Raw genomic sequence first — 288,358 nt, forward strand, 5'->3', positions numbered from 1 at the left:
AATGATTGTAAACGAATTTCACTGTGAAAATAAATGTAATTACATACATCAACACACTTATTTGAAATTTCAAAAAGTAAGACAATGTTAACTAAAATCAAGTTTGCCTTTTTCCTTTAATGTTATCCACATCTTCAGTTTTATTGTGTTTTGTTTTGGCTTTAAGGTGATCATTCGTTTTTGGTTTTCTGTTTGTTGCTGCTGTTGTTTTTAGGATGCTGACAGTAATGTATAATGAAGGACCATATTATGTCAACAGATTTATACTGAGGTTAATTGTTCTTACCAGAAAATCAATTTGTTTGAAAGTACATCTGTTTTCTGTTTTAAGTCTACTCCAAGAATGCCAAAGTTCATACTCATCTGCCTTTACCTCAGAAATAAAAGCAAGTCTCCAGCAACAAAAACAGAAGGGTAAATTCAGAGTTATTAAGAGTCCTCGGCTGGGCATGGTGGCTCACGCCTGTAATCCCAGCACTTTGGGAGGCCGAGGCAGGCAGATCACAAGGTCAGGAGATCGAGACCATCCTGGCTAACACAGTGAAACCCTGTCTCTGATAAAAATACAAAAAATTAGCCAGGCATGGTGGTGGGTGCCTGTAGTCCCAGCTACTCGGGAGGCTGAGGCAGGAGAATGGCGTGAACCTGGGAGGCGGAACTTGCAGTGAGCCGAGATTGCACCACTGCACTCCAGCCTGGGTGACAGAGCGAGACTCCATCTCAAAAAAAAAAAAAAAAGAAAAGAAAAGAAAAAGAGTCCTCAGCCAGGTGCGGTGGCTCACTCCTAGCACTTTGGGAGGCCAAGGTGGGAGAATCATTTGAGGCCAGGAGTTCAAGACCAGCCTGGGCAACACAGCAAGACCTCATCTCTACTAAACATTTAAAAACTAGCTGGGTATGGTGGCACATGCCTGTAGTCCTAGCTACTTGTGAGGCTAAGGCAGGAGGATCACTTAAGCCTGTGAGGTGGAGGTTGCAGTGAGCTATGATCACACCACTGCACTTCAGCCTCCCAGCCTGGGCAATAAGAGTGAGACTCCATCTCAAAAAAAAAAAAAAAAAAAAAAAATCTTCACATACAATTTTGTGACTTCATTTTACTTCTACTTATCCTGAAGTTCAAAATTGTAAATTATCTTTCTGATAAAAACCAAGGAAATACTTATGGAAAATGGAATATTTTGGGAGAAAAGAGTCACTACAGGTTTTATTTGGTCCGTACAAAGACTTTAGTACACTATTTTTCTCTGTGTATCCTCTCCCTGTCTTCCTTGTCAGCTAATATTTGTAATAACATCATCAGAGTAACTTCCTTATTCAATACTTTGCTTCTAGTTTAATAAAGTATTTTTTAAAGCTTTGAAATAAAATTAGTATTTCCAGATTTGCAGTTGACTTTTATCATCAAAAATCTATGTCTATAAACCCTTAAAATAATTAACTCTTCCCTTCTGTCAGCTGCTCTGCGGCGGTTTCATCCCCACATTCTGAGAATGAAGGGCCTGGCATGATGCCAAGGGGAAACATGAAGCCACAGAATAAAAATGGCTCATCTTTTCATCTCTGCACATATATGTGACTAAAAATATTTTGAGAAATTTGATAGTAAAATAAACATGACTCTACTGTAAAAGAGAATGTAAAATTTGCATACATTTATAATATAAAATAAGAGACACTAAAGAAATGTTGACCTTATTGAGGCTCTCTTTGGAAAACTCCACCCTCATTGGGGTAGTCTGATGAAAACTGTTGACGACCATCTCATCTCAGAGTAAGCGCTATTTGCAGCATTAGTAATGAAAAACACCTTGGTTTTAGATCAGTGGAATTTGTTTTCATTCCCAGAGAGATTTAGGACTGGAAGTTACTATCTAAATTGACACTGTCAAGTTATTCCAAGAAGCATTTTTATGTCTTTTTTTATTACCAGACATAATACAAGACAACGTGTCATTTGATCAATGATGCTGTCATAAACCAACACCCATTTGTCAACCTGAAAAGAACAAATGACAAGAGGGTCAGGGATTGAAAAGAGAAGTCTTGTGTTAGAAGGCCACTGTCACATTGGAAGATGTTCCTGTATCATGTTGCTTTAAAATCACCTAGACTGTCCTCTCTCCTTCCCTTCCTCCTCCCATCCTCCCATTCTTCCCTCCCCATGCCTCACCTCCTTTCTTTCTTTTGGAGCCCAGCTTGTCAGTTTGTGATTTTTTTCAGATTCTTGCCAGAATTTCTATGTGGGTAAACCTCAGTATTTGTGGTCGCAGTCCAATTTGTAAACTTTAAGCAGAAAAGAGGTAAAAGCCCTTCAAGTATTAGAAGTTATTTAAATCCTGTAAGTTAGAACAGTGCAAATTCACTAACTTTGGCAATAAGCAAGAGGTTTCCACAAAACAATGTCACCCTGACACAGTAAATCAGGGCTGCCTTGGCTTAGTAAGGGGTGGGTGAAGGTTGAGGACTAAGCTGCCCAAATTTGTGCTCTAACATCAGGCAGCAGATAACTGCTACTACTGTCAATGGAGTTCACTTCTATTTGGCTGCTTGATGCCCTAAAGACATTTTTGTCTGAATAATATGGGTCTCATTTCCATGTTAACTATATTCTTTGATCCCATATTGGTAGAATGATTTTAAGTCCTGGATGCCTGGGATAGTCCTGGCAGTAATTACTAATAGAGTCTCCTTTCACTCTCAAAATTGTTCTGGTTTACAAGGTAAGCTAAATCATTTCTTTAGAAACCTCACTCTAAAAACTAGCATTAAAACTGAGCTATTTCCCATTATTTCAGAGCCACAGAAATAAAAATATAGAATTAATGCAGGTAATTTAGCCACAATGAGGTGGAAATGATTCAGCAGGACCATCTGGCAGAAACAAAAGAGGGACCATAGTCTTCCTGGGCCACCAAGGCAACCGAGGGAGGGACTCTTCTCCCCAGGAAGGGTGGCTGTGCAGTCCTGCAGAAGTCAGTGTCAGTCTGACAGTCAATCAGCCTCAGCCTGCTGCTTCTCAGTCCCTCGGTCCAACTGCCTGCTGCTCTGGCTTTCTAGGACAGAGCTGCCCCCAAGGAGTGGGTGCTGGCTTGAAAACCATCACACTTGTGTTTGAAGCCTGGGCTTATCACTTACCAGCTGTGTGACCTAGGGCACATTCACTTAACCTCTCTAAGCCTCACCCTTTCCATCCACAAAATGAGAATAATCAGAGCTGCCTTGTAGGGCTGGTATGAGGATCAGAGATTATGTAAGGTATGTAGCCTGATGTCTAGCACAAAATTAGCACAAAATAAGTAGAAGCTATTTCGTAGCCTAAATCTGAATTCTGAAGAATTTAGGTATGTGACTCTCCATATCTTATAAATGGGCTCCTCTTTTTATACGCATTGATCTCATCTCTCCTGTGTCAGTAAACTCCTTGAGGACAAAGTCTCCATTTTATACCTCAGTTTTGCCTGCAACCCTTCAATAAATTTCTGATCAATTAATCGGTTGCCTCCCAAGCTCAGGGAACACTCCCAGCCAGAGCCTGCCAGCTCTCTTTCCCCTTTCCCAGCAGGAGCCAAGATTTCACACCACCAGGGTTGCCTGAGGTACCCACAGGGAAGGGGAGATTATGAGGAAAGGCTAAAGGCCCCGTGTGGAACCAAAATAAATTATTCTTTGAAAGCAGTGAAATTTCACCGCTTCGCTCTTTTTTTTAACCATGTTCATAAATAATGGAAACACAGTATTATTTTTCTTCATTCCAAAGTATAAAAATAGAAAATAGGCCTTGGATTTTCAGCTTGCAGTGCTGTGTTGCTGAAAACTGACACTCCCGCTTTCACAAACAATGACCCTACCCTGAGATGCTGTTATGTGTTGAATATGTGTATATGCTGCATATATATACATATTTAAAATATTTTGTTTAACTAGGAGTTTGATTGAGAGGTTTAAGTGAGTGCAAGAACCAGATCAACTAGAAAATTGCCAAATCTATTTATCTTCACTGCCAGCTCAGCTTAAAATCAGTGTTTTCTCAAGCACTACAGCATACATAGTTAGCTACTAAGTATGGTGCTACACTTTAATTTGATTATATGCCTGTGAAATAAAGAATGTTGTGGTATTCAGTCACGTTATCATGGCTAAATGTTTGAGTTTTCCAAGGGAAGGGGCATTATCCTGGACTGACACACATCAACTCCTAGGGCCAGTCTTCTTTTGCAGCTATTGGGTATAGATCTGTATTAATACTGGTCTTACTATAAGTATTCCTGAGAACATTTATCTGCCCTGAGATTTTTAGAACACTTTCCCTGGTCAAATCAGGAACTACTGCTCCCCATCTTCCCACTGGCTCCTTACGTCAAAACATAAGACATATGACTTCCATATTAGTGTACCCCAATTCCCAAACATGCCCCCCTTCAATTTCTGCTTACTCTGAAATCTAGACATGTGGGAATAAAAACAGTGACCTATAGATCATTTGCTACAAACAAAATGTGATGCAGATTTACTACATTTTATTTTTAAAAGAGACCAAGACTTCTCTCTACAAGAAATTAAACTAATCTGAGAATTTCAGAATCCACTTTGTTCATCTAAAAGCAGCACCAAATTCCCCAACAAGCTTACCATTACATTTTTCCCCCACCTGTGATTACTTTTCACAGTAACATTTTTGTTGTGTAAATTGGCCCATACACTTCACTTGTTATCCAAAGTGGTCAAGGGCAAGTCAAAGAAGGTGAATCTTCACTCTGCCTGCAATAGCTCAGCTCTGACCTCCTCAAGTCCTGAGTGGGAGAATGGGTTTCTAAAGGGAAGTGCATATCCTTTGCCCAGTTTTTGATGGGGTTGTTTGTTTTTTTCTTGTAAATTTGTTTGAGTTCTTTGTAGGTGCTGGATATTAGCCCTTTGTCAGATGAGTAGATTGCAAAAATTTTCTCCCATTCTGTAGGTTGCCTGTTCACTATGAACAGACACTTCTCAAAAGAAGACATTTATGCAGCCAACAGACACATGAAAAAATGCTCATTATCACTGGCCATCAGAGAAATGCAAATCAAAACCACAATGAGATACCATCTCACACCAGTTAGAATGGCGATCATTAAAAAGTCAGGAAACGACAGGTGCTGGAGAGAATGTGGAGAAATAGGAACACTTTTACACTCTTGGTGGGACTGTAAACTCTGTAAACTAGTTCAACCATTGTGGAAGACAGCGTGGCGATTCCTCAAGGATCTAGAACCAGAAATACCATTTGACCCAGCCATCCCATTACTGGGTATATACCCAAAGGATTATAAATCATGCTGCTATAAAGACACATGCACACGTATGTTTATTGTGGCACTATTCACAATAGCAAAGACTTGGAACCAACCCAAATGTCCATCAATGATAGACTGGATTAAGAAAATGTGGCACATGTACACCATGGAATACTATGCAGCCATAAAAAAGGATGAGTTTGTGTCCTTTGCAGGGACATGGAGGCAGCTGGAAACCATCATTCTCAGCAAACTATGGCGAGAACAGAAAACCAAACACCGCATGTTCTCACTCATAGGTGGGAACTGAACAATGAGATCACTTGGACACAGGAAGGGGAACATCACACACCGGGGCCTTTCGTGGGGTGGGGGGAGGGATAGCATTACGAGATATACCTAATGTAAATGACGAGTTAATGGGTGCAGCACACCAACATGGCACATGTATACATACGTAACAAACCGCACGTTGTGCCCATGTACCCTAGAACATAAAGTAAATAAAAAAAAAAAATCAGTTTTTCTTTTCCTCTATTATTTGTTTCTCTGGGACTTCACTCTTTACTCAATTAAAATGGTAATAAAATAAAGACAGAATAAAATAAAGCAGAAGGGAAGTGCAGGTGAGTGAAGATATGTGTTGCCAATGGCAGAATTGTGGCAGCCAGTTCAGGCAGGGTCAGTGGTGTGGAGGTCCAAATATCCATATGGTCAGGGTTGTCTGCACACCCCTTCACCACGTAAGCAAACTGAAAAATTGCCATTGATTTTGTTTTTGTTTGTTTGTTTTTTGAGACGGAGTCTCGCTCTGTCGCCCAGGCTGGAGTGCAGTGGCGCGATCTCGGCTCACTGCAAGCTCCGCCTCCTGGGTTTACGCCATTCTCCTGCCTCAGCCTCCTGAGTAGCTGGGACTACAGGCGCCCGCCACCGCGCCCGGCTAATTTTTTTGTATTTTTAGTAGAGACGGGGTTTCACCGTGGTCTCGATCTCCTGACCTTGTGATCCGCCCGCCTCGGCCTCCCAAAGTGCTGGGATTACAGGCGTGAGCCACCGCGCCCGGCCGAAAAATTGCCATTGAAAAGGCCCACTTTTGCACTGATGAGCAGTCTACTTCTCCCTTTCATGACAACAGCTGTGAGGAGAATAATATCATATATTCACACCAGTCTCTCTTACAGTATTTCCACATGCTTCTCTCATTTTGTCTTCGTGACAACCCTGTAAGTGTTCACACCCCCATTTTGGAGAAGAAGAAATGCACTTCCAGATAATTGCAATGTCCTGAGATTCTACAATAATGACAAAGCTATGACTGGAGCCCAGGTCTCCAACTCCAGCATACTGCTCCTTCCTTTGCTGGTTGTTGACCTCCTCCCAACACTGTGAGTTCTCTGTCAAGTGCCTCTCCTCAGCCTCCACTGCCAGTATCCAATGAGCTTACCCTCCACAGGTCCAGTACTCATCACCAGCACTCATCCTAAGACCCTAAGTGCATGACAGCCAGGTGCAATTGTGCAAGTCGTGCACTGCTCAGTCCAAGAGGGTTCATTAACATTATGGCTTACATGACTGTCCTCTCAGTAAACTAAAGGTGTGTCATGCCCCAACAGGCCAGGTGTGGCTGGTTGTAGAGCTGGTATGCTAGCCTCCTATATAATATCCTGGTACATTTACATAATCCCATCTAATTCTATCTATATGTTCTATCCTTAATTTTTATTATATGGCATAATATAATAATTTATATTATGTGGTATAATTTATTTGGTATAATATATAAATTACATGATAAAGCAATAAAATATGAAAGCTTAATGTGTAAAAGACAAGTGTACTAAGAACAATGTTCTAATATTAATAATAATGTGATTTTAAGGATGCTAACTGGAAATATTTAGTGTTCAAAGATGATCATGTTGTACTAAACATTCACAAGCTATATCTTTACGGTCTCACCATATTACAAAGAATTTTAATTTCTGCCATAAATCTCACAGTATACATTTTAAAGCCTATAATATTATAGTAATCCTACATTAGATTCACAGAAACAATTGAAAATACAGGATAATAATGTATTAAATAGAAAAGGAACTTGTTTTTAAAAATAAATATAAACCTACCAAATAAGAATTTCTGAATGGCAAATAAATGTCTTTGGTCCCTTCATAATGTTATAATTTTAAAAAGACCAACCTACATTATTTTCCCTCTTGGGACATCAACATGCTTAGTTAGTAATTGAACAAATTTCTAAAAGCTGAAAATGAGTCTTCAACATTACTGTTGTCAGTCTCTCTATTGGTTGGCCTAACTTGTACTTTGAAAAACAATAATAAAGAAAGCAAAGATTACCTAGCATGGACAAGGATGCCCTCTAAGAGCTTGGGTACCTGTGGTAAATTGTTGGCAGAAGTGGCTGTCGTTATTTCTACCTTTGTTTGCACACCACTTTGCAATGTGACATTGTGTTTCTCTCCTCAAGAGGTGGCGTCAACAGAATCTGGTTGACTCCTTGAATCTGGTCTGGGTTTTGTGACTTGGTATGACCAATAGATCACAGCAAAAGTTATGCATGGTATGGCAGTTCTGAGCCTCTGGAAATGCCATCAGATGAATACCACCAAGGCAGTCTGCGGGGGAATGTGAAGCATAGCTAAGTTATCCCGGGCAAAGTCATCTGGCACCAGCCAGATCCCAACTGACTCAATAGCTGACCCCAGCCAAGTCTAAAAATGTTCAACTGAACCCAGACCAAACTGCTGGCCCCCAGAATCACAAATGAAATGAATATTGGTTGTTTTCAGACATGATGATTTGGTGGTGTTTGTTAAGTATCAAACTCTAACTGTTTCAATACATAAGAAAATGTTCTTTAGATTAAGTTTCCTTTTGACAGAAAAGTCTTTAGTACAAATGTTTCTACCTCAATTCGTTCTACACTCCTACTTGTAGGACTTTATTTTTTATATAGCAACTTTCACCACTGTTAGAATGGCTTTCTTTCCAGCCAAATAGATACACAGGTGTTTTCCCATTGACCCCAGAGACCTTATCTTCATATGACTACCCTTAAAAGAAAAAAAATGACCCGGAAATTAATTTCACAGATTTGTTTCTAAACCAGTTCAATTGTCTAACTGGTGACAGATCTTCTCTGATGAAGAATTATATACAGTTCTATGAAACCATGAAAGTCCAAGAAATAAAATCTGCCTGAAAGATCTATTTAGTCCTCCAGCCCTGTGGTGCAAAAACGAGCTACTGCCTCATTGTTGAGATTCGAGATCTTTGAGATTTAGGAAACTTTAAGTTATAAAATCATGTAGCTAAAATGGACCTCGACTTTCCAATACAATTCCTAACAGATAGATTCCTAAGATGTCAATCATAATCATAACCATCATAATCATCACCACCTAATGTTTGCATAGTTCTTAATCCCTATGGAAGTCTGAGCAACCTGAAGGCAGTGCCAAATGCAAGGTGTCCTCTGAGATAAGGAATCACTAGAAAATAACCTCAAAAGGAAGTTCTTCATAAAGTAGAAAAATTGTGAGGACACACAAGGAGTGCTAGTGATAAGTTTAAAAGAATAAAGGTAGTCAGGTGGGAGATTTACAGAGGTAGAAAAAAGATCTATATTCCACATAATTTTTAAGGTTGAACACTTAGTAATAAGGCATTTCATTCCAGTTTATCACCACCAATCTCCTGCTAAGATGTTAAAGCCTTGTTTTCTATACATGATTCCCTTTTATATCAGAGAGGAGGTTTTTTTTTTCTTTCCCCCCCTTCTACATCTAATACTGTAGCCAAATACAACTTCAGATAGCTGCTTCAGAGGGCAGGCCATATACATTCACACCCTAAAACACTTTCTGTCTGGCCAGACTCTCATAAAGCTCATACAACTTAAGATGGAGTTAAACAACCCAGAACAACATTGTAAGTTTTAGCCATGTTAAAGCAACTGAGGTTGGACGTTATTCTAGAATGAAAATCTAGACTAAGTGCAGCACATTTAAAACTACGTCAGATAAGGCATGGCTGAAGGAATTGGAGATTGCCTCAACAAGTAAAAAAGATGATTCAAAAAGTACAAAATAGCTGGTGATGTGCTGGAGCCAGCTCCTACCAGCTCACAAGAACAGATTGCTAAATGGGAATTTTGCAAGCTGGTTGGCATCACCTGGGTAACTTGATATAAGCTGCAGAGGGAGAGGTTACACCACGGAAATTAACAAATGCTACAAATCAGTTTTTTCTGGAGAGCTGGTTGTTGAACATTTACTAGCATATCTGTGAGGTTAGTTGTCTTTAATTATTGGGGGCTTTTTTTGAAATGAGATTATATTTGGTTATACACAATGCTTCTCAAGGCTTTGCAGTACAGTATCTGCAAAGGCAAATGAAAATAAACTCCTAGGAGTTCCAGTGACATGGTTCAAAGTGTCAAGGAATCTAAACCAATATTGAATCTATAAAATAATGAGGGTTTATAATAACGGTAAAACTAAGATCCTAGACAACAATAAATGCATGTTACCTAATCAGCAAATAGCCTTAAAAACATAAAGTTTATGCATTTATTAGAAGGGGAGTTAGAATACTGATAAAATTAAACTGTATTAAGTAAAAGGGATAAGTATACGGTAAAAGCATAAAGTCAAAGATAAAAATTTGAGAGTAACCATAAACATTTATAAAGAAATTATAAAACTTGCAAAACAGTAAATGGAACAAAATAAAACAAGAAAACAAAAAGCAACTTAAAAAAACAGCACACAAAATCTCAGGAAATAAAACAAACAGCATAAAACGAAAACAAAGCATGTAAAACTAGAACAAATAGAAAGCATGTTGCATAGTAGAAAAACAAACATTTATATAGATCAGTATTATATAGAGCAATAAAATGTAAATGACTAAGCTCACCTGTTAAAAGAATGAGATTGTAGAAATGGATTAAAACACAAAATTCAGTTAAAATGCCTAGAACATAAAGACACAGAAAGGTTGAAAGTACAAAGGTAGAAAAAGCTGATATATCTATATTAATATCACATAAAATAGACTTCAAGATAAAAGGCAGTATTATGAGTAAAGTAAGATGTGACAAAAGATAGAAGGTTTAATTCACCAGGTATACCATTCTAAATGTTCATGGCCCAAAGAAAACAGCCTTGAAATACATAAAGAAAAACTAACAGAATTATAGAGACTTGTATCATCCTGATCATGTGAAATTTCAACAGAAATACTTCAATTAGTTTAAGTAAAACTTAAAATGTTAGTAAATATATAGATTTTAGGAAAATAAGCTGAATGTATAGGGCAAAAATAGAACCTGGAAACAAGTAAACAGAGAATGTTGATTCTTCTCAAACTCACATTAAGTATTTGTAAAAATTAACTTGTGTCCTAAACCATAAAACACATCTCAATATGTATGGAGGAAAAATAGAATCAACACAGACCACATTCTCCTACCATTATGCAATTAAGGCGGAGGTAAATAATAAAAAACATAAATTTAAATATTTCTGAAGTTTGTAAATTTCAAAAACACTTCTCTCAATTATCTATGTGCCAAAGAAGAAATTGTAATGGGAAATTGAGAAATATTTAAAAATAAATTGTAATGAAAGATCTACCTATCAATACTTGTAGAATAGGGCCAAGGCAGAAATTATAGAAAAATTTACGGCTTTAGTATATTATTAGAAAGGAAAAAAGGCTGAAAACTAATAATCTGACATATAAATAAAAGGTTTTAGAAAGCGACAACAAAAAAGGAAAAAATAGTCCTGGCGCGGTGGCTCACGCCTGTAATCCCAGCAATTTGGGAGGCCGAGGCGGGCGGATCGCGAGGTCAAAAGATCGAGACCACCCTGGCAACACTGTGAAACCCCATCTCTACTAAAAATACAAAAAAATTAGCGGGGCGTGGTGGTGGGCGCCTGTAGTCCCAGCTTCTAGGGAGGCTGAGGCAGGAGAATGGTGTGAACCTGGGAAGCGGCGGAGTTTGCAGTGAGCGGAGATCGTGCCACTGCACTCCAGCCTGGGCGACAGAGCGAGACTCTGTCTCAAAAAAAAAAAAAAAAAAAGGAAAAAGTAAGAGCAAAAATCGTGGAAACAAAACATAAAGATAGAATTGGATCAGCAAAGGCTAAAGGCAAAAGTTGGTTCTTTGAAAGAACAAGTAAAATAAAGAGAATTTTGGAAAGGTTGATTAATGAAAAGAAACTAAACAGAAATAAACAAGACTAGAAATTGTTTAGAATAGATTTAAAAAGAGAATACTAAAAACCTTTGTGAGACTAAATTCTAAAACTTAAGTAAAATGAAAAATTCCTAGAAAAACTATAATAAATCTAAGAAGAAATAGAAAGCCTGAATCATCTAATGACAATAAAGAAGTTGAATCAGGCCGGGCGCGGTGGCTCAAGCCTGTAATCCCAGCACTTTGGGAGGCTGAGACGGGCGGATCACGAGGTCAGGAGATCGAGACCATCCTGGCTAACACGGTGAAACCCCGTCTCTACTAAAAAAAAAAGTACAAAAAACTAGCCGGGCAAGGTGGCGGGCGCCTGTAGTCCCAGCTACTCGGGAGGCTGAGCCAGGAGAATGGCGTGAACCCGGGAAGCGGAGCTTGCAGTGAGCAGAGATCGCGCCACTGCACTCCAGCCTGGGTGACAGAGCCAGACTCCGTCTCAAAAAAAAAAAAAAAAAAAAAAAAAGAAGTTGAATCAGTATGTTTAAAGTTTCATACATACACTAACACACACAAACATGCACACAGACACACGCATATACACACAAATATAAACCAAGGCTCAAATGTTTTTTTAGGCAAATACAAGCAGACTTTAAAGGAATATATTACTTTAATCTGAAACAGTTTTTTCTCTAAGAATAAAATGAGGGGGATTATACCCCAATTCAGACTGTAAGGCAAATGTAACCATGACACCAAACTATACAAGGACAACATGAGAAAGAAAACTCAGAAATTAATAATTATGCACTAAAAATTACTCATAACTAAGTTACAAATAACTTATGAACATAGATGCAAATTTTCTAAATAAAATATTAGGAAATGAGTAGTTTAATAGTATAAAATTATTATTGTAGCTCACGGGCAGTGGCTCACACCTGTAATCCCAGAACTTTGGGAGGCCAAGGCAGGTGGATCACCTGAGGTCAGGAGCTCGAGACCAGCCTGGCCAACTTGGTAAAACCCATCTCTATTAAAAATACAAACATTAGCTGAGCATGGTGTTGAGTGCCTGTAATCCCAGCTACTCAGGACGCTTAGGAAGGAGAATCGCTTGAACCCAGGGGGCAGAGGTTGCAGTGAGCCGAGATCACATCACTGCACTCTGGCCTGGGTGACAAGAATGAAACTCCATGTCAAAAAAATAATAATAATAAAGGAAGAGTAGAAGGAGAAAGAGAAGAAAGGGAAGTTGGAGTCGGGGAAGAAAAGGAGGAAGGGAAGAATGAATTGAAAGGAAAGAAACTCTGTACACATACACACATACACATACATAGAATTATTTGGATATGGATAGAATTGTCTGCATAGAAAATGTAATAAGGTAATTTAGATATAAGGTAAATATTCCAAAATTAATTGCATTTTTGTAGTACGACCACAAACATAAAATGTCACTTTAAATATTGGTTTCATTTATAACAGCATAAAACAGGATGTTATCAGGAAACACATTTAAGGTATTAGGACATATATGGAAGAAAGTATAAAGTTTTATTTGAAGACATCAAAGAAAGGCTTAAACAACATGGTGCTATACCATATTCATGGATAAGAAGACTCGTTATCTTAAAGGTGATAATTTCTGCCTAAATTAATCTATGTAATCAGTATAATTCCAAACAAATTATACCAGGGTGTTTTCAAGGAGTTTAATAATCTGATTCTAAAATTCAGTCATAGGTCCAAAATAGGCAAGATACTGCTATAAGAAATAAGATAGAAGTATTTTCTTGCTGTATATCAAGACTTACTTTAAAGTTGTAGTAATTAAGACAGTATAACATTGATGTAATGTAGAAAAAACAACAGTGGAATATAAAAAAGCTTAGACACAAACCCACGCAAAATAGTTACTTGAGATATGAGAATGGTAGTTTTACAAGTGAGAGAAGAAAAGAGGGACCATTCAATAAATGGTTTTGGGACAAATGTTTATCCATGTGGATAAAACCATTATGCCATCAGATAAAAAACAAATTGAGTCCTTTACTTACACCATAAATATCCATGCCAAATAGATCAAAGGCTAAAATGTACAGAGCGAAACTAAAAAATTTTAGAGAAAATATAAAATAATATTTTCACCACCTCAGGATTTTAAAACTTACAGGAGAATGAAAACATAAATTATGGTATATTTATGCAATGGAACATCGTACAGTAGTATAATATTAATAAACTACAAGTACACATAACAGACACAAAATCAATAAACTACAGATACACATAACAACATGGTTATTTCTTTAAAATGTCTAGTTAGTGTAAAATAGTAAGTAGCAAAATACTACTTAAAGAGTGATAGACTTTGTGTAAAATCTAAAAACAAGCAAGAAATTAAATAATATATTCTTTGGAGATACATGCATTTTGTGATGATTAATTTTACAAGACAAATGAAATAATAACCACAAAATTCAGATTAATGGTCACCTTGGGCATAGCAACACAAGAAGGTAATAAAGGAACATCAACTAAGTAGATGCAACAGCACAGGCTATGTCCTTTATTCTCTAGCCCGCAATTGTTTGTTGCATTATTATGCTTAATAAATTACATTTATGTTACCTGTAAGTTGTGAATATGACATAGCATTTAAAATAAAAATCTCAATCTTAAAAAGATTTGTGCTTATTATACAAAGACTAATTACAGAACTCTCCAAAAGCTAGGAGGGGGATTATGGGGCAGAGGAATTGGGTAAAAGGTTTAATTGGTAGTGGGTTTCTTGTCACTGGAGTTATTCAAGTACAGATGAGAAAATCCTTTTAAATTAATATTATTACTTAAACTTAAGCATTAGTTGGTTGATTGAATTAACTTCCTTCCACATCTGAAAGACTATATTTCCTTGGATCAGTTGATGAACAAACTAATTTAACTGTTCATGTTAGCCAATTTGTTAAAAATATGAAGTCCATATGAATACGGCCTTTGTCTGCCAATTCCAGAATTAGAATAAACCAGTTGCTCCCAGAAAAATCTGGGGATCAACTTTACTCCCCAAATCACTTGCTTCTGTTTTTTTCTTAATAATTTAATCACTCATTACATGGTTTTCCTTGGTAAAGCAGGCGAGAGGGAAGGAGAGGTGGGATAGGTATGTATTTTTAATATTTTCATGAAGCTCAATTTTACGCAACTAATTATCTAAAGATAGTATTGAAACTAATTTTAGCAGGTAATAAGTTGTGGGCAGGATCTTACAGAATACTCTGCCTTTTAATCTTCATAGATTCTAGAATTGAAAGTACAAAGCCACTTTTCTAAAATTGTTGCCAAACGTTCCTCAGATCCCTCACCATCAAGGAGAGGAATGCCAACAAAAGTGCTGGGCTGTCACCTCAGGGAACATTTAAAACTAAGTTAAAAGCATAGATTAAATAAATTCATTTATGCCAACTGCCAAAAGGCAAGGGCAATCTTCAGAGCCTGGAAATGCCAGAAGGCAGGCAGGATATGCATGAGGGGGTGGACGTGCTGGCATTTACTAAATCTCCACTAGAAATAGCCCATTTCTTAGGTCACTCAGTTCAGTCAATTATTCTTACAGATAACCCTATCAGAAGTACCTCCCACCTACGGAAATCTGCCTAGGGTTTGCTAACGCATCTGCCTGTTTCTGAATAGTGCCATTTTTGGCATAATTACAGCAAAAAAGAGGATCATTGAATGCAACCCAAAAGGGCTGGTTTTCTCTCAGGTAGGCTGGTGGAAGAAATAGATGCTGAAGACTGAAGGTCCTGGCCCTTCACTTATTAGTACCCCTCTTAGTGATGTGTCATATTGTGTGTTGTGTCTTTTTTGGAGAAAGTCAATCATGTTACTCTGTTGAGAAGAGAATGGTGAACAGCAAGGAGACTTTTGCAATGAAATAATGCAAACTATTCCAGACATGCCTAACGGTTCTATTTGCTGTGTTCCTTAGGTCAGGGTGTAAGAAACCCAATCTTGAAGGAAAACAGAGTAGCTTATCTTGCCTGGAAGTAACCAAAAAAAAGCATCCCTTGGTGCGTCACGTGACCCTACCAGTTCTCAAGTCAGATCTCTTCTCATAAGGGCACTGTGTGGAGCTTCTGAGATCTGTGGAGGTTTTTCTCTGCAAATGCAGGAAGAAAGCAGGTGGATGGATGTGTAATTATGGCCCTGCTCCTGGTCTCTTTGCTGGCATTCCTGAGCTTGGGCTCAGGATGTCATCATCGGATCTGTCACTGCTCTAACAGGGTTTTTCTCTGCCAAGAGAGCAAGGTGACAGAGATTCCTTCTGACCTCCCGAGGAATGCGGTTGAACTGTGAGTATCAGAGGGAGCGGGAACAACTGCATGGCTGGCATTTGTGCATTGAGTACTATTATTATTTTTACATTAGGCTGATATCTGTTAGGCTGAAATATTTCTGCCCCTTGACCGAAGTCCTGAATAAAACAACAAACTCCCCAGCCCAACCCTCCTGCCTGTGGCTTTCCAAGAATCTTAGATGAGAGTCTGTATCAGCATTTGTCAGAGAACGGCAGTGTGAGAACCCAAATCCAAAGGCAAAGGGAAAAGTTTTTAGTCTTTTCAATGCATTTGCTCTTGGGTTTCATACTCTCTTTAGTGGAACCAGAAAAGGAAAATGAAGGCAAAGTAGAAACTTAGGAGACCCAGAATTGGAGGCAGAAAGGCGGCTTTGATCTAAACAGAATACACAAGGTATGTCTCCCGAGGACACTGAATCTAAAAGGCCAGAGTCTTTGTGGCTTTGAAGGCACCAGGAAATAATTCCTGAACTGAGATTCTGCTTTTAGGGGTAAAAAGGAGGTGGTAGAGAAGAGAAAGGGCGTGAAGAAAGAAAGAAAGATAGGAAAGACACAGAGAGAGGGAGAAATACAGGATAATATTTTACACAACTGGAAAAAAATGTGATTAATAATTTAGAAATTTACTTAACTATTTTAACAGGAAGTAGACTCCTAGAGTTGGCCAAGAATTTAGACACCATCTCACTCTATCTCTTTCTTTTGCAAATTAGGAATCTGGTGTCTGAAGAGTAAAGAGGATTTTTCAGACTCTCGTGATGAGTTGAGATTTAGCCAAAAGTAGAAATCAGGCCTTTTGACTCACAGTCTACTGTTTTGTTTTGTTTTGTTTTGTTTCCCAACCCCCTGTGTCTGACTCCATTAGAGCAACAGTGAGGCAAGCCTGTTTAATTGTGCAGTTACTGCTTTCTCTGAGAACTAGCAAGTTGGGACTCGGATTTTAGATACTCTCTGTGTTTTTGTTGCAAGGATTTTAAACAGAAGCCTGTTTCAACCTTTGTCACTTAAAGCTATGGATAATTTGCATTTAATTGAAGAAGGTGGTCATCTCTTTAGTTCACCAATTGCCATATTGACACTGAAACATGTTGGTGTTGCATTTCAGATTTTCACTCAGGGACAATGAGTTGCAGACTTGCAGACCTGGTTGATTCTGCTTGCCACATTTCCCCTTAACATCTCAAGTCTTCAGTCCTTATCGAGAGGCAGCTGCAGAGGCAGGGAAAATAACTGGCCAGCTCTGTGTTTTGGCTACACTGTCTCAGATTAGACAGCTACTCCTGATTATGCTAAAGAATGTGCCATGCACAAAGACCATCTCGTTTATTAGGTAAATATAAGCACAGGAGAAGGCCAATGTACCTGAGCTCCTATAAGTCATTTGCTCCTAAGTGACTTTCAATGATTACTTAACCCCTTCTGAGCCTCAAGTTCCTCACTTTTGAAGCCATTTTAATACAGCCTTCTTGGTTGAATTGTCGTGAACACTAGAAGATATAGATGCCCCCTACATCCTAATTTCCACCTCTCCTGGACCTACTCCACTTCTTCCAATGTTTCTATGTGGGTCAAGCCGTGCCATCCAGTTGGTAAAACAAACAGCCCCAAAGAAGTTTTAATTTTAGGGTGATTCCACATTAGCCTGTCTGCTTTCTGAAATATTATTACCAGAAGAGAGATTTTCTTTTTTCATTCTGCAAAGAAAACATAGGCCAAAAAAGAGAAAGAGATGGAGAAAGAAGGGGGAAAAGTAAGAAAAAGAAAAGAAAGAAAATCCACCCCCACACCCTAAAGCTTCAGGGAGTATATTTGTATGAATTACTATGAGAGGAGCAAGATAACGAATTTTTGAAAAAAAGTAATGCTAACGTATAAATAACTAAAGCACATCTCTGGCCAAGAGCATTTTGCAACTAAGGAAAGAGAGTATGAGGTGTTGAGACAGTGTGGAAAGAGATTATGGGAGAGAGTGCGATGAATAGAGCACCAGAAACAAATTTCACTTTCTTGACAAAGGCTAGCTCTAGGTCAATTGTTTACTTCAGTGTATGTAACAGAGGACAAAGTTGCATAAAACTAAGAAAGAGAAAGAAAGTTCTTGCCAGCTGTTGGCATTTTCCTCCACCTAAGGAAGGAGTATAGTTAAGACCTTTAGAAGCTCTCCCAAATACCCAATCTTAAGAAGATTCTGTCGTCTGCACACTCATTGGTAGAGCTTGAGGTGGACCATCCTAGGGTTTGGCTTTGCAATCTTCCTGGAAAGGTATACTGAGATAAGGAGAGAAATGCTGCTTTGTCCATTAGATTTTTAAAAAGGAAAATTATTTGAGGTCAGTGTGTTAATCACTGAAGAGCAGATACAATGTCAAGTGAATTAGAACTCGGACATACTGTTAGAATGAAAGAGCAATTATCTTTATTTTTGCTTCCTTAAAAAGACTGAATCAAGGTTATCTAAGTAAATGGCAGAAGAGGAATGAAATGGCCTGTTCAACTAAGTATCCCTAATTTACCTTACAGTCTTCCAAATTTGGGTATCAACTTTAATGATGATTACATGAGGTGTAGGTGGATGGATTATTGGACTTCATTGACTGCAATTGCTTAATCCATCAACATATCAAAGCCTCATTGTTACTCAGGCTCACCAGGTGGAAAACAATTCCTACATTTTACTATGTACATTTTTATCCTATCATGCCATTGACCTTGCAGCAGTTTCATTTCATTTGATACATCTGCCAGCTATCACGAAAGATTGCTAATTTCCTATGATCTGCCCATGCTGATATTAATGCTAAAAGAACAGAAGCACCATCAACAGGCAAGTAGATTTCATTTACTAAGGGGCTCCTACTATTTGCTTTATGCACTATGTTTTGTACACACTACTTCATTAAAACTTCACCAAAATCTGCAAGTTTAGAATTATTGCTCTGTTTTCCAAATAAGACAAACCAAAGCACAAAAAAGTTGAGTAGCTTGGGCAATTATCCCTGCAGCTCCTGGACAGCAGAGCTGGGATCCAAATTTGAGTCTTTTATATCTCCTCTGCATGCTGTGTGAAATGAACATCATCTGACTCTATACCTTTCTTATTCTGGAAAAAAAAAAGAAAATAGTCCTTTACATTTTTTTTTTTTTTTTTTTTTTTTAGACACGGAGTCTCGCTCTGCCGCCCAGGCTGGAGTGCAGTGGCTGGATCTCAGCTCACTGCAAGCTCCGCCTCCCGGGTTTACGCCATTCTCCTGCCTCAGCCACCCCAGTAGCTGGGACTACAGGCGCCCGCCACCTCGCCCGGTTATTTTTTTTTTTTTGTATTTTTTAGTAGAGACGGGGTTTCACCATGTTAGCCAGGATGGTCTCGATCTCCCGACCTCGTGATCCGCCCGTCTCGGCCTCCCAAAGTGCTGGGATTACAGGCTTGAGCCACCGCGCCCGGCCAGTCCTTTACATTTTAAACCAGAAGTCAGCTTTATGGGCTATACAATCTCTTGCAACTACTCACCTCTATCACAGTAGCAGAAAAGCAGCCATAAACAACATGTAAATGAACACAGACATGTTCCAAGAAAACTTTATTTATGAACACAGAAATCTGAATTTCATGTAATTGTCATGTCACAAAAAAAGCATTATTTTGATTTTTTTCAACCCCGGTGAGGTTTTCTATGAGAAAGATTTTTAGCTCATCGGCCATAGAAAAACATGGGGCAAGCCAAATTTGGCCCATAGACTGTGTATTGCCCACTTCTGATTTAGACTATAGCTGAGAGAGTGGATTAAATATTACTAGTTTGAGTGGGGTTTAGGCAGCCTGAGGCAGCATGGCACTGTGGAGAAAGTACTAATGTATGGAGCAGGGTCACTCACGGGCAGCCTTTAGCTGGTTCTGATGAGTTAGAGATGGCAGAGTGTTTAGAATTTGAGAGACCTGAGTTTAAACCTAGGATGTTGCATTAAATTTAGCTCTGTTATCTGGACCTTTGGCTGTATAGTGGAAATCACCATGTATGCCTAACTGGCAGAGCTGCTATGAGGATTACATGAGACAATGTGGGTAAAACACTTTGCACAATGTCTCTCATGCTGTTATTATTGATGATAATGTTGCTCTCAACTGTAAAATATTAGGCAAAAATTATCTACCACAGAGGGCTTTCGTGAGGACCAAGTCAGTCAAGAGATATGAGACTGATTTGGAAAATTGATATAAAGATCTCTATAACTCTGAGGTAGTTTACAACCTCCTGTTTGTTTAATAATAATCTCCTCCCAGTGTACATAGCACTTAATCTCCATGGACTTACTTTCTGGGTAAGAAAATGTGTTCCTTAATGCTGTCCATATTTGCCAAGAACTCACAGAGCAGGTTCATTCTGACCATAGTCAAAGGAATTTTGGTTTCTGACTTATCCTAGAAACTCAGCTTCACCTAGAGGCAGTCAGTGGATCTAGAAAAGTGCCTTTGATCTTACTTTACTCTTCCTGGAGTTAGAATTCCTAAGGAGAATGCAAACACCCATTCTACATCTGAAATTTGAAGTCTAAGCAACAGTATGGACGCAATGATGTTTTTCTTCAGCAGGGTCAGATGATTATAATACTAAAGAAGAAAAGGTCATTCTTGTCTTAAGGAAACCTGTCCTGGGATTATATTATAGGCTGCCTGTGTTAAACCTTACCCTCATAGCAAGTTCCCATATCTCATTGCAATCTCATTTCACTAGCATTTACTTTGAATTATCGAATTATCTTTTCCTCTTTTCATTTTCTTTCCTTGCCTTACATTCCTTATTTTCTTGTCCTGGTTTAGATCTCCATATTCCATAACCACATATTATTATTATTAGGAATTTTAAAGTGCATCTAGGTTAGTCTTTAATAGGTCCTTAGTTCTTAGGGATATATCAATTTTGTACAAAAAGGGTAGCCTTTGCTATGCCAAGGCGTTCTGTGATGTCTAAGAGTGAAACAGAGTTTTTGATGTTTGCAAACTGAGTCACTTTTCTAAGAGCATTCTGAGGATTAACATTTCACAGAGCACACTTTGGGAAAGGCTGGTCTATCCAACCCCAACCATCAGGATAAATTCCTTCTAAAGTCTAAACCACAACCCAGGCCTCCTGACTCTCAAATTCAGTGCTCAATATCACAGCTAGAAAAGGACCCTTGGATGGGTTTTTATTGCTTTGTGCCTGAGAAGTAGGTATTTAAAAGTGCACTGTGTTCTCATGAAGGAGATGGTTCTGAAGTATAGACTGTAGGTAACCATGAGGTAACTAGGTATTACCTGTTCTGAGGTAAAGAAAGAGAAGATCAAACAATGGATTACAAAACTACGAAAACCATTCCTAACTTCCTCATTTGTTGAATGTTGACAGTTTACTTCTCCTCAACATATAGGTTTCAAACTTTTCTGGTCACCCATCTAATCAGTTTACAAGCTCCTTTCATATTTCTGCTACTAATAATAATATTCTTTTTTAAAAAAATTGTCATCTTTGCTTGGGTCCTGACAATCTAAATCCTGGATTATATAATTACTTCCTAATTTATCTCTTTCTTATCAATCCCTCTTTTCTCCAAACTAGCCTGCACACTGTCATTCTATTTCCTCCATAAAACATCACTGCCACAATGTTGTGATTTCCCACTTCAAAATCATTCAATAGCTCATCTTTCTGACTTTACCTCTCTGTATTCTTCAGCAGGAGCCTACTCCACAAGGCTGATATGGCGTTGCTCTCAAGCATACTTTGTGCATTTCTACCTCTCTGTGTCTTTACGTTATGCCTCTTGTTTGTACTATTCTCAGTTTATTCTTTGTCTCTTGAAATTCAACCTACTTATTATAATCTCGCTCAAAGGTTGCCACTTTCATGAAGTCTTCCCTTACCACTCTGTCTTTATTTAAGCTTGCTTTCATTCAAACACTGGTGCAGTTCATTTCACACTTAATCTTGCCTTGCATTTAATTTTTCATGTGTGTCTTATTTCCTCAACTGTAGTGAGAATGTTCTTTGAACACCTTAGTGTGTCTGGTTCAATACGATGTGTATTCTGGACCCTCAATTACAGGTAGAACAAATGATTCGATAAATCAGGAGGAATTACATCTGTTTACTTGCTCTGCTCCTCAGTATTGAATAAAAGATTCTTATAAAAGATGATTATTGCTTTCTCCTGCAATGAACTACTATAGGATTTGATAGCTTTCTTATTTTCCTTGCCTTTTTATGTGTTTGTTTTAAGAAAATTCCTGTGTGTCATTCCAGAATCCATTAATTTATACAGAAAGAAAGAAACGTTGACTAGAAACAAGGTCTACTAAGTTAAAAGTTGAATATTCTATACTCTAGGCACATCATTCAATTCTCTTGACTTATGTAATAATACTTGCCTCTCTATACCTAACAAAAATATTGAAAAGAGGAAAGTGATTTTGCCCAAACAAAATCACTTTAAACCAGACAGAAACGTTCAAAAGATACAATTTTTGCCAATTAAGGTCATATTCTAGATCCTGAATTTTTAAGTTTTCTGTATTCCTCTGTTGTATTTTGATTGTTATAGTTCTTATTATCAAAACCGAACACCCCACTGTGCAAATTGCCCTGAGTGCCCATGTTTGGAGTCTCCTATAGCCTTGTTTAGATACTTCTTTGACAGAAACAAACAGCACAACGTTCACACTAATATATACATAATTCTTTCTCTTGACATAAAATCCTGCACCTACTTTTGTGAGAAATGATATGTCTATGTCCAACATTTGCAATTTAATTGGGCTGGGGGAAAGGGTGGTTTATATTCCCTGCAGAAGAGTAAAAAAAAAAACGACTAAAGGAACAGCTATAGAATGCAGCACCTGGAAAGAGAAAAAGTGGAAATTGCATTGCAGGGAAAGAATCCTTTAAAGTAGAAGATGAACTCCATCCTGAGAATTGGCTAACAGCTATAATTTACAGAGTCATTATTAGCAATTGAAGAGTAGGGGTTTGATAGCAGAGAACTGCACTTGCTTGGTAATGATAAAACCCCCTTGTTTACCTAAAGGTGCAAGCTATCCTTCCTCACCCAAGCCCTCTATTATAAGAAGCCTATGCTTCAAAAGTAGGACATTGTGGCAGCAAATGGGAAATTCATTTAACTTTTGATTATCTTTCTCCAAAGCCACTAATTGGGTTATCTAGTCACTGTGGTTGATTGGACTATACTTTTTCTTTAGGCTCTTAGATTTAGAGTCTCCAATTTAGCTTTGTTTAGACTAGATTTTAGCTTATATAGCCCACAAGGTCAGCTAGGAAAGAGAGTAATTATTTTTAATTGCCTAGGATCTGACTATAATGAGATATGGATGTTTGTTCTTAATCTGACCTCTCCATGGAGTATCTCAGAGCATGTTTTGTATCTCTGACCTGAACATGCCATTACCTTGTTCTTTCGTATGAAATAGGCTGGCTGATCTGAAAATCTTCAAAGGATACGCAAAATAATATTTGAATAAAGCAGCCAAACCCGTGCTACGCCCTTGAATTCAATTATACTTTTAGTCTTCAGAGTGACATGAGTCCTTTTTTTCATCTCGTCTCTCAGACCTTTTTCAGCAAGAGCCAACATAGAGTTATCACAGAGTCCTGTGTCAGAAACCATGAAGAATGCCAGCTGAGCCCATTTTTGTATCTTTCTAATGGCAAGCTTGATGAAAACCTCTAAGAAATAGGGACCTCAAAAGTTTAACTGTTTCGATGAAATGGAAAAATCAACAAATTGAGGATATTGAGAGAAAATTCATCAATAGTTTCATCAAACTTGATGAAAATTTGATGTAAAATGATGCTGAGATTTTTTCAAATCTCAAAGGCTTTGATTTTACAAGTATCTTCAGGCACCAAACTTCCCCAAACCAATAGGCTTTCTCTAGGCATCAGATTCTGGCAGCTGTGTAATCCTTATGCTCCTCTGATCTCGCTTGTGGGATTTAGGGAGTGAGCATGTTTCCCTTGGGCTGAATATGTTCTGTTATTTTGAGATGCAGCATGGAAAACCCCCACACAAACATCTCTCTCTCTCTCTCGATATTTTTAATTTGTTGAGGGGTTTAAAACAAAGAATTTATGAGGGATCCTATCTCCAGCAATGATTTCATAACTAAACAGCAGCTGACAGGTCTCTGAGCACTGAATCCCTCCTGAATTCTCTTGGAATAAGGACACAAGAAAGAAAGGCCCCTTATATGAGCACTAGACTTTCTGAAGTGGCTTCAGTTTCAAATATTCTGTCCCCTTTAAGAAAGTCTACAACATTTTGGTTTGTAAGGTAGGATTACATCCCTAGAAGATGGCATTGCCTCTTGTGGTTCCTCATCGTCTCACAATAGTAGCCTCTGAATTGGTCTCTGAGCTTTCCATCTTCTTCCCTCCCAGATTCCTGCTCTGAGATCTTGTACTGGTTTAATTCCTCTGTGGGCACCAATGCCCAAATTCAGAACAAAAATCCAAAATCACAAGTTTGGCATTAAGATCCTCTGTATGTTGGCCTCAAATTAACTCTTCTGTCTCATCTCTTCTCTTCCATCCTCTCAACCCTATGCTCTATGTGCTATGTTCTACTCGTCAGCTTCCAAATATGTTTTATATTCCCCTACTCAAGTACTATTTTCTCCAGCCTGAATACATTCTCCTACTCCAATATTACTCACCTTTGAGACCAAAGAAAAGATGCTATTTTTCATGAAGTTTTCTTTGAACAGCAAATATTTATTAATTATATATGTGCAAGGGTCGATATTAGGTACTGGAGAGAAAACAATCAATAGGAAAGGCAAGATCCCTGTCCTCATGAAGTTGCTAAAAAAGAATTCAAACAAGCAATGACAATGTTTTTCCTTGCTCTTACCCGCAACTATCAGTATCTCTCTCAGAACTCAGAATAGTCATTGTCAAAATCACTAATTTGACAACTAATTGCATGTTGCTTTGTGCAATCTGAAATCATAGATTGTGAGAGCTAGAAAAAATGGATACCTGCCTGCGTGATGCCAGAAGAGCGGTGATGAGAAGACAGCCACTGGCCCGTCCTATCTAGATTTGCCTTCTTGACCACCCTGGGATGATTTCAGGGGCTATACAGAGCCACTTTCAAAATATTCCATTGCTTTAAAGATAGCAAACCTTTGCTTTATTTTACAGGAAGGGCACAGACCTGAACTAAAATATAATGAACAATCAGCAAATTAATGATAGGGTTCAATGGAAAGATGTCCAAATATTTAAGTTTGACTAGAAGTTTACAAATTGTCAAAATACAAGAGACTGAATCTTTTCAGTTTGGATAAAAGAAGTTAACACAGAAGATAGAAAAGAGCACCAAAGGAAAACGTAGGCTGCATTGTTTTGCCAACTTCACTGTTTTTCCAAAACTGCTCGTATTCATAAATACTATTTTACGTTGTTGGGTAAAAGTTTACCTGTCAATGGGCTGTGTATGCCAACTTCCCCCAAAGCAGCTGGGATAATCTTGAATCTAGTAAAAGACCAGAGCTAATCTTAACAAAGCCCATAGCCCTCCAAAAATGACACCCCTTAAGAAATTCTGCTTTGGCATAAGGGAGACAGTAATAAGGAATTACAGAATGCTCTTGAACTTACAAGTAATTTCCTTGTCCTTTAAATTTCAAACTATTTGGCATGGTTATATTAGCTTCAGGATAGAAAACCAAATTAAATGCAAAAGAATGATCACTGTCCACCATCAGATCACAGCCTGAGCAGTTATCCACAGTCAGCACCAAACCCTTGCCACTACCATGTACCCATCAAGGCTAATTTCTCATCAGGGCAGGAAAGGAAGAAACCTTCATGTAATTTCTGTTTGTTTTGTGGGCAAGCAATGTAGCATTTCTGTCAGTAAATACATTGGAGAGTACAGTAGAAAATGCAACAAGAAACATTGTTTTAAGTTAGAAAACAAACTGGAAAAGCAATGAAAGAAAATATTGCAATTATGATGAACACCAAAGAGCTCATCTGGAATCCAGTAGCAAAATTGCTTATCAGGCCCCTGATTGTGAAAATCTGCTGAACTCCTTTAATAAGAACACAGTCTTGGAATGGCATCTCATTCCCCCAAACAAATACTAGAAATAAGGGAAAAGAAGCGCAAACAGTTATGCTAGTCAGATAGGAAAATTACAAAGTGGCTCTGGAAGCAAATGTTTGGGGTGAGATTCCAGAGGAAGAAGAGCAACAAGAGCAGCAGCAGAAGATGTAAGAAACTCAGTCAAAAAAACAGCTAGGCTGTTTGTCGGGGAATTGCTGCATCAAAATCTTTATGTCTTGACTGGGGCTGGTTGAATTTCCTGGAGAAAATTCTTCCAAACTCCTACTGGAGGATGAAGTCCTGACTACCAGCATTGTGGTGGCTGTGAAAAGGGCTAGGGTCTCAACATCCAGCAGTCGTAAGTGGTATCTGGCATCCTCAAGTCCAGAAACTCCCTGTTTTATGCTCCCTAAAAAATAAATCTTTGGGGTGTTGCTCAGGTGGGTAGGGGCACTCCCCTGACTGTTCTGAGAGGAAAGTCTGGCTGCCCCTTAAATATACTTTCCACCAATCCTCTTTATTTTATCCATTTTACCCGATTTCCACCCCTGCCCCACTCCTAGAGATACCAGTGCCTCCAAACCCTAAGTGTTTTAGGGATGGTGCAGTATAAATCACTTTGGCTTCCATTTTCTAGAGTCTACCAAGTATCACTTCTTAAACTTTAATGTGCTTGCAAAGCAGAGGAATATATTGTGAAATGCAGATTTTAATTCAGCTTTCTGGGATGCTGTCAGTACTAGTTCCAGAACCACATTTCTCTCTCTTTGCAAACCGAAAATTTTCTTGCTCTTGTTCTTCTGTCCTTGTTGCTTTATTCATTTAAAAACCAAATTCCCTTATTGTCTTCTCAATGGAGTTTCAGGAGGAAACAAATAGTTGTTTGTTTAATACGCCATTTCTACCCAGGAATTCCCGTTCATTATTCACCCACTCAGTCTGGCTCTGTCTCCATGGTTCCACTGAGCTGAAAATTCTTCTTGTCACAGGTATCAATAAATTTCTCTTTATCTTCCATATGTTTTATACAGTGATTATATCACATTTTACAATTTGGAATATAAGAGGAAAGTGCTCAATTCATGAGACAGATTCTGTGGTCACTTCTCTATTCACAAGTTATACACCTCTCAGGAACACTCCACGCAGTGACCATTCGAGTACTTGACACGCATTTCTCTTTTGACTTTCAGTTTCTGTGATTCCACACTAGTTTTTTTTTCCTATAGCTGAGGCGAAACTTTGATCTCCTCTGCTAAGTCCTCTATTGCTTCTCAGCCTCTAAATGTTGGAGTTCCCAGGCTTCATCCTGGACCTTCTTCTGTCGTGTATCTGTTCTCTCTGTATGGTGAGCTCATCCAGACAGTTTTAAATATCACCTACATCCAGAATATGTGTGCCATTTCTGACTGCCTTATGGAGCCCAAGACATGTAATATTCAACTGAAACCTTGACTGCTCTACTTGACACTTTTACAAGCATCTCAAAACCAACAAATAGAAAATAGTACACTTAATTGCCTCCCCTCAAGCCCCACAGAATCTCTTCTCCCAGCCTTCATCATCTGTATAAATGCACATGTCACCAAACTCTCACTCCCAAATCCAGTCCATCAACAGGTGCTGGGGATTTGACACATAAAATGTAGCTCCAAAGTCTCCACTTATCTGTATCTCCCCTAGCACCACTCTAGCTTAATTCACCATCATCCCTCACCTGGGCTACTGCAATGTCCCCTACCTTTTCCATTCCCTTGTTTCTCTTGAATTAACAGTCTATCCCCTATGCAGCAGCTAGAGAGACATTTCAAAGGCATATGACATCCAATTACATAGAACTTCATTTAGAATAAAATTTATTACACTCATGTTTTGTGACTGCCTACTATGACAAGCACTGTTTGAAGTGCTAGAGAGTCAGCAGCGAACAAAACAGACAAAATATCTTTCCTTTTGGAGTTAATGTGCTTTGCCATGACTACAAGGCACCCCATGATTTGACCTCTTCCTGTCACCCTAGACCCCTTTCTACTCTTCTGAAACACTGGCTCTTTCCTACCTTAGATCTATTTTTCTCTCTCCTCTTCACATCTTTCAGCATGATGGGATGGCACGAAATGACTTTTCATCTTTTCAGTCTCTACCCAAATGCCACCTCCTTAGAAGGGTCTTTTTGACCACTCCACTGTAATAGCACATCCCATTGCTCCAGTGTATGACACTTTCATTTCTTTCATAAACTTACTACAACTGGAATGTTTTCATTTCTTTACTTTCCTCCCCACCACTAGAAACTAGAACTAAAGTTGAATGATGGCAAAGATTTCAACATGTTGAATAGTCCCTGGCACAGAATAAACACTCAATACATACATGAGTTGAAAGAATAAATGAAAGGGCTTCTCAAGCAAATAATAACTAGAAGGAAAGACTGAATGTAACAAACGTCTACTAAGCCTTACTGTGCCACTATGCTGCATGCCACCTATAGCACCTTGCCCAACAATTTTGCACTGTAGCTATTACTGTCCCTAGTTTGGAAATAAGGAAAATAAAATTTAAGAACTAGCCCAAAGTCACTCAGCTTCTCAGCATCAGAATTGAAATTGACATCTCTTATATACCTGATTTTAACATGCCCGTTCTTTGTATGAACCAGGAAAAAAAGAGACAGTGGACCTCTTTTTACTCTGAACTCCTAAAGTAAAAGTCTAAACTCTTCATCTGAGCACCTACATCTGCTGGACTTAAAATGCTGGACTCATCTTTACTAATGTATTATTTTGTCTCCCATATACAGTAAGCTGAAGATTAGCACTGCACTCTTCTCCTACACCCAGCCAGGGTTGGCAACATAATTCGGATGTGTGTCCTCTCTAAATCTCACATCGAAATGTAATCCCCATTGTTGGAGGTGGGGCCTGGTGGGAGGTATTTGGGTCATGGGAGTGGATCTTTCATGGCTTGGTGCTGTTCTCTTGATAGTGAGTGACTTCTCGTGAAGTTGGGTTGTTGTAAAGTGTGGTATCTTCCTGCTACCTTGCTCCTGCTCTGCCATGTGAGATTCCTGTTCCTCCTTCAACTTTCATTATGAGTAAAAGCTCCCTGAGGCCTCTGCAGAAGCCAAGCAGATGCCAGCACCACACACTTCCTGTATAGCCTGCAGAACCATGAACCAATTAAACCTCTTTTCCGTATAAATTACAGTCTCAGGTATTTTTTTAATGGCAATGCAAGAACAGCCTAACACAGATGGGTATGAGTAACTACTCCATGAAGAGGAGAGAGAAAGAATCAGTGGGGTTGTGAATAAATAGGACTAAAAAGTAAATGCAATGACAATTTCCAGAAATAAATTACAAAGTAATCAAAAGCTGGCTAATGTCAAGGAGCTGTTTGAACAACATGCATGCCTATCTATAGAGTGGGCAGTAGATAGGGCTGGCTCCAACTTTATTTTGCCTTGTACACATTTCTTATGAAGATGGTGCCCAGTAGTTGACTCTCTGCAGGTTGAGTAGCTGATCTTCTGCAGATGTAGAGGCTTAGCAGAAGTGAATGCCATGTGAAAACGGAGTACTTAATGGAGGCTCAGGAATCACTGTAAATCCTCCCTAAATGCTCCTCATTGAATTAGATGAAACTTGATGATGGTATTTTAAAAATCTCGTAGAGTTCAGGAAAAAAAAATTATTGATCTATTGATCTATCATGACCTCATAGCCTTTTCTAAGATTTATTTCTAGATATGGGGAACTGTACCTTTGTTTTCTCATTTTAGATCTTGTATTAGACCATTCTTATTTTTTTCTTTTTTTTCTTTTTTTTTTGAGGTGGAGTCTCGCTCTGTTGCCCAGGCTGGACGTAGTGCAATGGTGTGATCTCGGCTCACTGCAACCTCCGCCTCCTGGGTTCAAGCGATTCTCCTGCCTCAGTCTCTTGGGTGGCTGGGATTACAGGCATGCACCACCATGCCTGGCTAATTTTTCTAGTATTAGGTCATTCTTGCAGTATAAATACCTGAGGCTGGGTAATTTATGATGAAAAGAGGTCGAATTGGCTCATAGTTCAGCAGGCTGTGCAGGAAGCATACAGCTGACATCACTCAGTTTCTGGGAAGACTTCAGGGAGCTTTTATTAATGACAGAAAACCAAGTGGGAGCTTATACATCACATGGCAAAAGCAGGAGCAAGAGAGAGAATGGGTTGGGGATGGGGGTGCAGGGGCAATGCCACACACTTTCAAACGACCAGATTTGTGTGAACTCAAGCCAATAGCTCACTTATCACCAAGGGGATGACCCAAGCCATTCGTGAAGGATCCACCTCCATAACCCAAACACCTCCCACCAGGCCCTACCTCCAAAATTGAGGATTGCACTTTAACATGAGAATTGGATGGGGACGAATATTCAAACTACATCAGATGTGATGTACTATTTAGTTCAAAGCTGCCCTAACAAATCCATAGTTCTCTATGTAGTACAACCTGAGAGGCACTAAGCTGGCTCAGTTGCCCCCAAATATATCCTCTGCTACTTGTCACAATACCACCATTAGTAAATCAATACTTGGAGCCTTAAAGATTGCCCTAATTTCAAATACTCTGCATTTAAAACATAAAATTTCTTGGGGCCGGGTGCAGTGGCTCACGCCTGTAATCCCAGCACTTTGGGAGGCCGAGGTGGGCGGATCACGAGGTCAGGAGATCGAGACCATCCTGGCTAACACGGTGAAACCCTGTCTCTACTAAAAAATACAAAAAATTAGGTGGGTGTGGTGGGAGGCACCTGTAGTCCCAGCTACTCGGGAGGCTGAGGCAGGAGAATGGCGTGAACCTGGGAGACAGAGCTTGCAGTGAGCCAAGATCGCGCCACTGTACTCCAGACTGGGCGAGAGAGTGAGACACCGTCTCAAAAAAAAAAAAAAAAAAAAAAAAAAAATTCTTGTAAGTTAAAAATGTTTTACCTTATAAAGACTGACACTTTAGCATTTCTCCAAGTATATACCTCACAACCCTAATTTCATGACACTCCATAAAAAGTAAATTTTTAAAAGGTCTTCCACGGTCAGCTTGGTTTGGAAAATGCTTCATGCTATACCCTCATTCTAGAGATTCACACGCACATACCTATTAAAGGCTCTCAGAGGCAGTCCAACTGTGTATAACTCATAAGTATTCTACCTTCCACACTTCAGGAAACTCTGATTTAGTAAAATGTAGCTAACTGAAAATAGGCTTCGGCAAATCAGTCTCCATATATACCCAAAGGAACTGAAGGGTTGAGAAAGGTACTATGTACAATCCAAAATAGATGGTAGACACCAAAATGCCTTTTTAAAGTTCTATGTGGGCCAAGCCTCCTGTGAAAATCTGCATTGTTCTTCAAATTAGAAAACTTTGCCAGATGAGCTTGAGACAGTATATACTACCCCCTTCCCCTTGTTTTAGGAATGAAAAATGAAGCCCAGTGAAAGGAAATGATTTGTCTAAGATTTTGTAGGTAGTTAAATGTATTGTTTGTCCTTTCTTGCCAAAGCCAACAATTTTAAGCTTGCTATTGCACAGACGACCTCCCACTACCACCCTTATCTCATACCCCACACACCCAAGGGAGCACCTTCCAGATACTATGTGCATTAGAATTCCACTGGTATTTTGTTTTACTTTTGCATTGTTTAAAAAAAAATAGCTTTGAGATATAATTCACATATAATACAATCTTCTCATTTAAAGTGTGCATTTCAATGGCTTTTCGTATATTCACAGATATGTGTGACCATCACCATTGTCAACTTTAAAACATTTTTATCAGAAATAGAAAATGTAAAGAGAAACCCATACATGTTAGCTATCATCCTTCTTCCTTCCCATCCTCCATTCCTCCCTGAGCAAGCACTAATCTACTTTCTGTCTCTATTTATTTCTCTATTCTGGACTTTCATATGAGTGGGATCATACAATATGAAGTCTTTTGTTACCTTCTTCTTTCACTTAGCATAATATTTTCAAGGTTCATTCAAATTATAATGTATCAGTTCTCTACTATTTTAAGGGTCGAAAAATATTTAATTGTATGGATATGCCACATTTCGTTTATCTGTTCATCTGTTGATGGACTTTTGGGTTGTTTTCACTTTTGGGCTATTATGAATGATGCTGTTTTAAACATTTGTGTACAAGTTTTAGTGTTGACATACGTTTTCAGTTTTGTTGGTATATACCTAGGAGTGCAATAGCTGAGTCATGTTTAATCCTAATTTAGGGTATCACCAGGCTATTTTTCCAAAGTGGCTGAGCCATTTTACATTCCCACGAACAGTGTATGAGCTTTACTATTTTTTCACATCATTATAATTGCTTAATATCTGACTTCTTGATTCCAGCAATCCTCTTGAGTATAAAGTGCTATCTCACTGTGGTTTTTATTTGCCTTTCCCTGATGACTAATGATGCCAAGCATCTTTTCATGTGCTTATTGGACATTTATATCTCTTCCCTAAATGTCTATTAGATATAAATCCCTTATCACATGTATAATTTACAAATATTTTTGTCCCATTATGTGAGGCTTTTCACTTTTTTGAAGGTATCCTTTGAAGCATAAAGGTTTTAAGTTTTGATAACATTCAATGTGTTTTTTTCATTCTATTGTTTGTGCTATTGGTGTCATATCCAATAATCCTTTGCCAAATCCAAGATTAAGAAGATTTATATCTTTATGGATTCTTCTGGGAGTTGTATAATTTTAGCTCTTACATGTGGGTCTTTTCTCCATTTTTAGTTAATTTTTGTATATGATGCTTGGTAAGTATCCAACTTCAATCTTGCATGTGAATATTTAATTGTCCCTTACTAAACAATTGGGAACCGTATTGAAAATCAGTTGAAGATAGATATATGAGTTTATTTCTAGACTCTGATTATTTCTATTCCATTTACTTACATACCTATCCTTGTGTCAGTATCACACTGTCTTCATTACTATTTCTTTCTAATAAGATTTGAAGTCAGAAAGTACAATCCTCCAACTTTGTTCCCCTTCAGGATGGTAGCTATTTAGAATCTCTTGAAATTCCATATATATTTTAGAATCAGCCTGTCAATTTCTACAAAGAAATCAACTGGGATACTAACAGGGATTGCACTGAACCTATAGACTAGTTTAGGGAGTATTGCCATCTTAACAATATTAAGTCTTCTGACCTATGAATATGTAATATTTTCCCATCTATTTTAATTTTCTTTCAAGGATTATTTGATAGCTTTCAAGATATAAGTTTTGCACTTCTTTTGTTAAACCTATTCCTAAGCTCATTTTTCATAATACTCTCGTGAATGAAATTTTTCTCTTATTTTTCATTTGTTCCTCACAAGTAAAGAGAACTACAATTGATTTTGGTATATTGATTTTGTATCCTGGAGACTTGCTGAACTCATTTATTAGTTCTAATAATTTTTAATGGATTCCATAGGACTTTCCCTGTACAGGAATATATCCTCTGTGAATAGAATTAGTTTAACTTCTTTCTAGTCTGTATACCTTTTATTACTTTTTCTTGTCGAATTACTTTAGCCAGAACCTTCAGTACAGTGTTGAATGGAAGTAGCGGGAGTGCACATCATTGTCTTGGCCCTGATCTTAAGGAAAATCATCCAATCTCTCATCATTACGTGTGATGTTAGCGGTGGTTTTTTCATAGATGCCTTTTAATCAGATTGAGGAAGTTTCCTTCTATTTTTGTTAAGTATTCTTACGAAGAAAAGGTGTTAGATTTTGTCAAAAGCTTTACATGTGTCAGTTGAGACAATTATGTTATATTTGTTTTATTTTATACTGATTTAATACATTACATTAATTGATTTTTGGATATTAAACCAACTTTGCCACCCCTGGAATAAAACTCAATTAATTAAACATGATATATAATTATTTTTATATGCTGCTGGATTCAGTTTTTGAATATTTTATTGAGGATTTTTTAATTTACATTCATAAGAGATACTAGTCTGTAGTTTTATTTGCTTGTGATGTTTTGTCTGGTTTTGATATCAGAGTAACACTGGCCTCATAGAATGAGTGCAAAAGTATTTTCTCACTTTTTACTTTTGGGAAGAGTTTGTGAATAATTGGTATTTATTCTTCATTAAATATTTGGTAGAATTCAACAGTGAAGCCATTTGGATCTGGCATTTTCTTTGGAAGTAGTTTTTTGACTGCTAATTCTAATTTCTTCAGTTGATACAATCTATTTATATTATTTATTTCTTCTTGAGTCAGTTTCAGTAGTTTGTGTCTTTCCAGTGATTTTCCCAGTTTATCTAAGTTATAAATTATCTAACTTGTTGGTGTGCATTTGTAAAAATATTCCTTTAAATTATTTTTCTTTAAGGTGAGTAGTAATATCATATCTTGCATTTCTGATTCTACTAATTTGAGTCTACTATCTTTTCTTCTTGGTCATTCTATCTAAAGTTTGTCATCTTTTTTTAATCTTTTCAAAGAACTAGCTTTTGGGGTCTATTTTTTTATTCTTCATTTTATTAATTTCTGTTGACACTTGACCATAGAATAACATGGATGAACTACGTGGGGCCACTTATATGTAGATTTTCTTCCACCTCTGCCAGCCCCCCAAGACAACAAGACCAACCCCTTGTCTTCCTCCTCCCCTCGGCCTACTCAATGTGAAGATGATAAGGATAAATATCTTTACAATGATCCATTTCACTTAATAAATAGCAAACATATCCCATCTTTCTTAAAAGTTTCTCAATATTTTCTTTTCTCTAGCTTACTTTATTGTAAGAATACAGTATATAATATATATACAAAATGTGTTAATTGTTATTAGTAAGGCTTTTGGTCAACAGTAGGCTATTAGTAGTTAAGTTTTAGAGGATTCAAAGTTACATGTGAATTTTTTTATTGCATGGGTGTTGGTAAACCTAACCTCCACATTGTTCAAGGGTCAACTACAATCTTTATTTCCTTCCTTTAGCTTGCTTTAATTTGCTCTTCTTTTCCCAGGATCTTTTGATGAAGGTTGGGTTATTAATTTGAGATCTTTTTTTCAAATATAGGTATTAATAGCTATAAACTTTTCTATAAGCATTACCTTAGCTGGATTCTATAAGTTTAGTATGTTATGTCTTAATTTTCATGCATCTCAAAGTGTTTTCTCTTTTCCTTTTTTAAAAATTTATTATCCTTTGTTACAGAGTACTGTGCTGGTGAATTTTGACATATTTGTGAGTTCCCAAATTTTTTTCCTAATATTTATTATTTATTCCATTTCATTGCAGTTGGAACACATACTTTGTATTATTTCTATTCAATCAAAAATAGTGAAGTTTTTTAAAATGGCTTAGCATATGGTCTATCCTGGAGAATGTTCCATGTGAACTTAAGAAGAATATGTATCTCCTATTGTTGAATTAACTAATCTATATGCCTGTCTGTTAGGTCTAATTGATTTATAACATTGCTCAAGTATTTTATATCCTTGATATTCTGTCTAGTTGTTGTATCCATTATTGAAAATAAGTACTGACATCTTCAAGTATTATTTTGACATCTATTTCTCCCTTAATTCCTGCTGATTTTTGCCCCAGTTATTTTGGTGCTCTGTTATTAGGTACATATGAATACATATATGTTTATTGTTGCTATATCTTCTTGATGGATTGACCTTTTTAATATTATAAATTATTCCTCTTTGTCTCCAGTAACATTTTTCGCTTTAACATCTCTTCCGTTGGATGCTATTTAAGCATCTGTGGTTGCTATTTGCATGACATACCTCTTTATTTGTGTTATAGAATCTAGTATGTGTGTCCCATAGTTGGATTGTATTTACTTAGTTTAAAAAATCTCTGTCTTACAATTGGATTGTTTAATCTATTCACGTTATTACTGATATAGTTGGATTTACATTCACCATTTTGTTTTTATGTATCACCATTTTTTCTCTACTTTCTTCACTATTTTCTTTTTCATTAAGTGAATATTTTCTAATGTTGCTCTTTAATTTCTTTAATATTTTACTAAGTTTTCTAATTTTGTTATTTAGATGGTTGCTCTAAGATTTACCATATGCATATTATCTCACAAGGATAAGCTTCAGATTTTTGATAGATTAATTCCATTGTGTGTGTGTTTGTGTGTATGTGTGTGTGAGAGAGATTGCTATGCCTATATAACTCTGTTTCCTATCAGATAAGAGAGGAAAGGAGAAAAATATGTATTTATAGAGTCTTTTTAGATTACTTAACTACCATTTCTGGTGTAGATCCAAATTACCATTGGAGTCATTAGCTTTAGTCTGAAGAATTTCCTTTAGTATTTATTATAAAGCACGTCTTCTACCAACAAATTTTCCGAATTTATATTTATCTTGTAAAACTTTTTGCCTTAATTTTTGAAAGATAGTTTATATTAATATAGTATTCTTGGTTGACATTTTTTTCCTTTGAACACTTTAAATATGTGATCCCACGGCCTGTGTCCTCCAAAAATTTCAAGAGAAGTGAGCTGATAATCCTACTGGATTTCCTTACAAGTAATGTCATTTTTCTCTTACTCTTCTCAAGATTCTCTTTTTGTCTTTGATTTTTCAGAATTTTTACTATGACGTGTCTGTCTATGGGTCTCTTGAAGTTATCTCCTACAGCAGTTTATCAAGCTTCCTAGATGTATAAGGCATTTTTTTTTTAACATTTTTGAGTTTTCAGCCATTATTTCTTCATTTTTTTATTTCTTTCTCTCCTCTCCTTCTACAATTCCCATTATGCTTATATTGGTGTACTTAATTTTGCCCCACATTTCTCTAAGGCTTCTTCATTTTTCTTCATTCTTTTTTCTCTCTGTTCTTTGGCTTGAATAATATCTATTGATCTATCTTCAAGTTGGCTAAATATGTCCTCTCCAAGTTCAAATCTACTATGGAACTCCTCTAGTGATTAGTTATTTTACTGTTTAACTCCAGAATTTTATTTGATTTTTAAAATATTTTTAATTTCTTCATTGACAGTCATTATTTGTTGCAATATTATTATGCCTTTATTTCCTTAATCATGTTTTCCTTTACTCATACATTTATTATGGATACCTTGAAATCTTTTTTTTTTTTTTTGCTAAATATGGCATCTGATCACTCTCATTGGCAGTTTCTGTCGCCTGCTTTCTTTCCAGTGCATAGGTTATACTTTGTTTCTTTCATGCCTTGTAACTTGTTTGCTGAAAACTTCACATTTTATATAATATATTATAGCATTCTGCATATTGGTTCCCCCTTACATGGCTTGTTATTTTTGTTTATTTAGTGACCTTGTGGGTTAATTTAGTGAAAGCCTCTAATGTTACTCTTTAAGGAGGTATAGCTTTGGATTGCTCAGTCCCCTGGGATAATGATAGTAAAGATAGGGCTCTCTTCCACAGTTTCCCTGACCACACCTAGTTGTTTGTCTTCACTAATTGCAATCAGACAGTGCTATTGTTCTCAACAATTCCCTGGGGCATAAATTCCTCTGCAAATTAATTTAATCATATTATGGCTTCTTCAAAGAAATCATTCTGAGGCTAGTGCTTGATATTTGTTCTGACTCCCAGATGGCTCCTTCGAGCTGTATGGTTTACTCAGTTCTATCTAGCTGGCCTAAATTAGAGCTTCATTAACTCAATGAATTTCCCAATTACCTTTCACCATAACCTCTATCGTTCTCAAGCATGATCTTAGGCTTAAACTTCTCCACATTCTATTGCAAACAAAGTCAGTTACGTCGGGGGGGAAAATGACCCGTAACCTGTTTTATAGCCTGCTTCTCCTCCAAATCAAAATCTCTTAGCTGGGCTCAGAAATGTCAGGCTTCTCTCAGACACCATCACTCTAGGAGCTAAGCAGTCAATGGAAGGGTTAGCTTGAGATATTTTATATAGATATAGATATAGATATATAGATACATAGATATACTTTAAATTCTAGGGTACATGTGCACAACATGCAGGTTTGTTACATATGTGTACATGTGCCATGTTGGTGTGCTGTACCCATTAACTTGACGTTTACATTAGGTATATCTTCTAATGCTATCCCTACCCGCTCCTCCCACCCTACAACAGGCCCTGGTGTGTGATGTTCCCCTTCCTGTGTCCAAGTGTTCTCATTGTTCAATTCCCACCTATGAGTGAGAGCACGCAGTGTTTGGTTTTCTGTCCTTCCAATAGTTTGTTCAGAATGATGGTTTCCAGCTTCATCCATGTCCCTACAAAGGACATGAACTCATCCTTTTTTATGGCTGCATACTATTCCATGGTTCTTAATCCAGTCTGTCATTGGTGGACATTTGGGTTGGTTCCAAGTCTTTGCTAATTTGAATAGTGCCACAATAAACATACATGTGCATGTGTCTTTACAGCAGCATGATTTATAATCCTTTCGCTATATATCCAGTAATGGGATGGCTGGGTCAAATGGTATTTCTGGTTCTAGATCCTTGAGGAATCGCCACGCCGTATTCCACAATGGTTGAACTAGTTTACAGTCCCACCAACAGTGTAAAAGTGTTCCTATTTCTCCACATCCTCTCCAGCACCTGTTGTTTCCTGACTTTTAATGATCGCCATTCTAACTGGTGTGAGATGGTATGTCATTATGGTTTTGATTTGTATTTCTCTGATGGCCAGTGATGATGAGCATTTTTTCATGTGTCTGTTGGCTGCATAAATGTCTTCTTTTGAGAAGTGTCTGTTCATATCCTTTGCCCACTTTTTGATGGGATTGTTTGATTTTTTTCTTGTAAATGTGTTCAAGTTCTTTGTAGATTCTGGATATTAGCCCTTTGTCAGATGGGTAGATTGTAAACATTTTCTTCCATTCTGTAGGTTGCCTGTTCATTGTGGTGGTAGTTTTTTTGCTGTGCAGAAGCTCTTTAGTTTAATTAGATCCCATTTGTCAATTGTTGTTTTTGTTGCCATTGCTTTTGGTGTTTTAGTCATGAAGTCCTTGTCCATGCCTATGTCCTGAATGGTATTGCCTAGGTTTTCTTCTAGGGTTTTTATGGTTTTAGGTCTAATATTTGAGTCTTTAATCCATCTTGAATTAATTTTTGTATAAGGTGTAAGGAAGGGATCCAGTTTCAGCTTTTACATATGGCTAGCCAGTTTTCCCAGCACCATTTATTAAATAGGGAATCTTGGAATCCTTTCCCTATTTCTTGTTTTTGTCAGGTTTGTCAAAGATCAGATGGTTGTAGATGTGTGGTATTATTTCTGAGGGCTCTGCTCTGTTCCATCGGTCTGTATCTCTGTTTTGATACCAGTACTGTGCTGTTTTGATTACTGTAGCGTCCTAGTATAGTTTGAAGTCAGGTAGCATGATGCCTCCAGCTTTGTTCTTTTTGCTTAGGATTGTCTTGGCAATGCGGGTTCTGTTTCGGTTCCATATGAACTTTAAAGTAGTTTTTTCCAATTCTGTGAAGAAAGTCATTGGTAGCTTAACAGGGATGGCACTGAATCTATAAATTCCGTTGGGCAGTATGGCCATTTTGCCGATATTGATTCTTCCTATCTATGAGCATGGAGTGTTCTTCCATTCATTTGTGTCCTCTTTTATTTCGTTGAGCAGTGTTTTGCAGTTGAGTGGTTTGTAGCGTGAGATCTTATAACTTGACTCTCCTGACTTGGATTCAGTGCCTCATGAACTGGGACAAGAGCTATCAGAGATCCATATTCTCAGCAGGTCATGGTCAAGGTAGCCTTGCTTGAACAAGTGTGGCTTGGTCAGAAGAAGGGAACCCCAACCTGTTAACTGCTGTTGCATAGGACTTAGCCTCAGCAACGGGCAGCTGGGATAAGGATGAGAAACGCTGAAGTCCTCCTTATCTTGGGAAGAAAGTCCTATAGTTAGGAGCTAGGGAAGAGGGAACTCTGCGTTCTTTACTGCAGCAGTCTGGAGTGGGGTATCCACCCGCTCTGAGGTGAGAGGAGAGAGGCAACAAGTGGTCTTGGTTCAAATACCACAAACTTGCCTTTTTTTCTTTTTTTTTACTGAGTTTTAATAAGTGTTCTTGAATAAATGTGTTCTCCTTTGTCTTTTGCCCTTAGGACCATTTCAAGAAACTCTGAATAGTTTTTGTTTGGTTTTTGTAATTTTTATCAGTTTCACTATGGAACAGGACAGCAGAGCTCCTTAAACTGTCATTCTGGAAGTCAATCCCACAACTACATTCTTCACCAAGCAAAGCAGAGAGTAAGGGGGTTGTGGTTGAAAAAAGCAAAGTGGTTAGGTACCCAGGATTATCATCTTTGAAGTTCTTGGTGTGCCCTTGAACAAAAGAGAACATTTGGGCAAGCCAGGAGGAAATAAATGTTATTGCAATGAAGTTACTTATCCCATTTTTTATCTTAATGTGTCCCATGTGCATTATTAGAGTAAAATAATTCAGTATGCATGCCCTAAATATCGGTCTGGTGAATGGTAATGGCTCTATCACCTGCAAAATAAGGCCAATAATTGTTCTTTTTGGCAGACATAACAGTTTCTTAAACAGTGTGATATGGTGAGCAATACATTGAAATAGAATTATAACTGAAAGGATGATTTCCAGTGCTGCTTTGATTTATTAGATTAAAGGGAAAGAACACATTTATTTTCTTCTAAGCAGGATAGAAACAAAAATGACCTTTTCCCTGAGTATTTACAGTCCTGACCATTGACTGAAGTAATTTCAACAACAGAGTGCATGCACTTGTACCAAATGGAAAACAAGCCAAAAGTTATATCAAAGCCCTGAGTTCACCATCTTCACAGCAAATCACTGAGACTCTATACAAAGCAGTACATCACCCAGGATGTATAACTACAGGCAACACATCTTTATTAAACACTTATAGTGTACACAGCCATTTGCTGGGATTTAAGAGCCAAGGATGCAGCCCTGACACATAGACTCTTTTAATGCAGCTAAAGAGAATAGGCACACACACGGCACAAACACAGAAAAACAGAACAAGGCTTTTCAAGTTGTCACGTGATAACATAAGGATAGGATGGGCAGAGCAATATTTGAGTCCTGCAGAAGTTCTTTAAAAGAAGTAACTACACTAGAATAAACAAAGGATGGGGCACTTCCTTGAAAGGGTGAGACATGTGCTGGGTATAAAAAAGGAATTAAATATATGATAGTAAGAGAGAATGCATAGTAGGTAGAAAGAACTTCTAGAGAACTATTCAAACAGGAGCAAATCAAAGAAATTGTTTTTGTTCCTGAAGGAAATGATATTTTCTCTGAATTATCGATTTTATTTCTAGAAATGTGTCAAGTACAGTGCTTGAGTTGGGGAGAGGGTAGTTGAAGCATTTCCATGTCAGATTTTTACATTCAAGATAATACAGCAAGAATTAATGCAGTTCTTTTAAGAGTTTGTGGAAGTTTAGGTAGAAAGAACCAAAATGTGGTACAGAGAAATATAGAGAGGTGAAATAAATGGCTTCTCAAATCTCTGTAACTGAATACAAACTCTGCCTTAGTTTGCAATTGAGAAATATAAATGTCTTTCAGCAAATAATTGATTATTTATTTGTTTGTTTTTATTGCCTGGAATAGGGACTGGCTCAGATCACACTATGCTTAGAGGGTCTTTGGATTCAACATCCTATGTTTCTGACTTACTTAAACATGGTGCTAATTTAGCCTTTTATGCATAAAAGCCAATAGGCTCCAATTAGATATAAATAACTTTTCCTAGAATTAACTTGAATTTATCATCTAGTTTGTTGGTCTTCAACTCATCTTTCTTTTAAAGAGGAACATCACACACCGGGGCCTATCATGGGGAGGCAGTGGGGGAGGGATTGCATTGGGAGTTATACCTGATGTAAATGACGAGTTGATGGGTGCTGACGAGTTGATGGGTGCAGCACCGCAACATGGCACAATTATACATATGTAACAAACCTGCACGTTATGCACATGTACCCTAGAACTTAAAGTATAATAATAAAAATAAATAAATTTAAAAAAAAGAAAATAACAAATGAATAAAGGACTGAGTATAAATAATAAAAATTGCCAAAATGTTTTAAATAACCTATCTCCCCATTTATTGTGTTTTTCTAGCTCTCCTTTAAGGTGAGCAGTCCACCAGCTACTGATATGCGGCTCGTCTAATTTTATTTTTGCATCACTCTGTTAAGCTGTCTTCCTTCCAATAATCATTATGGTATAAGTAACACTCCAGGAGAAATCAGTTTTTTTTTGTACTAAATAGAAACCCCCATTTACCTTCCTGGAATCGTAATTGGGGCTTTGTTTATTTTGCTGTAGTTTGTACTCTGTAACAGCCCCCTTCTTGTTTTCACCTAAGTTGAGTAGCTTGTCTGCTACACCCTGCAGGGAAGGTTGGCCAGCCTCGAGGAACGTCCCTCAGAAGTAGGGAATAATTAGAACCATTTAGAAATCAGAAGTACATTTCTGAGCAACTGGGTAAATGTCATTTTCCTAAATATTGTTTAAAGAAGACCCTTAAGCCCCTGAGGGATAAAGTCTCTTATTTTCTCTCCACTAAGAAAGATGTAAACCTAAAAAAGTCATTCAGATTTGTAGGAACATAGGTCTGAAACTGTTATGCATTTCTTAAACCTCAAGAGATATTTTTGAATAAATGAAATTAATGACTTGCACTAAACTGAATTGATGAGTTGAACTGAATTGGATTGGATTGAACTATCTTAAATTTACTTCTCTAGGCTGACAGAATGGCTATCATGAGAGCAGAAGGAAGTCCAGAGTGTTCCATTCACTGGATAATCAAGGCCAGAACTTGGAATGATCAGGGAGTCCAGGCCCTCCTAGCCATTGAGGACACTGAGATTAAGCTATTTACCCAAGGACAGACAGCAAAATGGGAGAGCAGAGACTCCACACATGATAGCAATACAGGCAAATAATTGGGCTCACACATATTAAGTATGTACTGTGTGTCAGGCACAGCTCTAAGTGCTTTCTTGTACTACCTTATTTATTCCTCCTAACAAAACATCAGGGCAGACCTCTCTATTATCCTCTTTCTCAGATAAAGCAACTGAGGCACAACATAATTAAGTAACTTGCTTAAGTGGTATATCCAGGATTTGAACCCAGGAAGTAAGATCTCGAGACATTTCTCATATCCATTAAAAGTCATCACAGTCCTTTGAGAAAGAGAGTTTATAACGTAGCACAAATAAGATACAAAACAAAACAAAATAAAGCATGTTAAGGAAATGGAGAAATAGAAGAATTTTCTCCCTCTGAAAAACTTGAAATTATAAATTGTCCTAATTTCCTGAACTCAAACATTTTAAAATAATCAGGTTTTACAACTCTAAGTTTCCTGAAGTTCAACCTCAGTAGGGTCTGCCAGACCATATTGTACAGAATTTTGAAGGTGCGTTGGGATTCTAATTTCTGAGAATACTATATAAACTAAAGGCTTTTGAGGTAACACATCATCTCATATTTATATTTGTGTATCCTTTATATTTGAAAACACAGCTCTAGAATGTTGAAAATGTTCAGTTAGTATCTTGGGATTTGGAGCTCCCAGTCAGTGATGGACACCACACTACATCTTCAGCTCCAGAATAACCAAGAATCCTAACATTGTGTTATTTCCCTGACTTGTACATAAAAAGGCCCATCTGTCTCTGGATCTGCTGCTTGCATCAGTGAGGACTGATTGAGTGCTTCCAGTGAGCCCTGCACATAGAGAAGCACTTATCATCCTATCAGAATCAGAAATACAAATGATTCCAATTATTGACTATTCTAGTACTGAAGGTCTGCATTCCATAGCGTTCTGAGTACATGGAAGTCATCCTGTGAATAGGTTAATTAGCAGCCCCTACTAACTAGAAACTAAATAGAAACCAGGGTATCTGGCCTGGCTGTGAGGGCAGGGAGGCAAGAGATGACTCAGAATCATTAGGTGTTGATGGGTGACCTTAGGTGGTTAGGTGTTGATGGGTAACGTGAGGTGTGAGGAAGAGGCCAGCTTCAATGAAAACACCCAACTCTGACATGAGCAATTCAGTGGAAGGCAGTAGCATTTACTGGGCTGTATGAGGAGCAAAATGAGCAGGGGGAAGGGATAGTGAAAACAAAAGTATCATTTGGGACATAAATTTTAAATGAATTTGAAACAGATAACTGGAAAAAAAAAAGAAAACAGATAAACAATCTGGATGATTCATATGCTTTAACAACCCTCAGAGATGAGGATGTGAAATTAGGATTGTGAAAAAAGAGTGAGGTTAAATTTCCTGGTCTAAAATTTCTAAAAACTGTTTTCTACCTTCTGAAAAATTGAACCATTACATGTCATTCTCCAGTCTTCTGATATCATTTCTTTTTTCATCATTCTTCAAAGATTAAGGAGTTTCCTATCCACATGTCCATGTTTTTCCAGAGCTTTGAGATGCCACTCATCTATGTCTGAATCAGAGACTCATTTAAAGCAGCTAGCTGTTTCTGTCCTCTCTCCTCCCACATATTGAGCTTCATTTTTACAGAAAAAAAAAAGACTATTTGACACCTTCCTGGACAATTCTCCCTGATTAAGAAGGTAGAAGTCAAACAGAAGACAGGTACTTTAGCGTTGTTATCTGTAAGTGTTACAGTAGCAGCAGGCTGATCATCCCTTACTTTTCTTCTTGACCTGAATAAAGATGAAAAGTCAGCTTTGTAGGTATTAGCATTTTTTTTCCAGGCCCCAGCTCTCTCTAAGGTTTAGGTTCCTGTTACTCTTTTGTTTTTACCCTTAATATTATGTTCCTTTATTTTGTGCATGGTATAGCTTTCTTAGTAAAATCTTTTTCAAGCTTTTTTTCTCAGTATTGCTCCATTTGTGTGTGTGGTATCAGCTATAAATGCTTTTAATTTTACTTTATTAGTTTAAGAAAATCCTCCCATTCATTCACTCATTTATTCAACAAGTGTCTATTCAACATGCACTGAGGTAGTCACTGTGAAGCACAGAAAAACTAACTAGACACAGATTTGAGTTCAAGCATAAATTGGCTAGGCACAGTGGATCACGCCTGTAATCCCAGCACTTGGGAGGCTGAGGTGGGTGGATCATTTCCGGTCAGGAGTTCAAGACCAATCTGGCCAACATGGCATAACCCCATCTCTACTAAAAATACGAAAATTAGCCAGGTATCATGTAATCCCTTCTACTTGGGAGGCTGAGGCCTGAGAATTGCTTGAACCTGGGAAGCGGAGGTTGCAGTGAGTAGAGATTGCACCACTGCACTCCAGCCTAGGGAACAGAGTGACACTTCATCTTAAAAGAAAAGAAAAAAATCATGTATAAATCAATGTGTAACAAGAGATACACAAGTCTTAGGGGAATTCAGAGAAGACAAGTAGCAGAGGCAGGATTGGCAAGATGAGAGCATGTATCACAGTAGGAAAGCTTCATCATGTGGATGTCAGTAGACCTGTGCCTTGGATGATTTAGATAAGGGAAGGTGAAAAGTTGTATTTGTGTGTACATGGGGTGTGTGTGTGTGTGTGTGTGTATTGTGGTGGTCACTGAGAAAGAAACAAGATATTTCAGAAGGAGGAAAGAAAGGGCATGTTCAATTTCTTTTTCCTTTTTCTCCATGATGCACTTTTCTTGCTACTTCTCATCTCTACTCTTTTATATGCTCAGATATTTCAGTTATTTTGCTACTGTAAGACTTTTTTTTTTTTTTTTTTTTTTTAGATGAAGTCTCGCTCTGTTGTCCAGGGTGCAGTGGTATAATCTCGGCTCACTGCAATCTCCACCTCCCGGGTTCAAGCAATTCTCCTGCTTCAGCCTCCCAAGTAGCTGGAATTACAGGTGCACACCACCATGCACAGCTAATTTTTATATTTTTAGTAGCAACAGGGTTTCGCCATGTTGGCCAGGCTGGTCTCAAACTCCTGACCTCAGGTGATCCACCAGCCTCGGCCTCCCAAACGGCTGGGATTGGAGGCATGAGCCACTACACCTGACTCTTTCACCCAACATTATTATTCTGTCTTTCCCACACGCTTCCCTTTCCTTCCACTGGGTTTTCCCAAATTCATCCTTCGTTGCCCACTCTTTCTCTACCAGCTTACAGAAGTGAATACTCTTTCTGTCTGATGAATTTAGGAAGCAGAGGTATTACATGGATGGTTCCTTGTGAGGGAGGCCTGCAAACCATCTCTGAAACCTTCACATTCTATCTTGAGAGGTGTGTCCTAGGACAAGGAATAAGCCCAAGATTAGAAGTGAGGAGACCCAGGCTGTGGTTGCAGTACCAAGAGCACATCATTATATAACCTAAGAAAAGCATCTAATTTCTCTAGGCCTCAGTTTATTCCTCTATTCAGTGACAGAATTGAACATAGTGATCCCCAGTCCCTTCCAATTCCACTAAACAGAAGGAAAACTTGAGCCCTGGAAATTACTATAACTGAGGTAATTCAATCATTTGATACTACCATCAGTTTCATGTCTAGTTTACTCTTTTTTGCTATTATTTGAATATGTCCCCCAAAGTTTATGTATGGGAAACGTAATCCCCAGTGCAACAGTGGTATGAAGCGGGGCCTAATGGGAAGTGTTTAGGTCATGAGGGCAGAGAACCCTCATAAATGGATTAATATTGTTATATTATTGCATTATTGCAGGAATGGGGTTTGTTATCCAAGTGAGTTCCATCTCTTCTTGCCCTCTTTCTCTCTCTCCCCCTTCTCTTTCTTTTGTGTGTGCACACGCATGTGCTCTCTTGCCTTTCCACCCTCCCCCATGGGATAAGGAAGCACAAAGGCCCTTGCCAGACATGGGACCTTCACTCTTGGACTTTTTAGCCCCCAAAACTATAACAAATAAACCTCTGTTCTTTTTCAATTACCCAGTCTCAGATATTCTGTTATAGCACCACAAAACAGACTAAGACACCTTCCCAACTTACCATTCCAAAGATCCTTTACTGCTTTGTCATTTGTGATTCTAGGAATCCCACATGGCTAGTGGAAATTCTGCTTCTCTTACCAGACTCTTTCTTCTGGCTTGTTATGATTAAGTGGCAGCAGGAATAAGCTAGAAGACCCAGTGTCTATTTGTGGATAGTTTGCCCTCTAGACCCTGCTCCAGGAGGAGAAATAGCAGAGGTTAACTGAACTCATCAGCCATCCACAGTTTCCTAGTCTTTAGGTCTGTTAGCAACTGACATTTCATCTGTACCATGACAGCTAGTGGCAAGACTGTGGAGTTAGGAACACTTCAAATTTAAGTGTATGGCTGGTCCTGGCTTTCCTTATCTACGTCCAATATTTACAACCAACAACAGTCCTGCAAATTTGAGGCAGTGATGGATTTTAGATTCCTCAGGTAATTGGATGTTATTTCCTAAGAAAAGAAGAAAGCAGAGATTGTACAGCATCACTTCATTCACTAATTCAATAACTACTTACTGATTGTATGTGCTGTATATGATTGTATATATCTCTATATGCTGGAGATACAGCAGAGAACAGAGCTGACTATAGGAAGACATTATCAGCTCTCAAGGACTTTATGTTCTATAGCAGATGACTGATAATGAACATGAAAAATAGGTAATAAGATATATAATATGCTAGATCAAGAGTTCAACCTGCAGCTCACGGGCTTCATGACGCCCAGGATAGCTTTGAACGTAACCCAACACAAACTTGTAAACTTTCTTAAAACATTAGGAGATTTTTTTGTGATTATTTTAGCTGACCAGCTATTGTTAGTGCTGGTGTATTTTATGTATGGCCTGAGACAATTCCTCTTGTTCCAGTGTGGTCCGAGGAAGCCAAAAGATTGAGCATCCCTATGCTAGATGGTGATGTACACTACTAAAAAAGTAATGAAACAAGGAAAGGGAATAGGGAGGGTCAGACGTGGTAGATACACTGTCCAGGAAGCCCATCAGATAAAGAACCAGTTGAGTAAAGACTATATATGTTGAAGGACTGAACCATGTGGGTGTACGAGGGATGACAGACAAGCAAGAGCAGTGACTCTGGGACAGGAACACATCTGTTTGTACTAGGAACAACAAACAAGTTAGTGACAGATGACAGGAATGGATGAGTGGACAGGGATTAGTGTAAGACAAGGTCAGAGAGTAACAGAGAAGGTTGCATGTAATGAGGGGCCAGTGGACCCCTGTAAGGACACCAGTTTTCTTTCAGGATGAGGCAGGAAGCTATTGAGAGGATGTGATCTGATTAAAGCTTTAAGAAAATTATTGTTGACTAAAGGAGGTCAAAGGAGAAGCCGGAAGATCATTTAGGAGACTATTAAAATAATCCATTTGAGAGATGATGGATCACATAAACGTGATAACAGAGGTGATGAGAAGGGGTCAGATTCTGAGCATAGTTTGAAGGTAGTGACAACAAGAATACTGACAAATCTAACTGGGGACGTAAGAGAAAATAGTGTCAAAATTGTTATAGGGTTATAAACCTGAACAATTAAAAAAAAAAAATGGAGCTACAATTTCCGGTTGAGAAAGAACACAGGAGAAACAAAGCAGGGAGGATGAAGATGAGGAGACAGGTGTAAAACTAGGAAAGACAGGTCTTTATACTTTTAAAAATAATTCTATAGCCTAAAGATTGTGATTTGGATATGAACGTAATATTAATTATATTTTTGTTTTCTGACACCACCCAGGATAAACTTTTGCCCATCCCTTGCCCTTATCATATTATGCTAAAAGTTGTACTTAAAACTCAGCCAGGCGCGGTGGCTCATGCCTGTAATCCCAGCACTTTGAGAGGCTGAGGCGGGTGGATCACGAGGTCAGGAGTTCAAGATCAGCCTGGCCAAGATAGTGAAACCTCATCTCTACTAAAAATAAAATTTAAAAAAAAAAAATTAGCCAGGCATGGTGGTGGGCACCTGTAATCCCAGCTACTTGGGAGGCTGAGACAGCATTGCTTAAACCCGGGAGGTGGAGGATGCAGTGAGCCGAGATCATGCCACTGCACTCCAGCCTGGGAGACAGAGCAAAACTCTGTCTCAAAAAAAGAAAAGAAAAGAAAACTCAAGAACTCTTGAAGAGTTATATTATAACTCAGTAATAGTTTTAAAAAACCCTCCTAATAGCTAAGCAAGATCCCTACAGCTACAAACTTAAGCCACATATCCTAGTATGTCTAGTGAAGATGTAGAGAGAACCCTGCCTCCTCTGATGATAACTACTCATTTTATTGTTAACATTCTGCATTGTTCTTCCTTGCTTTGTCCTCTCCCAGTGCTTCTACTGAATCCTTTCTCTCTCTCCCATGGGGAGTAACACTGAATAGAAGTCTGTGTTATCTGAATCTTGCTTGAAGGGGATGATTCTTTTTATTTTAAAGTTGTATTTTATTTTTAATTGACAATCATTATATAAATGTATGGGGAACAATGTGATGCTTCAATACATGTATACATCGTGGAATTATCAAATAAAGCTAATTAACATATTCATCGCCTCAAATATTTGCCATTTATTTGTGATGAGAACATTTTGTTTTTTTGGTTTTTTTTTTTTTAATTTTAGATGGGGTCTCACTCTGCCACCCAGGCTGGAGTGCAGTGATGTGATCACAGCTCACTGCAACCTGAACCTCCTGGGCTCAAGCAATACTCCTGCCTCAGCCTCCCTAGTAGCTGGGACTACCGGCGTGAGCCACCATGACTGGCTAATGATTGCATTTCTTGTAGAGACAGGGTTTTGCCATGTTGCCCAGACTGGTCTCAAGCAATCTGCCCACCTCAGCCTCCCAAAGTGCTAGGATTATAGGTGTGAACCACCGCACCTGGCTGAGAACATTTTAAATTCTCACTTTTAGTTATTTTGAGATATGAAATCATGATTCCTTTTAAAACAGAGTTTATAGACCTGATAGGGAAAATAGACTCTATGTGACTCAGGTATACAAGTCATTTAAATTCTTTATGCCTTGGATGTTTCTCATCTCAAACCAAAGTATGGATGAAAGGAAGGAAGGAGGTGAGGATGGATAAAGGAAAGGAGGGAGGGAGGAAAGCAAGGGAAGAGGAACACTACAGTTCTTGGAGAAGAGGATGAGAGAGGGCTAGGCAGATAGACTCCAATATATCTTCATAACCACAAGACATCCTTCATTTAATAAATGTAGCAGTTGAGATTTACAAGGGTGACATGACCTTCCCAAAGACAGAGTCAGGATTTGGCAAGGCCAAGAATGGAACCCAAGATCCTGGGTGTCAATCTTTAGCAGAAGTGAGCCAGCCCTCTTCACCAGGAGAGACTTTAAAAGTGAGGCAGAGAATAATAGCTTCCATATAATAGACAATGGAAAGCTATTGCACACCCTGGAGCAGGAGCTGGAAATCATGTTTTTGGAGTGTTCTCTTGAAAGTAAGTGTCCAAGACAAATTGGAAAAGGGAGAGACTAGTAAAAAGGAGGAGACAGAATGCAGGCCATTATGGTTATTTAGTCATGAGGTATCCAAGACTCTCAGCCAGGATAAAACTAGAAATGAAGAAGAAAGAGTGTATCCAAGACACATTTTCAAGGAAGAAGTGATCAGACATTTGGGTAATGAGAATTGAGAGCAATAGACAAGTGAAAGAAGACCCCGACTGTAGTAACCATGGAAGCCGATTCACTGTTTCTTAAGTTTATTGTCACTCTGTGAATCCATTCGTAGAGAAGGCTAGAGCCATCCCCACTCTATGCATTAGGAAGATGACAGTTCTGACAGCAAAATCAGTAAGGCTCCAGCTCGTTCCCGTGTAAGCCAAGAAAATGCCCGTGTAGGTCTGTCAGTCTGTTTTCAGCTCTTTCTTTCCATCATGAAGGTACAAAGGAAAATGCTCAGAACATGCTTTAGGCAGAGCATATTTTATCCTAAAGCTGAAAAAGGAAAAGTTCACCTCTCTCACCATCAATGCCAGGATTTGGAAAGCACCAAAAACTGGACAAAAGAAAACAACTTACAGCAAGGGCTCTGAATCTTTAGTTATGAGCAATTTGTAGTGGCATGCATGTTGCCTGGCTGAGCGGTTATCAGGAGGTAAATACAAAAGGAGATTTTACTGAAGTGCTTTGGATGACAGTTTTCTTAAATAAATAAATAACTAGAAAAACATCCTGTTCAAGAGAAAGGGTGTTTGTTTATTTTTGTCCTGAAGATATAGATAACGAAAGGTTGAGGCAGAGAAGAAACACTACCTTATGGATATTTTTCTTAAGAAAAAAGAAGTATTTGCCATTAAAAGTGAAAGGCTCAGGAACTTTGATGTGGTGGCAACCAGTTTTTGGGTGACAAACTCCGGTGTTGGAGTTAAAGTTGCTATACACATAGCTCTTCCTTGAGTTCCTGTCTATATAAGCACCAAGGTATCCAGAATGACAACTGCAGGGCAAAGGAAGTCAATAAGTCATATAGAAGTCTGTCACTGATACCCAGAACCTCAGTTATGTATGGGAAACCTCCCAAAGAATATCTGGAATCTAGTAGACATCTAATAAACAATTAGCCCACTTCCCACATTGCTTTCAACTCTAGAGATGCACAGGACTAGGGACTTTTAGAGACATCAGTACAGGCCTGATTTCTGTTCCTGGGAGCTCTTTTAATTCATAATAGCTATCATTTACAGGGCACTTTACAGTTTACAAAACACTTTGGCTTTATCTTATTTGGTTCCCACAAAGGAAAATAGAGATTATTATTTTGTACTGATGAGAACACTGAAGGTCAGGGAGGTTAAATGACTTGCCCAAAGGTATACACTTTATAAATAATGAAATAGACTCTGATCCAAAGTGGTCAAACTTTGAAGCCCAAAGGTAGGTTATGGAAATCCCTCGGCAGCGTCTGGCATGTAGAAGCTGCTCGGTAAGTGGCAGCACATTATTCCCTGACACACAAGAACTTCACTGGCCACATATCCAAAACAGCTTGTCACATGCTTTAGCAATTTTTCTTTCAAAGGATGACCATGTTAGCTAGAATAATTTGATTTATTATCACTTGCTATCTGAAAGTCTCCACAGGACTTCTAATTCCTGATAATTTATTAAGCTATGAAGAAAAACCCAAAATCACTAGTGTCCTCCTAGTATATCACAATGCATCTTCCTCTCATATTCTAATATTTGCTCAACCTGTACGGTTATAATATTGGTTTAGACCTAAAACTATGGAAGCAAAGTGGAAAAGAAACAGAGATATACTCAGCATCTACTATAGGTCAGGAAATGTGGTAAGCTCTTTTAAAACAACTTTTCAAAGAGCTGGCCTTGTAGCCTCTTTTCATGGAAAAGAGTGAGGCCAGAGAGGTTGTATAACATGTCCAAAGTATAATTGGTATGACAATGAGCCAGGATTTGAACCTAGAAACTGTGTCAAACTCCAGGTCTGCCCTATTTCAACTAGAGCACAATATCTCTTGATTCTAGAGATTGCTAGAGTCCTGTGGAGTGTAACTTACACCAACAAATTCTAGCTCTTTCAAGGACATAATATTATATCACTGTATCAATACAATTCAAAATGCTAGATTCTTCCCTGACTTATTTTAAAGTGTCAGACTTATTTAAATGGTCAACAAAAGACCATCCTGTCCAGCAACAGAAAGCAGAATTCATCAGTATTATCCACAGGGCAACATAATACATTTTTCCTCAAATTTTGATTTATAATGAATTTCACTACCATCCTGACTTAGGAGATGAAAATCTTTACCTAAAGCATAGGGTTGCAACAGTTTCCTTTCCTCCTTTTTATTTTTTATTTTTATTATTTATTTTTTATGTTTTGAGATGGAGTCTCACTCTGTTGCCCAGGCTGGAGTGCAGTGGCACAATCTCAGCTCACTGCAACCTTCGCCTTCCCCAGTCCCAGTGATTCTCAGAGTAGCTGAGATTACAGGTGTGCGCCACCATGCCCAGACAATTTTTCGTATTTTTAGTAGAGATGGGGTTTCACCATGTTGGCCAGGTGGGTCTTGAACTCCTAACCTCAATTGATCCACCTGCCCTGAACTCCCAAAGTGCTGGGATTACAGGTGTGAGCCACCGCGCCTGGCCACCTTCTGTTTTAAAAAGCCATTATACAGCCCACTATGTGCCTGCAACTGCCACTGCCACTTGCGGTAATCACATTCTCTCATTAATTTCTCACAGTAACCCTACAATGTAGAGACTATTATTAGTCCCAGTTTGCAGATGGGCAAACTGAGGCTCAGCCAGGTTGTGCAACATGCTGACTCACAAAGCTCTAAGTGTGAAATCAGACACACACTCTGAGTCTGGATTCCTTTCTTCATTTTTGTACTTCTGTCCACTTGTTTTATATTGATAATTGCAATCACAACAACTGCAAAGGGAGATTGTCCAAGGGTGATATATGTTACCTGGGATTTCAGTGGTAATCTGTTCTAAATGTTTGCATAATATTGGCACAAAAATCCGCAAGATAATTCAGTGATAACAGATTTTGTCAAAGAAAGTGAAACAAACCAGGGATCTAAAATGTGCCATTGCAAAAAAGGAAAGAAAAAAATTTTTGCAGGTGCTGGATAAATTGAATTGATGGGCTTGAAAGGGAAATTAAGAAAATATTTTAGGTTTCCAGCATGTAAGTTTCTAGAGAAGAAAAAATGACTAGGATGAAAAAAAAAATGATCCTTATTGTCTCAGCATTTGGCCAAAGTATGTATTGTTTGCCTATGGAACACTGCTTACCAATATATGTAACCTAAATTTGCTCACACTCACAAGCACAGTAGCAAAACATCACTTTGAAGTAACAGTGAAATACAAATGCTTCTTGCCCCACTCTCTCATTCCCCAATAATATCAGTCTTCATTCTTAAAGGATCTCTGAATAACACTGGAAATTTCCGGGGTACAGGTCATGTGTGCAGAAGTAGTCTTCTCATGCTCACTGATGTCCACTGCCCATGTAACGTGGAGGTCCCCAAACGCTGGTGGGACCTTGATCCTGTTGCTGTCTAGGCTCTTGACACCATCACAAGAAGGAATTCAAGAAGTGGGTAAATAGTGAAAGTACAGAGATATATTGCACAGCAAAAAGTACATAGTCAAGAAAAGGGAGTGCAGGTGTACTCAAGAGAGAAAATCCCATGCAAAGGGGTTTGGCTCCTATCTTTATGGGTTTCTTTAAAACCAAGGGGTGGAATATTCATGAAGATTTCTGGAAAAAGGTGAAGATTTCTCAGAGCTGTGGTGCCACCCACTTTTACACCAAATGTGGGTATTCCTGGAACTGACATGGTGCTGGTGGGTGTGTGATTGACTATGTTAATGAGCATATGATGATGTCCTAGGTCAAATCTAGTACCTCATTGGGTCCAGTTGGTCTTGGCCAAAGTGGCCCACATCCTGGTTTCCAAAGTCTTATCAGCTTCTAGCTTATGCAGCTATTTCAGAGTTTCCTTTTTGCTAGTCATGTGAAACTGCTGCCTGGAATTTTCTATTCTCCTATGACTACCCTGTATTATTCCTGTATCACATGAAGCCACTTCACATGACACCTCTCCAGTCCCACTGCTGCCATGTGAGAGCCACAGGGATGTAAAAGCCACTGTTTCTCAAGGTGCAACTAGTGCCGTCACCCCTTTGTGAATGAGCTCACTAGTTGAGTTGAGGAGGGGGAGAAAGCATCTTTTCTCCCCTTCCACCCCATTCAGCCATCCACTCACAGAAGCCTCTTGCCTTGGCTGTGTCTCTGAAACCTCTGTGCTCCCTCCCCCTCCTTCCTCTTTTCCTCCTGGGAATACATCTCTCAACTCCTACCTGGAGCCCCTGTTGCAGAATGCTCAGGCACAAGTCCACCACCTTGGAGTGGATAGACACCTTCTTAGCTTTTACTCTTTTCCCCCAACCATCCATCAAATTAACATTTTCAAAGAGATGCCTCAGGGCCATTGGCTACGCCTACTCATCAGGTAGGCCCAGACACCTTTAAATCATCTGAATCCCATACACCAGTTTGTAGTTCAGGGCTCAGCAATATTTGCTAAGTGATTAAACTGTGGTACTCCTTTATAGTACCCTAAAATAATTATATAAATCTCCTTTGTGTTGGGTTTTCTATCCATTTGCTACAATGGGTGAGCATCACTGTCATGTAAAATCGAGCTTCTGGAGGTACATACAAATGATAACACGATCTCAGTGAAACAATTGAAATAATTCCCTTTCAAGAATGGTCAAGCCAATTAAATAGCAAAGAGCACATAGAAAAGAAATTTTAAAAACAGAAAGCGAGGCAGGAGTGAGGAGGTTAAAATATTTCTCCTTGGTGCTGTTATATTTTATGTAACTCATTGGTACACAATTACTGGGCTTTTGATATCATTGACCCTTTTTTATTCTCCTTCAGCTTCATTGCACAGTGCTTCCAAACAGGACACTCCATTTACCTAGAATAAAACCCCAGTCTTTGGAACTCTTATAGATCCTCAGCATAAATAGGAGCAGCTGCTAATTTTTATGAGTCAGACTGAATTCCAGAAAAGCAAAAGACAAAATGACTATCCACTTAGAAACTAATTTTTCTTTGTGTCCACCTTGTCATCAGTACACTATGATTATGCTGATAGTAGAGCCAGAGCAAGCTCTATCACATTAAATACGTATGATGCGTCCCATTCACTAGAGAAGTTCCCCCTAATGATGCTGATGACACACCAGAGACGCAAAGATGTGTGTGGTGGCCAGGGAAAGGATTGCTTTAATTTGGAAAGTGCAGCTGAGAAGTCTGGGAGGGTGAATATTAAACATAGAAACTAGATATTCCATAGTTGCCCTCAGTGATTTATTTTTTAATCTAAAACAGAAGTAGATTTCTCCTGTGAACCTTTTTTCTTGATCTGCTCTTTAGACGGCCAAACTCTAACCAGGCCTATAACAATTCTAGCTAACACTGACTGGGCTCACCAAGTGCCGGGGGGCCATGTTTTATACAATGGTAGGCAAAGAAGGGGAAGAGCTTCCCTCTCCCAAGCTGTCTTTTTCCTCTTAGAGCTAGCTGGATTGAAAATGTTTCCATTCATATCAAAGTCTCAAAGAGAAATAGAATGGGGTAGGGAGTGAATGCTCCTTTATTTCTGTTTTGCCTTCTAATTGAGCCAATAAAGCAGATGTTGGGAAAAGAGGCCATAATCTTGAAATAACAGAGTTAACACTAAGAACTCTGATTTGACCATTCTACAATGTATACATGCATCAAACTATCATATTACACCCCATTATTTGTCAATTAAAAATAAAATTTAAATTTAAAAAAATTTAAAGAATAATGGTAGCAAAATGTGGGTACACAAAAAGCTATTGGTTACATATTTGGAGGTTAAGAAACATTCTAGCTGACATTTTCAACTATTATTTATCAAGTACTTAGCCATGTGTTAGGCACAGTGCTAAGAAATGTGCATTTACATTACCTCATTTAATCCTCACAACAGCTTTATTAGGAAGTCCTATTTTTATTCTTATTTTACAGAGGAGAAAACTAAGGTTCAGAGAACACATAGCTTACGAGTAGCCTAACGAAGACTAAAACTCTCATCTGCCTAAGGCTAAAGACCACCTCCTCCACCTTACCACATTGCCTCTAAGTAACATAAGTGTCAGAGCCTTCAAACTCCTAGGTCAGCCGTTATCTCATCCCCAGCATATGGCAGTGGAGAAAACTTCAGACACTTTAGTCCCTTGCTTAAAACCTCTCAGGGTTCCCTATTTTCCTCCAGGTCTAAGTCCAAATTTCCCAATATAGCCTAATAAAAGCCTTCTTGATTTGACTCCTGCTCACACGTCAGACTCAGTTCTCACAAACTCCTCCCCACTCTGCTCTACCCATGATGACTCTGCTACAATTACTAAAAAAATGCCAAGATCTCACTTACTTACAGGTTTTGGTATGAGATGCTCCCCTTACCCAAAATAGTCTCCTCCCTCTCTCCTCTGCCCTGATGACATGTTTCATTCTGAATCAAATGCAGGATTCGGATTCCGCATAGAGCCACTTCCTCTTAGAAAGCTTCAAGTCCCCACAAGGCTCAGTTAGATGCCCTTTTGCTGGGTTTCAATAACCAACTCTTCACTTATGTCATGCACATATCACACCAAATTGCAGTTTTCTCTCTTGCTGCTAGATTGAGGTCCTTGAGAGTAACATTTATATCATATTCATCTTTTAGCTCCAGCACTTTGCACCATAACTGGACCTCCATCAGTCAGCAAAATGAATGAAGACACCTTGGCACTACAGCTGATTCTTACTAATGATGCAACAGGGCCAGTAGATCATGACAGCATGATTTCTTTACCCTTTTCATGATACAGCAGAGCATGGTTTAAGAAGACTGTCTCTAGCAGCATGTGGCACCTAGGTTCAAATCTCAGCTCCATCACTAAAAAATTACCTAAAATAAGCCACATCTAAGAGAAACTTTTCCTTATAGTTTCCCCATCTTCTCAAAAACAGCCCCATATTTGTTTTCACCCTACCACTTATTCCAAATTACAAGTATTGGTTTACCAGATTACACAGTCTATAAAAATCATGACCACACTGGCCGTTTTTCCATCTTTCCACAAAGCTAGAATAGTGTCTGGTCCATAGAAGGTGTTCAATAAACATGTGCTGAATGATCTTGACCTTGGTGTGAGGTAACAGTAAGCATCACAGGGACATGTTTCACATCTAAAAAATGCTGTGTTCGGAGTTGGTGTTCAAAACATTTCCAGAGGTATTAAGGGAGTGTGTCCAGAGGCAACATTCTCTCTCTGCTCTGGTGCCTCCAGGTGGCCTCGTTGGATCCTGTAAAGGGTCATACAGTGGCCAAGTCCTTCTTTCTCCTCTTCATCCTGTATGCCAGATTTTCTCCACTCACCATTGTAAGATTTAAGTGAGCCAGCTCCTTTCCATGCACATCTTGTCCACCAGAACTGGGCTTTCATTGGATCATGTTCTAAGGGCAGGAATGGGGCCAAACTTTTCAACCAAATAGTTTAAACCTAATTCTAGCCCTTTGGTTTTAGCACTAGGCAATGATCGCTTTTTCTGTATATGTTCTTACCTTTCAAAGGATCCTCATTTCCTCATACCACATTGATTCTACCACTATCAAAGGTTGTATGATCATTGTAACAATATTCATCTCTGAGCCTAGTATGCTTTTGTCCCCCCGCAACAATTTCTGCTTTTATTTGAATTCTGAGTGCCTCAGTTTCCCTAAGGCAGAGTGAGAGAGAAACCATCCCAACTTCTGGCTTCTTCAACAGTATAAAAGTACTGTAATTGTTACTATTGTCTTTATCACACTTTCCAAGGTATTTTCACACATATTGTTCCTTTTGAGTACCACAGTAATGCTACGAGGGTTTTTACTCTTTTTATTTTTCATAGTTGCGGCAACTAAGATTTCAGAAACAGTAGTTCACTTACTCAAGGTTATATGGCTGTTTAGTGTTACAGCCTGTCTGAAGATGGAACTTCCAGTTAATGTGAAAACCTTCTCATTCATTCTTTTTTTTTTCTTTGAAGCACTTCCACAATGGCCAAGACTGTGGTTTATAAACAAAGGAAATCATAGCAAGCTGGTTCTGACATGTTATGTAAAAGCAATGCATTGGGAGAATATTGTTTTGGTCTACAATGAATGTGTGAGTCCACAGAAGCTCCCTAGAATGTAGAGTTGATCAGTCCCCAATCACCATGCTCAGCCCTAGGGTGTGAAAGCCAGCAAAGCCTCCCTAAGTGCAGGTGGTTGTACTGGCGATGTGGTGATGCTGGGGTGCCAAAGTTAATTGTTTGCACAGCGGTCTCTGTGTCATCCTGTGGTAACCAAGGAGGGGAGTAAGAAGATGAATTTTCTGGAAAGCAAGTCTTCAGTGAGAGAGGATAGGAGTATAACCATCCAGCCAGGTGGAGAAGCAGCATGGTTTGCTGGTGTGACCTGGAAGCTGGAAAATAGCTCTTGACAAACTGCCACTTCTCTAAGCCTTAATTATTCCATGTTCTTAATGGGGGTGACAAGACTCACTTGAGACAATTCTGAAGTCACTTGAGGATGACAGAAGGCAATGGGCATGAAAACATTTAAGGAGCTTTACTTATAATCAATAGAGGGGCAGAGTTTACTGCCAACATATCTGGCATTTGTGGGAGTCTATGTACCTAGGTGCCAAGACTTCCCCCAAAGTGTCCTGAGGCCTTTTTTGGCACAGTTTAAATTCAGAAACCACTGTCTACAAAATGTCACTGTCAAAATAGAAAACTAGAAGCTACATCTCTAATAGGATTATTCAATTCAATTAAAACTAATTGTTTAGGGGGAAAATAAAAAATGAACAAAATCTTGTTCTCACGGGTTAAACTAAAAGGGAAAAATGCATTAGGGCAAAAGAAAAAACAAAAACAAAAAAGATTTGAATGTTTTTTTATTTAAATCTTGTTTCCTAACCTGCTGAGCTAACCTTAGCTCTCTTCTTGTCTGTGCAAATCCACAGCTTCCTAGAACACAAAGTGGGTATGTGGCTGGATTAACAATTTTCGTAAATGTAAATAATCATCCTTTTAAATTCCATACCAGGGATATAAGAATTTATAGGAGCTTAGAATTTAGCTTTTTTAGGGCTCAAACTCTCACCCCTGGTGCCTACCACACTTGCACAGAGCCGCATACAGCCATCTGCCAGAGATTTCCAATCCATGTTTTGGCAGTGAGATAAACAATGTATTAAAATGGCTTAGCCCTGTCTGGCAGAACTAGCTCTGGGGACTTGGAGCCCCACATGTCTGGAGGTGCTGTGCCATCTGCTCAAGGTCACTGGTAGTCAAGGCTGGTAGTGAAGAGTACCCTTACCACAGTGTCTCCATTTTCACCTCTTCAGTCATAACCTGTGGAGCGCTGCCGTGGCTCCCATCCTTCCTGTTCCTTATACTTGGTCTATTAACTGGCCCATTTTCTTTTCCTTCCACATTCATGGAGGCTTTTCTTTTCCCTCCAATTGCTTCCTCCAACCTGGGCATTTGGGGCTTGTGTCAGGAATAAAAGTTTTCAGGACTGGATCTCTAATGGCCCATTTTGCACTAATGTATCTTTCAAATATGCAGCATGGCCAGCTCATAAAAATATCTTGGTGCAACTTAAAAACTTAAGAAAGCATTGTTCACAAAAGTTTATAGGGGCAAGACAGTCTTACTTGTTAGTTAACTATTAGGAAGTTTCTCTCTCCAAAATAAAACTTAAATAGCGGTCAGCAATAGTTCTAGTGGTTGCAGGGATCCTCTCATCTAACTAACACTCTCTTTAATATACTCACAAAGTGATCTGCTTCTTCTGCTTAAAGACTTCAAAGACATGGGTTTCTCTACCTATCAATGCATCTTTAAAGGTTTAGCATTTTGTTTTGAAATTTTTAACATATTCAAAAATGTACAGAAACAAACATAATAACCCCAGTGTACCTAAGACCCAGCTTCAATAATTATCAGTAAATGATTAATCTTGTTTCATCTATGTTTACCAACTTTCCCCAAATCCTCCTCTACTGCATTATTTTAAAGCAAGTCCCACACATTATTGTTTCATCATAAATATTTGTGTGTTCTATTGTGTGGGTATTCTATTGTGTATGTTCCATTTGTGTATTCTATTAGGAAAAAAAAATTCCCTTAATCAACTTCACTGTCTTATTATAATGTATATACATTACCCTGAAGCACTTTGTTCATACCTAGTTGCAGTTTTGTGAATGGAAATGTAACAGTTAGGATGGGATTTTTCTCTTTGCTGAGTTTTCAGACTCCAATTAAAGGAAGTTCACATACATAACCAAAGCATTTATTTCATATTCCATGAGAAGTGACACCATGAGGTGAAAAAAATAATGTATAAGAGATTCTAGTTGGTACTCTGCTGCTTGGAAGCTGTGTTACCTTGAGTAAATTATTTTATCTTTCCTCAGTTCCCTCTTCTATAAGTTATGGACAATATTGTCAGCCCTACTTCCTTCACCAAGATTTTTGTGAGAATCCCATGGGATGATCCACATGGAATCACTTTGTAAAGACAATGTACCATTTGAGAGCAAGAAATAATTACTGAGGGGGGATAAAGATACATTGCAGAAGCAGAGCTCAGTAGGAAAGTATAAAGAATATGGAGATTTTCCCTGCCAACTAAGCCATTATGGTTCCCAGAGCCTTCTGTGAAAACTCATAATGGACACTTGCTGAGGAGCCGTGGGGAGCACCAGCTGCAGAGCGGTGTCAAGAGAGGCCCCGTCATATATGATCTCAATCAATAAACCCGCCATCCAGGCAACAACGGCTCCTTCCACCACTGTGCGGGCTGTTCAGACAAAAGCCACCAGGAAAAGTATGTTTTTCACCTTCTTTTGAGACCTGAACAGAGGAACAAATCACTGCTCTTTCCCCTTAGAGAGAAGAAAAATTGTCTAATGATAATACTTTCCTCGGCCGGCTGGAGAAATGAAGTGACCAGCTGAGCTGCAAGTAGATGATTATTCTTTTGGCAAAAACTATGATCGGTCTGAATTCAAAGACCAAAAGCATTTTAAAGGCAAAAACACCTGGGGAGAAGAATGGACAGTGGATTAAAACAAAAATTTCCCTCACCTGTTTCCCTCACAGGGCAGGCCAAAAAAGAACTCAGGAGGCAGAACAGCTACTGGGAAGGAATAAAGTAATGCCTGGTTATACAATGGCCCTTTGTCTGTCAAAGAAGGGCTCTGGGGCTGCCATTCTCTCCAACATATAGAACATGGCTCTCATGTGTCCTAATGGCTTGATAAGGACAAGATAGTAACAACTGAACTAATCCAGACAAAGGCAAGTCTGCAGAGGTGTTTCTGCCCCCAGTTAAGCCACATGGCCACAGCCCATACATAAAGCAGGACTCCAGTTTTCCATTTAAAGAACCTGATTCCATTAATAAGGTTCCATTTGAAGAAACTTATTAACCACTGTATGTTAATAAGGGTAAGCTAGCTGCTGTAACAAACAGCCCCCTTAAATTACAGTGGCTTCATGTAACAAAAATTAATTTTCCTTCCAACAAAATCTCCATTTGTCTGGGTGACTCTTAGACCCAGTTCCATTGCCAGAATTCCAAACAGCCCCAGCTGGATACAAGAGGGCTGGAAATGTTGTCCCTGGCTGGGCAGCTATTCTTCAGCAGCAACTCCACACCATGGGAGGAATTGCAGCTTGCTGAGTCTGACAAGAGTGGGAAACTGTGAAAAATTGACTAATAGGCATTTATAAGCACCTACTTTTTGCAAAATCCTTTACCAGCTGTCACAGGGAAAGAGAGGAAATAGGATCCTCGATCCTCAAGAGGCTGAAAACATGATGAGGGTGACAAATATGCAGTCAACTAACAACTAACTAGATGTTGAAACTCCATCCCTTCCTTTTTGCTGAACTGTGCCAGATGATTTACTTTTATGGAATATCGATGGATGTAGTATCCCCACCTAGAAATCAATGATTTACAATTCAAGTGTTCTTCATATGAAGTCTTACTGAACTTTAGTATGCAGAAGCAGTATATTAAGTGGTTAAGAGAGTCAGCATTCGGACCAGACAGCCCATGTTCAAATCTTTAGACCACCACTTCCCAGGATTTATCTGCTATGGGCCTCAGTTTTTGTACTTATAAAATGTGGATGGAGATTGTTCCTACTTCATGGGATACTGAGAGGATTAAATAAGCTAAAACAGGTAAAAACACTTAGTACCATGCTTGGCATATAGGAAACACCATGTTAACGTTGGCTGTTGTCACTGGGTAATGACATATTAAATATGAAGGGCATCGGCAACATAAAAACATGAGAATTCCTGCACGACTCAGTTTACAAAATATTAACATGCAAACTCTGCTCCCAAATGCACTCTTCTTGGCCTCCTCATGCAACTGTCCTGACCCTGCCTCTCAAGTGCTCTCACATGATCTGACACCTGCACAGCCTGCCCAAACTCTCATTCTGGATGGTTTTTTTCTTACTCTTTATCTCTGGTCCCATCAAAACAGATTTGTCTTGATTTCTTAGAAGTGGAAAGAATTTACTCTTTTTTACAGAAGGATATCTTATCCTTTTCCTAATTTAAAATTTTATTTTCATGTTCCTAATTTAGCAGAGTTGCTTCCCATCTCCCCATCATAATGGCGTAAAGGAAAAAGCAATTTCTGAGATACTGCAGAAGGTTTTTAGAAGATGTGATATTGAACTATGCAGGATTGTGGTAGGTGCAGGAAAAGTTCCACGGCAGGTAGTTGTCTCTTTATTTGACCAGCCTTCAGTATGTCTGGTCCCCATAGCTAAAACTAGACATGCCCTGTTTCACTACACTGTCCCCCAAGTCCACTACCCTTTGTATGAACAGAACAACCACTATGTCCACCATGCGCTTGACCTCAGGGGAGGCTCTCTCACCATGCAGCTTTGCACACTACAGTCTGTCTCTATGCTGTAGTCAGAATTATCTGTATGAAAGAGCATAAATCTGGCAGTGGCACCTCCTCTCTCCCCGACCCAGCTATAACACTTAAATGAGACTTCATCTCTCATGGCATTTCTCCACATTTTTCGATGGGCATAAAAGGCAGCTCTTCAAACCAACTCCCCTCTCAAGTGTCTCTTTCCTCTGTCCCCCACCCACTCTGCTCCTGCAACACCAAGCCACTCACTCTTCCCAGTCTCATCAAAGTTCTCAACTTTGCCCTTAGCCTAGAAAACACTGCCCATCTCTCTGGATAGGGAATTTTTGCTCATCCTTTTATGCACAACCAAATATACTCATATTTATCTACAGAGATCTCCAAGGTATTCCCTGCATACCTCTTCCCGTCTCATTCCCAGAATCCCAGGCAGATTTGCTTCCTCTGCTGTCCCCTCCCTTGGTGAAGACATCTCCTCTGACATTTTAAGCCCAGCAGGTGTGCTTAATGCCATCTGCTTTTCTGGACTATGAGCACCACAAAGGGAAAAATTTGGTCCTAACTGTCCCTTTGTTCCCCTCATGACACATATTAGGTTATATATGTTTAGATAATGAATATATAAAGGACTCTTTAAAGCCTCCTACCTAATTAGATATTTAAAACTTTTGACTCATTTTTAACTATCCCTTGAATATATCCTCTCAACCCCATTCATTTTCGCTGCTTCCAGGCGGCAATTCACCCCTCCACTCCTGCGCAGTCTAAATGTTCTCAAAAGCCACCCTGCACTAACGCAAGTCTCTTTATTCTCCCTTTACAAACATGCCTTGTTCTGCTTTGCTTCCATTTTTGAAAACTCCCATGCTCAGTTTTTCCATGAGAGGCTCTTGGCAGGAGAATTATAGGTGAAACATAGTTGAAACTCGGTGGGCCCCCAGCCTTCTGCCTAGTTTATAGCCAGATCCAAAGGTACCAGAACTCTAAGCTGAGCTTGGTTGACCAGAGTAGGGAAAAATAAGGAGTGACAGGGGCAAAGACACGTAAGAGTCAGAGGACAAATACACCCAGGTGTGGACATGTACTTTTATTAGGTCAGGGTTCTCCAGAGAAACCAAAGCAATAGAATATACATATAGGAAGAGATGTATTATAAGGAATTGACTCACGTGATCATGGAGACTGAGAAGTCTCACAGTCTACAGTCTGTCAGCTAGAGACCCAGGAAAGCCAGTAGTGTAGTTTCAGTTTGAATCTGAAGACCTCAGAAGCAGGGGAATTGATGGTGTAAATCTCAGTTAAAAGTTAAGAAAAGACCAACGTCCCAGCAGCTCAAGAAAGCAGGCAGGAAGCAAAAGGGATGAATTTATCCTCCTCAACATTTTTGTTCTATTCAGGCCCTCAACAGATTGGATGATGGCCATTCACATTAGAGAAGGCAATCTACTGAGCCCACTGAGTCCAATGTTAATCTTATCCAGAAACATCCTCACAGACACACCCAGAAATAATGTTTGCACTGGGCACCTCTTGGTCAACAGAAAACATTCATGATCATAATACTGATGTGTCCAGGTAAGGAATGTGTACTCAAAATATATTTCAATATTCATTTGAAAGCCATGGGTTGGGAGGAGAACGAGATCTCGCATTAGAGTCAGGAATACTTTTGTCTGAACTTCATCTCTGCTGTTAAGAAATTATGTGAATTTGTGAAAGTCACCTAGTCTCTTTCAACCTCATTTTCCTCACCTATAAAACTGGGAATAGTAGTTCTTACTTTGCAGGGCTGTCAAAAGGACTACAACATAAGAATATAAAGCCTACCAATAGTTTTTGCCATGGGGTAGATTCCCAAAAAAAGGTAATGACTATTAATATCAATTTTGTGATTAGCCATTGTCAATCAGTTTTCATTCTATAACCAAATTGTTTCTCTTTACCATCATAGATGGATTAATTATTTTCCAGTAAGTACTCATTAAACAGCTGTAATTTTTAAGACACAAAATGAGTGAAATATAGAACCTGCTTTCCTGAGGCTAATTAAAACAGAGTGAAACAGCCAGGTCAGTCAAGAGTCACAGCAGTAAGATAACTGCTATATGATGGGTGTGTGCAAGGCAGCATGGTGATCTGAGCAGAGCCTAAGCAGGTCCGAGGCACTTGCCCCAAGGAGATAATGTGAAAGACAAATTTTAAAAGAAGAGAAGAAATCCCCTTGAGAACTAGGAAAGAAGGCTATTTCAAGGAGAGGGAATAGCATGTAAAAAAAGTGGAGCTAAGAATAAAATAGTGCATTCAAGAAACAGCAAGTAGCTTAAGGTGATCAGAAGACAGGACTAGGGGCTAAAGCAGGAGCCAGACCATACAGGAATTGTTCATAAATGGTGAGGAGTTTGAACTTTATTCTACAGGTGATAAGGAGTCATTGAAAGGTAATGATGAAATGAGATTTTCATTTAGAAAGTTGTCTTTAGATATTGTAGAAAACAGATTACAATAATGCTTTCCAACTTTTCTTTTTCACACAATGGCACAAGCAAATTAGTGTAATAAAGATATGGCTTATTATGGTCAGCAACAGGATGCTTAAGGCGAGAGGCTGCTCCAGACCCCACAGAGCTGCAGAGAGCTGAGGGAATTGCCATCTTGCACATATGTAGCCTTCTCATAGACCATCATTGTGAAGCGGTACAGGGGTTAGGAAGCTCTGGATTAGAGGGAGCCACAACCAACAGGCAAGCGATGCTTTGAAGAATTAACCACACTGAATATATTTATCTGAATGAGTCCTAATGAGCAAAATGTAGGTAACAGCCAGTGACATAGATTCAGTGTCAAGAACATTGCTCCATGCTCACAAGCCTGCAGTTTGGTTGAATTTAGTAACCTGTCTCTTTATATGGTATAAAAGTAAAGAGCAGAATAGGGCAAAATATGTCTTTCTTCTCTTAATTGATTTCAATCTGTACCTCTGAAGAAAATCCCTGAATGGCAGGAACTATTTCCAGTCAAACTGTAAAATTATTGAAGGTGATTCTGGAATTTCAGCTTTTCCCTATCATTGCCCTCCCCCATGCACTCACATCCCCAATCTGTGGGCCAAATGCAGGAGCAGGAGCTCTCTCTCTCTCTCTCTCTCTCTCTCTCTCTCTCTCTCTCTTTCTATCTCTCTCTATCTCTCTCTCTCTCCTTCCTCCATCAAACTTGCTCCCAGAGACATCGCTGATATAGTCACTCACTCCTAGGTATAAGTCTGCCCTTGCATATCTTCTCCCTGGAGTGTTTGCATTTCAAATGTCATCTTGTTGGTAAGCAGTAAGGCTTGCCTCCTTTTAAAGGTATTTCAGGCCTGAGGTCTCAGGAAGGAGAGACAGGCAGGTAGAGAGTCTTCTCTTCATACTCCTGACATTACACTTGAAAGTTCATTACACTTGAAAGTTGTCTCTTGGCCGGGCGCGGTGGCTCAAGCCTGTAATCCCAGCACTTTGGGAGGCCGAGACGGGCGGATCACTAGGTCAGGAGATCGAGACCATCCTGGCTGACACGGTGAAACCCCGTCTCTACTAAAAAAAATACAAAAAACTAGCCGGGCGAGGCGGCGGGCGCCTGTAGTCCTAGCTACTCGGGAGGCTGAGGCAGGAGAATGGCGTAAACCCGGGGGGCGGAGCTTGCAGTGAGCTGAGATCCGGCCACTGCACTCTAGCCCGGGCGACAGAGCCAGACTCCGTCTCAAAAAAAAAAAAAAAAAAAAAGAAAGTTGTCTCTAATACCTCTTAAATATTCCCTCCTTTGGCCTTCCTAATAAGCTGCTCAGAAGGCAGAGCAGATAGTCTTATGCCCATTTTACAGAGGAGAAAACTGAGATCCAGAGGGATTGAGTGATTTTCTTATGACTGCCCAGTTTACTTTTGGGAGTAAGGTCTAGCTTGCTGATTGGGGGGGGTGGGGAACCCTCACCTTGCCATGAAACTCTTGTCTGAGTCAGTGTTCTTCAACCTCCATCGACTTGGAACATATAGCCAGCCTCACATGGTGGAGAGAGGTCAAAGCATCCAGATGCACCTCTTCCCAGAGCTTTGTTTGTCTGCTCAGTGGCCTTGAGTGGGGCAGCTCCCAGCTGCCTGGCAGGAGAGCTTGGCCCACAAAGACAGCAGTGCTTTGTCCTGAAAGACTGAATGTATCAAGGTGGAGACTGGGATGGGCCTTTGGGAAACTAGAGCCAACAGGGCACATTGATGAGAATCAGCTTGCGGAGCCTGATCTTTCTGAGAAAGCAGAGACTTAGTTGCTTTTCTCATTTAAATCTTTTCCATTTATTTTTGCCCAGCCTCGTGACTCTTGAAGTTTAATTGCCAACCTTTTTTTTTTAAGCACAAAAGGGGAGGGGCCTGACTTTCTAAGGCATTAGGAAACGTAAAGTGAGCTTCCTTGGAACCCCCACCTTGCCCTTGAACTGAAGAAAGAGGTATCTAGGCTAAGGAGTAACTGGGGATGCAGCAGGTGATGGAGAAAACGAAGGAGGGGAGTTTTTCAATGCAACATGATTGAGATATACCAATGCAAGCAGCACTCCCCAAGCACACCAAGGCAAAGGGGAGTAAACTGCCCCTTGTTTTCAATACAGGCTCCCTTTTTCACTTTTCAAGGCTGTTCTTAACATTCAGATAACCTAGATTACATTGGGGAAAACACACTCAAACATTGTGCTTTGTGTTTGTGTTTGTGTGAAAAGTACAAAGTGTGACTGTTCTTAGTACTCACTCCCTGCCCTCACCCTATCCAGAATCGATGGTATGAGCCCCTTCCTCCAAAGTTTTGATATCTATGGATTTCTCAACTCAAAACAGGTATTTTCGTTGCCTGGATATTCTTACCTTTAATTCACAAGTCTCCATTGCCAAGCCCTTCTCATTCTCTACCTGCCCACCCCCGACCCCATCTCTTTCCCACCCCATACCAAGAGGGTGCACTTGGGGTTAAGCAGAAATGGTGGAAATACTGGGCTGGGATGGGGTTGACTACTCCCTTCTCTCTCTACCCTGCTGTATTGAGGATGGCAATGAGAGATAGAGAAGAACCAAAAAAACACCCAACTGAAGCAACTTTGGTCCTCTTTACATTCTTGTCATCTTCCAACCTCTTTCTCATGCCACTCCACATGCCCTTTGGAACATGGTTTCTTTCTGCAAACCATTTTCCACTTAATTTTGCAAGTCAGCTTGGTTCTGTCAAGATTACAACTCGACTAGAATGCAAAGAAAAGACTGAACAAGAACATTTTCTTTTTCTTAAGCTTTTCTGTTTTTCTATCTAAAAGAAAAGCCTTGATGGACATAAGAGAGAAAGGAAACAGAATGGCTCTCAGAATAACTTTCTACAGTGAATTGCTTTGAACTCTGACCAAACAAAGGAAACTCTTCCCCCTTCACAAAGAGTTCTGGTTCAGGGGGCCTCTCAGTGGCAACACCTGTTTCTACCCAACACATAGCTATCCTCCGCCTGTGCTGAGGAAGTGGCAATGGCTGACCAGAAAGTCAAGGTGTGCCTTTTAATTTGATCAGCCTGCTGTGAGGCTGAAGAAAAGCAACTTGCCAGCTTCAAGTATTACCCTTTTTCTTCCGAGGGCCATTGGGCCTAGGGTCAGCATTTTGCAAAGATTAAATCTACTCTAATCTTCCTCCAGGTAAGAGTTTGCTAGATAATGACCTTTTCTATACTCTTACTGGCATGATTACTGATACTATCATCTCCCCCAAGCCTTTACAAACTGAAATTGCAATGATAATAGTGAATTCTTTCAATGTCTTTTTAGAGGATTAAAAAAAAAAAAAAGAAGAAGAAAAAAAACATAGCCTACCTAGTCACAATAATCCACGGCATTTGAGCTTTGGGGAAAACCAGCGGGCACCAAGTCACACTAAAAGAAAACCAAACAAAGCACCTATTGTCCTCTACTCACAGTACAATAAAATGATCTGTCTTTATTCCGAATTTCATCCAGGGCTTTGATAGAGTCATGACTGTAGTCTTTATCATCCCCGATCATCATGAGAGGAAAACCTGACCCTCATATAGGTTATTCCAGTAAGACCAAGGGAATCCGACACATTCTTTAGAGACTTTGTCCTTCTCCTTCCTGCCATTTTTGCCCTCAATTTAAAGGATAGGGATGGGGGTCTCACTGTACCAATGAGCCAGTCATTAGAGACAGGCCATCAGTTCTATAGGGATGCCATCTCAGAATGTGCCCTTTGACATCCTTGGATGTCAGCTATTGGCTGCCCCCTGCCCCTAGATCCGTGCTGAGGTTCACATCTAACCACAAGGGGTTCTGCAAGGCAAATTCTGAGTTCTTGGTTTAGAAGACAAGCGGAGGAGGCCTCTGTACTTCTACCTGAAATAGGCCTTACATTTGTTTCTAAATCTTGTATTATGACTGTTTTGTGAGAGATTTGCCAATGCTACTTTTTGATGTGAGCCTGAGTTTATTTACAATCCTTTAATTTCTACAGAAGAGAGGATCTTTCAAATTATAAGGGGAGCCACACCAGCATTCCTATATCAATCCCTTCCTAGATATCCTCAGGGGCTCCTATTTTCTTCCAAGCAATGTCCAAACCTAGGACATTTCTTCTCAATAGAGCAATATTGCTCCCAAGGAGGCAAAAATTGTTTTGGGGAGGAGAGGGAAGATAAGACAGTTCTTACTCCTTTTATTATAAATAACAGATATACATACAGTACATAAACAGATATACAATATAACTGTGGTATTAAATTTTCATGGGGGAAGGGGGAAGATTAGAGAAAAAATGTCTGTCTAAAAAGTGCCTTAGGGAAGCAATAATGGGAGAAAAAGTCAAGAAACACTGAGAGAGAATAAAAGCTTTCACAATCTGATTTCAACATGTCTTTCAATCCTTTATCTCACTCTACCTTTATGCCAAAGAATAACAAATTGTTTAGGTGGCAGAAATCCTGAAAATCATGGAGATTTTTGTAGAAATATTTACATGTTGGAATTAAAGAAATAAATCTATAATATTATATTACTTCGGTACAACTCAGTAATAGATTATGTACTTTCATCTAGGATGTACATCATCCTAGATTTAAATATCCATGAAGCTAATCCATTCAACAATTGACTTTCTATTTACTGGACTATGTTAATTCTGTTAAAGACTTTCACTTTACTGAACTTTAGCACTCACTTTCAGAGCACATCCTTCTATATATTGCCCAGTACTGGTCCACCCTAGTGAGCATTTAACTGTACTTGTCTATTCGATGATCCATACTTCCTAACTTACCAACTCTCACATTTTTGTTAACACCATACATCTTGATTTTGACCTCCTGGCCGAACTCCAACCCCATAGTGTCTTAGTTTTCTTGCAGGCTGTCACATGCCTCTTGGCCTTCCTCCCTTTTATAGATTTATACTCCCTTGATGAACTTCTGCTTTATTGTCTTGTCAGCATTATCAAATTTTTTGTACTTCTATGCTGCCTCCACACCTTCCCAGCAAAGTCCCAAAGGAGGATGACTATAGATCACTGACACAGCTCAACTTATTCTCCTCATGCCCAGATCACTATTCACTGCTGGTTGAAGTGCACATACCTGGGCAAATAGCCAGAAATATAAAAATTTATATAAAATCCTGTACTATAGGTGGCCCTCTGCACTGCCCATCATGTTTAGCTTCCCTTGATTAGCTTCTTTGTTGATTCCCTTTGCTATGTTTGAATATTTGTCCCCTCCAAAACTCATGCTGAAAATTAATCCCCAATGTGGCAGTATTGAGAAGTAGGGCCTTTAAAAGGTGATTAGGTCATGAGGGCTGTAATGGGAGCTTCAGTGGGACTGATGGCTTTAGCACACTCAGTCCTATTGCCATATAATACCTATGCCACCTTCAGACTCTACAGAGTCCCCACCAGCAAGAAGGCCCTCATCAGATGTAGCCCCTCGACCTTGAACTTCTCAGACTCCATAAATGTAAGAAAGAAATTTCTTTTCTTTATAGATTTCAGATTCCTTCAGATTGTTTATGGATTTTTCAGATTCCTGAAATCTATAAGGAAACGTTTCAGATATTTTGTTTCACATATTCTGTTCCAAGCAACAGACAATGGACAAAGACCCCCTTCATTTAGGTGCTAAATCCCTACTACTTTCCTCATATGTTATTCTGAATCCTACCCCCACACTTGAAGTAAATGTTCTTGCCTTCTTTATAATTTAGAAAATTGAGCCCTTTGACATAATCTCTTTCTCTCATTTTCTGCTTTCTTATCATTAGAATTAGCTATAATCGTACCCTTCTCTATTTAATTTTCTCTAGTCTCAGTGGACAAGAGTCCTCCAGACCTGTTCAAGATTAGCGTCTTTTCTAATCCCCTTAAACCCATCCACTCCCAGTTCTGGAGGGACTCCACACTATCATACTTCCCTGCTTTCCTAACTTGCTCTTTCTTTCCCAGCCTATAACATGTTTGAGGCTGTCACAACTGGGCAGGAAAAAAAAGTTTTTCTTTGACTTTCTTTCCCTCTAGCTACCCTCCAACATCTCTTCCCTGGTTCATCCAAAATTTTTGGAAGGTCATTTTACATTTGCTCTTTATTTCCTTAACTTTTCCACATCTTTCCTCAATACAATGCAATCAAATGTTTTCCCCAACAATGCACAGAAATTGTTTCTAATAAAGTCACCAATGACCTCTCAATGATTATGCCCATTCATATACATTTCCGTTTTTATCTTATTACATCTCTTTGATGCACTTGCCATTTTTATCACTAGCCTTTTAAAAATTCTCTACCTCCTTTGATTTCTTAACACATCACTTTCCAGTTCTTCCTGAAGCTCCCTAATCATTCTTTCTTAATCTTCTTCCCTGGTCCCTTCCTTTGGATCAGCTTTCCTCAGTGCTTCCTTCACTATAAATACACTGTCAATGTATCAGGTGGAATTGCCTTCAGGTGCAAGTGATAGAAACCTAGAATAATAATGGTTTAGATTGATAGTGCTACATTTTTCTTAGGCAACAAAAGGCCCAGCTGTAGACAACCAGAGTTAACTATTCAAGGATCTAATCAGGGATCTGAGATCTATTCCTCTCTCTGTTGCACTTTTCCTTAGTATTTGTCTTCCATCTTCAGGATCACAGGATGGGTGCTGAATGCATGCATGCATCTCATCCAGGTAGGAAAACTGGGCAAGGATTTTTGGGAGACACAAAAAGACTTTCTAGTCTTGAGACTTTCCTTTTTTCAGAATGAAAATTCTTTTCCAAGGCCTTCCATAAGAAATGTCTTACATGGCCACCTGAGCTACAAGGATGACTGAACAATTGAGTATTTTATTTTGCAGCCTCTGAAATTGAAGAAATCAAAGGAGAAAGTATTGTGAATTTCTGGAGTTTGACTAGCTAATACTCATTGTCTGCCTCTGGGTATAATCCCACCCTCTTTTTGGTATCAATTAACATTTACAAGCAGGAAAGCAAAATGCCAAGAGCATGGATGCTAGAGCATGTTCCTAGAACTGAATTATGGCACTACCACCTTCTATCTAGCTTTGCAACTTTACACAAGTAATTTCAATGCTTTGTGCTTAGGCCTCATCATCTAAAAACTGGAATGATCATAGCACCTATGTAATGGGTTTGTTGTGAAGATTACATGAGTTAATATGTGTAAAAGAGCCTGCAATGGAGTAAGCCCTATGAAAGTGAGCTATTACCATTATTATTATTAATGCTTATAAATATTCATTTATAGTTCATTTTCTTCCCCTAGCTTTGGATTTATAAAGCCAACTGCTCCTTAGACATTATATTAACAGCCTATAGATGCCACAATAAAGTACCACAAACTGGGTGGATTAAAACAACAGAAATATATTCTTTCACAGTTCTGGAGGTTAGAACGCTAAAATTAGGGTAGGATTAGCATAAATTCCTCCTGAAGCTTCTAAGGGAACAACAGTTCCATACCTCTTTCTTAGCTTCTGGTGATGGCCAGCAATCTTTGGCATTCCATGGCCTACAGATGCATCACTCCAATCTCTTCCATTTCCATATGGCTGTCTTTCTGTGTGTCTTCACATGGCATTCTTTTCCCTGTATGTCTATTTTCTATTTTTATATAGACATCAGTCATATTGGATTAGGGCCCACCCTAATCAAGTATGACATAATCTGAACTTTATACTATTTGCAAACACCCTATTTTCAAATAAAGTCATGTTCACAGGTATGGGAGTTTAGAACTGCATTAATCTGTTCTCACACTGCTAATAAAGATATACCTGATACTGGTTAATTTATAAAGAAAAAGAGGTTTAATGGACTCAAAGTTCCACATGGCTGGGAAGGCCTCACAACCATGGCACAAGACAAAAGGCAAGTCTTACATGGCAGCAGCAAGAGAGAGAATGAGAGCCAAGCAAAAGAGGAAACCCTTCATAAAACCATCAGATCTCATGAGACCTATTCAATACCATGAGAACAGTATGGGGAAACCGCCCCCATGATTCAGTTATCTTCCACCAGGTCTCTCCAACAACATGTGGGAATTATGGGAGCTACAATTCAAGATGAGATTTGGGTGGGGATACATTTAAACCATATCAAGGACTTCAACATATTTTGGGGGAGAAATACAATTCACCCTACCACAGACACCCATCACAGATCTCATAGAGGTATCTTACATATGATACTGGAGATGTGTGATTCTTTTTTCCACACTTACCATATTCAAATGAATCGCCAAGTCCTGCTAGCTCTAATGTGTGTATGTGTGTGGGGTATGTGTGTGTGTGTGTTGCAGATATATATGTATACACACATACACCTATATAATATATGGATAATATATATAGATATATGTACACATATATACACTCACACACCACACACACATTATTCCCTTTTCTTAATATGTTCTTTCTCTGCTCTATTTTACCTCAGGCCTTCCTCTCCATTCAAGTAGCAAGACCAAATCTCTGTAACCTGGCATAGAGATTCTCCAAAATCTGGTACCTGTCTTTCACTGAAGACAATATACTGGCTCCCACCTCCCACAGATAGTTCCCTGAACTTTAAATGTCTTTTTTCATTCCTCCCTTTCACATGGTCAAATTCTGTTTACACTTTGTGATTTAATCCAAGCATCACTTCTTCTAGGAAACGATCTCTATATCACCCCATTCTATCCTCTAAGATTGAATCAAGTGTCCCGCCTTCAGTTTTTCTGTATCTTTACTTATCTCTATCACTAAATTTATCATGTTCCTTTATAATTATTTTTATGCATGTTTACTCCACTAGCCTGTGAATACATTAAAGACAGAGAATACAGCTTGTTTTCCTTGTATTTTAGTACTTGCCAGATTTTGCAAATAAAAACAGTACACCCAATTACAAATTTAAATTTCAAACAAACCAGGAACGATTTTTAATGTAAGTATGCCCCATTAAATATCTGTGCACACTTAAACTAAAATAAATTATTTGGGGTAATCTGTATTTAATTGGTAACCCTACTAGCAATATACTTATCAAAACTTGCATTTCTATAAATGTTTATTGGATGAATGAATGATAATATAGATATATAATGGCAGATACCAAATATTTTTAAAACTTAATAAAAATTTGGGCAGGGTATAAATTTATAAGATAAAAATCCATGTGTGCAAATAAAAAGACTTATTTTTCTTAAAACTAAATTTCTTTATTATGAATTGAATCTAACAACAAAACACAATTAGATCAATCCAGCAATTTATCAATTAAAATTTAAAATTAAGTTTAAAACTTACTTTTCTAGTTTCCTTCTTTCCTCTCCCCTCCAGGACCGATGTTAAACTTCAAAAACCAGTACCTCGCACAGTGCAGTGGTGAACTGCCTCAGAACATTTTTCTCCGTGCTAACTTTATTCTATTCCAGACTTTGCTCAGAGATACATTTTCCAAGTTGGTTCTTCACTCAGGCAATGCACAGCCCTCCCTCAGGGGGCAGAAGGTTTGAAAATCTTCACCTCATTCCTTCTTAGCTCTCTAGCACAGTAGTTCATCCAAGATAAACTATGTTTTCCTCTCATCCTTGAATGAGATAATTCATTTCCTGTTCTTTGCTGTGGAAACCTTTCATCTTGGCCTTGCACTGAAAAAGACAAAAGCCAAAATTTTAAAGTTCCCTAGTGGGCTCAACAGAGTAATAAATATGACAGAAAAAAAGTCAGTGAGCTTGAAGATAGATCAATAGAAATTCTACAATTCTCATATCTGATGAAAGACATAGACCCACAGATTCAAATCTACAGATTAAAAAATTCCAAATGAGAAAAATTCAAAGAAATCTATGCCCAGTACAATACAATCAAACTGATGGAAACTAAACAGAAAAAAAGAATTTACTGAAAGCAGAAAAACAGAACATTTTATATAAGAAAACAATAAAGCAAATGACCATGGATTCCTCATCAGAAATCATGTGTATTAGGTCATTCTTGCATTGCTATAAAGCAATAACTGAGACTGGATAATTTATAAAGAAAAGAGATTTAATTGGTTTATAGTTCTGCAGGATTTACAAGACGCACAGTGCTGACTATTGCTTGGCTTCTGGGGAGGTCTTGGGAAACTTATAATCATGGCAGGTGAAGTGGGAGTAGGCATGTCACATGGCCAGAGCAGGAGCAAGAAAGTGGTGCCACCCACTTTTAAACTGTCAGATCTCATGAGAACTTATTCACTATCACAAGGACAGCACTGAGGGGATGGTGCTAAACCATTCATAAGAAAATCACCAATGATCCAGGCACCTTCCACCAGGCCCCACCTCCAATACTGGTGATTACAATTCAACATGAGATTTTGGTAGAGAAAAATATATAAACTATATCACCATGGATGCCAGAAAGAAATTGAACATTTTAGTATTAGTAGTAGTTGTAATATTTTATTGGAGATATTCATATACCATAAAATTCACTCTTTTTACGTGAAGGTTAGTGATTTTTAGTACATTTGCTAGGTTTTGCAACCATCTCTATTATCTAATCCCAGAATATTTTCATCACCCTGTAAAGAAACCCCATATCATTGGCAATCAATCCCTATTTCCTTCTCTCCCTAGCCACTGGCCACCAGTAATTTACTTTTTGTCTCTATATATTTGCTCATTCTAGGCATTTCATGTAAATATAATCATATACAATATGGCCTATTATCTCTGTTTTTCACTTAGCATAATGTCTTCAAGGTTCATCTATGTTATATCATTTAACAGGACTTCATTCCTTGTAATGGTCAAGTGGTATTTCATTGTATGACCATACTACATTATGTTCATTCATTCATTCATTGATGAACATTTGGGTGTTTTCCACTTTTGACTATTGTGAATGACGCTTCTATGAACATCCATTTTTTATGAATGTATGTTTTTAATACTCTTGAATAAATACATATGAGTACTATTTCTGGATTATATGGGAACTCAATGTTTAACTTCTTGAGGAACTGTCAAACTGTTTGCTAATGCAGCTACATTAATTTACATTTCTATTACCAATGTGAGAGCATTCGAATTTCTCTTCATACTCATCAACACTTATTATTGTCTTTTTAATTACAGTCATCCTAGTGAATGTAAAGTGGCATTTCATTGTGATATTTTTATCTGCATTTCCCTAATGATTAATGATTGAGCATCTTTTCATATGTCTGTTGGCTATTTGTATATCTTTACTGGAGAAATATATTTTCAAATCTTCACCCATTTTAAAACTGGGTTGTCCCTTTGTTGTTGAGTTGTACCAGTTCTTCATATATTCTTGATAAAAGTCTTTTATCAGATACATGATTTGCAAATATTTTATTTTATGGGTTGTCTTTTTGCTGTCTTGATAGTGTCCTCTGATGCACAAATATTTTTAATTTTGATGAATTCCAACTTATCTACTTTTTCTTTTGTTGTTTATGCTTTGGGCATCATATTTAAGAAACAATTGACTAATCCAAGGTCACAGATATTTACTTTTATATTTTCTTCAAAGAGTTTTATAGTTTTCGCTCTTACAATTCGATCTTTGATCAATTTTGAGTTAATTTTCACCAAGGATGTGAGGTAGGGATTCAATTTCCTTCTTTTGAATGCACCTATTTAGTTGTCCCAGCACCATTTATTGAAAAGACTATTCTTTCCCCTATTAAAATGTCTTGTCACCCTTGTCAAAAATCAGTTGCTCATAAGTGGATGGGCTTATTTCCAGTCTCTCAATTGTATTCCATTGACTTGTATGTTTGTCTTTGTGCCACTACTATCACATCTTATTACTGTAGCTCTGTAGTGAATTTTGAAATCAGGAAGTGTGAGTCAAAATTATTTTGACCATTATGGGTTTCTTGCATATTTGTGTAAATTTTAGAATCAACTTCTCAATTTCTGCAAAGAAAAATAAAAGCAGCTAGGGTTTTGATAGAAATTATATTAAAACTGTAGATAAATTTGGAGTGTATTGCCATCTTAACAGTAATTGTCTTCCACTCCAACAAAAGTGATATCTTACCATTTTTTTAGGCCTTCCTTAACTTCTTTCAAAAATGCTTTGTAGTTTTTAGAGTATAAGTTTAATACCAATTTTATTAAATTTATTCTTAAGTATTTCATTCTTTTTCATTCTACTGTAAATGGAACTACTTTTTGATTTTCAATTGCTTATTGCAAGTGTACAGAAATACATTGAGTTTTGCATATTGCTCTTGCATCCTACAACCTTTCTGGACTCCTTTATTAGCTCTAGTAGTGTGTGTGCATGTGTATGTGTGTGTGTGTGTGTGTGTGTGTGTGTGTGTGTGTGTGTGTGTACGTGTGTGGATTCTTTAGAATTTTCTGTATTCCTGTTATAGATATCATTTTACTTCTTTTTTTTTTTCAATCTGAATGCCTTTTATTTCATCTTTTTTTCCAGTTGTTCTGTCTAGAGCCTCCAGAACATTACTGAATTAAAATGGTAAGAGTAGATGTCTTTATGTTGTTCTTGATGTTATATGGAAAGCTTTCAGTCTTACACAGTTAAGTATGCTGTTAGCTTTGGGGGTTTTGTAAATGCCCTTTTTCAGTTTGAGGAAGTATGTTTTTATTTCTACTTTGTTGAGTATTTTTTTAAATCATGGAACAGTGTTGTATTGTTTCAAATGCCTTCTCAGCATCTATTGAGATAATATCATTTTAGTGCTTTATTTTATTAACATAGTGTAAATAAAGATTGATATTCACTAGCTAAACCAACCTTGCATTTGTGGGATAAATTCCATGAATCACAGTATATAATCTTTTTTCTTGTTGTTGTTGCTGAATTTGGTTTTCTAGTATTTTCTAGACGATTTTTACATCTTTATTCATAAGGGTTATTGGTCTGTAGGCTTCTTGGGATGTCTTTGTCCGATTTTGGTATCAGAGTAATATTCATAGAATGAATTGAAAACTACTCAATTCTTTTCCATATTTTAGAAGATTTTTGTGAAGGATTTTTGTTAATTCTTCTTTAAACATTTGGTAGAATTCTCAGTGAAGTCATCCAGTTCTGGACTCTTTTTGTGAGAAGCTTTCTGATTACTAATTCAGTTCCTTTATTTATTATAAGTCTAGATATTATCTTCTGTTTCCTACATTAAATGGACAAATTCCTTCTGGGATTTTGTCCACTTCACCTAGGTTATCTAGTTTGTTGGCATACAATACTACATAGTATTCACATAATCCTTTTTGTTCTATAAGGGATAATAATGTCCCATCTTTTATTCCTGATTTTAGTAATTTGAGTTTCTCTCTTCATTTTTTAGTCATTCTAGCTAGTTTTGTGAAACTGTCAAATTATATTGAAGAAACACCTTTTGGTTTAATTCATTTTTTATATTGTTTTTCTATGCTCTATTTCTCTTCTAATCTTTATTGTTTATTGTTATTTCTTCTGTTTCTCTAATTTCTTAAAGTAAAAGTTTAAGTTACTGACTGGAGATTTTTCTTCTTTTTTACATAGGCATTTGTAGCTATACATTTTCCTCAAAGCACTGCTTTCTCTGAATCCTATAAGTCAGAATGTTGTGGGGTTTTTTTCCATTCACAGAACAACATTTTAAAGTTCTAAATGAAAAGATATTTCGACTCCAAATTATATGTCCTGTGAAAATAGACTTCAAAAATAGAGCTAAAATAAGACTTTCTCAAAATAATGAAAACCAATAATTTGTTGCCTGGGAAATCGTGAAGAAAAATTATACGAAAATGAAACAACATAAATAATAAAGAAAATGCAACAGAAATGGCAAAATGTCTAAAATATCTAGGTAAAGACAGTAAACTATTCTTCTCCCCTCTTAAATTATTTAAATATGTATTTGGCAGTTGAAAGCAAAAACAGTAACCTTATCTGATGCGATTTTTAACATTTGCAAATAAAATGCCTATGACAATTACAACTTGGAGGGAGGAGTTTAATGGTGGTAGCAAGGTTTCTGTATTACCATTGAAATAATAAAATATTAATTTAAGTGAATCCTAAAAGTTTAATCCCTAAAGCAACTACTTAAAAATTTATTTGAAGATATGTAGTCAAACACAATTTGAAAGAAATATATTTAAATAATCCAAAAGAAGGAAGAAAGGAGGAAACTAATGAAATACAGAGGAAATAAACAGGAAACAAATTAGAAAGCAATAGACCTAAATCTAAAGATATTAATAATTACGCGTAAATGATCTGAAGACACTAGTTATAACAAAGATATTCAACTATGTGCTATGTAAAATAAATCCACTTTAAATATGATGTTTTATAAAGGTTTAGCCAGGCGCAGTAGCTCATGCCTATAATCCTAGCAATTTGGAAGGTCAAGTTGGGTGGATCATCTGAGGTCAGGAGTTCAAGACCAGCCTGGTCAACATGGTGAAACACAGTCTCTAATAAAAATATTTAAAAATTAGCCAGGCGTGGTGGCAGACACCTGTAATCCTAGCTGCTTGGGTGGATGAGGCAGGAGGATTGCTTGAACCCGGGAGGCACATGTTGCAGTAAGCTGAGATCGTGCCATTGAACTCCAGCCAGCCTGGGTGACAGAGCAAGGCTCCATCTCAAAAACAAACAAACAAACAAACAAATAAATAAATAAATGGTTTTAGAAAGGTTCGAAAAAGGATGTAAAAAGAGAGACCATGTCATGCTATGTAAACACAAATCAAAAGATAGCTCTAGTAGCTATACTAATATCAGATAACATAGACTTCAGAGCAAGGAAAAATTACCATGAAAAAAGAGGGACATTACAGAATGACAAAAGGGTCAAGAAGACAATGATTTAAATGTCTATGCACCTAACAACATTTCTTCAACATATATGAATCACAAACTGATACAACTGAAATGAGGAATAGACACATGTACACCTCTATTTGGAGGTTTTAACACTCCTATCTCAGCAATCAAATGAACAAGTAGACAAAGTCAGTAAGGATACAGAAGAATGAACCACATTACCAGCCAACTAAATCTAAATGACATTTCCCAGTTCATGTTATAAAGCCAGCATTACTCTGATATCAAAATTAGACAGAAATAGTACAACAGAGGAAAACTATGGACAAATATTCCTTCATGAAAATGAATGAAAAATCGCTGAAGACATATTAGCAAGATTGAAAGCAATCCAGCAACATAAAGTAAGAATTATTCACAATGGTCAAATGGGGTTTATTCCAAGAATGCAAGACTGTTGAAATTCAAAAGCTAAGATGCGTGTGGTGGCTCATGCTTGTAATCCCAGCACTTTGGGAGCTGAGGCAGGTGGACTATTTGAGGTCAGGAATGCAAGAACAGCTTGGCCACAATAGTGAAACCCTATCTCTACTAAAAATAGAAAAATCAGCTGGGCATGGTGGTGCACATCTGTAATCCCAGTTACTTGGGAGGCTGAAGCAGTAAAATCACTTGAATCCAGGAGATGGAGGTTGCAGTGAGCCGAGATCACCCACTGCACTCCAGCCTGGGTGACAGAGGGAGACTGTCTCAAAAATGAAAATAAAAATAAAATAATACATTCAAAAGCAAACACTATAATTTATACAATGTAATTAAAAGACTAAAAAATAAAAACAAGATTAAATCAATTAAAGGAGAAAAAACATTTGAAAATAATCCAGTATCTATTCATGGTTAAGCATTCAGCAAACTAGGGATAGAAGAAAACTTTATTAGCTTGATAAAGGACATCTACCACAAACATCATACTTAATTGTGAAACATAAAAAGCAAGAATGTCCACTCTCACAACTTCTATTCACATAGTACTAGAAGCTCTTGCTAGTATAATAGGGCAAGAGAGAAAAATAAAAGGCATTCAGATTAGAAACACAGGAATAAAATTGTCTTTGTTCATAAATTACCTGATTGTCTACACAGAAAAACCACGCAATGGGTCTCCAAAAAAATGCTCTTATAACTACAAAGCGAGTTAAACAAATTCGCAGGATGCAAGGTCAACATGTAAAAATTTTTTTTATTTGAATTCAGCAGCAAACAATTAGCAACCAAAAATAAAATCTAACATCACTTACAGTTGCTCAAAAAATTGAAATACTTAGTTGTAAACCTATTAAAATAGATACGGTATCTGTATCCTGAAAGCCACAAAATGCTGATAAAAGAAATCAAAGAAGACCTAATTAATGGAAAGCCATACTGTGTTGTGTTCATAATCAGAGAATTCACTATAGTTAATTCTCTCCAAACTGATCTGTAGGTTAACACAATTCCAAACAAAATCCCTGCGGGATTTTTTTGTAGATACAGATTAGCTGATTCTAAAATTTATATGAAAAGGTAAAGGGATTAAAACAGTCAAAATAATTTTGACAAAGAAGAACCAAATCACAGAACTCACATTAACCAATTTAAAGACTTACTATAAAACTGCAATAATCAAGAAAATATAACCTTGGCAAAAAGACTCATAGACCTATCCATTTAATCGAATAGACCCACACAATTATAGCTAATTAATTTTTGACAGGAATCTAATGTAATTCATCAGCAAAAGGATAGTATTTTTAAACAAAGAGCATTGGAGGATATGCTATTTAAAAAAATTGTTATTGGCTGGGCATGGTGGCTCAGGCCTATAATCCCAGCACTTTGGCAGGCCAAGTTGGGCAGATCACTTGAGATCAGGAGTTCAAGACCAGACTGGGCAACATGGTGAGACCCCATCCCAACAAAAAATACAAAAATTAGCCAGGCATGGTGGCACACACCTGTAGTCCCAGCTACTAAGGAGGCTGAGGGGAAAGGATCACTTGAACTTGGGAGGTCAAGACTACAGAGAGCCATGATCATGCCACTGTACTCTAGCCTGAGTGACAGAACAAGACCATGTCTCAAAAAAAATTTTTTTTAATGTTCTAAACCTCATACCATACACAAAAATTAACCCAAATTGTATCATAAATCTAAATGTAAAACATAAAAGCTATAAAACATTTAGAAGAAAACATCAGAGAAAATTTCCATGATTTTAGGCAAAGAGTTTTAAAACACGACATCAAAAACACAATCCATTAAAAAAAGGGTAAGTTGGACTTTATCAAACTGTAAAACTTTTGTTTTATGTAAGCTACTATCAAGAAAATGAAAGACAAACTACAGATCAGGAGAAAATATTTGTAAAAAACCCTATGTCTAAAAAAGGACTTATATCTAGTATATATAAAGAATTCTCAAAATTCCAGAAAGAAAACAAGAAAAAAAATGTTTTTAATCATGGGAAAGACTCAGTCACTTCATGAAAAAAACATATAAGAATGACAAGCACAAAAGAAGATGCTCAACACTAAGGAAATAATGTAGCCATTAAGCAATTAATTAAAAGCACAATGTGATGAAACTTCATAGCTATCAGAACAGCTCAAAACAAAACTGACTACTGCATGCTCACAAGGATGTAGAGCACCTGGAACTCTCATAAATACCTCCTGAGAAACCAGTGTGGTACAGCTGCTCTGGAAAACAATTTAGCAACTTTTTATATAGCTAAACATATTTATCATATGACCCAGTAATTTCACTCCTATATATTTATCATGAAAAATGAAAAGTTCTATTCATAAGAAACCTCCATATATGTGTTTATAGCAGCTCTGTTCATAATCACCCCAAAACAAGAACAACCCAAAAGTACTTCAACAGGTGGATGGGTAAACAAACCGTGCTATATTCATACAATGGAATACTACTCAGCAACAAAAAGGAACAAACTATTTATTGACCTATACAACTAAACAGATGAATCTCAAGTGAACTGAAAGAAGCCAGTCTCAAATGTTATATGCTGTATGATACCATTTATATGACATTTTAGAAAAGACAAAAGTATAGTAACAGAGAACAGATTGGTCATTACCAGCAGTTAAAAGTGGATGGACAGTGTTTCCTCAAAATGTCAGTCCAAGGGAGTTTTGTGGTGATGCAGCTGTTCTGTATCCTGATTGTGGAGGTTACATGAATCTACGCACATGTTCAAACTCATAGAGTTTTACACACACAAACACACACACACTCGATTTTACTGTATGTTAGTTTAAAAGAAAAAACACTTGCTTTGTTGCACTGCAATGAGAACTAAAAGCAAGATCGTGTGATAAACAACCCTGGAAAATGGCTGTACATGATAGGTCTTCAATAAATGTTCATTTCCCCTGGTCTTTTTGTCTTTTAGCCACAGGTAAGTCTTTTTCAAGTGGTCAGTGTCCCCACTAGCTAGAATCGGCATGCTTTGCACACACAGTTCAGGATTAGAAAAGCCTGGTGCATACTATGTAAATCTGCATCACCACCAGCAGTGACTCAACTTTCCACTATCATTTTTCAGACTTATATTAGTGCAAAGACCCCTTTTAACAGGAATATTTATTTCTTAGATCAATAGCTGCTGTCAAATTAGGTACTGTCAAAAATCATGACACGCACCTCATTCTTAGAGTAACATGAAATATATCACTGTTTTCTAGAAATTGGAGATATGCTTTCTTTGTTAAACACAAGGTTTTGATCCTATTATATTATTGTTGCATTACAAACTGGATGAGCTCTTGTTTTGTCACACTCAGTTACTCTAGAGATGAGCATTTATAGATTTCAGTATTTTTTAATGAAGAGTCTCTGTGTTTCTGTTGGCCATTGCTATTTATTTTTACCAATTATTATAAAAGACAAACTGCTTTTCCTCCATTTCAACATGTATGCTATTTATTCAGAACTTGCTCTGTTCTAATAGTATCTAAAGAAACAGAATGTGTCCTTGATATTATTTTTTGTTCTTCTGATGCAAAACAGTTATTTATCTTGATTTCTGGTAAAAATCTCTGGTTCATATTTGAAACAAACAATGCTAAAAAAAAAATGCTTTCATTCCATCACTACAGAGGAAATTAAATTTTTCAGGGAATCTTTCCCTCTGTCAAAATACATGTTGTTCTTAAGGAATAGGTGTAGATATCATCAGGTTATCACCACAAAGATTAATTAAATAAATCATTCCTCAAACTCATATAATAAATGTTTATTATCTTAGAAGTGAATTTGGATGCACGATTGCATTCTGAGCACTAAGTCTTGTTCACTTTTCTCTGAATCTATTATAGTTTTATGCATTGGTTCTTATTTCTAACAGTTCATTTGAACGTTCAACATTTGCATTTTACACAGTAAAAGATAATTATTCAATACATATGTTTTCTGATTAAATGTGTGAAACTTTTAAATAGAATACGGAAAATAGTTTTAAGTGCATTATGAAAGACCTAAATTGATCTTTGGCTCATAGAGCAGTGATCAGCTTTCCTTGTGGCTTCATTCTCGGTGACTGTCAGTCAGCCAGAGTTCATGGACTCTAAAAGGAAGTTTATCCCTAGTTAATCCTCCTATATCTAAGCAGAAGTAGTCCCAAACCAACCTTTATGTGACATTCACCTCGCATTATTGCATCTTGAGCTAAATATTGTCAATAAAATTCACAGTTAAATCAGGTGGATACTAACTGAGGGCACCTAAAAAACTGCTTATAGAGGCACAATGCGTTTGTCATTCTGCCTGAAGCTACAGTGAATCATTAAAGTCAAATTCTGTTTACCCACGCTGACAGAGTAAAAGTAAGGGCATCCCTGAATTATCCCAACCAAGGTGCAGAATGCAGAGTAACAAAAATTCAGTTCTGATTTAATTTTATACCAGACTGTCTTTCTGAAGAATTTCTGGTAAAATTTCTTCTTTCCCCTTCTTGGGGCATCTTTGTGTTTCCTCAAAGTCCCAGCACAACCTCAGATGACTGCTGTCTTTCTTTTGAATTAGCTTACCGGGTCCTACTTTCTAAAGAAACATCTGGCCGGGCGCGGTGGCTCACGCCTGTAATCCCAGCACTTTGGGAGGCTGAGACGGGCGGATCACAAGCTCAGGAGATCGAGACCATCCTGGCTAACACGGTGAAACCCCGGCTCTACTTAAAAAAAAAAAAAAAAAAAAAAAAAAAAAAAAATTAGCTGGGCGTGGTGGCGGGCGCCTGTAGTCCCAGCTACTCGGGAGGCTGAGGCAGGAGAATGGCGTGAACCCGGCAGGCGGAGCTTGCAGTGAGCCGAGATTGCACCACTGCACTCCAGCCTGGGCAACAGAGCGACACTCCGTCTCAAAAAATAAAAATAAAAATAAAATAAAATAAAATAAACATCTAAGCTCCAGAACTGTTTTGTTATCACTCATTCTGCTTGCCCTCATTAAAACTTTACCAGCCCTGGGTCCCATTCTCTTATCCCTCTGCATCACATACACATGCAGACTTGTGAGCATGGGCTTTGGGACCAGACGGGCTTTAGAACTACATCTGCCACTTTCTGATTGTGTCCTTGATCAATGAACAAACCATGCTTAGCTCAGTGCCCTCATCTATAAGTGGACACAAGTATGGATAGTTACCTACTTCACAAGATGATTTTGAGGATTACATTAGATAATGCAAGTGAAATATTTAGCACAGTACCTGATACAGCAAGTACTAAATGCCACCACTGTCATCATCACCACACACTCTATACTATAGTTATTAGACTACATATATATATATATATAATTAAAATTAGCAGAGAAGGAAATGTGTCTGTCTTATCACTATTTTTTTCTGAGAAACTTAATGTGTGTCATGTAGTAGATGTTCAATAAATAATTTGTAAATGAATACAGTACACATTAGTCCTCTCCCACATCTGTCTCCTTCCCTTGCTCCCTCCCTCTGTCTCCATCCATCCATCTACCACCCATCTATGGATATGTATGTAATTTTTAAAGGACTGTTTCTTTTTTATCTCTATTATTTTATGCATGATTGATCTTCTTTTCATTCCAAGTAATTGCCTTATGACTATACATGCTTTTATTTTTTCAAACTATTTCTGATTGCTTATTTCTCTGGCTAGAACATAAGCTAATTAAGGCAGATACTTTGTATTTTTTTATCACTATGTCCTCAGGGCCTAGAGCAGTGTCAGACATATGAATAGGAACACAGTGAATATTTGTCAAAAGAACAAGTGAATGCTCTCTGACTCTTTCAATATCAAATTCTGGTTCTTCATGTTGGACTCCCCTCTCTGGCTTTCTTATCTCAATTCCATCCAGTGCTCTTCCTGTTTACTGTTATAAACACTATCCTCATTTATGTACTATATACACCTGAGGTAGAAGAGTCCTTTCCACCCTGATATGGCCCCAGTTACCAAAAAGCCTAACCTCCATTGAACAAAGAAGAGGACCTCCAATAGAATGTGTATATGTCCTATTTATTTGTGTTCTTATTCCAATGCCTTGATCTATGACTGAAAGGAGAGAGATTTGGGATAGGAGTTCATTTGGGGGGGAAAAAAAAAAACCTTTTCCATCATGCCCACAGGGTCCCTAAACTACAGATCAGAGCAACTTGCTGCTGGCTCCTTATGCCATCCTACTAAAGCAGGTGTTCTCAGTCTTGACCACGCATGAAAATCACCTGGGGATCTTTTAAAATAAGGATGCCTGGGCCAGGTGCGGTGCCTCACACCTATAATCCCAGCACTTTGGGAGGCCAAGGCAGGCAGATCACCTGAGATCAGGAGTTCGAGACCAGCCTGACCAACCACGGCCAACATGGTGAAACCCCGTCTCTACTAAAAATACAAAAATTAGCTGGACATGGTGGCAGGCACCTATAATCCCAGCTACCTGGGAGGCTGAGGTGGGAGAATTGCTTGAACCTGGGATGTGGAGTTTGCAGTGAGCTGAGATTGTACCATTGCACTCCAGCCTGGGTGACACAGCAAGACTTGGTCTCAAAAAAAAATTTTTTTTAAATAAGAAACAAAATAAGGATGCCTGATAGCACACCCACCTCCAGGAGAGAGGCTCAGGCATTTATAGTATGAAAAATTTTCCCCAGGTGGTTATAAAATGAAGCTAGAGTTGAGAATCACTGAGTTCTGAAGCCCTTTCGGACTGTAGCTTTTCAGGTACCAGAAATCTCAGACTCAAAGTCTTAAGTTACAAGACAGAAGAACAGATCAGCAAGGACTCTGACTAACTGACAACTTATGCCATGTATAAGGTGTCACCCATCATCAACTATAGCCAATTGCGATTATGTGAGAATGCAGCTCAGTGTTGCTAGATCTTCTGTCTTTAAGAGAAGCCATACATCTGCAATTTTAGATGAACTCTCACAATGTAAAGTGCTGGCACCTATTCAAATTTCTCTATAATGTAGTATGGGCTGAAATAAAAGCATATCTTGGGCTGGATTACATTCATGGGCCAATCATTTGTAGTTTTTACTTTATGACAACTGCTCTCCCATATCCTAAGAATACCTTTCTATATTTTTCACCAAGTCTGTATTAAATTCTTAGAAAGTTAGATTCCTTTTTCATTATTCATATATGCTCTAGGTGCTGTTTCAAACAAAACTGATTTGTACGGTTAGGATAATTTTAAAGGGCCTAAAACTTTCTATGGTTTAAAGAATGAGATTCTAAAATGCCTTAAGCTTAGGGCAATTGCCAGTATAAACATCACTCCCCATTTTCTAATATTTATTAATACCGGGAATATGCAAAGCACTGACTAGGCCCTTGGGAATCCAGACAAATTCCTGTTCTATGGAACTATTTTCTAATATTTATTAATATTAATTAATATCACCTCCATTCTCTAATATTTATTAATACCTGAAATATGCAAAGCACTGACTAGGCCCTTGGGAATCCAGACAGATTCCTGTTCTATGGAACCATCCCATATACTTAGGGACAGAGAATCTAGACCTATGGGATTTTAGTACAAAAGAAACACAAGCCAATAAATGGTGAGAACCTGGCTAGAGTTGAGTTTATATGTAGGAAGTAGTAGAACCTTTGGTTGAAAAGAAAGTGGAGACAGATTGTGAGGTGTTTAAAGTAAATGACAAATGAGTTAAGATTTTTAGAGGCAGTCATGAGCAACTGAAGGGGCTTTGAATGTTTTTCATTTTTGTTGGCTTTTGCTTTGTCTTGCTGCTGAGTAGAAGAGTGTTATGGCAAGAAGTGCTTAGGAGGAGCACACCAATCATGGTGTGTGAGACAGATTGGACACTATAAACCAGAGGAGGAAGACCTGTTACTAGGCACAGCCAAGGCTGCAGACATGAGGGCATGAAGTTCAGTCCTGGGTGGTAACATAAATGGGGGGGGAAGGTGCAGGCTCAGGAGATGTTGACCTTGACAAGAGTAAAAGGACTGGCTACTATTCAGTCATCCCCTAAGATGGGCTTCATTCTGTGTTGAGCACTTGACACAAAATTATCTCTATTACTTTAAACAGAGTAAGGCTGAAATGGGAGAGCACTTGAAGAGGATTCCACTATATAACCACGTTGTAAAATTGATCTTAGAGTCCTTAGAGAGCATCTGGTCCAACCTCTACAGTTTACAAATGGGACTTGACTTTTCCAAGTCACGTATGTACCTTGTAGCAGAGCCAGAATGGAGCTCAGACTTCTAATTTTCAACCCTACTGATCTTTTCTCTTCACCATGTGGCTTCTTTATCCAAAAGCCATTTAAAAATAAATGGCTTATAAATCAGGTTTCAGATTCAGGAAAGAAGATGAAAGTGATCAGATGATAAAATGTGATAAAGAGAACAATTCCATAACCAGCCGATGCAAACAAGGGAGCGGGGAGTCAGGAAGAAGAGTCTCCACAACCACTATGCAAAGGTTGTATGAAGGAGGAGATAAAGTCAGGAGTGATATACAGCAAGCAGTAGTGCCTATATCCCTTTCATCAGCCTACCACAGATGTTGAGATAAGAGGACATAAATGGAAATAAAAGGAAAGCAGATTCAAAACAGCTATTACAAAGCATTTGTTCACTGGGAGACAATAAAAGTGAAGAATCACACTCTGGAAAGGTTTCTGAGGGGAAATCACGGAGGGAGACTCAGGGGACAATGGAGTGTGATTAGAGCTGGGCTTGGAGTGGTGCCTGCCTCATGTGTTTCTATCTTGTAAACATAAACTTTCTCTCCAAAACAAAACATCCTATAATAAGTTAAGTGACACAGTGGCCTATGGATGCATCTACATGAGATAGATTGTCTGAATGTTTAGCTGAATAAATGATCTGATAGAGACTGAATATCTAGACAATTGGATCTCCCCTCCTTTGGCCAGCCATTCTGGTATTATGTTGAAAATCCCTGTGACTGGGGGCCCTGACTTGCAAATGTTTCTTGGATAACTGAAATCCTGCCTAGAGGTAAAGTCTAATTTCCCTCTCTCTTCTGAATTGCTCAACAGCCTATGTAATAGCTAAATAAGAGGGAGGAAAATAGAAGTAAGAATGTTTTTCATGTCTTTCTATCCCCTCTCCCATTTAAGTCTATAATACTTTTTCTCCCACAGATAAAACATTACAAAGAATGGCTTGGAGAAGGCTTTTTTAAAACTCAGAAATCATAATATACCAACCAAGATGGAGGCAAATCCACTGTGTTGACTCATTTCTTCTCAGAAGAACCTTTGAGCAAGCACCATAGCTGTTCCAGTTTCATAAATGCAGTAAAAGCCAGTGCCATCTAATATTAAAGCCCTATTCTTTCACCCTATTTTGAACTTCTGTATTCCACTACATGGACCTGCTTTAAGTTTGGAGGCCCATAAATGGTGAGGAAGAAGGAGTTTCTTCTTTCTTCCCTATCCTACATCCTCCTCCAGTTGCTGTTTCTTCTGGCCCCACCTAGGTTGGACCCAAGAGGGAGAAAGATTAGAGGGGAAAAGGAGATGGATTTAACACTAATGGAACAGTGGTCGTCTGGCTTTGGAGCTCTCTGATTGTAGCAGATACCCAAAAGCTAATTTGTATTCTCAAGGGAGCTCCTGTGAGTTTTTCTGGTTTCCTCACACTGGAGACCTCCCTCCATCTGCAATTCCTGAGAAGAGTAATACCTCCTCCCACTGGTTTCCAGCAGTTCACGCCACACAACCACTAATTTGGAATCAATTCACTCTACAGACAAATTCACTTTTCTTAGGATGAGCAGTCCAGATCCCTTCTACTGAGTCCAGGTCCGACTCATGGGAAAATTCACATCTTCTCCCAATTGCCTGTGGACCTGATTCTCTCTCTCTCAAAGCAACTGGCCACTTTTCTTTAGAGTTCAGACCTGAGTCATGTTCTAGTACAGCACCCCAAATCGCAGGAAATGCATGTCACCCTCTGTAATTAGTTCTCCTAATACTTCCCACATTTGGCTTAAGGTGAATGACAACCACCCCTTCTATACCATGGAAGAGGGACGCAGAGAACAATGACACTTCTCTTTCAAGAATCATCACTGGGAGACTCTGCCACCTGTCTTAGTCCATTTTGTGTTGCTATAAAGGAGTACCTGAGGCTGGGGAATAAATAAAGATAGAAGGGTTTATTTGGTTCATGATTCCGATGGTTGGAAAGCTCAGGGCATCTGTCTCTGCTGAGGGCCTCAGACTGCTTATACTCATGGCAAAAGATGAAGCTGAGCTAGCATGTGCAGAGATCCCATGGCAAGAGAAGAAGCAAGGCAGCAGGGGCAGGTGCCAGTCTCTTTATAGCTACCAACTTGGGGGAAGAGACCAAGAACTCATTCACCCTCTCCAAACGAAAGCATTACTCTATTCATGAGGAATCCACCCCCGTGACCCGAACACTTCCCATTGAGCCCCACCTCCAACTTTGGGGATCAAATTTCGAAATGAGGTTTGGAGGGGACAAATGTCTGAACCACAGAAGGACCCCTGGTGAATCTTTTGCATTTATTTGCATACCCTGAAGGTGGATGACAGCTAATGCTGATGTTTAATTTAAGTCAAATTATGTATGAAAGTCCCTCTTCCTATCTGTCAACTGCTCTTCCCTGCCCCACTTGACTTCAAAACCCATGTGTAACAACATGAGAAATGCAACCAATTAGATGTCCACATGATTTTAGAAGTGGGGTAATCATCTTCTGGATCATAATAAATAGCCACTTCTAGTTATTTAGATTCTATTTTTATCTGGATTATTTCCTAATTTAGTTCAATCTACCTCTTTGGGTCATTTTCCTAAGTATATTCCCAGAAAGTGTATTCCTAAGTATATTCCCAGAAAGTTAATATGAGTTAATAAGAGTTTGGCCAGTTAATAAGAGTTTGACCAGAAAGTTAATAAGAGTTTGACCTAAAAGAGTGTGAAGCACAATACTCTTAGCATTTTGAGGCCAGGAAGATAATCAATTGTTTTTCTGCATATCCTTTGCAAAGCTGTTCTCACTTTAACTTTTAAACTTGTGTGAAATTCAAAGAACACAGAGCCCAGTGTCATTTACACTTGGGCCATCATAAAAAGGCAGCTTTCTCAAAAAGAATATTGGCTGTCTTCCAGACTGCCAGAAAGCTTTTTTATGGAATCTTTTAAACCATTCTCCTTTAAGCCAGAAAGGGAAATTAAATTTGGCCAAGGGTGAATGGACTGCCCAAAGTATGAAATATTTCTAACAGAGACAGAGTTTAAGGGAATCATAAAGCTTCCCAATTTCAGGGAAGAAAATGTAAATTCCACCCACCCCATTTATCATGTAAGAAACATTAAGTAACCTGCAGTATAGTGACAAAATTTTTTTTTAGTGTCATCTTGGTGAATTATTTAATCTTTACAGAAATCATTCAGGCACTTTATACCCCTTACAGAGGGGGGTAAAGGTACTATCTGACAAGAAGGGTGTGATGATACTTTTAAATAGCTGTTTTAAAACAAATGAATTAATAAATGATGCTTGGGATATGCTCTGGTGAGAATTTCAATCTTGAAAATTAATTATGAAATATTTCAAGCATGAAGTATAGAGAATATTATAATAAATGCCCATCAGACACCACTTAGCTTTGCCAAATCTTAACACTTGGTTATAATTGCTTAGTTTTTCTTTTTAATATAAGATACCTTAGATACAACTACGTACCTCTTCTCTTGTCACAGAAGTGACTATATTGATTTTGGTGTTGATCATCTCCAGAATTTTTTAATAGATATATATGCATCTTTAAACATGTTTTAAAATATAGTTTTTGTTACTATGCCTGTATAATGGTGAGGTCAACAAATCAAGAGACAACTACCATTGAAAAGATAACTTGTTATACTCACAGATCTCAAGAGAAAGGAATCACACCCTGGGGCAGGGGGAGGAACACAAAGAAGCGGCAGGGTCAATCAGAAGACAGAGAAAGTAAGGGGGAAACTCTTACTGTCTTTCCACAGGAACAAGCAGCCAGAGACCAGGTAAACAGGTTAAGATTGGCTAGTTTGAATAACTTCGGCAAACTCTGAAGTGTAGGGGATGTCCCTAGTTGTCAGATACCTGCACCTAGGTAATTAGGGTAGAGGAATAATAGCCCAGAGAGTTAAGAACCCTGTAAAGGAGGTGGCTGGGAGTATAGACTTTGGATTAGTTGGTTTGCATATGAAAGGTGCATTCACAGACCAGTTGTTTGCTGTCTCTGTGAATTCACCACCACCACTGGGAGGGGCAGTTTCTTCAGGGTCAGCAAAGCCAGAAGATGTCAAAGCATCAAAAATACAAAAGAAAAATACATGATTAATACAAAATAACATACTATATTATTTTGCATGTTTATAAAAATTATCTCATTCTGTTCATGTTGTACAGACATCTCATCAACTTTTTGGGTTTTGCTCTCAACATTATACTTTGGAAATTTTTCCAGCTGATTGCATGCAGCTCAGCTTACTCCTTTTTTCATTTTAAAATTTGGCATTGTGTCAATATACCACAGTGTATTAATGTGTATTCATGTTCATATTTCAGGGTACTTAAGGTGTTTCCAATTTTTTGGTATAGTAATGATGCTTCCGTAATTAATGTTTTGTCTGTCCCCAGGTGCACATGTGGCAGAGAGAAGGACATGGAATAACTGGGTCCAAGGACATTTTGTATCTTCTACTTTAATACATATTGACAAATCACTCTTGAAAGCAGTTGTAGCAAATTACCCTTCCATCAAGACTGTAGAAAATATCCTACTGTTCCAATGCCTCACCAGCATGGATACTGTGAGATTTTCCTTTCAATGTTCGCCAATATAATGGTGAATAATGGTGTCAAAGTATTATTTACACTTCTTGATTACTATTGAAGATGAACTTTATTTTACACATTTATTGATCTTTTGCATTTTGTCTTCTATAAATTGCCTATTCATATCTTTTGCAAATTTTTCTACTGGGTTGTTTGTATTTCTCTTATTATTTAGCAAATTTCTTTATATACTTTATTTGCATTTATTGCAAATATCTTTCTCCAGTCTAAAGCTTATACATAAACTACAGTTCAGTTTGTGTATCTTTGTTTTACAGAAATTTTAAGTTAAATGTACTTAAATTTATTAATTTTCAATTTTAGTGCAAAATTTTTGCATCTTTTTTTAAAAAAAAGTCTTCTGAATAGATGTTTTATTTAAAAATTTTAAAGTCTTAATTTTTCCCATTTATATCTTTAGTAAAATTGGAATTAAGATTGAATATGGTAATAAGTGAAGGTCTTAGGTTACTCCACAAGGAAAATCAATAGTCTTAGCATCCTTTATTGATTAGTCCATATCTTCCACCATGGATTTTTGATGATTCACTGTCATTTATCATAATCTTTTGTTTGTGGTTTATTTCCATGCTCTTTATTTTCCTCCATTGGTCTATTTATTTAAATCCCTGTCAATATCACAATATTTTAATCACTCTAACTTTAGAAAAATCATATTTCCTGGTATGCCAATCCCCTCAATCTTGTTCTACTTCTTTAAAATTGCTTTGGCTATTCTTTAAAACTTGCTCTTCCATATGACTATTAATCAGCCAGTCAATTTCCACATACCCATACAAAAACAAACAAAAAACTGTGCTTTAGATGGGTTTTGCATTTAATTTATATATTGATGTGCATTAAAACTGATAATCTTCACAATATTGAAACTTCCCATTTATAAATGTGCTGATTTCTGTTTGTTTGGGGGTTTTAACTTTTTTTCAATTAAGTATTTGATTACTTCTCCTAAATCCTGGAGCCTGTTTTTTTCTTAGACGAATTTCTTTATATAGTATAACTTTTGTGGTCACTGTAATTGATATAGTTTAAAATAATATGGGGGGATTATTTTTGTTCACTAATCATATACCCAGCTGTCTGACTAGACTTTCTTATTAGCTGTCATAGTGATGTCTTAGATTGGTTACAGAATAGGCTTTTTTGTGTGTATAAACAATGATTTTTTCTGTGGGTAATGATAGTTTTTCATCAGTAATTCTGACGTATCTTTTTCGCTTTCTATTCTTATTGTGTAGTAATTATGATGTATCTTTTTCTTTCTCTATTCTTATTGTGTAGGCTAGGGTATCCAGCACAGTATCAAATAGAGGAGGGAACAGCATCATTGTCTCATTCCAATTTTAAGTGGAATATGTCTAAAATTTCTCCATTCAGTATGATACTTATTTTAGTGTTTAATAGAATTACCCCTTATCAGAGTAAGAATTTTCTTTTTCAAGAACTTTTATCATGATGGATTTCCATTATTATCAAATACATTTTCTATTTCTATTAAGAAAATCATGTGGCTTTTTCTATTTATATGAAAATTTTCTTTGAAAGAGCTGTCTAATATTTAGCAGCTCTTGAATTCTGTGACACATTTAAGCTGATAATAATGTATTATTTATTTAACTCCACTAAGTGCATATTGTCCCTATATTATTTCCTTTCTTTTATTGTCCCTGTCTAGTTTTGTTACCAATGTTACACTAACCACATAAAAAGGGTTGGAGAGCATTCCCTCTTTTACTAGCTGATATTGTTTGGCTAGTATAGGAGGGACCTAGTGGGACGTAATTGAATCATGGGGGCAGGTCTTTCCCGTGGTGTTCTCATGATAGTGAATAAGTCTCACGAGATCAGATGGTTTTAAAAAGAGAAGTTTCCCTGCACAAGCTCTCTCTTTGCATGCTGCCATCCGTGTAAGATATGACTTGCTCCTCCTTGCTTTCCACCATGACTGTGAGGCCTCCTCAGCCAAATGGAACTGTAAGTCCATTAAATCTCTTTCTTTTGTAAATTGCCCAGTCTCAGAAATCTCTTTATCAGCAGCATGAAAATGGACTAAAACAGTAAATTGATACCAGTAAAGTGGGGCATTGCCGAAAACACCCCTGAAAATGTGGAAGTGACTTTGGAACTGGGTAATAGGCAGAGGTTGGAAACAGGCAGAAGACAGGAAAATGTGGGAAAGTTTGGAACTTCCTAGAGACTTGTTGAATGACTTTCACAAAAATGCTAAGAGTGATATGAACAATAAGGTCTAGGCTGAGGTGGTCTCAGATGGAGATGAGGAACTTGTTGGGAACCAGAACAAAGGTGACTATTGTTATGTTTTAGCAAAAAGACTGGTGGTGTTTTGCCCCTGCCCTAGAGATTTGTGGAACTTTGAACTTGAGAGATGATATAGGGTATCTGGCAGAAGAAATTTCTAAGCAGCAAAGCATTCAAGAGTTGACTTGGGTGCTGTTAAAGACATTCAGTTTTATAAAATAATCAGAGCATAAAAGTTCAGAAAATTTGCAGCCTGACAACACAATAGAAAAGAAAATCCCAATTTCTGAGGAGATAGTCAAGCTGGCTGCATAAATTTGCATAAGCAACAAGGAGCCGAATGTTAATACCCAAGACAATGGGGAAAATGTCTCTAGGGCATATTAGAGATCTTCACAGCAGCTGCTCTCATCACAGGCCCAGAGGCCTAGAAGGAAAAAGTGGTTTCATGGGCCAGGATCAAGGTCCCCATACTGTGTGCAGCCTCAGGACTTAGTGCCCTGTGTTCCAGCTGCTCCAGCTGTGGCTGAAGAGGCCAAGATAGAGCTCAGGCCATAGCTTCAGAGGGTGCAAGCCCCAAGCCTTGGCAGCTTTCACATGGTGTTGAACCTGCAGGTATACAGAAGTCAAGAATTGAAGTTTGGAAACCTCCACCTAGATTTCAGAAGATGTATGGAAACACCTGGATGCCCAGGCAGAAGTCTGCTGCAGGGGAGAGGCCCTCATGGAGAACATCTGCTAGGGCAGTATGGAAGGGAAATATGCAGTGGGACCCTGACACAGAATCCTTACTGAAGCACTGCCCAGTGGAGCTGTGAGAAGAGGGCCACCATCCTCCAGACCCCAGAATGGTAGATCCACCAACGGTTTGCACCATGTGCCTGGGAAAGCCACTGACACTCAATACCAGCCCATGAAGACAGCTGGGAGGGAGGCTGTACCCTGCAAAGCCACATGGGCAGAGTTGCCCAAGATCATGCGAACCCACCTCTTGCATTACTGTGACCTGGATGTGAGACATGGAGTCAAAGGAGATCATTTTGGAGTTTTAAAGATTTGAGTGCCCCACTGGATTTCGGACTTGCATGGGGCCTGTATCCCCTTTGTTCTGGCCAATCTCTCCCATTTGGAATGGCTGTATTTACCCAATACCTGTACCCCATTGTATCTAGGAAGTAACTAACTTGCTTTTGATTCTACAGGCTCATAGGCAGAAGGGGCTGGCCTTGACTCAGGTGAGAGTCTGGATTGTGGACTTTTGAGTTAATGCTGAAATGAGTTAAGACTTTTGGTGGTCTGTAGGGAAGGCTTAATTGGTTTTGAAACGTAAGGACATGAGATTTGGGAGAGGCCAGGGACAGAATGATATGGTTTGGCTCTGTGTCCCCCACCCAGCTCTTATCTTGAATTTCCATGTATTATGGGAAGCACCCAGTGGGAGGTAATTGAATCATGGGGGCAGGTTTTTCCCATGCTGTTCTCAAGATAGTGACTAAGTCTTATGAGATCTGATTATTTTAAAAAGAGGAGTTCCCCTGCACAAGCTCTCTTTCTTTGCCTGCTGCCATCCATGTAGGATGTGACTTGCTCCTCCTTGCCTTCTGCCATGATTGTGAGGCCTTCCCAGCCACATGGAACTGTAAGTCCTATTAAACCTCTTTCTTTTGTAAATTGCCCAGTATTGGGTATGTCTTTATCAGCAGTGTGAAAAGGGACTAATACACTAGTCTGTGGAATAGTTTATATAAGATTGGGATTTTTTTGTTCCTTTGAAGGGGTAGAATTTACTTCTAACATCATATGGTACTGACCTTATTTTTTAGTGGACAGCTGTTAAATTACCAACCAAATTTGTTAATAATTACAGATTTATTCACTTTTCTATATCTTCATGAATCAATTTTTGTAAGCATATATTTCTGTAAAAATTATCCATGTTTTCTGATTTTTCAAATCTGTTAGTCTAGGTGTGATATCTCATGCCTGTAATCCCAGCACTTTGGGAAGTCAAGACAGGTGGATCACTCTAGTTGAGGAGTTGAAGACCAGCCTGGGCAACATGGCAAAACCCTGTCTCTACCAAAAAAAACCAAACAAACAAAAACAAAAGTCAGCCAGGTGTGGTGGTGCATGCTGTAGTCTCAGCTGCTTGAGAGGCAGGCTCAATTAAGCCCAGGAAGTCAAGGCTGCAATAAGCCATTATTATGCCACTACACTCCAGCCTGGGTGACAGAGCAAAACTGTCTCAAAAGAAAAAGAAAAGTAATGTTATAAAATTGTTCTTAGAGTTCTCTAATTTAAATCTGTTATATCCATAGTTAAGTGCCATCTTTCAGGCCTCTAATTGTTTGGGGGCTTTTATTCTCTCTCAGTTTTTACTCTTTGCTGATTATGAACAAATATTCTTTCTAGTCTTAATCTTTCCAAAGAACTAGCTTTTGGTATTGTTGATCCTCTTTATTGCTATTTTTAATTCATTTTTTCTTATCTTTATTCTTTCTTTCTACTCTTTTAGGTTTCCTCTTTAAATTGCAAATTTAAGTATTGCAATGTGATTTTTATTTTTTATAATTTACAAATAATAATTTTACATATTTATGGGGAACATAGTGATGTTTCAATGCATATAATGTAAAGTGATCAGAACAGAGTGATTAGCATACCCATCATCTCAAACATTTTTCATTTATTTGTGTTGGGAATGTCAATATCCTTCTTTTTTATTTGAAATTATATATTGTTAACTATAGTCATCCTACAGTGATATAGAACACTAGCAATTATTCTTCCTATCTAGCTATAATTTTGTATCCTTTAACAAATCTCTCCTCATCCTTCTCTTCCCCATACCCTTCCCAGCCTCTAGTATCCTCTGCTACACTTTGTACTTCTATGAGATCAACTTTTTCTAGCTTTGATATATTAGAGAATATATAGTGTTCAACTTTCTGTCCCTGGCTTGTTTCATTTAACATAATGTCCTCCGATTCCACCCATGTTTCTGCAAATGACAGGATTTTATTCTATGGCTAAGGATTTTATTCTGTGACTAAACAGTATTCCATTATGTATATATACCACATTTGCTTTATCCATTCATCTGTTGTTGGACAACTAGGTTGATTCCACACCTTGGCTATTGGGGTAGTGCTGCAATAAACATGTAAGTGTAGATGTTTCTTTTTTTTTTTTTTTTTTTTTTTTGGAGACGGAGTCTCGCTCAGTTGCCCAGGCTGGAGTGCAGTGGTGCAATCTCGGCTCACTGCAAGCTCCGCCTCCCGCGTTCACACCATTCTCCTGCCTCAGCCTCCCGAGTAGCTGAGACTACAGGCACCCACCACCACGCCCAGCTAATTTTTTTTTTTTTTTTGTATTTTTAGTAGAGATGGGGTTTCATCTTGTTAGCCAGGATGGTCTTGATCTCCTGACCTCGTGATCCGCCCCCCTTGGCTTCCCAAAGTGCTGGTATTACAGGCATGAGCCACCACACACAGCTGATGTCTCTTTGATATAGTAATTTCCTTTCTTTTGGGATAAATTCCAAGTAGCAGGATTGCTGGATCATATGGTAGCTCTATTTGCATTTTTTGATGAACCTTCATACTGTTTTTTGTAGTGTCTCTACTAGTTTACTTTCCCAACAACAGAATTTAAATGTTCCCTTTTCTCTTCATCCTCACCAACATTTGTTATTTTGTTGTCCTTTTGAGGATAGCCATCCTAATTTTGGTAAGACAGTATCTCATTGTGGTTTTAATTTGCACTTTCCTGATGATTAGGGAACATGTTTTTATATATTTGCTGGTCATTTATATGTCTTCTTTTGGGAAATGTCTGTTCAGATCATTTGCTTGTTTTCTTAAGCAACTTTTCTGTTGGTGGTGATTTGCTGAGTTTTTTTGCTGTTGATATGTTTCAGTTACTCTGTCAAATGAGTAGCTGGCTAATATTTTCTCCCATTCTATAGGTTATCTTTTCATTCTGTTGGTTGTTTTCTTTACTATGAAGAAACTTTTTGGTTTGATATAATCCCATTTATTTTTCCTTTTGTTTCCTGTGCTTTTGAAGTCTTACTCAGAAAACCTTTGTCCAGACCAATGCTCTGAAGCACTTCTACATTTTCTTCTAGTAGTTTTATCATTTCAGGTCTTACATTTAGGTATCTGATTCATTTTGAGGTCATTTCTATATAGAATGAGAGGTGGGAGTATAGTTTCATTCTTCTGCATAGGGATATACGATTTTCCCAGCAGCATTTATTGAAAAGACTGTCCTTTCCCCAGAGTGTTCTTGACACCTTTGTCAAAAATTAGTTGGATGTCAATACATGGATTAATTCCTGGGTTCTCTAATCTGTTCTTCTGGTCTATGTGTCTATTTTTGTGCCAATACCTTGTTGTTTTGGTTACTATAGCTTTGTAGTATATTTTGAAGTCTGAGAATGTGATGCATATAGTTTTGCTCTTTTTGCTTAGAATGCTTTGGTTATTCAGTATCTTTTGTGGTTCCATAGAATGTTAAGATTTTTTAATTTCTATCAAGAATGTCATTGCCATTGAATCTGTAGATTGCTTTAGGTAGTATAGTCATTTTAACAATATTAATTATTCTGATCCATGACTATGGGATGTCTTTACATTTGTATCTTCTTTAATGTCTTTAATTAGTGTTTTGTAGTTTCCCTTGTAGAGGTCTTTCATGTCTTTGGTTAAATTTATTCCTGGGTATTTTTTGTAGCTATTGTAAACGAGATTGCCTTCTTGATTTCTCTTTCAGCCAGCATGTTGTTTATGTATTGAAATTCTACTGATTTTGTATATTAATTTTTTATCCCACAACTTTATTTAATTCATTTATCAGTTCTAAGAGGTTGTTGATAGAGTCTTTAGGTTTTTCTATATATAAGATCATGTAATCTGCAAGCAGGGACAATTTGCCTTCTTCTTTTCCAATTTGGATGACCTTTATTTCTTTCTCTTGCCTACTTGCTCTGACTAGAACTTCCAGTACAATTATGAATAAAAGTAGTAAGAGTGGGCATTCTTGTCTTGTTCTAGTTCTGAGTGGGAAATGTGAAAGCAACAGTAAGATGTTAATTGTGGTGCAAAGTATTCTAAACTTTATTATACTCTCATTTACTTTATTTCTAAAATGAAAATTTATCAAATATAATGCCTTTACCCATGTTTCTGATTTAAAGGAAATGTACACATACCTTCTGAATTTGTTAATTAGAACTAGATCAACAAAGTCATAGTGAATTATCAGAAGGTTGCTGGTTGAAATAAGCCTTCTATAATAAGCAGAGTTTACAATGTTAAGTGGTAAATCCAGATTTCTTCAGTAAACATTCAAATAAGTGTAGTTCTCTATAACAATCATTTTCAGTGTTAAAATTATAAGAGTCCATGAAACCATTTTAGTAAACCCTTTGCTACTAGTAGAAAGCTCCTTACCCATGTTAGCAATAAACTCAAAGAGAAACTTAACCTTATAACTGCAAAATAGCATGGTAGTGTAGGCTAAACTTAAGCTGTATCTAATATGAAATTATAATGTCTAACTTAATGTTTACCTCCTCGAACATCTCTATCAACAGTCTTTGATTTTACCAATGTTTCTTATTAAACAACTTCCAAGTTTAAGTTCTAGCAAAAAATGGAATAAAAATTATTGGGTTCATAATTTTCTGTTTCCACAATTCTATTTTTCTTTTAGTAGTTTATTGCATTGGAAGCTTAGCTCATTAATTTTTAATCTAATTTTTTGCTTTCCTTTCTGGTACAGTAATTTAAATCTATAAATTTCTGTTATAGGTAGCAATTTACCTATATCCCATGAGTTTAATATGTTGTATTTTCATTGTAGGTCAATCCAAATAATTCCTAATTATAATTGTGATTTCTTCTTTGACCCATGTATGACTTAAAAGGGTGTGTGTTTGTTTGGTTGGTTGGTTTGCTTTGCTTTGCTTTTGGTTTTTCCACATGGGTGTATGTGTACTAGAAGAGGAGAATTAATTATATTTATTACTGATTTCTAAGTAATTTAATTGCATCATCACCAAAGAAAGTAATTTTTTAATACTAATTTTCTTTGTAACCTTGTTCTTGGTCAGTATGTTTTTAGTGATCTTTATTGACTTGGTGGGGCTTCTAGCCATTATGACAACCCACTTGTAATTGTTTCCTGCAAATCTCATGTTGAAATTTAATATCCAGTGTTGAAAATGTGACCTAGTGGGAGGTGACTTTGTCACGGGGGCAGATCCCTCATAAGCGGCTTGGTGCCATCCTTACAGTAATGAGTGAATTCTCACTCTATTAGTTTTCACAAGAACTGATTGTTGAAAAGAGCCTGGCATCTCCCTTCCCTTCCACATCCTTCATCAATTGCCATGTGATGCCCATTCTCCTTCCCCTACTGCCATGAGTGGAAGCTTTCTGAGGCCCTCGCCAGAAGCAGTTGCTGATGCCATGCTTCTTGCACAGCCTGCAGAACCATGAGTGAAATAAAGCTTTTCTTTATAAATTATTTAGTTTCAAGTATTACTTTATAGCAACACAAATGAACTAAGACACTCACCTATTCAATAAGAAACACTAATTTCTTCATTCACTATTCCTTCTTGCATTTGGTGCCTTCCTCCTGGATTAAATTTTCTTATCCTTTAAAGAAATTATTTTTCTAGAAGTTTATTCATAGCTAATTAAATTTGTTCTGAAGTAATTTTGTTTTACCCTCACATTTGAGTAATTTTCTACATTGTAGAATTTTAAATTGGCATTAATCTAATAATTTTGAAGACATTTTTACAAGGTTTTCTAATTATTTTTTATTTGAAGGTAGTCTATATTTTCCCCTCCACTTGCATTTAAAATATCTTCTTTAATGGCTCTACAGTTTTAATTTATAGATGTCTGGCAGTGGATTTGTGTTTTCCTCCCTGGGATTTGTTGAGATCTCTGGATCTGAGGATTTATATCTTTTATAAGTTACGAAAGATTTCTGGATGTTATTTCATTGTAATTTAAATTGTTGGTTCTCCATTTTCTATACCTTTCCAGAACGTGTATGAGACGAAAATGTATCTTTATATTCCATCCTCCACATTTCATTTCATGTGCCAGTTTGGTATCAAGATGTAAATCCCTTAGCCTCCAAGTTCACAAACTCCCCCAGGGTACCTTTGGTTTTAGTTTACCTGCTTAGAATTCTGGTTTGCATTCACCACTGCTCAGGGTTCCATCTGGTATTCAGCTGCTTTACTTTGAGCCCCTGGGGATTTCTCATATCCTTGCAAGCTCTACTATGCATTTAAAATAATATTTGTAATGTTTCATAGAAGACTTCTGGGTAATTTTTCGTGAAAATATCTTCAGATTATCTTGTTTATAACATTTCAGGAAACAGAGGTCAATGAAGATTTTAAGCGTCAAAAATATTTAATTATGTTAATAAGCTTGAACCACTTAATACAGACATAGTCCTTGAAAATTTTAGAAAAACATGCACACTGCTGGGGCTGAATCAAATGCTTTCTAGTTGACGTTCTTAAATAGAAGAGTTTGTTATTCAAGACCACAGTCTCCATGCATCTCATTAATTAATATTTTACTTTAATGTTTCAATTTCCTTGAAACTTTTAGAGTGTTGAGTAGTTTAAAGCAACTTTATTATCTTCCTTTATTGGTTTATTTTCATCATTATTCTGTCCTGCGTTAAATAGGAACAAAAGGAACTTGTACGTATTAACTAAGGTTGTGAGTACAATTAAGGTAGGGTGTTGAGCTAACTTCGATTCATTTTGCATGCATATTCTAGAATTAGATAATCTTTTGTTAAATTAAATCACCTTTTATTTAAATGGCTTAATAAAGACAATGCTTTTAGTATGATCTAATATTTTTGAGGCTTGGGTTCAAAATTCGTCTACTCTTGACAGTATTTCTGTTATATATTTGTGTACTTTGGGATCTTTCTCATCTTAATCCTTGTAAAGAATTTATTGCTATTATATCAACTGTAGCCCTCAACTGTTTTCTGGCAATTTCAAGGTTTCTGGTATTGCCTTCACAGCAAGTATATAAACTCCTCCAGGGCAGCAACAGCACACAAGGTTCTCTCTGATTCCTCACCATAGGGTTGGTACACCTAGCAGCCAAGCACAAACAAGGTGAAAGAAAAGACCTGATTGCCTGAGTAGCAGCTCTGTCTGAAACAGAAATTTCACCAACACCAATAAATAACAGAAGGTTAAAACAATAAAATATTTATGAAACTATCCAAGTCCATGGTATTTGATTATAATTCCTCCTCACAGACTGCCTTATAAAAGGATGTGTTAAAGACAAAAGAAAACCAAATCCCTATTAATCAGTTACAAAGCAAGAAAAAGCCAGAGGGAAGAAGGCTGGGGAAAGAATCATATTCTTATTATAAAGATTTTCAAAGGGTCAACTGTAACTTCAACCTCAAACCTAGAATTTTCAGAGTGCTCAACAGCCATTCAATTCAGTCATTCAAATATTTATTGACCATCTATCACGTTAAGCACTGCTCTAGGCATTTAGTATACAATCATAACAAATCAGGCAAACATTTTTGCCCTCATGGAGCTTGAATTCTAGTTATGAGGAAGAAACAAATAAATGGATACACAAATAAACAGAAGATATAACATGTCAGAATTGCTATGAAGAAAAATTTAAGCAGCGGGAAAGAGGATCTGGGCCAAGTTTGGGAGATTATCATTTTAAATAGGTGGTTAGGGAAAGCTTCACTAAAATGGTAACATTTGAGCACATGGGGTTCTGAGATAACAACCCATGAGGATATCTGGGAGAGAAATGTTCCAAACAGAAAGAACTGCAAATGTGGAAACATTAAGCCAGAAAGAACCTGGCATGTTCAAGGAATTGCTAGAGGATGCTGTGACAAGACCAGAATGATCAAAGGGTAGTTGTCAAAATTGAGAATGCAGGGTCTATGGAAATAAAGAGCAGAAAGCTCTTGTAGGGCACTGAAGGCCTTTGTAAACAATTTTGATTTCTCCCTTAGTGCAATGAGGAGCCATTGGAAGGAATTTTGAGGCAAGTGTGAGACAAATATTTTGAGCAGAAGAAAATGGCAAAAGCTGAAGGCAGCTGAGGTTAAGAGAAGACTTTTTTTTAGATGAGAGACATTATGGCATGTTTTTATATTAGTAAGCAGAATCCAGGAAAGAAGGGGGAAAAGGTAAATGAAATGTGTCTAAGAAAGTGGAAAATTGTCATAGTGGTTACTGAGACTAGCAGAGAGGGAAAGAGACCTAGTGTATACTGGAGAAGCTATTCGTAGGACCCTGGACAGTTCACTCACAGTACCAGGAAAGAAGGCAATGTGTGTAAAGCACAGGTGTAGGCAGGTTGATCAGGCAGTGAGCCCTGTGAAAGTATAAGGACATTTTCTTCTATTGATTTCATTTTCATCTTGGAATAGGAGTCAAGGTCAGCTGAGAATGACAATAAAGGAAGAGGTAATGGGGGTTGGAGTAGAGAAAGAGAACAGGCCTCACACAGGGCTACAGAAGGCAACATAGGGTAGTGGGAACAAGCAAGGTTCATATTCCATCTCTGTCATGTATCAGCCATGTGACCCCGGGTAAGTTTTTTATTCTCCCTAAACTCTAGTTTCCTTATGCAAAATGGAAAGAGTAATAGTGCCAGTATCACCACTTGTAGACAGGATGAAAAGAGAGAATGTAAAAGCGAATTTCAACATTACTTTATGGCAAGCACTTAGTATATGTTAGCTGTTTGCTGATATTAATACATTAGCAACTCAATTACTTACTAATAAATAGGTTGTGATATTTTATTTCTACTCTCTTTGCAGGAGGTTTGTCCTCACCAAGCTTCGAGTCATCCAAAAAGGTGCATTTTCAGGATTTGGGGACCTGGAGAAAATGTATGTACCTGGCACTGCTGTGAGTGAATGCCTCAAGGGGGATATAGGGAGTAACTTCAGACCACATCTAGTATGATTATCTGCACTTAGTAGCCGAACTGACATGGTCAGCCAAACTTTCTGCATCTCCTCACATTTTATTGTGTTACCATGGTTCCTAAATGATAGTGTGGAGTCTTTCGGTGAGGCCATTGAAATGAGCAAAAGAGCAATCCAAGCAATTTTTGTCATTTCTCAAATAAGGGGTTGCTCCCAGAGTACCTGTGAATGGAATTTTCATAAACCAAAGCCTCTTTTTTTTCTGCAGACATCCAATCTCTTTCAAAGATACTTTCTACTATTTATGATTAATTTTTAATTGACAGTAGGACTTAACATTTATGCTATAGAGATTCTCTAGATTTCTTGTTTCCAAGGTATATATGCAGGCCAGTAGTAATTGATATATAAACATTTCAAAGTACTAGAAAAGTTTACAGCACTGATTAAGATTTCCTTTGAAGAGAAGCCCCCTTCGTTACTGCAGACATTCAGTTCACACTGGGGGCTAGTTTAATTTAGAGTTTTTCGAAGACATGGTTTTCTCAAAGCAGGGTGCAGTAGTAAAAGGCAGAGCAAATCCTCCCACACTTAAAGTAATCCTCCCTCCCTTTTAAGGCTCTTGGTACCACCTCCTGGGCATTCAGGGCCGGGGAAATACATTCTTCTCTGCATTGAGACAGGCAGGATTCATGACTTTAACACCAGTGAGTATAGCAATGAATAGACAGAGTATATACAGAAGGGAATGAAAGCAAGGCAAGAAAGAAAACCTTTAGTTCATGTGTTTCTTTCTTGAAGTCATTAAATTTATCTTTTTGGTTATTTTATATCCCTTTAAGAATAGTACTTCCTGGAGTTTGAAGAAGCAAAAAAGGAACCCATTAACAAAAGAATCACAAAGTATAGAAGATGTCATTATGTTCCAGCAATTAAGCCACCTGCTTAAAGGAGGGTGGTCAGAATCCTGGTTTCAGTGTTAGTTTTAATATAAAATTACTGCATAACCTTGATTAAAGCATTTTACCTTTCAAGGCCTTGGTTTCCTCCTCTGTGTATTAAGAGAGGAGTTTTTAAAAGGGGCTTATGTGATTTCCAATTTCTATCCCCATGTTGGAGGAGAGCCCAATTTAAGACCTGTAATCTTCCGGGTTTACCTCACTGAGGACATTCAACTATCACAGGGATTAGAAGATGGGGACACAAACCTGAACAGAGTTCACCAAGGAAACCAGGGAAACAGTAGAGTTGGCGAGCTTTGTGCTCAAGATGTATTCCTGGATGAATTCACCATTCCCTTGCCTGGAGTTAACGTAGACGAAATGACTATTGGATATCCCTGTGTCCCTAAACATCACTATAAGTTCATAGAATTCTAAAGACAGACATTTCAGATGTCACAAATAAGCTACTTTAATCAAGTTTAATCCAGCAATGAATGACCCCTCATTGGGTATTCAGCCTCAAGCAAGACCTTCCTGTGACGATATGAATGGTTGAGCTGAGCTGACAGAGCAACAATCCAAGAGACACAGCAGCTGGCTCAGTAACACAACTTGCCCAGACACGGTTGTACATTTTTACCTCATGTCTTCATTAATCAGCCTGAACTGACACAGTGATATGCCAAAATAAAATTGGTCTTTTTTTTATATATACCAAAAGGCTTCAAAGCATTTTCTAGCAGAGGGCCCAGCACTCAACTGAACCTGAGGAGACTTGGGTATTCCTCAGTCTCTGTGCTCACCTTTGTCCATTGTCTCACCTTACACTCTTGGTCACCAAGAAGTTCTCATCTCCTTTCCAGACTTATCTCCTTCACTTGTGTTCTTCTAGTTGTTAATCAGTTTCCTGAACTTAATAAATATTGGCTTTTTCTTCAGTATCTCCCTCTCCGCAAATCACAAAGTCCTTTTCATTCATTCTGCACATGTGACCAACTTTCACCTATCCATATTGGAAAGAATAAAAGAAAAGTTTTCTGTATAAATTCTACCTTCCTATTATGCTACCTTTTTCTCTCTTCCCCATCAAGACCACTGTGTTGAAAGAGTTGCCTACATTCACTACCTCTCTATCCTCTCTTTTCAATCACTTCTTAGCCTGCCCACTCACTATTTGGCCAAAAATTCTTCAACACTATTAAATTATTCTATTGAAGATCTCAAAAATACCATCGCTACAAGATACAATGACTTCTACTTTATCCTCTTCTACTTACCTTATATGTAGTCTTTAAATTTCATTAATCATTAATGTCATTCTCCTCAATGCCCTTTCCCCACTTAACTTCTGGGATACCACACTCTCCTGCCTCCCTATTAACCTCCCAGATTGCTCCATATCCAGTTCTCTTCATCTCTCTTGTTCTTCAACTGCCCTTCAAAAATTTAGGTATTCTAGGGCTCTATTTTTGGCCATTTTCTTTTCTTCTAGCTCTACCCTCAAATGACCAGTTGTCAGATAATGTCTTATTACCAGGGTTCCTAAACTTTCATCTGCAACCTCCACCTCTCTTGTGAGGCCATAATTCTTGTTTTGAATTGGAAAGATGCCTAAACATCTAAATTTGAGTGAACTGCAAATACCTGAAATTCAACATATTCAGAACTAGCTTATCTTTATTTTTAAATTTCTCATCTTCCCATGTTGCCCAGTGAATAATGTCACCATCTGCCCAGGTTCCCAAACAAGGAAAATCCAGTCTCCCTTGACTCGGGTGCATTCTCTATCCCTTATGCCAAGGTGCTCTTCCAGTCCTACTGACTGCCTCTCAGATGTACTCTGATATCCAGCCCTCTTCTCATTCCTGTTGCTATTAGACCCAAAGTCTCATCAGCACTACATAGCCTACTGTATGAAGCTTCTATGCCTATCCCAGCTCCAATCTTCCTGCCACTCTGCTGCCAGACTTGCACCGTTCAAATTCTCTTGCAGAAGAACTTCTAGGGATCCTTCTCGCTACAGACTTAAGTCATAAGTTCCTGGCACAGGAATCAAAACCCTTGATCTCCCACCATATGTACTGTGTACCTTACACTCTCACCAGGTGGAACAATTTTCTATTCCCCAAGCACTATTATTACCAGACATCATATTGCATATTTAGAATGTGACAGCTTGTTCTTTGGACAATGTCTGGCACATAAAGGGATCAAAAATAATTGCAGGGGAATGAATCAACAAATAAACAAAGGAACAAAATATACTTTCACACTGTTCTTATGTAGATACTGTCCCTCTGTCTAAAATTTCACTTCATAAAATCCTGCTTGTCATTCAGGGACCAGATGAAAAGCTTACTTTTCTACAGAGCTTTTCCAGAACTTTCCAAGTTCTTCCAAACCATAACCCTGTATTCATAATATTAACAGCACATTTATCAGATTGTACTCAGAATTTACAGTTTCTCAGATCCCTTGACTATTCTTTAAAGCCAAGATCAGAATTTAGAAACTTCATACTGAAGTATAACACCAGATCCTGTTGTTTTTACCTTCTTGTTACACCTCTAACCTATCCACTAATCCCTTTCTCCAGCTACCACAATCTTTCCTTGGTATCTTAGTCCATTTGTGCTGCTATAAGAAAATACTGCAGACTAGATAATTTACAAGGAACAGAAATTTATTTTCTCACAGTTATGGAGACTTGAAAGTCCAAAATCAAGGCTCCAGCATCTGGTGAGGGCTTTCTTGCTGAGTCCTCACATGGTGGAAGGTGGAAGGGCAAAAGGGGACAAACATGTCCCTACATGGCAGAAGAGAGAGAACCCACTCCCAAAAGCCCTTTTAAATGGCAACATTAATCTCTTCATAAGGATGGGGCCCTTGTGGTGTGGGCCCTAAACCACTCTCAAAAGGCCACATTTCCCAAAGTTGGAGTGGAGATTGAGTTTGAATAGGAAATTTGGGGAGGAAAAAAACATTTAAACCAGAGCACTTGTGTAACTACAACAGCCTTCAGCTTGTGCTGTCCCCATTTACCAGCATTATCTTCCCTCTCCCTCATCCTTTTTCATCATAGAGTAACATTTTCTAAATTCATAAATGATGTCATCTTCCATATTTGCCCCACCAGGCATGCGCGCGCACACACACACACACACACACAACTCCTCATGCCTTACCACTTTTTTCTTTTTGTTATTGTTCCACAGTTTTTCCTTTTTTCTTTTATAATTTTTGATTGACACATAATTGTACATATTTATAATAATTGCAACACAAAATAATTGTAAAATAATTGAATATAGTGTACTATTTTGATACATATATACATTCGGTAATGATCATATCTCACACCTCATATATTTATCATCTGTTTCAGAAACATTCAAAATCTGCTCTTCTACATATTTGAAAATACACAGCAAATTGTTGTTAATTATAGTTGCCCTATAGTGCTATAAAACATTAGAACTTATTCCTCCTATTTTGCTGTACTTTTATATCTATTAACCAATATTTGGGTACCCCCTCCCACATAGACTTCCCTGCCTCCAATAACCACTATTCTACTCTCTGCTTCTTTGAGGTCAAATTTGTTAGCTTCCACGTATGAATGAGAACATGTAGTATTTCCCTTTCTGTGCCTATTTCACTTAATATAATATCCTCCAAGATTATCTATGTTGCTGTGAATGATAGAATTTTGCTCCCTTTCGTCACTAAATAGTATTCCATTGTGTGTGTCACATACATATATATATATTATATATAATATACATAGCATTTTCTTTATCCATTTCTTTATTTGTGAACATGTAAGTTGATTCCATACCTTGGCTATTGTGGATAGTGCTACAAGAAACATCAGAGTGCAAATAGGTCTTTGACATATTTACAGCACTGATGAAGATTTCCTTTGAAAACAGAAGACTTGGCTGGGCGCGGTGGCTCACGCCTGTAATCCCAGCACTTTAGGAGGCTGAGGCGGGCAGATCACGAGGTCAGGATATCGAGACCATCCTGGCTAATACGGTGAAATCCCGTCTCTACTGAAAATATAAAAAATTAGCAGGGCGCAGTGGCGGCCGCCTATAGTCCCAGCTACTCAGGAGGCTGAGGCAGGAGAATGGCATGAACCCGGGAGGCAGAGCTTGCAGTGAGCCGAGCTTGTGCCACTGCGGTCCGGCCTGGGCGAAAGAGCAAGACTTCCGTCTCAAAAAAAAAAAAAAAAGAGAAAACTTTTGTTACTGCAAACACTCAGTTCATATTAAGCTGGTTTAATTTAGGGTTTTTCCAAGATATGATTTTCTCAAAGCAGGGTACAGTGGCAAAAGACCGAGCAAATCCTCCCAAACAAGCCTAAATAATTTTTTTCTGTTTCTGTGAATGACAGCATTGTTGTTGGCTTTTTACATTTTTTTTTAATTTTTAGAGACAAGGTCTTAGGCAGGAGTGTGATCATGGCTCACTGCAGCCTCAAACTCCTGGGCTCAAGCAATCTTCCTTCCTACCTTAGCCTCCGAAGTAACTAGTACTACAGGTGTGTGCCACCATACTCAGCTATTTTTTTTATTTTCTTAAATAGATGGGCACTATGTTGTCCAGCCTGGTCCTGAACTCCTGGAATCAAGTGATCATTCTGCACCAATCACCCGAAGTGCTGGAGTTCCAAGTATGGGCCACTGTGCCTAGAACTGCATTGGTACTTTGATAGTAATTGCATTGAATCTTTAGATTGCTTTAGTTAGTAAGGTCATTTTAACAATATTAATTCTTCACATCCATGAGATTGGTATATTTTTCCATTGGTTTGTATCCTTTTAAATTTATCTCCTGAATGTTTTGTGGTTTCCCCTGTAAAGGCCTTTTTCCTCCTGAGTTAAATTTATTCCTGGGGTTTTGTTTTGTTTTGTAGATTTTGTAAATGGAATGGCCTTCTTTTTTTTTTTTCAACTAGTTTATTGCTAGTGGATAGACATGCTACTGATTTTTGTTGGTTGATTTTGTATCCTTCGACTTAACTGAATTTATCAGTCTTAAAGGTTGGTTTTTTTTTGTTTGGTTTTGTTTTTTGGTGGGAGGGGGATATGGAGACAGAGTATTACTCTGTCACCAAGCTGGAGTACAGTGGCATGATCTCTGCTCACTGCAACCACTGCCCCCTGGTTCCAGCGATTTCCCTGCCTCAGCCTCCCGAGTAGTTGGGACTACAGGCATGTGTCACCATGCCTAGCTAATTTTTTGTATTTTAATAGAGACAGGGTTTCACCATGTTGAACAGGATGGTCTCAATCTCCTGACCTCATGATCCGCCTGCCTCAGCCTTCCAAAGTGCTGGGATTACAAGCATGAACCATTGTGCCTGGCCAGTTTTTCTGTATATATGTCATTTGAAAACAGGGACAATTTGACTTCCTCTTTTCAAATTTGGATGCCCTTCATTTCTTCCTCTTGCCTAATTGCTCTGGTTTGAACTTTCAATACTATGTTGAATAAGAGTGGTGATGGTGGAAATTATTGTATTATTCCAGTTCTTAAGAGAAAAAGTTTTCGGCTTTCCCTCAGTCCATATGATATTAGCTGAAGGTCTGTCATATATGGCCTTTATTGTGATGAGGTACTTTCCTTCTGTACCTAATTGAGAGTTTTTATCATGAAAGCATGTTAAATTTTACCAAATGCTTCTTCTATATTTATTGACATGGCCATATGAATTTTGTCCTTCACTCTGTTGCTGTAATGTATCGTGTTTACAAATTTGCATATGTTAAAACATTCTTGCATTTCTCAGATAAATCCCACTTAATTCTCTTGTATTATCTCTTTGATGTCTTATTGGTTTTGGATTACTAGGATTTTGTTGTGGATTTTTGCATCTGTCCTCATCAGGAATATTGGCCTATTTTTTGTTGTTGTTGTTGTTGTTGTTGTTGTTGTTGTTGTTATGTCCTTGTCTGGTATCTGAGCAATGCTGGCCTATGAGAATGGGTTAGAAAGAGTTCCCTCTGTTTCAATTTTTAGAACAGTTTGAGAAAAATCGGTATTAATTATTTTCCAAAGGTTCTGTAGAATTCAGTGGTGAAGCCATCTGGTCCTGGGCTTTTCTTTACTGGGAGATTTTCAATTACCTGTTCAAACTTTTTGCTTATTATTGGTCTATTCAGACTTTCTATTTATTCTTGGTTCAATCTTGGTGGGTTGTGTATGTCTAGGAATGTATCCAGGTTTTCAAATTTATTGGTGTATACTTGTTCATAGCAATCTTTAATGATCCTTTGTATATTTTTGGTAACCACTGCAATGTTACTACTACTGCTACTGTGATTGTATATGTTTTTCATTTCTGATTTTATTTGAGAATTCTCCCTTTTCTTCTTAGTCTAGCTAATGGTTTGTTCATTTGGCTTATCATTTCAGAAAAGCAACTTTTTATTTCATTGATCTCGTGTTATTTTACTGTTAATTTCATTTATTTCTGCTCTGATATTTATTATTTTTCTGTTCTACTAATTTTTGGTGCGGTTCGTTCTTGCTTTTTTAGTTCCTTGAGTTGCACTGTTAATTGGTTTATTTGAGGCTGGGAAATCTTTCTTGTCTTTTCATATGGGGGGTTAATGCTATAAACTTGCCTCTTAATTCTGCTTTTGCTCTGTCCCACAGGTTTTGGTATTTTGTGTTTTCATTTTCATTTGTTTTAAGAAAGATTTAAATTTTATTCTTCATTTCCTCTTTACCCATTGATCATTCAGAAATGTGCTGTTTAATTTCCATGTGGTGTATGCTTTCAAATGTTTCTCTTGTTATTGATTTCTAGGTTTATTCCATTGTGGTATTATAAGGTAGCTGATATAATTTTGATATTTTTTTGAATTTTTTGAGACTTGTTTATTGTCCTAACAATATGGCCAATTCTGAAAAGTGTTTCATTTGCTGATGATAAGAATGTGTATTCTGCAGCTGGTGGATGAAATGTTCTGTAAGTGTTTGTTTGGTCTGTGGTGCAGTTTAAATCCAATGTTTCTTTGCTGATTTTCACTCTAAACAATCTCTCCAATGCTGAGAGTGGGGTGTTGAAGTCTCCAACTACTAATGCATTGTGGTCTATCTCTCCCTTTAGGTCTAATAATATTTGCTTTTTATATCTGTGGGCTCTGGTGTTGGGTAAAAATATATATACATATATATATATATATATATATATTCCAATTTTAATGATTTCTTGCTGAATTGATCCTTTTATTATTTTATAATGTTAATTTGTGTCTCTTTCTACATCTTTAAACTTAAGTCTGTTTTTCTGATGTAAGTATAGCTATTCCTGCTCACTTTTGGGTTTTGTTTATAAGGAATATCTTTCTTCAATCCCTTCACTTTCAGTCTATGTATCTTTACAGGTAAAGTAAGTTTCTTGTAGGCAGCATATATTTGGGTCTTTCAAAAAATCTCTTTCACCAGTCTGTATGTTTTAAATGGGGAATTTAATCTATTTACATTCAAGATTATTAATAGGTGAGGACTTACTCCTGCCATTAATTGTTTTCTGCTTGTTTTGTGTATCGTTTGTTTCTTACTTCCTCTCTTATTTTTAGTTATTGCAATTAGGTGGTTTTCTGTAGTGATAGGCTTGATTCCTTTCTCTTTGTCTTTTGTGTATCAGTTCTAAAAGTGAGTTTTAGAGTTTTGCATGTTGTCATGATGTTGGTTTCCGTCCTTTTACTTCCAGATGTAATACTCCTTTTGGCATATCTAGTTGTGATCAACTCCCTTATTTTTTTTTCTTGTCCATGAAATATTTTATTTCTCCTTCATTTCTGAAATGTAGCTTTGCTGGGTATAGTATTCTTGTCTTGCAGCTTTTTTCTTTTAGTAATCTTACTTTGAATATATCATCCTATTCTCCCCTGGCCTGTAGGGTTTGTGCTAAGAAGTCTACTCTTCATCCAATGTGGATTTTTTAATGTGTGACTTGAGGCTTTTCTCTTCCTGTTTTTAAAAGTTTCTCTTTTTCTTTGACTTTTGACTATTTGACTGTAATGTGCCTTGGAAAGGACTTTTGGGGTTGACTCTATTTGGGTTGTTTTTTTTGTTGTTGTTGTTGTTGTTTGGGTTTTTTTTTTTTTTTTTTTTTTTTTTGAGCTTCCTGGATCTGGATGTTCATCTCTCTCCCAAGACATGAGAAAATTTCAGCTATTATTTTATTAAATATGCTTTTTATGCCTTTTCCTTTCTCTTCTGAAATTCCTATAATATGAATATTTATTTGGTTAACTATGCCTCATAAATTCTGTAGACTTTCTTCATCACTGTTTATTATTTATTTATTGTTGCCTGTGCTCTTTCAAAAGATCTATCTTCAAGTTCAGATATTTTTTTCTTCTGCTTGGTCAATCTGTTATTGAAGCTCTCAACTGGTTCCTTTTATATCTTACTGACTTCTTAAGCTGTAAGATTTCTGTTTGGCTCTTTTTTGTGCTATTGCTTTGCCAAATTTCTCATTCAAGTTATGCGTTGTTTTCCTGATTTGATTAAATTGTCTATCTGTATTCTCTTGTATCTCACTGAGTTTCCTTAATTCTTATTTTCAATTCTTTTTCTGGCATTTTATATATTTCTTTATAATTAGGGTCTGTGACTGGAGAATCATTGTGTTCCTTTAAGGTGTCATGTTTCCTTGCTATTTCATCTTTGATGTATCCCTACATTGATTTTTATGCATCTGGTCAGTCACCTCTTCCAATTTTATGAAGTAGGTTTTATAAGAAAAGACATTCATTTGGATGAGTCATGGGGTGTTATTTTGGTGAGGTCCTTTGACTTTGATTCTAGGTGGATACAACAGCATAGTATCTGTGTCATTTCTTTTGCTGTAATCCATGCTAGTAATGTTTGTAAGTGTCTCAGCAGCCTAAGCTGAGAGAGTCTGCAGTTGTTGTGCTGTGGCTTTACTAGGGGTAGGCTTGCTAGACTGTTTGTCAGGTCACAGGTACACACAGTGTGCACACAGTGAGTTGGCCAACTCAGGGTCTGGCTCACTGGGGTTGGGGCAATGTGGCTGTTATTCTGACCGAAGACATGGGGGCATGGGTGCTCCACTGGCTTGAGAGCATGCCTACCTGGGGATATATCTCAGGTCCAGATGTAGGCACATAGCGACTTGGCTGGCCTGGGGGTATGTCTTCTTGGGGTGGCCCACAGGGATGTTGTGTAGGCCTTGGACATGGTTGGATGGGCTATTGGCTGATGTGGGTGGGTGTGTGTGTCTTCTTTGGATGGATTCTGGGGCTGTTTCTTAGATTTAGGATGTGGGTGCAAGCCTGCTTAGCCAGGCTTGGAGGCATGTCTGCCAGCAGCAATCTGTGGGCTATTCCTTCGGCCAAGACATGGGCACACAACTACTAGGTTGACCTGGGAGCATGCTTGCTGGGGTCCACCCACAGAGCTACATTCATCACTTTTTCATCCTCCCAGTCGCACAGGAGATAGGTAACATTGTTAGTGCTATGTTATAGATAAGGAAACAGGCTTAAATAGATCAAATTCTGTGTCTAAGGTCACACAATGGGTAAGCAATAGAAAAAGATATTGCAGAATAGAATGCACCTCACCTACATGGAACTAGACTAGTCTGCAGAGATGCTGAGTTCACACATCTTTACTTTCTTCTCTCTTTAGATCTGTCTCTATGTTGTACAAGTGTTTCAACCTCTCTAATCCTCATCTCCCTAATCTGGAACAATGTTAATACTAAGGTCTATTTCAAAGAGTTGTCAAGGCCCTTTATACTCAATCTCAGTATCTGGCACAACACTGGCATTTGATGAATTTATTTCTTACCCCCATCCTCTTGTTAAAATGATTGGGAAAAAATTCCCCAACCGTTGCTGATGAGTCTTCCTCATTTATTAGCCCAGTTTAACCCAGCCTCCTCTACTTCTATCAGAAGTCAACAGGGAAAGGACCATTCTGTTTGTTTGTTTTAAGAACCAGGAAGTTTCTCCATTAGAAATGAAATGTCCACTATTCACACCTTAGCTTTTATCGGTATCACTATCTCAAACCTCCCTATTCTTCATTGCTTTGAGACTTGTTGGGGGAAAAAAAGAAACCATTAAACTCTCTGCAATGTGAAGTGGCTTTGCAAAGTGCACTGTAAACTGTTTACATTGTCTTTAATTACTTCGGAGCCATATGTCAGCTTGGTATAAAGTGTGAAGATTACATTGAATAGGGTGGGGGGAGTAGGTGACAATGTGGTGATTTATGGTAACCAGAAAAATTATGTATGGAAATGAGTTCAATTTAAAAACACATCTATGTGTTATTATAACACTGGAGGTGGGGGGAAAGCTAGTTTATAACAAAATATCTTTGGAAATAGGAGCATGATGAATATGTAAATGAGACCAATCAACATCAGCTGAGATATGGTATATGCAGATGAGGCGGCAATAAGCCAAAATATGAAATAGCTCCCAAACCATAAATATGAACCACATAAAATTCATTTGAAATATTCATGATAACATAAGGACAAAAAATATAATCGAGTGATTTATTTGCATATAAAAATGAGAACACTAGTCTGACACTCCAGCCTCCACCCCCAGATTACTGAGGAAAGAAAAGTTAACTTAACAGAGGGACTTTTAGAGAAAAAGATTTATTGAATGAGAATTGTTGCAAGCACATTAAAAAAGTTGAGGATCTTCCCAATTCTCAGTTCTTCAGGCTCACTCAGCACAGATAAAAGGAAAGGAAGTAAATCAGGTAACTAAAACTGTAACTGCAAAAGTGCTAGAAAATTTGGGTTCCACTCAGCTTTGCCCCTCTGAGCACCTCCTTGTTACATGAGTTAAGTTCCTTCCTAAGCCAACCTTCTGTGATTCTGAGAGTTAATGGGCAAAGCAGCCTTGAGTCCCACTTACTCAAAGCAAAAAGGAGAGGCTGATGATTATACTGGCTCCTGGTAAAAAAAATGAAAGGCCAATGTTAGACTGGTTAGATCTCGGAATGGGAAGAGGGGATTTGAGTCTCTGGGAATAACAAGGAAATGACGTTGAGTGGTTCTCTTCTTAGATTGCACTTTAGAATCCCCTGGAGAACTTTAAAAATAATGTACATGCCCAAATATCATTTCCAGAGATTTTTATTCCATTTGTCCAGGGTGAGGTCTAAGCATTAATCATTTTTTAAAGCTCCCTTGATGATTCTAATGTACATCTAGGTTGAAAGACACTGAGGTAGATGATAATTTAGTCAGAATCCAATTTGTACAAAGAACATTCATGAGCATGCATGTAAAGTGTATCTACATGTTGTAGCTGGAGAAGAATAAAACAAAGAGGAGGTTGGCAGGACATAAGATCAAAGAGGAAGCTGGGAGTGAGGTCATATAGTACCTGATAGACCATGGGGACATAGTTTGGTGTCATATTTAGTGTGATTAGGATTAAATGGGATGTTTTGAGCAACGAAATGACATAATCCGATTTGTATTTGTTAAAAATTGTCCATATACGCAAATTTTGATTTGCTAATACTTTGTTTAAAATGCTTTATCTATATTTGTAGCAATATTAGTTTGCATGCTTATTTTCTTGTCGTTTGATTTTGTTCTACCTGTATTATAAAATGAGTTAGGAAATGTTCTCTCATCATCTATATCCCGAAAAAGTTTGTATTATAGAATTCAACAGGGAAAGAATAGTTTTTTTCCAAAAATTATGCTGAATCAACTTTGTATCCATATGGGGAAAACAATAAACCCCAAACCTTACCTCATGTTATACACAAAATTTAACTTTAAGTGGATAATTGACTTAAATGCAAAAACTAACATTTTAAAACTGTTAGGAGAAAATATTTTACAATCACGGGATAGGCAAAGATTCCTTAAGTAGAACACATTAAGCATAAAATAAAAGTGTTATTTTGGACTTCATTGAAAGAAAAAACTTCTGCTTTTCAAAAGACAATTAAAAAATGTAAAGAAAAGACACTATCAAGAAAATGACAACCAAACCACATAATGAGAGAAAATATTTGCAATACATCTATCTGAAGAAGGACTTGTATCAATAATATATCTTTCTATACATAAAAAAGTAAAAAATAAGTAGACACACAATCTAATTTAAAATGGGCAAAATATCTGAACAGATACTTCACAAAAAAAGATACATGAATGAGCAATAAGCATATGAAAAGATGCTCATCATTAATCATTAGCAAAATGCAATTTAAAACCATGATGAAATACTATTACATACGCACTAAAATGGGCAAAATTAAAAGCTGATAATACTAGGTTACTGGTGAGGCTGTGGAGCAACTGGAACTCTCATACGCCCTTAGTGAGAATTTAAAATTGTACAACCTCTTTGGTAAAGAATTTGTCAGTTTCTTATATTGACCCAATAGAAATAAATACATGTATTTCCACACACAGACTGCAAGAATGTTCATAACAGATTTATTCATAATAGTCCCAAACAGAAAATCACTCAAATATCCATCAGCAGGCCAATGGGTAAACAAATGGTATGATAACCACACAATTTAATACTGAACAGTAATAAAAAAGAATACACTGCTAATACGTAAAACAACATGGTTAAGTCTCTTAAAAGCATTATAGTAAGCAAAAAGCCAGACACAGAAGGTATACCATATGATTCTATTTATATGAAACTCAAAAAAAGAAGAAAATCTAATCTATGGTAACAGAAAGATTAGCAGTTGCTTAGTTCCCGGGGTGGTGATAGGGATTGTCTGGGAAGGCAGACAAGGAAACTTTTTTAACGTGGTGAAGATATTTTATATTTTGATTGTGGTAGTAGTAACAGATGGAAGAGCTAAAATGAATGCATTTTATTATTTGTCAAATTATACTTCAACAAAGTTGATTTTTAAAATCAGCAATTATTCCACACCTATTCTGGGACAGGTGTTCTAAGTACTACATCTCAGTTAATCCACACTTTAGAGACAGGGATACTGACGTTCACAAAAGGTAAGAAGCCAAGCAACCTCAGAGGATCCTTATGTGGTGAAGCTAAGATTTAAACCCAAGGTAGTCTGGTCCTTTCTGCTACACAAGGCTCCTTTTAGTTGGAATCTACCATTTTCCTACATGTTCCTACTAAAGTAAAAGAGGGATTGACAGGAAAATTAAAGCTATTAGCTTCCTTTGGTAACATTTGTTATTAGAGGAAAGGATGTCTGTGCCTAAGACCCTGGAACTGTCACAAACCAGAACCTAGAGTCATTTTCTACTCCTATAGTCACAGAGTGAAGGAAACCTCTTCTTGGAGCTATTTTGCTTTCAAGTTCCAGCCTGCAAACTCATTTCTGGGTAAAGTTCCTGCTAAGAGTAGCTTTAGTACAAGGGCTTGCAAACTAAGCTGGCTGTTAAGTTGCAAATTAATTTAGTCATCAGTTGGGAAATGTAAGATTTGGGCCAATTAAGTTGTTATTATTGACCAAGGTTAAACATGAGTTAGTGTCTAGAAGGTGAAAGTCCTTATGTCATTCATTTCCTGTTCTCCATAAATATTCTGAAAATAACTATTTTTGTTGTATTTATTGCTTCAACGAAGAACACAAGAAGCTCTTTTCTTGTCACTTTTTGGGTTGATGTGGTTTTAGTGTTTCCATTAAGTCTCCCTATTTTTAACTTGCTAGGTGTGTCCTTAAAATAAACTCTACAATATCTAAGAACTGCCCAGATCAGAAAGGGAATAATTCATTAGCTTTGTATTTATGTTTGGATTTTTTGCTTCTTTCATTTGGGTTTAGTTTTTATTTCTTCTTATATATTAGAGTAGGGGCTATATGAGTCTGGTAAAGAAAGCAGAGTTCTTGAGATTTGTAATTTTATAGATGTCCCCAACCCTATACTCATAATAACTCTTCACACTTCAGTCACTTATGCTTTATCCATGAGGACAGAGTGCGGTTGCCTTGACTGAAAGGGATTATAAGGAAGAAAATACAAGAAGAATGCAAGTGAGAGGCCCACTGTGAGCTAATAAGCTTATAATAATGAAGATGTATGTCATAGGTGCTCCCTTGCTTGGGAGAGCACAGATATGCCCTCATTTACATCTTTCCTCTCTGATATCCTCCACCCTCTTGGCCATTTGATGTTCCAAGCATTCATGGTCCTAGTGACTTCTGCTTGGTATCTGTCATTCAGCAACTAAGACTCCCAGGTGCTAAGATATGACAGAGGTTACTCAAGGCATTTCTGACTTGCTATCAAACACAATCTTCTTCCATTTTCTACTCAACAGCCAAGTGAGGTCATCTTATCTACCTTTTACAACTTCTGCTTCAGCCACACTTTCCCTTTGGACTCTCCTTGATAAAGCAAGCTATGTGTGAGACCTTCCAGTGAATTACATTTGCCAGTGCTCAGAGATATACCAGAAAATGAACTGGTCTCTTTTTTTCCTCCTTGCCAGTAACTCAATATTTTTGTCTATCCAGTGAAGATACAATTAAGGCAGCATAATACTTGAGTTAAAAATATCCTTGTGGCTCTGCTCTGGGGACTTTTCTAGCTCTTTTTAATAGATGGAGTTAAAATAAAAAGAAGCAATATAAAGGTAAGCTTCAATCAATGCACAAACTATTTATTTTTATTTCCTCATTTAGCCCTTGCCTATCACAACCGCATCCATCTGGGCTGTTTATGACTTAATAAGATGCTTTAAACAGTAAAAGATTCAAATAGAATATGGACCTACTTGCCTGTCCACCTTTCAACAAATAAATTACCTGAATCTTACACTTCATAAACCTCTCCTGCAGTGCTCAGATTCACCCTGGCCAGCCTACACAGCAATCAAATGACCAAAGATGTGTTTTTATATATAACCATTCCAGAAGTTAAACAGGCAGAGAGGAAAAGTACAGGAGCTAGGGGTAAATGCCAGAGGAGCCTAAATGAATGAAGCAGAAGTTAGCCAGTCCAGTGGGTCTGAGGTTCTGAGAGAGTCTGGGCAGAGAGATAGCAATTGTTGATGCCAAATGTTTTATAAAGATGTAATTTGCACTTGGAAGTGAGCATGCTTTGAAAAGTTAAAAGTGAGTGCAAATGCAAGGTATGAATAATGAGAGCACGTTTGCTCTGTTTCCCATTCATAGTGTCTCAGCTTGACTACACACTGACTACTAATCCTGCCCTTTCCCTCTTCTCATATTCCTCCAAAGCACCCAGCACAGGGTTAGGCACACTGGAATAATAATGGCAGGTGAAGTTTATTAATTTGTAGTCTCCACCTCTTGATTCCTTTCCCAATTTTTCAGAGCCCAACTTTTTTTTGTATAAGAAAACCACTTTTTAATTTTTTTTATTTTTTTTTTATCATCCTCAACTTTTTCTTTCCAGTCTTCTTGAGGTATGACTGACATACAAAACTTGTATCTATTTCAGCTGTACAGGCTGGCCACAGTGGCTCACACCTGTAATCCCAGCACTTTGGGAGGCTGAGACTGTCAGATCACTTGAGGTCAGTAGTTCGAGACCAGCCTGGCCAACATGGTGAAAGCCCGTCTCTACTAAAAATTCAGAAAAAATAAAATAGCTGGGTATGGTGGTGGGCACCTGTAAACCCAGCTACTTAGGAGGCTGAGGCAGGAGAATCACTTGAACCTGGGAGGCGGAGTTTGCAGTGAGCTGAGATCATGCCACTGCACCCCAGCCTAGACAACAAAGCAAGACTCCATCTCAAAAAATAATAACAATAAATAAGCTGTACAACCTGAAGTTTTGATATATGTACATATTTGTGAAATGATAGTACAATCAACCTAATAATATGTCCATCACCTCATCTTTCTTTAGTCAAGCTCTCAGGTTTTTAAATCTTGTTCGTAATTCTTCTTTCCCAGTAAGGATAACAGCATCTGAAGAATTTATTGACATCAAAAGTCTAAGGAATTTGTGAACTGGCTCCTCTAACAAAATTTGCCTTTTGTAAAAGTCATAAAGTGAATAATGACCAATCCAAAGGATTGAATTGCTAATGGCAGGATTTTAATTAGTGTGGAACATATGCTTAAGGACATCTGCTTTAATACATGAAAAACCATATCCTGGCTGACTTACTTGTTTGGACTGCAAAGTCTGTGTGTACACACACTTAAATTTGAGAGCAGGATGATCGTCCTGTAAGCACACTGACATTAGTGCTTTAGAGATCCCATCTTTTGAGGATGGGCTCCTCACTCTCTGACCAGGTGGAAAACTCAGGTTGTTTTATTATTTGTTACTGAAGTTTTTCTTTACTGAATGTTGAAAACTGAGGTGTCAGTCATGACATATTTGTTTAAAATGTACTCCTTTTATACCTTCCTTTAAATTTCCTTTACTGCTTCTCTCCACATGTACATATAACCTCTCAGTCCAACCAAGTTAAAACAGTTAAGATGTAACTTTTCATTTAGTAAAGCAGATATTTGATTTGGGAGAAAGAGGGTAGTGGTTTACTGCAGCACCAAGTCCCAAAACAACAACAACAATCCTACAAAGAGAGTAAGTTCCATGCTAACTTTAAGGATATGAGGCAAAATCTGAGATCACTGGTTGAGGCTTTTTAAAACAAAGAGATTTATATACTTCAGTCAAATACTCAAGACAAGTGCAGGCTGATGAATGACACCCCCTAATTCATCAAGTGATTTATCAAGGTTCACAGAGTAAAAGATTGTGACTTTCATCAGTCCCTGTATATCTGTGGGATGAAGCTTGTGGAGCTAATGAGCTTCCTCGGGCTGAGTACAGCTCCTTCTGACACACAAATACACTGCTGTGTTTGCTCTGTTCTGCTTGTGAGCAACTATAAGACAGACCAAGCCAAATAAGAGAAGCATAATCCATCCATCAATCAATGATTCAACAAATTTTTCTTGATCTATAAAATGTGTGCTAATTAGATGAGGACATGATTTGATGAAACTTATGTGGTAGGCACTGATAGATGCTGTGAGCAATAAAGATGAAGATACACAGTCCCTGCACTCAAGGAGTTCTCATAATGCTTAACGACAACAATAATCACAGCTGTCATTTGTTGTGTGATTATTTTGCCAGAAACTGAGCTAAGCCGCTTTATATGCATTGTCTTATCTGATAAGAATCTTATTATCATCCTAATCTTACAGTGAGAAGGTTGAAGCCAAAGTCGTGAAGTGACTTGCCCATCAGCAGCACACAGTTGATAAGTGATGAAGCCAGGATTTCAACCCAGGCATTCTTACTCCAAAGTTCATGCATTAATCTACTATTCTGAGATATTTATGAATGTAGAAATGTAGCCCAGATAATATAGGATATAGGACAATGATAACTTTGCTTCCTAATGGAGAGAAGTAGGACATACATAAACACAAATTCAGAGTTATCATCCATTTTATTTGTAGTAGTAGCATGAATATCTTTGTGTGGCTATCCTATTTTATAATTTCAAAATGCCTCATATACCTATTAGCTCATTAATCTCCCATACCAACCTTTAAGTAGTAGCTGGGACAAGTATTTGTGCCTATGTCACAGGTAAGGAAATGAAGCTCAGGAAATTTGGTAACTGGCCTGAGATCAACATCCAGGAAGTCATGTAGGTGAGTTTTCTCTGACACCACATCCTGTGCACTTTCTCCATACAATGTTTTGTTTTGTGCCATGTTGCCTCTCATCTATTAAAAGAAATTAGATCTTGAGAGTCTTATAGTCATGTCAGTACAAAATAGTAAGTGTGTCCAAGTCTGAAGAAAACAATTACCCTTAAATTTCTGCCAAGTATGTAACCTTCATATGCACATGTTTTTGCTCAACATTTCTCATACTTCCCACTCAGCCTTGAGCACTTGGCACTGGGGAAAAAAAAGGATGTTTTAGAAGTGGATGGATGTCTATTCCAAGCAGTAAAAATCCAAGTGCAAAGCTGACCTTTTCCACGCCAAAGAGAAAATGCTCCAATAAGGCGTATCCATTAATAAAAGTTGACCCAAACTGTGCCAGCAAAACATTTTTTTAAAGACAATTTCCTAAGTCAACTAGACTTATTGGCTTTTTTTGTTTTTGTTTTTGCCTACCTCTCTCTGCCTTCCCTTGAAATTAACATTCTAGTGACATGTAGATTCAACCAGAACCTCTTAGCCAAGATACAGGATTTCGTCTCCGCAAGAGAGGATTTTTCTTTTAGTTAAATTCAATGAGCACTTCATGAGTTCCTGTTCAATGTCTCCTACGTAAAGCATTTCAAAATTTAACGTGCATACAAATCACTGGGAGATTCTGATTGAGTAGGTCTGGGTGGGCCCTAAGATTCTGCTGCCTAAACCAGCTCTCAGGTGAAGCCAATGCTCCTGGTCTATGAAATACAATTCCTGTGTTGGGACCTGTGTGGTAGTGGATACAAGAGAAATGGCACACAGCCTCTGCTTCAGTGTAGTTGTTGATAAAATACACAGGAAACAATCAGAGAAAAGCACAGAACAAACACATAATTCATTGCTATTAGCCAAACGATAGATTATGGGGGGGGGAAAAAACAGTTTTCATATTCTCTTTGTCATTGCCAGATCACATTTAATTGTTAAAATGGTCCTCAGTTTTTCGTACAATTAGTCACTTATAAAAGTACTGTTGCAGTTTCTGAAAGCCCCTCTCTTGGTGCTCTGGAAACACAGCTGGACACTGAAAAATGCAATTCACATTCAACTGTTTCAGAAGCCCATTGTATGGTTCATCTGGGCTAATTGAGCCTGAGCACTCCCTCTTATGACAGAAAATCTGTATCTCAGGGAAGAAGCACAAGTCTAAATATAGCCATTATGTCCTGGCAGTCTGAGGTGGGCAAAAGTCAGAGGGAAAGTGCAGGGCAAGCTAGCACATAAGGTTTCTTCTAGATCAAACACAGCTAAAATTGTGAGTGAAGTGGGTTGGGGGAGGTGAGATGAAAGCAGGCAGTAAAAGTGCTGGGGGGAAAAAAAAAACAGAAAGACTTTCTTTGCTCCTTTCCCCTCCAGCCAAGGCCCAGTAGCATTTCTGCACACCTGATGGAGCCCACAGGAAACCTAGAGCAGAATGAAATCTACGCTGGTCTACATGAGTTCCAAAGGAGGAATGCCGCAGAGCTAATCACTGGACTGAGATTGCCACTTAATGCCCTTCCTCCACAAGCCATTCATCAAGTTTATAGCAGCAACAAGAGTTCATTACCATGTTCCCTTTTTGCACATTCTTGAACAAGGTTATGCCTCCAATTTTAAGTGTGGTGTATAAAAGGAATGAGGGAAAGTGGGAGGGCGAGAGGGTTCCTGGAGGAAACAGTAATAAACAAAATAGGTGCTCCTCACCAACTGAAAATGTGAGTCCCCCAACTGTTTATGACTTTACATAATCAGAAAAAACAGCACATCACTTACATTCTCATATTCATTCTTATTAGTAGCTCCTAAGCTGTTTTTATCAATCTAGCTATCCATTCATCGCTGCCAGTCTTCCATATTAGGAGCTAAAAGAACAGATAGGATTTGGTTCTAACCCCCAAGAAATTTATAATGTAGTTATAGAAATTGGAATTCATGTAAAACAGAGTATAAACCAGAATATAAGCAACCCCTAAATGTTGCTGTCCAGATCTTTGGTGCCAAAGAAGTTGAAAGAGGTGGGAGTTAGATCTATGTCAGGCAGACAAGCAAGAGAAGGTTTTATGGAGACAGTAGGATATCCATTATCAAAGAAGAGAGGGGAAAGTGTTCCGAGTGGCAGACATTAACAAAACAGATTCAAAGTCATAATGGGAATCTGAGGTCTTCTTAAAGAGGTTGCAGGCCCCCACAATCCTTGTCATTTGATCACATTATGCATAGTGGGCTCTCACTGAGCTCTGAACGTTCAAACAGGAATAGAAGAAAAGAAGCTGCTTCATGCACTGGCATGACTGTATCTGAATTCATCAGAACATTTTTTTATGCCCCATCCATGATTCTCTAGGCAAGATGCTAGGAATGTGTCCATCAATGTCTTGATAGTGCAGGAGTCAGTATAGAATAGACAGATTCAAACTACATCTAAAATTGCTTAGTGTCATTGACTTAGTAGAGCCATTGTCAAGTGAGGTCTCCAAAGAATAGACATAACTTAGGTTTGGCTTACGGGAACCAGAGAAATGACAGATTTATAGGTGCCCATTTATCTCAGCCTAATTACATAGTCAAATCAGGGTACATATAAAATTCACTTTAGGGCTATTATTAATCGTTCAGTTTCTATACTGAGTAAATAGTAAATGTGCATACCACTGCCCCACCCCCTACCCTGCCCACCCCAGTCAGAAGCACAAAGGAGAAGTGGCAAACCATACCTGGGATAGCTGAGTGCAACCAGAGCCCTTAGCTCTAAGAAGTGCTTCTCCTTGCTGAGGATACAGTAAAATTTCTCAGTCCTTCCTTAGACTTGGAAAGGAATGAAGCCACAAAGGGAAATAGTCTGCTCCTATTGAAAAAACAACAGTGTTTTCCTGATGTCCCCTAGAGGAAGTCAGGTGAATGATGGCTATTCTCAAGCTTGGTTTGCTCATTTGTGGAAATCTTGGATGGTCCTGGTATGCTTCTTCCAATGCTATAGGATCTGCTATATTCTTCCTTTTTTCATAAACTGTTGTCAATGTCAGGCATAAAATAATACACTGTGCCTGGTCAGTAAGTTTATGGATGACATACACTATAGCTAGTCTCTCCCTCTTAGCAATCCTCTATTTGTATGAAAATGGAAAGGTTTGATGGAACCAAATATGCCACATCTTCAGGCCTTCCTCATTAACCTCTGTCTCTCTAGCACTAACCTCCTCCTGTCCCTGGAGTCTAGGAATGACAAACCTCATAGATACATTTGGCTCTTTAGAGCTTACTATGTACCATTTGAAGTCATGAAAAAAGGAAATTGCTGCTCCAGTGTTCACTAATGAGTGATTAAAAGCCAAACTATGTCCTGTGAAAGAATTCAAAACTACAGTAATATATAAACCCATGTGGGTTTCTGTGATCATCCTATATAGAGGAGAAAATGTTAATGGCAATGAATTCTTCAACTCTTTATTAAGGGAATTGAACTTTGACTCCTACCTTTGTCAAATTATTTTCCCTGCCCCTTGTGAGACTTATCCCATTGCTCTGATGATCCTGTTTTAAGACGTTGTGTTTCTCTGCTCTTGTTCTATCATTCCTTCTTTAGCATGCAAAATCTTCTCCTTCTCCCACTGATATCTAGTCTGGTTTGGTTCTCATTTCAAATAATCCTTAATGACTGGGGTGGCTGACCAGTCACACGTTTAATGCCCCAGAACTAAGTCACTGGGGAGAAAAACATTGGAAGGTAAGTTTTCAAAAGCATCTCTGGACTCTATAGTATGCAACATGATATAGAAGAATGTGCACTTTCCTTGTCTATGTCCCTATAAATACTTCTACAATGAATGGCTATGTACTTAGTGGGCAGGTTGTAATCACGGCTCACTGTAGCCCCAGCCTCCCTGGGCTCAGATGATTCACCCACCTCAGCCTCCCAAGTACCTGGGACTACAGGCCGGCCTCAGCCTCCCAAGTAGCTGGGACTACAGGCGCCCGCCACCACACCCGGCTAATTTTTTTTGTATTTTTTTTAGTCGAGACAGGGTTTCACTGTGTTGGCCAGGATGGTCTCGATCTCCTGACCTCATGATCTGCCCGCCTTGGCCTCCCAAAGTGCTGGGATTACAGGCATGAGCCACCGCGCCTGGCCTGGTTTTTGTATTTATTATAGAGACACGGTCCCGCTATGTTGCCAGGTTGGTCTCGAACTCCTAGGCTCAGGCAATCCGCTGGCCTTGGCCTCCCAACGTGCTAGGATAAAAGACATGAGCCATCACACCCAACCTGGTTAAGGTACTTTAGGCTACTATCATTGCTCCATTTCTCCAGTGTGTTTTCTTTTTTTTTCATTTCTTTAAATGTCTCATGCTGAGAAAGGAAGGCAGTTCCCTAAGGCCGAGAGAGTCTAACTTCTTCCTTTCAAGTAGGGATGTCAAGGGAATAATCTCAAGGAAATAATGCATTGCCTGGTATAGATCTCCTCGGACTCCCTTTCAATAGAATTGAAAGACCCAAGACCTATCCTGGGCCTTCCTCAGAATAATCTAGAAATCATAAAATAAAATCCTGTAGGACCATCAATCAAACAACATGAAGACTAAAATAATTCTTCATGCAGCTTGGAAATCTTATAACAGATATGCATATATCTGGAAAGAAGCCAGGGTCTCGGTCCTGCCTATCCTAATTACAATTTCCATTTTCTAGTATAATTCATGATTTCTGCATGGCAGGAGGAGCTCCCTGACATGTCATCCTCAGAAGCTAGGCTAAGCAAAAAGTTTGCTGTCTCTTTTCAGAAACAGCAAAGGCGTGTTCATTGTAGCATGTAAACATTTTATACTGAGTGAGTTCTATTTCTATCCATACTCATCACAAATGAGCATCACCAAAATACTCAAATGCATATTCACAGCGTACCTCCCAGATGCACTGTATGAAAAAAATCAGAGCTAAGCACAAGGCACAGATCCATTTCATTTAATTAGAGTTTCAAAGAAGCCTGAAGAAAAAGGTCTGTGTCTCTCTAAGTGTTCTGTTTCTGCATGAACATAGCTGTCTTGCATTGTCAGGTAGTTTGAAGACAAAATAATTCCAAATGCAAAGCCTTTAAACTCTGAATGTTTAGCCCAGGTAATATTATCACAGACTGACAATGAAAGAAACCATCTTTCCCATTCCTATTCCAAATCTCATACCAGTGTCCACTTTTCCTTTCCAGTAAATTAATCAATGCTTCTGCATCAATCATTGCTGGAGTCCTGATTTAATGTCATGTCAGGAAGTCCTGCACTGCTCTCAGCACATCCCCTTGAGTATGCTCACTCCTTATTTTGATTCTCTTCTGTTTTATTTTCCAGCCCCTTTTATCATCTTTTCCCCATTCAATCACTAAACTTTGTTTGCTATTATTCATCTTCAAGGACCCTCCCTGCTGCCAGGTCAGACTTCCCATGGCCCCACACCCATGCTATTCTTTTTCTTAGCTTCTTATCTCTACTCATGCCATTGCCTTGCCTGCACTGTACCATACCTCTCTCCATATAGACAACAATTTCATATTTATTCCTTCCTACTGTCAACACATATTTACAGAGCACCTACTGTGTACTAGATGCTACAGACAACATTGACAAAACAGACAGAGATCCTTGCCTTCATATGGTTTATATTCTTGGAACAGGAGACAGATAAATTAACAATAAACCTTTCTTAAAAAATTGAGTAACTTATATAGAAAGTAAGATGATAAGTTCGGGAGGTGGTCAGGGAGAAAAAATAGAGCAGGGTTAGAAGGATAGGGAGGTACTCTTCTAAGAAAGCTCACTCCTCTGGTCTGAGGTACATAGTCTACAAGATAGAAGTCTATGCTGGTCCAACCATCTCACAATATCTCCATGGCCACCTCTAAAACACTTCACCAGGCCTTTTTCTAAAATACTTCACCAGGCCTTTTTCTAAAATAAACCTGATTGCAGTTGAATAGGAAAAACAAAGTAGACATCAAATTTGATTTTCAAGTAGCACAGCAAACTCCAGTATACACACTGTTTCACAGAACACCTCTGTGTATTCACTGTATGCCTTCCTTTGATAACCTGTAGACTCTCCAAGTTGTGGATTCAGGAATGCTGCCTCTTTTGGAAATGCTTCAGATTTTGTTTTTCACAATTAAGATAGGACTTTTTTATGATTATGAAAGTAATACATGCCTGCTATAGAAAAAAATCACCAATGTAGAAAGTTATAAAGAATAAAAATTTTACGTAATTCCACCATAAGACATCCATGGTTAATATTTTGATGAACAGCTTTCCACAACTATTTTTCTACTTACACATATAACAAAATTGTATTACACATGCTCTTTTATAACCAACTTTTTTCACTTAACTATAGACCTACAAAATGTTTTAGAGGAAACTGATGGCCATTAAAATAGTAAAAGAAACAAGGAAGAATTCAGAGATCAAGGAAAGCAGAACTCACACATGACTGTCAGCTACCAGTTTGGAAAAAAGGAGAAGCCTGCGAGGAACATGTCACCTCTAGTCTGAGCCAAAAGCCTTGCCGAGTAAAAAAAAAAAAAAAAAAAAAAAAAAATCACCAAGAAGACACTTTGATGAGAAAAGTAAATTTTTGTTAATCATTTTGGAAAGATAACAAGAACGTAGAGCACTGTTGCTCTTTGTGTACTGCTCTGTGCCCTCCTCCACGAAGGCTGAGTTTAGACAGTGCTGCATATGGAGACTTTTCTGAAAGGGACTCTGTGATATGTTATCATTGTAGTCAACGGATGTTGAATATCATCAGAGAGAAATCAATGTAAAAGACATCACATCTTCAGAATACAAGCTTTGTAACACAAGAAAAAGAAAGACTCTGGGCTTCTTTAAAACCTGGCCAGAAAACAAATATGTAAAAGGGTCCCTAGAGGCATCTGCAGCCTGGTTTCCCACAGAAAAAGAATCTGTTGAGTGCAGCAACATGTATATTTGCACTTGCTGCAACAAAATAACCTGTAAGAAAAAAAAAAAAAAGTCATTCTGAGTCTGTGGATGTGTGAAAACTGTACTTTAGATTTAGTTAGGACATGTACAGGGCCTCATGGAATATTTTTTGAAGACTCAGAAGACATCCTCATCCAGCACATATGCACACATGTTCACAAACACATGTACAATAACATCTTTCCTGTTAGGGCTTGAAATGTTATCATTACAATTTCTTTAGCCCTCCTTTTCTCCTTCTCTATTGTTCTGGAAGTTACATGTTCTATTCATATTATGTTATAGTTACTTTGTAATTCTTAGAAATATATTTATGAAGTCTCAAAATTAATCAGTGTCACTTTGTTCTATCTGAACAACATGAGAGTCTTAGAATGCTTTCATTCTAGTCTCCCTCTTGCAATTTTCTATGTCGTTTTTGTTCAGTGTTTTAGTTGTATCTTGTTTTTAAATTCCTCAAAACTAGTATTATTTATTCATTTATTTATTTGTTTGTTTGTTTGGAGACAGTCTTGCTCTGTCGCCCAGGCTGGAGTGCAGTGACTTGATCTTGGCTCACTGCAAGTTCCACCTCCCAGGTTCACACCATTCCCCTGCCTCAGCCTCCTGAGTAGCTGGGACTACAGGCACCTGCCACCACGCTGGCTAATTTTTTGTATTTTTAGTAGAGACAGGGTTTCAGCGTGTTAGCCAGGATGGTGTCTATCTCCTGACCTCATGATCCGCCCACCTCAGCCTCCAAAAGTGCTGGGATTACAGGCGTGAGCCACTGTGCCCAGCCAAAACCTAGTATTATTTTTAACTGTATAAGAATTTAATATTACTATTACTTGCCAGAGACTTTGCTTCTTAAACTCTATTTGTTTCTTCTGGGTCTAATTTTCTTCTTGTTGAAAAAAATTGTTTAATTGTCCTTTTAATTAAAATTTATGAGTGGTAAGGTCTCTTCAGTTATTGAATATCCGAAAATATCTTCTTTATTCCTCCTGAACTATTAATGAACTCATAAATCTGGGTTGACTCTAATTTCTATTCAGCACATAACTCTATTATCTTTTGATATCTCTTGTTGCTTATGTGGAGTCAGCTGTCAGTCTAATTTGTCTTTCCTCTCTGGTGGGTTTTCAGATTTTTATCTTCATAGTTTCACTATTGAGTGTGGATTTTTTTAATGCTTGTGGTTTAATGATTTCCTTAAACTGAGGCAGCCTTTCCTCAATTCTAGAAATGTTCTTGTTGTTATTTTTATCCTCTTGCTCTTTTGTCATTCTCTCCTTCTGGATTTCCTGTTAGGACTATGTTGGAATTTCTTACACTATCCTCCATGTCTCTTTACTTGTCTTTCCAATTTAACACCTTTTTATTTGTGAGCAATATCATGAGTGATTGTCTCATCCATTTTCCAATTCATTAATTTCATTATTTATAGCCGTTCTATTATTCAATCCATTTATTGAGTGTTTAATTACCTTAACGTTATATTCTTGTATTAGTATTTTCCATTATTTTTCAAATCCGTTCTTTTTCAAATTTCTTGTTTTTCTTATAATTTCTATATCTTTCTATATCTCTTTGAGCACTTCAAAGTGCTCCTTTTAAAATCTGCTGCAGCTTCTTAAAACTCCTTGGTTATTGAAGTGCAAATATTCTCTCTAGTACGGTATTTCCTTTTATGGTTTGTAACATGTACCCTCATCCCATGAAGTGGGTGAGAAGCAGGAAAGTTGAAGTGTGTTCAATAGGAATCCCATGCTCTAGGTGTGAAAATATCCGAACATTTGCTGCTATCAAGCATTTTAATTTTCTCCAGTTCTGTTACAACATTTAAATTAGTTTCTTGAGGTCACTGTACCTAGTGGATGTTGTGAATTCTCACCCAACATAACCATGTGTCACTGGCCTGATGTTATAAATATTTGCAGGTGTCTATTTCCACCAAGGGCCTCAGGATACTGCTTTGATGTTTTCCCTGGTTTAGAGTCCCCAGTTTCTCTAACGGGAAGCTTTTCCTTACTCCAGGCTTTATGCAAGTAGTTCATCTCTAATTCTTCTCAAAGAACTCTGGAACTTGGGCTCATCTTCCCAAGTGGGTTTTGAAGTTCCAAGACCCAGCCACAATGCTAATTTAAATTGTTCCTTGGTTTTTTGCTTCAATGCGTGCTCAGCATTCTGACCATATTGAAGATGGAGTTACTTTTATAGTTTCTAAATTTTCTAAAAGTTTTAAAAAAATGTTTGACATATTTTATTCAGCATTTCTGTGTCTGGATCTGGAGGGGCTTTTCTCTTAGACTTCCATGTCAGCCAGAACTCCCAACATCACTAAATTTAGTCTTTGTGATAGTTTATCACCCTCTCCTTTAAAGACAGGAAAATGTCAGAGAGAGGCAACCAATAAATTAGTAAAAGACATAGTTTAGATTACGTTGTACTTTGACAGACTGGGGCTGTCTGATGGTACTGAGCATCTAGACAAAGAAGAAATGCTAGAAAGAGGGAAGACATTATAGAAACAAGATGCTGAGAACACATACCAAAGGCCAATTTGTCCAAAGCTGCAGCCCTGACTGTGCCCTATGTATTTATATATAGATATAGATATACAGATGCAAATATAGATATGTAAGATATAACAATATAGAACATAAATTTTTATATTTATATATAAAATATATCCATATAAATAAGGATATATGTATCTATATATAACAATATTTAAGTGGAGAGTAAATAAAATAAATGAACATAAAAAAGGATGACTGGAGATGATGAAACAGAGATCAAAGAAAACAAGTGTAATCTTTTTTTTTGGTAGTAATAAATTTCAGACCCCAAAAGAGGAAGAAAAATAATTTCCTTGAGAACAAAATCAGCCACTGTACCTCTCATCACAATTTGGATACACGTTTCCAATGGGAGTGTCCCTGAACTATAAATAATCATGACTAAAGATGTTGGTTCATGTCCATAATAGAGAATCTAAAATATATGGTACATATATCTACCTTTCTTTTTGTTAGAATCTAACAGATACAGTATCTATATCTACCTATCCATGTATCCATCATGGGTTTGAGAAGAAAGAAAGAGGAAGTAAGGAAGTGTTGCTCAACTTTTCAAATGAAATCTACATGCTTTAACTTGCTAATGATGTTTACCTCAAATGAAAGTTACTAAGTTCTACATTTTATGATCTAAGAAATACCTATCTAAAGCTCTACTTGCTCAAAGATTTCTCCTCCTACTGGCTTGCCAGAGTGCTTGAAATTTTCATCTTTCTCATGGCTTAAGGACTGTAGTCCTTTATTAAAATGCAAAGCTGTTGCCTGTAAATAGTAACATATAAACCACCAGCACCCATGAGTGGTTTTGAGCAACTGGGACCAGTCACCTTCTTGAGGCCTTAGATTCTTGAGAGAGTCAAAATAAATAATCTCTTAGGTCCCTCCTCTCACTAAGCGTTATTCTGTAGTTCTGTAATTCTGTGATATGATGATCTCACAGGCTGTTTTGATAGAGGATTAGGAGTCAAGGTGGATCAAGAGCCTTAAATGCCACTTAGGGAAGTTGGGTGGAGTGGAGGGGTGGTTACAGCCAAGATAGGCATAGCCACGAAGGCCCCTGGATCCAAAACAGGATCCAAAACAGGGAGGCAGAAAAGAGGATACCACTGAGGAGTTACACTTCATGGCTTTGCCCCTTGGATGGGCATGATGTTAATACATACATAACATGCCAGTTGTCCTTGGTCTCTTCTGTCACTGGCAGAGACCCTTTTAAAATGAAAGGCATTGTGAAATCAAATAAAGCACCTAAGAAAACCATGCCTGTGGGAGCTAGTTGCATACAAGGACCTCTTTAGGACATTGTTAACATTTCTGTCCCCCTCCCTCTCCTATAATTATCAGTGATTTGCCTTCAGCAGCAATAAAGAACAGAGTTTAACACAGTCATCCCAAGTTCTAAAAGAGCAATGCTTTGTATAAAGCCTATAAAGACCAGGCTTGCTGCTTAAAGACATTGAAACACGTTGAATGTGACACTGGGTAGCCACCTGTGTAGGTAGAGGAAGCAGCCCCATCTCCAGCATTGCGTGAGGGGCCCTGGGGTGGGAGAGGTGGTTGCCACAAAACAGAATGTTAAAATAAAACACCTTCGCTGGCTTACTCCTAATGCCCAAATTCCACCTTCAAACACCATCTTCTGTGTTAAATGCCACCTTCCATCTACCCTTCCATCTATTTCTCCAGGGGTGAGAAATGCTAGGTCTAGACTAATAGCTCGGGGAGTCCATTTATCAAGTCGATGATGAGTTTCATCTCAAAAATGGGTGTCTGGAAGAAAAGCATAATGGAAAGGAGAAAAGGGAATAGAGAATGGGGCAGGGAATCACAGTATCATCAAAGAAAAGTAACTGTAATAACACCAGGGATAATAATCATTCTAACCATTCCAAAAAGGTGTTTATGTGTTAAATGCTTTACAATTTACCAAATGCTTTCACAGACATAATTTAACCTTTATGTTGATCATATGAAATAGGTAAGAGACAGTTTTTTACTCACTTTACACTTGAGGTTTGGAGAACTAAAGGGTCTTGTCCCAGGCCACATCACTAATAAGCAGGTGGAAAACTAAAACTCAATGCCAGCTATTGACACCTGCATACACCACTTTGCTCTAAAGGTATCCACAGGGTCACAGTGACTCCGTAATAGAGGAGATTTGGGGAAGTTAACCACATGCTTTGTTGATCAGACTTTTCTAAACTCCTTGGGACCGTGGAAGGGGGGTCAGGCAATACTCTGAAAATCCAAGGCCTCATCTCACCAGCTTTCATGAGCTCCAGCTCTCATCCTTTCCTGTATTAGAACTGGCTTCCTCCTACTCAGTCCTCAGATGAAGAATAACTGGGGAAGGGGAGAGGGAGGGAGTGGCAAGCAGAAAGTCAATCACTATAAGTTCTCCTACGGATATTAAACATTTGAGCCCTCTAGACTCTGGGTGTTGTTTCCTTAACACAAATGCTCCCCGATAGCTGGCTTTGTGTTTACTTTCTGTGGTGTTGCACCGTGCCTGAGAGGTGTCTACAGTTCAGCCACTACAACAATTACCTCACTTCATCTTTTCCTTCAGTGGCTGAGGACCTAAAGCTCATTTATATCCAGCCTGCTATAAAATCATAACGGATGACATATGTGATATAAGGGGCTCCAGAAAGGACTTAAAGCTCTAACAATACCTCTAGTCCCTGCTCCTTTGTGCCCTGTATTCCTGACAATTCTCTTATTAAAGCTTTGTTCCCTATTAAAATGTAATCCCCTCCCCTCCAATCAGACTTTAGTCCTCAGACACTGGCATTTGTGGGTAAATGATTTTTTTTTTTTTCTTACAGCAGAGACTAGTATAGGGAAACAGGGTGGAGGAAGGCTCTCAAAGGGGCCCAGGGATGCAAGGTGAAAGGCCCGCCATGCTTCCCCTGATGCTGTATGCCAGCCTCCAGCTTGCACACAGCCCCCAGTGCAGGCAGCTTGGTTGCGGACCATTGGTTTTCCTCTCAAATGCCCTCGTTCCTTATTTGAAAACAGCCCTCCTGTGTTGGCCTCTTTATCAACTCCCCTTTCAGCTACTACTTATTCTCACTTTCAAATTGATGATTGTCCCCCTTACTTTTGCACAGTGTTTGGGTGTTAGAAGAAAGAAAAACCAACCATAACAGAACATCCTTTAGAATCCATTCTCAGGTTCTTCTTGGCAGGTTATAAACTGTTGCTACTATAAGACATATCTTTAGGTTATACAAGCAGCAAGCAATGAAAAAATCACACTCAACTCTGGGGAGAGATTTCCAATAGTTTTCACATTTCCTCATTGTCCCTGCACATCTCTAGCTCTCCTTAAGTACTATTGGGCTTACTCAGTCACTGACCTTGTCTAATCATATTGATTGTCAGCAATTGCAGTCTAATTGGAAAGCAAGTTGCTATGGTAATTCCTGTGTCTTCTGTCTTACATTTAAAGACACAACGATCCTAAAAGGGGGAAAATTGCTTGTGGTTGGTGACAGAGGAAAACATAATTAGATATGCAAATTATAAAACTAATGTGTTCAAATGAATTCTGAAATCTCAACAAGGATTTGATGTAATAAATTGGTCCCCAGAATTTCCACCAAAGGCACATTTGGTCAGAAGGTATTCTTTTTCTCCAAATACTTATATTTTTAGGAAAAAATAAATAAAGACAACATATCATGGACAAGCAGGAAGAGGGTGGCTATTCACAGCTGAAAACTGGGGATAGGATCCATAACACCAGGATACTGCACTGTGTGCTTGAAGGAACACCAGCACAGGAGATGGCAGACCCGGATTCTGCTCCTCCTTCTATCTTTAACTTGCTGTGCGGCCTTGGGTAAATCACCTCGCTTTTCTGTGCCTTATTATTCTTCACTAGCAAATAAAGTGACAGCTTTTGTGTTTTTCATTTATTTCACCCATCAATAATCACTTACTGAGCACCTGCTATGTCCCAAGCTATTAGCAGGAAACATTGAAAGCCAGTCTCTCTTGTCACTATGTACTCCAAAGAGAGTACAATTTCTATTAAATTAGATGCTCCTTGAAGGCAGAAACTATGTTCTTTTGAATATGTATGAAGAAGAGGCTTGCAAAGGAATTTGAGATTTGGCACCAAAAATACCAAAGTATTGTTAATTCCTGCTCCCTCCAACTAAATAAAAATTGAGAGCCTGCCAAGTGTGATTTGAGGCGCCTGGTATTATGGAGAATGTGACAGTTGCCACAGCTCCAGCACTCAGGGGCCTACAAACAGAAGTGCAGCTGGTGTGACAGCCTGACTATGATAAAATGCTCTGATAAAGGCAAAAGTAACGTGCTAGGCAAGCTCTGAGAAGGGAAAATGTCTTAATTCTGGAAGATTAGGAAAGGCTTCCTTGGAGAAAACATTAAACGTTGGGCCTTAAAATTGGAATGGTGTTTCTTTCCCACTCCACCAGTCAGGTGGGAGGGTAAAGTATATGTTTACTTGACTCAATATAAGGCAAAGGACTTCAAGCCCTGAGGATGTCATTTGTTCATTCAATACACATTTATGGAGTACCGGCTGGGTGCACAGACACAACCTATGAATATAACAAAGTCCATGACCCTAAGGGATTTACAGTCACTAGACTTGACGCTAGTAGAAAATAGTAACAATAATTATAAATATCATTCCTTTAGCACTTACTAAGCTTCAGATACTTAACATGTAACTATTTCATAAGGAATTCTCACAAAGTTTTATAAAGGTAAATACCATTATCCCCATTTCAAAGACAAGAAAACTGAGGCTCAGAGAGGCTAAACAACTTTGTCAGCTTCACACAGCTAGTAAGTGCTTATATGGATCTACAATGCTACCTCTGCTGCCTGGTTTGTAACCTAGATACCTCCTTCCCTGGAAGTAATAGCTTTAACCCATTGGTTCTACAGCTCCAGCAAGAAGACCCCTGGAACTAGAGCGGATTAATGCATATGCACTCCTATCATCATACATCAAGAACATCTTAACCTAGATCAGCTCCATTATTAATTAGCCATGTAATTATAGCTTCTTATACCTTTGTTACTTTATGTGTTGAAAAAAGGGAAGGGGGGCATGTGTAGGAAAATAAATCTAGGAGATAGCTGATAAAATCTCTTCCTTTGCTGATTACTCTGAAATTCTAATTTCAGGGTCATTGGAAAACCAAAACAAAATTTCTAAAAGGTGTCTAACAGGATCCTCATCACCTGAAATTATTTTAGTAAAGGACAAATGCATACTTCACAATTAAATTATGCACATCAATAGGGGTACAGAGGACCCCTTCAGAAGCTGCTAACATGAGGAATGAGATCTGGTTTCTCTTCTCCCTCCGCATAGAGCCAGCACCCTCCATTCTCAACAGGAGCCATTCCACCGTTTGTGCTGCTACTCTCTAAGTTTTTATTTAAACAAAGGGTCCCAAAGGTACAGCAGAGGCCAGAACATATACTGAACCAGGTTGTTGATCCCCAACATCTTGGGTGGCCTAACTGGCGAAATCACTAACATGAAAGATTCATGTTAAAAAATAATCCACTCTTCTTATTCTTCCCTAGAACGGTGGCATTTTTCTCTAGGCATTGGTAGTCTCATAAAATAGGAAGCATTTAAAAATCATTCCTTTTTCTTCACCTTGCAGGTCCCTTTGCTGTAAAAATATGGACAGTCTCAGGACCAACAGGAGACAAAGGAGGTGCAGGAGTAGGGCTTTTGCCTATAATTTGGGGGTAGAATGGGGGATAACTACTGTTCAGAAATAGATATAAAACCAGTTAAATATGGAGTCAGAGAATACAGACCCCTAAATTTCTGAATGGTTGCAAAGGGCAGGGTGGATAACAGCTTTGCATGCAGGGCACTTATAAGGGTACTACACTCAAGGTTTCCAAAGGGGAAAATAAGCCCATCAATGTGACTCAAATACAAAAGCAGCCAAATGTGAACTCCTTGTTGCTCCTTCACTGCGGCTCATAAAGGAAGCTCTTTCATGCTAAGATAAGAGTTAATGAGGTGTAAAATGGAGGGGCATAAAAAATAGAGTAATTATAAATTACAGAGTGAAAACAGAGGCTGGAAGCAGGAGGAAAGCCATTTAGGGAAGGGGGGGATTATGTTACAGGTATGGTATCAAAAAGGCACAATCGAACCCAGAGAGAATTATTAAGGATGGTTTTGGGTGCTCTGTGGTGGCAGCAGTGGACAGGACAGCCTCCAATAATACACACAGACACAGACACACACACACACACACACTTGCTATTTCTTTAGCAAGAGGCTCAATACATATGTCAAGGAGGAAATCAACACTGGCTTACTGGCTTGTAGGGGGTATCAATGGAGCCCTCTTTAAGCTGACAATAAAACATATGTCTGTCTTCAAGAGAATAATGGCTCAGGCCAGGGGTCCTTTCTCACACTTGTCCAGGCCTTCAAGTGGTAAATGCTCCTTGCTGGCTACACTGCTGCTGCTCCCTCATGGGTGCACCACAGAGCTACTCCCAAAGATGCAGTGCCGTAAGAAGGATGCCGCATGGAGCCCCACCTCACCCCAGCTTGTTAAAAATGAAAGCCGGCTGTCATAGAGGACTGCCAAAGATGAGGCTGGCTGCCTTTTAATAACAGAATCACAGAAATAATTAAAATCACAGAATTCCAGGGCTAGCAGGGACCCTGGAGATCATTTGGATCAACAGTGTTGTTTTATGGATGAGGAACAAAGGCCCAGGGAAGGTAACTGATTTGACTCAAGGAGAGTGGTTAATTAGTGGCAGAGTCAGGACTAGAACCTAGGCCTCCTGACTCCAGTGAAATAATAAAAATAATAGTAAGCAGGACGACCTTTGCATAACACTATGTGCTTTTATCCTAGAGCATAACATGCATAACTACATTGAGTATAAAATGTACTGAGGGACAGAGGATCTTCACACATCTTACAGAGGAAAATGGATCTCAGAAAGCTCCAGTGATTTGCCAAAGTGATGAAGGGCTTCCTTTGGCCCACTCAAGAGACCTTTCCTTATGCAGTTTTGCATTTCTGGAGCTTAGAGAGCTGGGGGTTCAAATTTCTTAACCTTAACACTCTCTTAGGCTATGTGTGCTAATGGATTTAGTAGTCCGCATTGTTAAACAGTTGTTCTTTCTAGCATGCTGAGTTCTGTTGTTGTTTTTTCATGAAACAGTTGAAAAAGGGAATAAAACAGACGAGGGCCCATAATTCAATAAACAGCAGCCATCATGTGTGCTCACAAGAGGCAAGGCAACTCAATCACAGGTAGTAAATACTGTGTCACTGAAGAAGAGTAGTTTCCAGCTAAGTTAGGTCAAATATAGATTTCGTTTTTAGGAAGACTTTTTGGTTATTTCTTTTCTTCAAATTGGCCAAGCAATACTAATTAATCCATCAATAAGAATGTACTTAACACCTACTGTATGTACCCACTTCACCAGATGGTAGATGTAAAACTCTTACTCTGCCCTGATGTGAGGAACATTTGCTGAACAAGTACTAGCAACCACACAGGGTTCTAGACTCCTACCTTAGGTATCAGAGTAGGATAGATGACAACAGACTCCAAAATGACAGGGACTTTCATAGCAAGTTTCTTTCTTTCTCATCGAGTAGTCCAGGTTGGTATTTCTCAGCATTTTATTTAAGACCCCAGGGCAAAAGCAGCTTTGCCATCTTCAGTTATGGTTTTCAAGGTTGTTCTGGGCACCTCCAACCAACAATTAAAAAGGAGACAGTGTATGGAGAAGCACAATGGTAGGTGAAGGACCAGGCCTGAAATAGCACATATCACTTTTGTTCACCTTCCACAGGAAGAGCTTTCTTCTCACAATGCGGCAACTAACAATAAGACTGGCCAGGAAATGTAGTCCAGCTCTACCCCCAGGAATAAGAGGAGGGAAACTGATTTTGGAGGACAGTTAGCAATCTATTCCATACCATATATTATCTCCATAATTCACACAAAAACCCTGACAGGCGGATATAATTATCCCCATTAAAATAAATGTCATGAGTATTAATTGACTTGTCCAAGGTCACATGACTGGGCAATGATAAAGCTAGAATTTGAATCTAGGCCTGTCTGGCTTCCAGGTTCACGCTGCCACTCACACATGTGTGTCAACCAAGACAAATATGAGTCAGCAGGGCCCTAATGAGACAAAGCCATTAGTGAGATTACCCAGGCAGAGCATTTAGCACTGTGCCTGCTACACAGCAAATGTCTAATAAAGGTTAATTATTATCATTGTCATCATTATTCCTGCAGCCTTGAGTTACGCAACTCAAACTTACAAGTGTCCCTAACCTATGGACACTTTACTGTCCCTGTCTCTTGAGTGTCAAAGGCTACTCCAACCTCGCACCTCACTTTCTTTTGCCTCTGCCAAAGCTGTCAGGTCACATCAAACCCAAACGACCTGATCAACATGCCTTTCCTTTCTCTTCTACACAGCATATCCACTCCCTTACTACATACCAACTCCATGTCTTTCATCACTGGGAACCCAGTAAATTCCTGTTTAAGAAAGAAATTGACTACCTTTTCGAGCTTCCAACTCTAATCTGGCTCTACCTCCAGAAAATCTTTGTCCTTCCTTCACTTATTTTTGGAGACAGAGTTTCGCTCTCTCACTCAGGCTGGAGTGCAGTGGCGCGATCTCAGCTCACTGCAACCTCTCCCTCCTGGGCTCAAGTGATACTCATGCCTCAGCCTCTTGAGCAGCTCAGACTACAGGCCTCCACCACCAAACCTGGCTAGTATTTGTATTTTTAGTAGAGATGGGGTTTCACCATGTTGGCCAGGTTGGTCTGAAACTCCTGATGTCAAGTGATCGGCCCACCTCGGCCTCCCAAAGTGCTGGGATTATTAGGCGTGAGCCACTGTGCGTGGACCTTCCTTCACTTTTTATCATCTTCTTTCAATTTCATTTGCTTTCCCAGATAATCATCCTATGCATGGCTCCCAAGCACAAGAACTAGCTGCACCCCTGTGTCCAGGTAGGGATAGACTCATAGGCCACCAGCTTCTACTTCACTATTTTCTCTACTCATCCCTTCATTCTTACTCTTGCATATTATGTACATAAACTTAAATATTTCCCAAATATTAAGTAAATAATTGGTACACTTAATTTGTTTGAAAACAGATGACCCATGACCAACATCAAACCACTCCTGAGTCACCACATGACTGTTAAGAACGGATGGTCTGGTGGCAATTGCAAAGCTGACAATGAGGGTAGGAAATAAAGGTAGGTTTGCAAGAAATACAGAAGAGAGTAACTGAGAGAATTTAAGATCTGTTTGAACACAAAATGGTGCAGAGAAGTCAGAGATGGTCTCAGAATTAAAAACTTAGGTTAGTCCAGTGGGCCAGTAGGGATATCAGAGGGAGCCGTTGGCTGGAGTTGTGACTGAGGAGGGGAAGAGAGTTGGGAGAGGAAAAGAATCAAGCTGCTCTAGACTGACTGTCTGTGATGGGTTCACAAAACATGTATCCCTCAGGTTGTTGCAGACAAGGATGCTGGTCTCAAGAGGGAAGCTCATTCTGGTGATGTGTAATTCATCAACAGAGAGGTCCTAACTGAGGGGCTACAGGGGGCGTCAACAGGAAAAGCTTGAGGGACACCAAGACGGAGTTAAGAAATGGTGACATTTAGAGACAGTGCATTGGGGGAAATATGGTGTATAGGGGAAAATAATAAAATGTATTGAATTGTTTACTCGGGTGTGTTGGGCACTTGGCATCCTGTCCTCCACTTCTGTTTACTCGGCACTCGCAACTTTTCATGCATATGAATAAACTGCAGATGTTTGTAAGATAAGGGCAGAACTATTTGCCATCTTATATCCTTCATATTTGCACAGAAAATGTACTAAATGGTGATTATATGAGTTGCTGCTTGGAACTTTGACTTATGTGTGCTATTGGGGAAATTACTTAACTTCTGTGTGCCATCCTCATCTGTAAAAGGGGCTAAGGATGGCACTTAGCTCACAAGGTTGTTGTGAGGATTAAGCAAATTAATAAATGTGAAGCACTGAAAAATTGCCTGACACGTAAGTGCTTAATAAACATTAACTATTATGAGTGAGATTTTTAGTCTCTTTCCTCATCTGCTGAGATAAGCAAGGGAGACATATTATATCAAATTTTAGATTAAAGTTTAAATTAAGGTAAAACTAAAAATGAACACAATAGTTTGTTGTTGATGTATTTGAAAGCAAGAGCATTTAATTCAAATTTCTGAATTAGGCTGAGCCACTGAAGGCACTTTTATCTCCGTCTCATTTTGGGGATATCTTTAGGATGACTCTAGCAAGAACTCACCTTGCCTATGAGAAGGAAGCAGATCTGGGAAGACAAGACATTCTCAGGCATGTCAGGAAAGGATAGCACCACTGGCGGTCATCTGAGGAGGCAAAAGGAGTCCTTTGGCAACATCCTCACCACACCCTAACATGTCCCACCTTGAACTGACCCTCTCCTAAAGGGAAGAGCATACTTTTTAGGTTGTGATTTCAGTGGTGGAGACAATCCATGTTGAGGCACACACATGCTCTACCTAATCTCCTTTATGTGGCCAGCAGACCAGATAGCCAACCTCACTATAGGACTTAGAACGGGGCTGGGGTTCGGAATAGTAACATAGCCTGGTTTAAGTATTTAAATGATTCTATAGGTGAGGTTAAGGGAACAACCTGAATTTCCCTAGGACCTATGTCAGTAGAGTTTTCCCTCAGCACAGTGGTTGACTGTCACAAGATCTCCCAGCTGCACATGAATTTAGTCCCCAACTCCACAAAGAAAGGAAGGCAGGCTATCAGCAGGTATGTTGACATTAGAATTTACCATGTGCCAAGAATTGCACTTTCACAAATACCTTCTTATTTAATTCCTTTGACAACCCTTTGAGGTAGTTATTATTCCCGTCTTATAGACGAGGAACTGAAGCTCAGAGAGACTCTCACAGGTGCCCACAGTTATTGAGCTAGGAGAAAATGGAAGCAGGACTCAAACTCAGGTCTCGACTTTATTGTAAAGTCTCTGGATCTAACATTAAGGGAATTCTAAAGGAGAGTGGAAGTGTATATTTTGAGAGCTTTATGAACTTTTCTGGAACATATTTTCATGGGAATTTTCACCTGCCTTCTTATATATGATATATATGTATTATACATATTATAATTATATTATATGCAGATTACATTTCAGTATCACAAGGTATACCACATATGTTACATATACAGTATGAATTATTATATGCACATACTCTATCTTGTTATATTGAAAAGCAATATACCAAAAGTTTTATTTTTTCTAGTAACTAAAATGTACCCCATCAAATACAGATAGCACCAGTTAAGGAAAGCCTAGAATACTAGTCTCGCTGAGTTAGAGATGAGGATCCATTTTATTCATCTTTAGATTCCCGGCACTGATGTCAGTGCCTGAAATACACAAGCTTCTTAATCAAAATTCATTGAACATTTGTTGAATTAGTTCTCCACTCTCTTAAAGATTCACTCCAAGTTTTCCGCTAAGAAGCTTCCCTCCTGTGTGAATACACAATTTGATTTGCAAATACTCTGTTTACTGCAAGTTTTCAGGAACATGGCTTTATTGTACAAAAGCAAAGGTGGAAAATCTTTTATAATCTTTCAAAGATAATTCATTCATTCAGCAAACATTTGACTGGGAGCAGGAATATTAAGATAAAGGGCAATGTCACTGTCCTCCAGCAGTTCTTAGCCTAGTGAGGGAAACAAAGCAGAATGCAAACCCAATGCAATATACAAGGGGTGGTAATAGAGGGTCTATGGAAATCCTTAACCACTGGGGACTCAGGAAAGGAAAACAGTCAACTAAATTTAGTTTGAGCTTATTAAAAACAAAAGAAAGAAATTTGATTCAGTGACTATTACAGATATTTTAATGCAATTTAATCTCAATTTACTGAGTTAGGGAGAAATATTTTGGATATATTAGAGAAAAATGCTCTGTGAAGAGAGAGGCAAGGGAGGAGGGAAAAGATGGGAAAGACCCAGAGGGGACTATATCACCTCTATCAGAAACAAAGTGAAAAAGAAGTTCCTGTGAGTTTTTGATGCTTATTCTTTTATTTTTATTTTTTATCTTATTCATTTCAGGGATATATTATTTACTCACCAAAATCTGGAGTTTAGGCACAATCTCAGCTCACTGCAAACTCCTCCTCCCAGGTTCAAGTGATTCTCCTGCCTCAACGTCCTGAGTAGCTGGGATTACAGGCGTGCACCACCATACCTGGCTAATTTTGTATTTTTAGTAGAGATGGGGTTTCACCATGTTGGTCAGGCTGCTCTCAAACTCCTGACCTCAAGTGATCCACCTGTCTTGGCCTCCCACAGTACTGGAATTACAAGTATAAGCCACTGCACCCGGCCCTTATTTTCATTTTTTAAAATTTTACTTTAAATTCTGGGATACATGATATGCAGAACATGCAGATTGATTACATAGGTATACACGTGCCATCCTGTTCTCCAATTCATGTCATGGAAATCCAAGTGAGGCCTTTAACTACTGGTCACAGCTCTTCAGAGTTCTTTGTATCCAATAAACCAGTAACAATTCTACTCAGAATCAGTTTAGCACTTGACATATGAGTATCAGCTGTAACAGTGAACAAATTAATATGACTCTATAACAGGTTGAAACTTTATGCTGGAGCAGACCAAATTCAATATGCTCATTCGCTCCCTAAAGTCCGCAATATTGGAAAAAACCCTACACCCCACCCCTCCATCAAATGTACTTGTATATTTGAAGGAAAGGAATTTGATAATGGCTCTGAAACTCACTCCAAAGAGAATGCCTTGATAACCCCCAGTACCTCATGCAAGCACATGTCCCTATCCTTCATACAAACATGGAATCTCATGTATAGACGGGCCCTTAAAAGTCATCTTCTCTAACCCCTGGTCAGATACTCAATGAACCCCTATAGTCACCAGTCCTCTCTCCTGTTTTATTTTCTATGGGTGTTTTGTCAGTTCAAGGACCTCATCTGATAGCCAGAGAAGGCCTAGGGAGAGAGCTGTGACCCAGAGAGGCACAGATAAAGGTATCCATATACTATACGTTCAGCAGACCAAATATTTGAATGTGTTACTTGCATGCTATACTCTGTTTTAGTAAAATTCCCTGGAACAAAATCCTAAGTCATAGACAAGCTAGGCTGGGCTGTCACCTGCTGGACTTAGACATGTTGCCTGCAGAAAAGGGGGTGAAATAATGCCACAAACTTCACTTCCTTCAGTTTAGCAGATGACTTTCATAGGCCTTAAGATTTCTTTTCCTTAGTCTACCCTTTGATCCATTCATTCATCCAGTAATCGTTTATAGAGCACTAACTACACATCAACTTATAACTACATGCTAGAGATACAAAAACATGAATTAGACAAGCACCAAAAAAAGCAATAACAAAACATGGTGGTGATTGCTTTAACTGAGAAATGGAAAAGATCTTGTGAGAAGCTAGACAATAGGAAAACTTCAATGCTGGTAGAGTAAAAGCAGGCTTTTCAGAGGGAATGCAGATTTTTCTAAACCAACTACTTCATTCCCCTGGAGCTCTTCTATCACACTCTGCATATCCACCTATGAATATGTACATTGGGGCAAAAAGTCTGATAGCATATTATTACTATTTCCCTAAAGGACCTTGCAATACAAAGTATGACCAGTACCCCGACTATTAGAAATGCAGGACCTCAGGCCCCACTCAAGACCTTCCCAATGAGAATCTGCATTCTAAAAAGATCTCCAGGTGATTCTCATGTGTGTTAACATTTGGGAAGTGCCATCCTAGAAGACAAGTAAAGGAGAGACTCATCTCTGAAAATTCTCTTCTACAGAGCTTCCGTGCTTGAGGATGAAGGCTCCTTGCACTGTTCTGGAAAAGACGAATGATCTCATCTATCCCCTTATTTTACAACAAAGAATCCAAGGTCCAAAGGGGTGCTCAATATGGCATGGGAGGCAGGGCGGGTAGAAGAAAGTGTGTGAGCCCTTCTGTCAGTCACAGTTGGTCCCTCACGCAGGCGGGGCCATTTACTAATGTGGAGACCAAAATACCAACCTCGCAGGCATGTCAAAAGGATTACAGAGTATGTGGGTAAAGTGGCTGATAAACAGTAAACACCCCATAAATTATAATAGTAATAACTAGAGACAGAATTGGGTTAGATCGGAATAAGATGTCTAAATTTCTCAATGAAGGACTTTTCCATGACTGTACCCTGTTCACCTGCCCCAACCCTTGTCAGCCCAAAGGCATCCCCCTACCCAACTCTAACACCCGGTACTGTCTTTGAAGTTGAGACCGTCAAATATGGACTACTTTCTGAAATCACTAATTTAGAAGCGTTTCTTTACTTTGTTTGTTCTAATAATTTCTAGTTCTTTTTGAAAAACAAATCCAGATAAGGGAATTCTCAATATGTGAATTTCGGCAAGGACATAATATCTCTACGAGTGGTGACCAAATATACTGCTAACTGCTAGTGAACCTGGAAATAGCTTTTGGAGGAGATGGCCTTATTTGCATTTGAGCCCTTCCTATCAGCTAGCCTTTTCCTGAATTCCTTATTCTCTACCTGTGCCATTCTTTCACTCTACTGCATTCAAATAAAGGCCTCCTTCTTCCATCCCTTTCCCCCTTCTTCTCAATTCTGTACCTCCCAGATGTCCCTGTACTTATGGGACACAGAGTGAAATAATAAATGGCCAATAGCCAGCATGATGTTCATTCTCTCTCTCTCTCTATATATATATGTATACATATATGTATATATGCATGTATGTAGATATATACATATACATATATAAGTAGAATATAGATAATATATACATATATACACATATATACATAGAATATGGATAAGGGTGGGGTATGTGTTTTTCTAAATATGTATATACATATATATACACATACATATATATATACACGTATGTGTGTGTGTATATATAATACATATTTAGAAAAACACATACCCCACCCTTATCTATGTTCAACTGTGCAAATGGTGAGGACTTTAATTTACCAAATAAATCATGAAAGATGTTATTATGGAATAAGAGGAGCTCTTCTCACATAATGTCTCCTCATTCATGGGGGCTTCTGAGAAATGGCCCTGCCCCCACTGGGTTAACAAGCCACAGATGTCACCAGCCCCCAGTCACAGATACACCAGTCACAGATGCAACAGCAGACTGCTGCTGCTCACAGTCACACTTCCCCTCCCCCATGGGCCTTCTTTTTTTGCCTCCCCTCCAGGCCTTTCTCTAGATCAAGAGCCTTTCTAGAACCCTTCCGCTAAATCCTAGGCCAGCAGACAGCTCTTCTACCTCAGCCAATTTGAATGCATGCTGCCTGTGACATTTCCTAAGACACTCTCAGCTGCCGCATTAAAACTGCATAAGAGTCTTCCTCAGGAGGCCTAATAATAGCACATTTCATCTGTGAAATACTTTATAAATATTAACTGATTAAGCTGCCCTCTCTCTTCACAACCTCTGGGCTTCTGCCTAGTGGACTTCATTCTATTCTGCCCTCAAATTACTCTGGGAGAAAAAAACACTGAGACTTGAGGAATCTTTTCTGTGTATTCTAAGCCAAGATATCATTAATGGCCATGGCCATGCAACAACCTCCACCTAAGTAATGGCACGGAGTGGAAAGGGATTTAAATCTATGTTTATTTTATTATTTTTCTTAATTTTTAAGTTCCAGGGTACATGTGCAGGATGTGCAGGTTTGTTACACAGGCAAATGTGTGTCATGGTGGTTTGCTGCACTTATCAACCCATCACCTAGGTATTAAGGCCAGCATGCATTAGCTATTTTTCCTAATACTCTCCCTTCCTCAATCCTACCCCCTGACAGGCCCCAGTGTGTGTTGTTCCCCTCCCTGTGTCCATGTGTTCTCATTGTTCAGCTCCCACTTGTAAGTGAGAATATGCGGTGTTTGGCTTTCTGTTCCTACATTAGACATTCATGGGACCAACAAACATATGTTTCTTTTAAAAGAGACTGGATTGAGGTCCTCATCTCCCAAAGCCCAATTAGCAGAGAGAAAACAACTCCACGATCTAGGGCAGTGTCACTGAACTACAGCCAATGGGTCAAATCCAGCCTGACACCTGTTTTTATGGATAAAGTTTTATTGGAACACAGTCAGGCTAATTCATTCATGTGTTACCTTTGGTTACATTTGGGCTACAATGTCAGTTGAGCAGTTGTGATAGAGACCAAATAACCACAGCAAGGGCAAAAAAATATTTACTATCGAGCCCTGTATTAAAAAAAAAAAAAAAAAAAAAAAGTTTACTGACCCGTGGTCTAGGGAACTTAAATTTTGTTCTCATCCTGTATTATTTCCTAAATATCTTTAAGCAAATCTCTTCCTTCCTGGACCTCATTTTCTACATCTATAGACTGGATAATCTCCAAGGTGAACCATGGCCTTCAACTTATTCTCCCATTGTTCTTTAAGTTTCAGCCTCCAGTATGTTAGTTTTGTCTCATTACTACAGCTGACTTCTTTGACGGTAGGAAAGGAGTTTTGTGTGTCTCATGAATCCTCCCAGGCACAAGGCTCTATCCTGAGCCCTAAAAATATTCAAGGAGTGTAACTGAACTGGCTTCACTTATATATATACATATATTTTTTTTTCTCCACAGAGAGATCTCTCAGAATGATGTCTTGGAGGTGATAGAGGCAGATGTGTTCTCCAGCCTTCCCAAATTACACGAAATGTAAGCAAGAAGCCTGGGGATTTGCTCATGGCCATTCTTGAAAAAAAAAAAAAAACCCTTAAATTTCTTCTATATTCCTGAGAATATATTCCACGAATATATTCTATATTCCTCAGATCCCTAGATTGTCATTTTAAGATGTCCAAATCAGCCTAAAAGTCACTGTAACATGTCTCTGTCTGGTGATCCAGGCACCAGCTCAGAGGCTAGTCTCAACCTGTTGCCTGCCTGTCATCATTTTGCATCATAGACTCAAGAACTTTGCCCAGTAGCTATGTGCAAGCTCCTCCCTGTCGTCCTTCCATTTAAAGCTATTCTAGTCAAAGCCCAAAATAAGTCCCACATGATGTAATTGAAGTTGGTTAGTCCTGGTCTGACTACTAGCCTATACCATATATTTACCATGAAACCTTAGCCAAGACAGGTAACTATCTGAGACTTAGTTTTCTCATCTGTAAAACTGGAATAATAAAATTACATATATCATAGGATTACTGTGATGAATAAAGGAGATGATAAATGCCAATTAAATCCAGCATATGGACTGGCCTAGAGTGAGTATGTTATAATGATCCTTGGTTCCTCCGCTACTTCAGCCAAATTTACTTTCTCTTGTTGATGTTCCAGTTTTACATAATAGCACTGCTCACACAGATCCACTTCTGTTTCATACCAGTTTAAAATTACTATAAATTAATTCATAGAATCATAGAATGTCAAAGCCAGTAGAGACTTTAGAGACTGGTCAACAATTTTTCAAAATATATTCTGTATATCACTAAAAACTCAGGAAATTATTAGGTATTTTTTAAAAAGGTCAAATAAGATTAGGAAATATTAGGTAAATAAGATTAGGAAATATTAGGTAAATAAAATTACATAGATTTGCTTATTATAGGAAAATTTTTCAGAGTCTATAATATGCTAATACGCATTTAGAATCTCCAAGAAAGATACTGTATAAGTGTTTGTCAACTAACATCACTGGAAAGTTTTCTTAGAGACTGTCGATTACCATCTCACAAAATTCCCATGGAACACATTTAGCAAAGCCAATGAACTACCTCCTAATTTTACAGATGAAGAAGGAAAGGCACAGAGAATTTGTAAGACTTCTCTAAGGTCACCTGGCCAAATCCACATGCAAATAAGAACTTGAACATTAATATTTTGACTCTTTTTTATCTTTTTAACAAGGATGAATTTTGTTTTTAGCATTTGCCAAGTATCAGCAGGGGACAAATACACACACACACATGTGTGTGTGTGCACGGGCGTGTGTGTGAATTTCTTTAGGAATGACACTCAGTCTGTTCATTTGGCAATCCCCCCTCTCCCTTTTACTTCCTTCTACCCACTCTGCCTCCCATCTTCATTTTTCCTCATTGCCTCTGCACTCAATGTTCACCCTCCCCCTCTCCGTTACCTTCATGCTTCTTCCTTTCTTCTCTTTCTGCTTGGCCTAGTTGGGAAGAACCCACAGAGATTATCAGAGAAATGAACCAAAGGGCAGCCAGCCCTCTGGGCAAGGTCAAACAGGCATCCCTTGATACATTTCAATGGACAGTGAAGGTAATGGTTTGGGTCTTTCATCTCTTCCTTGCATGAAGAGGTGCTCACCTCCATGTAGCACTGACTGTACTTAAAATGATTAATTGCCTGGTACTTAGATCTGGGTAGCTACAGGTTACAGCAACATAAAAGCTAATGAAACAGGGAGGAAGTAATTAACAGAGAGCATCTCTGCAAATACACATTGATCTAGCAAGACAAGGAAAGGGCAGGCTTTCTGTGTTGGAATCCAAATGTGAACATGCTCACTTTCAGACTGTTGATCAAGACACAGCACAGGCCAACACAGAGCAGAAGTCACTGCTTTCCATGAGCTCTGAGTGAGCAGCCTCAGTCTACTACATAAAGGGAATCAGTGGCCATTCCCAGCTACTGTATGCTTGGATTTCATGGTTAAAAGCAAAAAGATATCGATTGTTTTTCTCCCAACTTTCTTTTTCTTTGCCATTTCACTCTCTTTTCCTCCAATATCTTTTGGCCCCTCACTCTTTTTCCTTTTCTTTTCACCTCTTTTCCATTTTTCATTGCTCTTTTTCATTACTTTCATTCCTTTTTCTCTTGCCTCCTGACCAGACAAAAGCTCATTTCCCCAGTCTCATTCCTAACCTCTCAGCCTCTTCCAACCCTGGGAGATTCTTACTGGTTAAAGATGCAGCTCTGCTCAGGGTGACGAGAACTCACCCAGCCAATGCTGTGTTTGCCTCCAGTGGACAGGGCCCAGGTAATGAGAATGAAACAGTGGGGAGACAGGGTTAATATTTAGTTTGCACAGCTTAGTGTAATAAAAGGCACTGCATGCTCCCTCAGTATTTATTGAAATGGATGGATGGATGGATGGATGGATGGATGGATGGATGGATGAATAGATGGGCGGATGAGTGGATACAATTAATGATTTATTATTTTACTCTGTAAAATGTGAAAAATACTACAGCATTCCTTACCATCAAGATCACTAGTATGTTTTTTTCATCTTTTACAGTAGAATTGAAAAGGCCAACAACCTGCTCAACATCAACCCTGAGGCCTTCCAGAACCTTCCCAACCTCCGATATCTGTAAGAACTCATGTACTTTGGTACCCCCACTATGATTAAACTGTGCAACCCTATTTTACCAAAAGGCCCACTTGATACTCTGGGGAGCAATTACTTTTGATCAAGGATGGTGGTGAGGGGCAGAAGTGGAGGTGGAGAGATACTTGGTGATGGATTTTAGTTTAGTTGAATGAGCAAATTCTGCTAATATAATTGTATTTTGTTTTCATTTGCAAAAACAGACATAAGAAATTCCATTTGCATTAATGGGACTGTCACTTGAACCTCTTACAGAACTCAGTCATAATTTAGTGTTAATGAGATGCAATCAAAATTTCTGCTAGCATTTAGCTTGTGACCTTGACTTCAAAGCCATTGTCTCTCTTGTTCTGCATATATGCATTTTTCCCTTGATAAATTACAGCATTTTATTTTGTTTATTTTGTGTTTTGGTTAATAACTTAACGTGATATATTATCAGCAGAGACTCCTAGTGTTTCAGCTCTATCTTTTGGGCCTGCCCCTATCAGCAAAAGCACTGCTTCCTCCACTCAAATGGCTTTCAGATTAGCTGAGTGCTTGACAGAGTCATGAGTGTTATAATAGGACCCCAAAAAATAACAGATAAGAATTTGGTCTCTGGAGTTAAACTTTCTGGGTTTATTTACTAGCTACTGATCACAGGTCGGGACTTAACCTCGCATATTTCCTCATCAAGAGAATGGAAATAACAATGCTTGCATATCTGTTATCTATTAGCATCATAATCATACAAAACCAACCACTTCCCAAAGATAGAGGCTTAAAGCAACAACTATTTATCATTTTTTATCTGTCTGTGAGTTGATCAGTGGAATGGTTCTGCTGATCTGGACTATGTCTGCCCGACCTCAGCTAAGCTCATTCATACATCTATTGTTAATTGGCAGGTCAACTGGAGGTTGGCCACTCCGGATGGTCTCAACTAGGATGACTCAGCCTTCCTCCAAGAGACACTCATTTCTAGCAGGGTAGCATAGTAGGCTTGTTTTCATGGTAATCCCACAGTTCTAAGAGAGACAGCTGAAGATTGCAAGCATCTTAAGGCCAAGATCCTGAATTAGCACACCATCTCTTCTGATGCATTCTATTGGCCAAAACAATTCACTGAATCATCCGGATTCAAAAGGTGAAGATGCTACTTCTTGATGGGAAAAGCTGCAAAGTCACAGCACAAGGGATAGAGAAGGATACAGAATTGAAGCCACTTTTGCAATCAGTTTAAAATATTTAAACATTTTTGCCCTAGGCCTCTGATAGTAGATGCTCACTAAATATTAGCTATTAATGATATTGTGATTCTGTGCCTAAATTTTCATTCATAAGAACTGGACTTAACAGGTATAATAAGAAACACTGGGCCATGATGTGCCTTAGCTCTCTGAGTGACAACTGAGGGAATAAAAGACTTAATAGAGGACAGTCCGTATGACCTGGAACTTCTGCTCTCTGATAGGTACCCAAGAAAGGGTCTGAAAAAGAAATAAGGTCATCTGCCTCTGAGTTACTGTCAGAGGTAGGCTGGCTTCATGGGCACACAAGTGCATTGTATAGGGCTTTGTGCTCAGGAGGGCCCCCACACTCAGAGGACTGCTGGGTTTCATTCTCTGCTGTCACCATCTTGAAATACTTAAACAAGAGGCTCTGCATTTTCATTTATACTGTATCCCACAAATTATGTAGCCAGTCCTGCTTAGAGGTTAGGGTTATGAGCTCTTCTACTTTCAGGTTTGGGAGTCTTGATCTCCAAGTTGATCATGTTCCTTAGGGACAGAATCTGTGCTATGCTCTCTGCAGAGGCTAACATGACTAGGCACATAGCAGTGGAGGAAATACGTGGTAACAGAAAAGGCACGAACCTCAGAATCAGAAAATCTAGGGATTCATCCTGACTCCATCATTCAATAGTTGAGAAATCTTGGGCCAATCACTGGACTTCTGAGAGACACACATGGCTTATATGAGCCTCAAACAAGATTTAGATATGAAAATATTTTGGCAACTACGAAGTGCTCAAAAACATTAATAAATGTATTTGTAGAATAATTATTTCTGGTTGAATACTCAACGTCTACCAGCCCATCCTCAGGAAAATTCTAGTAAGTGTTGAATAATTATGCTGACGATTAAGACTTTCAGCTTTTACCTACAAGTGCTTGGCATGGGTTCAAAAAGAGGAAGTTGGAGCATGCCTTTGCATTTAAATGAACAGAATGGAAAAGAAACTATATATGAAAAGCTATGATTTCAGGAGGACTGGAATCCAAATAGAACATTGATATTTATTAGCTAGCTGGTTAATTACTTTCTCTAAACCTCAGTTTCCTTATCTATAAATCGAGTGGGTGTAAAAACCAAATAAGATTGTGCCTTTAATAAAAAATCACTTTGCAAATTTTTTTTGTACAAAAACTATAAAGAACTATAGAAATATAAAATTATTAGTGCCTGTTACCCTTCATTCTTTCTTCCTTTCTCCCAACTCCATCTCTCCCTTCCAGATCCTTCTCTTCCTTTGTTTTAGAAAATGCCAAAGTGGAATATGGGAATCATAGAGCCTTCAGTGACAGAACAAATACTCTCTAGGACATGGAGAGGCATCCCCAGAGGCACTTTCATTCATAAACTATCACATATGGCTAATGCAAAGCACCCCTGCCAAGGACAAACCCAAGAAGAAAACCAGCCCTTCACATAGATATCCCTAGCCTATGATAATAACAGCATATCTGAGAATGGTGGATTGGAAACAGGTAAATGAGAAATGAGGAATCATTGCAAAATTTGAAGCCAAAGGATTCAGAATTTGACCTCATTATTGGCCAACATCTTGCAGCCAGCACCACTTGTTCTTATTAATGAGAACTCCCTTGGCCCTTCCCTTAGGACATGAGGGCAGGGGAGATACTTGAACTTGTAAGGATGTGGGCATGGAAAGCACAGCTCCAGACAGAGGAAGGGAGAGAGGGAGATCCTTGGCAGAACAGAGGAAACACAGCTATGCCTTTGCCTCTGAAAAAGGCTGAAATCTGTGCCATCTGCCACTAAGTCCATCCTCTTTGTGTTCTTTTGTCTCACTTTGGGGTGTTGAGTAGTCCTCAGTCCTGTATCAAGTTCACACAAAGTTGGAGGTGACCAATTTTAAACCTCTTCCTTAACTGAAGAAAGAAAAGCACAAGTAAGGATTTGGAAGGGATTATGTCACTGTCAAGGGATTCTCCTTGATTGCTCTGAAAAATAACATATCATTGTCTTAGCCAGTTTGGGCTGCTCTAACAGACAACTGTAGCTTGTGTAGCTTAAACAATAAATCATGGTGCTGGAGGCTGGAAGCCCAAGATCAGGATGCCAGCTGGCCAGTTCTTGATAAGTGCCCTCTTCCTGGTTTGCAGATAGCCATCTTTCCATTGTATCTTCACATGGCCTTACCTTGGTGCATATACACACAGAGAGAGATCCCATGTCTCCTCCTGTTTTTGTAAGGGCATTCATCCTATCATGAGGGTCTTACCCTTATGATCTTATCTAACTCTAATTACCTTTCAAAGGCTCCACCTCTAAATATCATCACATTGAGGGTTAGATTCCAACATATAAATTTGGGGAGGACACAAACGTTCAGTTCATAGCAGTTATGTAATTCTACACTGTACGAAATGTTTGCACATCCACTGTTATGTAAATATCCCATTAGGGAGTTGAGACTAAGAGTTGTCTATCTTAAGGCTTTGACTTATTGTCCAGGGTGGACCTTTCCCAGCTGTGTACTCCTCCTCAGTGTATGGCAACTCTGCCCTCCAAAGGCACTTCTATGCAATAAATAAATAAATAAATTATATATATATAAAATTTATTATATATATAATATATACATATATAATATACAATATACATATATAATATATAATATATACATATATAATATACAATATTATATATATTGTATATTATATATGTAATATATATTCAGGGCTAAGACTCTAGAACTTTGAAATATTTTCCAAACTGCTTAGAGGGATCACCTAAACTCATAGGTGGTCCTCTAAATCTGAAAGATTTTGTCAGGGAAACAAAACCTAGTTAAGCTTCCATCTTACACTAGTTAGCTTGGGCTGCCATAACAAAATGCCATATGCTGAATAAATTAAACAACACAAATTAATTTCTGACAGTTCTAGAGACTGGGAAGTCCAAGAGGTACTAGCCAATTTGGTTCCTGGCTGGCAGACAACTGCCTTCTCCGTGTGTCCTCAAATAGTACAAAGAGTGACAGTGAGAAAATAGGTTGGGTAGGGGAGATAGAGAGAGAGAGACATGGGTGGAGAGAAAGGCCAAAGAGAGACTTGAGTGAGCAAGAGTGAGTTTCTGGTGTCTTTTCTTATATAATGACAATAATCCTAACAGGTTAGAGCCCTACTCTTATGACCTCATTTAACCTTAATTACCTACCAGAAGTTCTACTTCCAAATACAGTTACAGTGGGGATTAGAGTTTTAACAATTGAGTTTTGAGAGGACACAGTTCAGTCCATAGCATATCTTCCATGCTTATTTTCATCTGAGCAGCAGTCCTCACACCTTCATGATCCACAGCAGCCAGGTAGAGGTAGATGGCAACGATTTCAGATATTCTTTGGGATGATGAACTACTTGCTTCAAGACAAAGAAAAAAATGCAAAATGGATGAAGGAATTCAGTGGGGACCAGTAGGATTGAGTTGTTGGTTTTGTTTCATTTTTTTTTTTCTTAAGCCAGGATAAATGTTAATCATCACAGCCACTGAAGCAGGAGATTACAAGGGGTAGGGGTGAGTTGCTATTTGACTTGAACGTCCTAATTGCTGCACACGTGTACTTAAAAAGGTTGTTCTGAAGTTCTCCCTGTTGATGCCATTTCATGCTGCTCATTTGATGGCACAGAATTCAAGACAACTAGAAATCAGTGCTCTTCATCAATGCCTTCATGCTTCACTGAGGAACCTTAAGTGGTTAGGAAAAAAAAACTCATGAATAAAGAAATGTTCTTTAACTTGAAGAATATGCATCAAAGGATTCATCTGGCTGGATTTTTTTGAGTCAATATTGTATTTACAGGCAATATTTCTTTCTTTACTGCTCTGCCTTCCTGGAGCTGACCTTTTGTGTATGAAAGATTATCTATTGATCTGTAAATAACGTTTACACAATATTTTCTTGCCTTTGCATCCTGTCAAAGTAATTCTCAGGCAGCTGGATGTTTCTCTTTGCTGCTCAATAAACCATAATTCCATTTTAGCAAACCTTCCACATAGTGCCGTAGGCCCCACCCCCATACCCCACTGACAACCATCTTCCACTCAGATGTGGGCCTGTTAGACCTCATTTGATTACTGTTAATGGCTGCCACGACATCTCCTTTCTTCAGGTGGGAACAATTCCAGGAGATTCTTCACTGGGACTCCCCTTAGCAATCCGGGCTGTTTCTTTCCCAACCCTCTGCTAAGTCCCTCTCTCTCTTTTCTGTGTTCGTCCCTTAAATTTAATTTGGTAGGAGTATTAAAAGTAGCTTTTCTGGTTATAAAAGCTGAACTGCTTTTGGAGGTAGCACAGCAAAGAGACAGAGGGCAGGGAGTCAAGAGGCAGCTCAGAGTAGCAAGGAAGCACGTCAGTGCCACCTGTCTGGGCACAGGTCTCAGCTCCTTCCCTTATTAGCTGCATAAGCTTGCATAATTGGCTTAACTTTTCTTTCTGAAAAGTAGAAATCTTAACATTGCCTGCATCACTGAGTTGTGTTCATTGAGTTAAAACAAATGTTTAGACAAATGATTGACATTCAGAAAATTCACAACAAATGTTATCCATTCTTATTAAATTCCTGATCCTAACATTTACTAGTTAAGGGTGCCCATGCAAGAGACTTCATCTCTTTGTACCTCAGCTCTCTCCTCTGCTTAAAAAAAAAAAAAGGAAAAAATAAAATTATGATAATTACTACCTTTTAAGACTGGTGTAGGATTAAAAGAGATACTGATTGTAAAGCTTCTGGTATATCATCCAGTCACAATAAATGTTTCTGATTTGATGATGATCATGATGATGGTGGTGATGGTAGTGATCATGTCTCTTTTCCTTTCCATTATTCCTAAGGTTTTGAAGGCCTCTTTAACTGCTTCTTTAGGACAAAATCTACTACTCAGCATTCTGTCACAGAAACACATCATTCATGTTTCTCAAAAGACAAAAGGAGCCTTCTTACAGAACGCCTGACATATCCAAAAAGGTCCTTCCAACAAGCAAAACCACATTATCCTGCAGAATTCTCAAAGTTCTTAACCCTTTTTGTTTATTTTATTTTCCACACTAGTGGTCCACAAACTCCCTTGCCATCCCCATTCAAAATAATTCCAGTTTTTTACACAAACAGCTGGTTGAATAATGCCTCCCATTTTTATGTTTGTTTATAATTTAACACTTACCATCCTTTGCTGCTTTTGAACCTGAACAATCCACAGGGTAGGTGGAACACACAGCCATTTTATAGGAGATGTAAGCTGACTTGTCTATAGTCCTTGGTTATAGGGTTCTTCCGACAGGAGGATGCAATGTCCCTACAAAATGAACCCTTTTTCTACTTTTGGTGCTTAGCTATGTTTTCTTCTCTATGATGTTGGAAAAAGAGCCATACTTGGACTCATTTTTAGAAGTTATGGTAGCCATGTGCATGGTGGAAAGGCCTGGTGGCTCCCCATTTCTCCTCCATCCTTTTTGAAGTGAATTGACCAATCAGTAAGTACTCATTCACTCAGCCAATCATTCAACAATCAAATACTGAGGTCATACTACACCCCAGGCTTTGTTGTAGCTGTTAGTCTCTCCAACTAAAATGTAAGCTCTATAAGGGCAGAGGCTTCATTTGTCCTGTCAAACAATATTGGATAATGTCAGGTGGTGATGGTGCTATGAAGAAAAATAAAGCAGGAAAAGTAGAGAGTCATGCTTTAGAAAGGGTGGTTGAGAAAGGATGAAAGGGATGGCTTGTATGAGATATAGGAGATATCAATGGACAGCTCTCACTTCAAGGAGCTCAGTCCTTTGGGGAGAAAAGACTATCAAACGTTAACCTCTGGAAATAGCAATATGTCTGTAGAGCTGTCACTGATCCTGAGTGACAAGACTGACCCAGTGCCTTAGGCCAGACTAGTTAGGGAAAGCTTGTTGTGGGCTTCTTGGAGGTAACACAGCTGGAACTTCAGTGACAAATATGATTTGGAAAGACATAAAAGAAGAATAAATTTCCTGTGAAAGACAGAAGTGAGTACTGTAAATGTATAGAATGAAAGAACCATGGAGATTATAAAGGATGAAAAGAAACTGAGTCCCAACTAAAAAGAAGGTGTGTACTGGGAATGAGTATGACTAGATTTGGATGGATTGGGTTGGGTAAGATTGGGAGAAAAATTAAGGCAGAGAAGTTTAGGCCTAAGGCAGTAGGAAAAAATAAGTTATAACACATTCTTGAGCAGCAGAGTGACGTAATGAGAATGATTTGGACTGTAAGTTGACCAATAGCAGGGTACAGACTATACTATAGGGAGACCTGTTAAGGGGCATGTATTGGTCAGGGTTTTCTAGAGGGACAGAACTAATACGTTAGATGTATACATAAAGGGGAGTTTATTAGGTAGTATTAACTCACACAATCACAAGGTCCTTCAATAGGCCATCTGCAAGCTGAGGAGAAAGGAAGCCAGTCTGAGTCCCAAAGCTGAAGAACTTGTAGTCTAATGTTTGAGGGCAGGAAGTATCCAGCATGGGAGAAAGATATAGCCTGGGAGGCTAAGCCAGTCTAACCTTTTCACGTTTTTCTGCCTGCTTTATATGCTGGCCATGCTAGCAGCTGATCAGACGATACCCACCCAGATTAAGGGTGGGTCTGCCTTTCCCAGCCCGCTGACTCAAATGTTAATCTCCTTTGGCAACACTTTTACAAACACACCCAAGATCAATACTTTGCATCCTTCAATCCATTCAAGTTGACACTCAATATTAACCGTCACAGGGCTGTTGACATAATCTAGGGATACAGTAATGGTGGCACCTAGAGGGATAGAAAGGCATGGTTCGATGGGGACACACTTCTAAAACAGAATCACTGGAATATGTTTTACGTCTGGGTCAGACATGTATCTAAGTGGTTGCAGCGATTTTTTTTTCCCACTCACCTTCAGTAACCCCTAAAAGCCTCTCTTCCCCCAGTACCTCCTCCTAAGCACTTCCTACACAGAGTCATCCTGCAGATATCACTCCTCGAGAATCCAGTCATCTTATACAGGACTGTGATTACAGTGAAGAAATTATTAGCCATCTCCCCGGCTGGCAGTGTTGCAAGTATCTAAGGATGTTGCCATGACTACAAGGATGTTTGGGCACAATCGAGATTTACAATTGCTTCTTTTATCAGTAATCTGTCTGGCAGAGCCAACTTTGCCTACTGTTGTCAACTCTAGGAAAATGTGGCCAGTTTTTCCTTCCAGAACACTGATGTTCAAGATGAGATTTCAGCCCAAGCATGTCATCTCCAGGAGGCAAGGACTATCTCTTGACTGTAAAGGTGGTGACAATTTTCATGCTGCTTACCCTTCCTCCCTGTTCTCCTCTAACCTGTTCAGTATGTGTTCTCCTGAAAGAAGCCCAAGTTCTTTCCACCAGCAAAGAGATCACTTGATCCATCAATTTATATCAACATATTCAGATTCTGATATTCTCCTTTCAAGAAGAATTTGCATTTTTGAAAGAGGAACCTGAAAAAGGTATGCTAAATCCAAGAGTTGGTAGTGATGGACTCCATGGCAGGGGGACTTCCAAGAGGGAAGAAAATTTCTACAGGACCCACTCAAATAGCACATAGGTGACCACCTACTCTACCCATTTGCAGATTCGATGCACTTTTATTTTCATAGGATATGCCTTCTTACAAGGTAGTTGTATCCTTACCTCATTAATTTTGAAATAAGACCTGTCTCTCTTTCATCACCAGAAATCAGATATAAGGACAAGTCTAGAGAGGATTAGGTGAGAAGCAAGTCTCAGATTAGCCTAGTAAAGCTCAGCTCTAAATTTTTTCTTATTGCTATATCATCCTCATCAGACACCCCCCATCAACCAGTGATATACTAATCTCTTCAGGTCTCCGTTTCTTTATCTGCAAACTGAAAATAACAAAATATGCTTCAAGAGCCTAGTCAAATGAGGAAAATGGAAAATCCTCTAAGATCTACTCTAGCCCTCAAGTGCTTAGTTTCTGAACTGTGATCTTCATGAATCTGGGGCTCCCAGTATCACTGCCTGTCCTGAGATCATCATATTCGAGCCCCACATGAGGGACCCTGTATGGAAAGAGGAAGTAATTCTGTAAGATAAGAACATTTAGCATCTTGTGGACCACTTCACTTCCCAGCTCCTCTTCCCCAGGATTCAAATGTTGAGATCATGCAGAAGCAGTGAGAAGCTTAAATCAGCTGTAAATTACTCATAAATTAAGTACAGCTAAAGTGCACCTCCTAGAGCTAAAGGACAGTCATAGATGTATCCCTGCCACCCCAGTCTCTGACAAATGAGAACCACCACCTCAGCAGAGCCTGAGAGGCACTGGATGTGGAAATGATGTTTAAGAGGCAGAAAGCACCCAGCAGTCATTAGAGCTGGCCTGGGAAGGAGAAATCCTTGGCAGGGCCTGCCTGGGGCACAAGCAGAATGACAGCTTGGACAGTGGAAACTGAAGAGACATTAGGCAAATACCCCACACCCCCATGGAAAATAAACTGCTGCCTCTTATTCCACTACTAAAGCCTCAAATTGGGAGGTTTAAAAGGTATATTTGTCCTTACAGACCCTTTTAGATTTGCAATTATCCATGGGACAGGCCACACATTAAAAGCTACCCATCTCCATGGGGATGGGCCAGAGGAGGCAGGGCAGGGCAGCAAGGGTAGTCAGGACATAGAGAGAAACGAGAGTGTCACTCAGGTTAACTCAACCAGATTCTGCACTACTCCAGGGGGTGGGGGTGGAGGACCACGTTTTCTCCATCACTATATCCCCAGCGCAGGGAGGGAGGATTACTCATTTTTTTCTTTTATAGAAACCTGGCTGTGATCCAGATTCTTGCACCTGGTTCTCGCCCCACTCTGAAATACTTGCTGAGAGAGACCCACTTTTTCCTTGCTTCCATCTATTTGTTCATCTCTTCTACTTTATCTTTCATAACATGTGTTCTTAGGCTATAAGATCCTGGTACAGGAACGTTTTAGCTGAATTGTTCCAGCTGCCCCCAAACTGTTGATTTATCCTTCTGGGAAGGACGTTGTCTTCCCCAAGGGCAAATATGCAGGAGGAATGCATCCAGGACTCACAAGTCAGCCAGATCAGGACCAGGAAACCATGAAGTAGCTGGAGATTTCCCCACTAGATTCCACTGACCTCCAATCCAGAGCAAGGGCCGTGTCCAATTTAATCTCTAGGCCCCCACAGAATACAGGGTCTGCACACAGTGACCCTTCATGAGAATGTGGGACGGAGTGGTTGAAACCTTTTTGTTTGGGTAGAGAGAGGGGAGCAGCTGCTGTTTTTAGAGAAATATCTTGGGGCGTCACAGAGTGTGAACACTGAAGTGACAAATGCTCCACAGAAGAGTATTTTCATCTTCAACAGACATCACAAAAATGTTCTGCTGTGGTTTAATCACGAGCTCACCCACAGCAAACAATCCACAAATAACATCTAGTTCAAGAGGCAGTGAGCTTTTCCCTCACCCATTTGGAATTCAAAGATAGCAGTGCTAAGAAGAGAGAGCCTGGCATGCTCGAAGGACTTGCAAGGGAAGCAACTAGGCAACCTCCCTCACAATGATCATCCATCGTGGTCTCTCTGGACAATGACCAAACCACGGGAGCCACATAGACACAGATTCATTCAGCCAGACATCAGGGATAAGCTCTTTTCTTTACAGGAAAGCCAAAGACCCAGGTTCCAGCCCTGGCCCTGCCTGTGAGAACTTGTAAGCAAGTAACAGGGCCTCCTGGGGTGATATGGTCTGGCTCTGTGTCCCCACCCAAATATCATCTTGATTTGTAATCCGAACTATAATCCCCAATGTTGGGGAGGGACCTCATGGGAAGCAGTTGAATCATGGGGGCTGCTACCCTCCATGCTGTTCTTGTGATAGTGAGCGAGTTCTCACAAGATCTGATGGTATTGTAATGGGCTTTTCCCCTTTGCTTGGCACTTCTTCTTGCTGCCACCATGTGAAGACGGCGTGTTTGCTCCCCCTTTCTCCATGACTGTAAGTTTCCTGAGGCCTCCTCAGCCCTGAGGAACTGTGAGTCAATTAAACCTCTCTCTTTATAAGTTACCCAATCTCAGGTATTTCTTCATAGCAGCATGAGAATGGACTAATACACTGGGCCTCAAGGAAAATGGACAAAAAAAAAAACTACCTCATTTCTTAATAAAAGGTTATTGTAAAGAGAAAAGAGGAAGGAAGGGGCAAAATGAAACTGGGTGTGGGAACATGTTGAAACTTAAAAGCAATGAACAAATGCAAGCACTGCTAGTTGTATTAAGGCATTGCTGGATGATATGGGCATAAGTAACAAATCATAATGCAGAAAGCACTTTTACTTTGTATTAATTAACTAGTCTTACAAAAGACCTGTGAAATTTTTACTGGTGGCTCCATTTTACAGATAAGAAGCTTGAGGTTCAGAAATGCTGACTGAATTCCCCGAACTTACAAAATGGGATTAAGAAATTATACTGGGGTTAATGGGTGCAGCACACCAACATGGCACATGTATACATATGTAACAAACCTGCATGTTGTGCACATGTACCCTAGAACTTAAAGTATAATAATAAAAAAAAAGAAAGAAATTATACTGAGGAAGAAGGCCCAGGGACACTGAGCTTACTGAGCATCTACTAGATGGCAGACTCTGAACTAAGCATTCTGTTCACACAAGTTACCTTCCAATCTTCTAAAACAGTGAGGGATGCATTTTTTCCAATCTACAGATGAGGTCTTTGAAACTCAGAGATTACAGAGTTGATAGAATTGGGAACTGAAAGCAGGAATGTCAGATTCCAACCCAGTTAATCCTGCATTCCAACACAGCACAGCTAGAGAGATGTAGAATGTGGATGAAGCCAACGTCAGTGTGCCCAGTGCTCAGAGCACAATATTGACACCTTATTAATATGTTTGCCACTTGGAATTTGTGATCATCTTCTTGGGCTAAGTTGAAGTGTACCTAAGAAATAGCTTTCTAAATAATTAATATTAGAAATGAGTTGTGGGAAGGGTATGCAAACTGTTTAAAATATTAACTCTTTTGCAACTCCCTTATGTAATTTAAAAGGAATTGCTTGCCACAAATTGGTACTTTGATTAAAGTTATTCTAACATCAGCAACCAAGAAGGTCTCAAAAGGTTGCTGCTTGGCAACTCTGTTAGCTGTGAATCTCACCTAAAGATATCTTTAGGTTTTAAAAGTTCTTATACAGCCAATGCAGTATGTTGGAAGCAACATCACCAAGAGGCAGGGGAGCCAGAGTGCCTGGGTTCAGGTTCCATCTGTTCTACTTTCTACCAGACAAGCTATAATAATTTGACCTCTCCAAGCCTCAGTTTTCTTATCTATAAAATAGAGCTTATAATAGTACCTTCTTCATAGGGTTATGGGCAGGATTAAATGACTTTAATACAGGTAAGACATGTACAATGGTGTCTAGCTTGTAGCAATGAAATAGGTTAGTATTAACCATTATTATTTCTGGCTCAGATCTAGAGATTTTGAGCAGGTCAGTTACTCTCTCTGAGCCTTGCCTCTCTTGTCAGTAAAATGGTAATCATAAGTATGCTCACCTTAGAAGCCTACTGTAAAGTCAAATGAGATCATATGAAATACCTTTGTCAGGTATGTGCTACACAAATAATAAGGCAAGTTTATTTTCAAGTCTTTTTTTCTTAGGAGAAAAATCTGGGTCAGATTTGTGACCTCTAGGAGTGTGGTTCCTTTTCAGTTAGCAGCGTTCTGGTCTATTGCCACTTTAGCCAGCCTCTCACTCAGTCCAAATTCAGACACTGGTCACTGTGTTCCCCAAGCTGGAGGGGGCAGCTATGAAACTTTCTGCATGATCTTTTTAAAGTTCCTCTTTCAACCTAAGTGAAGGAGCAAGCAGCCCCCACCCTTTCCATGGTACAGGAATAGGAAAGGAAAAATCTACAGCTTTCTCCAGAAACCCTTCTCACAAAGTCTCTCCCCGAATTTAACTCTCCACACTGTCCAATGTGCATGAGAGGTTAAGAATTGTGTAAATGGTTTCCAGAAACCTGGAATGTGACATTTCTTCTACCGTTGTGTCTCAGGGAAAACTCCAACTATGACATTGGCTACACTGAGCTCTGCCTTAGCCACAGAGGTACCCTATAGCTTGCTCCAAATTAAAAGCACAAACAACATCAATAGTGACAGCTACATGGTAGCCCATCACAAACTTTCATTTATTTATTTTTTTACATTCAAGTCAGGCCTATTTTCTCAAAGATTTCTCCTAGGTTTAGTTCCCTTTTGACTTAGTTTGCCATGATTCTTGTTACCGTAATCTGGTTATATGTAGAAGTTAATTGTTGGACTAGGGGTAGGAAACTGACCTTGTGACTGATACCATTTACAACCCTAGCGTAGTTATACAGAGTCCCTTGCTTTACCTCCCCTAGTTATAATCTAAGAGGTCCATCCTAAAATGTGCAAACTTGCTGGTGGAGAGTAAACCAAAGTTCACTGGACATAGTCTGCCCTTTTACCAATACAGTTCTGATTTTGTGTATTGTGAACTTTCTGATATATATCATGGTAGAAGAATGGAGTGTGCTGACTGATGGAACACTCTTCCTAAGAGAGAGTTTACCAACCATGTCCTAATAGAATAGCCTTTTTAAAGAATTAGTCTACAGTAAAAGAAGTTGGCATGAATGCTTTAGCTTTTAGCAGAGCTTCCAAGGTTGAACTAGGAAACACCAAACTCATGATATACTATATAATGAAGTGGGAGTCCAAAGTCACTATGTCTGGGGAAAGCAAGCATACTATTTCCTTCTCTTGGAAATTTATAATAAATAATATAATGGTGAAGTCTCTGAGAATCCTGCAGGAAAGAAGCTGCTTAATTAACGTTATTAACTTATTAACCCAGAATTCCCCAAACGTATTTGAGCATTGTAGCATTTCATCCATAAACAAAGTGTTTGTACTTCTGGAAATACCGTTTCTAGAGAAATGCTCAGTTTCTAAGTTGGAAGGCATCGTAGAGGTTACGGAGGCCAAGGCCTTCCTAAACCTTTCAATACAGTTACTTGGACATAGTAACTCTATGGTTGCATAGATAGGGAACCACATGCTTATCAGTACAATCAATTTCTTCTTGGGCAACTCTCATAATGAATTAGAATCTGTCTTTAAGGTAAGACAACAATAAGCACCCACATATTACATTAAGAAAGATCTAAATTCAGCCTCTAGCTCTGCTTCTCCTTATGTGGCTTTGAGAAAGCTACTGGACTTCTGTCAGCTGAGCATCCTCAACTCTAATATGAGGATGGTAACGGTACCTGTCTCCTAAGGTAATGGAGAGGAATACATTAAATAATCAATAGTAAGTGCTTGGTGCGGTACCTGGTACATAGGAAGTATTCAATAAATGTTGACCATTATTATTATGAATCCCATATCTACTTTCCAGAACAGAACAGCACATATCTATTACCATTTCCACCCATTTCCACCTGGCAGCTCTTCAGAATCACAGGCTTCTCTTCCCAAGCAAAGTATCCTATGCACTGGACAGTACGATCTTGACTCCTCACCCCATCAGTGAACAAACACACAAACAAAGCATATGTCTCCAAATAAGTTTATTGATAAAGTAGATACACATATGACTGCAGTCTTGTGTGCATTACCATACACAAAAATATTTTAAAGAATGAAATCAAGATGAATAATATGCTTCGACATTTTCATCTTCTCTTATATACCATTTCACATAGCACAAAAGCCTGTTGTGCTCTCACTAAATATAATAACAATATTTTAGAGAAAGAAATTTCATGGGATGTGCTTCATTATTGTTTTAATCCTTAGTTTTAGAGGTCATTGTAATATTAGATTTTAACAGCTGTCAAAGCTGAGAACAAAACTTCACTAAAATAGGTAGATCCAATGGAAGAACAGCTCTATACATATACTCGCTGAGTCATCAAACGTAGTGTTTATACCCCTTTTATGCAAATACTTTTGTAAAATTCAGCTAGTATATTTTTTCCCTAACGTCAGTCAGATGTTCTGGCTGTCGTTAGGGAAAAAATACACTAACTGAATTTTACTAGTACCTGGAAACTACCTGGAAACTGTTGAATTTTTTATATTTTTAATGAAAGCATTCAAAACTCCATGAAAAACAAACTGGTTAGAAAATTGCATTTCCTTATGTTTAAAATATATACTATGAGAGTTCTCATACATAATGGCATTCATCACTTTCAGCAACAAACTAACAATTTCCACACATTTTTCCCAATGCTTTATCCATAGCACAGATTTTTTTTTCGAACCCTATTGCCTTCCTCCTCATTAATATATCACCTTTCACTTAACAAGACAAATCAAGTGTGTCTAATTAGAAAATATCTGCTTTGTACCATTATTTCTGACAGCCATTTGTCATAGAAAAACTCAACAAATTTAGATCACTTGTCTTTTTGTAAAAAAAAAAAAAAAAAAAAAAAATGTGTAAGTCATCTTTAATTTATCAACTCTGGGTAGTAATTTTCGTTAACTTCAACAAACCTCTAAGTGATAGTATGATCCTGATCAGAAAAGCCAGGAGCCAGAGGCTAAACAGAGTGAGACAGGTAAAAAGGTTGATCCAGGTAGGTTTATCAGAAGAAAGCAGAAGGCAATTAGAGAACAAGGGCAGGAGGAATCTGGGAAAGTCCACTGTGGCTTCCATGTTTTCAGCAGAGCTCAAGGAGTCTCAGGTAGAAGGTAACAGACCAGCCCACTCAAGTGTCATGTAGGTCCCCCAGGGACTCAGATAAGGAAACAGCATTTCGGCACCCAAGAGAACTAGGGAGATATAAGACATGACCCAGTTCCTAGTGGATGGAGGAAATCAGAGTCTCAGATATGGCGACTGGAATATAAGGCTGGAGCATGACCACAGCAGTAACAGTTCCTGGACGTGGGGCTAAGTTTTCCTACAAGGTAAATCTTATTTCCCTGTGTAAAATATAAGAGATCTGAGCCCTGGGGACTTCAACAAACCCCTAAGGCTACACCTCTTAAAAAATGGTAAGGCCAGGAGAACTTGAAACCAGACCATCTGGCACCAGAGCTATAATCTTTGAAGCTATGCTATATGCCCTGCTCAAAAACAGAGGCTGATTGCAAATGTAGGATGCTAGGTCAGAACAGAATCTGTAGCCAAGCCGATAGGACTGACCTCTAGGAAATGTTACCCTTGAGCTCCTTAAATTTCCCCTGATTACTACGGAGTTTGGTTTCCATGGAGACTGAGACAAAGAGTTCCAGTTAAATATGAGAATTAAATAGTTCTAGTTTTGAAAACACGAGATTGAAAAGGCACGAAACCAGGCTCTCCTACTATCTCACATAATTTCTTAAACAAAATCATTTTATAGAGAGAAACTGAGACTCTAAAAAGATAAGTGAACTGTTTGGTATTATCCAGTAGCCAGGGAGACCACTGGAACCCAGGGTCTCTAAACCTTACATTGAAGACTTTTTTCATACACCTTCTTACATGCTCTGCCATGTAACTCCACGATTCTGTGATGCTATACCTAGCCCGATGTTTATTTAATGATTCAGAAAGCATATGTTACCATCTTTTATTATGTTGTATATAGACATACAAATTCCCAGTTAAGAAGGATCTGTAATTAATAGAAATATCAGTATTAGCTAGCCTCGTAAAGTAGGGAGTCTTCATATACAGTTGATCCTCATTATTTGCAGATTCTGTATTTGCTAATTAATCTACTGCTAAAATGTATTTGCAACCCAAAATCAATACTTGAAACACTTTTGCATTATTCTTGGACATGTGCTTGTGCAGAAAGACAAAAATTTCAGTGTCTTGACATAGGTTCCCAACTGAGGTTGAACGACTTCGCATCCTGCCGCCTTGTTTCAGCTGTCATGCTGAAAAGCAGGTGTCCTTTGCATGGTCTATCTAGGGCCTTTTATCTCCATGTTTGTTCTTTTTGTTGGTGATGTCATTGTTTAAAATGGCCTCGATGTGTAGTGCTGAAGTGCTGTCTAGGGTTCCTAACTTCAAGAAGGCTGTGATGTGCCGAAAATATATGTGTTAGATAAGCTTCCTTCAGACACAAGTTATATACTCCAGAACATGAGTTGTGTTAATGAATCAACAAGTATTAAATAAGGTGTCTTTGAATAGAAACACACATAAAACCAGGTTGTATATTGATCAAGCCACGACAAAAATTTTGCCACCAAAGGCTCATAGGAATCGAACCCTGAATTTCCCATGAGGCCAGTGATTCACTAATTCCGTGTTTGAGGTGACTTTTAGAACATACTGCTGTGGATAATGAGAATCAACTGTATATAATTAAGCTCAGCCCACTCTTTCTAGTCTTATCCATCATTGCCGTAACTTCTCTCAGAATGGTCAGGAGGAAGGAGTCAACTTCAACTCTATGAAACAGACTTTAAAAATGTAATTAAAAATGTAAAAGAATAAAAGAATCAAATGGCTTAAAAGCAAACAAATCCTGTATCATAGGAAACCAATTAGTAGGTAGAGAAAAGAGTTCACTTCAAACCCTCAGCCTTGGTTACTGGGAAATGTGCTTTGGCAAAAAGGATAAACTGGACATGCAACTGGCAGCATCCTCTCCCTTAATCAAATTTGCCTGAAGCATCTCAATGATCTATTCAAGCCATAGCATGAACTCTGTGGCTGAACTTAAGTCCTAGACTAAGAGAGAGCTGTTTCACACAGTCTCAGAATTGATCATTCCATGCCATGGTAGATTTGGTATGGAACAGAGGTTAAAAAAAAAAAAAAAAAAAAACATGTATTCTTGGTTGACATATGTGATAAGACAGAATGTCTTGTCCTTTTTCCTGGCTTACTTTTCTTACTCCAGTAGTTTAAGTATTCATCTCCACAGTTGGTTCTCAACCACCATCAGTTTGGTCTGATTACTGCTGTGAAGTCCTGAGGTGATGGGCTGGTGAAAACATGGGCCACCTCTGCTCAGGGAACCCTCAAGTATTCTTGCTTCCCCTTGCAACTTCATAAAGTGGCTTCTAATGCTTGCCCATCAAGCCCATGGCTTATTTACCATGCTTTTTTACCTAGCTTTAAATTTTCTGGAATCCTGCCTCCTCCCTGCCTTTTAATTTTATTTTTCTCTGCTTCCCATCCTTTCATCCACCTTGTGTCGTCTGGATATGCACAGTTGCTACTCTTAGTTTAGGCCAAAAGGCTCTGTACTTTCTAAGACACCTGACTTTTTTCCTCTTCCTATAAGCAGTTCTTGGATACTCCAGCCCATATTGTTCCTCCAGCCCCTTCTCTGAACTCATAAGGCATTCACAATCAGTAGCATACAGTTTGCCACTAGACCATTCTGAGTGTTTCACCTGTGCTAGTCTTAACGCACTCACAAACTCCCTGAAACCAGCACATTGTCTCTGGCTTCCTCCTTGGATAAAATAGAGATTTTATTGGAAGGATGGCACACAGTCCAGTGCAACACAAGCAAACACAGACCCTGTTAACTCAAGAAAAAATAAGAGCCCATCAACACTACTGAAGCTTAATAAAAGCATTAATGATGTTTAGGACAACGAGCCTCAGAGTCTCAGGGTCACCTGTTTATGAAAGGCAAGCATATTATCCTATGGCACAATAGGTGAGAATGGTTCCCAGCAATTACAGGACCCCACTAAGTTTATCCTGATGGGAGAGAAGCTCACTTTAATTATTACAACCTAAAGATTCAGGACAATCAGACATGAAAGACACTAACACCAGCTTAGAATGTAAAACCGACTGTAGAGAGGGAAAACTCTGAGTCAGTTACGTTTCCTTAAAAGACCCACTGGCAGAACTTAAATTCACTGACATTTTACCCTCAGGCCTTTAACTGTTTTTTGAAGATAAACCACGGTTGAGTGAATCAAAATAATTTTGCAGCAAACAGTCATTTGACAAAAGCAAACCCATTGAGACATACAGTTCCTAGCTGATTACCCACTTCCAGCCTCCATCAGACATGAATTTATTGATCAGAGGAGAAAAATGAATTGAAAACTAAGTGTTCATCCGAACTCCATTTCCTGTATTATCTTGGGGTTATAGAGAGTCTCAGCTACAGAATTATCACCAATAATCCATCTCACTTGATGGTCACTAGATCTTTTTAAGTGCCTTAAACTCAGCACTACTGGAATAATTTTAGTCATTTTTTGCAGTGTGTTTTCTTTCCTATAAAGACCAAAGATCTCAATGTGCATCTACAGATATCTATAGATATTCCATAAGTACAGTGGCTACGGAAGCTCATGCAATTGATGTTAAATGATGCACTTGTAACTTTATTATTGAGCAATCATGAATTCTTCATTCTTTCAATTATATGAAACTTATTCATTCACTAAGAGAGATGAGGAAGTTGCTACCCATATAACGTTGAATGAGTAAGCTGTAATAAACATAGGCAGTGAATAATTCCTTGTGAGTTCATCTCTTGACAACACATAGCATATTACCTGGCATAAAGAGCTTGGCAAACACTGAGCACATTATATGCGTCAACTACTGTGCCAACATTGGGTTTTCAGGAAAACCATGAATCTTGCCCTCATATGATTCACAATCTGGTTGAAGAGGCAGACATTGGATAAATAACACAAAATAATATATGGCTCAGAGTTTTGAGGAGTGCTAAAACAGATGCAGTCATATTGAGAATAAATCAGGAGCCCTAATTTAGATTAGAATATATGGAGCTCCTCTCTGAAGAAATGACATGTGTAACTAAACTCTGAAGGGTGAGTTGAAGTTGGCCAGGTGAAGAATGGATGGTTAGCCTTCTAGAGAAAGTACATGCAAATATCTGGAGAAAGGAAAGAACTTAATATAGTTGAGGAACTGAGAGGAAGCCACAGGGGCTAAAACACACTGGAGAAATCGCATAATATAAAGGTGCAAGAGTAGGCAGTAAGGAGTATAAATTTTACTCTAAGTTTTATGGGAAAGAACTAAAGCCTTAACAGCAAAGGAGTAAAACAATCTGATTTACATTTTTGAAAAGAATGCCCAGAGCCCTCTATGGAGAATGCATTGGAAAAGAAGAGGAGGATAATATTGCAGACATTCAGAGGGTCTTTTGGGAATGGTGTCAGTGGAGATGGACAAAACTGCAGAGAGCCAAGACATATTTTGGAAATGGAATCTAAGAGGACTTTGAGATGGGCTGGATATCGGAACGTGAGAAAGAAGAAGCCAAGCCAACTTTAACTGTCAAATTAAAATTGATGGATGGCAATTCTATCTATGGAGAATAATTGCGAAGAAGCCATTTGGTGGAGATGATAATGGGGGGAACAAGTTTAGTTGGCTATGTCAATGAGACATTCAGGAGGATATGCAAAGTAAGCTTTAATTAGCAATAGACTAGCGAGGTCAGAGAGCAAGTATGAATCTAGGAGTCACAATATTGATACTACTTAAAATCACAGGAAGCAAGATCTATGTAGTGAGACTATAGAGAAGATAAACAAAAGGCCCAGACTACAAATAGAGGAAAAGGAATCAACAAAGAATGCTAAAAAGGAGTAATAGGAGAAGGAGCAGAAACAAAAGAGTGCAAAATGACAGAAACCAATAGAAAAGAGTCTGGAAAAAAATACTAAATGATCCAGAGAGGCTAATAAAGTGACTGTTTAAAGTTTAAAGTGTTTGTTACATTTGGTAGTTAGTGAGTTTGTAGACTTTGGCATGACGATCACAGTTTCAGTTACGAGTTGGGATGAAAATAGATTGGAGCAGGTTGAAGATCAATGGGATATGAGAAAATGAAGACAGCCTGTGCAGACAACTCTTTCTAGAAGCTTTGCTGTGAAAGAAGAAAGAGAAATAGGGAGTTAGGCTAAGTGAAAGAAGCCAGACCCAAAAGTTGCACTCTAGATGATTCCACTGATAGAGACAGAGCAAGAGGGTAAATAGAAAGCTCCACCAATTGTCTCCCGTGCAAAGACACCAAATTAACAGCTCTCTACACAGGAAAAAAAAAAAAAAAAAAAAAAAAAAAAACCTTCATGAGAACTAAAAATAAAGTGAGCACTCACAGTACCTGGTTTTAACTTCCTATCACTGAAAGAGGCACTGAAGATAGAAAAGACAGTCCTGAATCACTGACACCACCCCTCCCCACTGCCCGGGCAGTGGCTGTGTGGTGTGGACAGCATCTTTGGGCTGTAGTGGGGGACATCGTAGATGATTCCATTGAAGTAACATTTTGGAAAAGGCAAAATTATAGAAACAGAAAACTGATCGGTGGTTGCCAGGGATATGAAGTAGATGAAGAGATGAACTACAAAGGGGAAATACAAGGGAATTTAGAAAGTGGTGGCACTATTCTATGTCTGTATTGAGCTCATGGTTACAGAGCTATATATATTTGTCTTACTCTCATGGACCTCTACACTGAAAAAGAGTTTATTTTTCTGTATATAATTTTTCAGCACATTAACAACACAACAAATCCTTCAGAAAAGAACCTCTTTTCCTGGATAAAAAGCAGAAGGAGACCAACTCAAGGTCTGTTGAAGTAATTAAAAGAATTGCCCAAGACAGCTTCTATGTGGACATTAGGGAATCAAGAGAGGAAAAAAGAAAAAACAAATCTGAGAACCATCACTGAGAACCCACAGACTGCATTCACTTCCTCTCTAAATACAGAGGCAGAGAACAAGGCACCAAATCTTCTTGAGTCATAAACCCAAAAGGACATATGGCCCTTCACAATGATGAATATATCAATGAGGGTTCTTTAGGTTGCATGCAACTATCACCACCTTCAGCTTAAGTCACATACGGAAAAGGGAAATGGGAGTAGAGAGGTAGTATAAGGATTTCAGGTAACTCACAGGAGTGAGGGAAATGACAAAGAACAATGTGTCCAATAATTCGTGTGTGCCTCTAAAAACCCTCACCATTCTTGTGGCAGCCAGTTCCACCCAAATTTCATCCAACTTCATTCAAGTGCAACTGGATGACACCCAGCCTATCTTTGTAGACCTCTCACTTCCTACTCTGGGGCTTCTCGGGCACCACTGTGAGAGATGCCCATCAGGAACTCACTGGGTGCTTACAAATGTGCAAGCCATAAGTGAGGAATTAACACCATAGGATCACCTTTCACCAATAGGAAATAGGAATTCTATGGACACATCCTTCCCTCACTACTCTCCCTCACTCAGATCAACAGTTCTGAGGTCCATTTTTTAAACATCCTAAATCAAGTCCTTGGGATTAGGAACTAATCACCAGTAGCGGTAGTATTGCTTAGCTTCACCTCCTTCCAGTTTCACTCCCTGTCCTGAATGCTCTGAAAACATGCTATCAACTATATTACCAATAGCTAGCCTTCTTCTCAGGTTCTGCTTCCTGGGGAAGCCAGGCCAATACAGCCAGACCTTGGGAAGGATCCAGGGTAGGTCTGAAATTTTCAGCTGTAGAAATTTAATACCACCTCTTAAGGATAATGACAGCAGAAGCTCTAACCAATCTCTAACCACTTCCCAGGAGAGAGTCTGATTGGCCCAACTTAGGTCACATGCATACCCTGGGGTCATAGGGCATGGAATCTCATGCTGTAATCCCAAGAGAATCACTTTGAGTGGAGAAGGGAGTTTTCCAACAAGTAGGATGAAATAAGGGAAAATTTAAGAAATGTTGTTACTAGTTGGAAGTTGCTTTAGGGTCAGATTAACTTATCAATCTTTACTTTTTTTTAATGTATACTGTGGCATCCTAATCCTCTTGTGACTGAAGTGTAAGTTTCTTTTCTCTAAGGAATCAACAGCTTTTAAGACCCTGGAATGAACCTTAAAATAGAAAACATGAGCATAATTCAGGTATATATGGGCTTTTCTCATAGGTTTTTTCTGATGGTTCAAAATTGATATTTTTATTCTGGAAAGTTCATGCTCTAACAAGTTGTTAGAGACATTCATTTTCACTAACTCTCATTTTGTTTCTCTCTAGGTTAATATCCAACACAGGTATTAAGCACCTTCCAGATGTTCACAAGATTCATTCTTTCCAAAAGGTTTTACTGTAAGTTTTTTCCTTGAGCGACTACCAACTGTTTACTCAGTATCTGTCTTGCCCAACGGCCATCTGGGTCTTTAATATGCATTGTGTCGTCTACAACCTCCAAAGGCATTGCTCTGAGTTAGCAAAGATAGGGAGGCCAGAAGTGAGGTCTTTGATTTTACCTGCAGGCCAGTCAATATCAGTTTGGAGGAAATTGACAGACCCCTCAATAAGAGTATTGTTCACAAAACCAGCATATAGCAAAATCAAAAAGTTGCTCATTTTTTCACTATTTGGTGCTTTAATTACTGCCCTCCACACACATACACAACACCCCCTCTATGCCAGCATCCTATCCTCTCCTTTCTAGAATTTCTATGCTGCCCTGGGCACAAAGAAACTATCTAACACATTCACATTAAAGAGTTAATGACAGGTTGTGTTTGCCTTTTCCCAAGGTATTTGTATTTTGAAAAAGAAAGAGGAAAGGTAGCATATAATGGCAATTATTTCCAATAGTGAAATTGTAAGAATAGGGACCGATCCAAAAGGAAGAGATGTGGAAGGGGTGTAAGGAGTTAGGAGAGAGGAAGGAGCTAAGCAGGGAGGGAGAAGAGAAAGAAGAAAATATGAAAATCTTTCAGAATTTCTCAAATTGTTCCAAGCTGTTCACTACATTACTTCTACAGCTGTTACTTCCATATTTACTTCTACATGTTAGATCAGACCTAACAGGGAAGATTGATGGGGGAAATAAGGAATACAAACAGAAAATGAGACTTTCCTCATCTTTCATTCAGAAAAATAAAAATCAATGATAAAACCATTCGGAGACCCAAGGAAAATAGTCAGAAGGAAACTAGTTGTAAGAAGGGGGTTGACATGAGGAGAAGGCCCAACTAAGATAACCAAAGAAGTTAGAGAGGAGGTGAAAGGTCAACTTAAGTGTTGTTACATTAAGGTGAAATTATTTAAGAAAACCTTCAGAAGAAAAAAGTGGGCCACACACAGTGGCCAATGGCTATAATCCAGCACTGTGGGAAGCCAAGGCAGACGGATCACTTAAGCACAAGGGTTTGAGACAAGCTTGGGTAACATGGTGAAACCCTGACTTTATGAAAAAATACAAAAATCAGCTAGGCATGGTGGTGCACACCTGTAGTCCCAGCTATTCCGGAGGCTGAGGTGGCAGGATCACTTGAGCCTGGGAGGTTGAGGCTACAGTGAGTTGTGATGGCACCACTGCACTCCAGCCTGGGTGACAGAGCAAGAGACCCTGTCTCAAATAAAAAAGAAAGAAAAAAAAAGACTGAATGTCTGCAATTCCATTTGTAAGAACATACTAAAGATAAATTAGAGACAATTTTTTCTCCCAACTTTGAGCTGATGAGCTGACCATCTTCTTAACAACAACTAATTATATTAATACATTGCCTCAGCTAAAGACCACATCATGCCAGTTAAACTAAATGTTGGAAGGTTACATGAGTAGAGCTGATGTATATATCTTATTTGTCTGTACTTTCTTCTAGAGATATTCAAGATAACATAAACATCCACACAATTGAAAGAAATTCTTTCGTGGGGCTGAGTTTTGAAAGTGTGATTCTGTAAGTAAGGGGAAAAAAAATCCAACAGAGTAACATTTAATTTTTCATTTAGTGATCTCTTTCTCATAATTGGATGCTCCTTTTGTGTTTGGGTAACTTTGGCATTTCTCCACTTAAATCACTCTCCGGTTCTGCGTTTTTCTCTCGTCTTTACATTTCAGAATCACAATGTGGAGTCATGTTAATAATTTATGACTCTGTGGTGTGATTCAAGTATTTAAAATTGCTGTTTGAATGATGGTCCCCTGTGATACAACATCTGTTCCAAAGGACAGAATAACTCATGCATCAACAAAGCTAGTTATTGCCTGGCAAGGCTTTTGTTGCCCCAAGAAAAAGATCAGGAAGGAGGCCCAATCAGGAAGATAAGGCAATTCCCTCATAACCATGTCAAGCAGCTCCTGCTGAGGCCCATGCTGAGCATAAGATGACTTCTCATTTTCTTGAAACAATCACATTTTTTAAGGAGCTTGAGTTCCTCTCTCCGACTTTTGGGAAATCCTTTTAAATGCACTCTGTGTTGTTAATGAAAGACCTTCTAGTCATTTATGCCAGTAGCCCCTGTAGCAGTTTATCCACTCACCAGGATGGCCAAGAAATAGGACAGTATGGCTTACCTAAGTATGCCTGGGATCCATGAAAGTTAGATGCACAGAATGGCATTTGGAGACCCAGTAATTGCAATCACTTCCGTAAGATATGAAAAGCATTTTGTCGATTTCACAAATTGTTGTGTTTTTTAAAAAATACAACAGTATGAGTTTTTAAAATATGCCTATATGTACAAAAGGTAAATTCCAGCCCATAAAGAATTTTAGCCCTCTTCAATTATATGATTCAGAGACCCAGTTGTTAAAAGAAAAAAGAAATAGTAGAGAGATTATGACACTTTGATGAGTAAAGCTAAGCTCTGTATTTGATGTAAATTAATTACAGAGAACAATGGAAAAAGTTTGAAAACAGATTAGCATAGAAATGGAATGTATGCAGGGAACAATACAATTAAATCAAAGGAATGTATTCAAAATACATAATTAGAACAAAAGTTATAGGTGAGTGATACCGAATCATTTCACATAAGCTCATGATATTTGAAGTGTGTGTGTGTGTGTGTGTGTTGAGATGAGGTGATCGGGTATAGAAAGGGTGAGCAAGAGAAAGCAAAAGGAATAAACTAAAATGCAATCAGAATGAATGATATACAAAGGGAAAAAAAGCACTTATTCTAAGAGTAAAGAAGGAATAATTTAATCTGACTGGTCTGTGATGCAAGAGTTAAAGGAAGAGTTAAATAAGGGAAAGCAAGCTAAGAAAATGTTTTTAAAATAGGCTTTTAGAGATGAGGGTAGTTAGCTAGGGAGTTGGCAAGGGGCAGGCAGAGGGAACAGAATAATAAAGACCATGAAGACCACTCACCTTTTATAAAAATAAAAATAATTGGTCAGGCGCGATGGCTCACGCCTGTAATCCAAGCACTCTGGGAGACCAAGGCAGGCAGATCACGAGGTCAGGAGGTTGAGACCATCCTATCTAATACAGTGAAACCCCATCTCTACTAAAAATACAAAAAAAAAAAAAATCAGCTGGGCATGGTGGCAGGCGTTTGTATTCCCCGCTACTCAAGAGGCTGAAGCAGGGGAATCGCTTGAACTTGGGAGGCGGAGTTTGCAGTGAACCGAGATTGCGTCACTGCACTCCGGCCTGGACAACAGAGTGAGACTCCGTCTCAAAAAATAATAATAAAAAATAAAATAAAATAGAAATAAAAAATTAAAATTAAAAAAATAATAATACAAAGAGCTTGTGCAAAACAGTCAATACATAAGTCGTATTGACCTGCTGAATTGTGAAACAAATGTAACAGTAAAAGGATTCCCGGGCTACTTCACAGAGGGAGATTAGTGATAAATGTAATTAGTTATACCTGGATGTTTATGTTTATTTGGGTCTTTCTTAAAATATGTTCATCTATGTTTATTTTAAATACGGAGACTTAAAATAAATGTTATAATGTGGCAAACATTCAATTTTTTATAGAAAATATATAATTAAGTGGGAGTATGCTCATATCATCCTCGTAGTTTTGCATAGTGTGTTTATATTGCTCTCACAGTATCACTGACCTGATTTTTTTGTCCAACCGTAAGACAGAAGGCAAAGTACTTTAAGTGACCTGGTCTCAACTCTCCCCAAGTAGAGGCAAAGAACCCGAGGAAGTAAGAACTTCTGACATAGCTTTGCAAACCCAAAGCTACAAAAGAAACATATAGATCCTGTCTGCTTTTTCCTAACTCCTGTTCATGTACCCTAATTTCTTGGAATTTAGGAACACACTTTTCAGGAAAGGAGTTTTCTTTCAAGAGTGAATGTTTCTCAAACATCTCTCTAAAGGATAAATTCACTTTTGTGGAAACAGTATCTATTGTTCTTATTTTGGCTGTCCCTTAATCATAGACAATAAAATCATGTAATTCATACTTAACACAACTTAAGTCTCCAATCGTTTCTAGTTTAGCAGCTTCGATGCAGGGGTGCTTTCTTCCTATGGGGACATTTAAGCACACTCAGGGGAAAAAAAAAAAAAAAAAAAGCATGGCAAATGGCACTGATGACTGTCAAAGTATTCTATGGATAGCCATTTTCAAAATTCTGGAAATACTACACAGCTATAAAAAAGAACAAGATCATATCCTTTGCAGCAACATGGATAGAGCTGGAGGTCAATTCTAAGCAATTCTAAGCAAACTAACACAGGAACAGAAAACCAAATACCACATGTTCTCTCTTATAAGTAAGAACTAAACAATGAGAACACATGGATTCTAGGAAGGGAACAACAGACACTGGGGCCTACTTGAGGGAGGAGCGAGAGGATCGAAAAAATATCTATTGGGTACTACGCTTATCACCCAGGTGATGGAATTATTTGTACACCAAACCCCATGACATGCAGACTACCTATGTAAAACACCTGTACATGCTCCCCTGCAACTGAAAGTTGAAAAAAATTCTGAGGCCCTGTTCTAAAAGTAAATATATTTTTAAAGCAACCAGCAGTGAAGGATTATCAGACACTAGCCTAGTGAATCAGAGAAGTGAGCAATAAAAACCCACTATGTAGAGGCTTCTGAGCCCTTCCCAACCCGCACTGAGCCCAGGTAAGCAGAGTGCCTGAATGGGGAAAGCACTCAGCTATGGCCAGCCAGGAGAATGTCCTAATTCAGAAGAAATAAAACGAGGCGACATGCATGACAGGCACTCTGGCCTCAGGAGAGGCCTGCTTCATACATGCTTCCTCTGTTCCTCAGTCAGCCCATCTCCCTTGCCTGCCCCTCAATGAGTTTTAAAGGGCCAAGTCCCCAGCACCTCTACTCTTTAGGGTGAGAGCAGAGTGTGCTTCTGTAGCTTCCTGAGCCTCTGCTGAGTGAGCACACTGGCCTCGTTCCCAAGGACACAAAAGGGTTAAGGTAAGCCTGTGATGCAGTTATTCCTTAGTTGATGTTCTGCCGAGGTTGTTGTGGTCATCATCATCATCATCATCATCTGGTTTTCATATAGGTACTTCCTCTCTTAAGAGACCAGGGGTGCATGTAATAAATGTCAGTTTCCCTTCGTTACTAGTTTTAGATTCCCACAGACTAACGTAAACCCAAGGGCAGCAGTTCTGAACATAATTTTTTATGCGTGTGATGATCCACTGTTGATAGCATGAAATACCATCCTCCTCCCCACATGATGGTATCTGTTGATTGAGATAATCCATAAAGACAAAGGGATATTTGAATACAATAATTATTTAAAATTAGTTTATGTTTTATTTGATTATAGCAACATCGATTTACAGGACAGTTATATGCAAGAAATATCAATTATCTAATCGACAGGCAAATAGGTGGAGCCTGTATGGATTAAGGATCAGCCAACTACATATAACCCAGAGGCCAAATCCAGCTCATGAGCTAAGACAGCAAACACTAACAATGGATCTAAGTTAAGCAAAATGTTATCTCCCAGTAAAAATTCTCTTAATATTACACCTATATTACAAAAAAAATAATTATTACACTTTGAATTTGGTCAATAAAAAATTGTGGAAATTGTTTCATAAGTACCTAAAGTACTTACATAATATTTTTTATTTTTGCCTTTTGGCCCATAAAACCTAAACTTTACTATCAGGCCCTTTACAGAAAAAGTTTGCTGAATCCTGTATTTGATCCAAATCCCCCAGGGATCCACATCCCACAGCTGCCCCAGCAACTTCCACTATCCTGCAACAGTCAGGAGTCCGGATGTGCCTGGGATAGGCTTTCTCAAATGGCATGGGGGTGCACAGCAACTTCTTTGCCATCAGAACCCACCAACTGGTTGTGGATGTTTTAAAAGATTTACATTGCCCTTTTCTGGATTTCTTTAGCTAATTAATTTTCAAGAGGAGGAGAAAGACATACAGTTGTTCCGCTGTGACTTTAAGTGTTTTCTGGCTGCCCATGGCAGGCCAGGAAAGAGTCCTGGACACACAGGAGCTTCTCTGGGTCAGCTTTCTGAACAGTGTTATTTGCAAACCCACTAAGCCAGACAGGGTAAAGAACCTGACAGCAAAACAGGAGCAGGTGGTCAGAGGCTCTTCGGGCTAAGCTCTCCTGACCTTGGTATCTGTTTTTGCTTTCAGATCCACTCAGGAGCAGAGCAAGGCAGAGCTGTAGCCCAAGGTGTCCTTGGGCTCCACTGTCCAGGGAACCCTGCTCACTGACCTTCTTAGCACAATCAGGATGGCTGTTCTACACCCATCTCCACCTCCCCCAGAACCTCCTCCCATGCCCATTCACATCACCTTGCCCTGCCACAGCCCACATTCTCTGTAATTGATTTCTCTTCCTTTCTGGCTTAACCCAGAGCCACCTCCACAAACCTCCAATAACCAGGTCCCTATGGGTCACAGGAGATGTTCAGGTTGTCTGACAACTTAATTAGATCACTTTTGATGACAGCCAGGCCTGCTGCTGTGGGTGATCACGGGTGAAAGGCTTCAGGCCTTAGAGAAAGGTGACACAAAACGTTCTTTCTCTGTCTTATAAACACTTGTTCAATAATTGTATGATTCCTGTCCTTCAGGATGAGAAAGATCTGACGCTCCCCGCATTGCTTCTCTATACACAAATGATGTGTGTAAAGACCTTAGTTATAGAATCCAGGCTGCTCTGCCTAAGTGTGCCTTTTCAAACTTAAATTTCATTTATTCCTTTGAAGAGGTAATACATGCACATAATACAAACTTCAAAAGTTACAAAAGATTATACAGCAATAAATCAGTCTTCCTCCCACCCGTGTCCCCAGGCTTTAAAGGTGGCATTTTCTTTATGCCTCTAACCTGTGCTGTCTGCCCTTGCTCAGTGCTTCCAATTATGAAACCCCTGTATTGTTTGCATCTGACATTATTGGTTTTATAATAAGCCTTTTATTTCAGATGGCTGAATAAGAATGGGATTCAAGAAATACACAACTGTGCATTCAATGGAACCCAACTAGATGAGCTGTAAGTAGCCCTGACTATTCTTCCAGCCCATTTAAAGGGAAATGGCTCTTATAACAGCAATATTTATATTTATGTGGCTTTGTGTTTTCCTTCTTTCCTCAACCCCATCCCCAGGAATCTAAGCGATAATAATAATTTAGAAGAATTGCCTAATGATGTTTTCCACGGAGCCTCTGGACCAGTCATTCTGTGAGTAGCTTTCCCCATTTCTGTGTGTAAGAGCTCAGTTTGTGTAAGTTAGAAGTCAACTCTGCAGCTAGGGGAGAAGCTTCCAAGGCACCACTGGCCATCAAGTTCAATTTTTATTCATGTCATCTGCCACGATTTAGAGAGACAATTTAAGGCTTACCCACAGTCTAACTCTCCATAAAAAGCAATACTAATAATAACATGTAATGAGCATGCACAGAGTGTCAGATGATGTTCTAAGAAGCTAAGATGCATTTTCTTGTTTAATCCTTATAATCACCCCCTGCGGTAGGACCTCTTATTCCCATTTTACAGAAGGAAAAACTGGCTTCCCTGGAGAGGTTAATTCACTCACTCAAGGTTATACAAGAGTTACAGCAGGGATTTAAACTGATCTAACTCATGGTACAGACCCACATCCACTCGACTATGTGTCTCTTCCCTGGAAAGGAAAGCACAATTCTCCATCATCCTCAACACCCAGGAGCTTCCTTCAATCCAATGAGACCTATATATACATTATTTTTGGATCCTCTTTCCAAATCCCTTGTGATACATTCTGTGCCTCATAGTCCTGCATCAGCACCTCTCCTCTTGTCATTTCCTTACTTCCATCTTTCCCTCCAAAAGTGACATTCCCATCTTCTCTTCTTGCCTACACTTCCCCTTCCATCAAGGATCATTCCAAAGTTCTACCTCCACAAGTCTCTCTGACAACCTCACCATCAGCGACTTCTTCCCATGGCTCTCATGGCCTTTATGGCTTCTTTGGTGGGGGGACAATCTGCATCACAATCACAAAAAGGCTTTTTAAAAATGTGTTCCTGGCCTCTAAGCAAGACCTACTACATTTACTGAAGAAAGTACTTCAAGAATGAAGAAAGGAACCCAAAAGGAGAGAATGAGGTGCAAGAAGGAATGGTGAGCAGAGAAATAGATAAGCATGTTAATAAATCTACAATTTTACTAAAGGATCCTTACGTAATCTGCCTGAAGTCAAGTCAGGCATTTAGGAGCCACCCACCTGAACGTCTTATTTGGCAGTTGGCATATGCTACTATGTGTGGTTATCTACCCACCTACCCACCAACCATCTATATGTGTCACTTTTGTCTTCACCAAATAGCTAATATTCTCCTTCAGGCTGGAGCCTGTATACCTCTAGAATTAGACCTCGTATGGAGAGTCAGAATTTTAAATATTTATTACTAATGATAAAGGGTGTGTTGTGATCCATATGTGAGATTCTGCTGCTTTGAAGAAATAAATATACACTTTAGGGTAGATTTCTCATCCTGACCATGTTCAAAGATTATTTGAGAATGCCTGGTTTGAGATAGACAACCTATGCAAATGGAGTATCAGTGTGATTAAAGCAGAGATATAGAGCAGACTTCCTTGGTTTAGACCAATTCTTACCTCTCTAAGCCTCAGTTTCCTCACCTAAAAAACGGCCAAAAAATACCTATTTCCTATTATTTGAAGCATAAAACACAAACACATTAATATTTTTTCACTCATCAAATACATTTTTAAGCAAGACTGATCCTGTGCCATGCAGGAAACAAAGGAAAATTCTTCCTCATAGAAAGCTTATATTGTCATTGGAGGTGGGGATAGAGAGGAGTCAGGCAATACATTAAATATACAACTTAATATATCAAGTCATGATATATCTATGAAGTACAAGGAAGGACCCAGGGCTAACAAATGGAGAGTGTTGGGCATATAGTCCATGGATTCAAGTGCACTCAAGTATACAAAATACTCAAAACTTGTACTGCTTAGTTCATGTTCCCTGTTCCTAGAGTGCTTGGGAGACAAATGAATTTTGACAAGTACTTTCGATGTCTTTGACCCCCACAATAGCAGCATGTCAGTTTCACTTAGCAAAAAGCCCTAAAAGTGTTGAATGTTCCTAAGTAGGCATCTCTATCTGTTCATGGACGAATATTTAAGTGATGGGTGGGTTTCCATATGTGACCTGTACCAGGTACAATATTGAATCTATAGCATCTTAACCTACTACCTGCTCCTGAGAATAGTGAAGTTGGATGAGATCCCCCAACTCCTTCGTTATCCAGCTGAAGAAATCTGAACCAGAGGAGGGAAGTGATCTGTTAAAGATCACACTGCAACTAGAAGGGGCAGTCTGGACCAGAAACTAGGTCTTCTGCCTCACATTCCATGTGTTCCCACCATACCATGTTGCCATAAATACGTTTAATTCAACATCTAAAAGTTATTCGGTGAGGCCCCCTGCAACTGGTTGTGAGCTAAAATAGAGAGGAAAATAACTATTAACACCAGCCTCCCAGTCTAAGAACACCAGTCAATGTTACATAAACATGGCACAGAAGAACATCTCCTGAGGCTGCACAAGCAGATTTCAGGCTAAGACACTGCACAATGTATCTCATAAGAATGTTTAACAGAGAACACAAAACTTGAATCCCCCATCCAGCCCCACTGTGAATACAGGCAAGAAGAGAACCTCTGTGAAAGCATCGGAAGCAATTCTGCACGGTCCTCAAGTTATAGGCCCATTGTTTTATCCTTCTTACCACAGGAACACATCTGTCTAGAATTAAGTGAATAAAATTTACAGAAATTCCATGGAATTAGGAAGCACTCTCCATGACTTAAAAAGGTAGAGAGTGATAATACATTCCCACATATTTTCATCTCAGTGCAGGATCCTGGCTGGAAGCCCGGCCTATAATTTCTAATTTCCTCTCCTCCCTCTGGGGCCAAAAGAATTGTTCACCTTAACATCAAGCCACCCTTTCTGGGGCTTTCAGATTAGTCCATAGATGTTCTTCAAGCCTCTCCTCCTACTGACTTGAGATGCAAGAAGATGAATAACCTATTCCACATCCCACTTCTGCAACCAGATACACTAAACCATCTAAAGCCTGGCCTGAGAGGTGCCTGTGCAGGTGTGCAGTAGACCAGCCCACTCAGGTGACGAGGTAAGAGGTGAGAACAGGAGTATGCGTAGGCTATTCAGATCACAGTAGGTGCAGATCATGCTGACCTTGACTGTACCTTGGGTCAGATTGCTGTCCCCACTCCCACATACACCAAAAAAGACTGTGATATATCTGCATGCAGGAGGTTTACTGGAGGGTGCTTTCAGAATGTACAGGGAATGCTTGATGGAAGCAGAATCAAGGTAATGCATTTGCAGCAAAAGGCTCAGCTGATCCCATGGGGAGATCTGGAGTTAAAATGGTCCTTCAAGATTGTACTGAATTAAGGTAAGGGGCAAGTCCTCCATATCAAGAATCACTGGGTGCAGGCTGTCCCTGGGGAGGAGCCAAACTCCTGGGGAGGAGTAAGTCAGCTGAGAGCAATTCCCAGAGTAGACTCGGCTATGAGCCACCTCAGCTGCGAGTGGTTCTCAGCTGCCCTAGAGCAGCATCTTCAGAGTTGGATGGGTTTTTTTTGGGGGGGTGGGGGGGTTGGGGTTTTTTAAATCACTCATGCTGGAGTGCAGTGGTGCCATCATAGCTCACAGCAGCCTTAAACTCCTGAACTCTAGCGATCCTCCTGCCTCAGCTTTCTGAGTAGCTGGGACTACAAGCGTGTACCACCACACCTGGCCATTTCTGTTATTGTAGAGACAGGGTCTTACTACGTTATCAATGCTGATCTCAAACTCCTGGCCTCAAGTGATTCTCCCGCCTTGGACTCCCAAAGCACTGGAATTACAGGTGTGAGTTGTAACACCCAGCCCCTACCTTTAGCATTTTTGATTCAGTAGGTCAGGGTTGTGGCCTGATAACTTGTATCTCTAACATCTTCCTAGTAAAACTGATGCTGCTGGTCCAGAGTGCTCTCTGAGAATCGCTGCCCTAGGACCAGTGTTGGGAATTGGGAAGCCTTGCTCAGTCTCCAAAATATCTCCTCCACAAGCCAACTGTGGTGAATCTTCCCCCATCACTGGCTCAGGCCTTTTTCCCCAGTGGATATATGCAAGGAATTCTAAGAAAACTAAGGGGCACACACTCAAACTGATGATAGTTCCTTTCCTGAAGGCAAAATTTCTAGTTGAGTGAAGAATAGGGAACCTCTGAACACCTGAAGGTGCACGGGTGCACTGTTCCATTGCAAAGAAAGATAGACGCAGAGAAAGCCAGCAGCACACAAACAAGCTTCAGAGGAGCAGCTCAGCATCCTCATTTCCCCCTTACGAGTCTTGACCTTGAACATCAGCAGCCATCTGAGTTTTTACCTGATATTCTGAACTCACTCAAGGTTGTTTTTTTTAAGCAATCGAGCAATTGCTGTTTCTTTAGGAAACAGTTTCCTGTGGGGAAAATTTAATGCATTGCCTTTGCAGACTGGAGCCAGTACAATCATATTCTGATGGTTTATCAAATTGATTTGGCTATAGCTCAGATTCATTTGATAGTTCAGATTCAAACACTGAGTTATTTGTATAAGAATGATTCTCTTCCATTACCAGTGTACCCACAGTTCTATAGATAGTAAATTGCCTTTTTATCCAGCCTGGGATCATGAAAGAGAGGTCTTCTAGCCATCTGTCAGTGTAGTATACACAAAAATGTGCTCTCACTTATGGAAATGATTGACCTGTAATAACATCTTTGCTGGGAAAAATAGAAATTGTTCAAATCAAATTTGTGGCACTGGCTATAACACACTTTATTAAATGGGGCACAGAGTGCTTTTTAACTCCTGCCTCTCCTGCCTCGGCTTCTTACTACCTTCCTACCCATGCAGTCTCTCTTGCTACTCTGTATCTCAAAAGGAAGTCTTAACAATGTTGAAACAATTTTAAATTACTAAATCTCTTCTGTGCAAGTCATAATCCCATGGGGTCTCCATTGGTCTTTTCAGGATTTAAATTCTCAAAACTACTCACTGTCTGAATATAGCATGCGTTGCAATGTTAAAAGTGGTATTTTTAAAAGAAAGACCAAAATCATTAGAACAGACCAGCCTGAAAGATAAAGTTTAAAAACACCAGCCCACAACTACCCCTTCCCCCTTTTCCAGCCCGCCAGTTCCAGGCACAAGGGCAGGAATAAGTAAGGGCAGGAATAAGTAAGTAAACATTCACAAGGGCAGGAATAAGTAAGTAAACAAGGGCAGGAATAAGTAAATAAACATTCTCAAGTACTCATTGAAGGCATCAAGTCTTACATGACATACATTTAGTGGATGCTGATTAAACACCTACTGTGTGTCTGGCAAGGGGTAAGAAATAGATGTAAAAATGAAAAACAGTACCTACTGTAATGCATCTGGCCAAGGGATGAATGTTACTTCCCAGCACAATAAGCACTGCAGAAATTTTCACAAATGGCTACAGTAACATAGAGCAGATGCCTAATAAATCCTTGTCATCATATCACACAATGACTTTTAACATGGGAAGCGATAGTGTGGGAGGAGACAACCTCTGTCATCCTAGGCCTGAATTTCTGCAATAGCCACTTTGTCCCCTTCCTACCCTCAATCCTTTCCCCTTCCATTAGTTTACCAACTATTTATTGAACACATACCATATGCTGGTATCAAGGTTCTCAAGAGTAATCTTACAAAAATCCACCTTTGAATAAAACCATTCTTCTGCTCATATAAATACTAAACTCTTCTGCCTGACTATCAAGGCTCTGAGATCTAATCCCATCCCATGGTTCTCTTTACTCCTTGAAGTATGGTTGCCCAGAATAACTATTCTAAATACCCCTCACTGTGTAATGATTTATTTTTTGGGCCTCTCTCTAAGCCTATCTTTAGGAAATAGCCATTGTATTAGTCAAGGTTCTTCAAAGACAGAAACGAGAGAGAGAGAGAGAGAGAGAGAGAGAGAGAGAGAGAGAGAGAGAGAGGAGAGGGGATTTTATTATTAAAGTTCTGGGATACATGTGCAGAACATGCAGGTTTGTTACACAGGTATTCACGTGCCATGGTGGTTTACTGCACCCATCAACCCATCATCTACATTAGGTATAACTAAAGGACATAGAGACATGAAAAAACCCTCAAAAACATCAGTGAATCCAGGAGCTGGCTTTTGGAAAAGAATAACAAAATAGATAGACTGCGAGCCAGACTAATGAAGAAGAAAAGAGAATAATCAAATAGACACAATAAAAAATGATAAAGGAGATACCACCACTGATCCCACAGAAATACAAACTACCATCAGAGAATACTATAAACACCTCTAAGCAAATAAACTAGAAAATCCAGAAGAAATGGATAAATTCCTGGACACATACACCCTTCCCAAGACTAAACCAGGAAGAAGTTGAATCATTGAATAGACCAATAACAAGTTCTGAAATTGAGGCAGTAATTAATAGCCTACCAACCAAAAAACGCCCAGGACCAGACAGATTCACAGCCAAATTCTACCAGAGGTACAAAAAGGAGCTGGTACCATTCCTTCTCAAACTATTCCAAATGATAGAAAAAAGAGGGACTCCTCCCTAACTCATTTTATGAGGACAGTATCATCCTGATACCAAAACCTGGCAGAGACAAAAAAAAAAAAAAAAGAAAGAAAAAAGGAAAATTTCAGGCCAATATCCCTGATGAACATCAATGCAAAAATTCTCAATAAAATACTGGCAAACCAAATGCAGCAACACATCAAAAAGCTTATCCACTATGATCAAGCCGGCTTCATCCCTGGGATGCAAGGCTGGTTCAACATATGCAAGTCAATAAAAGTAATCCAACACATAAACAGAACCAATGACAAAAACCACATGATTATCTCAATAGATGCAGAAAAGGCCTTCAACAAAATTCAACACCACTTCATGCTAAAAACTCTCAATAATCTAGGTATTAAGAGAACATATCTCAAAATAATAAGAGCTATTTATGACAAACCCCCAGCCAATATCATACTGAGTGAGCAAAAGCTGGAAGCTTACTCTTTGAAAACCGGCCCAATATAAAGATGCCCTCTCATCACTCCTCTTCAACATAGTGTTGGAAGTTCTGGCCAGGACAATCAGGCAAGAGAAAGAAATAAAGGGTATTCAAATAGGAAGAGAGGAAGTCAAATTGTCTCTGTCTGCAGAGAGATGACATGATTGTATATTTAGAAAACCCCATCGTCTCTGCCCAAAATCTCCTTAAGCTGATAAACAACTTCAGCAAAGTCTCAGGATACAAAATCAATGTGCAAAAATCACAAGTATTCCTATACACCAACAATAGACAAACAGAGAGCCAAATCATGAGTGAACTACCATTCACAATTGCTACAGAAAGAATAAAAATACCTAGGAATACATCTTATAAGGGATGTGAAGGACCTCTTCAAGGAGAACTATGAACCACTGCTCAAGGAAATAAGAGAAGAGAGAATTTCTTAGGGGCATTGGCTCACATGAGTATGGAGGCTGAGGAGTCCATGATAGGCTATCTGCAATCTGGAGAACTAGGGAAGCTATAGCATGGCTTGGTCCAAACTTGAAAGCTTCAGAATCAGGGAGGCCATTGGTCTAACTCTCAGTCCAAGCAAGAGGTCTGACATGCCTGTGTCAATAAGGAGACAGACGTGCCTTGGGGAGTAAGCAGAATGATATATTGGATGGATTGACTTGAATGCAATCCAATGCTTAGGTGTTAGATTGGGAAGAGGCCTGAGAACCAGGGAAATTGATGGTAAAACTCTCAGTCTGAAGTCAAAGTCCTGAGAATCCAAGGGGGTTGGGGAGGGAAACTGGTACAAATCCCTGAGTCCAAAAGCCTGATAACCTGGAGTTCTGATGTCTAAGGGTAGGAGAAGAAGGGGGTCCCAGCTTCTGGGAGAGAGCATATCTTCCTTATTTAGCCCATGGATTCACATGCCAGTCTCTTCTGGAAATACTCTGAGACACCCAGACAGAGTGCTTTAACAACTATCTGAATATTCTTTAATCCCCTCAAGTTGACACTTAAAATTAATTATCATGGTCACAATAATGTACTCCCATGAAGATGTGAATAACTGAGGTCTTTTTTTGTTACTCCCCCCAACACCCATGTATATTTGCATCATAAAAATGGAGAGTGTTTTCATAAAGGAATTAAAATCAAACATCAGATTTTTAGGCCATGTGGAAGAACTGTAGCCAGCAAATAGACCTGTGTGTGTATGATAGAGTGTGCATGTTTTAAGAGAAGAGAGCAAAAAAGGGAATATACTGTAGGTAAGTCTCCAGCCAAGATCTGAACAAGATCTACTTACCCCATCTTTGTCCCTGGTAATATAAATTTCTATGGAATTTTCTAAATCCATGGAGATACTAGAGATATGTTGTATTTTCTGTCATTTCAAAATTTGGAAGTCTTGACAGGTTCCATGTTTGATCCCTTCAGACAGTAAGCTTTAAGTAAACACCTCCACAAAGACTTTTATTTCCCTGTCATCCAGGAACCACTTTTGCTTAAAAATTTGCTTTATTGAACTTTAAGTGACTTTGCCTCTTTCCTAACAAGAGCTCCCTCATCAGCATCCACCAATGAAAGATCTCAATCCCAGGACACTGACAAGATGCATTCGTCTCACAGCAGCAAAGTCATCATGTGCAAATGACAGCAGCACATATGTCTTCTAGCTGTGGTAAGAAGGAATTGAAAATAACAAGCTAGCTCCAGAACACCAAGCAATGGAAAGGCAATGAAGTTTACCAAGGAGGCTTCCCAATCTAACACCTAAACACTGGATTGCATTCAAATCAATCCATCCAGTGTATCATTCTGCTTACTCCCCAAGGCATGTCTGCCTCCTTGTTGACACTGCACAAGGTTGCTCCCTTTCTTGGTAACTTTGATATTCTCAGCCACACATACTTACCTGCTGCAGAGGCACCATTTTCCTGAGCTCACTTTAAGTCTAGATTTCTGGATTTCTCGGTCTGCCTTTCATTCATCTCCCCTTAGAATTAGCTCTTTTGTAAAATTTTTTCCAGCCTCTCATTTTTAGTACAATGGTGAGTCATGTCTGCTTTTGAGACAACTACTTACTGAATAGATTTCGTGAGCCCAAATCCATGCCAGAAATGATACAGAAGACAAAAGTCCCTTAATAATATCTGCTCTCAGGGCACTTGAAATCTGGCTGAGGAGACAAGCAAATATAAATGAAAAGACAATCATAGGAAACAATAGAAGACAAAACACAAGGTGCAAGATTCTGCAATTTGTGGAAGTCAGAGAATATCACAGTTGGCTGGGGTGATCTATTTCCTTTCCTAATCCTTCTCCAGTGTCACTCCCCAGTACATCTTCAAACAAAGCAATAAGTTTCTGGGTACTTACTACATGAAAGGCACTGCTGAGAATGCTACAGACTTCTACCTTCAAGGAGAGATAAAATACAAATAGTGCATAAAGCAAAAGATAGTCAGTGGTAAGAGAGGCAAAAAGTATACAGACTATATCCTATTGCACTCTTACTGGTTTTCAAGGAAAAATTATCTCTTCAACTGTTAAACATTATGGAGACCTCAATGGGGTTTGTTTTGGTTCTCTATTGCCTCATTAAAATTTAATGGCTTAAAACAACCATTCCATTTTGATCACAATTTTGTGTGTCAGACATTTGGATGGCGGGCCCTGATCCATGCAATGTCAGCTCGGGTGGCTGACTGGGGCCAGGGTGGGGGCCGGGAGGGGGGTCCACTTCCAAGTTGTCCCCATCACTTATGTGCCTCACACATCTGTGTTTATTGGGTGTGTTTGTGTGTGTGTGTGTCTGTGTTGTGTCTTCTCTAACTCTGTCCATACGGTTTCTCATTCTCCAGGACCTCTCTGCATGGTTTAGGCTTTTACCAATATGGCAGCCTTAGGGTATTCAGAGATTTTTCATGGCAGCTGAAGACTCTGTAAGACCAAGGAGAAGATGTCAGTGCTCTTAAAGACTAGATCTATAATGAATAGCAACATTTCTATCATATTCTTTTATCCAAAGACATCACAGTTCTGCCCAGATTCAAGGGGAGAACAAACAGACCCTCGATGGAAAAGTGTCAAAGAATTTGCAGTCATCTTTAATCCACCACAGAGTACATGAGATAACAGAATGATATTCTATGGAGTATAAAAATTTGTTTCTCTTTACAATCTTCAATTAATCCAATTTTTATGCTGTAAACCTAAGAGGGAGGCATAATTAAGAAAAATAATCTGCTTTGTATTGCTTATTTTGAAAAATGTGAAAAATGTTCAGGAGAGGCAATGATGGCCTTGGTCTAAATTGTTCCTAAAGGACTTCTAAAATGTTTTTTTCATCATGTTTCTTGGAGTGAGTCCTGCCTGAATTGTTATAGACAAAACAGGGAGTTGAGTCTCAGCCTTTGTTCTTTCCACATTTGAGAAAAAAAGAGGAACCCAAATGCCAGATAAGAACTTGGTCACAGAAAACAGGGCAAGTGTCATTAACAGAACTGGCTAGAAGAGGGGTTGCCAAAAGAGAGGAACAAGATCTCCTGCAGCCAATAAAAAAGTTGGAAATCTCTAAAACAATAGGAAGTATAAATGGAGAGAAGGCAGAGACAGCAGCAGACAGCAAAGATTCATCACAGACACAAGGGTTCATGGACCAGACTCTGATCTCCAGGGACCCCAAATCTGAAGAATCATAATAGGGAGGGAGCTAGACAAGATGCCCTGGACCACCAGAATGTTTACCTTGTGGTGATAGCAATGAGTGTTGTGAGAAGTAATTAGATTCCAGATGTATGTGGTATATAAAGTCAAGAAGTGTTTCTGAGAATTTTGATGTAGGGTATGAGAGAAAGAAAGGAGTCAAGGTAGGCATCAAAGTTTTTGCATGAACAACTGGAAAGGTGGAACAGATTTTCAGAAAAGATCAGGAAGGCCATTTTTATTATCCAAAGTCTGACCTGCCTATTAGACAACTAAGTGAAGATAAGGAGGCAAGTAAATATGAGTCTGGATTTCAAGAAAAAGAAGCAACCTAGAAATACAAATTTTAGAGCCATCAGCATATAAGTTGTATTTATGTCATAAGACTGGATGAGCTCACCTGCAGAATAAGTGAAGATGGAGAAAAGAAGTCTGGGCACTGAGTTCATGGGCACTCCTCAAGTTGGAGGTCACGGAGGAACCAGCAAATAAGAAGAAACTTCCAAGGAGTTAGGAGACAAGTATTACTAGATATACAGAAAATTGCCAGGAAGGTATAAAATTTCTAGATTTGTATGAGCCTTAAGAAGTCATCAAACATACATAGAGCAAAAATTGACAAAACTAGAAGTATAGGAATCCAAAATCATAGTTGGAGATTTTAATATAATTTTCTCAGTAGTGACAGAACAAAGCAAAAAAATCATTAAGTATATAGGAGATTTGATCTAATTAACAGCTAACAAAGAGGGGACTATGTGTAAAATACACACACATACAAATACACACACACGTAACATAAAGGTAATTGTTCTGAAAATGTAAATCTTCCTGAATATCAAACAGGGGATCAGCAGTCCAGAGACTGGCAATAGTAACCACTACTAACTCTAGGACTTGAGGAACAAATGAGGAAGTCATCTTACTGATGTCCAGAAACTGGGGCAACTAGTAGAAGCTGGATCCTCCAAGGATCTGTTCAACGAGAGGTGGAGTCACGGAGAAGACTCCGTTGCTGCCTGAGACAGAGGAGGGATGAGATATGCTCTTTTACCTACCCTCCAATCTCCTGCTAGTGCCATTTGCTAAACCCAATTGAAAGCTGATTGGTAAGGTGGTACCTGGGAAATGGAACTGCAGGGATCATCCCTCCTAAGAAGAGCATAGAGAAGGGCATGACATGGATGTGAGAGACAACAGGCAAATGATCAACACACTGTATACAATGTCTTGTTCTTCATCCTAAGAGCAATGGGGAATCATTAAAGGGTAATCTCATAGGCATTTTTTACATCTGCAGTACTAAGATTGCAATAGATGTTCATAAGGACAGTTATGAGACCAATGCATTTGTCTAGGCAGAGATTGTGGTGACTTAGACCAAAAGTAACAGAAGAAGAGGGAAGTAGGCTGATTTGAAACACGTTTAAAAGTTAGGCTTGAAAGAACAAGACACCGATGTCGATGAGAGAGTCAAGGATGGCACCCAGGTTTCCATTATGAAAAACAGGGGAAATTGGAAGGGTCATTTGCTGAGATGGAGAAAACAAGGAAGAACATATTTACAAGAAAGATGGTAAGTTCAGTTTTGATGCAAGTCATCAAAATGGTGGAGTTCAAAAAACAACTGATTATCTGGACCTGGAGTTCAGGAGTAGGATCTGAATAGGGATACACATTTTGGAAGCCATCAGCACATGCCTGGTATGTGAAACTAAGGGAATGAAAGAGATCACCTGAAAAGATTGGGTATAGTCAGAAGGGGTCTAGGTATAGAGAAATGCCAAAATTTAAACAACAGATAAAAGAGAAGTAAAACAAAACAAAAAAAAAATCAGAAAGAAGTCAACGGAGATGTCAGAGGAAAATATGTTGAGTAGAATATAATGCCAAGAAAGAGAGTATCTCAGAAAGAAGGAGCATTCTACCTGTGAAATGTAACTACAAAATAAAGGAGATCAGAACTAAGACATGGCCTTAGTGAATATTATTTCCCCAGAGGCTAAAGAGAAACTCAATTGAATTGTGAGATGAGGAAATAGTGACATCAAGTATAAACAACTAGTATAAATGTGCTTGGGAAATGGAAGTGACAAATAAGGCAGTAGTTAGGGATGGGTTTCACTGGACAATAGGAAGGCATTATAAATTTTTGAGCAAGATAATTATACAATGAAAACAAGACTTTGAAAATGTAATTTTCACCAGATTGTGAGAGCATATGGGGTAGCAAATATATATTCACACCCCCAAGTTTCATTACTCTGAGTGTCTACTGCTTTGATTTACAGGGAATGCCAACATTAAAGATTCTTCTTCCTCAAGTATATACAAGGGTCCCCAAGGGTGCTGAAATGAACTCATCCTGGTCATCACTTGCTACCACCCCCATCAGAAGCACCCACTCATGGCCAAGCTGTTGGCCCCAACAGGTCCAAGCTGGTGCCATTTAAATCTCCTTGTTCTCACCAGCCAGTCTTGGTTTTGAAGTTTGCAACTACCAGTGGTGCTGCCAGAAAAGCACCCACATCACTGGTGCTGCTGCCAGGAAGGATGGAACTTGCAGCCCATCAGGGGCAGAGACCTGGTTAAACTGGTCATTTGTGCTGAGGTCTACTGGACAGAGACTTTCCTACCAAACAAGAATAACTGTCTCTCTCTCTCTTTCTGTCTGTGTTATATTTATGAAGAATAGTTGCCAGCCATTAAGTGTTTCTGTTGGTCAGGACATTCTTTATGTACTTTAACTCATCTAATTTTCACAACAACCCTCTGAAGTAGATAGGATTTTTGTCTTCCCATTTTACAGCTGAGGAAACTGAAACATGGAGAAGTGACATACTTGACCAAGGTCATAAATCTAACAGGCAGAGGGGCAAGGTAGATGTGCAGGCAGGTCTGCTGTAGATGCCAAGTTCGTAACCACCACTCTGCACTGCCACTTGGACTTTGTGCCAACACTGCCCCTACTGCCTGCCAGACTCTTCTTCCTCTTGTAGTATACTTCCTTCTTGTCCTTTTTCCTGAAATTTGGCCACAGATTCTACTCTAGCTCATCAGAAATATTTTTATAGCTAGTTTTATGGTACAGACAAATGGTCTCAATCCCTTAGTCCCATGCAAATTAGCAGGTACAAATAGACTGTAGAAGGGAAGGTGGCTAATTCTACTCACCAGCAACACTTACATCCCAAATTAGCCAGGATGTAAGTATATCCAGGAATCAGAATGGCCTATTATCTAACTCCTCCTACCAGGAACAGAAGGACCAGGACTCCTACAGAACCAAATGTCCCATTAGCCAAGTATTGATCTGGCCAAGGTGTGTTGGAAGAACTGGAGTCTCTCTCCTCATCCACGTAAGAATATCACTAGAGTGTCTGCTATTTTGCCTGCTAACCAAGAGCAAAAAATTTCAGGTCCATAGTAATCCTATTATATTTACCTTTTCTCTTTATAGAGATATTTCAAGAACAAGGATCCACTCCCTGCCTAGCTATGGCTTAGAAAATCTTAAGAAGCTGAGGGCCAGGTCGACTTACAACTTAAAAAAGCTTCCTAGTCTGGAAAAGCTTGTTGCCCTCATGGAAGCCAGCCTCACCTATCCCAGCCATTGCTGTGCCTTTGCAAACTGGAGACGGCAAATGTGAGTCTATCCTTTGAGCCCTGCTCAGGGATTTCCCCAATGTTGAACTTAGTCCATAATTTCTACATATCTGCGACATGAAGAGAATCTACTTGCAGAGAGTTCCCTGTCTCAAGCCCTTTGGCACATTTTGGGTCAAAAATTCAGTTTTGTGGAGAGTGAGGAATGGTTGCACTCTTTCATTTCTTTGAAAATGGGCTCACAGGACAGGGCTACCCATGGGGCAGAACATATACCAAGTACTAAATGAGAAAACATGAAAAATACTAAGCATAGTGCCTGACTCAGAGTTGGTGCATAATATCTGTTCCCTCTTACCCTTGTACCTTTATAGATTTAATGTTTCAAGTCCCAAACTCTGCACTTCATAAATGCCCCATCCATGTCATGTTTGGCAGGGAGATGCATAAATGCCATGCCAGAGACTGATGTACACATCTGCAGCACATCCCAATCACTCTAAGCCTCTCTAATCCACCTTGGAATCTTACTACCTCACAGGGAGGAGAAAGATTAAGACATCTCATTACTTTGGCTTTCAAAGAAAGCCAGGTTCAAGGAAGCCCAGACTTAAAGAGGATGATCTAAACAGAGACAAGTCCTAGTACCTAACTGGTTAAAAAACTGAGGTAATCATAGAAAGGATCTGGAGAGAGTAAACAGAAAGTCGCCTTGGAGATTGTATGCACGCCCCAGACATTTAAACGATGCATTGGAGGTAAGAATTTACTTAGTATGAAAGTTCTAAAAGCTCTCACTCTCCTCTGAGCTCACCTACATAAGCCACACCATGTAGTTGCACTCAAAATGTTTTCCAAGTAGCTGGGAGTCTCTCCTCAGACCCTTCTGAAGGATTTGTAGAAAAATAGCTGTTTTTCAGAATCTGCATGCATCACTGGGATATTATCCAGAATGGGCACACTTCATAGATGAGCTCAAGAGCCAGGAAATTTCTCCCTGACACCCAGAATTCTTAAGGTCCTGGGCTGAAGCAGTGGCTTGCCTCTTTTATATTCCACGTAAGAATTATTCTATCCAGAGTGAGAAAGATACCAATTTTGCACCAAGTCCCTGGAACTGAATACCCCGAAGGAGAAATAAAGAACATTAAGATTGGCCAGGCGAGGTGGCTCACACCCGTAATCCCAGCACTTTGGGAGGCCAAGGCGGAACAACTCCTTGAGCCCAGGAGTTTGAGACCAACCTGGGTAATGTGGTGGGACCTCGTCTCTACAAAAAAATGAAGAAAATTAGCCATGTGTGGTGGCACATGCCTGTAGGCTTAGCTACTCGGGAGGCTGAAGTGGGAGGATTGCTTGAGCCCAGGTGGTTGAGGCTGCAGTGAGCCATCATCGTGCTACTGTACTCCAGCCTGGGCAGCAGAGTGAGACCCTGTCTTTAAAAAAAAGAAGAAAATGTTAAGATCACTGTGAGAGCAGCTTGCAGTGTGCTATTTGGCCCAGTTCCAACACACCCCAATAATTTGTTATCTCATCGTATTACTCAGACTCCTCTAGACATAGCCTCAAGGCTCTCCCAATTGGCATCTCCACATCTGCCTTATATTGTCCCAGGACATGAGGTCTTCTCTGATCCCTCCAGACCACTCTGCTCTCATCCCTCTAGGTTGCTGCTGTAACTCACCATCCAGGCCTGTTGGGGTACAGCAAGGAGGGGAATGTGGTTCTTCCACAACGTGCCAAAATGGAGTAACAAAAATTGTGATAGATGGTTTTCGTTTTTTATTTTTAGCAATGGGTATTTGATTTTTGTATTCATCAAATTCACACACACAAACACCACAAAATAATTATGTTATTCAGAAGATATTTTCAGATTTATTCCTTTGATAGTATCATTTCATTGTATATCACAGTAGGTGTGGTTTAGTAGTGGGATTCAAGTTTTAACTTGTATGATGAAATTATTCTGATCCTCATTTGGAAATAATGCCCAGAGTATAAACATGAGGCCCCTGTGACTAAAACTTTGGCCAGTGGTCCTCCTGGACTCTTTCTGGGCTCTTCCCAAAAGTTCCTATCAACTACACTCTTCATTTGTCATTGAACCAGATATTTCCTTGTCATAATTCTGTATTCAGTTTGCATTACTTTACTCTCATTTTATTCTTCAATTTTTATTGTATTTAACAATACAAGTTGTTTCTTCACAACACAATGCTGTGAAGGCCATTTCTTCACGATTCAATATTAAATTGACATGCTGTGGCATATGCTTCTAAGTACCCACACAGGGCCTATACCTCCACAAGAATTCCATAAATAACCACCATTTGTCTTCGTACTGCTGACATTTGCCGAGTATTCACTGCCAAGCACTGTAATACTTTGTATCTTTATCTCATTTAATTTCCACAAAGGTAACATGATTATTATTCGTTTCTCACAGAGACAGAAACTGAGGCTCAGAGATACTAAATAACCTGACCTACACTGACCAAACAAATCCAGATCTGCTCTGCCTGCCTCCAAAGCTCAGGCTCTGGGACACTGCTACACCACCCGCAAGCATCTGTTCACTGACTGATCAGAGTCCAAGAGTGCCACTTTTTAAACTGGCCCTAAACTGAATTTCCAAATCCTTATGATAGTTAGGATTTTCCAAAGTACTGTGGAGGCAAGGTTTGATGTCCCTCGGTTTCCACTTTTGTTTCTGTTCTTATCTCAGAGACATAAGTTATTTACTTTTCTCCTTACTTCATGTCAGTGGGTCACTTCTGTTTCAGAAAAGGGAAGCACAATATTTAAAATATGTGGACAGCAGCAACAACAATAAGAATCTTCACAGACGCCAACCATAAGTCCCAGGAAGTGAAGCCTGTTTCTAGAGAGTTAAGTAAGATCTCAATCCAATGAACCACACTGCAGTCAGCAAGTACCAGGTTACTTACTTTCTCTTCCTGGAATCAGGCTGCAGCTAGTTCATAACAGGGTTTAAGAGTTGGGAATTAGACTAAGGACCACAAGATAACCCTCTTATGCCCTCTACGCCCATTATGGAGCTTGCCTCACCTTCCTTGGAAGACCACTGACTAAATCAAAACATTTTCTGGGCTCTGTTTCCATTGACTTTCAATTCTGTATATGTTCATCATTGAGCCTTAAACAAACAAAAAGAATCCCTTAGGCCAAGGGAAAATGACTTCCTGGCAATTCAATTCACTTCCCAGGGGTGAGAGAAGAGAGGATGGGGAGAGATGGGGAAAAGTTCAGTCCATGTATAATAGGTTGGAACACCTGGTGAGACTCATCCTTTAGCATCAAATGGAGTCTTTACCTCCTCCACTCCCCTAGCCACTTCTTTCCTCCTTATGAGGGTTTTAATATTCACTTCCCCGCTTATATCTGAGGTGATGTCAAGGTTTAATAAAAATACAGTCAACTTAATATAGATGTGAACTTGCCCCTTGGGGAAGGAGGGAAAGGTATGCCTGTGTATGTGTGATTTTTTTTTTCATCCAAAAATGTCCCAATGTAAGGGTTATTCCCATTCCATAAGCCTTTACTTCCAAACTGAAATATTACCTTCCATGTCTCTACATCCAGAGTATTGATAGACTACTCTGGGGTAGAATATTTATAGGTATACTCATGGATTGAATATTTATCACCTGGATTTCATTCAAATCCCTCTGTAAGTACCTCTATGCTGTTCACAAGGCCCCTTGTACATTTGTGTTTAAAGGGAAAACCAAGACAGCAAAGTGAGCCCAAGGAGACCTAGGCTGCCCCGAGGATGAGTTACATTCTTAGAATAAATTAGGTCCTTTTGCAACTTGCACTTGCTCTTTGGGGCACTCACTAGGAAACTAATATGAGACAGCCAGGCTTACCTTGCAGACAAACACATGTCTGAGGCCTATTGTGGCCCCCAGAAAGTGAGATAATAAAGAACAGGAAAGACCCTGGTAGCATTGCAGGCAAATTAGCTGGCCTCCTAATAGCCTGAGAACCAAAGAGCCAGGGAACAGGGGCTGGCTGGGAACTAACTAGATTTTGATCCCCTAATTTATGTAGATAAGAGAAGCAAATAAGTTCTCATTTGAGTGAGAGAACAGTCTGGATCTTCCAGTGATTTGAGTGTAGAAGAATAGGAATATCTCCTACTCAGGCATATTAAGAGATAGCTGGATCAAGATGAGAGAAGGAAAAGGGTAGAGTTGATACCAGGTCTGTAAATTATTTTCACTTAACAGCAAGGCTTAGTCTCAGGCGCCTTCCTCCCCACATTCAGGTTGTGGCAAGATGGTTTCCCCAGTGGGCCATCCAACTCTAGTAATATATATACAAGTTGTTATATTCATTTACAGTAAGCAGCATTAACCCTTGAGCTTAGCCTCAAGGGCAGATACGATGTGAGAAGAAACAAAAAATCTCGGGAGGAAACCCATCATTTCTACCCTGCACAAAGACAGTGATGTATTTGCTATTCTGGATCTGAGATGTTGATTCTATTTCTTTTTGTATTTTTCTAGTTCTGAGCTTCATCCAATTTGCAACAAATCTATTTTAAGGCAAGAAGTTGATTATACGACTCAGGCTAGGGGTCGGAGAGCCTCTCTGGCAGAAGACAATGAGCCCGGTTACAGCAGAGGATTTGACATGATGTACAGTGAGTTTGACTATGACTTATGCAATGAAGTGGCTGACGTGACCTGTTCCCCTAAGCCAGATGCATTCAACCCATGTGAAGATATCATGGGGTACAACATCCTCAGAGTCCTGATATGGTTTATCAGCATCCTGGCCATCACTGGGAACATCATAGTGCTGGTGATCCTAACTACCAGCCAATATAAACTCACGGTCCCCAGGTTCCTTATGTGCAACCTGGCCTTTGCTGATCTCTGCATTGGAATCTACCTGCTGCTTATTGCATCAGTTGATATCCACACCAAAAGCCAGTATCACAACTATGCCATTGACTGGCAAACTGGGGCAGGCTGTGATGCTGCTGGCTTTTTCACTGTGTTTGCCAGTGAGCTGTCAGTCTACACTCTGACAGCTATCACCTTGGAAAGATGGCATACCATCACCCATGCCATGCAGCTGGACTGCAAGGTGCAGCTCCGCCATGCTGCCAGTGTCATGGTGATGGGCTGGATTTTTGCTTTTGCAGCTGCCCTCTTTCCCATCTTTGGCATCAGCAGCTACATGAAGGTGAGCATCTGCCTGCCCATGGATATTGACAGCCCTTTGTCACAGTTGTATGTCATGTCCCTCCTTGTGCTCAATGTCCTGGCTTTTGTGGTCATCTGTGGCTGCTATACCCACATCTACCTCACAGTGCGGAACCCCAACATCGTGTCCTCCTCTAGTGACACCAGGATCGCCAAGCGCATGGCCATGCTCATCTTCACTGACTTCCTCTGCATGGCACCCATTTCTTTCTTTGCCATTTCTGCCTCCCTCAAGGTGCCCCTCATCACTGTGTCCAAAGCGAAGATCCTGCTGGTCCTCTTTTACCCCATCAACTCCTGTGCCAACCCCTTCCTCTATGCCATCTTTACCAAAAACTTTCGCAGAGATTTCTTCATTCTGCTGAGCAAGTTTGGCTGCTATGAAATGCAAGCCCAAATTTATAGGACAGAAACCTCATCCACTGCCCACAACTCCCATCCAAGGAATGGCCACTGCTCTTCAGCTCACAGAGTCACCAATGGTTCCAGTTACATACTTGTCCCTCTAAGTCATTTAGCCCAAAAGTAAAACACAATGTGAAAATGTATCTGAGTGTTGAATGATAATTCAGCCTTGCCTTTGAAGGGTATGCCACAGATAGCTGACAGTGGTTCTACATATCTCATCTAATTTAAGCTTCCTGGCATACCTTTAAGGTAAATTGGTCAGGAACTATTAATTCCATGTGATACATTGGGAAGCTGAATTATTAGTAACAACAATAATTAAAGAATACAATACTATATTACATGTTTTATCCTTATATATGTTGTTTTTGAACATTATGTACAAAGTGCTTTTGTTCAGATTATCTCAACTGATCCCTGTTAAATAAGCAGGACAGGGATTATTCTTGGAGTTTTACAAATGAGGAAACTAAGACTCAGAGTTAAGTGACTTGTTCAAAATTGTTTGGTTTGTCAGAGGCAGAGCCAGGATTAGGTATTCCAACTCCCAGAGAATTTCCAAGAGAAGCACCATGGTATTCATTCATTCATTCATTCATTCAACAAATATTTACTGAACACCCATTTGAAGCCTTTGTTATGCATCAGTGTAGACAGGCTAAAATACATTTCCCAGAATTCCCTTCCTCATGTGTTTCCAATTAGAGTGGGCCATAGTGAAGACTCTAGGAAAACAGGAGGGCAGAGGAAAACGGCAGCCATTTTGTAGCTCAGCACACTGTTGCTGATGCTGACTCAGCTTACTGCTGTAAAGCAGCGGCTGGGTCTCCAATTGCTCCACCTTTCCCTGGATCCTCCTTCAGGTTCTCAGACTCATCCTGGGCCAGGTATATTTGTTAAGTTCCATGAAAAAGGGTCCAACCTCTGCAGGGCACTTTCATCACCAAGGTCAGAGGCAACAAGAAAGTAAGCAGGGCTCAGGGTGTGCTTGTGGAATTCTACCTGTGCTGCTGCTTCCAGCATGCTGTGATCTTCCCTTTATGATCGCCCACCCTGAGGACTTCTAGCTCTGGCATCAGCTGTGGAGACATCCTTACAAAGACAGGTTAACCAGCTCCCCACAACTGTGTAAGCCTGTAACAAATATTTACCACCTATATGTATTTACATGCATGCAAATATATCACTGGTTCTGCTTCTCCGCTTGAACCCTAACACCTATTATATGACGTGCATATGGATTGTAATGTTAAGAACACAGCAGTTTGGAATCAGACAGCACTGAGATTTTCTTAGGACTCCACAATAAGCCAGGACCTGACCTCACTAGGCTCAGCTGCCATTTCTGTAACCTAGAGCTGGTTATATAGCTAACTTTTGAGCTTATTGTAAGAAGTAGATAAGAAAATGGTTGTGAAGTGCCTAGTGCTGTAACTGGTGTGGTAAATGTTGGTTCACTTCTCTCCTCCCAGACCTGTGCCTGGTCTAGTGCCTTCTCCTGAACCTCAGTCTAGAACTCATTCCATTATAGCATATTGCTCTTGATAAATAACCATACTACCCACATCTATTTTATAAATGACCCCATCTGGATATTTTCGGTCATAAATACCAACTATAAATTCCACCAAGCTCTGAGCCTTGGCTAGCACACAAAGCTCTGAGTCTGCTCTTTCAATGTCAGAAGCCAGTCCTTCCTCCTCTTACCGTTTGGCAACCTTTTTAAAAGCTGATCCCAAAAGCATTAATGAGGAAGTTCTTACAGAGCCAGAAGAAAAAGCAATCGTCTCCTCCCATCTGACCTGGCACCATATTGATATACTGTGAGCATCAAGTGCAAAATAAAATAATTGTCCTTGTAAATAATCTAGAGTTTTACTGTCTGGCACAGTGGCTGCTAGCCACGTGTGGCTATTAGACACTTGGACCGTGGCTAGCCTGAATTTAGATGTGCTGTAAGTGTAAAATACACATGGGATTCCAAATACTTCATATGAAAAATTGTAAAATAGCTCAGTAACTATTTTATTGATTACATATTAGGACAATATTGTTTTTGAGGTATCAGGACAAATACATTTACAAATTAGTTTCACTTATTTATTTTTACATTTTTTAATGTAGCTACAAGAAAATTTTTAATTACATACGTGGCTTGCATTTATGGATTGCAGTATTTTTCAATTGGAGGGCACTGATCTAGAACTATACAAAAATAAAGGGCTTTCAGCTAGCGTTTTCTCCCCATCCCCCACACACTCATTTGCTGCACTGCTGGGCTGTCCCAGCTCCATCTGCAGTCATTCATCTTCCTTATTTTTGACCAGAGGCAATGTATTTCTGAATTTGGACTCAAAAGCAAGTTGCAGCTAAATTAAAAATACGATAAAGTATTAATTATTCTACAACATAGCTGCTGATGACACATCGGTTTAAGAAATCACGGGTCTCAGAGGCAAGAATGTGTTCAGAGACAAATATACAGCAAGAAACACTCAGAAGACATTTTTTCCATCACTATAATACTTCCTGGTAAGAGATGAGACTTTTCTCAAATGAGCAAACATATTTATGGGTAGCTAAATTCAGTGCTTCTAAATCCTTTAGACAAATCTGAAGAGAAAGAAAAACATCCTACACTTTCTGTATTATAATAAAAGCTATTGAAATCCAGTACATCAATCACTCTTCCCCCTAAAGGTGTTTATACAGGTAACACCCTTAAAGTTGTACCTCCTGGAGTGGCAATTCAGTCCCATAGTGGTGACCCAGAGGGAAAACACACACACACGGCCACGCAAGAAGTTTCAGATTAATACAAGTTAGTTTTTTCTATTTTTTAAGTTTGTATTGCAAATCTCAAAAACCATGAAGAGTACAATAGCTCCCAGAGATTCCTTAAAGTACCCATATCTCCATGTGTAATACTGAAAATATCAATAACAAGTACTGATCTCTCAGGATGGATATTGGCTGTGAACATTTCATTTGGCCATCCTGGTACAAAATGAAATCTTTGCCTCCTATCCCTGACCACACACTGGATCTGCTCCCATATCTATTTCCTCAAATTTTCACCCATCATAAATTCCTTCAGCCCCATCCTGGAAAGCCTCTCATTTTGTCTTCCGTTCTCCCCGCACTTTCCTCCATATACTCCTTTGACTAAATCCCAAGAAAATCTGACAGGGTAGGATCCTCCTTGGCAGGGTTGGAGCAAGGCAACTGAATGGGTAAGTCCAGAGTGAATGGGACAGAGTGAAGAGACGAACTGGGTACACAAGCTGATCAACAGTTTTTATCTTGTCGCATACAGATGAAGTAGTTTTGGTGAAGGGGATGGAATGGGGGGCACTGGAGAGTAGTATTTCACTACACGGCTTCATGTGCTGATCATGGGGAACCCTTCATACCTTGTTTCTGGAAGAGTAAACGGAGGGAGGAAGAGAGTAAGAGGAAAAGTCCCCTGCACTTGCACCACCAAGACACCGCAACTCTTACCACAGGCAGCACTCTGCCTTATTTAGTCAGTATCACATGGCATTAGAAAAATCCGAAAAAGATCATCGAAACTAATGGCCACACCTTTAGGTTCATAAAGTATTTTATTACAAAAGTTTGTAAAGGCATAAGCAGAGAATAAACTTTCAGCTATTGCATACTAAGGGACATTGAAGAAAGAAGACTAATATATAGATGTGTTGTTTAAATTATAACTGAATCCATTAAAGAGACTAAATAAATGTCCACACAAAATAAAGCTCAACTATAAGGTTATTTTCGCTGGCCCTCATCATCAAGGTGCTTTCAGTGGCAAGTAGGAGAACTCTTTAAAAAAAAAAAAAAAAAAAAAGCCTAAACAATAAGGTCAGTTACATAAAATGCTCCAGGCTTGGATTGGCAGCTCGATGATCTCAAAGACCCAGGACATTTTCCATCTTTTTGCTCTGCCATCTTTGCAGTCTTCAGCCACATCTTCCCTCATGATAGTAGGTTGCTATAGCAGTTCCAGATGCCCCAAGCAGACATGACCAAATCCAGGAACAAGAGATGTCTTTTCTTCTGTGCATCTCTCTTTTCAAAGGGAATAAAATGTCTCATTAAAGGCCACAAGAATGCCTTCCTTTCTGTTCATTATCTAAGATTGTTGCCCTGGTTGCAACAGAGGTCACAAAATGAGCCTCTGCCACAATCAGCCTCTATAGTGAAAGGCAAGTTCTGTCGGTCAGGAAGGTGGAAGCAGGTACTAGAAGAGGGGGATGAATGGGTAGGCAACTTCATCCTCCAACCTGAGTCAACCCAAATCCTCTCTCATGGGATGAAGCCAGTGGTATTCAAGGTCAGGATACATATGGCATCTTTACACCTCATATCTCCCGTCTTCATCCCTCTGTCACCCTCCCTCCGTTATAGCCTGCAGTGCAGCTCCTCTCCTTGTAGTCTGTCCCTGATACAAACCCTAGAGACTACTTAGATCTAAAGGCAACCACTAGAGTCATACATTGTCCATGAAATCCTATTTGGGAATAGGAGTGGAAAAGGAAAAAAAGAAAGAAAAGAGACAAGAGAAAAAAGAAGTAACAAATAAAATAAATGCACTAGGATAGGAAGGAAGAGACATGAGGAAAAGAAAGAATGGCAAGACAAATATCAAGGAAAGGGGCAATGTGAAAGAAAGCCAGGCCCTGACCATGTCCTTTGTGCAGTTACTTGTTTAGCTTTGTCTTAAGAAAATCTTTTCAACTTGTTGCAAAGAGTTCAATTCAGAACACTGAATGAGCTCAGTCTTATATCCCAGTAGAAAAACCCAATAGACATACCATGATGGTCTAGGTTTCCCATGGCTCCACATACCATGGTCTGGGATCCCCACATCTAGTTCAAAAAGTGAGTAATGGAAAAATATTTCTGAAGATATTTAAAGCCTCCCCATGTCAGACCTCAGAAAATGTAAAGACAGCTTGATCCTCTACATGAGACAAGGTCTTCATCGTATTCCATTCTTCCCAACAGCATCAGTCACGGCCCCTGATCATTTTGTTCTGGAATATATAAGCTTCAAAAATATACTAAACCCCAAAGTTCGTAAGAGCAATTGATTTGTTATGCTCTTGCTTCCTTTCCTTTTGTTATTTTATATCACAGGACTCCTTGAATCATGGGACATTCCTTAAACACACACAAAAGAAGAATATAAACAATTATCTTATTTGTAGTTATACTGTCCACATAATAAGAAGCAAAGGACATTTTCAGCTCTGCACTTAGAGAACTTTCAGGCAATTTCCCCTCCATTTATCATTAGCAAGGGTCATTTAAACTGCCAGGTATTAATGAGTTGCTCAAAGATGTAGTTTGGCCAGTGAATATTTAAAAGTTGTTGTTTCACAGGCAGCAAAACCTGTACCACAAGATTCCCATCTCCAAAGAATGAAGCTACCAAACAGCTTTGTGTTCCTATTCTGGAAATCAGGCAGCCTGCGGAATGTGAAGGTGAAGGACATCCAGGGCACCTAGTGAGAGTTGGCCACCCAAATAACTACCTGCCTCCTGCACCTGAACAAGTTAGAAGACATGGTGGTTCAGGAGTTGGAAGAATTATTCTTATCTGTCGTTGCAAGTTGGGTTGGAGGATGAGCCTATCAAGTGTGAAAACTGTGACCAGCAGCATCCACTACCTAGGACAGTCTGGCTTAACTCTCTAATGCACAGTCATGGAATTTCAGGACTGAAGGAAACCAGTGACTTATTTATCCAAGACCTTCATTCAAAGATGAGAAATCAGGAGAATAAAGAGAAATGACTTGTCCAAGGTAATATAATTCATAGTAATCGAGTAAGGATTGGAACTCAGCTGTAACTTCAAACCAGAGCTCTTCCTTATAATTCTCCCCTTAAAGCATGGGACTTGGCAGCACATACATCAATCATGCACATGCACACATGCGCGCACGCACACACACACACACACAGTCCACACTTAAACAGAGCCAGCCCCTTTGAATTGAGGAGTCAGCCTAAAAATCTTCCCATTTTAAGTAATTAATACCAGGGGTGATTTTCTAAGACTTTGAAAGAGCTATGAGAATTCACCTTCTTCCACATCCATTTGTATTGATTTCTAATCTCTGAATGTGCCACTGGGAGGAAAAAAGTTGGGTGCACTGACTCCTGGTGACCACCATAGGAGGTACAGAACTCCTGGCCTTTAACTCCACTCTTGCATTTTCCTCTAATATCCATGAGGTAATGCAAATGCTCTCTGTCCAAAAGAGATTTAGGTGATTTCCTTTTCACAGAAAGCATAGGGAAGGGAAGCAAAAAGGAAAGAATAAGAGAAGTGGGTAAGGGAAGAAGAGAGGGAATGAATGAAGGAAGGGAGGGAGGGGAAAAAAAAGAAAATGTGGAAAATATCATGAAGAATAGACTGCCTCTGTGTGTGAAGTAATGGGAAACCTTCATATACCACATCCTCACAGAGACCCCTGAAAAATTCTCATCTCCATCTATTCCCCATGCAGTGTGAGCTAGTCAGCCTAGGCTTCCCGGTGCCACAAGCCAAGGCTTCTTTAGGAAATGAGCCAGGAAGCCCTCCGTCCACCTTGCACTGTTGGAGCATCGACTACGGATCAGTTGGGCTGGTGTGCCAAGTCCTCCTTCCTAGGAAGTCTGGAATGTGTAAGGCAGTTTTCTGTGTATTTCAGTGAATAGTTTTAGATCAACATTCAAGAAACTTATTTGTGAGACAGAATCTAACCAAAGACATAAGGGTCAGTATTTGGAACTATACAAATATTTGGTGTTGGGGTAAATTATATCACTGGGAGCCACCTAGAGAAATCAAAAACTAACTCTGAACAAGCCCACACAACTCTATTTTCCACTTATGCGTTCCCTTATTCAACAAATATTTATTGAGTGCCTACTTTAAACCAAGCACTATTCCAGTCACTGGATACAAAGTAGTAAATAAAAATGTCTGTCCTTGGAAACTCTATAGTCTAGTAGAGGTGACCGATGACATACAAACTAAGTAAAATGCATTAGTGCTAGGCAGTCACAAGTGCTGGTGACAAAAAATAAATCAGGGAAGAGGGATATGATATGCGACATTGGGGGCCTCCCTGAGAACGTGACTTGAGTAGACCTGGAGGGAATGGAAAGTGAGACATGTGGATATTGAGGGAAGAGTGTTCCAGGCAAAGGGAACAGCAAGTGCAAAAGCCCAGGGACAGTGAACCTGGTTTGCTCCAGAAAAACAAGATCAGTGTGGCTGGAGCAGAGAAAAGGGGGTGAGGGAGAGTAGCAAGAAATAAAGACAAAAAAAATACAGGAAGCTAGATCATTTCAATTTCTCTATTTCTAAAAGGGTGGAAGCAGGCTTATGAAGAATAAAAAAAGATACCTGAAAGGTTGTAATAAGTATTAATTGAGCTTGTGTGCGTAGATTGCCTAGCCTTGTATTTAACACTAGGAGATCTTGAATTTCAGTCACTTTTCATTTCCTTTAACAGCTTGCTGTACCTCATCCTCCCCCTTTTCCACTCTCCTGGTTTCCCAGCCCTCACTCTAACTCTTTCCTGCCACCATCTCTCCACCCACCCCACAGCAAAGCTGCTCTCCTGTGGGGCTGTCACTTTCAAAAGAATATGATAAATGGTTCACACCACAGTGATAATAATCTCCTATATTGCGATAGGCTTTTTTACACATTCCAGAAGACATTGGCTTGCATTGGCTCATTAGGTCCTCAAAACATTCCTGTGAGGTAGAAAGGAGGATAGGGTTTCCTTGTTATAAAAGAAGAAATTACCATTCAAAGGTTAAGTGACCTACCTAGGTTGTGCAGCTAAACAATGGCAGAATAAGTGCAGAATTCAAATCACCAGCCTTAACATGAATAAGGGCAGCAACCTAGATCAGACACTTCTGGCAGCAAGACTAGGCCAGCAGCTGACCAGGGACTTTATTCTTACACAGCTGATGCTCACTGTCCTTGCTGAATCCTTGATGGTGTGAATTTAATCAGATGAACAAGGAAAATAGAGTCACAAAGCAAAGCCCGGTGCTCCAGTGAGCAGAGCTTTTTCTAATTCCCTGTAATACCTTTCGTCTCCTGATTCCAAGCACAGGGCACTCCCTGACTGGCATGCGGTTGAGCTCAGCAGAAGCCAGGGAGAGAGAAAAACAAGAGTCCATGAAATGTACTATGGCTCAGGAGAGCCCTAACTCATGGGCCAAACTTGACTGTGAGCCAGTGTAGTTAAGGAATTTGACAGCCCTAAGGTGTTTCCTCCAGAGGAGAATAACCTTTAATTTAAGTGTGTCTTTGTTCATCCCTAAAAGAGACCATTTGCTGGGAAAGAATAAGACCATGGCATGGCCATGGCTATTTTCTCTGCTGCAATCAGGCATTTCACATTTAGATGTCAGTTTCTAAGTGAAGAAAGTTGAGGGCAGACGTGTGGTCCCCTTCCTAGACACCATACTTTAGAGGACCCTGCTCTCTCTTGCCCTCTTCTAGCCATACCTCACCCACAGGCAAGGAATCTGGGAGACCATGAGGCCAACGGGACATGAGCACCCAAATTTGCACTGAACATGCTCTGATACTTGAGGCCACAAAATCTCCTGAGTACTCAAAGTCTGCCTTGACTCTCTCCACCCAAGGGTGCATTATGCCCTCAGTGTGCACTTCACAGGCCTAAGGATGGCTGTTTGCAGGGTGTAAATGGAACTCAGAGGTGCAGGCCGGAGTGGCATAATGCATGCTCAGTGCAACCAGGGTACACAGAGAAAAGGAACTGCACAGGGCAGGACTTCCACTTGCACCCTTGTCTGAGTCCTGCAGATGTGAGTGGTGGTCTTCATGAAGAAGTAGAGGTGAGTCAGTGTTCTTCCCCCACTACTGAGAAAACCATTCAAAGCACAGCTTGCAGGCCAGTGTTGTCACCTTCACCTGGGACACATGCACTTTGGCCATGGCTCTGCCATTCAGATCATTCCATATTATTAGAACCCTTGGCACTTAACTCAGTTGCCATCTCCTTCCCCACTTCTGCACTTTCCTGACGACTTCAGCATTATCATGGATCACACAGCCTGGACCTCAGCTTCACGATACTTTGACTTACCCATTCCCAGTGCTTTACACTTTCATAGACCTGGGCAACTTGTAGCCACAATCCCAATCCTGAAATGTCCAGAAATCGCCCCATCACCTCTGAAGTCTTCACCTTCAGAAGCCAACTCCCTCCTCCCTTGCTATTCTACCAACCTCCTCAACTTTCCTCCAGGAGCAGGCCTTGCCTTTTAGGCTGCCATGCCTTTGCTCATGCCATGCACCCTGCATATGCCCTCTTTATCTATAAAACTCAGCTCAAATATCACTTTTCATTGAAGGTCCACTGACTAAGCACTAGGAAGCAGGCACCGTGCTAGGCAGCAGGATTACAAAATTAGTAAAATGTCTTCTTTCCCCCACACAGACCAGCTCAGGAAATAGACAAGTAAACATAATTCCATCTGTGTGGTCATTTGAGCAAGTTACTATGAGAGCACAGAGGGTTTTACCAAATTCAGTTTTACCAGGCAGGGCACTGTGCCTGGTGAGAGAGAAGGATGCCCTGCCTGGAGTTTTACACATGCATTTACCTGCTTCAAAACAATATATTCATTGGAGGCAAAATGAGAATAGCCCATCTGATTTCTTCTACTGACTGGCACAGGCACTCAAACAGAGGTTCATCTTAGGAAGTAAAGGAGCTAATATTAGTTCAGCTCTTATGATGTGCCTATCAAAGAGAAAGTTTCCTCAACCCGCCTAGGGTTGGCAGAGAAAGATTAATAGGAGAAAACATAAGAATTTATTTGATCAAAGTTGTACGTGTCACAGGAGCCTTCAGAAATTAAGACCCAAATATCAAGGAAAATTGTCCATTTGTATGCTCAGATTCAGTGAAGAATGGACAGCTATGTCAAATTTGATTGGACAAAAAGGGTATGGTCTAATGGTAGCAGGCAGAGGGAAGAAACCCAGCAAGATCTGTCTGTTCACATTCTTCTTTGCCTCTCTCTGTGACAGTTCTTTCTCCTGGGTTTAGGGCAGGACTCATTCTGGAATGAGGGTCTCGTGATCATGTATCAGACAAGATAGGTCAGAGAATTTCTTTATGGCCAGCCCCTACACAGAAAGGCAGGGGAAGTTTAGACTAATATGCCTAGGCTTTATGGCTGTCTTTAGGGAAGAGGAGTTCTAGTTTCTGTGACTCACCTTGAGAAAGAGGAATTCTAGTTTCTCTAGTCTGCCTTGGGGAAGAAAGGAGAGCAGGAGAAAGAAAGGTGGGAGAAGGCCAGAGAGACTTTGCTTCTGAAGCTCTTTCAGTTTCCTTCAGTTCAAAGCATTCATCACACCAAGACACCATACTGTGGGCTATCACGTTCTGAGCCCTAACACTTCCAATATTATGCTACGAGTTTATGCCATTTTATTCCAACAGTGTTACAAGGTGAGTATTTGTGTTATCCAATTTCACAGATGCAGAAAGTGAAGTGGAAAAAATTGACTAGCATTATATGGCTGGCAAGTGATCAAACAGGATTTTCTCATTATTTCATTCACTCAATAGTTATTGAGCTCATAGTATATGCCAGGCATTATGTCAGACTTCATGGATACAGACAGGTACACAACAAACAAGGTGGCCACTGCCCAAATGGAGCTTGCATTCTGGTGGGAAAGACAGATAATAAACAAGAAAGAAGCTATATAACAGATTGGGACACTGCTCTTAATATAAGTAAATGAAGGAGGGATGTCATCAGGAGGATCTGGGAAGGAGTGGATGCTACCTGAGACAGGGTGGTCAAGGATCTGTCTAGTTGCAAAGCACTACACTTTCCACAATCCCTTCTACCTTCCAGTGTGCCTCTGCAGTATATATGGCAACAAATTCTGGTTTCGTGTATTCTACCACTTACTCCAAGTCTAGTAAATATTTACAAAGCTTACCATTGCCTACAACTCTCAGATTATTTTCCTAAGATGCTGCAGAATCCTTACGTTTCTGAGCCTCAACAGAATGAAAAGGAGGTCTGTGCTTATATCACTTAATGACCAAAGAGGAAGGAAATTTACAATTAATGTGCACTTTGCCAACTGTGGATGAATTAGTTAGGTCACTGTGATCTACAGATTAGATGTCTGTTCAGCAGTGTCCTCTACTTGAGATTCCAAGGAGGTTGAAGCTCACTACTCCCCATCCCCTGTTCTCCTCTTTCCCTTACCTGCTTCCTCACACTGATTCAGAATCTCCTCCATGGCCCGGGGGTGGTGGCTCACGCCTGTAATCCCAGCACTTTGGGAGGCCGAGCCAGGTGGATCACCTAAGGTCAGCAGTTCAAGACCAGCCTGGACAACATGGTGAAACCCTGTCTCTACTAAAAATACAAAAATTAGCCAGCCATGGTGGCAGGTGCCTGTAATCTCAGCTACTCAGGAACCTGAGGCAGGAGAATTGCTGGAACCCAGGAGGCAGAGGTTGTAGTGAGCTGAGATCGTGCCATTGCACTCCAGCCTGGGCAACAACAGCATGACTCCACCTCAAAAAAAAAAAAAAAAAAAAAAAAAAAAAAAAAAAAAAAACAGAATCTCCTTCATATCACCTTCATATCAGTACCTTACAACACCTGAAATCCCCATCTTATCAATCAGATGCATGCTGGTGGAAAGAGCATGAAACATGTCCAAAGATATAGTTTGAACTGGTTTGAAGTTTGAACTCTACCCTTCACCCTGTTTTGGAAAGAATGTGTGAGTTGGAGCATATGAAAGCATGTCAAAAACTACCTAATCATCATGAATATGGGTGCAGCTGAAATACAAATGTTGTTGGGAACGGTCTCTAACTAATGTGATTTAATTAGCTGAGCTCCTTCCACCACACCGCTTTACCCTTAGGGAATGGGTGCACACAGGGCTTATGTGATGCAGGTAGAAGAGTCTGGGCACTGGGGAGCCAGAGTGAACTCGCGTGGAATCAGCGCTTACTGGGTAGGCAGATGGGCAGCATTAAAGCTTTGGGGACATGGGTGCTTAAGGAGAAGAAACAGTCAAAAGGAAATGAAGGAGCATTAAACAGCAACCCAGCCACGTCACATGACTCACACTCCTCTTGCGCCAGAGCCCAGTGTGAGCCCCTGTCTAACAGTCAGTCACAGAGGACCCAGCAGCCAGGCATGATTATCAACAGAAATAGCTTAGCAAAATGCAGCTATAACCCTAGAGGGCACAACTGTGACCCCTTTCTGCCAACATTGTTCAAATGCAAGGACAGAGATGGTTTTCCAGAATGCAATGACTACAAGAGTTGTCCGCCTCAGACCTGCGAAGAGAAGTAAAGCCATAGGGAAATGGGGACTATAAGAGATAAGGATATAAGTCCTTGTGATGCTTTAGATAAGGAAAGAGATGTAATAACTTTAGATGTAGAAAAAATATTTTAGGAAATATATGCTAAAAATGAAATGGCAATGATTGAATGAAAACACAATAAAGACAGAAATACATCTTTTAGCTTCTGAAAGCTAAAACTATAAAACTTTTCTGTGAAACTGTCTTTACAAGTTTATAGCAAGCCAAGATTTCCTAGTCATGACTCAAAAAGCAATAATGTATAAAAAAATTGATAAATTGGGCTTGATCAAGATTAAACATTTCTGTTCATCAAAAGACACATTAAGAAAATGAAAAGGCAGGGCAAAGCCAAAAAAAAAAAAAAAAAAACACACTCAAGACACCTCTAACCCACGATTCATATCCAGAATACATAAAAAACTCCTGCAAATAAACAATAGAAAGATAACCCAACAAATAAGGGAGGGCAAACCCATCTACTATAGGACCCAGCAGCTCCACTTCTAGTTACTTATACAAGAGAAATTTTGAATATACATAACAAAAAGATAGGTATACAGCAGTCTTACTCATAAAAACCAAAAACTGGAAAAGCACCTAAATGTCCATCAGAAGGTGAATAGATAAATAAATTGTGGTATATTTATACTATGGAATACTGCTCAGTCATAAAAACTGAATAAATTACCGATATACACCACATAATGACGAATCAATCTCAAAAATACTATATTAAGTGAATAAAGGCAGAACCAAAGAGTAAATACTGTATTTTTCCATAAATATAAAGTTCAAGAACAGGAAAAACTGATGCACAATGATGTAAGTCCAAAAGGGTCATCTCAGGGATAAAGGGTTGACTGAAAAGGAGAACTTTCTATAATAATGGAAATAGTCTATGTTTTGTGTGGCAGTTACACAGATGTCAACAATTATCAAACCAATCAAATGAACACTTAATATCCATGCATTTTGTTGTACGTAAATTATACCTCAACTTATTTTAAATCCACAAAAGAAATCTGTGTTCCTTTAGTAACAATTAGAAAATCCAGTAGAAAAAGGGAAAAATCCTCACAATAGCAATAACTATAAGAGTACATACAATAACATAAGAGTACATAGAATAAAGACAAGACTCTCACAAGAAAATGTAAAACTTATTGAGAGAAGACGTAAATAAATGAGGAGATAAATTATTTTCATCAATGTGAATTTTCAATATTACAAACATATCAATTCACTCCCAAATGAATGTATAAAGTCAATACAATGCAACGAAATTCCAAACTTTAGTTCATGGGTAGGGATTTGTAGAACTTTAGAGATCAATTTGGCTATAGTAAAAATGCACATACCGGCTGGGCGCGGTGGCTCACGCCTGTAATCCCAGCACTTTGGGAGGCCAAGGTGGGCAGATCATGAGATCAAGAGATCAAGACCATCCTGGCCAACATGGTAAAATCCCGTCTTTACTAAAAATGCAAAAATTACCTAGGTGTGGTGGTGTGTGCCTATAATCCCAGCTACTCAGGAGGCTGAGGCAGGAGAATCGCTTGAACCCAGGAGGCAGAGGTAGAAAGGTTGCAGTGAGCCGATATCACGCCACTGCACTCTGGCCAAATATGCCCCAAGGAAGACTTAGAATATTCACTTCTAGGAATATGCCCCAAGGAAGACTTAGTCTTATGCACAAGAAGACACATACATATAAGAATGACCGTTGCACCATTCTTTAAGAAATGCCAATAAATATATAAGTTGCTTTTAATTATTTTTGATTGCTGAACTGTTTCCTTATAGTTGAAAAACTGGTCTGAGGCTGACTTTGGATTCAATAAATCCTTTGTGAGCTAATTTCATGGTTAATTTTTAAAGATAAATCTTTGTGTACTCAAAATAATGTGCATTCTGTGTTTGTTCATTATTTATTCACTTTTCCTCCTGGAGTCATTGCATCCTTTTGGATTTAATTGGATTTAATTGCTTCATCCAAAATTCACTTAATTCACTTAACTCCAGGGTTCTTTCAAAATGGTAGCAATTATTATGCTACATTGTATGCCTCAAAATATCTGTATTTCAATTTCACATTATAGTAATAATTGTGCCCATCATGAAATTTTAGTTTTACTGTCTTTTCTTCTTCAACACTTTGAAGATATTAAATTGTTGCTTTCCCACATCTAACATAACTGTTGAAAATTATGATTGTAATCTAATTTTCATGTTCCTTTTGGGTAATATGCTTTTTATCTTTGAAGCCTTTTAGAATGTTCTAGTTTTCTTTAATATACTTTAATGTTACTGTAGAACATCTCTGTGAGGAGGTCACCTCTCCTATTCAGCACTCCTGTGTCCTTTCCATTTGAGGTCTATTTTTCTTCCTACGTGATGCTCTTGGAAGGGTATTTACACTTCAACTTCAGTCCTCCATATTTGTTGACTTGTATTCTTTATATCTCTCTATCCTTTTCCAATGTCTTCTGAGGAAGTTCCTGGTTTCAGTATTTCAGTCTACCGATATGTTATTTTGCTGTATGCATTCTGATATGTGGTCCATCTATTGAGTAATTTCAGCAATTATGTTTAGACCCTCAATATCTCCAGTTTGTTCTTCATATTTGCTTCTCCCTGTTTGTTTCAAGATTCTCCTTTATGTTTCTAAGAATAATTACTATTCTTGTTTGTTAAATTATTGCCCATTCCATTTCCTCTGGTTGAGCTTATTTATTTTGTTAAGTTACTTTCAAGGAACTCTTACTACTCACATCTTACCATTTTTTCTCGTAAGCTTATCTTTTATTTCTTTAGACTATCTACTGATTTTGCAAATAACGTCTACGTGGGAGAGGGGTAAAAACTTAGGACTTGCCCTTTCTCTGTGTGAGTTGGAGGAGGATGGTCTTCAAGGTACAAAGTCTCAAAGGTTGCAATATGAATTTAGCCATTCTCCAAACCCCACCACCACTCCACCAGACATTCTCTGGCCTCTCATCACCAGGCATGTTCTTAAGAACAAAAAGCCTGTGTAATTTCCTCCTCCACTGGGTGGAAAGAGAAGGCAAGAATGCTCAGGAGGCATCCAGGTGTCGTCACTACTAGCTTCACATTTTGGCTCCAGAGCAGCCCTGATGCTGCCCTGCCACTTCTGCCTATTCTATTGCTTTCCTGCCACAGATCGAGGCAACCAGTCACCCAGAGTACTGTGGGGAAAAGAAAGAAAACACTAGAAAGCTTTCTGCCACCCAATCCCTTGGATGTCTCTGGCTTTCCTCGTCTCCAGGCTGTCATTTCTCCCAGCCTGGCAGCCAAACACATTCATCTTCTTAAGAGTTCTCACATTTTCACGTTAGCTCATGAAAATGGTTGAGATCTGCCAATGTTTTCCTGCTGCTGTTCTCCATTGTTGGGTTCAGAAAAGAAAACCAACAATATGCAAAGACTTGAGCCATATGGGACTCCAAAATAGTAAGGCCACATAATAAAAACTTGGTCATTAATAATCTCTATCTCACAGTTTGTTTTAAAAAGTTTATCTTGCCTAAGTACAGAACTAAGTATATTCTAGCTGAACTCAGTCTACACAGCTTTCCTGACCATCGTCAAACCGAAGAGAGAGTTTCAGAATCAATTTAATTTGATCAAACTCCACCAGGAGTACGAGAGAGAGAATATTTGACTACTTTTAGCCATTTCTCAGGACAGGCACAGTGGTTCATGCCTATAATCCCAGCACTTTGGAAGGCCGAGGCGAGAGGACTGCTTGAGGCCAGGAGTTCAAGACCAGCCTGGGCAACATAGGAAGACCCTGTCTTTTAAAAAAGTGTTTAATTAGCTGGTTGTGATGGTACATGCCTGTATTCCTGGCTACTTAGGACACTGAGGCAGAAGGAGCATCACCTGAGCTCAGGAGTTCAAGGTTACAGTGAGTTATGATCATGCCACTGCAGTCTATTTCTGGTCTGGGCAACAAAGTGAGACCCCATCTCAAAACAAACAAAACAACAAAAATTTCTCAAAGACAGAAACTCATAAGGGGAATGAATAGACAGTTACAAAACCATATCCTCTACAGGGTACAGTTCCTGCCCTAATCTAATTCATTTTTTTCTCTCAGCATATGCTTTCAAACTCCCGTCTCTCTGTATCTGTTCCTTTCCTTCCAGAAAAGATCAAATCTTCATCTATTTTTATTTTATTCTATTCTAATAAGAAGATATAGACAATGGTTAGGATAAAGTCTTTCATGGGTTCTCCTATCAGAAAGGATACAAACCAGTTCCTTCAGTTAATTCTGGGTAATCACTAATTACTCTGAAATTGAGCAAGACACTTTCTGTGGCTCCATTATGGAATTTCAGGATCAGAGAGGACAGAATCAAATTCATTTTCTCTGTCAAAGGCAATTTATCATTTGAATAACGTCCTGTGAAAAACTGAGAAAAACAGTTGTAACTTGAGCCTCCAAGAAATTTACCCCACTGAAGACATTATTTTCTCCTAGTAAAATAGTATCAATTTATAAGCCAAATAATTTATGTCTGCATACATGGGCTAAGATGTCCCACATACAAGACCCTTTGATGAAACATGAAATAAAACCCACTGCCATTATTAATTATATTGACTCTCAGATTGAAAATAAGGCCTTAACATTGAATAAAGTTGTATCACAAGCTCTCCTTATGTCCCTCAACTGTAAAATTGGGACACAAGACCATCATCATGGCTTTTTAATGAGGCTTCAGTGACAACTAAGGGGGCTCAACTAATCAATAATAATGGAATCCCCAATAGCAATGAACATGTTCTACTTCTCCGCCTTTCTGTGGCTCTAGACCTAAGTAGACACACATGCAGACACACACACACACACACCACAATGCCTTTATAGGACATTTCCCCTTTCAGCTTTTTCCTCTATTCCTTTCTCCACTCTCAGTCTGTAGCAAAGACTCTCACTCCAGGTTCTCCCAGTGAGAGAAAGATCTTTTACTAAGACTCCATCCAGCTGATCAAGGAAGAAAGTGAAAATTAGAAAAAAAAGTAGACCAAGACCAACCAAGGTTCCTTAGTGCCTTCTTTCTTCTCCCACTGCCCACTGCAGACACAGTAAACCTCTACTTTTTCCCCACCACTAAAACAACAGAAAAAGGTCTTGGGAAAACTGGCACAGCCCCTGACAAGGTAGATATCATCATCTCCCATTTTACAGGTGAAGCAACTGAAGTCCTTGGAAGGAAAATGATTTCCCAAATATGATACAAGCAGCAACAGGTGAACCAGGATGTAGATTTTTGTGCTGCCTAAAACAGTATTCTCCCTATTTCCCCCACTGTAGGTTTCTAACTAGATACTCAAGTGTTCTCAGTTCATCATAGTCTGCACAGTCAGAAGGACACTACCATTCCCTAATTTTTATTACTTCAAATGCCATTTTATTTCACAACATCAAAAAAGCTTCTGTGTCAATGTAATAGATTTCAACCACCTGTAGTCGACTTTATGCCATCCTTTGTTAGTGGGCAGCTTGCCAGGCTAATACAAGATCACCATCTAGTGGTGAAATCAAGTAACTGCAGGCTACACAGTAAATCTTACATTCTTCTCTGCACTGCACTCCCCACCCCCCCCACCCCCGCCCCATCTAACCCCAAGCCTATGGGCTAAAGCCTATGGGCTTATGCGCCTATGGGCTTTATGTTATTTTCAGCAAACTTCCAGAAATAATTTACAAATAAAATTGTTAATTTTCCATTACATAAAACATGACATAATTTTAAAATTCTTTTGAGATTTAGGCATCTACTAAGTCAATATAAATATACTTAGACTCACATATACATAATTTTCAGCCTGTCAGCTGATTGCTCTTAGAGCCTGGAGCTTGACATCCAGTGAGGCTCTAAGTGAAAACTAGAGACAAACCACATTGCAGATAGTTGTAGATAATCACAACTTCAGGTAAGTGCTGGACTCTATTTTCATTAAAGTTGTTCCAGAGGCAATATTAGAAAGTACTCCCCAAACAAAAATAGCTGCTTCTAAAAAGAATGTGAATGTTGATTTCACTCTCAAACAACAAGTATTTCTTGAACATCTATTATAAGCTACAAAAAGTAATATGAAGTATCTTAGATAAGCATTGAACAGTCCTTTAGCAATCTAGATTTTGCCCACTACTCATTATTTTATGGAAACTGCTACCATCATAGTAAACAAATATACATATTTTAAACACAAAATTCTGTAATTATTTTTTAAGGCAAACACCATGAGGTTCTCTGCTGCCCTAAACACCATTGACGAAGTACTCATCCTAAAACCCTCTCCCATTTTTAATTCTTTGACCTGTACCCCTCTGACAATGCCTCTAGTTTTTAATCTCCCCGTGCCTCACAACAACATATATATCTCCCATGGACCTAACCTGGGGCTCCCTTTTTTTTTGTCTTTATTTTGACAATCTACCACATTTATGATTTCAACTATCGTATCTGTATATCCACTCCTGACTTCTACTATAAGCTCTAGTTTCATTTCTTTTTTTTCTTTTTTTGAGATGGAGTCTCGCTCTGTCACCAGGCTGGAGTACAATGGCAGGATCTCAGCTCACTACAACCTCTACCTCTGAGGTTCAAGCGATTCTCCTGCCTCAGCCTCCCAAGTTGCTGGGACTACAGGCGCCCGCCACCACACCCTGCTAATTTTTGTGTTTTTAGTAGAGATGAGGTTTCACCCTGTTGGCCAGGATGGTCTCGATCTCTTGACCTCATGATCCGCCCGCCTCGGCCTCCCAAAGTGCTGGGATTACAGGCCTGAGCCACTGCGCCTGGCCTTGTTTCACATTTTTAATTGTCTTGTGGATATCTCCCACTAGAACTTCAAACTCAACATACCCAAATCAGAGATCACAACTTTGCTCCCAACTTCACTTCTCTTTGTTCATCATTTCAATCTATCAGGCTCCACACTCTGCTGCTACTTTAACTCCTTCCTTTCCCAATGCCCTCTATCTAATCAGCTCCCAGGACAGTCAGCGCTACATCTGCACTGATTGTTCATCATCCCAGTTTTCCCTCTCTCTCCAAGGTCACTACTCTGATTCATGTTCTTATTCTCTCCTACTCTGACCACATCTGTCAGCACATATTTGTTCTAAGTACATTTTTGAAGAAATGACCACATACCAGACAGTGACTAGGTACTGGGAATATAGCAGGAACCAAACAACACAATAGCCTTACTCTGATGGGCCTTATATGTTATTGTAGGGGAAGAAAAAACAAAGGGGGAGTGAAGAAAGGCATAAAGAAAAACTTCAACATTCTTATCCTCATCTCTTTTATTCAACAGAACAAGATGCCCTATTACCGTCTCATGCCGTATTCTGCACTAAAGTGAACTGTAATGAAACCCAGAAAATTTGAGAGACATGTTACATAGCTATTAGTAAAAAAGAGGCAAAGCCAATGCCTATATTGTTTCCCTAAACCTCAACTCTTGCTTAACTTTATAAAGTCATTTTTATACATTAAGAAACAACTCCTAAACATTTGAGGGAAGATGGAGTGAATTAGGAAAAAAAAAGTGTACTCATGCCTTGCCATTAGCTAAAACTATGAAACAACCAGCTTTTGTTACTAGGAGGAGAATTAGTAGTGTGTGCCTGTTTTGATCATTTCGTTGGAAACCTAAAAATCTAAATTATGCTTATACTTGAAAGGATTAGCTCATCAAATTGATGCTTATTGAGCCTAAAAAGCAATCAATAAGACTTGTGTTTGTTCACAGTCCCAACATTAATTGCTGATTTTAAGGACTTATATACTTGAGTGATTGATTTATCCATTCTTTCATCCATTTACTGAACAAATGTTTATAGAATGTCTACTGTGCACCAGGCATGGGGCTGATTTCTGGGGTAGAGAAATATGATGTTGTAATTATCCTTAAGAAATTTGCATTCTAGCATGACAAGAAACTGTGAAACAGTGAGAAAGATGAAAGCTGTAATTACAAATCAGACTAGGTTCTTCACAGAAGGTTCTGTGGAAGACGGTAGGTTGGAGTCCCACAAATCTTCACCAAAAAGAGACACCTACGTTGGGCCTTGAAGGATGAATGTTTTTCAATCAAGAGGAAGAAGGATGTTGCAGACAGAAGGAAGAGGATGTACTCAGAGCACGGAACAGCAGAACACTGTCCATTGGGGCAACTGCTAATAGGCGACATGGTGAGAGCTCCCACTTCAGACGACAGGAGAGGAATGGACCAGCTACCAGACTTGAGCAGAAATATCAATACAGTGTCAGACTTGCACAAAATTAGCAGATATTGGCCAGTTTCTGGCGTTAGCTTGTTTGACACGTACTCAAATGACCAACAACCATGCAATATGAATAGACATATGCATAAATCTATTCAAATAGCATAAGTCACTGGTAAACTTTCAGACTTGTGAGTCTGTCTTTAACCATTTCACAATTCCTCCACAACCTTAAATTAACATACCGTGAAAGTGCTCGGTTTGTCTAAGGCAGCCATGAATTTATTAAAAGGAATTTTTGTTCTCCCTGCCAGTTTGTGTTATCTAGTGTTTGGCTGTTTGTGCTGTTACCACAGCAACATTTGGACATATAAATTTGGCACAGAACATGTGGTACTGCTAAAATACTGCTTTATGAAGTACTTTCTGGTACTATTTCCACCAGGATAGTCAAAGATAATGTAGGGGAGCCACTGTCTGGGCAGGAATCAAATCGGAAAGGGGGATAAAAAATAAGGCACTGGGTTAGATAAGAGCTTCATGTACCATGTCCTGTAGCAAGTGATCAATAGTTCTTTCTGGAACAGTCTCTGAGGCAAATGGTGGGTTAAATGATGCTAATAATGCCAGCATGAACTTGACCCTCCCAAAGGAGGAAAGGGTAGTCAGGTTTTCCAACCTAATTGGCCGTGAATCACTTTTTCACCTAGAGGCTCAGTGACCTTCCAATGAAACACACATTTAAGAAATGCTGGGTTAGATAATCTTAAAGCTTTAAAAATTTGTATCAACAAGAAACTTACATGCATATTACTAAGCAAAAGACGCTTATCTTAAAAGGCTACATATCACATGATTTCAACTATATGACATTCTGAAAAAGGCAAATCTATGGAGATTTTAACAGGGGTTAGGGATGAAGGAGAGATGAAGGGAAGAGCACAGAGGATTCTAGGAACGGCGAAACTACTCCTCATGACACCATAATGGTGGACACATCATTACTCATTTGTCCAGACCCATAGAATGTACAACACCAAGAGTGAACCCTAATGTAAACCATGGGCTTGGGTGATAACACGTTGATGTAGCTCCCCCGATTGTGACACACGTGCCACTCTGGTGGGGGAAGCTGTGGGTGCAGTGGGGAGGCTGTGGGTGTGGGGGACAGAGGGTATGTGATACTGCCCTATGCTTTCTGCTTAATTTTGCTGTGAATCTAAAATGGATCTAAAAATTAAAGTTTTTCAAAAAAAATTTTATTATATTCTACATAGAATAACTACAAAGTTAGAGGAACATCTTCTCACTGAGCTATGATTCCCAAGGTCCCTTCTCTATATGGTAAGAACAGTGTTTGGGTTTTGTTTTGTTTTTTCAGTTACAGCCTTACCTGCATTTTTAAACACAACTTTCAGATATTTGGGGACTATATTACCAAATCTTGGCTTTGGGAGTACATTATATAGGTCTTATGAACTCATTTCTACTGAGAATGAATTTACTTGCCCCACATATCTCTGTACCTAATTGTCAGGAAATGTCTACTTTTTTTGTGGGGTTGGGGGTATATTTCTCCTCAAGTTGTAGGTTCAATTATTAAATAAGCCCTGTGCTAGGTACTGTGGTAAAAACACAAGAAGTGGAAATCTTGGTCCCTAAACACAAAGAGTTTACAAATTGATTGGGAAAAATTAAAAATTGCAAGGGGCAGAGATTAGACAATTAGAAAAATATATCTAATATCGATTGGCCAGGAATAGTAGGCTTAGGTATTTAGTAACAAGCTGTGGCCCTTCTCCCTCATGGAGCTGAAGTCTATGTAGGAAGAAAAAATGTTAAGTCAGCAAAAACACAAACAAGTATATGTGATAAGTGGCACAAAAAGAGCATGTGTCATGTAGCCTAATGAAGCTAATTTTGGATCTGGTGTAGGCTTTTCTCAGGACGTGACATTAGTCCGTTGAAAAGCCAGGGAGTGATGTTCTGGGCAGAGGAAGAGCATGCGCAAAGTCGGAGATGAGAAACAGCTTTCAGTTCCTGAAGATACATTGCAAAGGGGAGCAGGCATGAGGGGAAAATGGAGAGGTGGGCAGGGCCCAGCATGCAGGTCCTTGAGGCCAACGGAAGGAATTTGCCTTTCATTCCAGTGAAAATGGAAAGCCTTTGGAGCATTTTAAGCAGAGCAGTGTCATCATCGGCTTAACGTTTTAACAGCATAGGACACTGGGAATCACTCATCAAATTTGCTGATTCAGTCACTGATCCATTCTCTAATGAAATGAAGTCCAGAGAAGGAAGAAGCCACTTGGATTTAAGTTTAAACGTGACATGAGTCATTTAAATTTGACTCTAGCTATTCGGGGAGGGGGCGGATCATTCATTGGGAAACAGAGCTTATCCTAGAGTTACAAGAAGCTTCCTAAGCTATCAGTGGGGTAGTATCTGTGTGTGTATGTGGTAGAGAAGAGGTAGGTTTTCTCATTCAAAGATCTTGATTTGAGCCGGGAGGAGAGAAAGATACTGCAAAAAGGAAGGACCAACTAAAAGGCCTCACTTGTTCCTTAGCATCAGTGCATCGATCTTATGCCCAAGCCTCTGCTATTATAACATAATCTTCTTTGAGAGATGTAACACCATCAGCTGCTATTTGAGTTGGTGACATGCTTTAGCCAGGGATTAGGTAGTTAACAGCCAGCTGAAAACAAGATAGTAGCAGGGCCCAAGTGAGTAGAACTCAGAGTAAATAAGTAGCTGGTGATGTGGTACAAGACTCCCTCTTCCACATTCTTTTCCTTCCCGATGCTGAACTAGGAATCAGGAGACTCAATCCTAGACCTTGCTCTGCTGCAATCTGGCTGTGTGGCCTTAGGGAAATCATTCATTTCTCTGAGCCCTTTCTGAAGCACATGTAAATTGTGAGAGTTGAACTATATGCTCATGAACGTGCTTTTCCATTCTAACTTGCTTTGACTCTATGATTCTCTCTACTCAAAGCCCATCCTTGAGACCTCTCCATAGCAAAAGTAGTGGGGAGGGTGTGCAAGGGAAAGAAGAGGAGGAGGGTTCTGCATTTGAACAGCTGCCAAGCTCACAGCAGGGTTGTAATATGCCTGTGTTGCTCCCCAGAGACAAGGACTGGGCTTTAAGAATAGCCCAGGGACTGACATAATACAAAGAGGCAGAAGCATTTTGCTGCAAGCTCCACAGAGCCCATTTCATTTTTAATACTGCAAGCAAACCCATGACGTGCAATTCTGCCTCACACTCCCGATGTGGAGAGAGCCTCCTGTCTTGGGAGGCAGAGATGCTTTTAGAGCATGAGTTCAGAATGCCTGGTTCCCAGGAGTCACTGATGATAATCAAATAGCATAAGATAAGCTTGCTTTTGAAAATATGCAAAGTTTGATTTGTGTAGATTAAAAGGGCTATTTTATTAAATGATCTTTGAATTTTTTTTTTTTTTTTTGAGACGGAGTCTCACTCTGTTGCCCAGGCTGGAGTGTAGTGGCCGGATCTCAGCTCACTGCAAGCTCCGTCTCCCGGGTTTACGCCATTCTCCTGCCTCCGCCTCCCGAGTAGCTGGGACTACAGGTGCCTGCCACCTCGCCCGGCTAGTTTTTTGTATTTTTTAGTAGAGACGGGGTTTCACCGGGTTAGCCAGGATGGTCTCGATCTCCTGACCTCGTGATCCGCCCGTCTCGGCCTCCCAAAGTGCTGGGATTACAGGCTTGAGCCACCGATCTTTGAATTTTTAATTGTATTTTAATATACAATGTTCTCATACATAAGAAAAATATAACAAGGCGGGTAGCCAAAATAAGATTTGCCTTGTATTGATAATTGTCGAAACTGGGTGACTGGGTACATGTGGGTTCACTATACTATTGTCTTTACTTTTGTATCTGTTTGAAATTTTGCATACTGAATTTTTAAAATAGAATGAATTTGGTCAATTTAAAATGTACCCAAATTGGATTTTTCAAATATATTTCTAAGTTCCATTGAAAAACCAGGTATCTGCATAGGTCAGGGGTTAGTAAATTATAGCCCATGGGCCAAATCTGGTGTCCTACCTGCTTTTGTAAACAAAGTTTTATTGAAACACAGATAGGCTTATGTTTTTATGTATCATCTCTAGGTGCTTTTGTACCATGATACCAAAGTTGAATAGTTACACACCATTCAATAAAGACTATATGGCCCATGTAGCCAAAAATGTACTCGTATGCCTTTACAGAAAAAAATGGCTGACCCCCAATCTATAGATTGTAAACAGCCTTTGGCATATGTGAATTGTGGAGACAACACACACCCAATTCTAATCTTAATACCTTAAACTGGACCATGATACCAAACATCCAACATATAAAACAGCTAGTCTGGGGTGTCATAACAATACTTTGTCATAATGGAAACAGTCCATATCTGTACCTATACAGTAGCCACTTAGCCACATGTGATTGTAATATTAAGCATTTTGAACATGGCCAGGGAGACTGAGAAACTGAATTTTTAATTGTATTCCATTTTAATTAATTTAAATGTAAATACCCACATATAGCTAGTGACTACCATATTGGACAGCACAGAGCTAGAATTTTGATGCTTTAGCCAATGAGTGGTTTTCTGGTAAATGTTTAATAACAAGGTGGGTGCATGCATACACACGTCCCCCTCGATTTGTAACGTTTGCCAAGTTTGCTGATTTCCGTGGTGTAAATACTCCCACTATGGCAGATTTCAAACCACTGATGTGATGTCACCAAATGCTGAGTTGAGAGATACACAGGATTGGTGCTCATGGGCCAATGCCAGCTGGCTGCAGCAAACCAATGTCTAGCCTTCTGTTTTGGGGATACAGGCTTCTTAGTCACGCATGATAAAACATGTAAGGTGGCAAAGAAGCTCAGATAAGCCAGAAGTGAGCAGAAATACCAGATTCATTTGTGGCTCTAAATGAAGGCAGGAAAAGAAAACATAAACGAAGAGCACAACTACTCAAAAAGGGAGTTCTACTAAGGAAGAAAGTGTAATCCAAAGGGGCAGCACAGGGAAGAAAGCTCAATTTCTACAGAATAGCCTCCTTCCAAATAAGCCTCATCTTTTCGAGGAATATCTATGCCAAGCAGGATAACATGCTTGAAGATTCACATGACATTTATCATTAGCAATAGAAGGCATCCCAGCAGCCATCCTGCTTCAAACCTACTGTCATGAAAAGGACCAAATTGTAATGGGAGATAGCAAAGGTAAAGACTTACAAACAAGCACACCTGCTCAAGGGAATTCATCACTGACTCAAAATAGAAGCAGAGATCTTACAAGCTAGCAAATTCTGGGATCCTATTTTTCTTATTCCAAAGTCATATAGCCTAGACACTTGTATTCTTGGAGTACACTTTCACAAAAGGAGCCAGCCACTCAGCTTAGGCACTATTTTAAGATGGGGAAACAGAAGAGAATTTAAGCTACATAGCACAGGACACAGTGGAAGGAGAGAAAAGAAAAGGATGAGCTTGGTGGAAAGAAGAAGGGTGAGGAGAAAAATTGAGGAACAGCGGAACCAGAAGTAAGCCAAAGCAAAACTAAATACCGGCAAATACTATAGAGGACACTAAAGACTCAAGGCACCAGAAGAGAGGAAGGAGAGAGGGAGGGAGGGAGGGAAGGAAGGAGGGAAATCAGTGTAGCATTCAATAAATATTTACTAAGCTGCAATCAACAAGCTAGCTGTTGTGCCGCAGAGACAAGGTAAATCGTGCCCAGCCCCAGAGCCCTGTGTGCACACTCATGAAAGAACATGTGCACGTGTGTGATAGTGTGATGGCTGTGATAGGGAAGGGGAAATTTTGTTGATTTTTAATTTCTAATTTTGATTTTTGTGGGTACACAGTAGGTGTATATATTTACAAGGTACCTGAGATTTTTTTTTTTTTTTTTTTTTTTTGAGACGGAGTCTCGCTCTGTCACCCAGGCTGGAGTGCAGTGGCCGGATCTCAGCTCACTGCAAGCTCCGCCTCCCGGGTTCACGCCATTCTCCGGCCTCAGCCTCCCGAGTAGCTGGGACTACAGGCGCCCGCCACCTCGCCCAGCTAGTTTTTTGTATTTCTTAATAGAGACGGGGTTTCACCGTGTTAGCCAGGATGGTCTCGATCTCCTGACCTCGTGATCCGCCCGTCTCGGCCTCCCAAAGTGCTGGGATTACAGGCTTGAGCCACCGCGCCCGGCCCTGAGATGTTTTGATACAGGTATGCAATGTGTAATAATCACATCATGGAAGATAGGGTATCCATCCCCTCAAGCATTTATCCTTTGTGTTACAAACAATACAATTATACTCTTTTAGTTATTTGTAAATGTACAATCAAATTATTATTGACTATTGTTGCCCTGTTTTGCTAGCAAATATTAAGTTTTATTGATTCTAATTATTTTTGGGGGGGAGGGGGTAGGAGAAAGGGGAAATTTTGGAAGCAGGATCTCTAATCAGCAGGATCAGGGAAGTCTTCTTAGAAGAAATGTCATCATCTAGAGTGATGAATGAGTGAGCAGGAGTGAACCTGAAGAATGAGTGAGCAGGAACTAACCAGGATAAGATATGGGAAGATCACTCCAGATAGCCAGAATGGCATATTTAAAGGCCTAGGGCCAAAGAATGCCTAGTCCACTGGTGTGGGGGCCATACATCCCTGTTTGCCTGGATTGGTCCTGGTTTGTTCTTACAGTCCAGGTGTAATTATCAATACCTAACTATCAATAGACAGTCTCAAAAAGTGTCCCCTATGTGGTCTCTGGCAGAACTTGGAAGGGAACCTAAAGGGACAGAGTGACCACCTCCCCCAACCACCTGTTTTCTGCAGCAAAAGGAATCCATGCTGAGGTCCCAGGGCCTGGTGATGGTGCAGTGTGTGTGCTGGAAAGATAGACAGGCCAGCATGAAGTGTGGTGAGCTGAATTAAGGATAGGTCCTGACAGTATGGAGAAACAAACAGGAAAAGAAAGACTGGGGAGAGGCAAGTATTTCAAAAAGCCAGAACCAAATACAACAGCTAAACCCCGGATTCTCCCAGAAACTTGTTTAAAAGTGCCTCCCGGCAAAACCATAGAGAAACTTTAGTGCTATCGACCAGTTAGCACATGATTTTGACCCTTCATCTAAATTACTTGGAACAAAGTTACAGGGGAATTTAATTGTAGAAAATGGACAAAGAGAGTCAGATCCAGAATCCCTCCCCCAAAACACATCACAAGTGGAAAAGCCAGAGGGGAGCTGAAATTCCTAAAATGTTCTGTTGCCATCACAACAAAAGAGACTATAACTTCTTTATTACTACAGCAGGCAATTATTTGAGTGCTCTTTGAGCCCCTTTGTGAGTTGGAGTTGATGGAACAATAATGAAAAAAAGACAATTCTTTTATCACCAGAAAATAAGTGCTAGTTTTCAAATAGCATTTACACATCTCAATGCCTGGATGATATTTTTCAGTGACCACCATAGGACTTAGAAAGAGAAGTTATATCAGACTGCTCAAGGTGACACACAGCTGGTCTTGTCCCTGGTTTCATGTGGGTAGAGCTGACCTAAAGAGACTGAGATAGGACACGAGCTACCCAGGATTGTCCTGGGTCAGTGGGTCCTAACTCTCCCTCAGCAAGACAGGAAGCCAGAGACTCTTACCTTTAGCACCTGTGTTTGCGTTCCCGCTGAACATTCTGTGGCATCACCTCTCCCATCCCAGGTTCCTAGTGCCCATATGTTCTATGATCTTGGTTCTGTGGAGTTCCCAAGTTATTGCCACAATCACTGGGAAAAGTGACCAGTGTCAACCAACATCAATGGCTGGTCCCACCAGTTGCCTTTATTCAACTAAATTCTACTAATTTTGACCTGTTCTGCCTACGTGAGCTCTCATATTTCCATTAGGACCCAGGAGCGATTTGGATAGCTGGGTGTCCTTACAGAGAAATCTGAATTAGTCAAAATATTCAAGGAGAGAGAACTGTTCACTCCAGTTCTCTATGGAATCGAGTTCTCTCTGAATCAAGAATCAAGTTGGACTCTGTTAAACAGAGGATTCAAAACCAGTGCCAGAATTACAATAGGCTGTGGCATAATGGAAGATGAGGGGGAGACCTTCATTGCCTATTGTTTATGCCCGAAACCATGGACTCTTAGAACATTAAAGCTTTAAAATATAGTTTGGAAGTCATCTAGTTCAGCCCGTTCATTTTACAGATAAACTGAATCTAGGGATATTGAGTTACCCAAATGGTGTATCTTATTATAGCAAAAGGATATTTGTTACAAGGGGAATGGCATATATGAAAGACAGAGATGGGTCCCACCTTCTGATGCTTCTGATGACTGTCAAGGTCTCTTCTCTTTTGCTGTACAGTTATTTATCAGAGGACTAACATGTGGTCCCCAATATTCAGGCAAGAAGGGAGGCACAGAGACTGGTATTCAAATAGAGAAGGGACTTAATGAATACTGGGTCACTCATTCAAGAATCTCTTAGAACTTTTTCTATTTGGGTCAAGGTTATATTTTCTACAGGGATGGAAGATTGGTGGTGGGATGCGAAACTGGTCCTGGTCACCTCTTGTCGAGTCCAAGAAAAAGACAAATTGTTTCTTGTATCCAGAGCAGGTAAGGTATGGCCAGTATAATTTTAATTCGATGAAATTCAAGCAATAGCAAACTTTTGTAACTTGCTGCTACACTGCAACATGAACTAACATCACTATGAGAAATGAGAGGAAAGCCAGCACAGTGGCTCATGCCTATAATCCCAGCACTTTGAGAAGCTGAGACAGGAGAATCACTTCACCCCAGGAGTTTGAGATCAGACTGGGCAACACAGGGAAACCTCATATCGACCAAAAAAAAAAATTAAAAATAGCTGGGCATGGTGGCACAGGCCTGTGGTCCCAGCTACTTAGGAGGCTCAGGTGGAAGGATCACTTGGGCCCAAGAGTTCGAGGCCATAGTGAGCCATGATCATGCCACTGCACTACGGCCTGTGTGACAGAGCAAGATCTTATCTCAGAAAAATAAAAAAAGACAGAGATTAAAACGGTAAATTAAAAAATAGAAAGTTAAAAGGAAAAATAACAGGGTTCTGTTTTCTCAATTTTGCAGATACTTCACATTTAATGACTCTTTGAACTAAGAACCAGGCCGATTTTCCTGGTTAAAAATGCCTACTTAAACAAAAGTGCCCTGCAGACATGAGTTATCATGGCTAATATCAAGTTTGTTGGCATAAAAGCTACAAAAACCATGACCAACCTAGCAGACACCTCAGAGAGAAGTCACAGTTAAAGAGATACAGCCTAGGAAACCAAAATGTATTTTCAAAATAATTTCGCTTGTGTTTATCAAACACTGAATGGGGACATGGTTCATAAAATTCCCTTTCCCTCCCCATCCACTTTCCTCTCATGGACAGTTCACAGAGTGCCTCTCTAATCCAAACCTTTCAAAAAACTCTCCTCCCACCTCTGTTACAAGAATCTTATTTCCCTCATCACTTTATGGTGGCCTTGATGATTCATTTAACCCAGTCTTTATTTTTTAGCCCTCACATCTTGGTATCATCGTAGGATGATGTCCAATCAGCCTACGATTCCTCATATCCAGGTATCATTCCATGGAGACTGAGCCAGAGATGGCCTGAGGTCTGTCTCTATACTCCAAATCAGTCCCCCATTTCAGCTGGAGACTCTGATCTGGCTAATAGGTCTCAGCTCGCTCTTTCACTGAGCACTTGTTCATTCCCAGACGCTCTCCAGTCTCCCATGCAAATAGATTATCAGCAAGCACAACCCACCTTTCCTTAGGACTCATCTGAACCCTAGAATAAGAGTTTAATCTCAAGTCAAGATCCCTTCTACTTAGAAGAAGTCTCCGTAGGGAGGCAGTGCAATGCCGTGAAGAGGTCAGCTGTCAGCCTCACAAAGACCAGGGTTTTAATGCAGATCTGTCATTTTCTATAAAATCAGATTAATAATATCGACCCTTCAGAGTTGTTGTGAGGATAAAAATGAAATAGTAGATGTAAAATACTCAGCAAGGATATCTGTTATTTTTATTTTTCATTATCATCTTGGTCACTCTAGGGACTGGCAGCTACACTGGCTTTGCTCCCATCAATATCATTTATCAGTTGCATTCTACATCTCATCTCCATAAATGGCTCCTCATCTACCCTCCCAAGTGGCTCATGTATATTTTCTATCTCCCCTTGTTCCAGGGCTCAGTGTCTCCCACTTCAATCACTGATAACTATGTGTGCAAGGTCATGATGATCTGCCTGCTATACCTGCACTGACACTAACCCTCAGCAGTTATATGTCCATGAAAAGGAAGTCACAGGGCTGGGCGCGGTGGCTCATGCCTGTAATCCCAGCACTTTGGGAGGCCGAGGCGGGCAGATCACCTGAGGTCAGGAGTTCGAGACCAGCCTGGCCAACATGGTGAAATCTCATCTCTACAAAAATTAGCCGGGCATGGTGGTGGGTGCCTGTAATCATAGCCATTCGAGAGGCTGAGGCAGGAGAATTGCTTGAACCCAGGAGGCGGAGGATGCAGTGAGCCAAGGGCCACTACACTCCAGCCTGGGTGACAGAGCAAGACTCAAAAAAACAAAAAAAGGAGGTCGCCCTTATCCCTTTTCCCCAAGGCCCAGAGCATCTGCTTGCTCCCTAAGTCATTGAAATTGCCTTGGTTTTGAATGGAGGTTTGTCAAAATCTTCATGAAGTGCTCATATGAAATTCCATTATCAAGAGGCTTGTCTGGAAATGACAATGGTAATGAAAAACATGGACTAAAGTATCAAAGCTCAATTTTTTAGCAGTCAAGATTATATTTTTTCATTAAATTAAGGCTGCAAAGCAAAAAAAAAAAAAAGATAATCAGACTTATAATGAAAAATTACAGATAACATATTCCTGTTCAAAGTAACCAAAAGTATGGATACTCAGAGAAAAAAATTGTGATGTAGAGGAATCTGGAGGAGCTGCCTCTATGGGGCATTTAAATCGTCATCTCTTCCCACAAAAAATCAGCCTCCTCAGCACTCCTCAGAGTCAACCTTTGAATCAGTGTCAGAGCAGCAACTGCCATCTCTGACCTCCAGGAGAAATTCAGGGAGCTCAACAACAAAGAGTCCCATAAGAGAAACTCCAGAGGACAATATCTGGGCTTGCCAAGCATGTTACTTATTCCTCTGCTCAGAACCCGCCAGGGGCTGCTGCCATCTATTGTAGCAAGGCCTAGCTGCTCAGCTTGGCAAGCAAGGTTCTCTCCAAACCTGCACAGGCCTGCTTTCGCCACCTGGGCTCCCACTGCTCCCCACCAATACCCTCTCTGAGGACTAAACCAATTCCTTCCCCATGTCACGCTCGTTCCCACCACCTTCCCTTTGTCCATGCTGTGTCCACAACCACCTTTTCCAACCTTCACTGATGCCTCATGTCTCCAAATTCTCAAGGCACTGATGTCTTTATTTGTTCCAGGTCAAATACATTTACATTTCTGTTTACATTTCTGTATACCCTGTAGTCCCTGCCACAGGCTGGATTCATAACAAGTGTTCAATAAATGTCATTGAGCGGTTAACTTTCTTCTGGGTAAAGAGAGTTGAATGTAAATGAATATATTTCTTGGCAAAAGTTAAGATAAAAAAAGGAAAAGAACATTCAATGAATACTGACAAGGAACTACATTGTGCTTTTCATGTTATCTCAGAAATTCTTCACAATAATTCTATGAGATTATTTTTTAATCTGTAAAATGGGGTAGCACAACGTTCTGAGGAGGTTAAGAAACTCTACCAAGGGTATACAATTTGTAATAAACAGAGCATAATTTAAACTCAAGTCAATCTGACTCCAGAGCATATGCTCATTCCAAGAGTTTCTATGATTTCCACCACTGTCATTATGGCCATGTCCACCTGCAAAAGGGCTGAGCCATTTAGCTGTAGAGAGACTTTTCATGGTCACTCTCTGCATCTTTGCAGGCCACAGGCCTCAGGTAAACAACTGCAGACACAAATCTATCCACAGCAAGGCACAAGCCTTCACATTTTTCTTGACCTCTTCTCCAGAAGGGTCAATAAAACAGGCCAAGAGCACCAGTTCTTTGGGCCCCTTCCCACATGTCTATGCTCCTCCTACCTTTGGTCAACTCACTGATTAGGACAATGGTGAAGAAAGACTTGAGTCATTCAAATACACAATAACTAAAGGGTAGTATGAGAAAAAGGAGACTCCTTTCTCTACCCCATCCTAGCCACGTGTGCCTGGGTAAATCTCTTCATTTTTCTGAGATTCAGCTGTCTCATCAGTAACGTAAGATTCTTTGAGACTCCACAAGATGGTGCGACTCTAAGTGTTACATAAGTGTGGAAAAATTAAGACCCTAGTACAATTTTACCTCTTTTGGAGAAGGGATTCAGCCAAATAATCAAAGTTCATTCTACAGGACAATTTAAGGGTAAAATTATAACTCTTGCACAAATATAAAACATAAAAGGAACCTGTGTGAAATATTTTATATGACCTATTAATTGATGAGAGAACAGTAAAATGTTACACTCAATGCAAATAATTCAAAGAACATATAGACAAACAGGAATGCTAAAATAAATTTTAAAATAGATGTGGTCAATATCCACATGGCAATAATGCATTGCATTTCATGAGAAAAGAATCATTGGCATTATGCTTAGGTTCTATTATACAACTTAAAGAGATTTAAAAACCACTTATAAACAATGAGAGGAATAGACCATTATAGCATCAGATAATCCAGATGAGTATGCTAGACAATACCTAGAATCCCATAGAATACCCAGTAATCTCTCTTTTATTCTGTTTTTTTTTTTTTTTTTTTTTGGTGGGGGGGAGGAGTTATTGCAAAGTCTTTTATACAATTAACATATATCCTATCTTTCTCAGATTGCATTCCATGGGAGAAGCAGGAAAACAGTGATAAAGTCAACAATGAAAGAGAAGAAATTGAGCTGAACAGTCAGAGCCTTATAAGCTAGACCTGGCTTCTCTGATTTTACAGGACATCCTCTATTCAGTGGGCATGCTGTGGCGAGAATCCACACCAGGTCAGTCGTCTTGGGCACCTAAGCCTTCTTCCCAAGTCTTAAAACAATCCTTCCTGAAAGAGGTACTCAGGAATGGCTTGCGATTAGGTCCCTGTGACATAATTTTTTTAAAATCATAGCATTGCCCAGGGAAGAGAAACATCAGTATCACCTGGGAGAATGGTAGAAATGCAGATTCTAGGCCATGGCTCTAATGTCCTGAATTAGAATCTGCATTTTTCATGATTTCCATGCGATTTGTATGAAAATACGTGTTTGAGAAGCCATGATTTAATTAAAATATCACAGCACTTCCATTAATTAAGTAACTGTGCCATCTTGATCAAGTCAATTCACTTTATGGGCCTCAGTTTCCTCACTGTAAACTGAGTGGCTGGGTCCTCAATTAAGGCTGGGTCCCTGGCCTTGAAGATCCCCTCCTGGTCTCTGAATTCATTTTCTAATGATCTCTCTCTCTGATGTCAAGCTCCAAGGCCAATGTCATGCCACCTACCTCTGGAGCTTCAGTCACGCAGAGATTTAGCTAAGCCATGCTTACATTTTCCTCTGTGTCCTTCTCTGGGAAAAATAAATTGACACAGTGACTCTAATGACATTATCCCTCTGTCTGGAGTACCAGCAATGTGCCAGGATTCCCTGAGAACCGAATGAGTAAGAAATTGCACCATCTGCTTTCACGTCAGGAATTTCCACAGTTTTGCTCCCTGATGGAGTGTATTCCCTTTTAAATCCCAAAATAATCAATTCTGACAAGAAAAAGTCAGATATCCTTTTCAAATTATGAAAACACACACAACACTCACCAATTTCCTGACAACCTGATATAAGGAGAAAGAATTATCCACTTATTTTTAACTTATTTGTTTTCTTCAAGCAAGCCTGCTTGTTCTGCAGGGAACCTCTGACCTCAGGGCTACCCAGAAGAGCACAGAACTTTACAAAGCCCTCTCCCCACCATGACAACCTACAGCCCCCTCTGTAGTGGGCCAGAACTGCACTAGGTCCATGTTTATGGGGTGGGGGGGAGTAGTCTGTAAGGAGACTTCCACATTTGGATGCAAATAGTGCTACTTACATGCAGATGAGGTATTTTCCACTATTGTCCTTTACTACATGAACACGGGTACTACCCCAGGATGTGCTCCCAGTTGAACTCCAATGCCTGTCTGAAATCTGTGTAGGGCACAAAGATTCTGAACCACTGGGCTCCACAGCGATATTTCAGCTCTCACTGCACTACAAGCACCACCACACTCATCAAGAGAAACTAACCTGCAGCCATTTCCCACTTCTGTTCATTCAGCTCCCAACTCTGCCCCTGGGTACCAGAACCCTCCTGCTACCGCACTGATCTCTCCTCTCTCCCCAGAGTATTCAACTATTCACTGGGAATTTGTGGAACACCGATTCTCTGCCGAGTCCTGTACCCAGAAGCTCAGGCTTTGGTGGTAAGCAAGACAGATACAGTCTTAGATCTCTCATGAAGCTCAGAGTTTGTTGGGACGCACAAATGTTACACGGATAGACACCCAAGTCACATCAATACATAATTTCAGACTAAAACAGTGAGGCCTGATCCAGTCCTGACATTGAAGCAGCCTTCCATGGTGGATTAATTTCCTGAACAAAGTATTTCTCCCCATATCCCACAATTTCTTAGAGTGACTCTCCCCTATACAGTCAAAGGAATTCTATACTCTAAAAAATGAACAGAATTTTTATAATAAGAATACAAAGACAAAGAAACAGTCCATTCACAGATTTTGAGTTCCAAAATACACTTTTAAATCTGCTATAAGAGCAAACTGACTTGGAAACCAAAGCTTTCATTGGCAAGAGCTGGGTTTCTGGAGAAGTAAGAGCTTTCTGAGTTCTCAAAACCTACATTTGAGGATCAATCAGAAAACACTGAAGGAATCAGAGTATCAGATTACTCCATGATAATGCTTCAAAAGGAGAATAATTGAAGAATGAATGCACATATTTACATGGTCCCAGGGGTTAGCTGTAAGAGGGAAAGTCAGCATATTTCGTGGATGTCTTATCACCAGGAAAAGCAACATGTTCACAGAGGTTGGGTGGTGGACTGCCCTGCTACGGAGGATATGAGAACATTCTTAAGTCTCTGTTGACAATCATCACCCCTCCATGGTCAGATAAGATGGCACACCTTGATAGAAACCAGAAGGACAGACACCATGACTAGAGATAAACCTAAAAGCAGTCACAGAAATAAACACTATGTGGCTAGAGACCAAGGACTTGATATCCCCCCAAATGCCTTAACACTTTGCAAGCACCCCCATGAATCAGACGTATCCCCAGGGAGACCCAAAGGTGAGAAGAAGCATCCCAAATGACTAAATTTAATTCTGGAATTACACAGAAAATCTTGGAAGTGATTGGGTTTAATGGATTAGCAAGATTGTGGGGGTTTTCCCCACCATTAGACAAAACAAGGCTTAAAAGTAAGAAAGCTGAGAAACTGAATATACAGCAGTTCATATGTGTTGCACACCTGAGTTATGTGGGTTAAACAGAGGACATCTACTACACTTCTCTGAAATGTGACATTAAACAGGGACATACTAGAAAAGTAGATATTTGCAGGGGGATCAAATTCTGAGCGGGAACAGCACAAATGATTTTGAGGTCCTTAATCAATGCAGGATTTGCTTAGCCTAAGAATCAATGGTCAGTGAGTCTGGAACAGTGTGAGGTTTGGCATAGCATGAGACAGACTCCACATCAGGCAGAGGTTTGTTTTTTTTTTCTTTTTCTTTTTTTTTTTTCAGATGGTGTCTTGCCCTGTTGCCCAGGCTAGAATGCAGTGCCTCCTCCTCCTCCTGGGTTCAAGAGATTCTCTTTCGTCAGCCTCCCAGATAGCTGGGATTACAGGTATATGCCACCATGCCCAGCTAATTTTTTTTTAAGTACAGATGGGGTTTCGCCATGATACGCCAGGCTGGTCTTGAACTCCTGACATCAGATGACCCTCCCAAAGTGTTGGGACTACAGGAATGAGCCACTGCACCCAGGCTGAGGTTTCTTGCTAAAAAGTTTGGACCTCATCATCAGAGCAAGCAATGGGGAGGCACTATAGAGTTGTAAACAAGGGAGTTATATACTATCAGCCATATGTTATCACAAGACGATTCACTGATTTAAAAACTTCATCCTCTGCTGCAATCAACCCCACCACCCACATCCTCGCACACATTCATCTGCCCCAAAGGTTCTCCTAGTTCACTGCCCCATGTTCCAGGACTCCTTTCTCGCTCAGCTGGTGGGCTTACCCCCCTTTCTACAGAGCATTTCCTGCCCTTGGTCTTTATTTCTCAATTTCTCAATGAGATTACTTTAGAAGTTAAGATGAGAGTATCAGCTGCCATTATTACATATAATAATATTTTGGTCAGAAACCAGAGAATGACCTCATATTGCCCAGTTAATTACCCCTAGTCCCTCCCAACAAAGTTCTAGGAAGGTATTCACAGAAAACAAATGCAGAATGGAAATCAGGGTACCATTTTATTCTCAGCTGCATAAGAATGCTCTATGCTTGTGCATAGCTCTAATTAAAGGCTGAGTTGGATCAATGTTCAAGGTCAAAGAAAGGACCCCTATTTACTCTCTCCCTTTTCTAAATATTACAACTAAGATACTCATACTAACAAGTGCGAATGAGATAAACAGCTGAGACCATTAAAAAGGGTAAAAAGATTGGGTGCTGATCTTTTTAGACATAATTAACCCCACTCCACCCCTCCCTTTGAAGCTAATCAAAGTCTCAGGCTTTGACCAATCACCTGAGCAGAAGGGAGATGAAACCGCAAACCCGACAAGGAGAGAGGTAAAAGTATTCAACCCCATCTTTGTTGCCAAACTTGGCATTATAGCTTAATCCATTGGATTGATGGGCTAATCCAGTATCAGTCACAAAATGTGGCTGTCACCCTTGAGGGAAGAGCCAAAAAACTCTTGGGAAAATCTTGTTCAAAAAACCATTGTGTGAATCAGATGAGAAGACAGGCTCATCATCAGCTCACTGCTGGTTAAAATCGTGTCCTTGGTGCATTGCCTCACCTGTGAAAATCTGCATTTTGAAAAAGGACTGCAGGAGGAGGCTCAAAGGAATTCATTGCTATCCTTGCAAAGTCAAGCAGGAAGAAAAGCCCACGTAGGACACATTTTTGACCAGGGGGGTTTTCAAGAGCCTCTCAAAAATCACATACCATAGATTACTTTCATCTTTCTCTTCATCTCTTCATTGTTCTTTTCAGGCTAGACCTGAGATAATTTTATAAGAAAAGCTGATTCAAGGAAAAAAAAATCATAAAATATTTTCACTATCATTGCTACCAATCAAGCATGACCAAAGTTCAAACTTTATTCCCAGGTTTTCCCCAAAATGTTATCTCAAACACTGATTTGTAGTCTGTTTTCTACCATTTAACAGCAAAAAGTTAAAGAGAATATTACTTTTTTTTCTAGGGGAAAACAATAGATTGTTACATCTTATAAATCAGATTTTTAAAAATGAAGACTATGGATGTGATCACTTAAATGCCAGCTGAAGTAGAGAAAAATGAGAGAGGGAAATTTTCTAGTCACAGGAGTGGTAGACTTTCTTCTTCTGAGTCAGCCACGCTGAGGGACGTTCCTAGTCACTGCCAGATGCCATCATTCCCTGGCCCTCCTACGGGAACCTTGAAATGATCATTTGAACATGATGGCAAAGAGTGGCGGGAGCATAGTGGTCCCATCTTGATCTCAGAGGAGGCTGCAACATTTCCTACTCTCAGAGATTGCAACATTTCCTACTAATTGTCTTGCAAAAAAAAAAAAAAAAAAAGATACAAAATTATGCAAAAGTGGCAAGAACAAAGAGAAACAAAAAGAAAATCCACTTTCAGCAAAACTGGAAGACAGTTAAAACCTCAGATCCCTGCCTTGAATGTTTGTGTCCCTCCAAAATTCATGCTGAAACTTAATCTCCAATGCAACAGTACTAAGAGGTGGGGGCTTTAGGGGGTGATTAGGTCATGAGGGCTCCTCCCTTGTGAATAGGATTAGGAACATTTTTCAATGGAGGAAACTAGCTTGGCCTAGTTTGCCCTTCCAGCTTCTATCATGTGAGAACACAGCAACGAAGCATCATCTTCGAAGCAAAGACTGGGCCTTCACCAAGCATCAGACCTACTTGTGCCTTAATCTCAGACTTCCCAGCCTCCACACTGTGAGAAATAGATTTCTGTTATTTATAAATTACCCAGTCTCGGGCATTTTGTTATAGTAACACAACAGACTAGGATAAAAACTGATACTGAGTGTGGGATGTTGTTATAATAAATAACTAAAAATGTGGATGGATGTGCCTTTGGAACCGGGTAATGGGCAGAGGCTGGAAGAGTTTGGAGGAACAGGCAAGAAAAAGCCTGAATTGCTGTGAATGGAGCATTGAGGGAGATTCTGGTGAGGGCTCAGAAGAGGAGAGTTGTAGAAAAAGCCTCATTTCTCTCAGATTATCTAAGTGGTTGTGAACAGAATGTTGGTAGAAATAAAGACACTAAAGACCATTCTAATGAGGTCTTAGATGGAAATAAGTATTAACATATGATATTGGAGACTGAACGAAAGGCCATCCTTGTTATAAAGTGGCAAAGACCGAATTGTGTCCTTGACTGAATGGTGTCTTTGTCCTAGTGTTTTGTGGAAGATGAAACTTAAGAGTGAAGAACTAGGATACTGGGCAGAAGAAATCTCTAAGGCCGGGCGCGGTGGCTCAAGCCTGTAATCCCAGCACTTTGGGAGGCCGAGGCGGGCGGATCACAAGGTCAGGAGATCGAGACCACAGTGAAACCCCGTCTCTACTAAAAATACAAAAAATTAGCCGGGCGCGGTGGCGGGCGCCTGTAGTCCTAGCTACTCGGGAGGCTGAGGCAGGAGAATGGCGTGAACCCGGGAGGCGGAGCTTGCAGTGAGCTGAGATCCGGCCACTGCACTCCAGTCTGGGCGACAAAGCGAGACTCTGTCTCAACAAAAAAAAAAAAAAAAAAAAAAAAAAATCTCTAAACAAAGTATTGAAGGGGCTGCATGGCTGTTACTTCACTACTTATAGTAAAATGCAGAAAGAGAAAAACTAAAGGCACAATTTTTAACCAAAAGGGATGCTGAACTTAATTGGGAAATTCTCAGCCTGTAAAGTAAAAATGAGAAAACACATTCTGGAGAGAACACCAAGGATGTAGCTAAGCAAACATTTTGATAGGGAGATTAGTATAAATAGAAGAAAGTTGGGTGCTTTCATCAAGATGATGGAAGAATGACCTGAAAGGTATTTTGGAGATGTTTGAGGCTACCACTCTCACCATAGGTCAGAGTACCAGGGCTTTGAAAGCAGAATGGTTTCAAGGGGCGAGCCCAGGGTAGCATGGGACTTGGGACTTGCTGCCTAGAGCCACCCCAAGTTTCTGCTCCACACATGCTAATGCAGCAATCCTTAGCTACCCTGGGTGTGGCTTGGGCTGCCATTCCAGAGGGCACAAGCTATAAGCCTTGGTGGTGTCCACAAGGTACTGATTCTGCAGGTGCAGAGTGCACAAGTTGAGGAGGCATGGTTACCACCACCTAGATTCCAAATGGTGCCTTGGAGAGAGCTGGGGCGCAGGCAGAGAACTTCCACAGAGATGGGCCACCACAGAGCATCCCCATTAAGGCAATGCCCATTACAGCTATGGGGTCAGGGCCACTGCAGAGAGCCTCCACTAAGGGGATTCCCTATGAAGCCTTAGGGGTGTGGCTTCCCCCAAGACTGAACAACTGTAGATCCACCAATGTCCAAGTGTAGCCCAAGAGAGCTACAGGTTCTAGGCCTCAACCCATGAGAGCTATAGCATGGACTGTACCCAGCAATGCCATGGAACAGAGTCCCCTGAAGCCTTAGGAACACAATCCCCATCCAAGTATCTAAAAATTAGGACATGGAGTCAGAGATTATTTTTGAGCCCCAAGATTTAATGCTGTTTGCCTTGTTAGGTTTTAGACTTACGTGAGACTTGTTACCCCTTTTTTCCTTCCTATTTCTCCCAGTTAGAATGAGCATGTCTATCCTATGCCTGTTCCAACATTGTATCTTGGAAGCATATAGCTTGTTTGATTTCATAGGCTCACAGCTGGAGGGGAATTTGCCCCAGAATGATTAATACCTTGAGTCTCAGCCATATCTGATTTAGATGATATTTAGATAAGACTCTGAACTTCAGACTTTTGAATTCAATCTGCAATGAGTTAAGACTTTAGGGGCTACTGAGATAGAAAGAATGTGTTTTGATTATGTGAAAGACTTCAACTTTGGGGGGCCAGGGGTGAAATGCTATGGTTTCAAAGTCTGTGTGCCTCCAAATATCATGTTCAAACTTAATCTCCAATGCAGCAGTATTAAGTGGTAAAGCCTTTAGGAGGTGATTAGGTCATGAGAGCTCCTCTTTTGTGAATGAAATTAAGGCCTTTAAAGGGGCTTTATACAGCATTTGACCCTTTTTGCCCTTTTGTTTCTTTGGCTATGTGAGGACACAGCATTAGTCCCCTCCAGAGGGCATAGCAACAAAAAGCTATCATGGAAGCAGAGACCAGAGAGACCAGACTCTCACCACTGAACCTGCCAGTGCCTTGATCCTAGACTTCCCAGACTCCAGACTATGAGATACAAATTTCCATCATCTATAAATTACCCAGTCTCAAGTATTCTGTGATAGCAGCACAGACAGACACCGATATACACACCACCTCTCCCTACAAAAATTCAAGAGCTGCAAACAACAACTGTAATTTAGAAGAGGCCATGCAGGAAGGAGCCGGAAAACAGATTCCAGAGAGAAAGACTAAACTGCAGCTTCCAAAAAGTGTGAAACAACATATACTCCTTGAAAGTGAGGGGCACACACTGTGATGCCAATTTTAGTTTGTAATAGGAAGAACAGGGATATGCAAACTGAGGGTATACCTGTGACATCCAAGAAACAGGGGAAGCTGGGATAAATGAAGAAACATATGTTTTCCATCTGTGTCTATGGCATCAGAAGAAGATAGAGAAATGTATTTAAAATAATAGTAAATTAAAAGTAATAGAGCTATCTTCATTGAGTGAAGACTAAATGAAATTACACACAAAATCCTGGATCATAGAAAAAAATAACTAATCTGAATAGCCTTGCTCCTCCCTTACACATCTAGTGGGTCAAGAAATGTTTGCCTCTTTTAAAGCTGAGTAATTTTTTTAAAAAAGCATAGAATTTATACAAAGGTAAGAGGAGAAAAAAGAAAAGAATAAAGAAAAGCAAATGCTTTCTAAAGAAAAGCAAAGAATATAGAACAGTGCCACGGAGAAAAGGAAAATTGTAATAGAAATTTAAAAGAACTAAAAAACAATGTTCTCTGTTAGACATGAACACAAAGCTCATATGCAAGAACTCAAGGAAGAAAGAGCAAAACAGGAAGAGCTAATTATGGGCTGGAAGCATTCAGAAAAGAAGAAAAAAAAATAGAGCCCTCACAGAAATAAAAGCAAAATTAGAAGGAGCAAAAGGGAAAATAAACACCAGTTAACACAGTATGAGACATAAAAAGGAGACATGAAGGAAAGAAAAAAAAAAAGTGGAAATAAAGTTTAAAAGACTTCAGAGAAGGAAATTGATATGGAAGACAGTTAAAGGATATCCAGAATAAAGAATGAGAATGTCCAAAAAAGAGCAAAGAAAAACTGAAAGACTTAATATACAAATGGACAATATCAAGACCATATATACAAACACAACTATGACCTACACTCTGCAGTGACCAGGGAACCAAATAACAACCCCTGTAGGAACTGGCCCAAAACAGCTAGGACTTAGTCAAGAACTATCAGCTTCCTTAATTCTGTGTTCTCCTCCACCCCTGCAACCCTCCCCACCCACTTCCAATTAAGAACAGCCTGAGAAAGTCAAATACACTCCCCAAACCAATCACAAAACACATCACTTCTAGTTAGGCAACTGTCTAGGTTAAACAACAACAACAACAACAATAGAGTCACAAAGTCAACAGGGAAAATAGCCTGGCCTCACATTTCTTTGTAGCAATGTTCAGTGGTAGAAGAGAGTAGCACAACACCTATGAAACCTTCTGAAAAGAAGGTGAGATCCAAGGATTTTTATATTCTTTGAAACTGTGATTTAGGTTTAAATAAAATGGACAAATTGGATTATTTGCATAAGCCCTCTTATTTGCAAGAGGAATCTACTAGAAGCCAAACGCCATCCAACCAAAAGATTACTAGAAAAGTTATGACAAAAAGACAAGTAAAACAAAGACCCCTTTGCTTAAATGGATTACCAAACTTAAAACAAATGCCAAGTGAAGTGACAGAACAAAATGCGAATGTTATATGCCCTGACAATGTAGAATTATTATAACTAACAAAAATCAACAGAGGAAGAAAAAAAGATGAGAGGCATGGTAGATACAGTGATTCTGCTGAGGATAAAGGATAAGCTTTAAAAAAGTCAAATCAAAGACCTAATTATATAGAACAATACAAAAGCAAATAGTAAGAAGATAATATAATTGTAGTACCAGGAGGCAGAGCAGGAAACAGAGAGGAAAAGATATGCCCTCATTCTATCCATTGGCCATAGGAGAAAATCAATAGGTACTAAATGAAGAAATAGAGGATTGGGATGTTATATTTGTTATACTAATAAATGTGAAAGAGTTAAACCCACCTCTTTATAAAGACATTCAGAATATACCACAACATAAAATTGAATTCTGTGCTGAATATAGATTCTCATAAAAGCTGAAAATAATAGAATGGACAAAAGCATGTTAGGCAAATGCATACAAAAAGAAGAAAATCACAATCTGAATATTATACAAAATTAAATTCAGGCTAAGAAGTATTTAACAAGTCAGGGAAGGGTATTTTATAGTACCATAGGGTACAAATTTCAATGAGGATAAAATAATGTGAATATATATGAGCTCTAGAGTAATACAAAGCAAAATCTTTAGGACATTCAAAGTGAAGGAGAGAGAAAAATCACATCAGGCTACAGAGTTAGTGGACAGGTTTATACTGGGTTCATAGTGGCGTCATGCACGCAGACTCCCGCGAGTTCCTCTAAGTTCTTACAGGATTGCTTTGCCTGTTGATCTGAGATTTGCACAGTTCCATAAGAATGGCCCTTGTGGATAAGCACAAGGTCAAGAGGCAGTGATTGGACAGAATCTGTGAAGGTATCCGCCCCCAGGTCCTGAACGGCCCCGGGCACCACACCCCCTGTGGTGCTGCTGGACCACCGCAACTGCACCGTGGACATGCCCATCCTGAAGGACCTGGCCACCGTGGCCTTCTCTTATGTACAGTCCACGCAGGAGATCCACCATAAGGTTTTAAATGAAGCCGTGGGCGCCATGACATGCCACAAAATCACCTTCGCCAGGGAGGACCTGGAGAAGTTCAAGGCCCTGAGAGTGACTGTTGCGGATAGGCACTGGCCATGACAATGTGGACATCAAGGCTGCCTGTGAGCTCGGGATTGCTGTGTGCAACATCCGTTCCGAGCCAAGGAAGAAACAGCCAACTCCACCATCTGCCACATTCTCAATCTGTACCAGAGGAACTGTGGCTATACTAGGCACTGCGGGAAGGCACGCAGGTACAGAGCATGGAGCAGAGGTGGATCAGGAGCGGCCGGCATCCCTGGGAAGACGCTGGGCCTCATCCGCTTCAGTGGCACGGAGTAGGCGATTGCAGTTCAAGCCAAGGCCTTCGGATTCAGTGTCTTATTTTATAACCCCTACTTGCAGGATGGGATAGAGCAGCCCCTGGGCCTGCAGAGGGTCTATGCCCTGCAGGATTTGCTGTATCAGAGTGACCACCTCTCCATGCACTGCAGTTTCAGTGAACATAACCACAACCTCACCAATGACTTTACTATAAATCAGATGAGGGAGGGAGAATTCCTTGTGAAGGCAGCCCGTGGTAACTTGGTGGACAAGAAAGCCTTAGGACAGGCCCCCAAGGAAAGCAGGATAGAGGGGCAGCCCTCGACATGCAGGAATCAGAGCCCTTTAGCTTTATTCAGGGTCCGTTGAAAGATGTACCAAATTTCATCTGTACTCCCCATACTGCCTGGTACAGAAAGCAGGCGTCGCTGGAGATGAGAGGCAGCTGCCACCGAGATCTGCTGAGCCATCACAGGTTGCATTCAGAAAGCTTAAGAAACTGTGTGAACAAGGAATTCTTTGTCACATCAGCGCCTTGGTCAGTAATAGAACAGCAAGCAATTCATCTCGAGCTCAATGGTGCCACATACAGGTATCTGCCAGGCATCGTGGGCGTGGCTCCAGGAGCTCTCCCTGCAGCCAAGGAAGGGATCATCCTTGGAGGCATCCCAGTGACTCACAACCTCCACACAGTGGCACATCCTTCCCAAGCTCCCTCTCCCAACCGGCCCACAAAACGCAGGGACAATCGAGAGCACCCCAACGTGCAATAGCGGAGAATGCCAAAAGGTAATCCTTCTGATATACTTGGGACCAAGAGACAGTGAAAAAAATAGATAAAATAAAATAATTTGACAGTCTTTTTAACTGATTCTGGACATATGCATCATTGATGTTGCAGTGTTAAAACTACAAGAGCTAGAAAACTGAAAATGTCATCTGCTTACGGAAGTGCTGAAAGACTAGGATGTGATTTATTAACAACCAACTTCTGTTATTGTGTGTTAAGTTTTTCATCTGTCCATCAAATCACACAAAATAAACAGAGCTTTTTCCTTCGTCAGTCCCTTAGGCATAGCAGGTCCTGACACCCTGTTCTAGAATGTTGCATCAGGAGTTCAAACATCAAAATAAAAAATATTAAGAGGAAATCCTTATCCTGTGACTCTGGTCCCTTCAGTCTACAGGGGCTGGTTACCTCTTTTTGCTAATAGGAAGATTGCATTACTACAAAATAGGGAGAAAACTGTTTGCCTGTGGTAGACACTCGATGCACAGGATTGAAGACAGTACAGGCTCCTGTTCAGAGAAGTGTCTCTCACATCTGAAATGCATACCGAGCAGACAAGTTGGTTGTTCAGTAAAACCCTCTAATGATGCAAAAACAGTGTTGAGTTTCACAAGCTGTTTGTACTCAAATATATTTTCTCAGTTTCAGATCCTCTACTATTTTATTGAGTGGAAAGACTTGAACTAAAAGGTTTAAGAGGATCATGTTGCATTTCCTTATGTCTCAGGAAACACTTTTTCTGGTAACTTGTCAGATTGTCCATGAGCAAACCTACTTTTTTAGATACCGATAAAGTCCTCTTTTCTTCATGTGATACTTCATACAAGAACACTTCAGATGTGTTAGATGTGACTGACTAACAAATCCTATTAGATCTGTGTCAACTAGTTACATGTTCTATTCATAGTCTTCTGTGAATCATTTGCCTTTCTGTTTAAAAGGATGGCCTATTTTGAGCCTTTGTATACGTACATTCCTGTTTTTTTAACCAAAGAGATTTTAAAATTGTCCTAAACAGAAAAAGAATGGCTATCGGAAGTGTGTTTTGTTTTAGTGTGAGTTGCCATTACTGTATTTATTGTAAAGCTGGACATTTAGCATTCACTGCCGTTTTCAGTAAAAATTAAAATAATACAGTGTCTTAGAGCTGACAAACAGCTCATACGCAAAATAGATAAGGAATGCCTATTTTTATATTGGATTGCTAAATAATAAACAACCTAATATAAAAATAGGTAAGGAGCTTGCACAGTCACTTAACAAAAAGAATATTCAAATGGCTTTTAAACATATGAAATTTACCTAACCTTATGAGCTCCTTATGGAAATGTAAGTTAAAAATACAATGAGATGTCACTTTATTCCCATCAGTGTAGCTAAAATTAGAAAGAACACCACCAAGCACTGGTGAGAATGAGGAGGAACAGGAACATTCATATCCCGCTGTTGGAAGAATCAACTCGCACAACCACTTTGAAATCTGTTAGTGCTTTTTTTTTTTTTTTTTTTTTTTTTTTTTTTTTTTTTAACAATGCAATGCCTAAATCTGTACCAATAGAAATGGACCACACACACACACACAAAACCCCAAATGAATGTCTGAGAATGTTCATAGCAGCATTATTCATAAAAACCCAAATATCCATTAACAGAGGATGGATAAATTTTGGTGTATTCATATAATACTACAGAACAATCAAAATTAGTGAATTGCTGCTACATATAACAGTATGTATGAATCTGATTATAGCTCTTTCAGAGAAGCTAAACACAAAAGTATACATACTTTATGCATATCAATGGCAATACATGATTTCATTTATACAGTATATGAGCACTAGCAAAACTAAGTTATGATTTTCAAAGTTGGGATGGTGGTTGCTTTGAAGAATTTGGAGGGGGAGTGATTGGAGAGCTATAGAAAATGTTCCTGGGATGCTGTTACAAGGGCATTCACCTTTTCATAAGTTAGCTGGGCTACACAGTTTTGATTTGTGCATTTTTCAGCATGCATCCCATACTTCAATTTAAAATTTCATTTTCAAAAGAAAAAAACTTCAACAGTCAAAAGTATTTTTAAGTTTATTTCTATCGGATTGAGCCACTGGAATTGCAGAGTTTATTACAACAGCTAAAACTATCCTAATTACTACAGAACTTTAGAGGTCATCAACAATTATTTTTACAGATAAGTCAACTGTGGCCTAGAAAATTAAGGGACTTAACCAATGTCACAGAGCTAGTTAGTGACAAGCTCTGGTCTATTAGCCTCCAAATCCAATTGCTTTTTCTTTTTCACTATGTTTCACTGCCTCAACGTCATGTGCACCCCACTTAACACTCTCATCCCACTTGGCTCCCAATAAACAAACCATAATAACAGAAAGTGATATCTACCCACTCAGCAGACAATTTCATATGATAGTACCTACTGAAATTGCTTCTGAAATTACCTAAATGTCTTCCTGTAAACCTTAGTAATTGAGTTTGGCACATAACACACTTTGAAAAATAAAATACTTTTCCCAAATCGAACACTTCATTAGTTAATTCCAAGTGTTTTGCTACCCCTAAATCATGCATCTATTTTGCAGTTTTTGTAACCTATTAGCGTTGTGATGGATTAGATGTTTTAATTAAGCCAAATGATGTCCTATAATGTCCCTAAAGAGTGGTATGAATGGAAAACTTTAAAATAAACACATCTGGACAAAAATCAAATGTATGAACAAAGAAAATCATATGTTTTAGCCACTCTAAAGAGCAAACTACAGAACCTGAAGAATTTTTTAAGAGAACGTAGTAGCATTTCTGGGCGTTTGTCTTCCAGTGAAAATCTCAGCCAGTCCTAGGCAGCTGTCCCCAGTTTTCAGCTTAAGTGAGACACCCACTGGAGGCTGAGGGAGTGGCAGAAGAGAACCCAATCCCACACTTCATCTTCCCCAGCTAGGATTCCTGTTCTGGGGTATGGGAGTCAGGTTCAGAATCCTCCAAGTAAGAGTGTGTTGATCTCATCACAAAGAAAATTCAGCAGAATAATTTTGTGGAGCAATGGTGAAGTCAGCCTTCCCAGTTTCTCTCTCTCTCTCTCTCTCTCTCTCTCTCTCTCTCTCTTTTTTTTCTTTTTCCCTTGGAGACAGGGTCTCACTTTGTCACCCAGGCTTGAGTTCAGTGTCACAATCACGGCTCACGGCAGCCTCATCTTCCTGGGCTCAAGTGATCCTCCCACCTCAGCCTCCAAGTAGCTGGGACCACAGGCATGTGCCATGATGCCCAGCTAGTTTTTGTATTTTTTGTAGAGATAGAATTTTGCCATGTTGCCCAGGCTGGTCTTGAACTCCTCGGCTCAAGCGATCCTTCCACCTTGGCTCCCAGTGCTGGGATTACAGATGTGAGCCACTGCACTCAGCCCCCAGTCTCCATTCTTGACTACACTCTATCTTCTAGTATGTTGCTGTATAGATTGAATTGTGTTCCTCAAACTTCACGTGTTGAAATGCCAACCCCTTGATGTAACTGTATTTGGAGATAAGACCTTGAGGGAGGTAATTAAGGTTGAATGAGGTCATAAGGGTGGGGGCCTAAATATGATAGGACTGGGGTCCTTATCAAAAGGGGAAGAAGCATCAGAAATCTCTCCCTGCCCATGCACAGAGGAAAGGCCATGTGAGGACACAGCAACAAGATGGCTATCTGCATAAGGAGAGAGCCAGTATGAGAAACCGAATCAGCTAGCACCTTGATCATGGACTTCCCAGCCTCTAGAACTGTGAGAAAAATAATGTCTGTTGTTTAAGCCACCCAAGCTTAAACATTTTGTTATGGCAGCCCAAGCATACTAATACACTTGCTAATTTGGGTGACTATGTTGCTGCCAGATCATTTCTGGGCAAAATCTTATCTTGGTGACATTTGCATCTACAGAGGCAGCACCTAAAGACCCCAAACTCTTCAATATCAAAAAAGATTGATCCCAAATGGTGAAATTCTAGGCATCATGACAGACCTTGCAAAGAGTTATGTGTAGGAAATAAACTGGCAAGTTTAGATGGAGACAGATCAAAGAACTTTAAATATCTAGCTAAGAAGTGTGGAATTTATTTCAGAGACAATGATGAGTCACTGAATGTGAGAAGAAGCTATCATGACCAAAGCTGTACTTTGGAGAGATAACTCTGCCAGCAGTGCAGAAAAATTTTATTATTACTATTATTTAAATGATTTTTATAATAGCGTTGATTGAGCACTTACTCTTTGTCAAGCACTCTGTATGCATTATCTCTACTTAATTAAGTGAGGGAAAATTGTAAAAAAGACTAAAATGGACCAAAAAGATTACTGAGTATTATAAATGGAAAACAAGCCATAATCTGGGTTATGATTATTTTTAGCTATTCCCCAACACTGTAAAATGCAGAAAACTGACAACGATGCAAATAACTTTCATACATTGAAATGCAAATGAATCTGCCCAGCGGAATGCAATCGATTGTTGCCTTTTAATAGACTCAGCTTGCACTTATTTGTACATTCATTTCGGCATTCCTTATTGCCTATATTACGTGTGGTTCTTTGAATTATCCTGTAAGCCAGTTATGTCATCTCACTGGTTCTGTCATTTATTGATGAGTTATATAAAATCTGACATACTTATTATATATAAAATTGGTATTATTATTTCCAATTTAAAGATAAAGAAACTGAGGCTTTGAGAAAGAGAATAATGTGCCAAGTTCACATTGTGGCCTTCCAGTCAGAATGGAAGATTAATAGACTTTTCTGACAACCAGATTGGCTTCCATATGCCCTATTTCTGGAGCTTGTCTTTGAAGTCCTCCCCATCATCCCTCTGCAGGGAAGTCTCCCTGCTGTAACATATTATTCCACCATCCACAATGCTCCCGCCATTGCCTGACCCATCTGACCAAGTAATAACTATAAACCAATAATGAAAAAGTAATCACAAGAATTGCTGTTCTATAAATTGGATTTGGAGAAACACAGCCTCCATTTTTTTAATATATTCTGTCACCACCTTTGTGTATAAGTAGGTGGAGGAAGTGGGGGCAGGAGGAATGGACAGCTTGGTCGACCATTTACAAACACCACCCACCATTATAAACAGAGGCTCTACTTCTCTGCCTCTAATGATAGTAGTGTAAATATTAAAGATACTCTTCATAATGATGATTCCTAATCATTCACATTCACATATTCCTAGTACTACAGATTTATAGTCTAAATGAAATCATAACATGATTCCTAAATGAAATAGTAACATGACAATGATAATTCCTTAAATATGTGTACTACTATATGTTTTAAGCTCTTTCAGATGTACTATTATGAGATAGCCTTAGGAAATAGGCCAGATTTATATTATTACTCTCTCCATTTTACAAGTTCCATATAAGTGAAGGGACTTACCCAAAGTTGGCCAGCAAGACATCACAAAAACTGACTTTTTCCTCCTTAATCCAGATCAGGTCTTTCTTGACTATCCTAAACTGCCCCACCCCATCTCATCTTTCTTTCCCCTTACACATATATATAACACATATGCATCTATGCACACACAGTATTAACCTTGGCCCACATCAGCAGGTCAGTACTCACAGCCTCATAGACATTCCTTCTACTTTCCACACTCCCACCCTTTCCCCAAACCCCTCAGCTTTAGGCTAAATCCTCCTCTCCTCCAGGTCTTTTGAGACAGAATTTCACTCTTGTTGCCCAGGCTGGAGTACAGTGCCCCAATCTCAGCTCACTGCAACCTCTGTCTCCTGGATTCAAGTGATTCTCCTGCCTCAGCCTCCCAAGTAACTGGGATTACAGGCATGCGTCACCATGTCCAGCTAATTTTTTGTAATTTTAGTAGAGACAGCATTTCACCATGTTGGCCAGGCTGGTCTCAAACTCCTGACCTCAGGTGATCTGCCCACCTTGGCCTCCCAAAGTGCTGGAATTACAGGCATGAGCCACCATGCCTGGCCCTCCCTTGGGCCTTCATTTACATGTTTCTTCTTCCATCATCCTGGACTGGACCAGCTGCATCTCCTACTGTTTCCATGGTGTCCTACGCTTCTCACATGAGAACATTTGTCACATTACAATGCAATTGCCTCTTTACTTGTCTATGTCACCTAATAAATTGTGAGCTCCACAAAGGCAGAAACATGGCACATTGAAGATGATCAATAAATGCCTATTGCATGTTTAAAAGATCCCATATGGTGTCTTAAGAACAGATCCAACCTCGGGCGAGACCCAGGTCTTTCCTGAAGTCTCATATGGAAACCAATAGCTGGGCTCAAGCATGGCTTTGAGTGAAGCTGAGTAGTCAAGTCTTTTGAAATTCCAACAAGCCATGTTTTCTACAAGAAACAAACGTGCCCCTCAGGGCCAGCATTTCCCCAGGCTCAAATATATTCCAAAAAAACAAACTAAGCTCTTCTGAAAACTGTTTAACAGCTTGCAGCCGCCCAGAGTCACTCACTTGTGTCTTCAGGGATGTCAATAGGAAAACATCTTGCCCTCGGTTGTGTCACCAGAGAAGGGGAAGAGTCAGGTCTCCTGTCTCGGCTGGGAGGGAAGGTAAATTTAACCTAAATTCTCTTTCCTGCCTCTGAGATCTGGCTTCTCCTCTCTGACTACCTAAACCTCCCCAGTCTTTAATAAAATTACCTAATATTTATTTGACTTTTACTAGGTATATAGCACTGTTTTCAGCACTTGAGATATACCAATTCATTTCATCCTCAAAACAATCTATGAAGTAGGTGTTACTGTTATTCCTATTTTATAAATGAAGAAACTGATACACAGAAAGATGCAGAAAGCTTCCAAGATCACTAGTAAGTGGTAGAGTTGAGATTCAGACAGTTTAAGTCTGGCTTTTATCTGCCTTGAGGACTATTTTGGGCCCCACTAGTTCAGGACTGTGTCCTCCAAGAAACCTACCTGACCACTTTATCCCAAGCATCAATTCTGTCCCCACTCTGAAGTTTTCTAGCAATTACTTTCAGCACAATCTAACTGGTAATTAATTCCCCTTCTGGTGTTCTTGTGTGGAAGTCAAGGCTAAAAGATGCTGTCCCCTCATCTTCCTTCAGCCGCAAATAGGAACTTCACTATGCCTAGTATTTTGTCTTCACAAAAGGAATGGAGGGGTTGGTCAAGTGAGGATGAGCTTCAGCTATGCAAAAAGGACAGCTTGTTACTAAGAGAACATTTGTCACTCAGCAGAATTGAAAAGCTGTGTATATTCCTAAAGAAAACTTCCACAGGAATATTTAGAAAGTTATCCTAGCTCTAGAAGGAGAAGAACCTCTAATGTTTCTCATTGCCTAAAAGAACAAAAACTACTAATAGATATACTTTTCCCTCCATTACATAAGAGGTGAGCCCTCTAGCACTATTGGGAGACAGCAGAACAGGGAGTTAAGGTCTGGGCTACAGAGCCTGTTTCCTCACCTTCATTTTATAAATGCTTCATAACTAACAATGCTGAGATGACAACCTTTATCCTATTAGGCTGATTCTCTGGCAGAAATCAATAGTCTGTCAGAGGAAATCCTTTTGGGCAGAGATTATTTAGTCATCTTCATTATCATCAAGAGATAACATTTATTGAATTCTTATTATGTGCAAGTCATTGTAAATGAATTACCACTTCTCATTCCCCTTCTAGCCTTGGAAAACATTTATTAAATATCAGGAGGCACAAGGCACTGATTAATCATGTTAAACCAAGCCAGTGCCTGTCCTCAGATGGCATTATTTCAAGCAGCCTGGAAGAGGATCCACAAAGTGGAACAACAAAACCTGTCCTGCACATCATTGAAAAACAAAGTTTCTACATAAATGGTGACATGATTTCTAATGTCCTAAGAAGTGGGTTCAAATCCTTCCTCAGCTACTATTTGACTACAAGCAAGTTACCTAGTATCTCTGAGCCTGAGTTTCCCCAAAGGAAAAATGGAGTAAGAATCCCTCACCAGAGTTGTGATGACCAAATGACACCATGGCTAAGAGCACCTAACAGTAAGCTCTCAGCACGGGCCCACTCCCTTCTCTCTGATGTGGACATCTGAAACTTCCCCTTTGATTTATCAACATTGTTGACCAACTTTTATAGAACTTTCTACGACTCTTTTCTAACTCACTACACAGAACAAAATGTACATCTTTTAGCCTTTTCCTGATATTCCAGGGTCATCAGTGAGATGCAAGACTGCTTCTACACTGAGTGGCTTCAGACTATAGATTCTGCTATATTCTTCCTCTTTTTGGGAACTTTTCGGAGTGTCAGCTTCAAGCAGCACTCCCTCCCTCCACCCTCATTCCTCCCCTGCCTGGGCTTTGCCACATCAGCAACCTCAATTTTCACAAAACTCTAATTCAAAATAGATTCTGGTCAGAAGATGGCCCTGCTATTGTTTCCTGCAGAGTCGTCTCACAGACAAGCCTTGTGGCAGCTCTTTTCCTTTGCCCTCAGAGGTCTTTGGAGCTGACTTCCATATCTGAGGATGTTTTCCAGATGTCGAAGGACCTCCCCACCTCCCAAAAAATTCAGGAGATAGGTTGCTACTAAATACATACGTAACTTACAAGTATTTTTCCTTTAGCCAGCATTAGTTACTTAGTTTTTAAGCCTTAGGTGGGAGAGTAAAAAGTAGGAAGAGATAGAGATAGCTTTCTGATAATTCCTTTTTTCCTTATGTTCCCAGATGCTTGATCTGAGTGTATGTAGCTAAAACTGAACATAGTTCTAAAATCGGTAAGTTTCACCTTACAATGGCAGACAAGGCCTGGCTGAAATCCAAACCAAAGGGAGGTCTTTTTAACAATCTTCAAAGTGTTTACTCTTCCTCTTTGCCTGTCCAAATAAACCCAAGCTTGCAGGTCCACTAAAATCTTGTCTTTTTATGACATGAAGTCTTCCCTGACCAACCCACTCTGACATGTCCTTCTCTGCTCTCAGCTCAATTATTCATCCAGCCCCTTGAGACCACATTAGCAAGGTTCCCTCTCACTGGGATTTAACTCTTCACGTGTGACCTTTCCTCTTTACCCCCATCCTCCTTCTGACCACATATAGAGCTTTTATAAAATTTATAAATTTTACTGGAAGTCATTTTGGGCAATGAATTTGTAGAAATGTCTGCCCCACCCCTATTCCCAACATCTAGTGGTTAAAACTTCGGGCTTTCTGGGTCAGCCTTTGGACTTTCAGGGCATACGTGGATGGCTACACCCTGGGAAAAGTAGCACCCACCTCTACCACAAACACACACACACACACGTGACCTTAAGCCAAAGGGGAAGTTGTTGGCAGCTTAAAAACTCTTGCCTCCAACTGGCCTATTATCTCAAGGGTAGAATTACTCAGCTGGTTTGGGTGCACAACTAACTGGCTCAAAAAAACTTTAGGCTTCCAGAGTGTGAAGAGCTAATAAATCCTTAGGGAATAAGGCTTTCTAAATTGAGTTTATTTTATGAGGCAATTCGAGAACACTTCTGGCATTTTGTACCAGAACAGCAAACTGCAACTGTAAATATTAACAAGATAGTAGATAGGGTCGAAGGGTTGGGAGGTGTAGAGTAAGGAAACTGGACATCAGACATGGTTCCCAAACAGGATATCCAGTTAAGTGAGATTCCTTATCACTGACCCCTGCTCACTAATCCAAGCTACTTTTAGGAAAATATACTTTCAAGGAAGATAGAACAATGTGTACTCCATTGGAAGGGGACAGTGCTTCATTGTATTAAAATCACATAAGCATGAATATTATTAACTCTGTGTTTGTCAAATTAAGGGTCTGTTCCCAACACAGTTTCTCCCACACTACCTCCGTCACGTGTAGCAGGTTTTGTATACGTGTGTGGTGTGTGTGTATGTCTGTGTGTATGTGTGTTTGGTTGTGGTTTTGTGTTTGTTAAGTGCCAAGTATATCTCTCTGTGGGTTGCCACAAAGTAATTTGACAAAAGTAACAGTTAAAGAGATAATTATGTGCCTTATGGTTTACATGGATTATCTCATAATCATGTTGCCATTACTCGCAAATTACAGATAGGAAAACTAAGGCCAAGGAAACAAATCACCTGCTGAAGGTTATACAACTTACAATTTACATATTGTATTATATTTTTTTGACACAGGGTCTCACTCCGACGCCCAGGCTGGAGCACAGTGGTACGATCTCGATTCACGGCAACATCTGCCTCCCAGGTACAAGCGATTCTAATGCCTCAGCCTCCTGAGTAGCTGGGATTACAGGCAACCGACACCACACCCAGGCCAATGTTTGTATTTTTAGTAGAGATGGGGTTTTACCATGTTACAACTTGCAATTTAAACGTAGATATTCAAATGTCGGTCCCCTCACTCCAGGGACACGCTTCCCAGCCCCTGTGTGATGCTGCTTCAAAGGCAAGGAGTCAACAGACCAAAGCTGAGGTTCTGAAGGAGTTTATGAGCCTTGGAGCTCTGCACTGAGGCCCTCACCCTAATGGGTAAGTTAAGTTCTCCACTAGGCAGAATGTGTACACTATGGTAGGCATTTCTTGGCAATGGGAACATTCTCTGGAACTTCCAGCATCAGGTATCAAGCAACCTATGCTCCTGCCTGAGCTCTGCCTCTGAAAGCTGCATAAGCCTAGGCAGCTCAGCCCATCTTTATATTCTACTTCAACAGGACATAGAGCTGTAACTCAGCAAGGAGCTGAGAAAAGGCTGAATCAGGGCCAAGGAGAAAGATAGGCTTTGGAGGTTCCACAGTGTGAGCCAAGGCATTAGCATCACAGAAAGCCACCTCCTGCTCTTTCTAGGTGGGCAGCTTGTCCTTGTTATGTGCCAATGGGTTTAGGATTTGGGCTGATGTGATCCAAAGATCATACCCCGTCCCTAGGATACGCAGTCAGCTCTTATGGGGTCAAAGTCTCATCCAAAGAACTCTATCACCATGGGAGATATGAGGCCCCTTTCTTCCATCCACTTATCCCCCCATCCCACTCTGATATCCTCTGCCCTTTTCAGCTGTGCCATCCCCAAACCCCACTGCTCTGTGGCTATGGCAGGTGTGTGGTGTGGTAGATATCCTCATATCACTGTTAAGACTCCTGTGTCTCTACTCAGAGAGACAGTGTACTTGAAGTATAACAGCCAACATCAGATGGATCATGCACAGGACACAGGATATTAGAACAGAATGCATCTGCCTCAGTTTTGATAGAGAGACCAAAATGATAGATATTAGTTTATCAAAGGAAGTGGAAGGCAAATCTCCCAGGCAGATATGCACAGTGTAATAATTTACAAAGAGAATGAAGACAAACCTGCTCCATGAGGCACGAACCCCTCAATCAGATTAAGGTTACAAAATTGAGTCATAGAAGGATCTTAAATTGATTGAGACTCCTAAAATGTCTCTCCCCCATTTCTCTCATTGACCTGACCCACCGTAGAAATCCCATCATTCCTTTGTCATAGCCACATGTTAAAATTAAAATATTCTGAGAAAGGCAAGACACTTTATGTTCATGTTTCAAAACTTGTTGTAAATTACTATACTTCTTAAAATTTTAATCCGTGGTCCTTTCTGATAAACTGATATTTCATGTATTCCTTTAATGTTACTTAAAGGTTTCACTGTGTCCTCACCCAAATCTTAACTCGAACTGTAGTTCCCATAATCCCCAAGTGTCGTGTTAGGGACCTGGTCGGAGGTAATTGAATCATGGAGGTGGTTTCCTCCATAATGTTCTCATGATAGTGAGTTCTCCCGAGATCTGATGGTTTTATAACGGGATTTTCCCCAGCTTTGCTGTACACTTCTCCTTGCTGCCATATGAAGAAGGATGTGCTTGCTTCCTCTTCCACCATGATTGTAAGTTTCTTGATGCCTCCCCAGCAAGGCAGAACTGTGAGTCAATTAAATCTCTTTCCTTTATAAAGTACCCAGTCTTGGGTATGTCTTTATTAGCAGTGTGAGAATGGACTAATACATACACATTATCACCACAATTTAAGTATCGTGACTAAAGCCAAATTATAGTATTGAATATGCTTTTTTTTTAAAAAAAATGTATCTCTCCAGAAATTCTGATCCTTCCATATCTGAGGGTTCTCGCCTCCACTGCCACATCCTCCTGGTGGAATATCAGCTTAGAAATGGCAGATAGCATAGTTTTGGGGAAAAAAAAAAAAAGTAAGACTGACTCACACTGGATGGTCAGAGGGAGCAGGGAAAAGGGAACAGGCTTGCTGATGATGGTACCAAAATAATAGGGTGTCATCTTATGTCAAGGAGGCACAGTAGGCTTGTAGGGATCTTACAGTTTAGGTTTTCTAACTATTGATACAGAAACATAATGTTTTCCAAAAGGATAGAGAACGGTATGTTTGAGTTAAGCACTGCAAAACTCTGTCTCATAAATAGCACCCCATTTCTTATATATAATAATTCATTGTTCATCTACAAAGATGTTTTAGAAAACCAGCTAGAAATCAGAGCATGCAGGAGGAAACTTTGAAACCAGACAGTTTTGTACCTTTTAACAAGCCGCATGACCCTGGGCACATCCCTTACCTTCTCCGAGACTATTTTTCTCAGTGGTAAAATGGGATAAAAATAGATACCCCAAACATCTGCTGTGAAAGCTTGAACCATCACTAGAAAGTATGTTGAGCACAATGCATTGCACACAGTAGGTGTTTGATATCATTTTCAGCAACTTGTATGACAAGCTTTCCCTACAAACTCTGTATAACAAGAGAAGCAAAAAGATGAGGGCTTCAGGGCCCCAAAAGATAAACTACAATGTCAGCAAGATTTTTCCCAAGGGGTATTGATACCATCTGCCTGGAATGTCAGACACACTGATAGCATCAGCTGGCAAGCGGTGGCCCCTGAACAGATGCTGCTTCACTTTTCCTGTCTTGGGCTCTTAAGAGATAATCATTCTAGGAAGAACTTGGGATAATCCTACCCCCAGCTCATTGTAGGTCAACTGAAGGAAGGGATATGGAGGAATTCCAAAGGTGCTGGGTAGCTGAAGGGGAAAGAGGCATAGAAAGAGGAAATGGGAAAGCCCCAAAACACTATCTTTGTCAGATTCCCAGTCCTGCCCCAGCCTCTCCCTCCTCCCATGGCCTTTCCCCACTGAATACCAGACACACAGACACACACAGAATTAATTTGAGTCACACAAAGCCAGTCTTGTCACACTCCAGGCTAGGAAATGACAGGCTGCATTATCTGTGCCCAGCTGTTCTTTTGTTGGCACTAACAGGAAGGCTTCCTACTATCTCTGCCATCTCTCCTTATCTACAGCCCAAGGTGGCAGCCTCAGTAGCCCCAACAGGTGCCTCCAGCCTGTCTCAGGATGGGCCCCTCCCCTGTTCAGACAATTTTGTTCCCAGAAGGAAGTCTCACAGCCGAGCTGCACAGGGCTCCAGGAGGAAGGTCTCCTCCTTACTGGAGGCAGTTAGTCCTGGGAGGATCCAGAGAAAATGGATGGCAGCTCATACCTGGTGTCCCTGGGCTGACAAGAGGAGCCTGATCCTCAACTTTAAAGGAGGCTCCAGCCTGCTGGGGGCATCCTGACCCATCTTATAGGAGAAGTGTGGTCCTGAGGCTGTTTCTCAGCCTCTCAGTAAAACAGCCTCTCTCCTCACTCCCTCTTTCCCAGCCACTACAGAGAGCCCCTCCCAACTCCCTTCAGTGAGAAGAGTCTGCAAAGATCCCACCCCTGCTCTATGCCTGTCCTTTCCAGCACCATAACAGACATTACCTTATTTAAAGACAAGGTAGGCATTTTTGTATCATTGTTATAAAACCTTTCAACACAGACATAATTATACATATTTTACATTTGGGAAAAACGAAGATTAAGGATGTTAAGTAACATACCCTAAATCAAAAGTTTAGTAAGCAGTAAGTGAAGATTTTAACCAAGTTTTCCTGCCTACAAAAACAACACTCTTTATTACAACAAACATAACAAACTGCCCTCTGGATGTAGACAAGAATGTGGGGTGGCTATGGCTCCCAAATCCAGGGTAAACAGGTGATATCCATTCCTCTCACGCACACCCACACCCCAATACGGGCTCTTTGAATTAACAGCCCTAAGCTTCTGTGCCACAGGTCAGGTCTCACAGGGTCTGGGGAAGTTGACCTGTTGGCCCCAGGACACAAATAAATAAATGACCAAAATGCATGTCCCCTTGCCATAGTATAAAGCCACTGCTGGAAAATATCACCCAACGTGGGACTACCTCTCACAGCCTACCTTTCACCCAGGGCAGCCATGTAGCTGCTCTTGCTGATGGAATGTGAGCAGAAGCAATGTCCTCATCAACGATGGGCTGAGGTTTTTAAGAAGGAAATTCACCATCTTCACTGATTCTTCGCCTGTCTGTAGCCAAAAGCAAAGAACTCTAAAACACGCTAGTGGTTCTCAACGTTGACTACACATCAGACCCCCCTGAGTCTTTTAAAATCCCATTACAAGGGTCACACCAAAAACCAATTAAACTAGAATCTCTGGAGTGGGATCCCGGCATCGGTTTTTAAAGCTCCACAGGTGATTCACATGATCACTGCCCCGGGGGGATGGTGAAGTTGCAAAGTGGAAGACACCTGGGTCTCTAAACAGTGCAAGGAAAAAACTCACTCACAACAATACATTTGACTGTGATAGGGAGAAATAAACTTCTAATATTTTAAGCTGCTGATACTTTGGAAATTTATTCCTTACAGCAACCAGTATTATTCTAACTAATGTAGTCCATTAGGAATCCAGACCTAATGAAATATTTTCATTTTTACTCCAAAGCAGACTCAAGATGCTTTTTGCTGCCACTATTTCCCTTCCATGGGTGGGGATCAATCCTTGATGTCTGGGAACTAAAAGGCACCTTTCTGTGTCCATAGATCCTTAAGATCAAGCCAAACTGTGCTGAAACAGCCAACAAGCAACCATATTTCACATATAGCACAAATACCACTTCAAACACCTTCTCATTTATTATATTGGTTTATCCTCTGTCTTAGTCCATTCAGGTTTCTATAACAATATCATAAACTCACAAACAACAGAAATTTAGTTCTTATAGTTCCAGAGGCTGGAAAGTCCAAGATTAAGGTGCCAGCAGATTTAGTGTCTGGTGAGGGTTCGCTTTCTAATTCATAGATGGCCATCTTCTCACTGTTTCCTCACATGGTGAAAGGGGCAAGCAAGCTCCCTTGGGCTTCTTTAATAAAGGCACTAAAACCTGTTCTTGAGGGTCGGGTCCTCATGAATTAATCGTTGCCTTGAAGGCCCTACCTTGTAACACTATTGCTTTGGGGATTCGATTTCAACATATGAATTTTGGAGGGACACAAAAATTCAGACCACTGCATCCTCATAAGATGTCTAGGAGGAGAACCTCCTCCTAAGTTATATGATAATATCATTTACAGATAGAGAAATGATAACCCACAAAGGAAAACTATTCCAAAACTTACATGGTCAATGAGTGGCAGAGCCAAAATCTAGAAATAATTTTGCAGAATGGTGTTCTAACTTTTCTAATTGTCCAAAGCAGAGTTCTTTCCACCATTCTCTGAAATTCTTACCCATTTATTGAAGTCCCCAAGACAAAAGACAGGAACTAAGTTGCCATGGGAGAAGATCCAAGTATAATAAAAGGAAAGTGAGCCAGGTGAAAAACATTGGCTAAGCTTGGGGTGTGCCTCAAAAGTCTTTATGGTGGCATTAGATCCTATATATAAAGGGTCAGGATTTACCACTTATGGGGTCTCCTTATGGGGCTCATGAAGAGCCCCCATATCCAGAAACAGGGCAGACCCACAAGTTCTAATGTAAGGGACACATTACATTAGACAAATTAATGTAATATAAGGGACACAGCCTAGTCAGCAAGACTTAAATCCCTTATTGAAGCATCCTCCTCCCTTTTGGAACAAGTATTGCTATTTGCCAGTCTTCTGCTAAAATCTCAGTGTACCCTCAGCATTGAGTTCCTGCCATCCCAGGATGATGAATATCAGAAGTTTCTCACCCCTTCCACCTCCCCATCCAGTAAGAGAGACCTGGGAAAGCATAAGAAGACTTGGTTTAAAAAAAAAATCCTGCTAATTTCATCCCAAAATGTTGTCAAAGGCTGAGCTTGCAGCCCGCTTTGCCAGGCTCCTATATAGTGCTGAGATATGTGGCAAATAAAAGAGGCCCAAGTTTGCATAAGAGAAAACCTAGAAGTCACAGTCATGTCCCTGATGACATCACTGTGGCCCACACCCAGTTGGGCTTAGGCAGCAATGATACCCCAGTAGAGCTCACTTCTTTTAGCAATGCTTACTTCAATAAATGGGTAAGAATTTCAGAGAATGGTGGAAAGAACTCTGCTTTGGACAATTAGAAAAGTTAGAACACCATTCTGCAAAATTATTTCTAGATTTTGGCTCTGCCACTCATTGACCATGTAAGTTCACACTACTTACTGACTGACCATGTCCTTCCCTCTAGACAGGTCACTGTGATCCAGAAAGTGCACTGGGAAGTACCTTCAAAGGTTTTATGTAAATCATCTCCAATCTCCTAGGCTCTGAATTAAAGACAGCTTTCACAGGTCCACCACATTGCAAAATTATGATGGCACCATTCCCATCATAGTTCTACATTAATGTCACCCCCTGGAGTTGTGCAATGGACAACTGGCATAGCAAAACACTTTCAATCACAGCCCTGCCTCCTGCCTTCTCTTTACAGGAAATTACACCTCATCCAGCTGAATGCAAGATAACCCTGATAAGAATTTGCTGACTAGAAGAATATCAGCTGGCAGCACTAAATGAAAATTAGGCAGCAGCTTAAAAGAAAAAAGAACTGTCCCCTCAACTTGCCCTAGCATTTGGTAACACCTTGAAACATATATTTAAATTGAGTTACTTGTTCATAAATCTGTTTCTCTGAGGCTACTGATTTTATTCTAGGTTTTGTTTTATTTAGGGGGTTGGACTGGAGACCAACCTGATCATCTGGGAAGATCAGGCTTGGGCAGAGCTACACTGAGCTGGTAATATAAGGGCTCTAAAGGACAAGTGGTTACAGAAGGGAAAATTACCATGAGGGTACAATAGGTTGTGGGACATCATATTTTTGTACAATCTGTGCCAGAAGAAAAAGCAGGTAGACACGGTGAGAAGGTGGTGCCACTGGGACACATATGTGGGCAGACTCAGTGCAAATGCAGCCCTTCAGAAATGCCCCTCATGGTTGGTGCCTTAAACTGACTTATAAGGAGGAAAAAGGTAGTTTTCCACCCTGCTATAAGCACAGGCCATTCTAATCTTCCTCATCTGGTATCACAGGACAGGGACCAAGGACACAGAACAGTTAGAGACTGAGCTGGACCCACTCTCATCCCCATTGAAGAGGAAACATAGCTGACCCCAAACCTCTAAGAAGGCTGAACTGGAGTGCATCAGTAATTTCACTCCAGCATAGACAGGTCAGAAGAGCCACAAAGGAGAAGAAAGAAAGAAAAGGAGATAGAGGACGAAGGCAAGAAGAAGGAAGAGACAGAGAGGGATCTCCCACCATCCCAGACCTAAGCAACCGACCAGGTAGAGTTTTCTTCTCCTGTTCCTTTGGATGCCCCCACCCCTACACATTTTTCATATTACCCTTTCCAGAATCTGGAATGAAAATTCCACCCACAAAACAGCTCATTCACCCACCCCTTCCCACCAACCACCACAATGGGACTCTCTCTGCTCATAGATCACCTGCCCATATTAACAAATATCAATCTATTTTCCATAGACAGGGAAATAAGCAAGATCTAGATCATGGAGACAAAGAAAGAAGGATGGAATTGCTGAGAGAAAGAAGAGCGAAGTGACAATAGTTCACTTTTGAGGTTTATAAAACAATTTTAAGACTGACATCTGACCTATGATCTCTGAAGGCTCTGGAATCCCTTTTTCAGGTTTATTTTCCCATGTGCTGAAGAAGTAAGAGGGAAAAGGTCCAAACATCAGTTTTAGGGTTTAGTTCTGTTTGACACTTTTGCTCCAAGGAAAATTTCACTTTAATATTAATTGAGTGTTAAGATTTATCAGTAGTGCTAAAAAGTCCCTATTGCTTAGCTTATTCTAGAATAACTATAAATGTTGTAGAAATTATGGATAGGTGAGTGGGTGGATGGATGAGTTGGTGCATAGGTGGATAAGGGATGGATGGATGGATGAATGAATAGGAAGATGGATGGGTGGATGGAGAGATGAACAGGTAAATGGATATGGATGAATAAATGGATGGATAGATGGGTGGATAAATGGGTAGATCTCTATATCACAAAGAGAAATTTATTCTTTGCTTTCAGACAGTAGAATTTTTAAACAGTGGTCATTAGGAGTTGGCATATGGCATTGGAAATGGTACCATAACTAATTTAGCTTTCTATGTGACTGAAGTATATTTAGTCAAACCCACCAAACTCATACAAAGACTGCTTTCTCATCAAGTGACATTTTTCAGCCATTCTTGGATTCACTTTCCACTCCATCCCTCAGATATCTAATTTTCTCCTACAGCAAATATTACACCCACTAGAAGAGAATTCCAGCATCCCTACCACCAGCTCTGACCTCTGTCCTGACCTCCTATTCTGACCTCCTGTCTTCTCTCCTGCTGTCTCCTTTGTGTTCATCTGGATGCCCCAGTATCACTTCAATCCCAACATGCCTATACAAATGCTGACATCTCCCTTCCTCATGTCAATCCTGGTCCCTTATCTAACTCCTCTATTTCTAAAGACATAATATCTCCATTCTCCAAAGTTTTAATAATAAACCTAAAACCAGTTTTTATTTTCTTCCCTCCATACATGATCAGTCACTATGTCATTTTATCTCACTTTTACAAAAACCTTTTGAAAATCCTCCAACCTCTGATTTTTCCTCTTCACAATCAGTGCTATGCACGTACTTATTCATTCACTTATGTATTAATGCTACTCAAAGTATTCATGCCAATTCATGTATTGGTGCTGAGGGATTCAGCACCAAGCATATGCACTAGGGATTCAGAGATGAATAAAACACAATCGATGACCCGAAGTATCCAAAAATCTCAGTTAATACTTTATAAAATAATACATTGACTATGTCTGTATCCTTCTCAAAATTTTTGGCAGGTCCTTTATTGTCTGGGGTCTATAACCATTGCCAAAAAATGGTTGTATTCTTGGTCTTGGAGGCTGGGTTTTGGTGCAAACTGAATTTAGTGCTTATAGAATAACTACTTTGAGTTGCAACCAGCTATATCAGAACTTGTGCCCATACCCTATATATTCTCTTCTCAGAGTTATGATGCTGAGACTTGGGATGCTAACTTGGGGCTCAAAGAAATAGCAGAATTGGCTAAAATTAAAATATTGGTGATAAATCAGGTAATCATCTGGAGCTAGGGATGCTGATGCTGAAAGAGCATAAAAAAGAATACTAATAATAATAGTAAAAACACTCTCTTAGAATGTAAGAAATCAAGAAGTATAACCCCAAGTTAGCAGTGCTGGCACTTGTAAACCACACTGGGAACGGACCCTAAAAATATCAGAATGGCTCCTGGGAGGACCTCCATGATCTATCCGGCTTAGCATTCCCTCTGATGGGGATCCCAAAGGAAAATTCTCAATAAAAACAATACTAATGAATTTTAAAAAGAAGGAAAAGAAAAGAAAGAAGTTGAGGGAAAAGCTGACATTATAAGAAGGCTCAATCAACTACAGAGGTAAATTGGGTCTTTTCGGATTAAGAAGAATTTCTGTCTCTAAAAAAAGCACACTCTCCCTGTCATTCTGATGCTCAAATCCCAGAAATCTTCACTCTGAGGGCTGTAGGGGGAAGGGAAAACAAAAGGAGACATAAAAGAGAATGTGAACCTGATAGGCTAAAGCTCCCTTCCCCCCACACTTTGGATTTTCAGCTGGGTTAGGGACTTTGGGGCGGGAGATTCTCTGAAGGCTGTGATTTACCCACAGAAAGAAGAAAGTGAGCTGGGTAGAAACTAGCTCCAACACATAGAAAATCTACAGATGGGCAGCACGCACTGAGTGCATGCCCTTCCTGAACAGAGCACAGAGGCCAAGCCCAGACAGGAATCAATGTAGGTGATTTCAGTCATGAAAACCTAGAATATCAAAAGCAGAAAAAAATCTTTACATTCTATCTCAGGAACCAGAAGCTGATAGATGCAGATGAACAAGGACTGGAACCTGATGGACTGCCTGAAGCTCCAGGAACAGTCATTTCACTTTTTCTCACCACTTATTGTCTTCTCAAAGAGATTAACAGATTAATTTACTTCACTGGCTTTAATATTCAAACATAGCCAAAAGGGTTGGGTTTGTTGGCCCTGTATCTCTTTCAGAGACAATCAGATGCTGCTAAACTTTTAACCCCTAGTCTTGGGAGAGAATGAAGACTCTCACTAAGGGTATGGCTTCTGAGTATCTGAGGAGGAGAAAGGGCAGCAATAGAAGTGAATAGGCACCCAAGGCTATTGGCTTTAGAGGAAGATTTGAATCTCAACTCTGCCACCTGCTTAGCTACTTGATCCCAAAAATCTCTCTAACTCTATGTGAACCTCAGGTTTCTCTTTTGTAAGCTGGGACTCACCTACCTTGCAGAATTTGAAAAGGATCAACTAAGACAGTGTATCTGGGACAAGTATTGCCTCTCTTTCCATTTCTTTCCCTACTAGATTTGATGTTTTTCCTTAAGCCAGTTCTAGGTCAACATTCTAATTCCCCTACTCTACTTAATTGTGGCCACCTTTTTGCCTGTCAATGTTGACCAGCTCTGCCCAGTGACAGTAAAGGAGATAGATTTGGATGTGCTTTTCCTTCCCAGCTACAATTCCTGGGGAATTTTAAGGGGAGGGGGAATTCTCTGTATCATCTGAGTTAATAATGGAACTAGTGATAGAGGATTCTGCAGCCAACAGACCACCACTTTGGTTATCAGTCCTCACTGCTGGAAGGTCCTTCTTCCCTCAACCTGACACTCTATTCTTAGACATACCTCAACCACTGGCCAGGAAACCTGAGTTCTGTCTATGCTCTGCCATTAACTTGCTAGATTATCATGTGCAGCTAATTTATCCTCTTAGAACTTCATTTTCCAATGCATAGACATGCTTTGGATAATAAACATGCTTGACCCACCACAGAAAGTAGTCATAAAGATCACAACAGATTTAAAAGATAAAAATGTTTTACAAGTGTAAGACCTTATTAATGTTATTTGTATCTGGGTAGCTTCAAGGAAGAAATGGAAACTATTTGAGAGGAGGGTGCCAACTTCAAGAAGAGCCTGCCCTTATGAACTGAAAGAATGGAAAGAAAGGAGGGAAGGAAGAAGGAAGAAAAGAAGGAAGCAGGAAGGTAGGGAGGGAGGAAGGAAGGGAGAGAGGGAGAGAGGGAGAGAGGGAGGAAGGAAGAGAGAGAGGGAGAGAGGGAGGGAGGGAGGAAGGGAGGAAGGGAGGAAGGAAGGAAGGAAGGAAGGAAGGAAAGAAGGAAAGAAGGACAGACTAGGCAAATTCTACCCCATGTCTGACAAGCTGCTCTGTTTCTATATGTGCTTGGAAGAGTTAGGAGGATCAGAGAAAATTTGTGTATTTACAAGCTAAGCAAAGAGAAAAATGCCACCATAAAGACTGAGGGGGAGGGAGGGATAATATAATAAAGCAATACAGAGTGTCCTATAACCACAGAAACAATAACAACGCTAAAACAGAAATAGCTTATTGAGTTAAAACAAGAGTAAATCTGTCAGAACAGCCCATAGAAACTCTCATCTTATGATAGTAAAAAGCCTCTACCAGGCCTATTGTCTTATACTTTCATTAAACTACAGTTTTATAAGCTAAATTATTGCCAGTTCTTGCTCAATTCCCAGAATGAAATCTAGTTAAACTCTTAATTTGGGAGATATATCATTTGCAATTGACAAGGACTTAATAGACATTTCCCAAAGCCTGACTTGACTTAGGAAAACAGGGAACCGAGGCATAGAAGCACTAAGCCCAACATTTTGGGTTTGGGATGTTATCTATATGTGACTGATTGTGACTGCATGGAGGGGACAGTCCAGGCCACTCTCTTAGACTCCCCAGGCACTTTCTGACAAAGGCAGAGTGGAACAGGGAAGCTGATGTTTCTCTCCTTCAGCTAAGAGGGAGTTCACATCTCAGGGGAAGGTAAAGTTCAAACCAGACAGCTCTACTCCCTCGTTAGCAAACTAGTCCTTGCAAGTCTCCACACCCACCCAGCACTATATGTACCAAGCAGCCTGTAGCTGAGGAATGTGAGCATGCCCTTGCGGGTTCAGCACTGGCTCTGAACCACTTACCTTACCCAATCCCTGGATTAATTTTCCCTCAATTCTCTTTGCTTCTAAAGGGATTGATTGCCTGCTTTGTCCGTTTCCAACTTCTACTAACTATGTCATGGTTCTCCACTACCATATCCTGAGGTTGTTCTTCCAGAAAGCCTGCCTACAGCTGCCAGCCTCCCAAGCCAATGCAACCCCATGGCCTCCGTTGGGCTCTGTTTTTTGAAAGACAAGTCCTCTCCCTCCTAGGATCGCCCAGACAAATAAGCAGGGACTAGACATTAACTGCTGCACACAGAACTATTAATGGACAGGGATCCGAGCATTGGAAGGTACACATGCTGCCCTGGGCTCTTAGTGCAATGGAGAATTAGGTATTGGGTAAGTTAACGTAAAGGAGTGCACTTTGGATAAAGTTATCTAAGTACCCGTTTGGCTATGACTGCCTGGATTTTCTCTGGTATCTGGTGGACAAGCATTTCTGTGGCAGTGTCTCAGAAAAGCATTCTTGTTTTCAGTGCCACCTACATATCCAGTTTTATAAGTGAAATTATTTCCACTAGTTGAAAACTGCCAAACATTATCTAAGGACTTGATAGAGCCATGTTATTTTTTTATACTGCTTAGCACCCCCACACAATAGCCACCAACCTACCTTCCACTTATTCAAACCCCAGCCCCACTCCCACATCCCCCAGCCCCATACCTCACCCACATACACAAACCAAATAAATATTCTTCCCAGGCTCCATCTCCCTGACTGCAGGCCTGATTCAAGCTTTTCCCTCTAAGTGAAATGATCTGTTGCACAAAGCAAACTTCTCCCAGCCTTCACAACCTTGATCAAATCTCACCCCTTCCATGCAGCCTTCCTTGGTTCCACCATGTTTGAAGTAATCTCTCATCCCTAGGATGCCAAGGCACCATGCTTCTAGTCCCATTAAAGCATTTACCCTTGTCCACCTAGTATAAATGGGAGAATTGCTGAGAAAGAAACTGGTATGAACATTGTTTTCCCTATATCCATCTATATTCATTGTTGGAATAAGGGAGCCAACAATGTTTTCTTTCCAAGATCCAAGTTGATTTTTTACAAACACATACGTGTGCGCGTGCGTGCGCGTGCGCACACACACACACACACACACACACACACACACACACACACACACAGAGAGAGATTCAGGAAGGAAGGGATTTATGTTTCAGGCCCATTAAAAAAGACTGAGGTCAGGTGGTTGCAGGAGAAGCATGGACATGAGTGCTGTAAGGAGAAAAGGAGAAGCCAACAGAGGTGAGGAGAGTTGAAGTTTCTTTTGAAACAGAGGTTAAGGAAAGATGCTAGTGCCCTCACTCAGAGGCAATGCCCTGGATGGGTGGGGATAGGAGACTGGGGGGGCTGTTGGATGGCAGTCTGCAGTCACTGGGAGAGGCATAAGAGGGGCATCTCTGTGACTTCCCACAGAGCATCAGGACTGGGAGACAGAGGAACAGGATCACTCTCTACACGGCCACTGTCTAGACAAAATGGCAAATGTGAAAATGAAAATGAAAACACCATGGACCAAGTACCTGGTTCCCCCCCAGTTTGGGGAACCAGGTAAGCCCTGGACTCTTCTATGATCTCATAGATTTAGGTAGGAAACCCTAATAATGACTAAGATTTAATTTCTTATCAAACAAGTAGATGGAGACTCATAACAGATACACTTTGATCTATTAAAGTAAAGAATGACGACATGGATTGTATTAAAAATTCAACCCTGCTACACTGGTGTTCAATCCCTTATGGGTGTGCCTTCCCCCACTGGATTGTAAACCCTTGGAATCAATACTCTTCTCCTCCCTCTTCTCATGCTTCCCTATCCCACCTCAAGTTTTCCTAGACTACATTATCGAAAACAGTCCCCCTCACCCCAGGTCGCAAAATAAAAACTAAAGGAAATGGTGCCATTTCACCGGTTGCAAGCCACAACCAAAAAAGGCAAGTGGGGAAGTCATTTTTCCATAAATCCCCAATTCTGCTGGAAAAGCAGACAAAGGCAGCTGGGGAGCTAGGCTGCTGCTTTGTTTTTGCAACTCTTTCCATTGCAGTGCCCTTTATATATGCAACCCGGGTGAAATGCATCATAAAAGGTGACATTTTATCACAGCAGTTTGTAAATTTTACAGAAGCAGGCGCCCTGTAAATCACCCAGCTTATTCCCTCGCTGACTTTATTACAGCAAATCCAGTCATGGATAAACTGTATGCCAGTTTACTTGAAATTTATCTTTTTTATTCAAGCTGAACTGAGTCCTTTTAATATTCTTCTCTTCTAATGATAAGGCATAATGATAACCTTATTTTCTATTCAGACAGCTTTAAGGACTCTCATTTCTCCAGAAATGCAGTTCCTATTTGGGCCCTCTTTTCTCCCAGAGCCATTTAGAATTTGTTTGTTGTGGCAGAAAATGTGTGTACCTCCCTGCACCAAGTCTTTTAACTCCCTAGAACTTACAGGTATTTTTATTCCTCATTTTCCTAAAGCCTTCTGCTTTCTTGGTCCCAGCCTTTCCCCTTCTACAACAGCTGTGCCCACCCAGCCCATCCCCAGAGTCCCCTCCTCCAGATCAGACATTTAGGGATCAACAGCTACATGGAATTGCTCATCCACCCACCCCCTTGAGCTGCCCAATACATGTGGCTATTGAGCACTCAAAATGCGACTAGTTCAAATTGAGGTGTACCATATGTGCAAAATATGCCCTGGCTCATGAAGATTTTTATATCAATTACATGTCAACATAATAATTTAGATTAAAAAATAATTTGGTTAAAAAACATACTAAAATTAATTGCACCTGTTTCTTTTTACTTTTTAATGTGGCTACTAGAAAACTTAAAATGATATTTGTGACTATTGAACTGTGCTACTCTGGGCACATCCTATCGCCTTGCTACATGAAGACCCACTTTCTCCAAGAAGGTTTCTCTGACCTCTCTCATCACAATGTTCTCTTCCTCCTTTGGCTTCCATTTCACTTACAGTGAAATCTCACAATTTAGAAGGTGATGGTTACTTTTGACATCCCAAGCCCACAGGTTTCTCTGTATAGACCCATGAGAGCAGGGAGAGTATTTTATGGTGACTTAAATTCCCCTTAGCACTTTTGATAGTTATTGGTGCACAGTGAGTGCTCAGAACAAGGGTGGATGAATGGATATGAAAGAAACAAATAATTCTTGAACTTCACTGGCACAGTGCCAGGACCTACTGATCAGGATCACAGCTCTCTACTAGATAACAATCTTCTTGAAATGAGGACCCCTCTTCTGACGTCTTCATATCCTTATGGCGCCTGAGTGCTGCAAACAAAGATGTGTTTGAGTGTGTATTAAATTGACTGAGGTCCTATTGCACCAGGGCACAAGACAAGGGGTTTTCATTAGGCCAAAGAAGCAAGAGCAGACTCAGAAATGGGCTCTCTGCTGGGTGGCATCCACAGCCACAGATTAGCTCCTTGACTAATATTACAATTGCTATCTCCTTTCTCTAGACCATTGTATAGGCCTCCACCTGAAACTATATTCCTAGAATATAATGCTTTGATCACATCCTTGCCTCATGCAAGAATCTACCACGGATCTCTTTTGCCATGGGACAGTGTCTGAGTCTTTTTTTTTTTTAACTTTTATTTATTTTTTTAACTTTTATTTTAACTTCTATTTTATGAAGGTTTGTTACATAGGTAGACACATGTCGGGGTGGGGGTTGTTGTACATATTATTTCATCACTCAGTACCCAATAGATATCTTCTCTGCTCCTCTCCCTTCTCCCACCCTCCCCACTCAAGTAGACACCAGCATCTGTTGTTTTCTTCTTTATATTGTACCAGGAGACTTGTGGCTAAGAATCATAGCCTCCAGCTTTATCCCTATTCTTACAAAAGATATGATCTCATTCTTTTTTATGGCTGCCTAGTATTCGATGGTATATATGTACCATATTTTCTTTATGCAAACTGTCATTGATGGGCATTAGATTGATTCCATGTCTTTCCTATTGTGAACAGTGCTGCAGTGAACATTCGCAGGCATGTGTCTTTATGGTGGAATGCTTTATATTCTTCTGGGTATATACCAGTAATGCATTGCTGGGTCGAACGGCAGTTCTGCTTTTAGCTCTTTGAGGAATAGCCATACTGCTTTCCATAATGTTTAAACTAATTTATACTCCCACCAATAGTGTATAAGTGTTCCCTTTTTCTCCACAAACTTGCCAGCATCTGTCTTTTTTTGACTTTTTCATATAGCCATTCTGACTGCTGTGAAATGGTATCTCATTGTGGTTTTGATTTGCATTCCTCTAATGATCAGTGATATTGAGCTTTTTTTCATATGATTGTTGGCCACATGTGCATCTTCTTTTGAGAAGTGTCTGTTTCTGTCCTTTGCCCACTTTTTAATGGGGTTTTTTTCCCTTGTAAATTTATTTAAGTTCCTTATAGACGCTGGATATTAGACTTTTGTCAGATACATAGTTTGCAAATATTTTCTCCCATTCTGTAGGTTGTCTGTTTACTCTCTTGATAGTTTCTTTTCTGAGTCCTTTAATATGCCAGTCTGCCTCTCCACCCTCATCTCATAGTCCCTAGGACATTCCTTCCAATTAGTCTCCCATCTGTTCTACAAATAGTCCCGGATGTGTGTCCAGGATGATCCTCCTTCCTGTATCAGGCTCTCCTGTCTTCTATGCCCACCTGACCTCTACCTGTGCTAAAGACTTGGTTGAAACCAAGCTGGTAAGCTTCTCCGTGAAGACTCCCAACTCCTCCAGCCCACTCCAATCTTCCCATCCCAAATCCTATTTGTAGTCACTGCCAAGTTCAATGTACTGACATCGTCTTTCTCCAGCCAGATGACAAACCACTCATCTGCAGGAACCATAGCTCATAAACTCTGGCAGAGTACTAGACATGTTGTAATGCTGAGTGAATTTAGGCCAAATTGAATTAAGCCAGTTGAAACACTACTACTCTGAAAATGGTAATATCTAGTGTCTCCACATGGTTGGTAAGGAAGAAGGTAAGTCCTAAAAGTGGGCACAAACAACTGCAGCACCCTTGAAAGGAAGGCTTCTTACACCCGAGGATGAAATAAGCAAGGGCTAAACGAGGAGCCACACCTTACAGGATCTTCACTGGAGGTGATTCTGAGGTCAGGATGAGCTTTTTCTAGGGCCAAGCAAATCCAACTGAGTCTTAGGAAATTAAAACTATGAGGAGCCAAAAAGATTACTTAACTCCTCGTGTTATAGGTGTGAGAACAGTGGCCTAAGATAGGGGAAATGATCTTCCCAGGGCCCAGGGAATAAGCGGTGACCAGGATCAGCTTTGATTGCCAGCCTGGTATGAGAGTGTTTTTCCTTCTATACACAAGGTTCCCAAACCTTGTTCAAGGAACAAGCTATATCAATACCACCTAGAAAGCTTTTCTAAAAATAAACACTATAGGTCCCCATTTGCAGAAATTTTGAATCACTAGATCTGGGTGATGCAGGGAATCTGCATTTTTAGAAAGCTTCGCAAGTGGCTCTGATACATTGCTAGGTAGAGGCAGTGGCTCCCACACTGTTCCTGGTGGGGCCTCCATGAAGTTGATGCCCTTTTAGGGATCCCCTGGTGAGTGAAAGGGAGTATCAGAAGATGAGCACATGAAATAACTTCCTCCCCATGGTTTACTAGCCAGACTATCTCGCTGAGATCACACAGAGACTGCAGGGGCGGTCAGGGGAAGGTAGGACTGGGAGAAGGAGTAGAGGTTGCGGGAGGCCAAGGGAGAGGGGTGGCACCTCTGTCCAACCCCAAGAGGCTCCTATTTCCTGAAATTCACTGCCCACCTTTATATGCCATTTGGTTAAAAGCTAAACAACCCAGCCAGGCATAGTGGCTCACGTCTGTAAACCCTGCATTTTGGGAGGCTGAGGCAGGCAGATCACTTGAGGTCAGGAGTTCAAGACCAGCCTGGCCAACATGGTGAAACCCTGTCTCTACTAAAAATACAAAAATTAGCTGGGCGTGGTGGCATGCACCTGTAATCCCACCTACTGGGGAGGCTGAGGCAGGAGAATCGCTTGAACCCAGGAGGCAGAGGTTGCCGTGAGCTGAGATCAGGCCACTGCACTCCAGCCTGGGTGACAGAGCGAGACTCCATCTCAAAACAAAAAAGCTAAACAACCCAATCAAGAAAGTAATGCATAAAATATTGAAAAAAGACTTTAAAAGGTATTAGGATTAAGTTGTCTGGTTAATTCAGAGGAAATTACAAAGTAGGTGAAAAGATCTGTGAACTTTCGAGCACGCTTCCATGTATGAGATGTCTTGCCTTCCAAGGGCTCTCAGTAACTAGAGCCAAACTGACAACATACATACTCCCGACTGCCTGCTCCACAGTGTACCTCTGCCGAAAGCACTGCCTGGTTAGTTAGAGTGTGTGGTCTGCTAGGGCATTAGTTCCAGTTCTTAGTCATAGACCTGAAATATCAGGCTTGACCTTAGTATGATGGGCAGACTTGGGATTTTGGAATGAAGGGAAATGAATGCGAATTCCAGCTCTCCTGCTTGTTTGACAAAGTCATTTATCCTATCTAAAATCAGTTTTTACAGCCACAAAACCGAAAAAGAAAAAAATCCTACCTCTCATGTGAAGATTAAGTAAGGTAAAATGCTCAGAAAACATCCGTTCTTTTCTGGATTCTAATTCTAGGGAAATATTTGCAGAGGTTCACATGCATGCACACATATTTATGTACATCTTGATCATGAAAAGTCATCTAGACCCCTGCTTCTTAAAGAGTAATCTGTGGGCCAGCAGCATAAGCATTACTTGAGAGCTTGTTAGTAATACAAATTCTCAGGTCTCCTTCTCAGACCTACTGAATCAGGGTCCCAGAGAAGCCTTTCTCTAGAAGTCTGATTAAAGCTGGAGGTGTGACATAAGTAAAGACTCTGGGGGCATGTTTTAATCCTAGACTTAGAGAACCAGAATAGTATCCACAGCCCTGGCCTTCTTAGAATCCTGTTTTAATCTAAGGAAACTTTGAGGAGTTGAGTCACTAGGCTAACCGGGTCCCAGACCATTGTGATCCACTCTATTCTCAATTGTAATCTGACCTTAAAATAGGTGAGTTCTGGGCCTCAGGGATGCTAGTTTCTTTGCACATAAATCAGGTCACATTCTCTTATTGGCATAGGATGGATTTCAAATTTTAACATGAGCTGAAATAGGAAGATGTACTTAGCCTACAACTGGAAAGAATGGATGTCTGATTGATGATGAACCACAGTTCTTGAAATATGGGGAAGATTCAGAAAGGCAGAGAGGAGGTGAGGGAGGACACTCCAAGAGCAGCAAAGGCCATGAAGGGAAACTATGCAAAAAGAAAAAGCCAGCAACAAGAAGGCCAGTTACATCCAAGTGGAGGATTAGAGATGGAGAATTGTAGAAAGAAACAAGTAGTGAGGGGCCTTGAATGCCAAGCTCAGGAGTTTAGAGTTTATCCTGTAAGTCATGAGGGGCCTCAAATGTTTACATGCTTTTGGTTTTCTATTATTTATTTATGGGAAAGACGTTGCCTACATGTATATTGGAAGACAATCCTCCAGGAGTCTGGCATGTCTGCACATCTCAAACTATCTCTTCGAAGAATAGCAAACAACCTTGGAAACTAGAGATGGTATATTCCTCCAGGTCAGAGAAAGGATTTGTCTCCTGACCAATGTAGTAAAGCTTAAAGACCCTTCCCCAGAGATATTCCAGAGTAGTAAAGATAAAGACTTCTCCTACCACAACCTGGAGAAGACTGGCATACTTCTTAGAGTAAAGATAATGTCTTTACTAAGAAATGAATGATGGGCAGGTGGCCAACTCAGAAGTGAAGAAGGGGCAGGTTGCCAACACCCATATATAGGATCAGAACTTCCTAATTTGAGGGTTCCTCTCCTGTAATGCACCCCACTGCATATAAGGTACAACCTGGTCTTTATCATGTCACCTGTGGATATGGAGCTTGGAGAACTGGTGCTAAGAACTTACCTTGGCCACAGCTTTTGCTGTATATATGACTCTTTCTCTCTGACTCAGAGATCTTCTGCAGTGTGTGTGTGTGTGTGTGCGCGCAACACACTGTGGCTGGCTAACTTGTTAGTTTGCATGGAGAGTAAAATCCCAGACCCTTCACAGTTTCTGATTTAACGATACAGTGGGCTTAAAATAATTAAACAAAAAACACAATGCTGTTGACCCAGAGTAGAAAAAACATATGATGCCACTGTTCAGCAAAACCAAGTAAGAAAAGATTTAACACTCTTTTACAGGCAGTGACTAAACTCTCTGGCCTTTGTTCTCATCTGGCAAAAAAAAAAAAAAACAGGGCTGAAAAACTTCTTATTACTATAGCACAAATCTAAGCAGTCCAGCTCTGTGCAGAGATATAAGCCCAACAGACTTTGTCAGCATGAGAAAAGTGGCAAGTTTTTTTTAAGTATGAATTAGAAGATTTAGTATGACATGGAACAGTAGGAATAGGCATTAAGATAATTAGAGCTTCAGAGATGCAGTCCATTTAGAAATGCAGTCTTAACTTAAAGAATTCTATGAGAAGATGCTGATAAGTCTCCTTAATTGATATTAAAGTTCATCATTCAATAAAAAAAACCATTCTAAGGCAATTCAGTGTGGAATGTGAACTGCAGTGAATACAGACAAGAAATTAAAAAGCAAAGTGTTGAAAGAAGAGAAGCTGAATAGAAACCAGGAATGGCTAACATTTTTTCCAATTCTTAGTAAGGAGAGATGAGGTAATAAAAAATCATACTATATAATGATTGCAGTTCTGCCTATAAGTTATATTTAAGTTAACTCCTCTGTAAGTTATATATCCACTCCATAGTGTGAGCTTAGTCATCCAAAATGAATCTTTTTATTATCTTTTTCAAATTCTGAGGGAAAAGTATTCTCTACCTAGTGTAAGAAAAAGTTCCTGAGGCACACTGGCAGCCCCAGCCATCTCAGGAGTTAGCACTGAACTAACCACATGAAACTATAGTGTTACAAGAACATGATACTATACTTATTGGCCATCATTCTGGATCTGCCACTTAGCCTGCTCTATCCAAAGCCACAAAGTCACCTCCCTTCTTAGGATAAAAACTACCTGACACATAGTCTTCTCCACAACCCTAACAACCTCTCCCCCTCCATTCTCATCTCAAATCCTCAGAGTACCACCCACTGCATAAGCCTACACATACTGCAGAAAGCAGAGCCAATTCACCATATGCTTTTCATCTTCATCCCAAGTTTTCATAATTTCCCCAGGAAAGCTTTGTATTAGCTCACCAAATGCAATGCCTGCCTCCTCTCACCTTTTATGAAAGGGAGCTATTGAAAAGCATCCATATTTGAATCTTCTCTAGGGAAAATGTCAACATGAGAAAAAGTCTGCTATCCTCCTAGAGATATTCCAATGAGGGCAGATGGTGTCCCCAACTTCACTCAGTTCCCAAGAACAGCACCAGCCATGTGTAATAAGGGTGATTGGAAAGGGACTTGATTGGGAATCAAAAGAATTGCATTCTAAAATGGCTCTATTGCAAACTAACTTTCAAGCTTCGGCAAGCCATTTGACCTCTCTGGGCCTGAGTTCCATCTGCACAATAAGGATATTTTGTCAAGACCCCTGCCAACTTTACAAAGCTATGCTTGCATGACTAAGAGGAGTAAGTAATGATTTACATAAAGAAAATGGAAAGGCATCAAAAAGATACCCACTGTCCCTAAATAATAATAGGATTTTAAACTTAACACAAATATAGTACTGTATAATTTTCTTTTCCCTTTCTCATACCCTTTGTCCATTTGATACTCACAACTAAACAAACTAAGGGAACCACCTTTTAGGTGCACTTATTCCAAGTGAAAAGAAAAAATAAAGAAAAATCACAATGCTTGTCAATGGCAGAACTGACACCAAAATTAACCATGCAAACTCCCAGCTGAGGACATGTCCTCTAGCTCACAAGGGCTGCTGTCAGTTCCAAGGAAGGGGAACAGTAGAGGCCATATCATTTTGCTACGATGTGTCTCAAATATGAGCCTTTCTTTATGGTTTTCCTTTCTTTTTTTTTTTGAGATGGAGTCTCACTCTGTCACCCAGGCTGGAGTTCAGTGGCATGATCTCGGCTCACTGCAAGCTCCACCTCCCAGGTTCATGCCATTCTCCTGCCTCAGCCTCCCGAGTAGCTGGGACTACAGGCACCTGCCACCACACCCAGCTAATTTTTTGTGTTTTAAGTAAAGACACAGTTTCACCATGTTAGCCAGGATGGTCTCGATCTCCTGACCTCATGATCTACCTGCCTCAGCCTCCCAAAGTGCTGGGATTACCGGCATGAGCCACCGTGCCTGGCCTCTTTATGGTTTTCTCCTCCACCAATATGGCAGCTGCTCACAACTCTTAGTCTATTCACAGAAAAGTAAGACATCCTATTTTTTTCTAATGAAAAGGAAGCAAAAGATTGACTTGGAAGTTTTCTGGATGCTATCTTAAGGACCATGCTTGCAAATCCATTTGTATAACTGGGGGCCTCACAAATGTGAAGCATTTCTATCATCTTGAAACCCCTACAATGAATTTTTCAAAAAGAAAAAATTGCTTACATCTAAGGTACATAAAAATTAGTCAATATAATTCCAAAGACTGATTATATGACTTCAGTTCTACTCATGAAATGCTATACCTGGATTTCCTTTTTCAGAATTCAAATCAGTTTCTAAGCCCCCACATTCTATTTTACATGCTCAGAAATGAAACCAGGATTTCTCTCACGTTTCAAACTCCCTAATTGATTCTTTTAGTCATATGCTACTTTTTTAAAAAAGTATAAAAGAAGTTTATTTTAACTCTGTGACCAAAAAAAAAGTTTGATTTCAACAATACAAAGCTATTTGTACCTAATGTCGGTGGTGGCAGGGGGGTGGGGGTGGGGCAGGAAGGTGCTTTTAGTCATTTACAGGAATAAAACCCATTCAACTATAAGGTAAAGTGAACTTCTTAAATGATCTGTATGCATATTTGGTACAATTTTTGACAAAGTAGAATAAGAACTCTAAAATGGTACTACATTTTCAAGTCTCTAATTACAAGACGTAGTTACCTAATTACACATTGTTAGTATCCAATTATATAGATCTACACTAATTTTGTAATTGTGCTTAATTACACTAATTAAGTCAGTAACCCACAAAAAATACAAAGAATTCTTATGAAGAAAATCCTTAGTAAACTGGATTATATTCAATACTTAGCAAGAAATAACGTTTAAAAGCAAAGCTATTTCTCACATTTTGTCACACTAACAACTTCTTAACCTGAAACTACTGCCTAAGTATGACGCTACGTGATCCATTCCCAGTGTAGACTGAGTCATAGGATGAGAGAAACAGTGGCTTAGAGCAAATAAAAAGAAACTTTGAGATCTACTTTAACTCTCTCTTTACAATAAGTGAAACTGAGCCCCCAAAGGCTATCTGACTTGTCCAAATTTGCACAATTAGTGAATGGTAGAACTGGAGTAGGAGCTCCGTCTTCTAAATTCCCAATCCATTACCCTTTACCTACATCAAGTCTTCACGCAGAAAGCCAAGGATGCCTCAGAGACCAGGGCCATTAAAGATATTAATCTGAATGTATCAGCTCCAAGATCCTGTTTTCTCTGTATAACTTGGTGTTATCTACCTGTAACTGCATTTAACAGTCCAAATTCCAAATAGTAGTGCCTTAACTAGACAGGGATTTTTATTTTCTTCATGTAACACAATGGCAGAGGAGACAGATGAGACCTCCACAAAGGTTATCTAGGACCTGGGCACTTCCAGCTTTCTGCCCTGCCATTCTTAGGATACAAACCTTGTCCTCATTCTTAGAATAGCTGCAAGATCTCCATCCATGATGTCTGCATTCCAGGTGGCAGGAGGAAGTAAAGGGGATGGATGGGATGGTGCTTAATTTAAGAAAGCAGAGTTTTCCTAGAAACCCTCAGCATAATTCCCATGAGCCAGAACTTTGTTACAGAATACTACTAGCTGCAAGCTAGGCTGGGAAATCAGGTTCTTTAGCTAGACATGTGCCACTGAGCACAAACTGAAGTTCTGAAGAAAAAGAAAGAAAGAAAGAAAGAAAGAAAGAAAGAAAGAAAGAAAGAAAGAAAGAAAGAAAGAAAGAAAGAAAGAAAGAAAGAAAGAAAGAAAGAAAGAAAGAAAGAAAGAAAGAAAGAAAGGGAGAGAGAGAGAGAAAGAGAGAGAGAGAAAGAAAGAGAGAGAAAGAAAGAAAGAAAGAAAGAAAGAAAGAAAGAAAGAAAGAAAGAAAGAAAGAAAGAAAGAGAGAGAGAAGGAAAGAAGGAAGGAAGGAAAGAGAAAGAAAGAAAGAAAGAAAGAAAGAAAGAAAGAAAGAAAGAAAGAAAAAGAAAGAAAGAAAGAAAGAAAGAAAGAAAGAAAGAAAGAAAGAAAGAAAGAAAGAAAGAAAGAAAGAAAGAAAGAAAGAAAGAAAGAAAGAAAGAAAAGAAAGAGAGAGAAAGAAAGAATTTCTGGGAAACTGACAGTGTCTACCACAGCTCATCTGTCCTTAGGGGCATCAGAGATAAAGACAGGAAACAAAGAGGTGCCAGCCATGGTATAATGGAAAAGTTACCTTGTTGGAAGCCAGAGAAGCTGGTCCTCAATTTCCTCACCTAAAAAATAAAACAATTGGACAAGAACAGTGATGTCCAAACTTTTTAAGCAACACGTGTTTTTACTCATGTAGAAACCCTATCTATAAAACAGATCAACACAGAGCTGCTTCTCTCTTACTGAAGCTGGGTGAGAAAGCAGAGAGGAAGGCTGTGGTGGACACTGCCATGTGCTACTCAGATCCCCCTACCTTAAGGGAGGACTTATTACCACGGCTGCTGGGGCTGAGGGCAGAAGACAGCCTTCAGCCACCAGCCCTCCAGAGATTGCCTCAGCTGCTGAGCGCCCCTCAACCAAGATTGTACTCCCTTCTCTGGGTGGCCCACATTCAAAGACTGATCAAATATAACCATCTGGCATTAACAGTCCAGCCAACTTGGCTCAACCTGGCCCAACTCAAGACAGCTATGGAAGGCCATTCTAGCTCCAGACTCCTGTGCAGTAGACAGACGCTGGTGTTGGGCTGCATCACTCTTTGATCTCCCTTGTACCTATATCTCAACAGCTAGGCTAAACCCTGGCTCTTCATGGAGCTTAGTGTGAAAATCTTCAGGTGATTTCTTCAAGACTTCAAACACAACACAACAATCCTCCAAATCAAACTGGGAAAGACTGGAGTATCAAAGAAGTTTAGGGAGAACTGGAAGCTGAGATGGCCAGTCTAGAAGTGCTTTTGGGAAAAGGTGAATTAAAGCCAAGAAATGGAAGAGCAAAAATGAAACCTATCTGTGGGATAAAACATATGGAAAGACAACTATCATATCTTCAGTAAATCCTGGTATTAGTAGAGTACTTTAGTGGCATGAAATACTCTCATATACATTCATCAGTTTCACAAATTCTGGAGATAAAATACAGTGGCCACTGGCCATTTGTTTTGCTTTGTCTTATGTTTGGCCATCTATTAATCCCAAAATCTTACTGTTGAGGGGAATTCCTTTCTTTGGGAGTCTCAGGAGGAACTGTAGAGACCAAAAGGGCAGACTTGTTTCTTCCAGCCTTCACCAACATGGGCTCAGCATGGAGCCTGGATGCAGCAATCAGATGCTCCTTCCTGGAGCTTTGGATCTGCAGGGAGGGACCCACAGACACAGAAGCAATTAATAATGATTCAGGGGCAGCAGTGGAGTAAGGAGGTATTTAATACCTGTTTTACAGATCAGGAAAATGGGTCCCAGAAAGACTGACATTTTTCAAGGCCCCACAACCAGCACATGGTTGTGCTGGGACTAAGACCAGTGTTTTTTCCAAGACATGCAGTTTTTAGAATTATCAGCAACGTTTTTTGAATAGTATGTGAAATTGTCCCTTTAGTGACTTCTCTGATTTTTCTTCTGAAAAATGAACATCTTTTTGGTTATGGGTTCTTCCGACAGATTTAAACTAGTATCTGACTCTATTGAAAATGAACACTGTCAGGAGCATATGTGAGTTAATTTCCTTGCTGATTAGCAGTCTACTTCCTCTCATACTAAGCCTTCAGAGAAGGCTTCTCCAGGAAAGATAGAGTCTTTGGGAGGCCTTTGCTGTAATCATTGTGCATTTGTACATTGTGCATTGTACATTGTGCATTGTGCATTGTGTATTTCATTGTGCATGTTCATGACTTCACTCTTTTCTTTGGAGAAGGCAATCAGGCAAGTGTTCATGGAAATCTCTCTTCTGATCAGCCAGAGAAAGAATCATGGCCTGGGACTCCTGGCCTTTGTTGCACAGCACAAGGTGGGCATTAAAATTGGCCTTTCCAAGAAATAGGCCCATTTGTCCCCACTACTGGCCAAAAGAAAATTGCAGGCCAGTGTGCAGCCTGAGGCTGGGAGAAGACAGACAGTCATAGACAGAAAGTGATCCACTTTCCCAGGGGTCGTGGTACCCTCCTTCTGGGTATTATAGGGCAGAAAAGGCTCCTTTAAATCACAGAATCTTAAGGATTCAAGTCTTCTCCAAAACCAAAACTACCCTTTTCTGACTTGACTCCACTTTTGTGAACAGCCTCCCAGCTAGATCTTAGCAGCACTAGAAACTCATCAAGACAATACTATTCCACCTTTCTCTGTCCTTCAGAAAGTTCTTGCTTATGTCAATCCCAAATTTATCTTCCCATGGTTTCCAAAAATTTGAGCCAAAATAACCCAATTATGTTATTGACATAAAAATTAAGTGTCACTCCATATACAATGCCTCTTTACAAATTGGTGGAATCCCTCCCCCTACCTCTACCTAAAGATTTGCAGTTTGTCCTTAAAACCTAGCTCAAGCCCCTCCAGGAATCTGGTGACCCTGTTAACCACCAGTATCACCACCAAGCTGTGTTCCTGGTGCTCTTTGTTCATAAAGGCATCTTGGTACATATCAGCCTCCATTAAAAACTGTTGTTCTCCTCTAGACTGTGAGCTCCTTGAGGGTAGGGTCTGTTTCTTTCCTATTGGTATCCCTGGCATATGGCATATCAATAAATACATGTCAAATTTTAAAAATCTTTTTGAAATAATAATAAACCACCTCTGAAATGCCTTCAGGCTCTGTACGTAGAAGGTCTGGTGTTGAATTTCCTCATCGCCACAGCCACCCTATGGGGGCAGACGTAAGTGTGAGCCTCTCAATCTCCCAGCCACAAAGAGTCTAATCAGCCACGGGCTGATCAGCCAAGGGCTGATTTCTCAGAAATCCACCACCATGTTTGTACACAGGTTATACACCTCTGCCAGCTAACTTTGGTTCAAGGACTCCCTAAAAGTCTTTCTAACCCTTCTTTAGCCTGCATGCTAGTCTGGGATGCTTCCACCCAACTTCCTTCCCAACCTCTTGCAATCAGGGTGAGACTTGTATTGTGGTATGATGGCTCTCCCAGCATTCCCTGGCTCTTCTCCTAATATTCTCTCAAGGCATTTCCCTGAAAAAAACCTTACGTGCTTAATCCCATATGGTCATCTGCTTCTCAGAGGTCCCAGACTAACCATCCATCCAATTCTATGTCTACAACCCTCTTTAAAAGAGTTACCAGTTG

At 39.6% G+C, this 288,358-nt stretch overlaps 1 protein-coding gene and 1 pseudogene across 1 annotated transcript; both read left to right on the forward strand.

Moving 5' to 3' along the window:
- Positions 1 to 15,592: 15,592 nt before the first annotated feature.
- FSHR (follicle stimulating hormone receptor) lies at positions 15,593 to 205,127 on the forward strand. The gene is made up of 10 exons (XM_045369349.3): positions 15,593 to 15,854; positions 106,389 to 106,460; positions 151,435 to 151,509; positions 154,064 to 154,138; positions 177,522 to 177,593; positions 179,105 to 179,182; positions 184,650 to 184,718; positions 184,833 to 184,907; positions 198,994 to 199,179; positions 203,675 to 205,127. Exons 1-10 carry the CDS (start codon positions 15,703 to 15,705, stop codon positions 204,906 to 204,908), a joined length of 2,088 nt encoding a protein of 695 aa, XP_045225284.2. The 5' UTR covers positions 15,593 to 15,702; the 3' UTR covers positions 204,909 to 205,127.
- Positions 205,128 to 248,826: 43,699 nt separating this feature from the next.
- LOC102134358 (C-terminal-binding protein 2 pseudogene) lies at positions 248,827 to 250,149 on the forward strand (annotated as a pseudogene).
- The last annotated feature ends 38,209 nt before the right edge of the window (positions 250,150 to 288,358 follow it).

This window comes from Macaca fascicularis, chromosome 13, assembly GCF_037993035.2.
Source record: "Macaca fascicularis isolate 582-1 chromosome 13, T2T-MFA8v1.1".
NCBI lineage: Eukaryota > Metazoa > Chordata > Mammalia > Primates > Cercopithecidae > Macaca > Macaca fascicularis.

Coding starts and splice junctions, on each gene's coding strand:
- FSHR (XM_045369349.3), top strand. CDS start 15,703: ATGGCCCTGCTCCTGGTCTCTTTGCTGGCATTCCTGAGCTTGGGCTCA. Junction 106,461..151,434: donor TTTGGGGACCTGGAGAAAAT/GTATGTACCTGG, acceptor TTTTCTCCACAG/AGAGATCTCTCAGAATGATG. Junction 184,719..184,832: donor GGAACCCAACTAGATGAGCT/GTAAGTAGCCCT, acceptor CCCCATCCCCAG/GAATCTAAGCGATAATAATA.